A 207,667-nucleotide genomic window follows, 5' to 3' on the forward strand; every position below is an offset into this window, starting at 1 on the left:
GTGTTTAAACACTTGAGCCTGTGGGGGACGTTTCACATTCAAACCGACCAGCTGCTTTTAGAATCACACTGTGGTCAAATCATTGTTTGTTTGTTTGTTTGTTTGTTACCATTTAGTGAAACACTCCTCTTTGCCTGTGCTGTTTGACTTCTTTGGGGACTCCGTTCAACATGATAAAAGAGGTCATCTCCCGTTGGTGGCAGCCTTGGCCCATTGTATTTGCACAGAAGGACATCACCCAAGAAAGCCTCTCAGCCATCTTTCCTGAATAGCCTCAGGACAATCAGCCAGGCAGCAAAGGGGCACTCGTTTATCTGCCTACCTAGCCACGGTCCACCTGTGACACCATCTTTATCAGCCTATGGTATTCCTTCAGTTTCCTCATTCAGAGTGACACTTAGCTTGCTGCTTTAGCCAGACTGGTGGATTGTGTGCAGGGTGGCATGGGGACATGAATGGAAGGGATACAAACTCTCAGAAATGTAAACCAGAGACAAAGGAGATCCTTAGGCGTACAGAGGTGGTGCATGTTCAACATGTGGGAGGGAAGTTCCCACTGAAAGACTGGCAGGCACCAGTCACCACTGTAGTCACCCTCTGTGATTAGGGCTGCACTGCAGTGCTTGGCATTGAACCCAGGACCTCAAGAGTGCCAAGCAGGTGCTTCATGCTACTAAGCTAGAGCCGAACTCTGGAGGTACAATCTTCTGTTTTACAGACACAATGAGATCATAGACTTTTTTTCCCACTGAAGAGATGGATAGAATTAACTTTGAAGCTTTACCAAGATAGCACATAAGCCAAGGCAGTAGACAGATGCAGCTAGCAGCATGCCGCATGGCCTAATTTTAGAGTCCCTACTCTGCCTGATCCCTCCCCAGAAACCATGAGATCATGGCTAATCTCTTTATTTAAAAATTTTCACATTTACTTGTGTGTGTGTGTCTATGTGCGCTAGTATGTGTGTATATGTGTGTGTGTATATATGTGTATGGGGGTATAGGTGTGAGTATATGTGTGTATATGTGTATGTGTGTATATGTATATGTGTATATGTATGTGTATATATGTATGTGAGTATATGTGTGTATGTGTGTATATATGTGTATATGTGTATGTGTATGAGTATGTATATGAGCGTGTGTATATATATGTGTACGTGTGTATGTGTGTATATGTGAGTATGTGTATGTATATATATGTGTGTGTGATGTGTGTGTGTATGTGTGTGTGTGTGTGTGTGTGTTCATGGGGGGAACAAATGTATGTTTATGGGAATGAAAGAAAATAATCTGAGGTGTCTTTTCTCTAGAGCCTTCCATTTGTTTGGTGTTTAAGCCAGAGGTCTCTTGTTGATCTGGACCTTGCCAGATAGGTTACCCTGGCTGCTCAGGAAGTTCCAGGGGTGTACCTGCCTCTGCCTTCTCGGTGCTGTAGATCTAAATGCATGCCACACACCCAGATTTGTTGCTTTTAAATATGGGATCTGGGATGGAGCTCATATCTGCATGCTTGCCCAGAAGCACATCACTGGTTAAGTCATCTTCCCAACCCTATGTGGTCTGTTAAAACCGGCCTGTTAAATTGCACATACTGGCCTCAAATTCAAGATCCTCTGCCTCAGCTCCAAGAAGCTGGGATCACAGGTGCCTCACTACCTCTTTTAAACAGGATGTTTGGCTGCAGGGTACCATCCCTGACATCTTCAGAGAATGCAGATGGACAGGCACCTGCTCTGAGCACATCCTTCTGGGGTTAACATGACCCGTGATCTGGGTGGTGTGTTAGGAAAGTCTGAACCAGTGACTCTGGCCCTGGAGATCACATCCTCCCTCGTCCTTTATCTCCCCTTTCCTCCCTGGACCTTCAATCAAGAGACCAAGAGACAAGTTTTCTGAGAGCTTCGGGCAAACCTGCTGACCCATCATTCTGGGGCCAGAATTGTGACAGACAGGATCTTGCCATTTGCAAGCTGAAATTAGGGAAGAAGGAACACTTCAGAGCTAAGTGGGAGATGTTTAAAGTGATGGAAAGAGCACCCATCTACACAGATGAGACTCTGAAAGACAGAAACAGGCACATTCTCCACGATGGTTCTTTTTCCATGCCTGTGTGTGTGTGTGTGTGTGTGTGTGTGTGTGTGTGTGTGTGTGTGTGTGTGTGTGATCAATTAAAGGACTGTACCACTTAAATAAATAGAGAACTGCACAATAATGGCCATTTGGGGCCAGTAAGCAGAGTAGCAAAGTCATGTCACTCAATAGTCCCCAAGGATCTCAGTTCTGTGCAGCCGGCAATAAAGCAGTGTGGGAAGCACTGACCTTGAAGTCTCCGAGCAGGGACTGCCTGGCATTCTGCATTCTAAGAAGGCCCTGATGCATGGGCTTACTTCAGGAGCAGTTTCACTTTAGGAAAAATAAAGTTTCTGGTGCTTTAAAAAAAAAAAAAGACAAAGTTCATTCAATGATTTTGTTACTTTTGTTTTTAAAATGGGTCCAGGGTTGGGGATGTGACTTAGTTGGTAGGATGTTTGCTTGGCATTCTTGAAGCCCTGGGTTTGATCCCCAACACCACGATAAAAGGTGCATATGGTGCATAGTAAACCCCCTCCCCCTCTGAAGGCAGGATGATGAGAAATTCAGGGCCAGCCTGGGATACAATGAGACCCAATCCTAAATCAGCCCACCTGTCAAGTTTCCGTGGGTAAAGGCACTGACTGCCAAGCTAACAATCCAAGGTGGATCTCCTGCATCTGCCTGGGGAAGGCCCTAACCTGTATGCTGTTTTCTGACCCCGACACCATGTGCTTCTCCCTCCCCCACAAGCTCGCACAAAAATAAACAAAAAGAGTCTCAGTCAGGTGGGTGCTGCTGAAGGCGGTGCTGGAACACACCGTTAATTCCAGCACTTGGGAGGCAGGAGCAGGCAGACTCCATGAGTTGGAGGCCAGCCTGGTTTGCAGATTGAGTCCCAGGACAGCCAAGACTACACAGAAAAACCCTCTTTGGGGAAAAAAAAATAATAAAAGAATCTTAAAAATTCAGGAAGAAAGCAAAACTTGGAGGGGAGAGGGTGGAAGGGTTGCTCAATGGTTAAGGCACTTGTTCCTCTAGAGGAACCTGGACTCAGCACCCAGATGGTGGCTCACAACCATCCTCGACTCCAGCTCCAGGGGCTCTGGGTCTCCTTCCAACCCCTCCAGGCAATAGGCCAGCACGTGGTATACGTCCATGCATGCAGGGAAAATATTCATAAAATTAAGTCTAAAATTTTTTTCATTAAAAGCAAATATTGATATTGAAGGAGACAAAAAGAAAGAGCAAGATGTAGCCACAGAGAGGCTGGGGAGAAGGCTCAGCAGTTAAAAGCTTTGCTGCTCTCCCAGAGACCTGAGTTCGGATCCCAGCTTCCAGGTCAGGTGGCCCACGACTGCCTGGGACTCCAGCTCCAGGGCTTTAGCTCCCTTTCCCGGCCTCCACAGGCACCCATACATATAAATAAATCTGTTTTCTACCTAGAGTGGGTCCAAGAGCTTACCTCTGCATTAGGAGATGGAGTGATATTCATAGAAGTATTCCCTCCTTCTGGACGCTGCAGTGAGGAGGGTGTGTCGGTCAGTGGTAGAATGCTTGACTTTCATCTCGAGTACTGTCAGCTTGATCCCCAGCATCGGAAAATAATGAGAAGTATAGTAGCAATGCTGGGGGCGGTAGTAATAGCGACAAAGAAACATCAAGGGAAAGGTCAGGTTTATAGCCTCCATATAAAAATCAGACTAAAACGTGAAGAAAGGAATACGTTGGTTTAAATCAGGAAGTGATATAGTGGATGACAAAATGGCTAAAGGAGCTTCGTCATCAAGACCGATGACCCACGTTTGGTCCCCAGGGTCTGTGTGGTAGAAGGAGAGAACTGACTCACTCGAGTTATTCTTAGACTTCCATACACATGCTGCGGCACGTGAATGCCCACACTCACTCGTGTGCACGCACACAGACTCATGTGCACAAACGCGCACATGTACGTTCCTTTCAACATATGTGTATATCTCTACACACTTATTTCAATAATCACTACATGCTACATAGTCCAACTGAAATGCTCTTCAACACCATGCTTTCAAATCATCCTCCAAATATTTAGGGGGAAAACAGTGTGAGAAGCTGAGTGAAACTCTTTATGTAGATGCAATTCTTACTTCCTTTTGTTTCCTGTGGTGCTGCTGATCCATTCTTTATCCATTCTAAGCACACACTTCTCTAGTCAGCTGCAGTCCAAGTCCACACTTGTAATCCTTACTGTATTTCACGGAAAGGTCTCAGGGCTGGAGAGATGGCTCAGTGGTTAAGAGCACTGACTGCTCTTCCAGAGATCCTGAGTTCAATTCCCAGCAACCACAAGGTGGCTTACAACCATCTGTAATGGGATCTGATGGCCTCTTCTAGTGTGTCTGAAGACAGTGACAGTGTACTTATATATAAAGAAAAGAAAAAAGAAAAGGTCTTGTGTGCCTCAGGCTGGTCTTGAACTTGATGTGTAGCTGAGGATGAGCTGAACTTGTGATCTTCCTGTCTCTCTCTCCCTAGTGCTGGGATTACAGGAGGGTACCAGTTTATATGGTGCTGGGGTTTGAACTAAGGGGAGCACTACCTGAACTGAGCCCCAATCCCAGCCCCACCCGTGGAATCCTTATGCTCTATCAAAAGCAGTAATTTTTCCAAGGAGCCTAGATTTGGAGAGGGTCAAAGATTTTTCGTAAGCATGCTTCTGTTCACACTGGGCCTGCGTTCTGGAAGCCTTCCTCTGATGGGCACTTCCGATGAAGAGGCATTGCCCACAGGAGAGGAGCTGGGCTGCAGGGCCAGGGACTTGATGCAGCATTTGCTTGGACAAGTTACTTCAAGCTTTCTCTCAATTTAGTTTTCATTCTCTATGCAACCCTTGTCATGGTTCACTATGTAAACCAGTCTGTCCTTGAACTCCCAGAGATCCCTTTGCCTCTGCTTACATAGTGCCAGGATTAAAATCCAGGTCAATTTAGTTTCCTTGACTTGGAATGGCTCAGTTTAGTTTTCGTGACTTCTAATGGAGCTAAGAGGGTTGTAGGGAAGATTAAGCATGATCCTGCTAATACTTAGCAAATGTAACCACAGACACCTGTGAAGACAGAAGCAGGGTGGGGGAATTAAACAGGACAGTTCACATGATGTGACAAGCCTGTTTCCTGAGCATCTGTGGCAGGCTTTCCCTCAATGACTTTCTCAAAACTTTGTTGTGAATGCCTGTGAAGTGTTCTTTTATGCTATTGCTATGGAAACTAATTTTCTTGCCTAATCTTATTTTAATAAGATTAAGGGCTATTTTATCCCCATGCCCCACAAAATATATTGGTGAGGATTGTATTAGAATCAGTATTTGTTTATATATTTTCATAAAAATGTATCTTTGTATCTTCCTTTCTTCCTTTGTATTTTAGGCTTAACTACAGTTAATTATGCTAAGTTGTGTGTGGGGCTCTCACCTAAATAGTGCGGTGCCGTCATGTGTCTGGGCGGGGGTTTCCCCGGCAGAGGAACAGACACGCAGAGCCTGCACAAAGCCGCGCTGTGTCTGGGGGTCGGGGCTCACCCAAACAGCCCCGGTGTATGGGGGTGGGGAGTGTTCACCTGAACTGCGTCATCACGCGTCTGGCCTAAGGTAAGCTCTACAGTTAGGAAAGAGGCTTCCTCATAGCTACCAAGGCTTTGAGTGAGGGACCTCTCTTGAGAAAATGTATCCATAGATTGGCTTGTCAGCAAGGGGCTGGGTGCACTTTCTTCTAATTATTGATTCGCGGGGCTCAGCCCACCTTGGGTGGTATCAACCTTTGGCGAGTGGTCCTGGGTTGAATGAGGAAGCAGGCCCGGCCGAGCAAGCTATGCGGAGCAAGCCACCAAGTAGCACGCCTCTGTGGTCCTTGCTTCCGGAATCCTACCTTCAGCTCCTGCCTGACTTCCCTTCACGATAGACTTCGACTGTAAGCTGAAACAGCACTTTTCCTCCCCAATCTGTGTCTGCTTATCGCAGACAGGTAAAACTAATGAGAACAAAAGGATTTTAAAAAATCTGTATGATTATTTTAATTTTTAGTGTATAAGGGAGAGTAGCGAGTGTGTGCAGTACTCATAGTGGCCAGAAGAGGGCAGTGGATGCTCTGGAAACGGAGTGACAGGCAGCTGCTGCCTGCCCCGGGTGCTGGGAAATAATCTTTGGTCATCCGGAAAAGCGGGGACCGTTCTTAACTGCTGGGCCATCTCTCCAGTCCCATAGATAAGGATTTTCAAGAAACATAACTTGGGACCAGACAGACACGATACTTTAATGGATAAAGGCATCTGTTGCCAAGTTGGACAACCTGAGTTCTATCCCTGAGACCACATGGGTGGTGTCCTTTCACACAAACACACACAAAATGTAATTCCAAAAGAAATTTATTATGTTACAACAAAAAATTAGTAAAGAAAAAACAAACACAATTTGATGTAAAATCTAGGATATCTATATGATCTCTCATTCAAATAAACTAAGAGTCAAAGCGGCACAGTCGACAAATTTACTTAAAGCCTCGTAAGTTTCTTCACTTGTAGGCTGAGGCAGCTCTATTGCTTGAAATCAGGAGGTCAAGGCCAGCCCTGGGAACACACTGAGAACCTTACCCCTACCCCTAGAGAAACCGAAATTAAGTGAGGAAAAGAAGCACAAACCAGGGCTCCCACAGGAAAGTCAGAACCTGTGACCACACCAGCCCACTCAGGTCCCAAGGGTATTCTTAGTGAAATTAGCAGCCGGATCACATGACCAGTTATGGTCGATTATACATTCAAATAGAGACGAAGGCTCAGACAACCATGAAGGAGACAGAGAGGAACCTTCACAGTGGTTGGGTATCACAGCACTCCGAGGAATTTCACAAACGCTCATGCAGTGGTACCCGCGACTCCCACAACGCTGTGCAGTTCAGGGGCAGGGCTGCTGCCTGATTTCAGCCATAGTCCCACAGCTGAATCTCTGACCTGGAGCTTGGGGAAGGGCGGAGGGATAAGGGAATTGCCTCTGTGGACTGTTTCCATGTGCGTTTAATCTCTCACTCATGTCAGAATGTTTCACAAATGAGGGACTTGAAGGTCAGAAAAATTAAGATCTTACAGTCTGTTTCCTATGCCAATAAGTCTAGTTATCTGACTGACTGCTCAAAATCTAGAAAAGAATTGTGCTATAAAATTCCGGAAAATGACCTGGGCTGGGGTGGGGCATTCACATCCAAGTCCTGACTGCTTAGACATTAGTGTTAATAAAGAACTCTTTGGTTTTTTCATTAGATTTTTTTTTCCACATTGCCCAGGCTGGCTTCAAATTCACTATGTAGCTGAGGATTACCTTAAATTCCTAATCCTTCTCCCTCCACAACCAGAATGCTGGGATAACAGATGTGGACCACATTACACAATTTACGATGTGCTGGGAATCAGATCCAGGGCTCAGTGGATGCTGGGCAGGCTCTCCACCAACTGACCTACATTCTTTAAGCCCTAAACTTTGTTTTTTAAATTCAGATCTATGAGTCTGAGGCCAGCCTGATCTGTGAGCAAGTTCCAGGGCAGCCAGAGCTACATAGAGAAACCCTGTCTCAAAAAATAGAACCAAACTAAAACCCTCAAGTAATAATAAAATTGGCTATTAGTTTTAAAGCAGTCTTCAATATATCCCACATAACCAGTAAGTTAGACTGCAGTATCAATATAGGACAACTTGGAGGTTTAAGATTAGCCTGGGTTATTTAAAGAGATCTTGTTGGAGGGAGGGAGGGAGGGAGAGAGAGAGAGAGAGAGAGAGAGAGAGAGAGAGAGAGAGAGAGACAGAGAGAGAGACAGAGAGAGAGGAGAGACAGAGACATAGAGGCTAGCCATGGATAGGTGGCTTAGGTATGTGTCATTATTTTGGGCCCAAAACCTAATGTTCCTTGTGTTGCCTGTAAGCTCAGCTTTCCTCTTTGGGGATCTCTGTTCCTGAGTTCTTAAAATGCCTTATACATCTTTGAAGGTGGCACGCCTCAGTGACATAAAGAGCCACGTCTGGGCACAAGGTCACGCCTGCTGTGTCAAAGGTTTGGCTGTCATCTATCTCTCTCTCTCTCTCTCTCTCTCTCTCTCTCTCTCTCTCTCTCTCTCTTCTGATTATATTTTTTTGTTTTCGTCTTAATGGGGTCTCACTCTTATCCGGGCTGGCTAGACCTCCTGGACTGAAGCAATCCTCCTGCCTCAGCCTCCAGAATTACAAATAGACAAAGGAATGTGAGCAACCATTTCTGGGAGTCAAATCGCAGGCCCCTGCAAGAACAACCAGCGGTCTTAACCACTGAGCCACCCCTCCAGGCCTCTGTCTTTATTGTTTTTGAGATTAGGGTTTTTTATTGACCTAGAAATCAAGGAGTAGGCTGAGCTGCCTGGCCAGTGAACCCTAAGTTTTTCTGCCTATATCTGTCCCCCCAACATCCCATGACACCTCAGTTGTTTTTTCCACATTGGTTTTAGGGATCTAACTCGGGTCCTCACACTGGCAAAGCAGGTAGGTCCTCCAGGTCCAGGTGAGTCACCCTCAGCCTAGCGCCTGGAAGTGAGTATTCTCCCAGCAGACTTCAGATGCAGATGTAGAACTGTCAGCTCCTCCTGCACCATGCCTGCCTGGATGCTGCCATGCTCCCACCTTAGGACTGAACCTCTGAACCTGTAAGCCAGCCCCAGTTAATGTTGTTCTTTATAAGACTTGGTTTGGTCATGGTGTCTGCTCACAGCAGTAAAACCCTAACTAAGATATTGCCCAAACGGGAAATGGTTACAAAAATTCAAACATGACTTCCTTTCAAATTGTTGTGAGATGGCTCTGTGATTAAAGGCACTCGCTGCCAAACCTAACCGCCTGAGTTCAACCCCTGGGACCAACATGGTGGAGGGAAAACAAGCTCCCACAAGTTGTCCTCCGAAGTGCACATATGCTCCCCCCCCTTTTAAAAAAAATTGATGTAATTCACATACCATAAGATTCTTACTTGGAAACTTACAATTCAGTGGTTTGGGGTCTAGTCAGTTTTACCACCACCATCAGTACCTAGGGGATATCCTTGGACCACCCCCCAAGACAAAGCCCCTTTGTTCCATCCGCTGTCAGGCCACACTCCACACCCCCAAGCAGCCAAGATCTACTACTCCCTCTAAGCAGTGTTCCCTACCCACCGCTAGAACACATGGAATGGCACCTGGTGAACTTGAACCTTGACCTCTTTCACATAATAGTTTTCCTGGGTCCTTCCATCTCTGTTGCAGGGTGTATCAGCATTCACTCCTTTTCCTGGTTTGGCCATAGTCCTCGGTAGGTGTGCACCACATTAAAACAAAGTGCAAAACTCTAACTAGCCAAGATTTTTTTTTTTTATTTTATTTTACTATAGATTCACGTGAAGGGGGACGACCGAATCTCAAGATATTCTGTGCTCTGGAACTTTTCTTACTGAACTTTTCTTCCTCAGACACTGGGAGCGCAGCCCCGTGGTGGCCCTGCGAGTTTGCTTCCCTTCACTAGGAGTCAGACTCCCTCATCGTGTTTAGGAATCTGTGTTCCCCTCCCTCCTAGGCTACCTGGTTTCCTGAAACCGGACACCGCAGAGGACCAAGCTCTCTCTCTCTCTCTCTCTCTCTCTCTCTCTCTCTCTCTCTCTCCCTCCCTCCCTCCCTCCCTCCCCCCTCCCTCTCAATCTCCTCCGTTCCCAAGGAAATGAATTCAGGTATAAAGGACCGGTGGAGGAAATGTTTTCGACTTTCTTCACAATCCAGAGAGAGAGAGAGAGAGAGAGAGAGAGAGAGAGAGAGAGAGAGAAAGAAAGAAAGAAGGAAAGAAAGAAAGGAAGGAAGGAAGGAAGGAAGGAAGGATTTCCTTTGGGCTGCGACTTTGTGATCTTTTATAAATACTTTTTGAAATACTTATTTTAAAAAAGAAGAATCTAGGAAAATCATGCGACTTGTGCGTAGGAGCTAAATCGATGCTAAGTTTCTCCTTAATGAGAAGAGACACGAGAGCGGTTTCCCACTCACCCCAAGTGTTTTCATCCTTTCGGTTTGGGGGTGGCTCCTTGGGGACCGATGGGACAGCAGCGTGCTCTGCAGGGTAGCGAGGCCGCAGGACTACAAGATCCAGAGGCCTTTGGAAACTCTTGTAGTTTCACGCTTGTTGGCTACCTCGGCTTCTCTGAGGAGTGACGCTGCGAAAACAAACTCTGATTGGTCAGGCCTGTGCTGAATTCTCCATTTATGGACAGATTGCCCGGCCCGAGCCCAGCCTGAGCCAGAGAAGAGTTTGGATTAAGTGTTAAGGGAAAGGAGGTCCAGGCAAGGCAGCTGGACAGGCAGTCCTGCAGAGCGCATCAGGGTGCATCTCTAGACAGTTGGGGATCGCCAGGTCGGAGTGTGCACCGGGTCTGCTAAGTTTTGCCTTCACCCAGAGTCTTGGATCCCGCCTGGATGGAGTCCCTTCTGGGTTTCCATTGGCTCCTGTGAGTGCTTGGGTGTCTGGAGATTGTTTTTTGGCGAAGGGGAACAACTTTTGAAGTTCGCCCAGGAGACCGCGTTCCAACCCTAGTGCCTAGGCAGCCGGACCCGGCGGGGGCGCGACCGCGGCGGGAGTCACCATGGTGAGTTGGCTGCGCCGCGTCCCAGGACGCCTGACCCTGGGAGAGGGCAGGAAGCTCCAGAGCGGGCACCTACCTTGGGCAAGCTGCCCAGGCCAGGGGGTGGAGAAGGTGGACGCGGGAGTATGCACTTCTGGAGCTCTGATTTCCTGCCGTTTGCAGTTAAACCGGTCTTAGCCGGGAAGAGGGACCAAGGGTGGCAAGGAAAACTCTCTGAAGTGACTTTCTGCGCCGGCAAAGTTTTGGTGGCAGTGTTGTTGTGGCTGCCAGCTGTCTGAAGCCAGAGAGTGTGTATGTCCGTTTTCACCCGCATAGTCGTGGGACTGGAGACTCTGTTCTCCTCCAGCGAAGGTGAGGGGCACGCCTGTGTCCCTCGGGTCCTCTCCCCTGGGCAGGCACCGGCGTGAGCTCCCTGGCAGGCTGATCCCGCAGCTGCCCTCCTGGCATCGGGGAGGACCCGGGCAGCCCCGCCTGCGCTGGTGATGGGCCGAGCGCTGCACAAAGGCAGGCAGGGGCTCCAGGTACCGCGGAGCACCTGGCGGTGGCCCGGGCTGCGGGGACCCTGTGACGACAGCGCGCAGGGGCAGTCACGCTGGCGGGGAGCCCAGGCCCGTAGGGTCCCTGTGTGGGGTAAACACCTCCTGCGGAGGGCTCCACCCGGTCCCCAGCTCGAGAGGACCGCCACCCTGGTCTACATGCCACAACTCTCCGAGAACGTTCCCGGTTTTGTTCCTTTCCGCTTGGCACTTGGGGGAGTGTATGGCATGGACTGCCTCTCTCTAACTCATTTGAGACTTTTGCCACTACCCAGAGGAGTCCCCAGCCTAACTACCCTCCTCTCACAGTTCCAATAACCTTAGCCACATCCCCTGGACTTTGCCGTGGTGTGGCTTTCCTACCAAAGGACGAAAACAAAGATTGAATTTTGAAGAGATAGCCAGTCCACCCGGACCAAAAGAAAAGAAAAACTTTTTAAAAACTTAAAAAAAAAAGTTTTAAAAATTCTAGAAGGCTTCAAAGTTTCCACACTTGCTTCTTGGTGGAGGAACTTGTCCTCTTGACTTTCTCGTTGTTTACTGGCGGTGAGGGGGAAGCTTACTAAAAAAGATGCCTAGCATAGCGCTGGCTTGAGAAATCCCCAGATCCCCAGCGCCAAGCATCCACCCCGCAGGCCGGGTTGAACCCACATTGAGCTTACAAACAGTCCTTACCCTCGCGCTGTTTATTCAAAAGAATGATTTTAAAACAAACGAAACCTTTAAAAGGCATCCTGGCCCCAAGCTTTTACTTTCCTCATAGTTCAAAATTATCTCACCTTTGCCCCCGAGAGCAAATACTTCATTTATAAATAAGCTTCCTCCGCCAGTTTCGAGGTTTCAGAAGTCAGTCCACTCTCAGAGCATGCCCTGAGCTGCATTGGGTGGAGTTTCTCCGGTCTCTGACCGCTTGAATCTGAACCGTGTGAGTCCTGGTGCCTAAGAATTGCTTTCCATGGTTCAATATTTCCTTAAAAAAAAAAATCAATGTGTTTATGGTCAAGGACTTAAAGAATTTTACTATCTTTAACTGCTTAAGTGATACCTTGAGAAAAATCCTTTGTAAACTCACTTTTTTGGCTGTGTAGATCCAAAATTGGCCTGTGGTGTTTTTTCCAGAGACGTGGGAAAACACGCTCAATTTAGCTCCTTGCTTTTGGGGTAGCTGAGTTGGTCCATCAGAGGTGGAGGAGGTGTGTCTTATGAGTCCCTTTCTCAGTTGATTTATCAGGGTAGACAGGGTGTAGTCACCTCCTCCTGGGTTCCCTGCCAACAGCACAGATGGGCATGTTGTGGGCCACTAGGAGGCTATCTGGGAATCAGATATGGTTGCCTGGGCCACAATTTACTGCCCAGAAAAGTTGAAACAGCTGGCCATCCTGAAATAGATGCACAGTGGACAGAAAGAACTCTGGTATCTAGAGTCATTTGGACAAAATTAAAGGAAAATTGTTTCTGCCATGACTTGTAAGTTTGAGTGTGCTTATCAGCTGTGTGAAGTCGCCTTTGAACAGGTACCCACATCTCAGGTAGTCCCGTGAGAATGCTCAGTGTTTCTGTAAGAAGTCTCTTGAGCTGAATGGAACTTCTGTGTTATGCATCTGTCTGGGCCTGCCCAGTTGAATCCCTCAGCTGTTTAAGGACAGGAAGGGATGGGCCACTACCCTCGGTAGGTGTGGCCAAGAATTAGCACAGAGCACTGGCCCTTGGCCAGGCCTGAGGAAGAACCCTGCACTGTGAACTCCCTGCGTGCTTGCGTGATAGGTGCTCTTGATTGGCAAGCTGATGGGATTTAGAATCATCACAGACCCAAACCTTTGGGCGAGAGTTTCTAGCTAAGGTTAGTAGAGGCTACAAGACCCGCTCTTTACATGGTGGTGCTGTTCCACCGGCTAGGAGTTGAATAAAAAGGAAAATGGGAGCTGGGCTCCAGCAGTTGTCCTTCTCGACTTCCGGGTTACTTACAACAGGACAGTGACAGCCGCCTCTGGCGTTGGCCGCCTCTGGCATGGCCGCCTCTGGCATGGCTGCCTCTGGCATTGGCTGCCATCTTTGCCTTTTCTACCTTGACCGAACTGTAATTCCCTCCATCCTTCTGCTCAGACGAGCCCTCCCACGAGTTCCTTTTGTCAGGAATGTTTGTCACAATAGGAAAAATAATTAATTATGTGTGTGACGAGAGAGAGAGAGAGAGAGAGAGAGAGAGAGAGAGAGAGAGAGAGAGAGAGTCTGGGAGCATATTGTTATCTCCATCTATCCCAAAGACTTACTCAGTTGTGACTCATGATGAAAACTGACTTCACATTCATGAACACAATGTCTAATTCACTTCTCCCTCATACTCATTAACTATGGATACTAGCTCACCTTGGAAAACCCAGAATATATTATATTACCAGGCCATAGTTACTACCTTTTATTATTAGGAGGCTTGAAGAGGTGGGGAAAAAAAATCTCTGTACATTGTTACAAATGAAGAAATGTTGTTTAGAAGAGTGTAGGCTAAGGTGTCCTTTCATAGACTCTGGCTTTGTAGTCCACGGCAAAGATAGTTGGTGGCCATGGTCTGTTTGCTGTATGATGGACTAAGACCTGTGCATGTGAGTCTGCTTTCTGTCTTGGCCCCAGAGAGTGTGATTGAGAGAGTGTCTGTGAACGAAATATGCAAAGATGACTGGGTAAATCTGACTTGGCTTTTAAAATGTATTCCTTTTTCTTTACTCTGCATTATTCCTGAAGTGCTAGAGGGTATCCACAAACACAGCACTGATTCATTCATTCACTCATTCATATAAGACAGGCTTTCTCTGTGTAGCCCTGGCTGTCCTGGAACCCACTTTGTAGATCAGGCAGGCCTTGAACCCAAAGATTTACCTGCCCCTGCCTCCCAAGTTCTGGGATCAAAGGCGCGCACCACAACATCTGGCTACAAAACCGATTTATAACTTAGGGACAGTTGATCAAGGGGAAGATAGGTTCCTTTGGGTGGAGACCGGTATGTATTTAGTAAGTCTGGAGTGTTCTCTTTGAAGTTGATCTAGTTCGTTTATTGATGATCAGATTCTAGAAGCTCCCTGGCCAAAACAATTAAACTCAAGAGGAGGGGTCAGCTTGATGCCGGAGGGAAGGTTAAGGAAAAGCTAGTTCAGGATATCTTGGAGTGGTGGGGCTTCCCCTCTTGGAAGAGAGCCCATCGGGCTCTGGATGGACCGAGAGGAGCAAGGGAAGGTAAAAGCCGCCCCACCCCATCTCTGCTGAGGACTCCACTGGTGGGAACTTCAGTGACTATAGAGGCCAAGACACAAGACTCTGTGAAGAGTAAACAAGAAATACACATCCCATCCAAAGAGGAATGGCCGTGGTTATTACACTCACCGTATTACCAGGTTATCTTGTGGATACATATGCCGTCTGGAGCCTGTGCTGGTGCTGCTCTCTTTTAAATATCCTGATGTCACTGACAGGCCAAGCATGCTCATCTGTGGTTCATCTGCTCGGAGCCACTACGAGCTCAGTGTGTGTCCCCGAACCACAAAACTTCCTCCCTCTACTTGCTAACCACAGGGTCTAAACGGCAGCTACATACCCAGGAATGACGTAGTGTTCATGGCTGCACCCACGTCTTCTCCTTGGGCCTCGATAGGGAAGGCGGTTGCCAGGTATTTTGTACCTGTGGAATCTGGTAGCTAATTGGAGCTGTTGGAACCTGTGTGAAGATGGCTCGAGACGGCCGCACCTTCAGCTCCCCTTGTTACCCTTCGCTCTCTGTTTCAGTGAGATGCTCCAGCACCCAGTGATGCACACCACCCCCTTTATCGCGGTGCAGGAACTCGAGGGCTCCCACAAGAGTTATCATTAAGGCTAGAGAGCAAGCACTTGTGAGCGTTTTGGTGGCCACAGGTTCGACTCTCTGCTTCTGGTTAGACTATGGGGAAGAGTGCTTCTCATCTGCTGGTGAGCGAGGACTCGGGCCCCGCTTCTCGGGAAGAACATGTGGAAGCTTTTCCTTATCATCTCTGTTCCAGGCCACACATACCCAGGCTTAAATGCAATTTTAAGACAGCCTACCTGGCTGGCTTCTCACTTAGAGTCCTCCTGCCTCAGCCTCCCAACTGCTGGTATCACAGACGTGTGCCACATCTGGCTATAATATGCAGAAATATTTTGAAACCTTTAGACAACCATAAGATACTCTGAACCTCACAGTGGGGATATGAAGGTGCATACAGCCATGCTTTTCCAGATTCGAATTCAAAATTTATGTTTATATTTATATAAAATGTATGTTGAAAATGATAAAAATTTAATCACATAATGGTAGAAATGCAAGTTTCTTCATACTTGTTAAATATATATACACACAGCTATCTGTCTATCTATATATAGCAATTACTCAAATACATATCTCTATGTATGTCTTAAAGGGGGCGACTGTAAGTGCATATATGTCTGTGTACCGTATACATGACCGTGTGCATGCCTGGGCCTGAGGACGCAAGCAGAGGCATTTAAATTCCTTGGAACTAGAGTTGCAGATGGCTGTGGTCCATACTGTGTGGATGCTGAGATTCAAACCTGGATCCTGTGCAAGAACGACCAGTTCTCCAACTGCTGAGCCATCTCTCTAGCCCCATTTGTGTGTGTGTGTGTGTGTGTGTGTGTGTGTGTGTGTGTGTGTGTGGTGTGTGTGAAAGATACAGCAATTTGTATTTTTACCATTAATTCTGCAATTAAATTTTTCTCAATAGTATGGTTTGGTTTTTGGTTTTTGAGACAGAATTTCTCTGTGCAGCCCTGGCTATCCTAGAACTCACGCTGTAGAACAGGCTGGCCTGAACTCAGAGATCTACCTGTCTCTACCTCCCAAGTGTTGGGATTAAAGGTGTGGGTCTCAAGACCTGGCTCGCTCGCTCTTTCTTCCTTTCTTTCTTCCTTCCTTCCTTCCTTCCTTCCTTCCTTCCTTCCTTCCTATCTTTCTTTCTTCCTTCCTTTCCTTCTTTCTTTCTTTCTTTCTTCCTTCCTTCCTTCCTTCCTTCCTTCCTTTCCTTCCTTTCCTTCCTTCCTTCCTTCCTTTCTTCCTTTCCTTCCTTTCCTTCCTTCCTTCCTTCCTTTCCTTCCCTTCCTTCCTTCCTTCCTTCCTTCCTTCCTTCCTTCCTTCCTTCCTTCCTTTCTTTCTTTCTTAGATTTGTTATGTATACAGTGTTCTGCCTGCACACCAGAAGGGGGCACCAGATCTCATTACAGATGGTTGTGAGCCACCATGTGGTTGGTAGGAATTAAACTCAGGACCTCTGGAGAAGCAGCCAAAGCTCTTACTTAACCTCTGAACATCTCTCCGGCCCCCTACTTTATTTTCAGTTGATTATTTTTTGTAGTGCTAAGAATCTGTCCAGGCTTTGTGCAGGCAGGACAAGAGCTGTGAACCTTGTCCCCAGACTCTGATATTTTTATTTCCCACTTTGCTTGGACTTGACATTTATAGAGCAAGTAAGAGGTTAAAGGGTAAATGCCAACGGTATTAAAAATAAACATCTCGGCCATGCAAACTCATTCTATAATAATAGCAAACGAATCATGTTCTGAATTTTGTAGTTCAGAATTTATTTTGGCGCAGCTAAACAGCTTTTTGGTCATCCTAATAGAATTTTTTTTTACATACTTTCTTGACAGTTAAATCAAGACAAGCAGAATTCACGGTCCTTTCCCAAAATAGTGGCACTGACTTTGACAAGCCAGGGACCTTTTGCTGTATATGACATGGACTTGGTCTTCACTTCTGAGTTCCTATCTTGAGAACAAATATTGTCATCATTCAAGGCCTTTTGGGTTTTAATCCCCCCTTCCAGTTACTTATTTATTTTTGTGTGTGCACGCACATGTGTCTGTAGAGACTGAAAGGCAACTTGCAGAAATCACTTCTCACCTACCTATGTGGGTCCTGGAAATCAATCTCAGACTGTCTGGTTTGGCAGCAAGCGTCCTTACCCCGTTGAGCATCTTGCCAGCCCTCCAAGTACTTTTGAAGAGTTGTTTATGAGCCACAGAAGAAAATCCATTTTTAATAAAAACTTCCTTTCTGACCTAAAATGTTCGTAGCCGTGTGACTGCCATCTTATTCACTAGGAGCTGTACCTGGTCCCTCTTCACTGTCTATTCTGCCTCTGAGGACAGAGCATCCGCCCTGCTGTCAAGGACACGGGTGCGCTGAAGACAAACCATGGCTTGGGTGTTTGGAATCCTGATGTGTACTAAACATTTACTCGTAGTGCTTCACAATCACACATTGCATTGTAGGGTGCCTTCCTGAACACCCGAAGCGAGTCTAAGATTTCTATCTTAAACTTCTGTAGAGAGAGGGGGCCTGGGAGATGACTCAGTGGATATATATGGCGCTAGCTATGTAGACATCAAGACCTGTGCTCAGATTCCCGGCACCCATCTAAAAACCGGATATGGCAGCACTGGGACGGGGGCAGGTCTTAGGGTCTCACTGGCTGGCCAGTCTAGCTGAATCATGCAGCCTCCGAGTTGAGTGAAAGGCCATGTCTCAAAAACTAAGGGAGAGCAGTGACTGAGGAAGATATCCCTACAGACATTGCTGGCCTCTACCTGTGCCCACTTGCTACACATCATACACACACACACACACACACACACACACACACACACACACACACACACACACACACGGATAAAAACAAAAGACCGAAGCCTTCACAGAGAGTAGTGTAGGGCTAACGATGCAGCTCAGTCAGCAGGATGCTTGCCTGGCAAGCATAGAGCTCTGCCTTTGACCCCCAGCACGCCCTTGCCCAATGAGGTGGTGCACACCGGTAGCCCCAGAACTCAGGTGTTGGATGGAGGTGGAGATTAGAGTTTTGCAGGAACATCACCAGTCCAAGCTCCTCTTCAGCTGTGAAGGGAGTTTGAGGCCAATCCAGACCACTCCAAACCCCATTTCCGAGAACGAGAGCAGGGTTGGGGGAGGAGAGAAGGCCATCCCGTTTAATGACTCCTGAAGGCTCATGGCTAGGTTTCAGCTGAGCTAGTGGCAGCCTACGGATTTTCTGATCTCGGTCAAAGGAGGGGATGGATTAGAATCTTATTTTCTCAACAGTCTAGACGTGACCAAGATAGTTTTGTTTCTGAGCTCCGAAGGCCGTTTGAAGATGAAAGCTTGTTATTTTTGATTCATTGCCGCTTAAACTGGAAAAGATTCTAAGACACAAAAGTCTGAAGCGTTCGCCCATAATACCACTGCCCTGCAGTGCACTAATTATTTTATGTCTTTGGGTTTCCTTCCAGGCTCTTCCAAAACACACAGTTTTTATATCTCATCATAATTAAGAGGCAAATATCTCACACACACACCCGCCCCCGTGCTCTGTACTTTACTTTTTCATTTCTTGTATAAATCCTTCACCTTGGTAGACGTAGTCACGGTCTTTGCTGAAACACTTCTATGTAGTCCCATGATAGCCAAAGCTACGTCATAACCGTAGAAAACCCTCCCTCACAAGTGTGTACAAGAAAAAGTGACCGTGCTACTCACTGCAATTGCTGTAATAATGGGCTGCTCATCTTCTGGGGTGCCAGACAGAGGGGGTGGAGAGGGGTGGCTTTTTTTGGTGTACAGTTGAACAGCCACATAAACTCCCTTATCCCTAGATTCTAACCTCCAAATGTGTGTTGATGATGGAAAAGCCCCCCCAGTCCTGCCACCATCTAAAAGAAGGTACAAGACCTTCTGGGTTGTTTTTTGTTTGTTTGTTTGTTTGTTTGTTTGTTGTTTTTCTGCAAGTTTCAGCTGAGAGATGGCTTCCACATAGTATTAGGGGGGCTGAGATGCAGAGGTGGGAAGAGAAGGGAGAGAAATTGGGTCCCTCAGTTGGAACTTTCACTGCTCCTACAGGCCCCCTCATGCCTATTATGGTCTGTGTCCTATGTTTTGACTTCCCTGTTGAGTTGCAGCCTTGGAAGTGTAAAATAAAGTTCCTGAGGCCTGAAGGTTGGGGAGGAGGTTGGGGAGTGTCTAGAGGGGGAAAAATTCAGGCAACGCCCTCCAGAAATGAGCGACAGTATTAATATTGCCATAACAGACATGGTTGGTAGTCACCGTGTGGCCTGCACCTTCTCTGACTCACCAAATACGTATTAAGTGTCTGTCCTACGTTCTGTGCTCTGGGAAGACCCTCAGGCCTAATATAACTGTGATATTTTATTTGCTTTATACTTAAAAAAAGAATGCAAACATGATTAAATAGCACTGATTTTAAGCAGCGTGAACATAGGTATTTCTTTGTTATCTTGTGTGTTTTAACATCTTTTTCCAATTAAGGAAAAATGCATATAAACACATACATACAATTCTCTGTATAATTTTAGGAGTTGCAGAAAGCTGTGAAGCCCACACAAAATCATTCGTAGAGTTGAAGCAAATGCTATTTCGGAGATGGATATTAAGGTGAATGGTCTGTTTTGGACTCCCACTAGGTTGTTCTAATTACTTGACATACGGTGACAGTAAGAGTAAGTCCCTACTGAGTGTGATATAAAGAGTGACCCAAGGCCCATGCATCGTGCTCCTACCTCTGAGTGTGGTGTAAAGAGTGACCCAGGGCACGTGTACCCCGTTGCTCAGTCCTCTACTTACCATCTCTTGGTCATCTTGCCTTGCTCTAGAGTGTGTGATGTTCTTGACGTAACAACTGTTCCAGACACTGTGGTTTAAATATTATTTCTCAGGATTTTATGTGTTAGCTGGCCAGTTCCTACTTCTGATTTCTGTGGTCAGCTGGTGGCTTGGCCGGAAATGCAAGATCCAGGATGGTCTTACATACCTCTGTCAGACTGGTCTGGACTTGTTTACGTAGTAGTGGTCACACCACAGCGTCCTCACGAACAGAAAGAAACATAAGTGGCGAGACACAAACATTTTATACGTTTTCTTTGCATCATATTTATTGTCGTCCTCATGGGCCAAAGCAAGCCACATGTCTACGCCCAGAATCAATGGGAGAGTGGACTTCCTTAGGGCTGAGACATAGTCCCTCCCACCACAAAATGTCCTTCGTGGACAGAATGAAGTGGGGCAGGAGTAAACCAGAAGCTGTGTTTTTTGAGCTTGTGTGTGTGTGTGTGTGTGTGTGTGTGTGTGACAGATACAGCGTTGTTCCTGACTCTTCCTCTGCGGCCCTTTTCAAGGCAGGACAAACTGTAGAGCCCTCTTGGTCTCATTCCAAAATTGCTACTTTGTCTTTGTTGAAAAGAAAAGGTCAGAGTGATAGTTAACAAGAAAGAAGAAAAGTTATTTTCTATCTACTAAAGGGTATTATTCTGTGGAAACAGTCAGAGCTTACCTTGAGCCCAAACTTAGAGTGCCCTGAGTCAAGCCAGAGCGGCCAACGTCCTTCTGGACGAAAGAATGGAACTCATTGCCTTCCAAGGTGAGGACAGACCTTGCTGCCTAGTGCTGCCTTCTAGCCAGCACTGAGCTGTCCATGTGGAGAAAAGTATTCCTCACACAGACAAAAATACATTTTTTCCCTTGGTTGAAAAGCATTTCTCTGGACTGTAAGATGATTCTCAAAATAGCCAGTGCCACTTCCACATCATGTGAACCACAAAGTGTGCCTTCTGCAGGTTCCTCTGCAGCACTCGAAAGATAAAGGATTATTTTATTTCTGTTCACAGGACTTAAAAAAAAAAAAAACCAAACCATTACTCTACAAATCTCTCCATAGCCCCCCTCCCTCTCTACTCTGTCCCCGCCCCTCTTTCTCTCATCTTTTTTAAAAATTTTGAGACAGTCTTACTTTGTAGCCCAGGCTGGCCTCCAACAAGCAATTCCTTCCTCTATTCCCTGAGTGCCAGAATTACTAGTATTGTAGGCATGTGCCTCACCATACCCAATTCTTTTATTTAGAAATACACCAGTGAGGGAAAAACTAGCTCAGGATAACTCCCGATCCATCTTCCTCTGTCCCATCTTCCCCTGGCTTATTTGAGGTCAAATGCTATCATAGGATTTCATCCACAAGTATTAAATTCTGTTGGGTTTTAAACAAAGCAAGACTTGTCACTTGGTGCTCCTTGGGCGGGAAGAAGGGGTGTGTCCCAGACAACCAAAGCTGGTGGCTTCACTTTAACTTGTAACAAGAGAGTCCTTGTTTTATAGAATCGTGGAGATGTCTCTGGTCGCAAAGGAAACTTCCCAAAGTATGACCAGTGTCATTCGCAGGGGTGTGTACGTGTGTGTGTACGTGTGTGTGTGGTGTCTGGCAATAATACTTTGTCATTTACTATCCGGATGTTCAAAATGGGGTATCTCCCTGACCTTCCAGTCTTAGCTGTACTCAGGAACTATATTTAAGCCTTAGGGAGTTAAGGCACTTGTCACCAAGCCTGACATGATCCCTGGGATCTACAGAGAGAGAGAGAGAGAGAGAGAGAGAGAGAGAGAGAGAGAGAGAGAGAGAGAACCAGCTTTTGCAAGTGTCCTCTGACCTCCACACACCAACCATGGCACGAACGGCACGCACGGCACCCACACACCGCATGCAGTAAATAAAGTAGTCATTTTAAGACAGAGTTTCTCTGGGTAGCCTTGGCTGGCCTGGAAGAATAGGCTGGCCTTGAGCTCAGAGATCTGCCTGCCTTTCCCTCCTGAGTGCTGGGATTAAAGGTGTGTTACCACCACTGCAAAAGTAATAATTAAAAAGGGGGAGGAGGAACAGGAGGAGGAGGACTAGGAGGACAGCTTCCTCTAAGATCCCGAGAAACATAAACCAGGGCCATCAGTGAGTGGTGGCAGCAGAAGGTTCTGTTCCCTCACTCACTTGAAACACTGAGAGTCATGGCCTTCATCCCATATTCAGATTTAATATTCTCCTGTGATCACTAATAGAAATGTATCAAATACAAATTAGGGGCATAAAGTTTAGACTTTAATATTAGAATTCCTATTATTACCCTGGCGGAGGATTCGTGGAAACATAAAATTAATGTTTTCTAATTGAAGACACCTAAGAAGGAGATCGGTGGCCTCTAGTTTCTGGTCTCAGTCGGGTTTCTGCACTTTTGGGTTTCTTTACCGAGAAGTGGAGGCAAGGGTAGGGAAAGGTTGGGCTAGCCAGTTCCTTCTCTCTCCCATCCCCTCGTTGTCACATGAGCCACACCCTCCCAGGAGTGCCCTTTCCCTGCCCCATACAAAGCCTCTTGCCCTTTTTCTTAGGTTACTTTCTAGTATTCTAACAGAACCCCGACCAAGAGAAACTTGGACAGAAAGAGTTTATCTGACGGCTAGGTAAGTCCCAGCAGAAATTCAAGCAACAACTGAAGCAGAGGCCACAGAGGGACAGTGGCTATTATCTTGCTCCCCATGGCTTACTCAACCCGCTTTCTTATCTAGCTTAGGGCCACCTGCCTATATAAGGGGGTGGCATCACCCATTGTGGTCTGGGTCCCCCTACATTAATTATTGATCAAGAAAATAACCCCACAGTCTTGCCCACAGACCAATCTGATGGAGGCATTTTCTCAACTGAAGTTCCTCCTTCCCAAATGGCCCTGGCTTGGGTCAAGTTGACAATGAAAATAAATAAATAAATAACCTACCCAGTACAGCCATCCTCCAAGGGTAAGGAAGGGCCTGGGAAGCCTGGAGATTATACACCTGCTCAGAGTGAGAAAACAAAACAAAGGCCTTGCAAGAGGAGCTCCCTCTCCTCCCACCTCGGCAACTTTTATCCTCCCCTGCCCAGCCCTGCATCTCACTTCTCTGAGTGAGCAAAGGATCAAGCATTGTCTGTTCTTCTGAGACAATGAGGCACTGTCCTCCCCATTTGGAGCTGTAAAGACAGTCGTCAGTGCTCAGTCGCAGTCGTTTTTAAGGGTCAGTTGGTAGAGGTGGCCCTGGAGACTGCAGGGCATGATGGAGTAAATGACAGGACCCATCGTAGTGGCTCTGCGTCCTCAGGACTCCTGCCTGGCCTCATCGAACTACGTGAGGTTCCACTTCGGGCTTGGATGTTGTCTACGACCACCTTGTCTCTAGCTAGGATCCACTCTCGCACCCTGTCCCCAGCTTGCAGTCTAGTTCTCCTTTGAAGCCAGCCCCAATTCCACTCTTTTGAATCTCACAGTTGCAAGTTATTGCCTTCAAAATTCTGTCTCCCTCCATCTGCGAAGATCATAGAGTTCTGCACATTTTAGTTCTTCTTCTGATCAATTGCTGTTCAGGGCGACTTCTCTCTCTGCATCAAGCGTCTCCTCCCCAGTCCATTCTGCCTGTGTGACATTTTGTGACATGTGATACTGGTATATGATCCTATTTTAAAATTTAAGCAAGAGGCTAGAGAGATGGCTTAACGGTTAAGAGCAATGACTGCTTTTCCAGAGGACCCTGGTTCAATTCCCAGCACGTACTTGTCAGTTCAGAGCTGCCTGTAACTCCAGTTCCAGGGGTCTGACATCCTCAGATAGACATACACTCAGACAAAACACCAATGCACATAAAATAAGTAAAAATGTAATGGGTAGGCTAGGAAATCAGCCCAGTCAGTAGACTGCTTGACATGCTGAAAACCATGAGGACCGGAGTTCATTTTCCAGAACTCAGAGGAGGCAGGAAAAACCTCGACTGGTGGCATGCTTTAGAAATCCCACTATTGGGAGGCTGAGGGGGTGGATCCCTGGGGCCTGCTGGCCAAACATGCCTAGCCTACCTGATGAGCTTCAAACCGAGGACGCTTGTCTCAAAAACCAAGAGGACCCCCCGCCATACACATACCACAAATTAAAACAAGAAACTCAATGGAGGAAATACTTGCATTTCTCTATGCTGTGTAGAGGTAGACATTCTTTAAAACCACACCCTACATCTTAATCTTGAAAGGCAGAAGGAGAGTGTGGAACTGTCAACACAGCCAAGTGCTCTCAAAAGCCGCTGCGGGGAAAGCACAGCCAGGATTCCTTAGCTGAGGGAACAGAGAGGAGTGAACCTGTGGAAGGGTCCTCTTGATGGGAATGCTGCAGTAGTCTGAGCTAATATAATACTGTGAGTGTTGTGATTTATAAAGGGATAGGAAGAAGGGTTATGTTTAGTGGAGTCACGCTATGGTGTGGGGGAAGAGGGTGCTTCTGTGGGGCCCATGTGGAAGCATCCCTTCCCCTTGAGGTACCAGCCACACGATGGTATAGTATAGAATAGAGTTTATTTAGGGCATGGGCAGGGGAGATGAGGGGGTAGTAGAGACAGAGAAAGGCAGAGAGAGTAAGAGAGAAGAGAAGTAGAGGCCAGCCATGAGCACATGGAGAGAGAAGGGGGAGGGGAATGGGGAGAGAGGGTAAGGAGCAGAAGCAAGAGGAGAGAGCAAGAGAACAAGAGAGAGAGGAGGGGGGCAAGCAGCCCCTTTTATAGTGAGTCAGACATACCTGGCTGTTGCCAGGTAACTGTGGGGCAGACCCTAGATTAAATGCCAACAGTGAGAACTTGTTTAAAAATGAAACAAAAACAAAAAACAAGACAAAAAAAAAAAAAAAAAAAAAGCCAAGTTGAGCAATTGCTTGCCGTGAAATCAAGAAGATTTAAGTTCAAATCCCCAGGATCACCCGTGAAAGCCGGGCATGACCATGTGCCTGTTACCACAGTGCCAGAGGATAAAGACAAGCAGATCACTGGCCAGCCAGCTTAAAACAGTGAGCTTCAGGTCTGATGAGAGATCTTGTCTCACAAAAGTAAGGGAGGGAGCGAAAGAGGAAGACACCTGACATCTGGCCTCCACATGGGCACAGACACCTATACACACACCTGCAGACACACAAGGGCTGGGGATGTCATTGAGTAGAGCAGTTGTCTGACATATACAGGGCCCTGACTTTTGTCGCCCCACCCCCCAACACACACTGAGGAAAAAATATACCAAGGGTGGGGTGTTGTGGTTCGTGCTTTTAATCCCAGCACTCCGGAGGCAGAGGCAGCCTGAGGCCCACCTAGTGTACAGGAGGCCAAGACTACGAGACCCTGTCTCAAAACAACAAAAACAAACAAAACCCAACCAACCAGGCAGACAGACAAAAAAGAAAACACCAAAATGTTAGCAGACCTAACGGGTGGAAGAAGGAGCTGAGGGGCTTGACTGGGGCTTTTGTGGAAGCAGCTAACAGTGTGGTGGTTTGCTCCGTGTGGATTTGGAGGGTGGCTTGGATGCATAAAATTCTAGATAATCCAGAGACTGGCCAAGTCCATCAAGTATCAAAACGGGCAAATCTGCACCTTTGGGGCTCCTTATGCTCTGTTTTCCACACATAAAAAGTGTAAAACAATTGGCTCCCAGTGTTTGGAGTGAATTGGGAAGTGGTCCGTGCCCCTGTGGAAACCGGAAAGATGCCCAATCCCCAGTCACACAGTGTGTGAGGAATTCCGAAAGGCGTGTGGACGGGGTGGAGACAGGCAAGGGCAGTTGGGAGCCTCTTGCCAGTGGGAGGTTTTCAAAGGACATTAGGTCATTCATACTTGTTTACTGTTCTGTCCTACTTAAGCAGTAAACTCCCAGAGAGGACACTGTCATGCTTACTGCTGGATTTGGCTTGTTTTGGGTCTTTATTTTATTTTATTTATTTATTTTTTGGTGGTTTTGGTTTTCTTCATCTCACAGAGCAGGCTTTGGCCTTGGCAGAATGGGGTGACTTGGCTGAACACTGTTTCCCTGAAGTGCAGAAGACCCTCAAGCCCATCCAATTCAACTCGCTTGCATAAACTGCACCCTTCAGGGAATGAATGATTGATGGCCGTCTGACAAGTGATTGTAAACTGGAAATGTTTTCAAAAATTAAAAATAGCCCCCCTCATATAAAACCGCACTTGGGTTTCCTCCTCAGTCTGCTTTTAATAGAACTGGATATTAGCGAATGCGGCTGCTGAAGGAAGCTAGGAGGTCCAAAAAGGTTTCCACGTCTAATTCTTGCCTCTTCTCTTCCAGTCCTTCCATAGGGAGACTTTAAGCCTTGCCTGAGGTCACACTGCCAGTCCTGTCTTGTCATCTCAGGGGTGGGGTACTGCTGCTCTTTGCTGAGAGAAACTAAAAGAAAAATATGTCGGTTTGCACTCAACCCTCATCCCTGCAGACCAGCCTGTGCTCACTCTGACCCTCAACCCTCATCCCTGCCTGTGCTCATCCTGACCCTCATCCCTGATCTCTGCAGACAGCCTGCGCTCACTCTGACCCTGAATCCTTTACTGGAAGAGTGTTGGAGGCCAGGTTAATGGGATGGGAAGGCAGTGGAGACCTTCAGAACGTGATATTTACAGTTGTGCTCTGGGCCTGTTCTGGTTTAAGTCTGGGGGAGGAGGAGTTTACTGCCTTTGTTTTCCCTTGGCTAACAGGTGCCTAGTTCCCTGGCGGCCACCCCAAAGGCCAGGAGTCTCCTTGGAGGCCAGCTGATAGCTTGATTGTTTTGTTTATTGTGCTGGGTGCAAATTCCAGTTGGTTCGTCTGCATCACAGAAGCCTTCTCTTCTTTCTTGGTGTTTCCTTTAGTCTCAACTGCCTTTGGATGTTTTATTTTAAGGATTTTGCCTTTCATATTAGGCTGGACTTTCTCTCAATAGAGACATTGCAGGGCCAATGGTGACATAAACCTTTAATCCTACCACTTGGGGAACAGAAGCAGGCACATTTCTGAGTTTGAGGCCAGCCTGGTCCACAGAGTTCCAGAACTGTTAAAACTACCCAGAGAAAGTCTTGTCTCAAGAAACCAAAACCTAACCAACACCTCCAGAGAGAGAGAAAGAGAGATAGAGATAGAGATAGAGATAGAGATAGAGAGAGAGAGAGAGAGAGAGAGAGAGAGAGAGAGAGAGAGAGTGCTGCATGGAGCAGAAAATGATCCAGTTAAAAACAAAACAACAGTATACACTCTATCCACATTATCTTGGAACCTGACACTTGGATTCACATACTTTAAGTTTTGGGGGTTTAAACATTAACATGTACAAAAGAATGGTAATATTTAGCCAGCAAAAGCTACAGACTCCCAGTAAATGTGATTAAATGGTATATATATATATACATATACATATATATATATATATACGTATGTATACACACACACACAAGTGTGTGTGTGTATATATATATCACAGGCAGGCAAGAGTTCCTACTGGCCTGCAATAATAAATTTTTATTATCCACATTTAAGATGATTCCCTGCGGTAAGTGCATTTTTATAACTTCTGTACAAATAAAGCATTTTAGATTAAAGGACTTTATAATATACTGAGGAGTAGTTCTTCCTCGGGCTGTAGTTTGTCGTTTGGAAAGGGGAGGCTAACAGGGTGAAATTCATGGATGGTGCTTCAGTCTAGGTGTGCTGGCCTCCTTGGGGAAGAAAGGCTTCCTCTTCCTGAATCTGGACTTTGAGAATTCTCCAGCTAGGAAATCATAGGGTAGGTCGTAATGTTATAAATCACTGGAACAAACACAGGAAAAGGCTATTTTGGGAAGTGTTTGCAACCGTGCAGGCTTACAGGGCTAGAGCTCTTTGTAGGGTTTTCTGTTCTCAGTCATTTGTACTGGGGACTTCAGAACCATCCAGGCACTGTGTGTGCCCAGAAGAGACTGTGCTGGGAAGATGGCTTGGTCTAAGCACTGGGAACTTATGTTCAGATCCCTACAGCCCAAATTCTAGCTGCAGTAGCATCCATCTTGTATCCGCAGGGATCCTAGAGGGAGCTGGGTGGTGTGGGAGGTAAAGAGAAGAGAACCTCTGGGAGGTAAAGACAGGGGACCATCTAGAAGTATGTGTGCCAGCTAGCCAGAGACCCTGTCTCAGACAAGATGTAAGGGAATGATTGTCACTTGGCAAGGTTGTCCTCTGATCACTGTAGTTACGCTGTGGCACATGAATTCCACAGACACACATGAACACAGCACTCATGCGTGTGCACACACACACACACACATGCACACGAACATGCACACAAGCGCACATACATGATATACAAGAAAGAAGAGATGGTTCTTGGCACTTGGTTACTGAGAGTAGGCCTATGCTGTCTAACATTAGAGCATTCTTTGTAGTTGATGTGATTGTCAAATTCCCTCCCTTTACTGAACAGAAGGCATAGGAGTCAGGCACCCTGCCCATCGTCACCATCAATGAAGTGGCACAGGACGGGTACAAATTCTGGGTTAGCTTCAGAGAGCTGCTGTCTCTTCCCAGAAGCATGCATGCACAAGCTTTGGGCTGAGGGGCTAGCCTGGGGAACATTATACTCAAAACTTCCATCTCCAACCCAGGCCTCTTGAGTCAGCACCTGCATTTTACCGGGATGCTAAGTGAGTGCCTGGAACACTGTGAGGGAACTCGGGTCTGATCATGTCTCCAGAGGAAGTCCAGTCTTTGCCAACTAGCTTGTCATCTTCCAAGGACAGGATACAGGGACATCGCAGACTTTGAGAGGCCCAACTAAACGACAGCCTAATTATCCTGCTCAGTTAACTGTCCACCAGTCGTTAGGAGGGGGAGTGTTTTTCTCCTGGACAATTCTAGATTGTCTAGCTTGTTCTCCTTAGGTGTACAATGGGCTGCCCATAGCAGGATAGGAGACCTTTCAGCCCAGAATATCCCTTCTGTGGCTACAATTGATTCCAGCCTTGGTAATGTGACCAGTGGCTCTGAACTAGCCTGTCAAAACGTCTAGAACCAGGGAGAAAGTCAGCAAGTCAGCACCCAATCAGAATTTGATCCCCAGGGGTTGGGGATCTAGCTCAGTGGTAGAGCGCTTGCCTAGCAAGCACAAGGCCCTGGGTTCAGTCCCCAGCTCCGAAAAAAAGAAAAAAGAAAAAAAAAAGAATTTGATCCCCAGATCCCGGTAGCAGAGAGAACCTTGTCCTCTGTATTGGAGTGGAAAGTGTACCAACAATTTGGGCCTATTAAAAAATATTTTTAACCTTTTAAAGATTTTTTTTAATATAAGTTATGTGTATGCATGTTAGCCTGCATGTCTGCTTGGGGTCTGAGGAGGGAGAAAAAAGTGTTGAGTCTCATGGAACTTGGGTTATAGATGGTCATGGGAAGCAGAGGCAGGAGGACCTCAGAGAGTTCGAGGCTGTCTCATAACAAAGCAAACACACAAGCACAGCCAGCTGTGGTGTCAGCCCTTGCAATTCCAGCTGGGAAGCGGGAGACAGGTGGCTAGCCTAGACTAACTGAACTAGCCTACTTAGAGAGTTCCAGGCCAGTGAAAGACAAATATCTTAAAACAAAACGAAATAAAGCAAAAGCCGTTCATGCCTGAGGAGTGGTTCCTCAGGTTGACCTCTGACTTACACACACACACACACACACATACACACACACACACACACACACACACACACCCTGGTTCACATCTGCACTGCCCCTTCCCCCCATTAACGGTACTAGCAGGTAGACACCTTGTGTTAATAGGGCTAAGCGTTTAGCTAAGCTGAGGGGCAGAGCACAAGCTTCATAGGTGAGGCCCTGGATTCTGTCCCTGCACGGGAGTCATTACTGCCTCAGGCCACACGTACTTTCCAGTAATTCTGTCATATGAAAGCTACAGAGGGCATCCTGGATTCTATGTCCTGCCAATAGCTTGCACAAGCAGGTTCTCCGAAATACTGGGAGGATGAATGAACTGACTTTCTAATCTGTTCTTTGTAGCTCCAACAGAACACAGCCCTTAGCTCATTTTCTACGGACTTTCCCTTTCTTGCCACTGTTCTGAATCCTCCGTAGTCTGACTACAGGCGCTGTTCCAGACATGTTTTTTTTTTTTTTTTTTTTTCTTTTTTCAGAGATCTACCTGCCTCTGCCTCCCGAGTACTGGGACTAAAGGTGTGCACCACTGCCATCTGCTGTAGTCTTTTTCTTAATTGCATGTGTATAAATGATGTTTATGTGAGGGCAGGTATGCCACAGCCTACACTTGGAGGTCAGAGGACAACTCTGAGAAATTGGTTTTCTCCTACCATATGGGTGGGATTCCATCTATATCTAGGATGAAATTCAGGTTGCCCAGGTTTGTGTGACAGACACCTTTACTTGCTGAACTGTGTCACTCAGGATCTCCAGCCGTTAACAAGTTCTCTTCGAAAGAGTTTCATGTTGGCTGTTCAGCAAAGATCTTCAAAATGGGAAGTAAAGCTGAAGCAGCTTAGAAACGCTTCAAGAAAACTGAAGCATCTCTGAGGTTTCTCTCTTGAGGTGAGAAGGGACTCCCACTCCTTGGTTTATTGGAGACACCCCCAACTCTTCTCCTCTCTCTGTCTCTCTGTCTCTGTGTGTGTGTGTGTGTGTGTGTGTGTGTGTGTGTGTGTGTGTATGTGTGTTGTTGTTGTTGTTGTTGTTGCTGTTTTGAGGTGTCTCAGAGTTCAATCTAGGGCTAGCAGATATTCTACTACTGAGCTACACCCTCAGTCCTGCCTGTGTCCCCCCTCCACCCCGCTCTCATGCTTAGTTGAACAATAACTTATAAAATTTGAACTGTTAAATTTCATCTGCATCTTTTTTATTCTTCCCTTGGAACTCCCAATTCTGGACTTCTGGAAGTAAGATCATACTGAATAAAAGTTAATGAAACCATGACTCAGTGTGAAGGTGAGTCAGACAGCTGTGTGGGATCTACTCCACCCTAGGGCAGAGACAGAGGCAGGAGCCTGGTAGCTAGGGAGGAAGGCTCCCCCACCCCTCTACCTTGTCCCCTCCATTGTTCTTTCTTTCTTTCTTTCTTTCTTTCTTTCTTTCTTTCTTTCTTTCTTTCTTTCTTTCCTTCTTTCTTTCTTTTGTTCTTTCTTTCTTTTGTTCTTTCTTTTGTTCTTTCTTTTGTTCTTTCTTTCTTTCTTTCTTTCTTTCTTTCTTTCTTTCTTTCTTTCTTTCTTTCTTCCTTTCAAGGGAAGCCAGAAGCTAGGTGTGGAGGTACACGCCTTTAATCCCAGCACTTGAGAGGCAGAGGCAGGCAGATCTCTCTGAGTTCAAGGTCAACCTGGTCTACATAGTGAGTTCAAGGACATCCAGGGCCATGTGAGACCTTGCCTTGGGGTGCGGAGGGGGGAAGAACATAAATATAATAATAACTAAAAAATACAGGAAGCCTACCAACGCTAAGAATTACAAATCCTCTCATCTCCGAAGCACATGTAATTAATTCCCAGTGTAATCATAGCCCAGTGCTGGGGTCCTCCACTCTCTACCCTCCTGTTCTCTTTTCTGACTTTATTACCTGGCCCCAGAATGAGAGGCAGGAATTGCCAATAAATATACTTAACTCCTTCGCATTTTTAAAGCTAGTGTATTGAACATTAAGGGAACTCTGGCCTTTCTCTCTAGTTTTTTATAGATTGCCTCTCAAAGAGTTTCAGGTTGTTCTTTGAGGAAATACTTCAAAATCGGAGGCCAGTGGAGTCAGTTTAGAAATGACTCAAGAGGGGTTGGGGATTTAGCTCAGTGGTAGAGTGCTTGCCTAGCAAGCACAAGGCCCTGGGTTCGGTCCCCAGCTCCGGAAAAAAAAAAAAAAAAAGAAAGAAAGAAAGAGAAAAAGAAAAAAAGAAATGACTTAAGAAACTGGACCCTCTGTGCTCCACCTGCCTGGGCATACACTTTCCCGCTGGCTGGTTTGATACGAGTGAATGTTGTGAATAGAAGGATCTCTTTACCTGTCCTTAAGGAAAGGTGCATTGCTAGGCTGAGGTAGCACTGTTTGCTGCCTAAGTCCTGCCTGGAGGAAGCACACACAGCCTTGGCTTGAAGCACGCTAAACAGATGTTTAGATCCACTTCAGCCACACTGGGACAACAATCCCTTGTTAATTAGGAGCTAACAAATGTAACCAAAGCCAGGGGTGGTGATGCACACCTGTAATTCCCCGAACTAGGGAAGAAGGAAGCAGGAGGATTGCCAGGAGTTTGAAGTGACAAAGTGAGTTCCAGGATAGCCTAGGGCTACTGTGTAAGATAAAGGCTTAAGGGGCTGGAGAGATGGCTCAGTGGTTAAGAGCACTGACTGCTCTTCCAGAGGCCCTGAGTTCAATTCCCAGCAACCACATGGTGGCTCACAACCATCTGTAATGAGATATGATGCCCTCTTCTGGTGTGTCTGAAGACAGCTACAGTGTACTCATATAAATAAAAGAAATAAAAAAAAAAAGATAATGGCTTAACAAAACCGAAAATTAACAATGGGGGAAAAAAGTTCAAACAGATAACGATAGAAACATACGCATATCCTTAGATATTCAGATTTGAAGTTGCAGGAGGAAAGTGACATAATTTCCAAGGAATTATTAGTACTAATAAAGGTTTAACTCATTGTCTTCCTCCCTTCTGCCTTTCGTGTCTACTGTGCCTCACATAAGTTTCTAACCCAGTTCTCTGAATCCCCATGCCTTCCCAGACAGGGACCTTCCTAATCCATACATTTGATTTCCGTCTATACATTCATGGAGCCTACCTTTCATGAGCTGGTCCTGCCTCATATAGCCAACCTTGGGTTACAACCACACAGTTTTATGTCATTAGAAAGTTGTGGAGCTCTTACGTCATACCAGACTAGGAGTGGAATGCAGACATAGCTGTGTGACTTTCTGAAGCTTCTTGGATGTTTCCCCAAAGCAGTCAAGGTTAAGAGCCAGTTGGTGAATATTTAAGAATTATTGAGTTGGACATGTGGCTCAGTTGATAAAGCGCTCGTCTATCGAATGTGAAATCCTCAGTTTGATGTTCCCAGCCACGAATAAGCTGAGTGTGGTGGTATTACACCTGTAATTCCAGCCTTCTGGAGTATAGGGCAGGAGTTCAAGGTCACTCTCCAATTTAATTTGGGGCTAGCCTGGGCTACATGAGAATGTTTATTACGGACTATGCTGTGATTTGGTGGAACACCAGTGCAGACTGATCAGGGTGTGCATTAAGACCAGGAATAGGAGGCTTCTCAGGTTTGCCTTATGGAAACTGCTTATTGAATATTTGGACTTCTGGAAAAAAAAGCCTCATTCTGAGGGGATGGACAGCGAACCCTTGGACAGCGTGGGCACCTTCAGTGATAGGGACAGGGTTGCCTAGTCCTCTGGCCTCCTCTCCACTTTGGAGCTGTGCCTTACACTGGAAGCCTCTGAATCTTGGTATGGCTCAGAAGCCCCAGAGCGATTTGGAGACCTGTTTGTTACAGAGGCTCCAAGCAATTCAGGTGGGAAAACTCATCACCCAGAGCCATTGCTTTCTAGCCCTGTGGATCTCAACGGTACTCAGGTACACGCGTACACACACACACACACACACACACACACACACACACACACCAAGTCTGGAGATTGAACCTGGTGAGCTCTACCTCAGAGCCACACCTGCACCCTTTACTCTTTGCAATGGTCAGCACTTTGCTTCAGATTCCTCCTCAGATTTACATTCCTCAGCTGCCTTTCTGGTCAGTCAACCTTTTTTTTTTCCCTGCCACGCCCTGGCTGTTAGAAGGAGGCAGTGCTCAGCTACTGACTGCTTCATAGCCTGAGGCTTCTAAAGTCCACGCTCAGGGAGAAGCAGCTCCCAGCTCCCTGAGGTCTAGGTTACAGTACCTCCATTTTCATTGAGATCCTTCCCTCTTCCTAAAAAGTTGTGTATCTTAGAGACTTTCTTTCTAAGTAAGTTACTTCACAATTTGATCCCCCACCATCAATATAAAATAAAGTTGAATTTTTTTTTTCTTTTTTCTTTTTTTCGGAGCTGGGGACCAAACCCAGGGTCTTGTGCTTGCTAGGCAAGCGCTCTACCACTGAGCTAAATTCCCAACCCCTAAAGTTGAATTTTTAAGTAATTACTTATTCATTTATTCATTAGGTATGTAGCCCAGGCTAGCCTCAACTCCGGATCTTTCTGTCTCTTTTGTCCTAAGTGCTGGGATTATATGAGCTATTTTTATTAAACCTATGTATGTAGCCTTGGCTGACCTGGAATTCACTATGTAGACCAGGCGACCCTCAAAGCCTCAAGCTCACAGTGATCCTCCTGCCTCTGTCTCCTGAGTGCTGTGATTGTAAGCATCGGCCACCCTGTAGAATAGAATTTTTTTTTTTTTTTTTTGGTTCTTTTTTTCGGAGCTGGGGACCGAACCCAGGGCCTTAGAATTTTTTTTAATGAACAATTTGTTTTAGGTATTTAACTGTCTTGCTGGTTTTAAACTTCTCGTAGAGAAGGTTTTTGTAAGGTTAGAATTGAGAGTTTTCGGGGTTGGGGATTTAGCTCAGTGGTAGAGCGCTTGCCTAGGAAGCGCAAGGCCCTGGGTTCGGTCCCCAGCTCTGAAAAAAAGAACCAAGAAAAAAAAAAAAAAAAAAAGAATTGAGAGTTTTCAACCTTTACCCCACCAGTCCCACCCACCTGAGTGTCCACACTACAGTCTGTGTACTCATCCCAGGAAGATCTCAACAGAGGCTAGAGCCCACCTTGGTTTGAAGAATTTGAAAGTGACCTCCTTTTCTTTTCCTTAGAGAAAATTTTAATTTATTCCCACTCGATTGTACTCCAATGGCTCTTTAACTTTTTCTTTCCAATTATTGTAAGAGTTCGTGAGTGTTTGTGTATGTGAGAGAAACAGACATAGGCACAGAGACAGCTGTGGGTGTAATGTGGAGGTCAGAAGACAGTTTGGGGGAGCTGGTTCTCTCCATCTACTTTTATGTGGGTTCTGGGATGGCTTGTGTGGCTGCTGTCATCTCACATCCCAGCTAGGCTTAAAAAAATGGTTCTTTATAAAAAAAATAGAATTTCTCTTCTTTCCTTTCCCTCCCTCCCTTCCTTTCTTCCTGGCTACCTTCTTTCCTTCCTTCTGGATTAGGGTCTCTTGTATCCTAAGCTGGCCTCAAAATTGTTATGTAGCCAAGGATTACCTTGGAACTCCTCTGCCTCTCCCCTGCCTCTGCCTCCTAGATGCTGGGGTTGCAGATATACACAACCCTGCCTGGTTTATGTGGTGCTGGGGGATCAAATCCAGGGCTTCATACATGTTAGCAGGGACCGTTCCACCTGAGCTATATCTGTTACCCCATTAAATTCTGTCATGCATACTCACATTTTGTTCTGTGTATAGTTAATTCTCAACCTTCTCTAGTTGAGGGTCTTTAGAAAGACGAATCTGAAGGTTGACTGTGAGAAGGGAAATACTGACAGAAAGAGGCAAATGGTTGATGGGAAATTAAAAATAGAGAGAAGGTCTGGGAAGGGAAGCCTGGGGTCCAAGAATTGCTCTTTTGTGGCTCTTAGAGTGAGGTTGGCCTAGAAGAGGGTGATTGGCAGGCACCTAGACCACTCTGATGTGGAGGAGTTACCTGAAGGAAATCCTACCTTAAGTTACCTAGTTATCTTGTATTTTAAACATATGGTTAGAGGCCCAGGCATGGTGAGACATCTTTAGGTTATACAGAAAACCCACCCACAAGTGTTATCGTTCCAAAGTGTGAGCGGGACCACTGAAGACTACCTGGGAAGGGTTTCTGTGTTGGAGGAAGATGAGATCGCAGCTGTTTAGTACCTCATAGGACTAGTTCAGGATAGATAAGACATCCTAGATAGTTTCCTTATGGAGTGAGTGCCGACCTCACAGCTTAAAGTGTCTGTCTTTAAATATTGATGAGATCTTGTGGTTTCACCCATTAAACTCTTTTCCCGTTGCATCATAACTTTACCCAAAGGCTCAGAGACCTCGCTGCTCTTGCTCATGGCAGGTTACAGACCTTTGGCCCTCCCTACCTGCAGGAGCTCCTATTTCCCCTTCCATAACTGCACACAACGGGCCGTTTGGAGACTTCCGTTAAGCACAATTGCCAACCCTGGTAACTGGTCGGAAAATTCAAAAGAGTTTGCTCTGCCCAGCATGGACCGGGGAGTCAGGAATGTACCACCGTGTTCTGTGGAATCCATTCCATCTCCTCTCTGAAGCAAAAGGAAACTTTCAGCACTGACCTAGTTTACGTGGCTATTATAAAACTCCCCTGTTAATGAAAGCAGAGGGCAGTTCTAAATGGAAGCAGCTACCAGGCTTCTGCAGTCTCCCCCATCTCTAAAGTTCCATTCTACTTACTCATTGCACACGCAGCTCTTGCTAAGGATCAGATGCAGTTACCCAGTAGCCCGTTCTGCCTATACCACCAAGCTCAATCCCTGCAGAAGGATTTAGTTTGATTAATTTATACTCTTGGGTGACATTTCTCCTTGGAGGGAGAAGGAGGAAGGAAAAAAGACAGCTTCCTCTAACATCGTGAAGAGAGGCAGGGGGTGTGTTTAAGCCATTTACCACATTACCCAGGGGAATGTTTGTTCTAAGCTTGGGTTTTACATAGTCCTGTAACAGCTTTATGGGCATGGTACTTGGAGCATGGTCCAGTGTGAACATTCTCTTAAGTCTGGTGGGCCTGGTCTCTGCCAAACATGAAACACCAGAACATGGGTTTCACATGATAAAAAAAAAAAAAGTTCTCGATCCCCAGCTCCGAAAAAAAAAAAAAAAAAAAGTTCATCCTTACAGAAATCATGGTCTGGTCCATTGTTGATAGACTGGATAACTGCCTCCTTTGCTGAGCAAAGCCAATTTCTTTGTAATTCCTCTGTGTGTTGTTCTCAGATCTGTAGTGGACTTGACTTAGCTAGAGGATAGAATTATTCTCTAAAAGCTTGTAGGATCGGCTGTAGGATTGACTTTTATTTGTCTTGGGCAGCTCCCTCTGTTTTCATACCTGTGAAATGTAAGTATCCACTGTATTCGTGTGAGCAAAATGGCGCATGTCTTTAATCCCCACACTCGGGAAGCAGAAGCAAGCAGATCTCTGTGAGTTCCAGGCCATTCTGGTCTACAGAGTGAGACCTGGCCTCAAAACAACAGCCAAACCCATGGATCAGAGGACTGTTATTGTTTTAAGGCACGGATGAAATAAGGTGTCATTGCATTCAAACTAAACACTCTGAACTGGTTAAAGTGATGTATGCCTATAACCCTAGCTCACGGGAAGCTGAGGCGGGAAGACCTTAATTTAGAAGCCAACGTGAGACACCATAACAAGACCTGACTTGGAAACAATAAGCCAAGGAACTATGAGCCCCTTAATAAGTGGAAAGAGAAATTGCATAAGCACAGACTCATTTTCAGACTAGGGGTTTAGAGGGTCTGCTGTTGAATTACCGGAGAGTTCTCATATGGTCCCACAACTAAAGTCAAGCCCTACTTATAGAAAACCATACATCTAAAAATAAAAGACACTGTGGCATTTTGAGGTCCTAAGGCATAATAGGGGCAAACAGACATTAAACAGATGGGGTTTGTGGCGTTTGTTTTTGTTTTTGTTTATAGCGATAAGGTCTTAAGACTGGTTTTGAATTTTTGGTTCTCTCTCAGTCTCTTGAGTGCTAGGTTTATAGGTGAAAATCCCCCTTTCTGTTCCAAGGTTTTCTGTTTGTTTGTTTAAATGGATGGAAGGGGTCGGGGTGTGTGCCACAGTGCATCGTGGAGGTCAGAGGACAGTTTGTGAGAGCCATCCTTTTCCTTCCACTGTGTGGATCCCAAGGGTTAAACTCAGGTCATCAGGCCCCATGGTCATCAGGCTCCGTGGTCATCAGGCTCCGTGGTCATCAGGCTCCGTGGTCTGTCTCTTTACTTGCTGAACCACTTTGGCCATCCATTGTTTTGTTTAATCCAGAAAGAAAAATCTTTAAGCCTTTGTATTTATTGGGTATATAATAGGGAGAAGATGGCCTATAGGACCTGCTGGGGACTCTCCTATTCTTTCACACTTCCCTGTATGTATACAACATATCTTGATTGTATCCAGACCAAGGATCCTGGTCACAGATGAATTCCCCTTCCACTTTCTTATCTTTTCTTTTGTGTCATCTGAGAGAACCTTACACCAAGTGCAGCCAGCACTCCTAAGCTGGGCTACACTATCCCTCCTCCACACAGGTTGGGTCCTTTCCCATGTCCTGGGGGATTGGCTTCTGTGCAGAAGAGCCCACCTCATCCTTCATACCAAAGCTAATTGGTTAATAAAGGCTCAGCCGTCTAATAGCAACCAGTGTCGGGGACATAAGGTCCATTGAGCTTCAAAAGTGAGTCCATCCTAGTGTCTAAGTAACTAGAAAAAGCAGGTATCGGACTTCAAAGAGATGAGAGGATAGCCCAGCCAGGTCTCTCTTGTTTTTTTTTTTTTTTTTTTTTTTTTTTTTTTTTTTTCAGCCAAGAGCATCATGTGGCAAATGCAGGAGATGAAGGTGCAAAGCCGCCCTTGATGTAGGACCAAGTCCGGTTTTTATTATTCTTCATATTGGACATAGATTTATTGATGTAAAAACCATGCTGTCCTGATGTGGTCACCAGCTGCTTTCAAAATCCCTCAAGTCTCAAATTCTGACAGTGTCTGGCAGGTCCCTGTGTGCGCTTGCCAGAGAAGTGCTTGAGTGTAGCTTTAAGTAATTTTAACAAATTATTTGATGATAGTCCACCTTTTACTGGGAAAACACTCCCACACATCTACCAACCTGTATCAAAGCTTATTCTATTTAATTTTACCATCTAATTTATACTTCGTTTATTTATCAAAAAAAAGTTGTGGACTCTACAAGAGATGAGAAAAAAATTTTTCCCCAGTAGTCCTACCTTCTACTAAAATGTTCTTGTTTTTCTCATGTATAGTTTGACAATGTGTGATTAGTTTTAACTGTCGACTTGGTAACAACCTAGAATCCCCTAGGAGGACAGCCCAAATGAGAGATTGCCTGGATTAGGTTGGCCTGTTGGCATGTTGGGGGTATTGGTTTGATTATTAGTTGCTGTGGGAAGACCCAGCCCATAGTGGGTGGCACCATCCCCTAGACAGAGGGTGCAGGAACTATGTAAGGCAGGGGAAAGCTTGAAGCAAAAAGCAGGCAGGATGAGTGCATTTGTATCTCTGGTCTGCACTGCTTGAGTTTTTGCCTTGACTTCCTCAAAATGAGGAACGGTAACCTGGAATATAAGCCAAATAAACCCTTTCCTCTCCTAAGTTGCTTTGATCAGGATGTTTTATCCCAGCAACAGAAATTAAGCTACGAATACCTATTCTGGTATACCTATCTCTCTAATATGGTCCTTTTTATTTTCCCTTCAGTGTTGGAAATCAAACTCAGCATACAGCATGCAAGGCAAGCACCCTACCACTGAGCTACTACACTCCCAGCCTAACACAGTCTTTGTACTAACTTTTTAATCAAAAATTATGAAAGACTCAGCTATTCCTACTAATGTATTTGTTGACACTTTCCCAGTACTACTTTCTGCTAGGGTTTGTAGATGTATTTTGCAAATGGGTTTCTCCTGTCTGCTTGGTAATTTCCTTCAAGGCTTCGGGAAAGTGTGGCTTGTAGATGATGCATGCACAGGTGGGTGGAGCAAAATGTTGAGGCTGTTATGCTAATCTGGAAAGCAAATAATTATAGTAGAAAGATTTGAGTTTCCAGCTGTGGAGATGGCTCAGTGGGTAAAAGCTTTTGCTATGCACGCCTGTCACCTGTTTAAGGTCACTCCCCAAGTAAAAGTAGAAAAGCACCATCTCCACAAAGCTGTCCTCTGACCTCCACCCACACGATACACATGTCCACATCCTCACACACACATCTTACCACACGCATGCATAAACACGTGCACAGGTACTCAAGCACACACACACACACACACACACACACACACACACACTCATTGGTCAGTTTAAAAGGATTGGGGGGTGCCTTCTCTCAGTTGTTTTCTGTATCTTTTCTTTGTAGACAAGGTAGCCTCTGTCTCTCCATGTACTTGAGAATGACCTTGAGGTTTTTGTTTTGTTTTGTTTTTTGTTATTTTGGGGTTTTTTGTTTTTAATTCTTTTGCCTCTTCAGTGCTAGAATTGTAGGCATGAGCCACCCTACCCATTTTATATGGTTCTGGGGATCAAATCCCGGACTTTGAGACTGCTAGACAAGCATTCTACCAATGAAGCTATGACCCCCGCCTTCTCTACTGGTTTTGAACCACACTGCTGCCTGTGTGATGGGAGAGGCTGCTGACGCATTCGCCAAGTAAAACCAGCAACAGTTTGATTACTGCCATCAGATTCTACTTTGAGCCAATAGCCATTTCTGCCACATTGTCACCAATTGGAGAAGTGCTGTTGGGGAAGGGGGTAGCTATGAGCCATTCAGTAGCATTTTCCTGTTTGCACCCCAGGAGGCATCTGAATTGTTGAGTCTTTGAAGGGCAAGATTCTGCTGATGTGAGTGGAGATCTATTCCTCCAATCTGAGACTGTGTTGTCAGTCATAATCATGAGCAAGCCGCTCCAATAGGAAGCAGGCTCTGCTCTCCTGTTCCCGGGGTCTGTAGGAAGGCAGAAACTCCATCTCCTGACGGTCTTTTTCCTAGGACTTGGCATACTGACATACTCACTTATTTTGCTGCGTTAATAAACTAATTAGATGTTCAAATTAAGAAAAACCCCAAGTATAAAATGAGACTCCAAGGCTGGGGAGATGGTTCAGTGAATAAGAGGACTTGTTCTGTAAGCATAGGACCAGCGTTCAAATCCCTGACACATAGAAAGTCAGGCCCAGGTACCCACCTACAGAGACAGGCAGGTCCTGAGAGTTCACTGGCCAGCTAGCCTGGCTTAGACAGTGAGGCCAGTGAGACCCTTTCTCAAATGGACACAGCAGAAGAGCAATAGAGAAAGACACTCGTCATCCTATTCTGGCTTCTGCATGTATGCACGTCCACGTGTTCACATGCGTGTAACACACACAGAAATCCCAGCTACAATAGACAGTCCTCGGCATCAGTTGCTTTGTATATAGGATAGATTTAATTTAGCTGGTTGGTTACACTTTGAAATGTAAGAATATTGACTAAAAAACAGAATCCTAGGGGCTGGGGATTTAGCTCAGTGGTAGAGCGCTTACCTAGGAAGCGCAAGGCCCTGGGTTCGGTCCCCAGCTCCGAAAAAAAGAACCAAAGAAAAAAACAAAAAAAAAAAAACAAAAAACAAAAAACAAAAAAACCAGAATCCTAGCAGATATCAGCCTTCTGTCCTGACTTATGATATGGCCCCACACTTCTGCTGTATCTTGGATGTCACCAGCTATCACCAAACACCTGGACTTCTATTCCTGTCAAGTGAAGTCATGCATGCATGGCTGCCAGCTACATTGAACTACATGATTGGCTTCTAGAAGAGTTTTGCCTGTTCACATGTCTGCTGAGGGCAGAACAGGGTAAGGAATTATGTAAATAAGGCATATTTTGGAATTACTGAGGGCAATCCTAGATAACTAAAAATAATTTGAGAATTAGATGTGTGTGTGTGTGTGTGTGAGAGAGAGAGAGAGAGAGAGAGAGAGAGAGACAGACAGACAGACAGACTGACTGACTGACTGACTGAATGACAGACACAAGGTACCTTAGGAGGTCAGAAAAGGATATTGGATCTCTAGGAGCTGGTGTCCCAGGTGGTTGGATGCTGGAATTCAGGTTCTTTTCAAGAGCAGTCAGTCATACACTTAACTGCTGAACCATCTCTCTAGCCACCGCCAACCCCTCTCCCCCAGCAATTTTTTTTAACACATCCTCCACCACAGAGTTTCCTGATGAGGGTAATTGGTCATTCAGTCAGGAAGTTGCTGGCCTGTCATACACTTCCCTCTTACTGGGGTCTATGTCTAGGAGGGCTCACTGCTCCCGAAGTGTATACCTAACTATAGAAACTTGAGAGGAATCCATTAAGTACTCTTTGCAGTGTAAACACAGGAATGGGAGTAGGGGTGGGAAGAAAAACTAGAAGCTGAGGGAAAGGCAGGAGGAGAGAACTGGAAGGAAGTGGAAAATCAGGTTCCTCAGAGGAGAGAACCCCTCCATCAATGGGAAAAGGGCCAACTGTGTGGTCAGCCTGAGGTGACTAGGAGGCATTCTCACAGTGGTGTAGGAGATGGGCAACTTCATGTAGAATGTAGTAGAAATGAGGTAGGATTGTTAAAGGAGAAGCTTGAAAACAGTACATGGAATCGGGGTACAAGATTTCAGAGTTTTTAAAAAAGTGGCCCTGCTTGGTGAAGTGTCCGTAGGTTGCGCTCCAGAAGGTTCCTTGTAAGACCATCGCAGATGGTGGACCCTCCAAGGCCTCAGAGAAAGGAAAGCCAAACTCAAAACCCACCTCCTGCTGTGTTTACCTCCACCCTTCTCTCTGAGGATTATGGGAAGACAGAGAAACTGTTTATCTTCTTTATACAATAGAGACACCCACTTAAGACCCAATATAAGGCTGAGATATAACTGTCAACAGTGCTTGCCTTGCAAACATGAGTCTTGAATTCTGTACCCTTGAACCCATGAAAAAAGCCAGTTGTGGTGGTGCATACTTGTCACCCCAGCACTGGGGAGGCAGGGGCAGGTGGGCCCCTGAGGCTCACTGTCCAGCTGGTCTAGCCAAATGAGACACCGGGTTTCAGAAAATAAGGTGGATAAAACCTGGGGTTGGCTTCCTCTTCGGGCTTGGGCTTCGGTTCCGGCGACATGGCCAAACGTACCAAGAAGGTCGGGATCGTCGAGAAATATGGGACCCGCTATGGTGCCTCCCTCCAGAAAATGGTGAAGAAAATTGAAATCAGCCAGCACGCCAAGTACACTTGCTCCTTCTGTGGCAAGACCAAGATGAAGAGACGAGCCGTTGGTATCTGGCACTGTGGTTCCTGCATGAAAACAGTGGCCGGCGGGCCTGGTCCTACAATACCACTTCTGCAGTCACAGTGAAGTCTGCCATCAGAAGACTGAAGGAACTAAAGGACCAGTAGAAGCCTACTGTTTGAGAATTGCCTGGTCTACAATAAATGGGCTAATTAAAAAAAACCAAAAGCAAAAACAAAAACAAAAAACCTGGGGTTGTCCTCCGACCTCCACATGCACATGACCACTGCACCTGCACACAAAATAAATAATCACATAGAGGATTGAGGGTGCAGCTTGGTATGCAGAGCTTGCTAGCATGTGTAAGACCTTAGGGTGTGATCCCCCAGGACTTCAGAAAATGACAAAACACTACGGGGCTGGTTGTAGCAGCAAAATTAGCGCCAACTAACAGAAAGCGAGCACAATGAATTTCCAAGTCCTTGCCTGTTCTACGGTAGCACAAAGTTCTGACCTCAGTCTTGGGGACAATTGGCGTTCAACTGGGCGATGGCCATTCTGTGGATTTACAGGCGGAGGCTCCATGTCGTCATGAGGCTGTTGCTGCTGTTCAGGTTAATCCGTGTGCATCGGTGTGCATGTGCCCTCCTGCGGCCCCCTAGTAGTGAAGTCTTGGGCCCCTGCGTTTTACTACCTTCTTCTCTAATTGCAGGTTGTGGCTTGGGTTCACTTTTAATCCTGAGAGAGTCGGTGTGTTTGTGAGTGCTATAGAGAGCCTAGAATTCATTGTTGGACATATTAATCTGGTCACACACCTTTACCTCACAAGGGATGTGGCAGCAATTTGAATTCCCCCTGACCTATGTCTTTGCAAGCTGAGTTAACCTCTCTGAGAACACAGTTCCTCACAGGCCAATCAGAAATGCTGTCTGTGGGCTGGAGAGATGGCTCAGCGGTTAAGAGCACCTGACTGCTCTTCCAAAGGTCCTGAGTTCAAATCCCAGCAACCACATGGTGGTTTACAACCATCAGTAATGAGATCTGATGCCCTCTTCTGGTGTGTCAGAAGACAGAGACAGTGTACTCATATAAATAAAATAAATAAATCTTTAAAAAAAAAAAAGAAATGCTGTCTGTCTGTCTGTCTACTTTATCTGTTTCCATTCTCAGTTTTTGTTGACACTCAGTTTAAATGGCTCTGGGGGATCGAACCCAGAGCTTTGTGTGTTCACTCTATCCTAGGGCTTGAAGGTCCCAAAAGATAAATGGGTGGGAGCAAACGCTCTGCAAAATTACAGGGTACCTTTTGCTCTTTGCTTAATTTCTACTTGTGTGTCAGTTCTTATCTAGTGCCTACATTCCGGGCTAACAAAAGAGAGCTTTGGGCTGCATTCGCCTTGAATTAGCCTTACCTTATCCTTATTTTAAAACGAGCCTTCTTGCTTCCTTTTATGTCATCCCTACCCTGCAATAAAAATAAAGAGCTGGAGTGAGATGGAGCTGAGAAATTACAGGACTGCAGAGTGAAAACTCCTCGAGGTATAGAGAAGAGCAGTCTGAGGCAGATCCCGTGTCTCGTGCCACAGGCTGGCCGCGCAGCCTCAGATGTGGAGCGGCTGCAGGCGGGTGCCTTGTGCAGATGCGCCAGAAGTAAGCTGACTAAGTTTAGACTGTGGAAGGGACATGACGTATCGATGATTTGGGCTCGTTTCTCTTGAGCTCACTGTTGTCTGAGGTGGGAAAGGGATACATCTATATAATTGCATTAAGACAACGGTTTGGACTGGACACGGTGGCACGCTAGGTAACCGAGGTGCTGTGGCAGGGGGAATCACAGGTTCAGGATCAATACTCATAATGTAGTGTGAGAGCGCTCGTGTTGCCTTTATAGAGGACCTGAGTTCTGAACTCAGCACCCATGCTGGGTGGCTCACCTGTAACTCCAGCTTCTGGCCTCTGAGGGTACTCACACACACGGGCACACACAAGTAAAATAAATCCATCCTTCCGTCTTAATCAGAGGTTGAGAAGAAAGGTGCTGGTGACTAAAAGGGCATTTTCCACGTGGCTACTACCTCTAACCCCAGTGCTGAGGAGCCCAAGGTAGACCGATTACAAGTTCGAGGCCTGACACTTTTTCACTTATCCCTTGCACCGTGAGCCTATGGGTTGATTTAGGCAGAGGGCTGGAAGCAATCCTCAGGACTCTTTGAGAGGGTTTAATTTTATGTGTAATTATCCTATATGAACCTCTGCCACTGTTTGCACTGCGCTGTCCGTTTAACTCGACAGCATGGACCTAACACCAAGTTTATTCTACGCCTAGAATCTGTATTAGAGCCATGGCGAGGGAGGACTAGGAGCTGTTTACCTTAAATGATCCTTGACTTGAACATTAGGTACCCCAGAAAGCCTGCCTGGTTTGACTTCTAAGATCTTCAGTTACAGCACTTTGATTCTTACCCTTAAGAAAATTCTCCTCCGATCATTTCGAGCCGCGTGGAATATCTATTACTGCTTAGGAATTCGCTGTGGTTTTCATTGATCGTGGCCCCAGACTTTGGAATATGTATTAATTTATCTGGGCAAAGAGTACAGAACTCCACATGAAGAATGCCATGAACTCTCGGCTGAAGCAGACGGCAGCTGGGAATGATTAATTCTCAAAAAAGAAAAGAAAAAGAAATCCTTGAACCATCGGCATTAATAAATATTGAGTTGTGAGAAGGTATTTTGTTTGCACTTTATTTCCGAACGTATGGAGGTAATTGGACTAACTTCTTGCTCCAAAGAGGGAGTAATTTCCCCCGATGTGGACAGTATTTGTTTAGAGTCATTGGTAAATTATTAATCCACGTTTGGATGTTTGAAATACCAGTCCACCCTCTCCATTGGGAACTGCGCTTACGCTGTGAGCAGCAGAGGCTTCTGGGAAGTGAGAATAGCTGTGGCTTGCTCTTAAAGACCTTAAGAGGGAATTTAAAAAAGGCAGTGGCTGTGCAGGAAGTGGCCTGCTCAGCGTTCGACAGCTGGCGGTCACCATGTCCCAGTCATATGATGCCCTCCAGTTAGAAGGAACACTAACGTGCTGTGGGAAAGTTTGGGTGGGCTTTTTTCCTCTCTGCTTTGACTCACAGAGGCCCTTGAGTGCCCTTTACCAAGTTCCTGTGGCTTCTTTGAACAGATGTCAAAATCTCTTTGGGTTTGGAGTGACCCCAAATGCTTATAACTCTGAGTCTCGGGTCCATTTTTTCTTCCAACTGTGTGCAGGTCAGATTGCTACGTGGGTGTCTGAAACATTTAATAAGATTCTAGGGCCCTCCAGCTTCGGCTGCATTCCGTGTCCTAGCTGAGACACTCAGTCATTGACCTCGCTGATCCTATGCTAGATGGACCAGAAGGAGAGACCTCACCCTAGTGCTGGTTAAGGGAGGTGGAGGGGCCGAGTCAGACCTAGCTAGGAGTCTCATGGGCTAGAATGCAGACTTCAAGGGGAAGCTGTATTCCTAACTTCCAAGCCGTGCTTCCCATAGAGCAGAGAACTCAGAGCCGGGCTGAGCATGAAGGAAATGTTAGCTCTGACGTCTTGCTAACTATTTCCACGTATTTACTGCATATGTAAGGAACCCTTTGACTCAAGTTCTATTTTGAATGCCTGTCTGGATGGCAGGGCTGTGGTTTTCTTGATGGGTTGAACCCAAGCTGAACTCTGATTTTGAATGATAAACCAACCCTGCCTTAGCTTCATTCTTTTGAGTATATACATACACACACACACACACACACACACACACACACACACACACACACACATATATATATATATCCCCTTCTCTTACCCCAGTCCTTAGGTTTTCACATGCCTGGGACTTAAGCCTTGCAGAATTTGGCCAGTCTGTGGACAGACCTAAGCAGAAGGCCACTTCCCGTCACAGGGGATGACAGTAGACCTTTTGCTCACACCTGCTACCACCAACTGGGCAAAGGCCAAATTCTGCAAGGCCTTTTGAGTGCCAGCCAACATTCAGGGCCGCAGGTTTTCTCACCCTCCATGCCTAACACCCAAGTCACCAGGCTTTCCGCAGTAGTGGGGATGTGGGCATGGGAATTAATTCTGTCACCTCTAGCACCAGCCAACTCCAGCTACCTAGCCTGTCTCCTTAGAGAGATGGGAGCCTTGCCCCTCTATTGACAGGGAGTCTCAACTTTGCCAGAGATGTGTGCAGAAATGAGAGCTGACCTGGTCTTTCCTTGATGCCGAGGCTCCCCTCCCCGCCTCCGCACATACACACTGGACGTCAGTTTGCCTCACCATCTCCACCCATGAAGAGACAGACAGCTCCGCATTGCTCTGCTCCTAGTCGGGCAGTTGCTCCTAGAATGATGTAGATTGTTCCTTCTTGTCTCTCCCTTCTTGGCCTCTGGAGTTCTCTACTCAGCAGCTCAGTGTTTAAAGTAAATAAATGCAAATTTTTATATGATGTTTATTCTGTGTCGGCCCAGAAGGAGACATTTAAGGCTAGGTTGTTTTGGTTTTTTTTTTTTTTTTTTAGAACTTTGTAAAATGTCTTTTTAAAAATAAGTGTATGGCCTGGAGGTGTAGCTTAGTGGGAGAGCACATTCTGTCCTGAGTTCTATCCCTGCCACCTCATCCCAATGTCAAATGTAAGCAAACAGGCACCAGTTCTTCCTGTGACCCTGAGCTACACTGGTCGTAGGATGGGGCGTGTGGGAGGCATAGTCATGGGACACTGTGGGTGGATGACCAGACTCAGGTGTGGTTTGCACTCGGTGATAGGGGACAGACAGATGCCTTCCTGCCAAGGAGGCCAGTTTCACTTTAATTCTCTCTTCCTGCCGAGACTCTGCTCAGTAAGCCATGCCCAGCATCCAGTTCCTTCAGGGTAGGTAGCTGTTCACTCCAAGCCTGTTTCCCAGATGGTGGTTCTACTTTAACTCTTTATGGGGATGTGGGCGGGGCGGGATCATGGCCATTGAGGTAGGCTCTCCTGGGTGTGTTTGTTGGTTCCTCTCCTGTTCTCTTTTACTGACAGAGGAAGGATTCTCCGGAGAGCAATTCATCACCTCCATCCCGTTAAAGCCTCACTATAAACGTAGACCAAAAACAGTATTGGGCCCCTTGAAATGTAAATCCATGTGTGGGAGTCACATAGGCTCAGGACATTACTTAATAATCAAAAGGTGGGGCTGGAGAGATGTCTCAGGAGGCAAACATTTTCCAGAGGACTCAAGTCCAGTTCCCAGCACCCAGGTTGGGTAGCTCACGACAACTTTTAACTTCAGCTCTGGGTTCCTCAAATGCTCACACTCACACACACATCATTTAAAAAAAAATCACAGATCAACAGTTACCACTGAAAGAGAGCTTGGAGTTTAAAAGAATATTTTATTTTATTGTTTGTACGTGATGGGCGGGGCAGGGTCGTGCCTTGACACAAGAGGTCAGAGGACAAGTCGGTGCAGATGAGTAGGCTTTATGTAGGCTTCGGGGATTGAACACTTGTTGTCAGGCTGAACCGTCTCACCGGCCCTGATTTCATGATTTTTGAATTGAAATGTAGGTCGGTTTAGGCCGGCCTCACGACTTATTCTACTGTGCAGTTTTCCAGAGGAAGTGAAAATTATTTGCATATTAAGGGAAATACATAGTTCTCTGGGTTTTTTTTTCCTCTTTTCTTTCCTTCCTTTCTTCTTCCTTTTTCATTTGAGCACCTGATGATAAACATGACCCAAATAGACAAGTAAAGCTTTACGTTTGAGCAGAGTTTAAACTCTGAAGAAGCTCGGAGCAGGGCCTGGAGAGATGGCTGAGTGGTGAAGAGCGCTGGCCGCCATTCCTGAGCTCCTACCTTCCCTTCCCAGTTCTCACAGGATGGTTTACAACTGTCCGTAGCTTCGGTTCCAGGAGATCTGAGGCTCTCTTCTTACACTCTGTGTAAGTGGTACACAGACATACCTGCAGAGGAAACGCTTATACACATAAAACAAAATACAAATTAAAATAAAAATATAAAGGAATCTCAGAGCGGAGGCTGGGGCGTAGCAGAGTTGGCTGAGTGCTTTTATCACAGTCTCCGAGCCGGATTCTCACTGAACGTAAAACCCTGATAGAGAGTCTCAAGTCCCACCACCACCTGTAGCAACCCAAGCGGAGCCTCCAGTGCTCACTCCCTCGGTACGAGTGTAGCTAGTACTAGTACAGCAGGCATCAATGCCTGTTTAACCTACTTTTGGGGGAGGGAGAGACAGGACGTCATAGATTAGCAGTGTTCTGCCACTGTTCTGTACTCCCAGCTCATATACCTGCTTTGGGAAAGGATCCTCAACACTGCACAAAAACGGTTTGGGAGTACGGGGTGGGGCACATGGACAATCCAAGCACTGGGGAAGTGGAGGCAGGAGGTTCAGAAATTGAAGGCCATCCGGGCTCCACAGTGAGTTTGAAGCCAGTAAGGGACACCTGAGCTGGAATGAGCTGTGGGCAACAATCACGCCCCCTACTTGGCAGTGAGAAAATGCCAGGCAGATGCAAGGCCTTGCCTGAGCTGCAGCTAGGGTGACTTGTCCTCCTGAGCTGCAGCTAGTGTGACTTGTCCTGACGTTGACGTGCTACTGTGTGCAGGACTCCGAGCAGGTTTCTGACAGCCTGCGCTAGCTTAAGGAAGAAAGGGTGGTTTATGTTTAATCCCAAAAAGATAAGGAGGAAATGTTCACTTCTGAAAAGTAACAGAATATTTTCACAAAATAAAAAGCACTTGCCAAAGTGATTGGACATGTATATATCCCTGCCCCGCCTCCAATCCCGAGAACCAAATCTAGGACCTCCTACATGCTAAACACATGCTCAACCACTGAGTTGTGCCCTCAGCCTTCTTTAGTACTTAGTTTTTGTATAGTAATAATCTCACCGTTATATGTTTCGTTTTGAGGCAGGGTTTCTCTGTGAACCATCGCTGTCCTGAAACTCACTCTGTCGACCAGGCTGGCCTTGAACTCAGAGAACCGCCTGACTCTGCCTCCCAAGTCCTGGGATTAAAGGCATGAACCATCACTGCCTCGACACCACTGAGCTATCTCTCCCACCCATGTCTTGTTTTAAAGCATGAGAATCGGGCTGGAAAAGATGGCTGAGACGTCAAGAGCACTGGCTACTCTTTCAGAGGACCTGGGTTTGATTCCCAGCATCCCCATAGTGGCTCACAACCATTTCTAACTTCAGTTTCAGGGAATCAATCCAGTGTTCTCTTCTGGACCCTGTGAAGTACCAGCCACAGATGTGGCGCACAGACATTCATTAAGACATTCATACACATAAAACAATAGTTTTTAAAAGTATGCGTTACTCATACCCTCTAACTCCGAGGTGTACCGTGTAAGCCATTTCACCCCGCAGCTGTGTGCATGGAGCGGCTCACCTCACACCTTCTGACTAAGACACTACCAGAATTTACTGTCAGCTATCCCGCAAACACCCCTGCATCTGTTATCTGGAGATCTTTCTCTTTTAACTAAATAAAAAAATGAGTTTATTTAAGTTGTTAAACCTGTCGAAAGGTAGCTCCTCACTTACCAGCCCTACCCACTTTCTTTTTATTGGCCTTGGGACTTATATGACTGGGTCTCCTCTGGGTTTTCTAACAGTGCAAATGTCATACGTACCGTAGAGGTGTGCGCACTTACCTCCCACTTCCTGCCACCATCTTAGGCCATCCTCCCTGCTTATTGGTTGAGCCTTCTCTTCCCATGTAGGACTTGTAGTTAAAGTCAGTTGTGTCTGACCGACTCCTTCCTGTCAGTCATGGCAGCCAGTGTCTTTACCCATTGAGTTGTCTCTCAGCAACCCAGAAATAGTTTCTCCTAATGTGAAGTTAAAAAGACATAAAATGTGAAAGCACGGATTTTAAGACATCATTAAGAAAGAAAAATATGGGACTGGAGAGATGGCCCCAGTGGTTAAGAGCACTGCTTGCTCTTCCAGAGGACCCAGGTTCAAGTCCTAGCACCCACGTGGCAGCTTGCAATTGTCTATAATTCCAGTGCTAGGAGATACGACATCCTCACACAGACATACATGGAGGCAGAACACCATCGTAAATGAAATTTTAAAAAGAGAGGAGGGAGGGACAGAGAGCGGGGGAGGATATCAAAGACCAAACAACCAATGTGCTTCTTGGAAGCAACAAAATCTGGGTTACGCATGATTGGATTTCACTTCCCCATAGGCAGACCCATATTTTCAAGACATCCAGGTAAGCACGAACCTTTCCCCCTCATTCGGCCCTCAACTTCCACCTCACTGCTGCTAGGCAAGCGATTTGAGCTTCAGAAGCAACGCTCAGAGGTTTGGGCTTGGGTCTAGTTGGGTCTAGCCTGTTCTGAGGTTAAGAGCACTGGTTGCTCTTTTGGAGGACCCGGCTTGCTCCTCTGCACCCCATGGTGGCTTGCAACAGTTTAGAACTCCAGTTCCTGGGGATCTGATGTCCTCTCTTGACTTACCCCAGCGCCAGGCATGCATGTATGCAGGCACTCTTACACATAAAAAAAATTTTAACGCTTTGAGAGTTTACAAAAAAAGTGTTGGCTATTTTTACCTGCCTGTCTGTCTGTGAGCATTTGAGTGCAATGCCTTCAGAGGCCAATGGAAGGTGTTGGAGCTCCTGGATTTGCTGACTGTTTGAGCCACCGAGGGGGTACTGAGAATTGAACTCAAGTAGCAGTACTCATACCATCAGAACCGTCTTTCCACCCTCGAAATAAATATTTTTAAAAGAAGTTTGCACTTTGCATCTACAAATAATTTGGGATTTTGTTATTTTTCAAATAAAGTGTTTTTGGGTTTTTGGGGTTTTTTTTTTTTTTTGTTTGTTTTTGTTTTTGTTTTTGTTTTTGTTTTTGTTTTTTTTTGAGACAAGGTCTGGGGGTCTAAGACTCATCCTGAACTTGATGCAAATCCAAGGTTTCCTCATCTGTGGCACAGCAGTGCCAGTCAGAGTGCCTGCCTCCCAAGGTCAAGGTCAGCTGTGAAGACTGAATCAGCCCACAGGACAGACCTAGCTAGGAAAAGTCCATGTCTCATCAGCATCCCTTCCTCTCCGAGTCTCCTAGGCTCCTGGTGAGTCAGTTTGCTTTCCCCGGCAGGGCATCGGCAGACAGGAACTGCACTTTGACACCGCTAGCACTGCCCCTCTTAGCAGCCTAGTATGTCTGTGCAGCCCCTGCATGGTCATCTTGTGCACCCTACTCACTGGTCTGTTGTTGGTTTCCTTTTTAAACTACTTTTAAAATTTATTTCAAATGTATACGGATTTTTGCCTGCATGCATCTCCATGCACGATGTGTGTGCCTGGTGCCCGTGCCCACAGAAGCCAGATGATAATATTAGATCCCCTGGGACTGGGTAGATTGTTGTGAGCCACCTTGTGGATGCAGGGAGCCAAAGAGGAGGTCTGCCTGAAGGACAGCCACTCTTAACCATTGAGGCATCCCTCCAGCCTGAGCTCTTTGTTTTTATCACAACCATTGGAAACAGGGCCACCCACACATGCTGGGTAAGCATTTTACACACTGAGCCCCGGGCCCCAGCCCCCAGCACCTCCTCTAGCCTCTTACAGAGGTCACATCCAACCCTTGTTAAGTGGGGGTGTGTGTGGAGACACAGGATGGAGTGTGTAGTGTTTTCTCTTGACCACACAAACCCATCAGGTGAACCTTCCTCTCACCGGAGTGTGTTGTGGGGGTGGGAAAGCGTCCTAGCTAGACTATAGTTCCACACTGAAGTGTTCTGGCACTCCCGAGGCTGTTCACTGGGCTCTGCAGTTGACAAGTCCGTGGGCATTAGTTAGGAGGCTTTAATATCCTGGCTTATTTCCCACTTCCAGTTCCAACGTCTGGTGTGTTGATTGCTCTGGGTGACATCTTCCTTATGAAGCACAAAGTTTTCATAGAAATATGGGAAGGGGTCAGCCTGACAGACTCCGCACGAATCCTCTGAGAACTATGCTGTAGGAATCGGGGAGTTCAGAGTGTGGTCCACACCGCACTCAATAGCTGTTATAATGATCAGCGTAGTCTGTATTGGCAGGAAGCAATCAGAAGAGGGATGGGTGGATGGGAAAGCAGGGCTTGCAGTCACGTGATCGACCATCAGAACATTAGCCTTTTTTCCCCTCTTTTCCTCATCTTTTGGTAATACTTTTGAGGAGAAAGAGAGTGGCCCCGCCCTTTTTCCCCATTTTTGGCAGACTTGGGGATGAATTCATTAGCATCTTGGCCTCCAGGCTGGAGAGCAGAACCTATTCTCTTTGTAGTGGGTCCTGTCAGGAAGCTTACGAAGGCAGTTGGAAAAAATGGCACCCTTTCTGCTGTCAAGGACTTTTACGAGGGTCAAGTATCCTTAGTACAGTGTCAGTCCAGAGTGACTTGTGACTTGGCCTCAGCCGAGAATGCCACAGCTGCCCTGTGACAGGTTTTATTAGCCACAGACCTGAATGCACTAAATGCTTGTGATGGCGAGAAACTACCATTCTGGGCTCCGAGGTCCTCCCTCAGCCCCTCCTTTGGAGTCTGATCTCTTCATCTTGCTCTCTCCTGTTGTCACTCATTGACTCTTCTTGGAGTCACCACAAACCCATTGCACCAGCACATCTTGAGCCTCAGATGCCTCAGTGTAAAATCTACTTCAAATGGCCCCCGAATGTGTCTGAGTAACCTCTGGGTTATAGTTTGTCATGAGAAAGTTTGAGTTCCACAATGGAGCAGCAGAAAAAAATAGGAGGTCAGCCTTGAATCAGAGAGGAAGGAGAGACTCCACCTGCAAAAATGACCTCTGACCTTCTCACATGCTCTATCCTACACACACACACACACAATATGTGTATGTATATATATATTATACTATATATATGTATATATGTATATATACATATATATATATCACACACTGAGGGTTTAGGGGTAGGGCGTTTTCCTGGAGTGTGGAAAGGTCCCGCGTGCCCAGAGACACTATGTAAAAGGATCTCAGGGGTGACCCCAAATATTCAAATATTCAATATTCTTCCCTTTCCAAGGCTTCCTTCTGTTTTCTCATTGTCCTCTCTACCACTGCTTAAAATAGTTAAGGCACATCCTTACCTTTTTGTTGGTTTTGTTCTGTGCTTTTATACAAGGTCTCATGTAGCCCAGGCTGCCTTGGAATACTGTGTAGCTAAGGATGACCCTAAACTCCTAATCCTTCCTCTACTCACCATGTATTGTGACTTTAGGTAATTGCTAGTGCAATACCTGTGCATCCCTTGGAACAGAAGCCATGGTTGGTAAGCACTTGACCTACTGATCCACATCCCTAGCCCATCGCATTTACTTTCTAATTCCTAGGTCCTCTGCAGCCCAGCGCTGGCTACGCCTACACTACTAATTCCAATACTGTGTCTCTCTGTCCACTCCAGGGAGACTGAGGAGGAAAGGTCAAACAGACCTCAGTATATTTAGCGAGGTTTGCAGAGCAGGTTGGATGGGCTGAAGGCCTCCCTGTCTGATGCTTGCCCCAGTCTGTCTGGGTGTGACGCAGCCATTTTGGTGTCTGTCAGGTTCCACATCCACAGGAGTAATTAAGTCATCTTAGTAATTTCATGTGGTGCAGAAAGTCCCAAGCCACAAATACCATCCCCAGTTCCTACTTTTAAACTTCCAAGGAGCTTCCTGCTCCCTCCTTCCTCTAGTTCATCTAAAGTCCTTCTATTTTCTCTTTCTGAATACATGGGCTGAACGGAAAGTCCTGGTTTACTTAGTGAGGGGCTCTGGGGCCAACTCATGTGAGAGGACAGCCAGCCTTTGTTTGGCAAGGGTGGGAACAGTGAGGAAAGTGCCCACACACTCAAACGAGAAGCACAAAAACCACCCCACACAAACCTTCCCCCTACTGTGTGGAAATCCATAGTCCATCTCCACAATGGTCCCTGACAAGTGACATGGTGACAAGGGGAGTTTCTGTGCCTGTATTCCTATTTCTGTGTCCTATGTAACAATGACTAAATCACTTATGTCTAAGATATGGAATTTCTTGTCCCATTGGACCACTATTAGAGCCTGTTTTGTTCTTGTTGTTACTGTTTAGACACAAGGTCTCATGTAGTCTGGGCTGGCCTCAAACTTGCTGTGTAGCCAAGGGTGGCCAGGTATGGCTGAGCCTCCTTCCTGTGCTCCCCAAATGCTGGGACCACGGTTGTGTGCTACCGTGTCCAGTTTTGTGTAGTGCTGGAGATTGAACCCAGGGCATTGTGGATGCTGGGCAAACACACTACCCACCAGCCACAACCCAGGCCCTCCACTGCTTCCTTAGACAATGGCCTTTTCTTGACCTTAGATGTCTATGAGTAATTCCTTCATTGCATTCAAGTGACACAGTGTCTCTGTCTCCCACCATTTAGCTTACTTCAAGATCCCGGTGGAATGGATTCCAGCTAGAGAATATTCCAACTTTTTCTTGGTGCGAATCAATGCTACATGTTAGTTTATGATATGCTTCTCCAGGGATGGAGAGAGGATTTGACAGTCAGGAGTACATGCTGTTCATGCAGATCGAAGTCTAGTTCCCAGCCCCCGTAATGGGTGACTCACATCTGCCTATAATTCCAGCTCCAGGGCATGTGACATCCTCTCCTGGCCTCTGGGCACCTGTACACACACATAAATAAAAATGAAAAATTAAAATTAGGGCTGGAGACAGAGCTTGGCCATTAAGAGCATTTGTTATTGTTGCAATCCAGGTTTGAGTCTTAGCGTCTATATGGAGGCTCACAACCATCTGGAACTCCAGTTCCAGGAGTTCTGATGCCCTCTTCTGTGGGCACCAGGCCTATGTGTAGTACACAGACATACACATATAAAATATTCAAATAAAATAAAATATCTACTGTGTCTAATATGTATATAACTATGTTTTCCCACTAGAGCAGTGTGTGTGCACACATTTCGCTCTGCATCAGAGCTACATGGATGAATCGGCCAGGTTGCTTGGCCTAAGCCTCATCTTTCTTTAAGCTGTGGGACCCATGACTCTATCTAGCAAGGTTGCAGAAGCCTCCTGTGGTGAGCTACGATGATTGAGATTGGTGCTTGATTACTGGGGGTATGTAGGTTAGTGGTAGAGAATCTGTCTAGCAAGGGAGACACCCTGGGTTCAGTCCCCACCACTACAGAGACAAAAGAGCCTAAGAAGAACTGGGCTGCCAGGGCTGTTTCCCGGAAGCAATGGGGGACCCTTCTGTTGTTGGAAAGTCCCCACTCCTCCATCTGGCTGAGTAAGTCATCTGCATGTTCCAGGCTCATACCAAGTCCCCATCTCTCACAAAACCTTTCCTGATCTGTCAGCAGAGCTCCTCTCCCTCCTCTGGACTCTCTCCATATTTCAACGAGACCTTAGAGTTGGATCTGTTGTCTTGTGTTATGTGTAGAGTGATATATGCCAGTACCTTCCCCAACCACGTGGCATAGACTTGATAGTGCAAACAGACCTGTTTCATCAGGCCCCAACAAGACACAGTCAATGAGCTCAAAGTTGAAAATATTCAGGAACAAGAATGCATCTGTATTAAACATGTGTAGACATTTTCCTTGTCCCCGTCCCCTAGACGATACAGGACAGCAGCTGTATACACTTATGCTGACGGTGATCCCGGGGTGATTTAAGTTATTCGGCAGGGTGTGCACAGGTTATATGCAAACGGTACATCTTTTATAGTAAGGGTTTGAGCATCTATGGACTTTGGCCTCCTCAGGGTCCAGTAACCAACCTCTGATTCATCTGAAGGAACAATGTGGCCTATTGCATGCATAGGTTGTCTCTCTGAACCTGGCACAAGATGAAGGGTGTTGCTGATAAATCGGTAATCGAGTGGGTGAAGATTCAGGGTGAGGAGTTATTGCTCCTGTCTTACCAACGATGATTGTCGGCTGCTGTGGGGAGCCTAGACACCAAGTTTCTGCTTCTGCTGTGATAAACTCTGGCACTTTTCTGAAGCAGAGTCATGGTGATGGACACTCAGGTCCACTCTCGGGCTCTCAGACTCTGCCCGTTGTTTGCTGTGCATGAGAATTGGTCTCTTGATCGCAAGGTCAGTGTGCAAGGAGTGAAGCATTGGGGGCTTAGGGAGGTTGGCTGGGGCCTGTGAAGGCCTTGCATGATACACAAGGGGGTTGGACTCTGGGTGGGAGGGTGTTAGTGAATGACAGCCAGGCTTGTTTTGTTGGCATACAGTCTGGAGACCCTGGTTTTGAACAGAATGGAATCTATATAAACTACAAAAGAATTTCAAAATTTCTGGTTGGAAGACCCCTCCCCCGTGTGTGTGTGTGTGTGTGTGTGTGTGTGTGTGTGTGTGTGTGTGTGGTGTGTGTGTGTGGTGTGTGTGTACACTGTTATGAATGAATGCCAGTGTACATGTGCCGTGGCACACATGTAGACGTCAGAGGATGTGATGGCTGATTATTTTAACCACTCCAACCCATTTTTGAACATTTGCTTTTTTATTTTATATATGTGGGTATTTTGCCTGCATGGGTGTCTGTGCGCCATGTGGGAGCAGTGTCCTTGGAGGCTAGAAGAGGCCATTGGGTTCCCTGGAACTGGAGTTACAGATGGTTGTTAGCCACCATGTGGATGCTGGGAATCAAACCCAGGTCCCCATTAGACTGGCCCGTGAGAACGGCTGCGTGGCATTTTCTTGCTTGTTGATTGGTGTAGGAGGACCCAGCTCACTGAGGATGATGCCAGACCTAGGCAGGTGGGCCAGGGCTACATCACAGAGGCAGCCAGATGTGAATCAGAACAGTGCTGGAGGCTGCATTCCTCCCTGGTCTCTGCTCATCTCTGGCCCCAGGTTCCTGCCTTGGCTTCCCCTTTCCTCCCTGAGTTGCTTTTGGTCATGATCCTCTCTTACAGGGACAGGAAAAGTAAGTAGGACAGCAGACAAGCTCCGTGTCAGCATTCACCTTCCACCAGTTTGGAAGCAGGTCTCTCGGCTGCTACCTCCAAGGCCTGAATGAAGGACCCTGGAGAATGGAGGCAGACCCCCAAGGCTGAAGGTGCCAGGGAAACAGAGTCAACAGAGAAAGGCAGAAAGGGTGGCTCTGCCTTTCCCACACTGGCTGATCCCCCCAGATGCTGCTGTCCATCACTAGGGACTCCAGCTTTCTCTCGCCCTCCCAGGACCTCAGGCACTCACACAGCTGCTGGAGTGTCTGGTCCAAAAACCTGTGCTCCATTGCCGCTTGGAGGTGCCTGGAGACTGGCCCCTGCCCAGGCTGTTCTGGAAGCTTCCTGGACATGGTTTCAGTTTGCTGTTAGAAAGCAGTGGCCTACATTTTTGCCCAATGGTCTTGTTCCGCTTCCCTCCTCCTTTCTCGTCTCGTCTCGTCTCGTTAGTTGCTTTTCTCGTTGCTGTGAGAAAAAATACAGGGCAAGAGCAACTTTAGGAAGAAAGAATTCTTCTTGGCTGATGGTGGGAGGGAACAGTCCTCGGTGGTGAGTGTGAAACACACTACATCCAAGGTCAGGAAGCAGAGGGAGGTGGAGGCTGGTGCTCCACTCGCTCTCCCCAGCCCATGAAGTAGGACCACACATTTAGTGTGAGTCTTCTCATCTAATCTCGAACATTCCTGGCCATAGCCACAGCTCTGTGCAGGTATCTGTAATGAGAGATTCCACATCTGGTCCAGCGGACAGTAAAGGTGAACCAGCACCGTGCTGTTTCCTCCGTCTTCCTGCAGGCGATTCTTTGCCCCTGTCTCTTCTACTGGCTTCCATCCCACTCTCAAACCCCAAACTTGCAGTCTGGCTTTTGAGGTCACTCCACAGAGAGGCTAAGGCTGCAAGGGTAAAGACCCAGGAAAAGGAAAAGCAGGGAAATAGCCCAAAGGTCCCCTATAGGGTTTTCTGTGTTGTTTTAAATGAGTAACCCCATTAACAGATACATGACCCCCCATTTCTGTCCTTCGCTATAGCAAGGGACTGCTTTGTAAAGTCTTTGCAAATGGAAGGCACGCGCTGAAGCAATGACCAAAAATAAAAAATAAATAAATGAAAAGCATTTTTACAAATCAAGCATTTTATACCCTTCGAGGGAACAGCCCATCACAATCACAGATTTAACTTTTGAGGCTCTGCCGACCTATGCAACAACCTTGTTGCAGTGGCAGGCAGGTTAAGTGCTCTCTTCCGTCTACAGATGTGACTATTTCATGGGAGGCCAAGAAGGAGTGAGCTGAAGCCGCACTGAGGTTGAACGTGGTAGCGTCACGGTGCTTGCCTTTTCTTGTGTGCATATGTGTGCAGGCAAGAGGATAACCTCAGATGTCATCCCTTGGGCAGTTTTTTTTTTTTTTTTTAAACAGGATCTTTCACTAAACGGGTTACACTGGCCGGCCTGCAAGTACCAGGGCACCTGCCTCTGCCTCCCCCGTCCTGAGATAACAATCTCAAGACTTCACACCTAGCTTTATCTCACTTGGGCTCTGGGCACTGAACTCAGGCCCTTGTGATTACAAAGTAGGCGCTTTGCACACCGAGCCTTGTTTCCAGTCTATCTTAGTGTGATAGCAGGATCTAGCTAAGAAGGTCTCAAGCCTGAGGGGGTTGCTCCTTACCCCACAACACCCACCCCACCCTCAAACCCTCAGTGTTGGGATTGTATGTTTTCACTGTCATGCTTGGCTAAGTCTTTAAGTGCTCCTCAAAACAGACGTTTCTTTAGTGTCACTTTGGGGCCATATCGGTAAGCTCTGGGCTCTTAGGAAAGCATCAAACAAGATGGCAAAAACTAAACCAGGCCTGTAATCCCATCACCATGTTGAATGAAGTAGGATTGGGAGTTGGAGGCCACCCTGGGCTACATAACAAAACTCAGTCTCTAAAAATAATACATTTACTGGAATCACCGACCAATGCAAAACACAGTAGGCAAAGATTTGGGGAAGCCAGGCTCTGCAGAAGGACCTGGGGGGCGGGGGTTGACCTAAGTTTATCACATTTGACTGGGAAGTTTCATCCTGAGGATTTGGGAATCTGTTCATGGTTGTAGTGAGCTGTGTGTTTATCTCTCTCCCACTTGACATTCTGGGTACCTTCGGTTGGTGGCTGGCACTCTGAAGTCATGTGGGTCCAGGCTGATTCCCATTTCCTGCCCTGCCGCCTTAGGGTGTGGCTCCTGTCTTTGTGGACCCATGATGAAGCTCTGGTCACCACCCTCTAATTTGAGCAAGGGAGAAGGAGGCCTGTCCATGTCCTTCCCTTTGTGATACACCCTGAGACTCAGGACACGCCTTCCCAGTTAAGTCACTGGGACCACACCTAGGTGCTTGGGAGTCTGAGAATGGTGAGATTTTTTTTCTTTTTTCTTTTCTTTTCTTTTTAATTCCAGCAGCCAGGTGCTCGTAATGGAGCGAAAGAGCATGACTCAAGGAAAGGAAGTACAAAGCACAGGTCAGCCTCCATGTGCCCCGGAGCCAGCTGAGCAGGGGGAGGGAAATCTAAAGAGAGGAAGAGCTAGTCACCGCAAGAAGACTTGTGACTCAAGGCTTGTGTCACTGGGAGCCTGCGGGCAGTTGAGACCTGATTGTGTTTTGGGTTTCACTAAACAGAGGTCTCATTTAAATTGTTACAGAATGATTCTCCTCAACTCTTGTCTGAGAAGCCACTAGTAAAGGAGGAGGCCGTCCTGAACCAGTGGCAGGGCCAGCCTACTGTGTTGCTCAAGCTGACCTGATACTTACAGAACACTGTCCTCAGGCAAAGTCACTCAAGCCTTGGCAGCGGAAGACAGAGGAAGGCCATTTTTATCATTTTGTCTAAGCAAGGACGAAACCAAGTTTCCTGTAGATGCCACAGAGCACCAGGAATGTCCTTATGTATCCGATGGGCGAGGCCCCTGCTTATTCCCATGGATTGCCTCTCTTTCCTCTCTGCCAGCTCTTGTAGCCAAAGAAACACCTTGTTCTCTGACATCACAGACCTAGAGCAAACATTACTTTCTGAGACCCTGGGCCCCAACCTAAATTCTCCAGGAGGTTCGGCCATGCTTGGAGAGGTCTCCCCTATGCAGTGCACAGCAGCCTCGAGCTCAGCCAGACACCCATGTGCTCCCAGAGTTCTTTGCTGGAGAGATGTTTTGTCTTAGAGTGGGGGTTGATTCTATTCTCTAAGTCTGGATTCATTTGGAGACCTCCTTGTTACCTTGGGACCGTTTCTTTGCCTCTGAACATTTCAATTTCCTGACTTGTAAGTTGATATATGAATTGAATCATGATCTCAACAAATTTATGAAGAATGATCAACAAAAGGAATGAAAGTTGTCCCCCACCACCGGGGTGGAGCCCAGGGCCACACAATCCATTCTTTATAAAAAGTATTAATATTTTGTGTGTATGAGTATATGTATGAGTATGTAGGAGGTAAGAGTGTATGTATGAGAGAGAGAGAGAGAGAGAGAGAGAGAGAGAGAGAGAGAGAGAGAGAGAGAGAGAGCTCACATATGCAGACATGCATGTAGAGGTCAGGGCAACTTTTAGGATCCTGGGTGTCTCCTTCCACATTGTTGAGGCAGGTGTCTCTGGTTTCTTTACCAGAAGCTTCTGGTCATTCTCCTGTACCTTCCCCCAACTCCGATCTTGCCACAGGAGTACTCGGATGACAGATGCGCACTGCTGTGTGGGTGCTGGAGGTAGAGCTTGGGTTTTTAGGATTGTGTAACAAGTGCTTGGCCTCTGAGCCATCTTGCCAGCCCTACACGTAGTCCTAAGCTTTGAGAGTGTTATGAGCTTAGAAGCTGATCCTTGTCTGTATCTGCTAAGGAAGCTACAGAGGGCAGTCTCAGCAGAACCTACCCCCCCCAAAAAAATTGCTTTAAAAACCAGGGTCACATTCATCTGGATGGAGGCAAATGTCCCTACTGATTGACTTTGTACCATCTAAATAGAAGAAGGTTGTTCCCTCAACAGCCACTATGAAATTTCTATTGGGCTTCAGTGTTCTGAAGGGAAACTGTAGAACCAAGGCATTGTGCAGCCCTGGTTATCCCTGCATTACCGTCACCCTAGTGTTCCGGGGGGGAAGGAAAGGGGCTGCCCACAGCAGAGGAGTCCAGTAACTCCTCTAGCCACACGCCTGGGAAAGGGCAGAGTGCAAATTCAGGGTCACATCCAGGATCCAGTTTAAGCCTCTTCTCTTTGCCAGGTCTTGGAGGAACTGGGATTTTAGCCAAAAGACTGCTTCAAATACCGAGGAAAGTGTCTGTTACTGACTGACTTACTATGGAGCACCCAAGAGAAGCCTTCTTAATTACCACTCACAGCCCAGGAGTCCCTGCTGGGGGTGGGGAGGGAGGGACACACACACTCACCTAGAGCCCCCAGTGATAAGATGCATGCTAAGCCAACCAGGGAATAAAGTCTTCTCAAAGAAGGCTAGCCTTCAGTACTGCCCGGAATAGCGTGATACTACCTGTTCCCGGAAGGCTGGGATGACATTTCCCAGCCAGGCAGACCTGAGAAAGTTAACTGGTGGCCATAAGTTGCTAATTACAATCTATTTACAAGTGCTTAGATGTAGATAAAAATGTCAATGTCTGGGGTTGGGGATTTAGCTCAGTGGTAGAGCACTTGCCTAGCAAGTGCAAGGCCCTGGGTTCGGTTCCCAGCTCCGAAAAAAAGAAAAAAGAAAAAGAAAAAAAAAAAATGTCAATGTCTGAATCGCTCCCTACCTCACGCCCTCAAGAGGATAGATATACTTCTAGGCTAAGCAAACCTGAACCCATGTGCAGTTAGCTAAGGAAGAATTTAAGTCCTGAGGATTCACAGGCTGGCCCTGCTAATAAAGCTTGATGAGAAAATATATAGACCGCTCCTTCCCCAAAGAAGCCGTTTTTCTCCTTATGAAGCTGACCTTATGATGTAGGTACCTTCTTAAAGATTGACCCATGACTTATTCTGCCAGAATTCTGCAAAACCCGTTTTCCGGCTTGAGATGGGAAATTTGGAGATTTCTGGGTTTTTTATTTTTAAGAATTTATTCTTTCTTATTCATATCTGTGCATGTGCACTTACATGCACACAGTAGGGTGACACATTATTGCAGGTACCCTTGAAGGCCAGAAGGCGTCAGATTCCAGGAACTAGGGCAGAAGCCATCTAACATGGATGCTAGGAACCAAACTCAGTCCTTTGGGAAGAGCAGCAAGTGCCCCCTGGGAATTTCTTTTAAGATTAAAATGTGGGAAGACTGCTGGCTGGAAGGGGGTGCTCAGGTGCCTCCCTCAGCCGAGCAGCTCCTGGTCGCCAGCCTTCCTTCAACTCCCCTTTCCAGCATTTGGGCCACTTCCAGATTTCAAAGTATGACAGCATGGGGACTTCAGAGCCACTTCCTCCTGTGACTAAACCCGAGAGTGTGGGAGCACGCTGGGGAAGTAGGGAGAGTGGATAGGTGCTGGAGAAGTTGGTGATGAGTGTGGATGGTTCAGAGTTTGTGCTAGGGTCCTTGTTGGATTAGGCATCTGTGGCCTTCAGTGAACACCAAGCAGCCAGTGTCTAGGGAACAGGAAACCCCTCTCCACCCAGAGCCTTTGTCCAGGGACTGGTTAAGCCGGACACACCGGTTGATTTGCCTAGAAGGGATTCAGGAAGACCCGAGAGAGGCCGGGATATTTAACACTGGCCGCTTTTCCCGAAGATGCCTTACCAAGTGGCTAATTGGTCTCTAGAAAACTGCTGTTTTAGTGCTCAATATGAAGATCTTACATTACATTAGAGCGTTCCAGGTTCCAAGCAGGATATTTAAAACCCCTTGTGGGTCAAAGGAAGATGTTAGAGCTCACATCAAATGTCCCCATTTTGCAGCCGGGCATTGAAGTTTTGGAATAAAACTGTTAAGAGTAAGAAAAAAAAATTTGTTAGAGAAGCTTTAGTCAGCTTAATTTAAATGGAATGAATGAAGAAAAACACAGAAATTAGGGAGAGCACTCTCAAAACAGGGCCATCAGATTAGGGTTTACTTGCTTGGGAAGATCAGTGAAGTGTGTGTGTGTGTGTGTGTGTGTGTGTGTGTGTGTGTGTGTGTGTGTGTGTGTGTGTTGACTAGCAGCTCCTCAGCTTACCTGGCAACCCCGGGTAATATTTCACAGCTTGGTGTGAATTACGTCTGTATTCTCTTTCCTGATTAAGTCACCAGCTCCTTCTGGTGTTTTTATATTGTGAAAGAATTGAATCTCGTGTTAACAAACCACAATGGGACTGTAAATGCGGATTTAAGTAATTAATTTGTGCACCTCTGTGTCTTTTTTTAAAAAAAAAAAACAAACCTTATATCCCCAGGGCCTATTACAGTATCCAGAACAAGTTGATGCCTGGATTAAAGGACTGGGTTAGTGAATGGGTAAGAAAACCAGGCTGTGGTTAATGGGGAAAATTGAAAGAGTCATTAAAGAATGCTGTCATTAAAGAATGTTGCCTTGCCATTGCTGTTTGTGTTCATGAGTCCTGAGGAATTTGGGGGTAGCATTTCCCTGTGGGAACATGAATGGCTGGAGTACACACCTGGAGGGACAACTCCGTAGTCTGGCTTAGGGACAGGTGTTGGCCCCCTATTGCCTATTCTTCCACTTCTCCACTCTTGCCTTATTCACATCCCCTGATCCCTGCGTGACTTTAGACAATCCAATCCCAAAAGACTTCTTCCACGTCCACACTTTAAATAGGTACTTGTTGAAAGGCTTGGTAGCTGAGGCAGAGAGGAACAGGGTGGAGGAAGGGTGGACGATGTTGAATGACTAGCTGTCTACTCTCATGCATGGAATAGCTTTGCATATCGTCTGAGCCGATTTCCTCTGTCTTTGGACAGAGCTGTCTGGCATTAAGACATAGCCTGACTCATAGCTCTGGTTTTCAGCTTCTAAAGCGTCTTGTTCCTGCCCTGTGGAGGTGGAAGGCAGCCTTGATGATGAACAGCATCTCTGTCCAGCATCCTTCCCCTCCCTGGGATCCAGCAGTCTCTGAGGAAGTCAGCAGCCATGACTCTGGGAAGCCCAGTTAGATGTTACTTAGTCCTCCTTGTCTGCAAAATTCTGGGGCCAGGAAGAAAGCATCCCTCCAAAATGGGGACCAACTGGTTTTAAGTTTTAATCTTATCAAGAGCCAGTAGATGTTTAAAGTAGAGGAAATTTATGTAGTCTCTAAGTATCTCCCCACACATCACTTGTCAATGACAACAGAAAAAGTTCTAAATGAATCCTCAGGCAAACAGGCTTGGATATAAACAGGTCCAAAGAATGAGCACCATTAATACCCACTAATGTTACATGACACCCCGAGAAGGACACTCACTTGCTTGTCTAGAATTCTAGCCCAAATCACAAGAACCGAATCTAATTATGAACAAACATCAGACAAACCGAACAGGGAGGGAGGGAAACTCTCTAAAATAATTGGCCTGAATTCTTTAAAAAAATGTCAACAATCATAAAAGACAAAGGAAAGCTGTAACAAAGGAAAGGAGATGAAAGAGGTCTGACAACCAAATGTAACCCATTAATAATCCAGAGCTAGGGGCAGACACCATTCCAGTCCCTGGAGAGGCACAAAAGAAAGTGCATCCAAGTTTCTTCCTGACCTGCAGTTATGGGAAAACACCCTCTTTAGTAGATACACATTGTAGGTAATGAACAAGAGTCATTATGTGCCTATCTTATATTTTGGGGCTGGGAGCTTAGCCTTTAACAGCTAAGCCATCTCTCTGGCCCCTGTCTTTTTTTTTTTTTTTTTTTCTTTTTTTTTGGAGCTGGGGACCGAACCCAGGGCCTTGCAGTTGCTAGGCAAGCGCTCTACCTCTGAGCCAAATCCCCAACCCTCCTGTCTTCTTCTTAAATGCTCCCGGAGGAACCCTGGTGGAGGGTGGACAACCACAGTGGGAAGGAGAAAGCAAGTGTTGCAAATGGATGGAGGGTAAGGAGTCTTTATATATTTTTGTAGCTTTTTATAGCTAGAAATTGTATCGAAATAAAAGGTTACAAAACCCCGATTACCTTCCTTATCCTGCCTATAAAAACCAACAAGGGAGAAAAAGGAGGGAAGGAGGGAGGACTGGCTAGTTACTTCACCAGCAACCGGAGAGAGCAACCATTCCCTTTTTGTCCTACACCCCTTCTCCCAAGTCCAGGCAACCCGGCTGGTGGTTGCTGACCCATTTGGAGGGCAGTTGGGTCCAGGGAAAGAAGTTCATGGTGCCAGAGACTGGCTCAACTCTGTCCCACAGAGCCAAGAATTCTCTCCGTGGCAGTTATGGTGGCCACACATTGAGGCCAGTAGGAAAACAGTCCATTTGCCATGTTGAACACTGTGATGAGTGAACGGTGAAGAATGTCCCCCAGTGAAGGGAACGGCCTGGGAACCCTGCATTCGGTTCTAAATATCCTTGTGAGGCCCGGTGTGGAAAACAGGAAACAGCAGTTAAAACGGGAAATCGCTTTGGGCTGAATTACTGTAATCCCTCATTTTACTTAGAAGCTGGCATGGACCCTTCATCCACAGCGGGATGCCTCTGGCCTCTCTGTGCCTTGATAATTTTGCCCTTTCACTAGGGTGGAGCATTACCAAGCCCAGAGGCATTTAGGCTGGAATTGCTACCTTTAAGTGTGCTTAGAAATTGGGATCTTACAGGGCTGTTTGTTTTCTCCCAGGCTCTGGGATGAAAAACAGCCTTAGCAGCTCTGCTAGCTTGGGTCCCCTCCTCCTGCCCTCTCTTGTTTTCTGGTAGCAAGGTTGAGCACACACAGAGACTTACAGCCCAGCCTAATAATAACCCCACAGTCAGCAACATGGTTATTATCAGGCTAGGCAGCTAAACAGAGGTACACCCCCCAAACCAGTGATAACACCATGCGGGGTGGCTTGGTGGGCTGCTTGCTGAGTGAGACTCTGAGTGAGAAAGCTTGAGCCGTTCTTGCCTTTGGAAGGAGGGTGGCTTTTCTGTGTGACCTGGACTGCACCCTCTGATGGAGATTCCATCTCGGCCGCCTGCTTCCTGTCTCCTGTGCCAAGCACTCAGCCATGCCTTCCTGGCCCTCCTTGACGGCTTCTATTATTCCTATTTAACCCCGGCTCTGATCTCTTTTGCACAAATCCCATCTTCTAGCCTAGCTGTTCTGTTTAGGGGGTTCTCAGAAGTCCAAGCAAATGCAAGTGAAACAATTATTCGTTTCTTTTCTGAGCCTCCCTCTCTTTCTTCCTTTCTCAGCAGTATCTGTTTCTGCCTTTCTCCCTCTTCGGTGATTAGACTTATTTGGGATCTTAAACTCAGATCTGATCACCCAGCAACCCACTGGGATGATTCAACCTTAGTGATTCTTTTCTCAATCATGAATTCATTGGACACACATTTACAAAGCTGTTTATGTGCTTGGGTCTTTGTTAGACTAAGGCAGGCACAGGGTTGAGGCAAAATAAGCCTGGAATGGCTTCCGATGGTAGAGAGAAGAAGTAGAAATAAACTGACTATGATGTGGGAATAGAAAGGAGATTCCTTGGAATCTGTGGCTGGTGAAGAGGCAGTGTGTGCCTTAGGTCCTCACAGACTAGATTGACACAGAACATTCACTCTGGGTAGCAGCATTAGGACCAGAGGCAGACTTTCCTGAGACTATCAACTATGCTAGTGGCAAGAAACCAGGGCGAGAGAGCTGGGCTTTGCATGTGAATTTCACTGCCTAATCATGAAGAGCATCTTTCCCCAGAGGCAGGAGAAACCCAGTGTGTGTGAAAGGGCCCAAACACCACTGTATTGGGGTAGGCAAGACAGGACAAAGGGACCTGAGAAAGTCCACCTGCCTCCCTGAATTTGGAAAGTGGAGTGGAGCGGCAAACCAGACTAGCATCCCCTGGATAGGTGTGCTTTTTTAGTCAAAGGAATTAATTTCCAAGTTCAGCTAGCAAGTGTCTCAGTAGGATAGTTAGGCAGTAAGCAGTGCCACTCTGTCCTTGTGCTTCCCATATTTGGAACAAGAGGCAGGGAGATTCCAGGGAGGGGACAGTTTAATGGGCACTTGGGTGCAGATTCATTCCATTCAGATAGGGAGAAGCACCTGCATTTGGTGCTGCAGATCCAAACATCTAAGTGACTCCCAAGAGGCGTGGTCATTCTACAGAATCCATACCACCTCAAATACCATTGTAGCCGTCAGTTTGACATAATCGGGGGTAATTGATAAAAAACGAGTACGTAATTAGCAGATGCATGATTGGCTCTGTAGACAGGTCTTCTGCTAAATCAGATGCAAATGTGGCTCCTCCTGCTTTCGACCCCCCCCCACTTTCTCCTCTTCCTCTTCCTTCAGCCACTCCTGCTCCTGCCCCTCCCCCTCCCCCTCCTCCTTCTGCTCCTTTTTCTATCTATTTACTATTTATCTATTTGTTTATCTCAAGACACGGTTTCTCTGTGTAGCCCTGGCTGTTCTGGAACTCACTCTATAGACCATGCTGGCCTTGAACTCAGAGATCTGCCTGCCTCTGCCTCCCAAATGCTAGGATTCTTCTTTTTAAAAATTACATTTATTTTATTCCTTTTAAGAAGGGAGGGACAGGGGGTTCATGTGCTACAGCACAAGTGTAGAGGTCAAAGGACAACCTGTATGGTTGGTTCTCCTGCTCCATAAATGTGGCTCCAGGAATGGAACTCAGGCTAGACAGCAAGTGCCTTTGCCCACTGAGCCATCATGCTGACCCAGACACTGTAACTGTTGAGGTCTTTTTTATGCTTGCTTGGAATTCTATGTGATGTGACGTCAGAGGCTTAATAGTTTATATCTTTTGTGTGTTATACAGACTTTCAGTTTCAGCAATGAGCAGCTGTAGTCTGCTCCGTGTAGGAAGGAGGTATTTCTACTGGGAATCCAGTATCTGCTTTTGAACTCACTTCAGTTTCTCATCTCCTTTACCACCTGCTGACTTTCAGGCTTATTTCATATTTTTCCCCATTCAACATAATTTTTCTTTTCTTTTTGTGGTTTTCTTGAGGCAAAGTTTCTCTGTGTAGCCCTGGCTGTCTTGGAACTTGCCCTATAGACCAGGCCTTAAACACAGAGATCTACCTGCCTGGGCCTCCTGAGTGCTGGGATTGAAGATGGGAGCCCCCACTACCTGGCTACTTTGTGTCTCTCTCACTGCCTGGCTACTTTGTGTCTGGGTGAATGCACCTGGCTTATAAACCTCCTCGTGTTTATAAGCCAAGCACTTTACTTAGCAGGTCTAGAAGAGAGAGAGAGAGAGAGAGAGAGAGAGAGAGAGAGAGAGAGAGAGAGAGAGAGAGAGAGAGAGAGCGCTAGCTCACTGACCAGATCTCAGACATTTGGCATTCTGAAGGTCTGGACTAGTATTCTGGGGTTGGAGTGGGTTGGCCCATTTTGGTCATGATTGTGTTGACTTTGCCCTGCTTGGGATCTGATAAGCATTTGACACTAAGTCTCTGACCTGGGCATTTAGAAAGCTGCAGGATAGGTGTGCCAAGAGACTGACTGCATTGGCTTTGCTAAGCTGGCTCAGGTTTCCTAATTGAACATTCAGGAGAAGCCCCATCTTGCTGCTCCCTGTGGCTTTCCTTGTCCCTGGAGTCCTTCTCACTGTTTGATTGTGGCACTGCTAAAATCTGTTCTTCAAAGAATCCTTAACCTCCAACTCCATCAACTCCTATCTTTTCTCTGTAGCATTCGTCAGTATCTGTTATGACATGATTTAGTTTTTCTGTTTATTTTCTTCAGTTCCAAGGGGAACACAACTCCATGAAAGCAGGAGCCCTAGAGACATGGTCTGTAGAACAGTGCTTAGCTCCTGACATGGTGCCTGAAAGAACCAATAAACGAATGCGGGAATGGAGAAGCAAATCAGCTTGACTTGCCTTTTTATTTATTTACCCTTTAAAAAAAATTTATTTATTTTATGTGAGTACACTAGCTGTCTTCAGACACACCAGAAGAGGGCATCGGATCCCATTACAGATGGTTGTGAGCCACCATGTGGTTGCTGGGATTTGAACTCAAGACCTCTGGAAGAGCAGTTGGTGCTCTTAACAGCTGAACCATCTCTCCAGCCCCTCATTGGTCCTTTAAGAAAGGGTCTCATTTATCTCTGATTGGCTTCCAAATTACTGTATAGCTGAGGATGACTTTGAACTTTTGATGCTCCTGCCTCCACTTCTCCAGTGCTAAGATTACAGGTGTGCGCCATCATGCCAGTGCACATATCCTTGGCTTCCATTTCCTTCCTATTCTATACAGCCTTTCCTAGGCCTATGGTGGAAAAGCATCCTTGAAGTCCATAGAGAACGCTCTCATAGATGTCTTGACCACTCCTTGTTCCTAGGATGTGGCTCAGAGCATCCAGTGCCCAATGAAACAATGTACAATGAAAAAGCTGGGGAGAGGAGTGGAGAAAGTTCACATACACAGTGCTGACCCGAGGCATGGTATGCCATGACTTTGCACCCTAGGTGCCTTCTTGAGACAATTAAGTGAGCTCCCATGTCTAAAGCTCAGAACAGCGCTTGCCATGGTGAATTCCTGTGTGTCTATGTGCCTCCCGTTAAAACCAACAGGTATAGACGTATTCTTTATGTGGGGCATTTGACCCTTGCTGCTCAACCCCAGAACTCCCCCTTTCCAAACTGCTGAGTGGGAACCCTCCTCTTTGCCAACCCCCTTTTCCCACTGTCTCCAACCCAGACACTCTGTCCAGGTTCTCTCTTCAAACGCCTAGAGTCCTAGAAAGCCTGCCCTTTCTTTGGCAGTGAGTCTGAATGATGTGGGCAGTAGATAGTGGGGTGTTCAGATAAGAAGTCCCACCCCCGGGGCCCACAATGGCAGGCCCTGGTCATTTTGCAGTCTTGCTTGTGGCTGGAGCAATGTTACAATTCTGTTAAGATTTTCATCATACCAGTCAGGAAACTCATGGGAGGGTTGCTACAGGACCTTCACTGTGCTCAGAGAAAGCTTAGCCCTTACAATGGGGCCTTTGAAAACGGGGCCCAGAGCTGGGCAGTGATTCAGTCTATTCAAAACACAATGGGGGGACACAGAATAGAAAAGGAACTGCACATTGTTTTCGGGTCCCTCTGCCATCTGTAGCATTCCTGCGCCCAGCATTAGCTGTGTTTCTCTGGTGACACACTTTTAATTTCACAGCATACCTGCTGGCCTGTCAGCATCACTTCACAGACACTTGAATAGTGCCAGACCCATTGGTGTGCAAGCCCACAGCCAGCAGGTCCTCAGAAGCACTCTTAGGAAAGGGTGATTACGCTTTGACTTAACTGGGCATGGCAGTGCCTATAACTCCTGCACTTGGGAGGTGGAGGCAGGAGAGGCAAAGGTCGAAGGCCATCCTCAGCTACTATCAAGAGACCCCGCCTTAAAAACAAACCATATCTCCCCATGAGACAAAACAAAACAGAACAGAAAACAGACTTTGACTTGGAGGCAAGAAAACATCAATTGGATATATTTAAAGGTATTCAAATGACTCTTAAGAAGTCAACATTTTGCCATGAGATACAGTCTGGGGAGATGGCTGAGTGGGTGAAGCGTTTGCCTTGTAAACAGGGGGACCTGAGTTTGATCCTTGGCACCCACATAAAAAGTTGGGTGTGTGGGCGCACATTTGTATTCAGCACTGAAGAAGTGGACAAAAGAGCTCCCCTGCAGCTCACTGGCCAGCCAGTCAAGCCTAGTTAGTGAGCTTCAGGCCAAAGAGCGATCCTGTCTCAAAGGAGGAAGAAAACCTCCTGAGAATGACACCCAGCATTGTCCTCTGTCTTTCATATGGGCACACACAGACACAAGACATTTTTTAGATTACTTTATTGTACGCATAGGAGTGTTTTGCTTGAGTGTCTGTTTGTCTACCACACGCGTGCCTGCAGAGATCAGAAGATAGCATCAGACTCCTTGGAACTGGAGTTATGGATGGTTGTGAGCCACCATGGGGGTGCTGAGACCTCAACCTGGGTCCTCTGCCAGAGCAGCAAGTGCTCTTAACTGATGAGTCATCTGTCCATCCCCAAGCCCCACTTCCCTCCCGTACCCCACCCCCCACCCACCAGCCATCTTTGTCTCCGTCCCCACCCTCCTCCCCGCCCCTTCTCTCTTTCTCCCTCTAATCCTGCTGGGCTTGAACTTTCCAGCCTTCTGACTCAGCCTCCAAGCTCAGGAGTTAGGGATGTAAGCCACCACACCCACTCTAAGAGACTGGATAGTAGGTAGGCAGTTTAAAAGCTGAATTTACCACTCGTCAGTTTACGAAGCAGAATGAGTTGCGGTTGCCTCACGATGGAGACTGGAAGGAACTATTTTCCCTGTTGTTGGGGTCCCCCCCCCTTTAGAGCACGTACAGCATTTTATATTATTTATCCACATGACTCACTCTGGGATCAAACATCTCTTCTTTGTTGTGTGTTTAGATCTTGGGTTGTTTTATTTCCTCCCCTCCTTAATGTTTTCCTCATGTTTAATTTAAATCATTCGCCTTTTATCTTTCTCTGCATCTCGAGCTATTTCGTTCTTTTCTAACCTTTGTTCCCCTTCTTGCTGCTTGGAGTTTAAAAACAATAAGTCGAGATGCATTTTCTTTCTAAGTGCAAAGTGAGTGGCTACTTCAGGACTGCGCACACAGCTAGTCTCCAGCAAACAAAAGGCTGAAGACTTTTCCTTTTGGCTCCCATGCAGTCTTGGGGTGTGGGATATTTGATTAATAAGTAATCCTGTGCTTTGGCCCAACTCCCAGGAAGGAAAAGGGTCACAGACCAGGGAGAAGGTTACGTATTTCCTGGTATTTTGGGGACGTTTGCACACATGGAGACAGCATATACAGTACTGCTACTCTCTGCAAGGCAGAAGCTATACAAATGTGTTTGTGAATGAACGTGTGGTCACGCTGCACATTTCTAAGTACAACTCCCTGGGACCTTCTGTTTTTCTATTCACTGTCATTTCTATTCACTGGAGCAGTGTCTTCTGTATAAAGAGTTGACACTTTCTTTTCCACCTAACAGGGAGACAGCAGGCGTCAAGTTCTGCTCCGTGGTATCAGGCACGGTCAAAACAAGTGAGGCCAGGTTTAGAGAACAGTGGGTGACTTGACTTTGGAAACGGCACGTGTTACATTTCTTCAGAGGCTGCAGAGATGACTCAGGGGCTAAAATACTTGCCTTGCAAGCAAAGGGACCTGCAGAACTCAAGTCAAAAAGCTTGGTGTTAGCAACCACTTGTAATTCCTGCTCTGGAGAGGCAGACACAGGATCTCTGGGTTTCCTTGGCCAACACCCATCGTTGACCTCTGGTTTCTACATATGTACACATGTATTTGAGCATGTCTGCATACTGCCCCCACCCCACCCCCACCACACACAGATTTCCTTCAGCAAATTTCTAGCTGACTACTTTGACAGTTGGTATCCTATGCTGTCTGTTTTGTCTCTGTGTGGATTTCTTTTAGTATATTTCACTCCACTCCTCTGGTGGGATTTAGGTACCTTGCTTCAAAGAAAAGTCAATATCTATCCACTCCTCCTACCCCCACACATACACATACAATTTGGTTGAGAAGCCTGAAGACCAGAGCAGGAGACAAGACTGAGACCTGTGTCACAGGAAGGACAGCTCCAGAGTTCTGGCCTCCCCGTAACTGTTAACCATTAGAGATCAGTCAGGATGTGTTGGAAATGCCCCTATGTTTATAGAGTGACAAGGTCTGTTTCACAGCCAAGGTGACTCTCCCTCTATTTCATCAATATAACACCTAAATGCCTCTCTCTCCCTCTGTCCCTCCTTTCTTCCCTCCATCCCTCCCTTCCTCCTTCCTTCCTTCTCCCTCCTTCCCCCTCATACACACACACACACACACACACACACACATTAATCTTCAATAACACACACACACACACACACACACACACACACACACACACACACACACTAATTTTCAATAAAAACAGGGTACCAAACCCGTAACTTAGCTCTCGGTACATAGATGGAGTTCATGAGAAGTTGCACACCTGAAAGTGACACGGGACACCTTGGTGTATCACAGACTACAGTAAGAAATAAATAACAATAACCAGAAGTTTTGACACAGTGTCTACACAGTTGTGACAGTGTCTTGATGTGATTCATCCATGCCCTGCAATCCCATCAGACACGGCCAGCTCACATTTCATTTTCAATTTTAGTGATTCCCGCAGAAGAAAGTACACATCAGAAGGGTCATTGTGAAATTCCATAGCCAGAGGTCTCAAGGCAGATGGTTTCTGATTCTGCAGACCATCCCCTATGCTCTTTTTTTTTTTTTTTGGTTCTCCCCCCCCCACCCCCCCGGAGCTGGGGACCGAACCCAGGGCCTTGCGCTTCCTAGGCAAGCGCTCTACCACTGAGCTAAATCCCCAACCCCCCTATGCTCTTTTTTATCCACATTATTGCTCTTTTTGTTGTGTTGTGTTGTTCTGTTCTGTTTTGTTTTTAAGGCAATGCCCAGGCTTCCCAACCCACCTCCAGCTCATAAACAGAGCCCTGCGGAGGCTGAAGTTACCAGGAAAGTGTTCCCCAAAGTGAGACTGTGTGGGATCACCCACTGAAAGGCTATATTAGGATATGTTATCTGTCTGTCTTTGTGTTAAGAAACCAGGAAGAACGTAGAGGGAAGAGATGAGTGGATTGAATCAAGATGTGCTGTTTACCTGGGTGACATTTTATAATATTCTTAAAGGAGAATCTGGTTGTGGGGGTCCTGCCTTTTCCCATCACCCAGACGGCAGAGACAGGTCTTTGTGAGTTCAAGAGCAGTCTGGTCTAGGTAGAAAGCTTCAAACCATCTCTATTCAGGCGATTATGAGCGCTTGCCTCAACAAATAAACTAGGAAGAAATTAAGCTCTTCCGATCTTACCATTGGATGGGTACCAGGGTTCTCACCCAGTCTGACTGCCAGGGAGTCAAGATTCACCATTAGTGGGCTAGAGAGATAGCTCAGCAGGTATAGAAATTTCCTGCTCGGCTTGAGGATCTGAGTTGGAATCCCAGGAGCCACACAGCGGAAACAGAAGACAGATTCTCACAGCTGTCCTCTGACCTCCACACACGTGTGTGGCACATGCAAATATGCACACAACTGAACACTAATGTTTATCCCTAGAGAAGCTAAAAAATGTTTAAACACATAGGCTCAGTTATGCATAAACATCCAAATGGTAGCTACTTTTCTCTAGGACCTTTGGGATAATTATAAAATCAAAATTAAAATCTTAAGAGCCACCCTTACCAGGTGACTAGAGAAGACTTGAGAGCAGAGAGCCAGTCAGGGATGGGTTGGGGGTTGGAAGACCCAAATTCCAGTCCTGACTCCTCCAGAAATGGTTCTGTGGATCTGATGGGTCATCTCAATGGCTTTAGACTGGATAGCTGAGAGAGAAGGCACTTTCTAAGCAGAGTCAAAATTGTAGGGTTTTGAATATGAGTCTGTAAATATTTGGGGGACCTTGGAAGACGGCTTAGTGGGTGAATTCACTGCCAGACAAGCCCAAGAGCCTACGTCGGATCCTTATCACCTACCCAAAATGCCAGGAACGTGGGGTGCCATGGTGACCTCAACAATAACGAGGCGGGAACTTGCTTGCCAGGCATTCTAACCTAACCATGAGGTTCTGGCTTCAGCGAGAGAGACCCTGCTTCAGAAAACAAGGCAGATAGACAGTGCCTTATGGATGTCACAAGAGGCTGACCTCTGGCCTTTGTGAGCACCTGCACACACATATTGAATAAGTGCCTGCCTATGTGCACACAGTGTTCTGCCCTGGTTGGTGGTTTAACTGGGTTCTGAGAAGGCAAGCTTAGCATCCCTGAAGCCCTGGGGTTCAGTTCTCAGCCTGATGGGAAGAAACCAGGCACAGTGTTTGTAAGGTTATGTAACCTGCCTGGGCTGGGTTTTTTTTTTATTTGTTTGTTTGGTTGGTTTTTGGGGTTTTTTGTTTGTTTGTTTGTTTTGTTTTGTTTTGTTTTTTACTGTAGACCTTGAAACTTTTGGCTTTCTTCAGTGTTTATCTGTAAGGCTGCTCAGGCCTCTGCAGTTAGAACACTTCCTCCTTGAAGAGGGTGTTTCTTCTCGGCCTAACAGTTCATACCTTCTTTTCCAGTTTGGATTTGAAAACATGTGTCCTTGCCTACAGTTAAACCTTGGTACCTGTGTGTGGCCACCACGGAATCAGACTGTGATTAGCTCACTCAGAATCCAGGATTAGCTCACCGGGTTGGATCATCCGAATCAGTGTTCTTGTAAAGCCACTACCACAACTTGCTTACTGAATGGGGGTGGGGGTGGGGTCTGTGGCTCTGCCCTGCAGTGGTTAGCATTCTAGACACTGAATTGGGGTGTGTGTACCTAGCAAGAGCCCTTCAGAATCTGTCAAGGATGGACAGGTCTCTGCTTGTTGCTCCACAGGGCCTGCAGCCCTCTCCAACCTCAGGCCACAACACACTGCCTCTTGCAGACAGGACTTGCAACTTGGGTGTAGCTTCCGTGAGATAGCCCTTAACAGGGGCATCAGAAGATAGCCATCTGCCTTCTGGTGTACACCGGGGCTTTTAATTTCATCACACACATTTTTCACATTTCTTGCCCCACTCCCCCCAACACCTCTTCAAACTTCCTTGAGCCCCAAGCCCATGTTTATTATTCCATTCCATTCATACCTCTAGGGTGCGAGCCGTGAGTGGAAAGGACAGGAGAGGTCCTGAGTCCTCCCATCAGGTACTGAGGGGAGAGAAGGCTTTGTCCCTGGCTCCTGACGCTAATCTGAACTGTTGATTTCATTACTCTGGTAGCTCCCGGCATCTCTGCAGCCCTGTCAGCCTTCACCACTGTAGTCCAGAATCTGATCCAGTAATCACTTTCCCCCAGTACCTGAAGGGCACTGGGAATGAGGCCTTTATGGTTCTGTCTCCCTAAAGGAATGTATTTACTGGAGCAGAGGTCAGGCAACTCGAGGAGCCCTCTGCACTCCTGTCAGAAACAGGAATTGCTTGCTCCTGGACTTGGCTTAGTGTCATGGAGCCCAGATAGCCTTGCTCTTCAGCACAGCTCTCCTGGACAGCAAGTGTGCAATAACAGTGTGCAGCGCAAAGCTTCCTTCACTCCCTGAGGCTGCTGATCGCTGAGAGCCTTGCTCTGGTTAGCACATCCTGACACAGCGCCCCCAAGAGCCCGTGATATATTAACACTTTATCATTCATTCTTTTTCCTTTTTAAATTTTTTTGAGAATTTCATACATGAGTACTATATTTACATCATTTCTACTCCCTCTCTCCTCTTAACCCATCTCCTCCCATAACCCTACCCCCTCCCTCTCAAATTCAAAACTTTTTCTTCAATCACACACACACACACACACACACACACACACACACACACATACACGCACACACACCCCTACTAAATATGCATTTAACATACATTTAGCGTTGTTTGTATGTGTGTAGGTCTGGCCACTTGGGATTGGATATCCCGTCAGCAGAGAACTCGTCTTTGGAGAAAATGTTCTCTCTCTCTCTCTCTCTCTCTCTCTCTCTCTCTCTCTCTCTCTCTCTCTGTCTCTCTCTCTCTCCGGCCTTGATTGAGTAGCTCTCCATCTAGGGCTGATGCCTCGTGAATCTCTCCTGTCCTCTTCAGGAGGTCTTGTTTAGGCAACCTTATTGTTGAGACTCATGGGTGCTACTTCTCTGTCACGCATAGGAAGCACTGAATCTCAGCAGGCACCCTGATCTGCTGGCTTTTACCCTTTGGAGCTCTTCCGTGAGCCTTGGGTATGCTGTAGATGTATCGATTGGGCCCAGGCACCCCATGGTTTATGCTCTTTTAGTGCTCTGCGTTAGCTTTTAAAAACTTTAAGTGGATAGAGGAGATTGCTCAGCTGGTAAAATGCTTGCTATGAAGACACAGGAACCTGAATTCAGATCTCGTCAAATCTGTATAAAGTCAGTCCGCTGCACACCTTGTAATCCCAGCACTGAGGAGATGGAGCCAGGAGGACCCCTGAGCCTTGCTTGTTGTCAGTTGGTATAACCGTTCTGCAAGCTCCAAGTTTACTGAGCAACCCTGTCTCAAAGAATAAGGTGGTGGCCAGGGAAGTCACCTGACATCAACCTCCACACACATGTATCTGACCCGTGTGTGTGTGTGTGTGTGTGTGTGTGTGTGTGTGTGTGTGTGTGTGTACACTATACTCAAAGCATAGGCAAGAAAAAAATTCCACTACACTTCTAAAAGCTCTTTTCCCCGTTGAGTTCTCATTGATTTATGCCCACACAATTAATCTTTTTAGAAAAATAAAATAATATACAAAAATAAAATAATATTTAAAAAAAAGATAGGAGTAAGAAGTTACTTATCAGACCTCTACTCCTGTTTTGTATAAGTAAGGCATTTTTTTTTTTGCAGTCAGTATAGAAAAGGAGGGAGGAGGGACACACACACACACAGAGAGAGAGAGAGAGAGAGAGAGAGAGAAAGAGAGAGAGAGAGAGAGAGAGAGAGAGAGAGCAGGATTCTTAGATAGCCCAGGCTGGCCTCAAACCTGATGTTTAGCTGAGGATGACGCCCTGCCTCCACCTCTCAAGTACTGGGAGGTATCAGTCTGCTACAGACCGTGCACCATGCACACACTTGGCTTAAGTGGTGCTTGAGGTCAAACCCAGGGCTGTGTGCATGCTAGACAGACACTCTATCAACTGAGCCCTAGCCCAGAGAGACTTTTGGTCAGGCTGATAGCACAGTCTACTGACAGATCTTCTCTCAGGATAGCATTAAATTTAGGAACTGCTAGGGCCCAGAGTTCATCTAGAAATCATGCAGTTACCTTTGGTTTTGTTTCCGTTCTAGTCAGTGTGGCATGAACAAGAGCTAGGAGCTGGTCCTCATCAGCTTGCCTGCCTGGTGACTTTGGTCTCCAGCCAATTAGAGAAACTTCCTACATAGCTATGCTTGCCTCAGAGATGATCCATTTCTAACCAAGGATTAGAACACAGGGTGAAGTGGGGCTTTGCTTTGTCACTCTTGTTAGTGATAGCATTGTCAAGGAGGTGCCCAATCCAAGTCATATTTGAATATGTGTAGAGTTTCTCAGTTGTGAAGAATAAACTTTTGTGGATCTGGCCTTGCCCAACTTATATGCAAGTAAGACTCTGCTGAAGCCTGCCAATTGGTCCAACAGTGCTCCACCCACCTGACTCACCTGAGAACTTTGTACTTGAATGCAGGAATGATGGGGTACTTTCTTAAAAGGCTATCTGAGGAACACTATCCTAGAGCCTCAGCTAGGGAGACAGAGCCTGCCACTGGGTGACCGGTCCATCACTGGTTTGATTAAAAGATAGAAGTAGAGGTTAAAACACATTTGCTATGTGAGCGGATTACAGCCACCCAGTTCAAATTGTTCTGTAGCCGGAAATGTACTTTCCCCAACTAAAGTCTGACTAATACCTTTAGGTGGACTGTAGACTTAAGAGAAGGATGACCATGTTGGGTGTAGTGGCACACACCTAGAATCTTTAAACTCAGGAGGGTCAGGAGTTCAAGGGCAGCCTTTGCTGTATAGCAGGTTTGATGCCAGCCTTGGCTACATGCTTCAAAAAGCCAGAGAAGGGATATCTGTAAGGGGACTGCTTCTTCTGTGTTGACTTCCTGAGGTTGGAGACAAGTAGGTCAACTTTGGAAACTTCTCAGTGAAGCCTCTGGGCTCAGAGTCTCTATTCATCCTTCCCGTAGCTGCCACAGTGTGGTAGTTGTGGAGATAAGATATCCTGAGATGAGCCAAAAGACAGGTCTCACAATGTAGCCCAGGTTGGCCTCAAACCTGCCCCAGCCCCCTGAGCGATTACTGGTGTGAAACAACACATAGAGTTTCATTGGTCTATCCTGTATTCACTCAACTTGTACTGGTTGACACATTGTACTCTTTGTCAAACACTGGTCTGCATCCTGACCATGGGGGCACCTCAGGGGACAGATATCCTCTGAAGACTGACTCCACACTATGGAGCTTGGTCTTGTTGGAGGCCATGTTGAACAAGGCTGTTCTGTGAGTTCCGAGCTTTGGGGCTTTGCACCAATACTCACTATATTGTACATGCTTCTCTCTGAGCAGAAATACTTCATGGTGTTTTTATACTAATGAAAGAACACAGTTTATAGTCAGGGAGGCAGTGGACTTTAGAAAGATCGTGGTTGCAGTGCCACTCACTTTGTTATGGGAGGCAGAACCCATGGTGTTTAACTCCTGACCTCAGAAGGCCTGGGTTTGAAGCACAGTGTGTGTGTGTGTGTGTGTGTGTGTGTGTGTGTGTGTGTGTGTGTTTTGCTGAGCAACTTAACCTTTCTGTATGCCAATTTCCTGCCTGATAAGATTGTTAGAATTAAACAAGTTACATATTAGATGTTAAAATAGAATGACATTTAACTATTCTATAATCATAATAATTATATTCTATATCATTCATTCAACAAGTATGTGTGGGCCCCCACAAATGCATTGGTCATTGTACTAGGGCTGGATAGATGATGAATGGAGTATACTTCTGGGAACCAGGTGCCACACTGCTGTCACATGGGATGGGGTGGGGTTCTCAGAGAGGGCAGCCTGGACTGGTGGAGCAGGAGTTTACAGGCAGTGGGCGTAGGAGGTAGAGTAGGGAGGAGCTTGCCATAGAATATTGCATCCAAACGGAGGACAGTGTGACTCAATGATTCCAACACACACACACACACACACACACACACAGAGAGAGAGAGAGAGAGAGAGAGAGAGAGAGAGAGAGAGAGAGAGAGAGAGATCCATGCATGGAGCCACAGAGCTAGGAGAAGGCAGTTAGAGAAGGGCAGAGAAGCATGACAGGGATGTTTTGCTAGGATTTGCTCCTTAGATACAAGGCCACCTGCTGAGTGAAGCATGCTTCCAGGGTCTAGGCTAGCTTTGAAAGGATAAACTGTCCTGTCCCACTCCTGAGGGGATCTCCAGCGCAACCTCTCAGCTTGGGCTTCTCCCCTGGGGAGGTGAGAGACTCAGCCCTGGCTTCCTGAGCTACATTATGGGAACTTGTGATCCTGGTACCCAGAGTATATGGAGTTGTTTAAACCTGTTCTAGATAAGGGGCAAGGAGGCCAAATGAGACTTTCGATGAGGACCAGAAGGGCAGGAGCTATCCTTCCTGAGAGAGAAATGGGTCAGAACCCTGCTGGCAGTTCATGAAGGAAGCTCTTTCAGAAAGAGCAGAGAATTAAGAGGTGAACAGAACTCCCACTTACAACTAAAGATGGGGTTGGGGGTGGTCTTCCCATTTGAAACTCCACAGAAAGGAAAAGACTTCTGGGACATACAGTGTAAGCTACCAGCACTCCCCACAACTGTCAGAAACAGGTGGGAATTGACCCAGTAGAGGACTACACCAAGTCTCTGTGTATGGACATCGCAGCCAACAGGATGGATGTGCACAGGTGTGTGTGTGTGTGTGTGTGTGTGTGTGTGTGTGTGTGTGTGTGTGTGTATGTGTGTGTACGCACAGATGGGTACATGTGTCACAGTGTGTTGGGCGGCACATGCTACTGTGGTTATGGATGTGTATGTAGGTCAGAAGACAACTTCAGGTGTCTTCCTCCTCCTCATGTGAGACAGTGTCTCTGTTGTCATTCTTCTTGGCATAACATCAGCCTAGCTGGCCCATCAACTTTTGGAAATTCCTGTCTCAAATTCCTTTTACTCAATAGGTATTCTGAGATCACTGACATATATGTGTGACTGCACCCAACTTTTACATGGGTTCTGGGAAGCCAAATGCAGGTCCTCATATACTTTGGGAAATGTTGTAACCACTGCGCTCTCTCCCCAGACTTTGTGTGCATAGTTATTTTTTATTTTAAATGTTTTTTAAAAGCTATTTCTACATAGTGTGGCATTAAAGGAATCACCAAAATAATGTTTTGTTTTGTTTTTCAAAATAATGTATGTGAGTACACTGTAGCTGTCTTCAGACACACCAGAAGAGGACATCGGATCCCATGACAGATGGTTGTGAGCCACCATGTGGTTGCTGGGAATTGAACTCAAGACCTTTGGAAGAGCAGTCAGTGCTCTTAACCTCTGAGCCATCTTTCTAGCCCCTCCCCCCAATAGTGCTTTTTAAAAGAAGTTTATTTTTATGTAAATGCATTGCATAAGGGTCTGGCGCCCATGGAGGCCAGAGGCGGGCCTCAGACTCCCTGGAACTACATTGTAGATGACTGTGAACAGCTGTATGGATGCTGGGAACCAAGTGCTCCTAACTGCTGAGCCATCTCTCCAGCCCCATTTGTGTGTCTGTTTTTGTTTTTCAAAACGGGTTTCTCTGTGCAGCCTTGGCTCTCTTGGAATTTGCTTTATAGACCAGGCAGGTCTTAAAATCAAGAGATTCGTTCACCCGCCTCTGCTTCTCAAGTGCCAGGATTAAAGGCATGTACCACCATTCCTGACTTGCAGACATGTATCCTAAAGTAAACTCCTCAAAATAAAATTGCCAGATCAATTTTTTTATTTAGTTGATTAGTTTCTGAAATTCTGATACCTATTGTTAGATTGCTCCCTAAAAATATTGTTTGGGGGGGTCTGTAGTGTATTTTTAGTCTCCCATCTTTCCCAACACTGGGCCTGTTGTGTTTCCAGATACATTTAACAGCGTCCCTTTTCTTGGCCTCTGAAGGGCATTGCAGGGAAGGTCCCCTTTACCTCTGGATGAAGTGGGTAAGCCAGAGTTTGCAGAGCCATGAGGCCACGACTGCCCTAGGGTGTGTGGGACACCAGAGAGGATAATGCTGCCTGTGTGCTCCTGCTGACTCACTTCTGCTCTCCTGGTCCCCACCCTGGTGCACACACACACACACACAAATACACAGAGAGAGAGGCAGACAGACAGAGACAGAGACAGAGGGACACAGAGAGACACATACATAGAGAGAGGCTGTTAAAACTCCTGCCCTGTAGCCTTTCCCTTCTCCTGGTGAGGGACTCAATGTCTGGGTAGATCTATCCCCCTGAACTAGGCTGTCAGATGGGTATAGACACACCCTATTTTCCAGAACCTTTACATGAATTAGCAGCTTTTTCTCACACTTAATGATCACAGAACCTAATGTGGGTCCAAGTTTCTACTTGAGGCCTATCTGACAGGAAAATCCCCATAACTGCTGATATTTTCAGGGCTACCAGTTATTACCATTCTCAGTGCTCTACTTGGCTCTCTTCCTCTCCCTTACTCTGTATCCTTTTTATTTAAAAACTTACTGTTTTAGGGAGAAGCCAGAGGGGAAAGGAATGGCTCTTAGAGCATAGGAAGGGTGACACCATGGGGAAGTTTTGTCTCTGTTTTCTACCCAAGCATGCCAGGCTGCTGCCATCCAGCCAGGAGTAGGCGGAAAGACAAAAAGGAGAAGCGTGAACAGATGGTCAGGGGGACTTCCCTGGAACTGTGGCACATCCTCACACTTCCGAGACAGTAGTCAGTGTCCTAGGGCAACTGTCAGCCTGCTGGCTCTGCTTAGAGGGCCATAAATGCATAAATGCTGTGTGTGTGTGTGTGTCTGTGTGTGTGTGCGTGTGTGTGTGTGTGCGCGTGCGCGTGTGCGGGTGCGTGCGTGTCTGTGTGATGACAAGCACTTCCTGATTCTAACAGCCTTTGCCTCCTATACCATACCTTACACACCTTTAAACCCAACTGGATGGTTGGATGAGAACCCTGAGGAACATGCTTCACCAGGCACAGTATTGCTTCTGTGTCTTCCCTGCTCAGCCCTGGCTCTGACTGCTGGCTTCTGATCACCTCCTCCAATCCGGCTGGGGCAACCTCCTCTGATCCAGGGTGCTGATCCTCCCCGTCTCCCCTCTGTTCTCTCTACCTTTATCTTGCATGATTTTTAAAATTTTTTAATTAAACTTTTCATTTTTATAAATTACTTTTTGAGGTTAGCATACAAAGGAGCAGGTCCCTTGCTGGGTTCTTCAGACATAGGTGTCATTGTTTTCTAATCATTCTTGGGATATTTCCTCTCCCGGATACATGTTTTCAGTCTCATCTGTGTGACCAATTGCTGCCTTTTTGTGGTGGGTTGGGAAGGAAAGGAGAAGGAAGCTAAGAAGACACCTCACGTTTTTACAAGATAATTCAGTGTTGGAGGTGGCTGTGAAGGAGTTCAGACATGCAGCCATTGCCTGGATTGTAGGGAAAAAGAAATGGAATTAATTACACACACACACACACACACACACACACGATCACACATACACACATACACACACGATCACACATACACACACACATACAATCACATACACACACACACGATCACATATACACACACATACAATCACATACACACAAATGATCACACATACACACACATACACACACATACGATATCACACATACACACACACATGATCACATATACACACAGGTTCGTGGCCAATTAGATATAGACGAGTTGTTTAATTAAAAGCAATTCAATGTTTCAGTCTCTGGTGCTGAGAAGTAGTCATTGGTGAAGAGAGTGTGTCTTCTTTAGAAAGATTTTTTTTTAATTTTTTAATTTTTTTTTTATTAACTTGAGTATTTCTTATTTACATTTCGAATGTTATTCCCTTTCCCAGTTTCCGGGCAAACATCCCCCTAATCCCTCCCCATCCTCCCCCCATTGCCGCCCTCCCCCCAACAATCACGTTCACTGGGGGTTCAGTCTTAGCAGGACCCAGGGCTTCCCCTTCCACTGGTGCTCTTACTAGGATAGTCATTGCTACCTATGAGGTCAGAGTCCAGGGTCACTCCATGTATAGTCCTTAGGTAGTGGCTTAGTCCCTGGAAGCTCTGGTTGGTTGGCATTGTTGTTCATAAGGGGTCTTGAGCCCCTTCGAGCTCTTCCAGTTCTTTCTCTGATTCCTTCAACGGGGGTCCTATTCTCAGTTCAGTGGTTTGCTGCTGGCATTCGCCTCTGTATTTGTTGTATTCTGGCTGTGTCTCTCAGGAGTGATCTACATCTGGCTCCTGTCGGCCTGCACTTCTTTGCTTCATCCATCTTGTCTAATTGGGTGGCTGTATATGTATGGGCCACATGTGGGGCAGGCTCGGAATGGGTGTTCCTTCTGTGTCTGTTTTAATCTTTGCCTCTCTATTCCCTGCCAAGGGTATTCTTGTTCCCACTTTTAAAGAAGGAGTGAAGCATTCACATTTTGATCATCTGTCTTGAGTTTCATGTGTTCTATGCATCTAGGGTAATTCAAGCATTTGGGCTAATAGCCACTTATTAATGAGTGCATACCATGTGTGTTTTTCTGTGATTGGGTTACCTCACTCAGGATGATATTTTCCAGTTCCAACCATTTGTCTATGAATTTCATAAAGGCATTGTTTTTGATAGCTGAGTAATATTCCATTGTGTAGATGTACCACATTTTCTGTATCCATTCCTCTGTTGAAGGGCATCTGGGTTCTTTCCATTTTCTGGCTATTATAAATAAGGCTGCGATGAACATAGTGGAGCACGTGTCTTTTTTATATGTTGGGGCATCTTTTGAGTATATGCCCAAGAGAGGTATAGCTGGATCCTCAGGCAGTTCAATGTCCAATTTTCTGAGGAACGTCCAGACTGATTTCCAGAATGGTTGTACCAGTCTGCAATCCCACCAACAATGGAGGAGTGTTCCTCTTTCTCCGCATCCTCGCCAGCATCTGCTGTCACCTGAGTTTTTGATCTTAGCCATTCTCACTGGCATGAGGTGAAATCTCAGGGTTGTTTTGATTTGCATTTCCCTTATGACTAAAGATGTTGAACATTTCTTTAGGTGTTTCTCAGCCATTCGGCATTCCTCAGCTGTGAATTCTTTGCTTAGTTCTGAACCCCATTTTTAATAGGGTTATTTGTCTCCCTGCGGTCTAACTTCTTGAGTTCTTTGTATATTTTGGATATAAGCCCTCTATCTTTAGAAAGATTTTTAAATTGTTTTTTATACATATGAATCGTTTGCCTGCATGTATGTATATGTACGAAGCATGAACCTATGCCTATGGAGACCAGAAGAGGGCGCCAGGTCTCCCAGAACTGGAGTCACAGACTGTTGCGAGCCGCCCTGCAGGTGCTGGGAATTTTCAAGAGCAGCAAGTGCTCCTAATTGCCGAATGGGCTCTCAGCCCTGGTGATTCGTCTTTTAAAAGGAATTCCACCCAGATACAATCTCGTATCCGGTTGCCATTTGAGTCTTGATAGTCAGGAAGGCAGTGGGAAGAAGCCATGTTTGGGCAGGCCTGAAAGAGAACCTGCTTCTCTTGTTGTCTTTGAGGCACTGGATGGTGTGGCAGTGCGAGCCCTTCTCTTGTGAGGCTGTTGGGAGTGATGATGAGTGGACTGGTCACTGCAAGTGAAGTAGGAACAAGTCCACCAGGACAGTCTCCATCTGAGACGGTATGATAGTGTGACAGGTCAGAAGTTTGAAATGCTTGACTACAGCTTGGCTCAGGCACACAGCATTGCTCTGCTGGGCCGTGGGGGAAGGAGAGGTGAGGCGGAACATTTACCCTTTTGAGAGCGAGAATTCTTGGAGCTGTGGCTATTTGCCTGTTACTAGCAAGTCTAGGAAAAAAATCAGAGTTGGAGAATTTGTTCTGAACATGTATCACTTTAGTACCATTGTAAAGTAAAACAAAACACAATAAATATCACGCGACAAACACCGTAAGCTGGGTTTGCTTGTAGCAACCACTCGGTCATACTCTTGGATTGTGTTCCAGAGAGAAGTCTGGAAAGTGAGTAAGGAAGACATGAGCTACAGGGCTTCTAGCTGGGTTGGCAAAGTGCTTGCCTAGCATGCAGACAGCCCCGGGTTCCATCCCCAGCACTGAGGAAGCCAGGCATGGTGCCTCATGTCTAGAATCCCAGAACCCGGGAGGTAGAGACAGGAGGGTCAGAAGTTCAGGGTCATCTTCAGCTACATAATGAATTTGAGGCCAGGTGACAATTTGTAATATCAGTATCTGGGACAAAGACACACAGTGGCCTCAGCAGGGAGCACCATTTTTTGACATCAGGAGGGGAAATGGGACTCTGAGACGGCAGGCAGGACTGTGAGATGGAGAGGAGCCAGTGGACCTCATGACCGCCCACATGACATGGGGGTCCACATCCGCATACATACTATGGCACCAGCCTCCCCTGTCCCTTGTCCCTTGTAGACATCAAGTAGCCACTTATGATGGCTTTCCGTTTTCCTCAGTTGTGTTTATGTTTTTTCAAAAGGAAAATAACATTTTTTTGGCTGTGTGTGTGTGTGTGTGTGTGGTGTTGGGGATGGGTACAGAGAGCCAGGGAGGAGCACCCTGGGCTCTGTCTGTTTGGAAGTAAGCCCTGGGCTTACGATGGCAGCCCTGTGAGTCAAGCTATGGGCAGTGCCTTTCTTCTCTCTGCTTGCCACAGAGGAAGGGGGAGTGATGACGTCTGAGGTAATTTTGCAGAATTGATGTTGTGTGTGGTTCTGGGAAAGCCAAATATATCCTATGGACAGTTTTCCTGCACTAGACAGCATGGGTGGTAAAGCCTTCCAGAGCCTTTCCAGGCAGCTCGAAGCCCTGGCGTGTGGTGCGCTTTTCCCAGTGGTGGCTTTCCTCTTGGCTAGGTTTTAGAGATTGCTTTTCCCTCTGAAACTCTGGGACTTCACTTTTAGCAAGGCGTCTACATCCTCCTCAGACAGAACAAAACAACTGCATATATTTTCCCTGTGAGGAAGTTACTGTGGCTTTGATCTTGTTTCTTTCTGTCTTGTGTAATTTCACTGTCTGAGCAGCCGGCCTTTCTGGATACCCTTGTCCATAACCACTGCTTCATTGAAACCCCTTCAAGTCAAGAGCCTACACAGGGCTGAGCCGTGCTTGGTCTGTCACACTAACCTAGTACATGGCGCCTCCGTGAAGACACGTGAAGTGTTGACAGCAAATGACAATACTTTAGAATCTTGCCTTTTGCTAGGATTACACATTATTCGAGTTTCTTTCCTTTTCTTTTTCATTTTTCATCAGGGTTTTTTGCCCTGATGAGCGTACCTGAAAGCAAAGCCTTTCTTCTAATTTCTCTGGAAAATTCAAATGTTTGAAATCCACTTCAAAGGTCTTCGCTTTAGCATGTCATAGGGTAAAGTGCCCCATGCCCTTTATATAGACATTTTGTATGTTTATTTTGTATTTGATTGATTGATTGGTTGGTTGGTTGGTTGATTATTTGAGACAGCCTTGCTATGCATCCCAGACATGTTTGGACCTTACAGTTCTCCCTCAGCCTCTTGAGTACTACGATTACAGGGATGGACTGCAATGTTCAACTTCATATGTGTTTGCATGTTAACTGTTAGTGAAATGAGAATCACTGTCCATCCCTGCTGGGTGTCCTCCAATTGATGGGAGCCCCCAAATGCAGCCACATAAGGTGTTTCCTCCCATCAACCCCAATACATGCTGAACGCGTGGGCATCTCACCATGGGAGTGCCACGTGAGAGGGAGTCCTGCAGCTTGGAGCCTTCAGAGGCCTCTCCTACTGCAGAGCTAAATAGTCCTAATGCAGACCAGAGTCAAGGCCTTGCTGGTTCAAGGAATGAGCCCTGGACAGGAGGAGGTCCCACCAAACACAGCATGTTGTACGGTCACACACAAGCTATCCTATAAGTTCCCTGGCTGGTGTAGTGGGGACAGGTACCAGTTTGGCATATCTTGAAAAAAAAAATGTGGGTGGCCAGGATGAGTGGCCATCAAGAAGTTTCTGAAGGAAAAGTAATTCGGATGACTTGAGAAGGTGGCAGTGTGACCTGACTGTAGGCAATGCGCATTCTAGTCACATCTGGGTTCAGTTCTATACTTTGCAATGTCAAGTTTCTGTTGAACTTTTATTTCACTGGCAAAATGAAGAAACAGATTTCAGATAGTTTAGGAGTCAGTCTTCCAGGTTGGACACCATAGATGGTCCTCTGTGTTGGGCACCACAGATGGTCCTCTGTGTTGGATACCACAGATGGCCCTCCATGTTGGACACCACAGATGGTCATCTGTGTTGGGCACCGTAGATGGTCCTCCATATTGGACCCTGCATCCCCAACCTCTTCAATGTTTTGCGAGTCTGTGCTGCTTCTTGTAATTCTCAGGGTCACTCTTTGAAGAGAATCTCAATTTTCTTATCTTACAAATGAGAAAAGAGACCTAGGGATGTGGCTCCGTTTGGTAGACTACTTGTCTAGTATGCTTAAAGCCCCGGGGGTTGATCCCTGTCACATGCACAAACCAGGTATGTTGATGCAGGGCTCTAATCCCAACACCCTTATGGTTAGACAAGAAGATCACAAGTTCAAAGTCATCCTAGGCTCCAAACTAAGTTCACACTATCTTGAACTACATAAGACCCTGTCTCAAATTAACAAATAAACAAGAAATATTGTTTCAACAGTACATTGGACCATAGGGACTCTTCTCTACTTATCTATAGGTTGAAACTCAAAATCTTTAATGTGCTTTACTGCATTTTATTTGGGAAAATATGTATATTAAAATATATACATACAGTTGGGGATTTAGCTCAGAGGTAGAGCGCTTTCCTAGCAAGCGCAAGGCCCTGGGTTCGATCCCCAGCTCCGAAAAAAAGAAAAGAAAAAAAATATATACATACATATATACGTGAGCACGTGCATGCATGCAGGCAGGCGTGTGTGTGTGTGTGTGTGTGTGTGTGTGTGTGTGTGTGTGTGTTTTAGAAAGCTCCAGGAGAATATGAGCTATCCTAACCCATTCTGTGTTTTGCCTCCAGGGCAGCAAAGGCGCCTACCGGTACCATTGGCAGAGCCACAATGTCAAGCACAGTGGTGTGGACGACATGGTACTACTCTCCAAGATCACAGAGAGCTCCATCGTAGAGAACCTGAAGAAGAGATACATGGACGACTATATTTTTGTATCCTTTATGGTGTCTGTTGCACCCCTCTGGGATGAGACCGTTCCACAGTACCGTGGTTCTCTGCCCACGAAATCAGAGCAGATACCGTTGGCTCTCAGCACTTTTCCTTTCACAATGAGGGCTGGGCTTCCAAGGGCAAAGGCTCAAGTGTTTTCTGGCATTTCATGGAGTCAAAGTGCAACTCCATCACAGTCCTCCTTTGAGTTATAGGAGCGTGCATTCTAAGTGTCCGAGACCTCTGCCTATCCTGGACAAAGTCCTTCTCTGTGCTCGGCGGGTGTTGTCCTGATGACACAGTAGAGACTCTTTGTGGTTCAGACTTTGAAGGTTTGAAAAGATCACCTCATGAACAGAAAAGCTACCTCCCCAGTTTTTCTGAACCTTTATATTTACCGAAGGAAACCCGAGAAGGCATGATTGGCTATTGAGAATGCCTGGCGTGTTTCCCTGTTAATCTGCCAGATGGTGTTTTATAATAGGGCTTTAAAAACACAGAAAGCAAACCTCATGGAAATGTGTGTTGACTTCATGGTGAAAGAGAGCTGTGTTAGACGGGGATGTTCAGCCAGCAGTCAGGACTTTGCTTTGGGACAGCTGTACATTAGTGAAATTGTCACCTGAACTAGTCACAGCCATGAAAGGTTTGTGTTATCTGTATATCAGCACCATGGTGCTTAACGCTGATGCTATGGTAACCCCGAAGGCCCAGTGTCTAGGAAATATGGGTGCTTTATGATATAACATGCACCTTGGATTTCACCTAGAATGCCTGGGGATGTTTTTTCACTCGGGGCTTTTTTTTTTTTTTTTTTTATTATTTACAATGCTTACTTGACTGTTAGAAGCACTGAAACCCTGGCAGCCATACTTTTGCAGGCTGCCTTGTCAGCCCACCCATCACCCACGTGTTTAGGTATTTAACTCACTAGAGACTCAGATCACAGTGCACTTGAACTGTTACAATCAGTACCGTGCTGTTTTCTCTTTCTTTCTTTCTTTCTTCCTTTCTTTCTTCCTTTCTTTCTTCCTTCCTTCCTTTCTTTCTTTCTTTCAAAAGGAATTTTCTCCAAGTATCTGTTCAGTTAATTCCCTACCACCCTACTTTTAAGATTAGATATATGTCTGGATTTGTTGACCATTATAGTAGCATTATTTAAATTTGTAATGGACAACAAGGAGTTGTTCATATATTTTTAAAGGTTTTTGGTTTTGGTTTTGAGGAACTCATTATTTACCCCTGGGTGGCCTGGAACTCACTCTGTAGACCAGGCTGGACCTGCTCCTGCCTCCCGAGTGCTTGGATTAAACGTTTGCTCCATCATGGCTGAGCAAGTTGTTTCATTTTTGTTTTCTAATTATGTAAGTATGTGCACGTGTACATGCGTGCACATGAGTGTGCACACAGGAGAGCGTAAGAGAGTCAGAGCGCTGGTCCTCCGCAAGAGCAGTACAAACGTCTAACCACTGAGCCCTCTCTCTAGGCCCTAGAGATATTTTTGGGATACAGTGGAATGTTTTGATGTATGTGGGCATTATAGAATAATTAAATAAGGCTATTTAACATGTCTGTTACCTCCCATACTTGGATATGTGGTATAACCATTTAAGAACCTGATCAATTTTGACATACTTATTTGCTCTATACAGTCTAGCCAAAGGATTATCTACCATAACTCTTTCTTATTTTTCTTGCTGTTGTGTTTGAATGAGTTAGTTTATTAAGCATGTAACAAGCACAAGTAGAAAAATAGCATGTGGCAGACAAGCAGCAGATACATCATTAACAAAGTATCATTAGATCAGACAACTGGAGTGGCCTGATTGAGAGAGCAAAGGCAACATCGCATTTAGCCACATCCAGCAGACATTGACTGGGGAGGCCACATAGAAGCAGTCTATTGGGTTCCCAATTGATAGAGAGTCAATGGAGCAGATCGTGACCTAGGATGAGATTTCCAAGTTAAAAACAGCACAAATAGTACCAGAACGATAATATCAAATTGGGGGGTGGGGCTTACAAACCTCCAATAGAAACCACCTGGGGAAGTTGAAGCCGTCAGCCTGGAGTTTCTGATTGAATTTGGGCTCCGTGAATAACCTTCTCATGGCTGAACTTCTGGCCTCTTATTTCTGCTGCAGATATTTTTTTACTCTATGAGATATACAGTAACAAGGTTGGAATAGTTTAGTTTCTAGCAGTTCTCAAGGGTGCAATGCTTTAATGCCCTTAGCCGCTTGCTGACCTCCCTCCGCCAAGCCCCGGACGGAGCCAGGAATTCACCTGACCCAGAACAGGCTGTTTTAGAAGATGCTTGACAATAACATGCTTGGGTCTGAAGGGGGAGCGAGGAGCTTCTCAGCTCAAACATCACATGGCAATTTGGCAATCTAATGCACGCCCTATTGCTTTTTTTTGTTGGTCTGGCTTGGTTTTTTGAGACAATGTCTGTCTGTGTAGCCCTAGCTGACCTGGAACTCGCTCTGTAGACCAGGCTGGCCTCTGCCTCCCGAGTGCTGGGAGGCATGCACCACCACTGCCTGGCACAGTATTACATTATTGTTAAGTTAAACTTCATCCTCTTGATTAGCAGTGGCTTGCAGTTTACCAGCAGGTCCTGTCCACGATCGTTTTTTAAGCTGAAGTTTCCCTGGGCCCCTTGCACTACCTACCTGTCCTGCTCCCCTTAATTTAACTGTATGGGAGCAGTTGTGTGTGCTTGAAGTTTCTCCTCTGGTCACACAATAAAATTTGTTGATTTCATCCGGATCTAGTGCTACCCACAAATGTTTTGTGCATGGCCCCATGGCACATGGAGACTCGTGGATAAGATTGGGAAGAACTCGGTATAGATTGTTGATCTGGACGGCCTGGCTTCTACCAGCTGAGGTGCATCCCAGCTCTAGAAACTGAAATGTAAGACCAAACGTTTGCATTATTTAAAGAGAAAGGTGGTTTATTTGCTTGCCTGTTGGCTGGGTGTATTGTATGTGTATATATGTGTGCTAGTACATGGACTCACACGTGTACCTATGGAGGCCAGAGGAGGACATTGGGTGTCTTCCTCTATTGCTCTCCATCTTGGTTCTTGAGGTGGTGTCTCTCACTGACCCTGAAGCTCACTGCTAGGCTGGTTAACCAGGGAGCTCCCCACACGCACCTGTCTCTCCCTCCCCGGTGCTGGAGCTCCAGGCCCGTGTAGCCATGCCTGCCTTTAATGTGTACACTGAGGGTTTGAACTCAGCTCACCTTGTTTTCACAACAAGCAGTAGTACCCACTGAGCCATTTCCCTACCCAGGAAAACTGTGGGTTTGCAAAGATAACGACGGCCATAGTTGCCTAAAGTTCATCCAACCTCTACCCAGACAGCTTGCTCCTCATTGGACTGTTTACTTATAAGGCTCCTGAAACTTCTTGCAGACAGGGGGGAAAATTGCAAGAGCCTTTTAAGCAGTATACGATCATTTAACATGGCTTGTGAAATGCAGCCTCACGAAGGGAAAGACGCTAAATCCAGCAGAAGTCCTGCTGCCAGGGTGGGTTCCCATGGTCCTCTCAGCATATAGCGTTATCCCCCGAGCCTATACGCACACACATGCGCTTTCTCACTGTGTGACAATAGTGTATCAGCCCCCTCACACAGTTTTTGGCTTTCCCCCTACACAGTTCTTGGCAAGAGATGCATTGTTTTAAGTGTTCACTGAAAATCTGTTGACTCTCAAGCCTTTTAAAATTCAGACAGCAAAATTTTTTTAATGACTCAACAGGGCAGGGGGGTGAGGGTAATGAATGCCTTTGAGTCAATAACTGACTAATGGTGTGTTCTCCCAAGGAAGTGAGCTACTCGACCACTAATGACTTTATGATTTAGACATCTCTACCCACTCGACAGAAATGTGCTTTCTTTCGGCAGGTGGGAGGGAGTCACTTTCAGCTCAGAGGAGGCCTGGCCGTGCTGGTGGGTGTTTATAGCTGCTGCGACTACCTCCCTCTTTCTTTCTCTCTGAGTGATCGCAGTCTCCTTCACTACTTGATAACCCATAGCGTAGCACTCCTGTAAGAAAAGACGATTTCTTACTTTGATTCTTCTGTGATATATATACAGATAGATAGATAGATAGATAGATAGATAGATAGATAGATAGATAGATAGAGGTATAGATATCTCCTCCTGCCCATAGTGGCAGCACTGTTTTGTATAGTAGGTCAGCATGAAGGGCAATCAGTGACTAATGCATGCAGGCCAAGTACAGTTGCTTTGTTCCCCATTAGGAAACAAAACCCACTTAGAACATGCTGACATTGTCAGGCCAATAAAGCCTGCATTTTGAGCTATTTATCCCCAAGGAAGGAAGGATGAGTTTACCATCCATTCGTGGAAACGGCTGCCACCCGGCTTACAATTACTTTCTAAAGTGTGTGAGGGAAGAAAGTTCTGGAATCTAGAAAGAAAAGAGCTGCAGTGGCACTCTCCCGTTGTCCGGCCGTTCCAGCCGCTTGGCTGAGGAGAATTCCCGTGTGAAGCTTTTCACACTCGTCTGCTCCAACGGTCTCTAAACTTATTTTTCCTCAAAGGCCACACTCAAACGTGCTTGGCATTTTTAATCCTTCGGTGAGGAGCTCAGGCTGCCCTGGCAGACCAACAATTGCAAGAGGCAGTGTGCTCTGAGTCATTCACAGAGAGTGAAGCTTGGCCCTGGGCAGACAGTTCACACGGAGTGGACAGCATGCTGGGTGAGACATTAGTCTTGTGACTGCAGCCAAGGGCTTGAGTTCTGGCTCAGACTGTCCCCAAATATATGACTTTGGAGAGCGCCCCCTCCCCCCCTTTCACGTTCCAGTAATATATGCAGTGAGGTTGGCTTGTCGCTGCAGGCTGTCATCACATTCAATAGTACAATGCTCTTAGCCTTGCCTGATATCCAAAACAAATATGGAGGGCTGGCCCTGTGTCTCAGCTGGGAGAGTGCCTCCCTAGCGTTCATGAGACCCTGGGTTCGATCCTCACCACCACAAAAGCCAAGTACTGTATGGCCAAGAGATGGAGTCAGAAAGATCAGCCCTCCAACAGCAGCCTCAACTACACTGTAACTTTTAGGTCAGCCAGGAATACGGGAAATACTCAGCAATGGGCCAGAGAGGACCATTGCACCTACATCAGGGGGCTCACTCACAACTGCTAATGACTCCAGCTCTGGGGAATCTCATACCCTCTTCTGGGTTTCATGGGCACCCTATGACATGCGTGCAAGCACACATATGCATGAGAGAAAGCAAATCTTTAAAAATAAGAAATAAGCGATTTTTTTCTTTTCTTTTTTTTTTCCGGAGCTGGGGACCGAACCCAGGGCCTTGCACTTGCTAGGCAAGTGCTCTACCACTGAGCCAAATCCCCAACCCCAAAATAAGCGATTTTTAAAGTTAAAAATAAAACAAATAGGTGGCGTTCCCTCCACGTTCCAGAAAAGACTATTTTACATTACGTCGTGTATCAAGAGGAAATCGTCTAAGTCCAAAGAATAGTCCCTTATATCAGATGAATTGAACTCGATTTGTTAAATTTGTTTTTTATTGTTGGGGGAGGGGCACAAAGGTCCAGAAGTCAGAGGATAACTTTCAGGAATTGACGCTCTCCTGCCACCTTTACGGGTTACGGGGATGAAACCCAGGTCCTTAGGCGTGGTGGCGAGTGTGGACTCGCTGAGTCATCTCGACAGCCCTGAGTTGAGCCCCTCATGAAAAATTCAGTGTGTTGTTCTTTTTATTTCCCGTGTCATTTGTGCTTCAGGTTAATGAGCATTCACAGACGCCTGGACAAACATCTGGCAGCCAATCGGTTAAAGATCTGCCTGATGCCTCTTGGCCCTCGTTGTCTAGGAAATGAGGTGCCCCTCCCCCACCCTCCTCTCATTCGGTATCATAGCTTCATATCTACCTGCAGTTTGAAAATGATCCTTAAGCCACACCTTCCCTGTGGAAGACTATGTGTGTAGAGATAATGGCCCTGACAGTGTCCCCAGAGGCACACCTGAATTATGAATTGTCTGTGGGAGGCAGTGCTGAGGGACCTCTCTGAAGCTCTGCCCCCACCAGGCCCTGAGCCCACTGCGTTTTAGCAGAGGTCTCTAGAGACCCAGCCAGATAGAGAAGGTGAAATTGTTCAGATACTCAATGAAGTAGCTGACTTTGTTTCCTTGGAATAGCTTAGTTCCTGTCGGTTCTGATGCTGGTAAGTTTGTGGGTACTTAGTGTAGAATCAGGACACATTGAGCATTTCAAACCAAACCTTGTTTTTCATTGGTCTTATCAAGTAATGATGTTCTTGGGGACCCTGCTGGGCAATTGGGGGAGAAGCTAAAGAATCCCCTTCGTCTTACCTGGACACTGGCCTAGCACAGTCTAAAAGAGGTTGTTTGTAGAACACAATAAAACAGCACTCACTCCATTTTCTGCCTGTACTCACCTATGCTCTGTTAAGTAGCTGAGAGCTTTGGGGGGTGGGGAATGAGGGGTGGTGCCTTTGGCTCCATCATCAGGGCAGCTCTTTGTCCTCCTGTGACTGTGACCAATCTGTCCAGTGTTTTCTTTACTGTGACGGGAAGAGGCATAGTCCTCTGTGGAAGGATCATGTATGTCTGTATGTCTTCCCTAGCAGACATCTTGTAGCCTCCACATGGGTCTTACTCAAGGACTTGTTATAGCCGCTGAGCAAGGGGATCCAGAAGGGCAAACCTCTTCCTTTTGTTTTGGTTATTAGATTCCTACCAAATCTTTGAAGGATAAAAGACCCCACTAAGACATATTCCATTTTATTTATTTATATTTTAAGGTTTATTTATTTTGTATATGAGTACATTGTAGCTGTCTTCAGACACACCAGAAGAGGGCATCAGATCCCATTACAGATGGTTGTGAGCCACCATGTGGTTGCTGGGATTTGAACTCAGGACCTCTGGAAGAGCAGTCGGTGCTCTTAACCTCTGAGCCATCTCTCCAGCCCCTATTTATTTATATTTTAATTTATGTGTCTGGGTGTTTTCTGCATGTGTGAACCCACATGTATGCTTGGTGCCTGAGGAGGGGCTTGGATCCCAGGAAATGGAGTTACAGACAGTTGTGAGCTGCACTGTGGATATTGGGAATTAAACTCAGGCCCTCTGGAAGAGCAGCCAGTGCTATTAACCGCTGAGCCATCTCTCCAGTCTCCTAACATGGATTTTAGAGTAGACGAAGCCTCCTGGTTCTAAGTCAGAAGAGGCTGCAGAGCCTTCCCGCCCCTCTGCGCGAATCCTTCCTTATTTAAGGCTAATAGGTAAACGGAACAGGGAGACTCGGTTATATGTCAATCTTGGCCAAGCATATGCCAAATATTACTCTAGGAATACCTGCATTCTAAACGTTTTTATTGCCTCCTTGATGTCTAAATTTAATGAGGTCGTCTGTATTCTTATTTGCTTCTCTGACAAGCCAGCCAACAATGGCAATGGCTGTACTTGCTGGTTACAGACAGACCACACTCAGTGCTTTCTCACCCAATAAAGTCTCTAGCTCAGGCTGACCCCCAACTCCCTTTGTAGCTGAGGCTAGCCTTGAACTTCTGATTCTGTCTCTGCCTCCTGAGTTCTAAAGTCTCAGGCATGTACCCTGTACCTGGTTTATGTTGGTGCTGGGGGCAGAACCCAGGATTTACTGTTGCTAGGGGAACTCCGCCAGCCAAACTGTATTCCTCATCTCTTGTTTCTTTTTGATCAAGGGTGTGGAGTCTGGAGCCAGCCTGCCTGGATGGGGAAGCTGATCTGCCCCTTCCTAGCCTGTCTTTGAGCAGATCTTAACTTTTCTTTCCTTAGTGAGAGCTTGCCTAACTAGACTCATGGGATTGCTGTGCACGTACCACATAATGTGTCTGTGTTCATTCAGTTCTGTCACCAATTATGAAGTGTTGGTGACAGAATCGTAGACATCTTTCATCTCTTAAATAATTAGGTAATTAAAAAAAAACCTCATCAACTCCTTTTCTTTACTATTAAGTCGTCTTTATTTTCCAACTTGGAAGGTCTTTCTGGTCAGTAACAAATGAGGTCAAACGGCAATCGAGTCATTCTGCACTGAGTGTGTGTGTGTGTGTGTGTGTGTGTGTGTGTGTGTGTGTGTGTGATAAAATTATATGACATAGCCATACCCATTTATGTTGTCTATATATTTTTAATTTCGCATCTCATTGAAGGTCACAATTGTCACCTGCATTATGATTTCAGAGATATCAATGTGTGATGACACGTGTCTTGAGTGTGAGTTGATGGGATGGCAGCTGGGTGCTGATTGCCATTCATTATTCCATGAATTTCCATAGCAGGGTTGTTAATTAAGGAGGTCTTGGTTTATCTCCATTAACCACAGTTAAGCACAGTTTAGAAGTATGTCATTCTGTACAGTCTTGAAAATGGTCCAGTGGGTGGGCTTTCAGCTTTGAGTGAGTGAATTTATTAAGTAAATAGCAAGTAAGAGTAAAATAATGAAGGGAGATGGATGGACAGACAAATTGGCAGATGGAAAATAGATGATAGCTAGCTAGCTAGCTAGCTATATAGATAGATAGATAGATAGATAGATAGATAGATAGATAGATAGATAGATATACATCATCAATAGATGATAGATAGATAGATAGATAGATAGATAGATAGATAGATAGATAGATAGACAGACAGACATCATCAAGTACTCAGAACATCCAGCAGAAATCAGTTGGGGAAGCCCCATTAAAGTAATCGGCTGCAGTTTTTGTTTGAGACTCCCAGGCAGGGCGGACATCTCCTGGCTGAAGCATCCAAGTAAAAGAACAAATAGAAACAGACAGCGATAGTATCACTGAATCAGGGGCGCACGACATGCACGGAAAAACATAACAGGAACATGAGGTAGACAGCTGGAGTTCCCAATTGAGCTTCCTCCCCATACCTAAAGTATCTGGGGTCTCTTCCCCATGAAAGACACTTTTACATATCAATAGTGACCTCTGTTGGAAGTAATTTCTCTGCTGGCTATCCTCAATGGCACAGTGTGTTTACTCCTGGGCTCTCTGGCTGTTCTCCTCTCCCTTGTCACGCTTTATATCACCAACCCACCCTTGGACACAGGGTCCTAGAGGACACTTGACATAAACATGCTTGTGTCAGAAGTCAGGGTAGGGGATCCAGAGAAGCTTCTGGGCTCAAATAACACATGACAACCTACAGGGCTTGGGGATCCAAGCCATCCGAGCTAGCTCCCTGTTATATATCCCAATTATAGAAATGGCTCCCTGGGAAGAAATCTCACAGTTTTATATCTTTTTCTATTTAAAACTATGTATTGGTAAGTACATTTAGTTTTAATTATCTCTTTGTAAAAATGAAGATATTTTTAATTCAGTGATTAAGTTGAACAATTTCAAGTGGATCCCAGTAGTTGGGAAAATATAGCAGGAAAATCTCATGAATCCAAAAGATAGAGGAGACCGGCCTGAAAAAACGGCAGGAGACAGTACCTCAAAAACAAGGAAAACAACAGAAATCCAACAGTGGGGGTAGAGGAGGGAGTGTGGCTTTTTAAAAATTATTTTCTTTCCTCCATGGAAACAAGATGTTTAATTTGTTTTCTTTGTTCACGGATAGATTCCCAACATCTAAAAGTGCCTGGCACATTGTAAACAGCCAACTAGAAAATAGCTGAACCAAAAAGGGATCGGGCGATCTAATAACATTTCCCTTACTTGGATGCATTAAGATGTGTAGAACTGGGTTGGGGACCTAGTCCAGTGAGCAAGACCTGAGTTCAAATCCCCTAGCATCTGTGAGAAAAGCTGGCAGAGTCTGTGCAAGCCGTCACTTTACATCAGCCGTGTAGGCCAGAGGTAGAAGGACTGCTGGGGTTAGCTGTCTGCCAGTCTAGCTCCAGCAGCAGTTAGAGATGCTGTCTCAAGGGAATAGGCAGAGGGTGATAAAGGAAGACACCCAGACACCTGGCTTCCTCACATGTACAGGCCACAGGGACACACACCCTCACACAAATGTGTGTATGTGCTATGCACATACATCATACACCTTCCAGACCGGTGCACATACACACGCACACAATTTTCTATAATTGAAAACAATTTCAAACACACGTATGCAAAGCGAGACTTTTAGGGAAGCTGAGGGGAGGGCTCACTAGGCAAAAGTGTTGGCAAAGTTTGATGACCTGAGTTTGATTCCTGGAACCCACATAAAAAACAGAGCAGACAGGCAGGGATGGCACACACCTTTAATCCCAGCACTCGGGAGACAGAGGCAGGAGGATCTCTGTGAGTTCAAGGCCACAGAGCTAATTCCAGGACAGCCAGAGCTACATAAAGGAACCATGTCTTGAAAGAAAACAAAAATCAAGCAAACCTCAGCTGGATGCAGATATGAAAGACAGCATAGCAGAAACCACAAGTGAGACCCACGGGAGAGGGAGAACCAGCTCCAGAGAGCTGTCCTCTGGCCTCCACGCCAGTGCTGGACCCATCCCACTCCACAGAAAATAATTTTAAAAAATTTTTTTTAGTTATACAGAAAAACTTTAAATCCAGCAATACTTCCTCTTAAAGAAGCCTTCCTGGATCCCCAAATAATACTTTTTTTCTCTAAACCTCACCTATATGGGGTCATTTTTTTTCTCCTCAGAATGTGAATGGGTAAAAATAAATGAGATGAGGAGACTTTGAAAATAGAACCCTTGGTAAAATGTTGGTTCTTCTCCTTTCTCCTAAGCTTCAAAGTCCCTCTGTCTGATATTTCTTTGTTTGTTTGCTTGTTTATTGGTTTTTCGAGACAGGGTTTCTCTGTGTAGCCCTGGCTGTCCTAGAACTCACTCTGTAGACCAGGCTGGCCTCAAATTCAGAGATCCTGCTTCTGCTGGGATTAAAGGCTCGAGCCAGCACTGGCCAGTCTTCCTCTGTTTGTTCAATGGAGAAGCAAACATGTGTCATCCACCCCAGCGGTACAAATTCCCAGGAAACCAGCACATCTCCTATCAGGAGGATGCTAATTGCCATGCAAGGTTGTGCCCTGCACGGTTGGTTCTACTCTCTGTCTATCTGGTCTTTGCTCTCTCTGTTGCTAGTCTAAAAGGAATGTGCTTTAGTTTATAATGATTCTTTTCGCAGCACCTTGATAATGAGCCTCATTACTGTTCCTGGAGAGGAGTGAGACCTGAGCTAATTGAATAACAGCCTTTTCCTTTGTGGTGTTTACAAAGTGTGTATGCTCACTTCCCCGCCCAGCTCACTGCAGCCTCTGTCCCATCTGCTTACTGACTTTGAAAAACATGTTTCTATCAAGATGGACCTTAACCAGGTTGAAATTCAGACATATATAGGGTCTGTCTTAATCTCTGTCAACCCTTTCAAGCAAATGCCATATTTTGGAGAAAAAGAGATTGAAATGTACCAAGGAGCGGTAAGTTAAGTCCTCAGTAAGTTCCTATAGTGTTTAGGGGTTTTATCATTTATAAATAGTTTCTCTTGAAGTTAGCAATGCATTTGTATTTTCTTATCAATTATTTATTGTGGAAGGTCAAGTAAGTGACATTGTTTTTCTTTTAACAATGATACGGATCATAAGCATGTAGCCCAAAGACTATCTGATGCATGGGTTCATTTACATATAGAATTAGTTAAGTGGGCTGTTGAACCCAGGTTTTGGGGTAGTCTTCTGCTTCAAAGTTGTAATTGGTAAACAGAATCCCGGTGGGAGCTATGGATGCATAGAAGCATGAAGGCCTGAGGCCATGTCCCTGAACCCTGGTCAGAAGGCAGTACATAGCAGTGCACACTTGTAATCTCAGCACTGAGAAGGTGCAGACTGGAGGGCCCCCGGGGCCGGCTGGCCAGGCTGGCCTGCTGATGAGCTCCAGGCCAGTGAGAGACCCCGTCTCAAAAGAGTTGAACTCCATTCCTGAGGGTAACCCCCAAAGTTGTCCCCTGTCCTCCACATGGAAATAGGCATAAACATACATATTTGCATTCACACATGCATATTCGTGTGCAAACACATATGCACACACACTTAAAAAGACAATCACAGGTAAAACTAAATAAGATGCTGGGAGCTTTGAGAATTAGACCCCTCCGTAAGCCTTGGCCATGGCTTGAAAATGAACCTCTCGTTACTTGATTTACTAATATGAGTGATCTCTGTTCCATCCCACTCCACAGTCATTTTATCTGTGGATTAAAAATCCAGCAATCCTTTCTCAGGTGTCTTATTCCGAACCATCACACTCCCTGGCCCTAGACCTCTTCATCTTCTTCCTTCCCTTCCTCACAGCAGAAGCACAGGGCCTTTATTAATCCCAGCCCCTGAAAGCCAAACAAAAGCTCACACAAATCCATCAGTTGAAGTGGAAGGCAACTTACCCACAGCAAGTGCACTCCCCATTGTTGCCAGATGAATGCTGCTGGTAGCCGGAGCCCAAGGAGGCTGCCACGGGAGAGGTCTTTGATAATGCTGCTTTTATCGGGAGCCAGCACAAGGGCCCACTGTCAGCACAGTTCCGGGCCCTGTCCTGGTACCCAAGTCCACGATCCTGGGGCAGCTGGCATACTGGACTGACAATCTCAGTAACAGTAAGGCTCCACCACGAAGGGCTGAGACACACGCGGGCACACACACACACACACACACACACACACACACACACACACACACACACACATCTGTCTGTGTTTTTAGTTCTCTGAAGAGCCACTGTGTGCCAACACTCTATATGTTGTTTTATCTTTTCAAGATAAAACCATTTTTTTAAAATGCCATTAAAAAAAAGTCTTCATTTTCAGCTGGACAGTGGTGGCACACACTTTTAATCCCAGCACTCGGGAGGCAGAGGCATGTGGATCTCAAGTGTGTTTGAGACTAGCCTGGTCTACAGTGTTAGTTCCAGGACAGCTAGGGCTGTATAGGAGAGTGCACTGTAGCTGTCTTCAGACACACCAGAGGAGGGCATCGGATCTCACTATAGATGGTTGTGAGCCACCATGTGGTTGCTGCGAATTGAGCTCAGGACCTCTGGAAGAGCAGTCAGTGCTCTTAACCTCTGAGCCATCTCTCCAGACCCAAAATCTTTATTTTCATTGCTCATGGTATACAATTGGTTTTTACTGAGTATTACATACTGTGTGTGCTTGCAATAATAGGGTCCATATGAATTCTGTATCATATTATCCCTTTACCGAGGAGGAAACTGTCGTCCAGGGAGCAGTACCAGAATCTACTGAGCTAGGAGTTAAGCTTGGCTCTTAATGACTTGGTGGGGAGGGGGGATCTTGATTGAGAGAGAGGGGACTCAAAGGGGATGGCTACTCAATAATTCCTAGACATCTAGCTCAGAGGCTTGGTGAAAGGGTTGATGGGAAACCTGGCTGAATGTACAGGACTCCTGAGCTGGATCTGAAGTTCTGTTGCCTATTATGTACAGAGTTCTAATTCCACCCTAACCCTGAATATACCAGGCACGAGACTCATGAGACCCTGTCTGGGGGATAGAAAGTATAAGTGACCCTCAAGGGCCAAGGGTACGGCTTTCATTAAGCAGTTTTGGAGCCTTAGTAGGGAAAGGCATGTGTCCTAGTTAGGGCTACAATTGCTATGATAAACATCATGACCAAAAGTAAGTTGGAGAGGAAAAGGCTTACTTGGTTCACACTTCCACAGTGTAGTCCATCACTGGAGGAAGTCAGGACAGGAACTCAAGCAGGGCTGGAACCTGGAGGCAGGAGCAGATGCCCAGGCCATAGAGGGGTGCTGCTTGCTGGCTTGCTCCCCATGGCTTGCTGAGTATGCTCTCTTATAGAACCCAGGAACCACCAGCCAATGGATGACCCCACTCACGATGAGCTGGGCCCTCCCCAATCAATCAGTCATAAGGAAAATGCTCTGCAGACTTGCCCATGACTCAGTCTCATGGAGGCAGTCTCTCAGTTGGAGTTCCTTCCTCTCGGATGACTCTAGTCCATGTCAAGCTGACACGGAACTGGCCAGCACAGTTTGTCTCCCCATTTCTCTCCACCACTCAGCATTCTCGTCGCTCCACTTGCTTCTAACCTCCACCTCCCTTTCTTCCTTACAATGTTCTACTTGCCCATTATCAAAGAGGCATTAAACATAGCCTGGCCCAGGGATCCCTGTAGAAGAAAGCCATCTAAGACCATGCCCTGAGGTCCCAGCAGGCTTGCCCCTGTCACCATGAAGGCATTCATTCCCTGTCAGTTCTGCATTCCCTCCCACTCTTGCTAGATAGTTCCCTATGGGCAGGGGACTAACCACAGTGGGGGATACTGGGTCTAGGACTCCTAAGTACTTTGCTTATATGCAGTGTCTCACTTTCTGCTGAATTCCCTTTCACCATTGAGGTCTGATCTTTACAGACCTCAGCAGTAACTCGCAGTTTCTAAGCCTTTGTTTCAGTCCATCCCAATGTAAGACAGTTCAAAAGTGGTGTAAGTAAGTTATTTCTTATGCTTTTTTGTGTGGTTTTATCTTTTAAAATTACAATCCTGCCCATCTTTTCACTCACCCTGTGGGATGCACAGAGACAGGGCAGTGTGTCACCCGGTACTCAGTTTAACAGCCTCCAAATCCAGCAAAGCCTTATTTCCTCCACTCCCGCACCACATGAGGCATTTTTATTTGTGTACAATGGTGTGCATGTGGATGGCAGAGAGCCACTTCTCTCCGTGTGAGTCCCAAGGATCAAACTCTAGTCAACCAGTTGAGTGGCAGGTGGCAAGTGCCTTTACTCAACGAGCTACTTCACCAGCCTGGGTGCCTAACGGCTGAATAAATGGGCCAGAGTCAGCTGACAGAGTGATTCTCTTAGACATGGGCCATGATTTGATCAATGGACTTTTTTTTAATATGTATGAACGTCTGCCTGTGTGTATGTCTGGGCACCACCCTTGCGCATACAGTACCTGAAGAGGCCAAAGGAGGGCACCAGATACCCTGGGAGTGGAGTTACAGATGGTTATGAGCCACTATGTGGGTGCTGGGAATTGAACCTGGGTCCTACAGAAGAGAATTCTGTGTTTTTAACTACTGAGCCATTGAGCGAGCCATAGAGTGTCCCTAATTTTAAATATGTAAGTGGTTAAAGACCCTTTCCCCCCAATCCAGGAGACTTTCTTTGTAGTTCGTCAGTTCCAGCCCTCCCCTTTTAGAAAAGAAACAAACCAGCCAAACCAGTTTTATCTCTGAGAGGAACCACCACGCCTCTTGCCCTCTTCTTGTAGAAAACTTAAACATTTTCCTCCTCTCCTATAGATATAACCCTCAGTCCCCAGTGAGAGCTGAGGATGGAGACTTGCCTTTTCCAGAAGAATAATCCTGTGGGCATTTAGAGTTCTGATCAAAGTGAGACCCAGGGTCCTAGCAGGCCCTTTTCAGACAAGTAGCAGAAAGCCTGTCAGTTGCCAAATGTCTCCAGAATTTGAAAGCAGGATGTCCGTGCAGAGGCATGCCTGGGTGGAAGGGTGGTGCACCCAGGCCGTGTCTGAAGGCTGACTCACAGACAGGCCTGCAGAGAAGTCCCTCCAACCTCCACCTTCGCTTCTCCAGGGTGTATCAGGACACAACCAAGAACGTTTTTATTAATCATTAAATCATGAAACCTTTGCCTGTAAATGCTCTCTCTATATATACACTGGCACACATCATCGGTCATTCCACACAAAGAAACTCACTGTGGTTTTGGTTTCTGTTTTTGCTTTTCTAGGCCCAGTATGAGAACCCACCTCATATCTATGCCCTTGCAGACAGTATGTACAGAAACATGATCATCGACAGAGAGAACCAGTGTGTCATCATCAGGTAGGAGAAGAACCCAGGTCAGCAAGCCTCCTGCCCCAGCTGTCAGAGCAGTCCTGATATTTGAGGCCACTCAGCATGTCTGAGGAACCAGCAGGCACTGCTTGGTTTACTTTATAATTGCCCCTTGTTTAATGTCAGAGCATAAACACTTTCGGGGGAGGAGCCCATCAGGCCCCACCCTTCCTTGAGTCAGTTAATGGTTGTTGGGGGAGGGGAGGCATTTTCTTCAATGGCGTAGCCTCTGATAAGTTGCCCATGTTCCTGCAAATCTACAATAGTAGTGGAACTCACCCAATCACTGAAAATATAGAAATGAATAAATAAATGACATGAAACTAGAAGGGGAGCTAATTGGGGACAGGAGTGACGTCAGAAGGGAGAGGATGTGCTGGCTACTTTGTATCCATTTGACAGACTTCATGGGGGTTCTAGAGATGGAATGCAGACCCTTCATGCTTGTACCTTACTGACTGAGCTCTCTTCCCTGCTCAAGATAATTCTTATCACACCTTAAAAAGAAATTCTTTCTGGTTTGGGAACCTGTGCTTAGCTTGTCCAAGACTCAAGGTTTGGATCCCAGAATTGCTGCACAAATAAAAAAGAAGGCTTGTATTGTCTGATCTGCTCCATATCCTAATGCTGGAACTGAGTTACACATTCTTTGTTGCAGCTGGTTTGTTAGCATTTAGAATCCAAACAAAGCCCACATATCGCTCCTGGTTGCTGTGTCTCTCAAGTCTCCTAGTCACTAAGTGATCTCCTTCCTTCTCTGTTTTTCTTGGCATTCATTTATTAAAGAGGAGGGTTGTAGGCCCTTCCAGGCGCTGGCTGACTGTGTCCTGTGATGATGCCGACACCTCCCACCATGCTTTCTATTTCCTGTCGTCATAGTTACTTGTCTCCTTGCTGTACAAAGTACCTGACAATAGCGATTTATGGGTTGACGTTTGGAAGGTCATTTACAACCGTAAGCATCATAGTCGCACGTCGATTTTTATCTTAAGGTTTATTTTGGCTCAGTTTTAGGGTACAGTAAGGACATGAGGTGGCTGGTCACATTACATCTGCACTAGGGCACGAGGGAGATGGATGCTGGTATTCAGCTAGCGTTCTCTTTTCTGGTCAGTCCAAGACCCCACCCAGTCCATGGGACGGAAAACCCCCATTCAGGGTGCATCTTCCTGCCTTAATTAATCCAATCTAGAAACTTCTTCACGAGCATGGCCAGAGTGTTTCCTAGGTGATTCTAGGTCCTGCCAAGTTGACAGTTGATGTATAAATTGATAGTTTGTCTCAAAGCATGGCTGGATGCAAAATCTTTTTTTTAACAAAAACATGTTATGCAATGACCATCTTCCTGTTGGCCTCTCTCTGTGTGAAGTTCAGAGTGTCGCGCAAGCCGTCCATTCTCACTTCTCATCCTCACGACCATTCCTTAAAGTCATTTCCTCGTTGTTATTTCTTTTACATGGGAATGTTGGACATTTTATTTATTTCATCTTAAAATTTAATCTTCATGGGAAAACTGGATAAAATGCCTACTCGTTGTCGTTTCTTCTCACTTTTTCAAAGTAATGAGTTGTTGCCCTGGCAACCTCTGAAGGTAGCATGTATTTATTTTCAGTATCACCTCTAACTAGTGGATTTTAACTAGCCTACCTGTTTACATTGCAATCGTTTCTTTAGTGTCAGATAATCTCCCTTCTGCCAGGGAGGGTTCCTTGTCCAGGCCTCCGTGTCCTTGACACATCTCAAGTCCTCTTGGGTCATTTTCTTGTTGCAAACGGTCCAAGCTCATTTTGTTTATGTCATCCTGAGACCTGGAACTGGCCCTTTCTCCAAGGGGTCTTTGTTCAATGGATTAGGATATGCAATTTAGACACCACCGACCCGGACACCAGCTGTCAATGTTTCTATTCTCTGACGTGGACAAAGCTAAGGAATGTGAATTTAAAAAAATGAGGCATGAGTTCATTCTGTCACCTCTAGCTTGTTTTTAAGGTTATAGAGGGCTATTTGTGTTCATTTATCATTATTATTATTATTATGACTATTCTGTATGTATGAGTATTTTGTTTGAAATCTATATTTGTACACCATATGTGCAGATTGTATGTGTTTTAAGAGATCTTTGATTTGATTTTTATGTCTATAACTTGTCTCTCTGCTACTAAAAAATATTGGTCCCTAATGACATAAGTATAATTATTTGCCGTATGCTGTATGCATTATATATGTAGATATATATGTATGTAGATATATATGTATTTAAAATAATACCAACATTATTGTAACACCAACAATAATAGTGCCAATTGGTAGCAATACCGAATTCATTTTAAAATTGATTTTTGTACTTTTGGTCTGTATATCCAATATTTACAGCCAAAAATATTAGACTTTAAAGATTCACTCATTTTTATTTTTTATGGGTATGAGTATTTTACCTGCATGTATGTCTATGTGCCATCTGTATGTCTGGTCACCATGGAGGCCAGAGGATGGTATTGGATTGTGGGTACTGAGGATAGAAGCCAGGTTCTCTGCAGGAGCAGCAAGCCCTATTAACTGCTGAGCCATCTTCCCAGCCCCCAAATACTGGATTTTAAAAGCCAGCTAATTTAATATTTTTTATTCCCTTCCTGTGTCAAGACGGCCTACCATTAGAGGTCTTTACACTCTTAATTTTAATGGTTTAAGACTGTAAATGTTACACTCATCGTTGACTAATTTTGTTTCTTTGAGGAGGAGTCTCTCTGTGTGGCTTACACTGGGTCTAGCCTCCAGAGTATTCCTGCCTGGGCTCAGAAGTGCTAGGATTACAGCTGCAATGCCTGACTTAAGGTCCGGGAAATTGGTTTTCTCTTACTGCCCTCTAAAACATTTACATGGTAGCAAAATAAAAACATTAAGCAAGATAAGAAAAGACTTTTGAGGTAAGCTCAGGTCCCTGGGAGCCTCAGGATGAAGAGAGATTGAAAGACATTTTACCTCCATGTGTCTGGAGGAAAAAGAAAGTCTTTGTATCAGTGTCTCTGGGACCATTATTCCCAACTGGGGAACTAGCAATTCTCCTTCATTCTCCAGGGTCTCTAAGTCTGTGTTCAGTCTCTCAGTGGTTGCCAACTTGTTCTTTCCTGGTGGTTTATGCAAATTGAGGGAGGGTGGCTGTATTTGTTATGAGTTCTGAATTTATTTTTATCTTGTCACAGTTCCCCTATGACCAGCTTTTATTTTCCCCCCATGACATTGACTTTCTGGTTCATTTTGCTCCTGCTGGCTGCTGGCCTTACATGTGCTGTGCATGCGGTCTCCCTGTGGGCTGACTCCAGAGCCCCACGCCATAGGTTCTTTGGACAGGGACCACACGAGTTCTCCTGGGGCCATCTTCTAGATTTGTCTGACTGATTCCTCACGTTCTTGCTCTGCTTGTTCCTTCAACTGTCTGCTAGAAGTGGAAGGTTAGATATGAATGGTAGGTGAGATGCAGTTAAACCCTTTTAGGGGGATGCCTAGGGATGCTTCTGCTTGATAACAGGAAATGCTTTTGCGTGACATCAATCTGACGTCACTGGAGAGGCAGGATTGGGAACGTTCCTTTATTGCATTTAATGAGAGAATTCAGTATGAGTTTTCTGGTAGATCCTGGTGTTTTTTCTCCTTTCTTAGTCTGCTCCTCTCCTGGGTCTTTCCTGGGAAGGAAGAGATTGGGTTTGTTATTCAAGAGCTTGAGTTTGCCCCAGCTCAGGCCTCCTCCACCCTCAGATCCCCCGACATCTTGATTCCCATGCCCTGGAAACTCTGACCACTTCCAAGATCCATCTTTGAGGCCATTTAGATGAGGTACACTTTGCTTTAGGAGCTAGTAAAACAAAGAGGCAAAATTTAGGTTAAGGATCCTGTCTCCCAACAGGGTGGACTTGTCTTCTGTCTGGCTATAGTCAGTTCTCTCTGTCAGGCTCAAACATTCATGAGAACTGTTCTTGGCGCCTATGTGTACAGTTTTATTGTATTTATTGCAGAATACAAAGCTGAATGAAAGAGTCAAGATGGGGTGGATGTAAGGCTTGTGGTCATGGAACGTGTACTCTTCAAGGCATGGATGGCGTGATCCCCTCCACAGTGGGTGTGCGACAGACAGCTACCTATGGACAGTCAGCGGTATCTGCTTAAGTCTCTAAGGTCTAGAGTTTTTATCCAAGCTCCATCCCATATGCCTACAAGGCTGACCTCTGATTTCAGGATCCTCCTTGAAGGTTCGGTCCGTGTCCTTAACCTCTACTTTCTCTGAAGGTTAGAGGTTCTATTCTGTGCTGCCAAGTGTCTGTCAGAAAATCACATCAGGCAGTTGGTGCCCTCATCCCCCAGGCAGTCAAAGAGGAAGGATGTTGGCAGGGCCTTGACTTCATTCCCCAATTACAGAGGCCAAATGCCAGACCTCTCGTGAGTTTATTCTTCAGTGTGCAGGTTCCTTTGCTTGGGGACAGCTCCCAAGGGTACTCACCAGCTCCTGTAACCTCAACGACTCACCGGGCTCCTCTCTAGGCCTCAGTTAGTAAATTGATAGAGCCAGATTTCCTGACTTTGAAACTCTTTATTCTAAGTCATGCATGATTGGCTAGTAGCCAATTGACCAAGCCCCCCAGCCTGGGTCTTGATTTCCTGTAGAAAACGAAGGTGCACCTGGACCATTCTGTAATCTCTTTATCCCTGGGTTTGTGTGGAGGCCAGCACTCTGTTATCCATATATATGTAGATATATATATATATATATATATATATATATATATATATATCCTTATGATCTGTTAATACATTATAACCCCATAGCTTTTGTACAGTAGTATAAAATTGGTTATTGGGTGGTGGATCCCTCTGTAGATGATGGGCTGGGGAGCTCTCAGTTAATGTCCTGAAGGTGTCTGCACAGGGTTGTGAAGTCACAAAAGATCATTCACAAAGATGACACCCTTTATTTGTGGAAAGAAGGTGAGATCTTTAGGGATCCAGAAATTGAGTGCTGGGACGAGGGCTGAACTGAGTTAAGGTGGCAGGCATGACTTTTAACAAGCCTGAGAAGGAGCACAGGAACTGACAAAGTAGTGTGGGCTCCAGGCAACACAGGAAGGTTCCACACAACACAGTCATGAGCAACGGAAGGCTTAGGAGTCCCCCTCAAGCCTGGTCACCAAGCAGCCCATGTCTACTCAGTTCGTACATCTTCCGTTCTCCAAAATCCATGTCTGGATTTGTGTGTTAGAACCATATCTGGGATATTTTCGGATGTCAGAGACAGTTATGCAAATCTTTTTGATCAGCTCTTTGTAGTATGCTTTAAAAAGGGAAGAGGAACCAGGAAGTTTCTAACAGCATTCCCTGTCATCTCTGTGTCACCCAGACTAGCTTTTGGCAGTGTGTCCACGTATGGTTCTGAAGTTTGCCCCCAGCCTCTGTGGAGACGTGTTAGACCTTGGAGAACATTTCTGTGGCACATTAACACCAACCATGAGTTCCTGTCCCTTTGGGCCTCATGAGCCCACGTGACCTTAACATATTTAAGAACTCAGATATCTGTTCGAGAGCATATATCACATTTGTTATAGTTTCACTTTCCAAAAATATCCCTAAGTATTTGTTTTCTGAAGCCTTAGGGTGTCTGACTTTAATGAATCCAATAACAGTTGGCCAAGTTTCCTTATGTGTGTCCTGATTTGTCTGTCCATTTGTTTGTTTGACATACGGTCTCATGCAGCCCAGCCTGGCTTTGAACCTTCTATGAAGCTGAGGATGACTTTGAACTCCTGAAGCTTCTGTCTCCAGCTCCTGAACACTTAGATTATAGGCATGTTCTATCATCGTGCTTGTTTTACGTGGTGCTGGCATCAAACCCAGGGCATTCTGGGAAAGCTTTCTATTACCTGAGTTACATTCCTAGCGCCCCCATTTTAAATTTACTTGTTTTGTGGACATGTCAGCGAGGGAGGGGTGCATGCATGCACTTGGTGCACAGAAGACAACTTTCAGGAATTAGTTCTCTCTTTCCACCATATGGGTCCCGGGGATCAACTCCAGTCTTCAGGATTGGCAGCAGATGTGCGCTAACCCGACTAAGTCACATCACCAACCCTGCTTCTCTCTGCCTTTAAAAGTAATTAGTACAGCTGGGGCAGACATGCTCACACACGCCTTGAATCCCAGCCCTCCAGAGGCAGAGGAAGGCAGATCTTTGTGAATTTGAGGCTAGCCTGGTCTGCGTAGCTAGTTCCGGGTCAACGGTTGCTCTACCCCAGACCAGTCTTTCTTTGCTGTGTTGGTTTAATTGGTAAATAACTGTTGCAGCCCAGGGTGTCTTGAAAAGCTCTCTGGGATGACCTGGGAATGGACCCTTTTGTTCTGTGTCAGGTGCACAACTTAGGTAAGCCTTAGTTGCTGCATTTAAAAATCAGAGCCTGCTGGGACTGAGAAAGAAGGCTCAGCAGTTAAAGAGCCGCTCTTGCAGAGGACCCAGGTTTGATTCCTAGAACCCATATAACCGCTCACCATCTGTAATTCTAGTTCCGGAAGATCTAACAATTTCTTCTGGCCTAAAAGAGCACCAGGCATATATGTGTTGCATAAATGCAGGCAAATGCTCATATACATAAAATAAAAACAAAATTTTTTAAAGCAGGGAGTAATACGTTAGAAGAACATAAGAAAGGTTAATGAGGAATTAAATCTCTCTAAGCTATTAAAAAATGATATGAACTATCTTTTAGTAACATCAAAGGGAATTTTATATACAGCAAGGAGCCAACTGAAGACTTAAACTTTATCTTCAGACTAAACATCAAGCTCAATGAAACCAGAAATTTCCACTTCGCCCTTCCTGTTTATTGGGCTAATCAAGGTGAGCCTTGCCACAGAGCCACTTTCTTGGCAGACTTGAAAATGCTGTATGTCTGAGAGCATTAATTCGCTGGGCACCTGGGATTGGGGGAAAGTGCTATCAACTGTTATCTTAGGCACACTTTGCTCAGAATGGAGCACGTTTTCTATGTTATCTGCTCAGGAAGGCAGCAGGGCTGTTTTAGTACTTTAACGCATAGGCCATGTTTGAGGGCTTGTTTATATTCTAGTGTGATTTCAAGGTGTGAGAGAGGCTCCCTCTCTCCTCAGTCCCAGAACTTCCCAGGTAGCCAACATGTCACATCTGACTGATGTCAGTCTCAGGACCCAAGGGCTTTCAGGAAAGGAATCGGAGCAGAATTGTTGGAGAGGACTGTCCAGAACCTTCTTTTGATGTGTTTTTTCATTCTCAGAAAGTTATCTAGGCTTCTGATCGCAGTAACGCAGGATGTTATCTGTTTGTTCCAACTGTGGGTAAGATGGTATTTCTGGCAGATTGGCTTAAGTGGGTAAATATCAGTAAAGACTCAAGAGCTGTCAAAAATGTGACCATTTGGAGCTGAGGAGGTTGACTCAGTAGATAAAGTACCTGTGGAGCAAGCAGGGACCTGAGTTTGCATCCCCAGTACCCATATAAAGAGGGGTGCATGGTCACACACATCTGTAACCCTAACAGTGGGCATGGGAAGCAGGTGGACCCCCAGAGCTCACACACACGTCCCTCCTGGTTAACGTTTCCTCTCTCAGTAAGTCATTTGGTTTTAGAATCTTTTCTTACATAGACTCATAGATTCAAAGACACCCACAAGTCCCTAAAACTCTTAATACCTTCATCTCACCGTCGTCAATACAATGCTTTGATGCCTCGGGTGGGAGTAGAGATGGCTCAGTAGTCAAGAGCACTTGCTGCTCTTCCAGAGGACCTGGCTTCAGTTCCCAGGAACCACATCAAGTATCTCACAATTACCTGCCCCCTGTACACAAGTGGTATACACATACACGAATAGATTAAAAATAAAAAAAAAACATTTTTTAATCTACATTAAGGGGAAAAAAGATTCCCCAGGAGGCCCCAAGCTCATCTCATGCTAAAGACCTAGCATTTCTCATCACTTCAGCAAGAGGGGCCTCAGCCCGGTACGATCGGGGACAAAACATGTGTGCAGTTACCACTTCACCGTATCCTCCCTAAAACAGACACAAAGGCATTCATCCAGTGAGCCGCAGGGAAGCGGCAGCTATGGAGGAACAGTACGGAGAGTGACTGAGGGCGACAAGAAGCCAGAAATGCTTTCATACTTCCTAGTCCCCTTGAATCCAATTATTAGCACAGCATTATAAATGGCTGAAGTGTCAATTCTACAGCTAACATGCAAGTGTTGTATTGTTTGCATCGGTATTTCCTGTGATGCCCGTCCTGACTTTGATTTTGAATTGCCAGGCTGACAATTCAAACAAACTGGGGTACTAGTTAAGAATTCCCGATCTAGAAACAGCTCTTGGAGGTTAGAATCCTGAGGGTCCGAGAAGAATCTGGAAAACATGATAATTATTTAAATACTCTGAGGGTTCTGCTGGGTTGTCAGAGTGAGTTAAGGATCACTGATGAGTTTTCTTTACTTCTCCTTTTTTTCTTTTTTAAGATTTATTTATTTATTTTATGTATGTGAGCACACTGTAGCTGCCTTCAGACTCACCAGAAGAGGGCATCGGATCCCATGACAGATGGTTGTGAGCCACCATGTAGCTGCTGGGAATTGAACTTGGGACCTCTGGAAGAGCAGTCAGTGCTCTTAACCACTGAGCTATCTCTCCAGCCCTCTTTACTTCTTTTTTTTTTTTTCCATTTGTACTCATCTATTGTCACGTGTGTGTGTGTGTGTGTGTGTGTGTGTGTGTGTGTGTGTGTGTGTATGTGTGTGCATGTGTGCCACAGCAAGTGTGTGGAGGTCAGAAGACAAATTGTAGGAGTCAATTTTCTCTTTCCACTGTGTGTCCCAGAAACTGAACTCAGGTCACCAGGCTTGGCAACAAATGCTTTATCTGCTGAGCCCTCTTGCTAGCACCCATGTTCCTAACATATAAAGAATTTTTTCCCTAGCATTGGGAATCAAATTCAGGGCCTTGGCATGTGTGCAGGCTAGTTTTATGTCAGCTTGATATGAACTAGAGTCATCTGAGGAAAGGGAACCTCAATTGAGAAAATGCCTTCATAAGATCAGGCTGCAAGTATGCCTATAGGGCATTTTCATAATTAGTGATTGATGCCGGAGGGCCTGGTCCACTGTAGACGCTGCCATCCCAGGCTAGGTGATCCCGAGTTCTCTAAGAAAGCAGGCTGAGCAAGCCACAGAGAGCAAGTCAGTAAGCAGCACTCCTCCCTGGTCTCTGCATCAGCTCCTGCCTCCAGGCTCCTGTCCAGTTTCAGTTCCTGTCCTCTCTTCCTTCAGTGATGAACAACCATGTGAAATCATAAGCCAAGTAAACCCTTTCCTCCCCAAGTTGCTTTTGGCCCCGTTGTTTCATCACAGCAAAAGTAACCCTAACTAGGACAGCAGGTGAGGGAAGCACTCTCCCACTGAGCTATGTCCCTGGCACTTGGTTTGTTTGTTTTTTGAGACAAAGTCTGTATATATATCCCAGACTCTCAGAGAATTTAATCCTCCTGCAGCAGGCCTAGGGTTAAGATTACATTCATGCACCAACATCCCTACATGAGCTTTTGTGGTTTTCTGCCCTGTCTCCCTGGAAGTCAAGCAAAAAACTATGGAATTCGGAAAGGGTGTCAGTAAGCACAGGCAGGGCCAATCGCTATGACTGCTGTGAGCTGCAGAGCGAGCCGTGATAGCGGTGGGTGAGCTGTAGAATGTCTGATGTCTTCATAGACTGTTCAGTGTAGACAGGGCTTTCCCCTCCCAAGCAGGCCAGTACAAATATGGTTAGAGATACTGTAAGCTTCAATAATTATGGAAGGTTCCATTATTATGCCATTTATTTTAAGCACATTACCGGCTGTGATCGATAAAATGTCCCTTTAAGTGCCTATAAACTGAAACCAAGGAACGAGCATTCAGATCAATGTTTAGCCAGCACTAATTATTTAAATTGCTTAGAAAAGAAATCACAGCTCCTGAGAATGTGATGTCCTATTTTGGGGCCTGACATACTTATTTTAATACATGAAAAGAGTTACTTGCTCTCCGCTATAATTCTGCTGTTTTGTTTCAAATAGTGATACAGTGCTTGGTCAGGTCTGGGAGACAGTTCAGTCCTTGAAGATGCTTCGATCCCCAGAACCCACAGGACTGAAGGAGAGAACAACTCCCTCAAATTGCCGTCTGACTTCTGAGTTGCACATGTACACCATGGCATGAGTCCCACACCCCAACCCAATGTAAAAATATTTGTTAGGAGACACAGTATTTTGTGTCTGGTCACACTGTTAAACAAGGGCACTGTTGTGGGGTAGACTTTTATTTTAGAATTCTGCTAGGATTGCTGCGATTTTCTCTCTTGAGGTCTATTCTAAGTAAATTCTGAATATAAAAGTGCAAACTTAACAGAAATCTGATTAGTCATGGTGATATATAAAAAAATGAATAGTAACATTATGAAAGTGATGAATATTCATTATCATTGTGGGGTGATTCTTCTTTTTTGGGGAAAAGATGTTTCAAAAAATATAAATACATAGTCAATTGCCGTCCTCAAAAAAAAAAAAAAAAAAAAGTAAGGGCCAGGCATAGCAGTCAGCCCTCTGTGACCCAGGCATCGGGAGTGGGGAGGAGAGAGGCAGATCCCTAGAACTCGGGAGCCAGCCAGCCAGCCAGCCTATCTGGTCATAGGTTGTGGGTTCAGTAAGAATCTCTGTCTCAAAAACAAAACAGGGGCTGGGGATTTAGCTCAGTGGTAGAGTGCTTACCTAGGAAGCGCAAGGCCCTGGGTTCGGTCCCCAGCTCCGAAAAAAAGAACCAAAAAACAAAACAAAACAAAACAAAACAAAAACAAAAAAAAACAGTGGAGGGCTGGAGAGATGGCTCAGCGGTTAAGAGCATTGTCTGCTCTTCCAGAGGTCCTGAGTTCAAATCCCAGCAACCACATGGTGGCTCACAACCATCTGTAACGAGATCTGATGCCCTCTACTGGTGTGTCTGAAGACAGCTACAATGTACTTACATATAAATAAATAAATCTTTAAAAAAAAAAACAGTGGAAAGTAATGAAAAAGACATTCTGACATCATCCTCTGGCTTCCACACACATGTGCACAAGTACCTGTATGAAACATGTATACACACGCTTACACACGCGCGCGCGCGCGCACACACACACACACACACACACACACACACGCACGCACGCACACACACGAACCATAAAAATAAAGTGTAAGCATTGAGAAAATCATAGGGGCTTGAGAGTTGGCTCTGTGGTTAAGAGTGTCTACTAGTCTCACAGACCCGAGTTCAGTTCCCAGCACTCATGTTGGGTGACTCTTAACTACCTGTTGTTAACTTCAGTTTTAGGGGAATCTGATGCCCTCTTCTGGCCATGATTGCCACTGCACTCACATGCACACACCCACACACAACACATACACATAGTTAAGAGTAAAATAATTCTTTAAAGAAAAAGAAAAGAATCACATCAGGACCAGCACTGGGCTTGTAGCTAATTAGTAGAGCAATAGCCTAGCATGCACGAAACTCGGGGTTCAATGCTCAGCATCATTAAAAGCTTAATGATAAATCACAGCAGAAGAGAAAAGAATCATTTGTGTGGCAGCCTCCTAACAGGTCTGTGCTGGTTATTTTGTTAACTGGCACAAGCCAGAGTCATCTGGAAAGAGCAACCTCAACTGAAAAGATGCTTCCCTCACATTGTCTGTAGGCACGTCTATGGGGCGTTTTCTTGACTAATGATTGACGTGGGAGGGTCCAGCTCACTGAATGGTGCCACCCCTGGGCAGGTGGTTCTGGGATATATAAGAAAGCAAACTGAGCAAGTCCTGGAAAGCAAGCCAATAAACAGCACTCCTCTGTAGCCTCTGCTTGAGCTCCTGCCTCCAGGCACCGCTGGATCATGATTTGTAAACCAAATAACTCTAGCCTCCCTAAGTTGCTTTTTGTAGTGACCTTTTATTACAGCAGCAGAGCAAACTAGGACCAAGCACTGTCTTTTCCAGTTGTCCTGGCCTTTCTTTTTTCGCGTACTGTTTTCACATTGTCATCCGCCTGTTGTAGATACATTGTTGCGCCCTAGCTGCCTTGTTTGTTGTTCGTTCGTAATTATTTTAACGGTTTCTGTGATGTTACACTAGATGGTTGTAACATTCCACTTCCTTTTCCTAAAGTTCTCCAGTGTTTACATTGTTACAACTTAATAAAACAAGTCGGAGAGCAGAATGTCTGGGAGGCCAACTCCAGCTGAGGCCAAATCACATACAGCTGGGAAGGAGATGGTTCCCAGGGGAGCCCTGGGACCCAGGTGAAGACTCAGAGACCCACCAACTCCTTCTATGCAGGAGCCAACACTTACCAGGCAGGCTCTTGAAGGCTGCTTGTAAGTAGTCACAGCTGCTCCCATGCTGGTGGCTGTTACACAAGTGGCAACATTTGTTGACATCAGCTAGACTGAGTTTCCTAGAACACAAGATGGGGGCCTCCAGTTTCTTGACCACCAAGAGCATATGTCCTTTTATAGATGTGGGTTTCTTTAACAAACTTTATTCTGTCAACACTGAGGCTGCCCGCAGAAAGATGAGACTTTAGATGGAAGTGAACATGTTTTGAATTGAAGTCGTTATGAATTCAGGGGGATTTTGAGGGAAGAATGGGGATTTTGGGAGAGCAGACTATTAACAAAAGGCCACTGCTGTGCAGTCAGGCCGCCAGCGGAAGGTAGTCTTTGTTTCTCAGGATGTGATTAATATTGCCTCATCATTTAATTTTAGCATTTCTAAAATAAGGAAACTTGCATCACATCAAGGCAGAGGTGGAAGCTTGAGTGCCGTTTTTGCATATGTATATTTATGTATATATTTATATATGATGTGCATATGTTCACACATGTGTGTGAATACACACACTCACAAAATTAACAGCATGACAAAAAGAGTTAAAAAATAATTATCTGAAACAAACAGCTCTCCCATAACCAGGCATTCTGCCTTACTTTGATCACAACCTCTGCTAATATTTTGAAAAAAAAAATGGGGCTTTCCGTGTTTGGAATCGAACCCCAGGCTTCGTGCATCTCAGGAAGCACCTTATTTCTGAGCTATACCCTCAAGTCATTCAAAAATCATTTGCTGGAGGTGGTGCTTCATGTATACCTATAATCCCAGCGCTGAGGCAGGAGGATTTTGAGTTCAAGGTCAGCCTCAACTCTGTAGGGAGACCCATCTCAACAATAAACATCGAATCATAAATTATGTTCTGCCTATAGAGTAGAATATGTTGGGTGAAATTATTTCATAGCTTCCATTTTTCTGTTTGTAAAAATGTGTGTCACTAGTCATTACTGGACAATTCCATCCTTCTGATATTTATAATTGTGTTTTCTGTGATTGGACGATTAAAAAGCCCAACTATCCATCCTCTGCACAATGACATTGAGAAGTGTTCTGTCTATGCCACACTTACCCGGGTCAGGGGAGTGAACTGGTCCTGCTGTGATCTACCTCTCTCGACTAGCATCATGCTCTCCCTCGCCCTCCCCTGCATACCCGAGTTCCTTTCTTCCTGGTTTCTCTGAAATTTGTTCATTTGGATACAGTGAATGAAGGAGGAGGCCAGGACCATTTCATAGATGGGTGTTTATCTTTCTTTCCTTAGTGGTGAAAGTGGTGCTGGAAAGACAGTAGCTGCCAAGTACATCATGAGCTACGTCTCCAGAGTGTCCGGAGGAGGCCCCAAGGTCCAGGTGAGTCTGTGGTGCAGTCAGGAGCTTCATTTGTAGCTTTGACCAGGTGGGCCTGGTGTTGCACACCTTTGATCTGTTTGTAGCTTTGAAAATAATTTATTTTGTACAGCAAAGTTTGTGGAACCTAGATACATAAAACGTGCAAAGAAAATTGTATGTTTTCTTATTGACATGTCTAATATATAATGAGCTCCTACAAATCAATCAAAAGGGCCATGGTTCAAATGAGAGACATGAAAGACAGTTCAGATGAAAGGAAGTATAAGTTATTCATCAAACATGAAAAACAGAGAAACTTTTATTAAAACTACATCAAGACTGGGACTGGGGATCTAGCTCAGTTGGTGGACAGTTCCCCTGAGTTCACAAAGCCTATTCCATGCCCAGTGCCACATACATCATGCAAGAAGTCGCATGCCTGTAATCCCAGCATACAGAAATAGAAACAGGAAGATCAGAGTAGTTCAGGGTGTTCTTGACACCCGAACAAGCAAGTTCAAGGCTAGCAAGACTAGACTGGGCTGCATGAGTCTCTCAACAAAGCAAGCAAATAAAAACTCCACTATACCATCATCATCACCACCATCATCATCATCATCAATCATTGTTATTATTATACCTATCGGATTGTCAGAATTCCTGTTCTTATAACATTGCTGGGAAAATGTTGGGACACAGTTGCTTGTTACTGATAGGAGAATCAAATAGCACAAGTCTATAGCGGCTATCTCAGTAAAATCTAGGAAATCACACTTCTCCTCCTCTTCTTCCTCCTCCTCCTTCTCCTTCTCCTCCATCCTCTTCTTCCTCTTCTTCCTCCTCTTCCTCTTCCTCTTCTTCATCTTCTTCCTTTTCCTCCTCTCTTCATCTTCTTCCTCTTCCTCTTCACTTTCTCTTCTTCCTCTTCCTCCTCCTCTTTCTCTTCTTCCTCTTCCTCCTCCTTCTTTTCTTCTTCTTCTATGTCTTGGTCTTCATCTTTGTTTTGGAGATGGCTATCTTACTGAGGTGCCAAGGACAGCCTTAAACTTCCTATCTCTACCTCAGGGATGCATCACTACGCCCATGTTATTTGGTGCTGGGGATGGAACCCGACTTGTGGTAGGGCCCTAGGATGCTGAGTAAGCACTTTACCAGCTGAGCTATAGCCTGAACCCCACGTAAGGTTTTAAGTTGATCTCTTGAGCTGGCCATGTAGCTCAGTGTTAGGAAGCTTCTTGGCTGGGCATGAATACTTCTCTAGTGTGCACAGAGCCCCAGGTTTCATCCCCAACATAAGCTAAGTGTAGTAGCTACATGCATGTATCCCAGGACTTGGGCGGTGGAGCAGACAAATGGAGAATTCTGGGTAGTGTGGTTGAGGCCAGTCTGGACTATATGAGACTGTCTTTTAAAAATTAATAAAAGGGAGGAAAGCAAGAATGCATGCCTGCCATCCCTGAATCAATTGTCCTGAGTTTGTTTAATCCCAGCACTTCAGTTGATTAATAACAACAACAATAATAATATAAGGCTGTTTTTAAGGGAAAGGCTTCGAGATCTTTTCTTTCTGTCTCCCCGAGAGAAACTGTGTATCATTTCTAGTTTGCAAACAGAACATTAAAAGGAATAGCAAAGATTCACGAATTCCAAATTTACTTTACAAAGAAGTACAGAGTTAATGTACAGCCCTGGGTTGTAAAGGAGAGAGGCAGTTTAGGGGCGGAGCTAAATCTGATTGGACGGGGAGAATCACCCAGAGTCTGCCTCTGCGCTAGTGACTATCACTGGTGCCTGCAAGCCTTGTGCCATTCTCTCTGCCGGGATGTTCATTCAAGGGTGCCATAGGAGTGCGTGACTGGTTCCCATAGTCGGTTTTAGTACCTTCATCTAGTCCCATTTGCCATGTCCTGTGACCCAGTGGCCAAGCTGCAGACGGTTAATGTTGATTTTTCCCTTCCTGTTTTCCTTCGAGGACATCGATCCAGAACTCTTGGCTTCAAATTAGTCAGTAGCTCAAGAGCACAAGCCAGGAGACTTGTTATTTCTGGAACACATTTAACCATAGCATGTGAATAATTAGACGTACAAGGAGTGAGTCACTGTCCAAAGTCCTCTCTCAGCACCAACTCCTATCAGCTGAGAGGCCTCATGCCTGTGACGTGTTTTGCACACTTTTAAGCCTGGTGCAGGACTGGAGTGTTCATACTAAATTCTTCTCCTGTTGTTGGCCCATAGCTACGTCCCATGATCTGGTGCTTCTCCAGGCTGCCCTGAGTGTGAATTCATGCTAGAAGATGCAGCAGTAACTCAGGGCTGCTTTCAGGGAGTTGGTTCAAAAGCTCGCTAGGAGCAGGGGTTGCTTTGAAATACAGATTCCCAGACCTTGCTCTAGACCTACTAACCCTGCCTACCTCTGCATTTTAGCTGGACACACAGTCATCCCCGGGTGATTGGGGCACAGTTAAAGTAGTAGGCACACAGATCATGTTTCTATAGAAGTTTGGAGAGGAGAAGATGGGTCACTGCCGTCTCGATAAGTCTTGCCTCTACGGTGGCAAGTGGAACAGTTGGGGAGGATGCAACAGAGAATGCAAGATGCAAAGAGACTTCTTCATGCTTCTCTTTCCCCCTCCCTGTGATCACCAACAGGCCCAGACGTGCAGGAGGGGGTCACAGCAAGGAGAATGCAAACCCAATCCCATGTTGTGTAGATTCTGGGTTCCTGGTAGCCCCTCGGCTTTGGGATCCTGTTTCAAACCATAAGGGTTGGGAAACCTGGTTATACAAGTAGGCTTAGGTCTGTGGTCATGCAAGAATACATTATCGTCAGGAATGGTAGCTCAGTTGATAGCATACTTGACTGGTGGGCACAAAGCCCTGGTGTTGACCCCCAGCATTGGATAAGCCACACGTCGTGGCACAGGCCTGTAGTCTCAGGTCTTGGGAAGTAGAGGCAGGAGGATCTAGGGTTCAAAACCATCTTCAGCTACATATCAGGTTTGATGCTAGCCGGAAACACATGTCACTCTCTTTCCAAAAAACAGCTGGGCATAGGAATGCGTGTCTTTAATCCCAGCATTTGGAAGACAGGGGCAGATCTATCTCTGTGAGTTTAAGGCCAGCCTGCTCTACACAGTGAGATTCAGGCCATACAGGGCTACATTGTAAAATCCTGTCTCAATAAAACAAGGCAAAACCAAAATGAATTCTCCAGAAATGTCCTAGGACACATACATGACTGGAACTTCTTACCTTTTAATATTCAGAAAGTGGGACGTTGGGGAAAGTTGACTTTGACATCGTGTGCTAAGCATCCATTATTTTCCTAACCCGTCTCTTGTCTGCCACAATAGCATGTCAAGGACATCATCCTTCAGTCCAACCCACTCCTGGAGGCCTTCGGGAATGCCAAGACAGTCCGCAACAACAACTCCAGCCGATTTGTAAGTGCCCTGATTCCAGTCTCGGGAACTCTTCCCATATCCTGAAAAATGGGCTTTTCTATCTCTCTTTTATCGTCTAAGCAATGCACCCTTTGACAGAAATTATTTTTGTGCTTTGAACATAAACAAGACAATTTCAGAAATGGCTCCTCCCTTGAGTTACTTCAGTAAGGAAAACTACAGTTGATGCAGGGGGTTGCCCTGGTCCTGGGGAAGTGTGCAGTCTGCTTGGAGGAAAGAAATGAGAAGATTAGGGGAAGCTTGAGATCCAGGCCTGAGTGAGGGAACTTGTTCCGTGGAGCTGTGTCTGGAAGGAGTGCACTTGGGCTGAGGGAGACCCAGGACAGACCCTTCCTCCCCTAGGCCTCTGCTTGCCTCACCTCCTGGTTTCTGAATTTGTTTGCTGAATACTCACAGAGGAGCCCCTGTGCTGGTGTCTCCTGACACTATGCACCCAGGCCTAGGACAAGGTCACCCTTGCAGCCCTGAGAATGCCGTTCTTAAATGTCTCAGACTAAAAGTCTTGGCAGTGGGGTACTGAAATGTGACCACTCCGAAAGGCCAAAGCTGTATTACAAAACCAAATGCCTATAGATTTAGCGTCCTATTTCAACCGTACAGCCTGTCTGGCACTCAGGCGAGATCCATCTGTGAGGCTGATAGTGGGCTGTTTCAAGACAAATAGTGGGTGGGACTTTCAAAGAAAAACAGTTTCTTTTTCATTTTAAAAGAAAAAAAGGAAGAAGAAGCATTTACCCTGGGCGGTGGGTGGTGGCGTGTGCTTTTAAACCCAGCACTCAGCAGCGGGCAGATCTCTGTGAGTTGGAGGTCAGCCTGAAGTACAGAAGAGAGATCCAGGACAACCAGGGCCACGTGGAGAATCTCTGTCTTGAAAAAACAAACAAACAAATGAACAAAAAACAGGAAAAAGTATTTAATTCTTTTCCTTAGAGGCAATTTCCCCCTATAGCCCAGACTAGCCTTAAATTCCCTATGTAGCCTAGGATGGCCTGTCTCTCCCGTAGACTGAGATCGCTGATGTACACTACCAGGTTGGCTTCAGCTTTATTCAGAAAGAAAGGTTTTATTTCTAAGAGAAGTCTCCCTCTGGTCCAGGTAGCTGTTGTCCAGTTTGCTAATGGCTGTCTGTGAGACCTGTTTCACGAGCCTCCCTGTCCGGGGAAACTCCAGGTTCTTTTCTTGCTTCCTCGTCTTAGCGTTTTTCAGCTCAGTACTTGGGATGTTTTATTCTGACCTTTCTAGATACTGACAGAAGAAAGACACTTTGGGATGTTTTATTCTGACCTTTCTAGATACTGACAGAAGAAATTCACAAGTGAATTTTCCACACGACCTTTCTGCCTCTAATTACCATTCTTAACCTGACTTGCAAAAATAGAAACGTCAACTTTAACCCTTTAGCTGCCCACCCACACCCTCCTTCCTAAAAGATTGTTATGGCTTCCCTTGCCTTTTCCTGTTACAAGGTTGTTTTTTTTTTTTTTTTTTATTCTGAGAGGATAACTCAGTTGATCTTTAGAAATAACAAGGGTCCAGCATTTATGACCATATAACCCAAATAGAAAAGGGGGGAAGTATAGGTTTTCTCGATGACATCAAAGAGGGGAAAGTCAGTCTCTCTCTCTCTCTCTCTCTCTCTCTCTCTCTCTCTCTCTCTCCTTCCCTCCCTCTCTCCGCGTGTGTGTGCCATGCTTGATAGCAACAAATGATACTCTCACTAATTCACTAATTATTAAAAATTGTAAGTTTAAAGCCATATGCCGTTTTCTGGATCTTAAATAGGCAAACATTATAGAGAATGGTTATAACCAAGATGCCATTGGTTGAAGATTAATACCTCCTTCCAGATAGAAGAACAATGTGGCAACTTTGGTGCCATGTAGCTTCCTGTCTCGTTCTTCAGACAAACACAGTCGGGGAGTGTGTGTGGGGAACGTATCTCCTTATTTAGTCTGGCCATGGGGATTGATCCGCTGAGAGCAAACCGTGGGAGTGCCAAGCTTTCCCCTGTTGTTCGCTATGAGGAAAGGGCTGGGGATAAGCCAGAATGTCTTCCATTAATGAGTTTCCTTGAATTATCCCCTGTATTCAAAGTCTGTTTGGAGCTCTGTGGTTTTGTTTACCAGGTGTTAAAGGAAATTGCTAATTTTCTTGCAGGGAAAATACTTTGAAATCCAGTTCAGTCCAGGTGGGGAACCAGATGGTGGCAAGATCTCCAACTTCCTTCTGGAAAAGTCCAGAGTGGTGATGAGGAACCCGGGAGAACGGAGCTTCCACATATTCTACCAGGTTTTCCTCCATACTTTTCCTCCTCTGGATTAAAACACAAGACTGGGGAGGCGAGAGAGAAGGCTCAGAGGAAACAGGCACTCAGAGCCAACACTGAGTCCAGTTTCTGGCACCTCATGGCAAAAAGAGAGAACCAACTCCCCGAGGTTGTCCTCTGATCCCCAAGCATACAGTAGCACGAATGATCACGTGGCCATTTTTTCCCATTCAGCCCTCGGGTTTATTCAGTAATCTAACAAGCCCAGAAAGTTGCCTCTGTGCTCTGTGCAAGTGTCTAGAAGAGGCATGAGAATGTCCCTGTCCCCAAGGAGCGTTGAGTTCTAATGAGGGTTATAAGGCAAAATCCTGCAAAGTTCAATCGTTAGATTGTTGACAAACTTCAAAACAGAAGTAGGAGTGTTTGTTTGATTGTTTGCCAAATAGGAATTTGTGTGGGAGGAGTCAGAGCCTGGGAGGTCAGGGGAGACCAAGCAAAGGAGCACCCTAGGCAGAGATGGGAGGAGGGGTCGAGCCAGGCAGTCAGGTGACAGGAACACCCTCCAGCCAGTGCACTACTGGATGAGGGTGTCCCAGCAGACTCAGGATCCTCAGAGCAAGCACGCCCAGCCCCTGCTCAGACCCGCAGAGCCCAGGCTGAGTCCGGCTCAGAGCACAGGGCAGGATGCCTTTAAATACATGTTGTTTCTTTTTTTTAGATTTATTTTATGTGTATAAATGTTTTACCTGCATGTATGTCTGTGTTCCACATGTATGTCTAGCGTTCATAAGAGTGTCATATCCCCTAGAACTGGAGTCAAAGATGGTTGTGAGCCGCCATGTGGATGCTGGGATCTGAACCCAGGAGTTCTACAAGAGCAGTCTCTTAACCACAGAGCCATTTCTCCAGCCTAAGAAGCTTTTAAGTTCTGTTTTAGGCTTTAGCTACCATCCAGTTCAGTTGTTATTTTTTAATTGTTTTTGTCCCGTACTGGAGAGTTAACCCATAGCCTCCCATATGCCAGGCAAGCATTTTACCACAGAGTCATTTCCTCCATCATCTTTTTACTTCTTTCATTCTCCAAGTTACCTGGCTGGCCTTGAACTCACTTCGTAGCCCAGGCAGGCCTCACACCGGTGATCCTCCTACCTCAGCCTCCGAGTAGCTGAGATCACAGGCACGTTCCTCTAGATCTTGCCACTTTGGCTACTTAGGAAGATGTTTCTAGGTATATAGAAATGTAATCCACAGCAAGAAACACCCAGGACGGGTTTGTCCTTGGCTTGGTTTTGTTCTAGGATTTCTAGGTTAACTAGGGGAGAAGCTTGCAGTTGGTCTCTCAGGTATCTTCAGCGAAGGCAACCAATTCTTTGGGTTCCCTTTTGTTGGAAAGTACACAGATGACAAAAAGGCTTTTGGGAGATTAGTGATGCTTATATTCCACAAACAGTGCTTGCCTAGAATGCACAAAACAAACCTCAGGTCTGAGCCCCAGCAGAGTACACTGTGGTTGCTTTAGCTGCTTTGCCGTTGCTGAGGTAACCATGACCGAGGTGACTTATGGAAGATTTTACTTGCATTTACAGTTCAGAGGCTTAGGGCCCTGGGTAGGGATAGCATGGCCACAGGTGGCAGGTTGATGGCAGAACTCTCATCTTGAGCTGTAAGCCTGAAGCAAGCCAAGGACACTCAGTAGATCAGGAGGTTTCCAAACACCAGAGAAAGATGGCACAGCCATCTAACCTGTACATCCTGGGGTGAAGTGTAGAAGAGCTAAGGCAGGCGGGCATTCAGATGCTGTGGTCTGTTTTGTACTCTACCTTTCCATGGGATCGTAAGTACAGCATACAGTTCTCTAACTGCTGGGAAGAAAGCCTGTCTCTCTCAGGCCTTATCAGCGTTAGGAACTGGACGTTGGACTTGGAGATGGCTGGAAAGCTAAGTCCTCTTCCAGAGGACCAGGTTCAGGTCCTAGAACCCATGTGGTACTCACTGCCATCTATAACTCAGTTTCAGGGGATCTGATGCCCTCTTCTGGCCTCTGTAGGCACTAGGTAAGCACTAGGTGTGGGTGTGGTGTGCATACATGTATCAGGCTGTACACATTAAAACAACAACCAAAACTGGAGCTTGCAGACTGATCTAGGACCTCCAACCCACGATGACATTTACAAACTTCTTTGGGATTTAGAGGCTAGAATCACTGAGAGTTTTTGACTATGAGTTTAGAGAGCTGGGCCTAGGGTTGGCGGTTCCCAGAATCACAAGGTGGTTTGTGGACCGTATCCTGACATATCCTGTGTGCTCTCGTGGCAGCTCATCGAGGGCGCCTCTCCAGAGCAGAAGCAAAGCCTTGGTATCACCAGCATGGACTACTATTATTACCTGAGCCTCTCAGGGTCATACAAGGTTGATGACATTGATGACAAGCGGGATTTCCAGGAAACCCTGGTAAGTGTGGGTACCAGGCTGGCCTGTCTCCTCTCTGCTGCCTGAGTGTTACTGATGCAGTAAAGACAGCAAAGCAGACAGCAGTGTAACCTGCCCCCTCCAGCCATTGTAAGCATTTCTGAAAACCTGCATTCAGCACCTTGGAGAGCCATGTACACACACACACACACACACACACACACACACACACACACACACCACTTTTTCCTGAGGAGCACGTAATGGTTTGAGATGAGTAAAAAGCAAATTTATCGATAGCCTCCAGCAAGAGTGTTCCAATAAACAGGCTAAAACGATTGAGGGGGTGAGTTTAGCTTATTTGCTGAGCAGCCAATACTTGGAGAGCTCTTCCTTAGAAAGGCTACAAGCCAGTTTATGGTCCTAATTGACGTAGGCAGCATTTGGGGCTGGGAAGGTGGCTCGGCAGTTAAGAGTGCTTGCAATTCTTGCAAAGAACCCACGTTCAGTTTCCAGCACCCACATCCGGCAGCTCCCACCCCCAGGGGATCTAATGTTCCTTTCTGGCATCGGTGGGTACCTGCACACATGTAGCATGCACTCACACAGACACACAAAGGTAAAAATTTCAAAATAAATCTAAATAGGTTTTGGTGAGGCGTAGTGGTACGCATAACTTTAACCCCTTCCGGGACAGCCAGGGCTACAGAGTGGGACCCTGTCGTATAAAACCCAAAAAGCAAACAAGCAAAAACCCCCCAAAAATAAAACAACGGAAAGTTCAAAACACTTTGGGCTCTGTTTTCACCTCCTTCTGTTTTCTGATTCTGAATTTTGAGGTCAAAAGACAACCATTGCACTCAGACAGCGCTGGTCACACCATGTGCGTGTTACAGACTAGGTTACAACACTAGAGTTTTGGGGGTTTGTGGCCCATGCAAAATAACCTAAATCTTCCAATCTAGAGCTCTCTGGAGGCAAACCTACCATCCATTTATCCTTCAAAGTCTGCACTGACATTGTCCTTTGAGTCAACAGCAAGCTCAGGCTCAGGGCTGTTCATCCACTGAGAACTGAGGAGGACCCAGAATGAGCAGAGGAGGCTCAGTGTGGGGGAGCTGGTGTGTTGCTCGGAAGTGTCAGGGTGTTAAGACAGATGAGTCCCAGGTCCCAAACTGCCCAGCCACAGCCTTAGGAACATGGAAAAACTGTGGATGGAGGGCCTAGCACTGGCCCAAGGAGGAGTTCTCTCAAGTTACAGAAATCTAAATCACAGTCATTTTAATTTAATGGACTCAGAAACTTGGCTTTTTAATGGTCTGTAGTTTCAAAGATTTTGAAAGATGTTTTGCTAATAAAATCTATCTCTCTCCCTCCAGACAAAAGGGAAGATCACTTAAGACCTCTTGGGGTGGTTAGAAATGGAGAAGTAGTGTCCTTGGGAGTGGTTGGCAACCAGAACATACTCGGGACAGGACAGACCTGGAAGCTTGTGCCCAGACTCCTGTCCCCCGAGTGCCTTTCCTCTTAGAGTTCCTCTAAGGCCTAGGGTGTTCCTGGAGAGCATGTTGTCTTTTTTTTTTTATAAAGATTTATTCATTTATTATATATAAGTACACTGTAGCTGTCTTCAGATACACCAGAAGAGGGAATCGGATCTCTTTACAGATGGTTGTGAGCCACCATGTGGTTGCTGGGAATTGAACTCATGACCTCTGGAAGAGCAGTCGGGTGCTCTTAACCACTGAGCCATCTCTCCAGCCCGCATGTTGTCTTTAAAAACAGACTCCCCCTTCCAGCAGGGCTTCTAAGAGCATATGAAGGCTAGAGAGACGGCCCCAGCAGCAGAGAGCTTGCTTGCCCATAAGCTTGAGGCCCTGAGTTTTATTCCCAAAACCTATGACAAGAAGAAGAGGAAGTGGAAGTGGAAGTGGAAGGAGGAGGAGGGGGAGGAGGGGGAGGAGGAAGAGGAGGAGGAGGGGAGTACACTGTAATCCCTGCTCTGGGGAGGCAGAGCCAGGAGGATCCCTGGGGCTTGTTGATCATCTAGTCTAGCCACATCAGAGAGCTCACATTTAATGAGATATCATGTTTCAAATAATCATGGAAATCAAATGAGGAAGACACACCTCATGCACCTACATATACACAAGCATGTACATGCACTCATGTACATGCACGCACACACACACACACACACACACACACACACACACACACACACACACACACACGAGGGTGACTACCTGGCTCACTGATCTCCTTCTTTGATGGAGACTACCGTCATCGTTGCAGGCTGAGCTGCACACTAACCGTAGAACCCACTCTGTGCCTTGTCTGTCACCTGCTTACACAGTAAGCAGCCTGGCTGGCTAACAGTTCTCTCTCTTCCAGCACGCCATGAATGTGATTGGGATCTTCTCAGAGGAGCAGACTCTCGTGCTGCAGATTGTGGCTGGAATTCTCCACTTGGGAAACATCAACTTCAAGGAAGTGGGCAACTATGCGGCCGTGGAGAGCGAAGAATGTGCGTAGCCCTGCCCTGGCTGTGAAGTGAGGGGAGTGAGTGCATAGTTACCACCAAGTAGGCAGGAACTACCTACCCCTTTTGATTGGCCTAGATTGCTAGTGAGGTGCACGGGGAAGAAATGAAAAGTCATGTGAAGCAAAACAGCCTCGGGAGAGAGTAGATCTCTTTCATGTGCCTGTCCTTCCCGCCCCCTTCCTTACTTCCCCTCCCCCCCTTTCCTCTCCTGTGTTGTCTCATCTCCCTCCTCTCTCTCTATCCCCCTTTACCTCTTCCTCACTTCTCCTATATGGTTTTCCCTCGCCCCCTCCCCCTTTCTCCCTCGCCCCTCCCCCTCCCCTCTTCTTCCCTCCCCCACCTTCATGTCCTACAGTATGCATGACTTAAAAAATTATTTCTATTCAATACTTAGAGAAACCTGGCAGAATTTAACCTTGAATTAAACCTGCTCTAATAATAAAGCAGAATAATAAACATCTAGTTTATTATGATTATCATTATTTTAGTGTGGGGGTGCACACATGTGCCACGACATCTACATGGAGGCCAGAGGACAACTTATGGGAGTCGGTTCTCTCTTCTGCCAGGTGTGCCCTGGTAATGGAGATGGAGTCATCGGGTTACCAGAGCCCACTGATCCATCACACTGGCTCTCCATCTAGTTTCAAAGATGAAGGCGTACTGTCTCAATGAGTGGAGTAGTTTCTTACTGATGAGTCACCTGGTGGCACCCTTTCCTCTACCTGGCCTTTATGATGAATAGGTCCATGAATGTCCTGACAGGCAAGGGACAGGACACGTGATGTGGAACGCTCACAGATTTGCAGTTTGACCCGTGGATCTGATTTAAATCAGGTTTTTTGGACACAGAGAGATGAACTCTGAACATTGGGTTGATAGTTCTGGTGACCGCATCTGTCTCAGCCACATCCTTGAGACCAAATGGTCATTTTTATTCTTTCAGCAGAAACTATAACCTTACAGTATCCTTCCTGCAGGAAGTTCCACTGGTCCTCTATGCCTGTGATCTACCCCAAACCCTAAGGCATGTGACCCCAATCTTCCAGGCATCGGTAACACTCTAGGCCATTCTGAGAACGCACACCCACTCTCACCACCCAGGAAGGCATTTTTTCCCCTCTCAGCATTCGCTGGGGATAATTTTAGTTGCCGGGTAATAAATAGTATCCCACTCATTGCTGACAGTGCAGTGGGGAGGTTTCCATTCCAAACAAGGATCCTTTTTTATGTTTTCGTTTTCTTTTCTCATAAAAGAGGGAAGTTCTGCTAACGTCTGACGTCTATCTTTATCTGATAAAGACGAATTATATTTAACAAGGGAGGGTCCAGAAAACAATAAAAATGCAGCGTGTGCATGAAGCTTAGAAGCTTGACCTAATCAGAACGATAACTCTGCCTGTAGACTCCCTGGACTTTACCGGGGAAACGAAACAAAGGCACCCATGTGCCTACAAGGCTACATCACATTAGCGGTTCTTATGATGGGGGTATCTATGGAAGGAGACAGTATTTCTCTGCCTCTCTGAGAAGTAAAACCGTCAGTTCCTCCTTGTACTTGAGTACTAATTCAAGACCCTGACCCAGAAAACTTGTTCCTGGGTCCTCTACCCAACAAGGAGTTCATTGCACAGTGATACACCTGGGGTTAGCAGCCTTCCCCGGCACACGTGGAAGGCTTGTGAAACTGGCAACTGCTTGTGAGCAGGGATGGTATGGTGGAGGTCAGAGAAGGCCGATCTATGAGCTAAGTCGGTTTGAGAGAACTACACAGGCCTAGCTATCATTTCTTCCCTCAGATCTGCGTCATTTGGCCATCTGGTAACATGGTCAACTGAGTGCCTGTTTGTGCCTTTGCTGGCAGCTGCCCCCCTCCCCATTGGTCACCAGGGTTCCCAGAGATGAGAGTTGCAGAGTGACCAAACTTACATTCTTTCTCCTGCCTTCAGACTACAGGGAGAATTCCTATCACCGTGCTCTATAGTGCTTTTCCAGGCAGCACTGTATCTGGGAGATTGTTCTGTATCCATTTCTTTTTTATAGCTACATAATATCCTATTGCTTGACTGTACTTTGGGTTATTCAACTGTCATCTGTTGCTAAGCAGTAAGATGTTTTCTGGGGTGTGTAGCTCAATTGGTACCCAACATTTATGAACCCTTGGGTTTGAGCCCCATCACCACATAGACAGGGCATGGTGGAGCCTCCCTGTGATTCTGGCACTAGGGTATAAGCAGAGTGAAAAACCTTGATCCATCCGTTTTTCTTATGTCTGAGTGTATCTTTGGAATAAACTCATCAAGGAAAGGTTTATAAAAGCTATCTATGATTTTTTTTTTTTTTGGTTCTTTTTTTCGGAGCTGGGGACCGAACCCAGGGCCTTGTGCTTCCTAGGCAAGCGCTCTACCACTGAGCTAAATCCCCAACCCCTATCTATGATTTTTATAATTAAAAACAGCATCTTTTCCTAGATATTGAAGGAGAGGACTAAAATCCCGTTCAAACTTGCCCGCTAAAGCAAGCTGGATGTCTATTTGACCTGAGACTAATGGGGGCACAGAATTTCCTTTAAAGCCAGTCAAACCTTAACTGAGACTCTTGTGAACTTTTCCGTATCAAGATAGTAAAACCACGGTACTTTGGCTCAACAAGTATTACCTGAATGTGATTAAATATCAAATTAACTCAAGCTCTTTGTTGAGTGAAAACATATTACTTTTAAACCACTGGGGAGTTAAAGTACATACGACACTGCTTCCCACCCTTGGGTAAATGGCTTAGAAAGCATCACCAAAACCTGATAAAATCCTATTTATTTCATCTTGGCCTTCCTCCATGTAGCCCAGGCTGCCTCAAACTTGACATGCAGCCAAGGATGACAATGAATTTCTGATTTCCTGTGTCTGCCTCCCAAGTGGCAAGGTTACAGGGGTATGTCATTGTTATAGAAAAAGATTCACCTTCTCAGTGAGCAGTCACTCCACAGCTTAGAGAGGAAGGAAGGAAGGAAGGAAGGAAGGAAGGAAGGAAGGAAGGAAGGAAGGAAGGAAGGAAGGAAAGAAAGAAAGAAGGAAGAAATCCTCTTATTTAATTGTCTGGCCAACTGAGGCTAATGTTCAAATAACAGTTACCCCTGAACTTGACTTGCTGACATCTATACACCTTAGGCTCATGCATTCCTCAGACACTGTCATCTTTAAGTCTCTTCCTGGTCCAGCCCAGGTTAGCTTCAAACAATCCGAACATTCACAGGAAACTGTTAACTTGGCCACTAAGGCAAATAGGAAGTTTACCCAGCACAGGGACTGCATGCCCCGGGTTATTTTAAGTTCACCAAGGATGTTCCTTTTCGAGGGTTGTTACCAGGGGTCATCTTGCTTACCTGGCAGAATTTTTCCTGATAAGAGCACAGAGGATTAGTGGCAGTTGAAGACCTAATGATGACTGTCACCCTGTGCCCGCCCCCCACAGAGTGGTAAGTCTTTGGGGATGCCAACCAGGGTCTATTGCCTAGTTGCTGAAAGTCTCCTTGGTCGTGGGAATGGAGCCTAATGCGGGTCAATCCTGGTGAGCAAACATTTGCACCCTAGCATTCTAAGTATCCTTCATCTCTAACTGGCCTGCTTAGCAGACTACTTATCTTTGGGGTATTTTAGCTAAGCACTCCTTTAGCTAAGTTCCATTTGTGTGACTTAATGTCCCCTAAGCAAATATATTATTAGTAAATCCTTTATAGCTCAACTTTCTTACTTCAAGTTTTTTTCTACATTAACCGCCACACCTGCTTTATGTGATGCTGGGGTTGGAACCAGGCTGCCTACTGAGTTACATCCCCAAACCTGCTGCTTCTTTTAACTGTAGGAAGAACAAATTTTATTTTTCTACATCCTTTTGATGTTACTGTCTTCCTCAAATTTAAATAGGAAACGTATGTTGAGCTTCTCATTGCACATTAAATCTTCCTTCACCAACCTAACGTGTTGAAATGTTCCCCTACCACGTTCTTCCCGGTTTATATGACTGAAGAACTCCACTGGTCTTACACCAACATTTAGGATTAATCCTTGCTTCATGCCTCTCCGTCCCCACGCCTGTGGGCCTTTGTGCTCAAGTTCTTCCCCAGCCTTGGCCCCACTCACACACCCTCATGGAAATTCACAGCCTGGAGGAAGTCAAGCTAAGCAAAACTATAATTTCAGCACCAGGGCAGCCGCAGAAGAAAATACGAGTCCATAAAACCTTGTGTTTGAAAAACATGGCATGGATTTGGTCCAAACCGAGTGCTGAGTTTCCTCTCTAGTCTGCTTAGCTCTCTCCCGAAGCTTGTGGCTCTGGCTCTTGGCCACACTCCATGCCTTGTTTCTGGAGAGCCTGCAACCATTTAGATCCACCCTCTTCTACTGGAGAGCTAAGAGATGCGGAAGGATAGCACATGTCCAGTCACTCCCTTCTGTCTGTTTTGTCTCAGAGGTCTCATCTCAACCTGGTTTGGTTTTCTTAGCGAAGGCCATAAAGATAACAGCTTGAACTGTTTACAGATAGTTCCTTCGTTTCCACTCTTGGGATGGTTAAGGCATGGGGAGAATCACACTTTAAAAAACAGACACGACGGTCTGACCGGTCTGACCGTTCGTTGTGTAAAGCTGTTCACTAGGAAAAGCCCTAGTGAATATGTTCCTTTTTTTTTTAATGGAATCTCAATAAAGAACCCAAGTTGCATTTGACCCTGAAGGCATCCTGCCTCAGCCTCATGAATAACTGGAATCCAGGTGCGCACTACCGCGCACGCGCGCGCGCGCGCGCGCACACACACACACACACACACACACACACACACACGTGCACAAGAGCACATGTGAGCATGTGGAGGCCAGAGGTGAACCTCAGTGTTCCTCAGGATCCATTGTTTATTGAAGCAGGGTCTCTCGCTGGGATCTGGGACTCCCCAACTAGGCTAGGCTGGCAAGCTAGCAAGCTCCCAGGTAACTGCTTGTCTCAGGCTCTGCAGCTCTGAGATTGCAAGTGTGCACCACATCTCTGGCTTTTCTCTATGGGTTCTGGGGATTAAATTCAGGTTCTCATGCTTGCCCAGCAAGAATTTACCACCTCAGCTTCTCCTCACCCCTTCTATAAACTGTGGATGAAAAGCCATGGCATCTCGTGAGATTACACCCTTCTTGATGTTGGTGGGAAAGGCTTACTCAATATCAGACACTTGGTGAATGCTTTCCTAGTCCCCACAACTCTAAGTGTCCAGTGCGATCTGTGGATATCTCCTCTCCTCACTTTGTACAAAAGAAGAATTTGCTTCTAGGAAATAACCATTGGGGTAAATGCCTGAGAGATAGATTTTTTATAACATCAATGCCGCAGGCTCTTTGTTCTGGTGTTGGCTTTTTTTTTTTTTTTAAGACACATTCATTGACAGACTCTTAAAAATTTAAGTGCTGAGACATGTTGGTCAGTTAAATCCCAACACTCTCTGCAATCTGAGTAGATCAGTGTTGATCGAGAGGCTGGTGATGTGTTCTCACTGTTAAAGGATCCTTTGGGGAACTTGTTTGGGTGTTATACGTTTGGTTTGTTGGTTTGTTGGTTTGTTTGTTTGTTTGTTTGTTTGTTTGTTTTTGAGATGGAACCTCACTGTTTAGTCCAAGTTGACTTTGAAGTTATAATCCTCCTGCCTCCACCTTCTTAAGTGTTGGGATGCTTGGTGTGTTCCACAACAGGGATGTCATCCACGAGATCTTAACACACTCCTTTTATCAGGGGAGAGAGATCACACTTTTCACTTGTATCTATAAAGTCCTTCATTCACATGCGAGAACGGTGTTCTTTTTCCAGATATGAGCATTCTGAACAGAGATCGAGGGAATCCCATTTGTATCAAGCTTTCCTCTTGGCAGGTCCTGAGGCCTAAAACAACTTACCACACTCGAGGAAGACTTCAGTTTTCTATGTGAAGACCCCAAGCCCCCCAGTACTATTGTGAGGCAGAATGAGTGTACTTTGATATCAATAACATAACCCCCTTGTTTGCATGGAGAGGCCTCCAGAGGACTCTCCTGTGATGTGTCTGTTAAAACCTTCTGGGGTGGGAAATGGCAGTTGGTGAGGTACTCACTATACAAGTAGATAAGGACCTCAGTTCAATCCCCAGAACCCACCTAGAAAAGTCAGACTTAGTGTCCTGTCACCCCAGGACTGGAGAGAGGCAGTGACTGGAGGATCCCTGGGGTTTGCTGGTCAACCAGCCTGGCCAAATCACTGAGCTTCAAGTTCAGTAAGAGACCTTGTCTCACAGAGTAAGCTGGAGAGTGGCCAAGGAAGACATCTGCCATCGACTTGTGGTCTCTACGTGCACATATGTGCAGACCCATAGAAACTCATAAGTACATACACACAAGCCTTCTGAACCCCTTTGCCCTCCACTCCCCTCCTAGGACACCCTTCCGCAGTATATGGAAATCTAGCCCAATGTTTTAATCATAGCTTTCAGCTGTTGTGGACGGTTAGCTACATAGCATAGACCACATCCCAGGCATGCCTCTGCCTCCCAGCTTGTTCCCTTAGCACAAACCATTCCCTCTCAACGTCTGTTCAAATCCTACCCTTCTTTGTTACCCAGGTCAGGTACAACCCCTTCTCATTACCCCAGAAAGCATTAATAGCTTCCTGTTCTAAATTATTCTAGGATTTTATAGTCTGTTTGGATGCATGCTGCCTTTCTGGAGGTTTCTTTATTTGATAAAATTCTCAGATTGTCTTCAAGGTTTATTACTTATTTACTATCTGTTCCTCATTTTCTGTGTTTTGTAAGCCCTCTCAGTGTAAACATTCAGCAGTAGGGGATTGTAGGACTTAGTAGGGCTATGATAACAGGGGTAGTAAATGAGACCACGGAAACATTGCACCAAAGGAAGAAAACATTATCCAGAGCCAACGAAATGTTTGTTGATATGAGTTCCTGTTGATGTCTTTGCCTTTAGCATGGAGAAATGTCCACTTTCAGTATCTCAGTGTGATCTCAGTGGTTTTGGGGGAGGACTGACCTGCGTCCTTCTTGGAGCACTGATTTGAGTGACTGGAAATCTTGGTCACCATAGGGTTGATTTGATAATAGAACAACTGGGAAAATGAATGGAGGTGTATGTGACACATGGAGGTTTGTCATCTCTAGGCTGGCTTCAAACCACAAAGATCCACCTGCCTCACCTCCCAAGTGCTGGGATTAAAGATGGGTTCCACCACTGGGTGATAAGTCACCTCCAAGAGAGTGGAGGTTTTGCTACCCGTTGTCTGCCCACGAATGCACAAGGGCTGCCATGTGCTTGGCAGATAATGGTTACAATTCTGAAAGACAATCATGTTTTATCCCCCACAGTTTTGGCTTTTCCTGCGTATCTGCTGGGTATAAACCAAGACCGGTTAAAAGAGAAGCTGACGAGCCGGCAGATGGACAGTAAGTGGGGAGGAAAGTCAGAGTCCATCCATGTGACCCTCAATGTGGAGCAGGCCTGCTACACCAGGGATGCCCTCGCCAAGGCCCTGCACGCGCGAGTCTTTGATTTCTTGGTGGATGTAAGTAAACAGGAGTGGACATGGGCAAAGCTTCAAGCTTTACGTTGAAGGAATACCGTGACTAAGAGTTTGTTCTCATGCTTGCCTCATCCTTTGCATGCCTCCCACCCCCCTCTGCTTTTGGCGAATTTTGAATCCAACTCCTAGATATTCACAGCAAGACACAGTAGCCAAAACCAACACAGTAGCATGAGATCTTCAGTAGAGCCAGGACTGGAATAGAGCAAGCCTGTGGTCCAGGGCCATTCTTGATTTCTGTGTGTAAAGACTTAGGAATATCATATTTGGTGATAACACAGTTAATCTGTGGCAAGTGGGTCCACCACAAAGGGATAAGCATTCGTCTTTCCTTGCATTTCTGAGGGGGCAGGTATTTAAGATCAGCCCAGCTGATCAACTCTGACTCAAACACAGTTCAAGTTGCAATACTGATGGGGAGCAGTTCTCCAGGCTGGCCTGGGCTGGGGCTGTGGTGTCAAGTAGAAGTCTTCACGTGCTTTTGGTTAGAGGTCTCCATAGCCGCGTGGACGTCATCTTAGGGCAGCCTGATGTCCTCATGATTGGCAGCTGAGTTTTCCCAGAGCCAGTGATCTTAGACAGAGCATGTGAGCAACAGGCCACGAGTGCTTGTTTTGTTTTTAAGATTCTGTCGCTGTCCTCAGACACACCAGAAGAGGGCATCGGATCCCATTACAGATGGGTTAAGTGCTGCTGTGCGCAAGTCATGTACATGTGACTGGCTGTTGCAGGTTTTGCAACAGTGGTGCCTCATTCAGGGCAGGATCTTACCTGTATCCACCAAGATGGCAGCTTCTTCTAGATCTCTGGACTTCTTAAGGAATGCTAGCTCTGCCTTCACTGTAGGAGCACCACCCCCTCCCCCACCCCCACCCTCACTCTACAGCTGCGTCTCAGATCTTCCTGAGACCTTTTTAAAGCATGACCCCCCTGTCTTCAGGCTGTCTTGTCTCCGAGGGTCAGTGTGGTTGCTGTGCAGTGCCCCGTGCCCCACCTGAATGTTCAATAAGAATGAGAGGAGTCATTTGCACTGTGTTTGTTTTCTCCTAGTCCATCAATAAAGCTATGGAGAAGGACCACGAGGAGTACAACATTGGTGTCCTGGACATCTATGGCTTTGAAATATTTCAGGTAAGGGAGGTGGGGGAAATGGCTCAGTGGGTAGGACTGCTGGCCTTGCAGGCAGGCATGAAGGCTTGAGTTAAGATTCTCAGCACTCAGGTAAAAATGGCAGCATTACCTATAATCCCAATGCTGTGGGAGGTAGAGGCAGAGGCTCACTGGGGCTTGCTGGTCACCAGCCTTGCTCTAGGGTTAGTGGGAGATTTTGTCTTATGGGAATAAAGCAAGGAAGGATTGGTCACTCCCATATCCCTCTGTCATCTCTGCCTTCACAGTGAGGGCTCCTGCAGTCATACTCGCGATCACACACACACACACACACACACACACACACACACACACACACACGCACACGAAAAGTAAAAGGAGGAAGGTGAGAAACCAAAAAAGAAAGACAAAATGAGGTGGGGGTGGGGGTGGGGCTGAAGAGAAGGCTCAGTGGTTAAAAGCCCTGCTGCTCTTCTAGGGGACCTGGGTTCAACCTTTCCTTCCACATCAAGTCAGCTCACAACACTGACTCCAGCTACAGAGCATCGGATGCCGTCTTCTGGCCTCTGTGGGCATGTCCATTTGTGGCATACATACAAGACACACACACACACACACACACACACACACACACACACACAGAGAGAGAGAGAGAGAGAGAGAGAGAGAGAGAGAGACAGACAGAATGACACACATACACACACCATGTAAATAAAAGTAATGGGGAAGGAAGGAAGGAAGGAAGGAAGGAAGGAAGGAAGGAAGGAAGGAAGGAAGGGAAGGAAGGAAGGAAGGAAGGAAGGAAGGAAGGAAGGAAGGAAGGGAGGGAGGGAGGGAGGGAGGGAGGGAGGGAGGGAGGGAGGAAGGAAGGAGGAAGGAAGGAAGGAAGGAAGGAAGGAAGGAAGGAAGGAAGGAAGAAAGATGGATTCCAGGTAAGGCCAGTTTGAACCATCAGAGCTCAGAGGGGGAAATGATGTCCCCTTTGGACTATAAGAAATAAATTCAGGGAGGTGGGAAGGGGTGGGTGGATGGGTGGGGGAACACCCTTATAGAAGAAGGGAGGGGGATGGGATAGGGGGGTTATGGATGGGGAGCCAGGAAAAGGGATAGCATTTGAAATGTAAATAAAAAGAAAGAAAGAAATTCTAGGCAATGAAGACACAGCAAGCTCCAGCTCATCTTGGTCTTGGCGAGTTCTCCGTGTACCCTCACCAAATTAGTTTCTCCTAAATATAAACCGTGCTTCCTCTATTGACGTAGCCGGAGTTTCTAAAACAGCTTTCACAGACATTTTAGAACATCACCAAGCAATGACTTTTTAAATGATTTTGTGATATGATTACAGGAAAGGATCTTTTTTTTCCCCTTTTCCTGCAGAAAAATGGCTTCGAGCAGTTCTGCATCAATTTCGTTAATGAAAAATTACAGCAGATTTTTATCGAGCTGACGCTAAAGGCCGAGCAGGTAAGCGGCCCTCTCCCTTCGTCCTGTTCTCCGTCTGATTTGCTTCAGGGATATAGATTCCCTTTTGATGATTGATTTGGGTTTCTGTCTTGTATTAGGAAATGTACCTACTGAAGTCAGCAGGAAAGTCATATGCCTGTGCGGTATTTCAGTCTTTGAAATGCAAATACCATCTGCTGTGTGTTTCTTTCTCTGTCACCAAGTTAAACTAGGAGGCTGGCCTGACAGTGAGCTACTCTCTGCCCCACTGACCAAGGTGCAGTGGGAGCCCTTGCTCCAACCTCCATTGTCTGGGAAACAACCCCAGTCTTCCCCTTCAAGTATATGTATTTTTAGCAACACTGGCATTTGAATTCTTCCTTGAATTATGCCTTGCTTACACTTTATTTCTAAAGGTACAGTGTAGGTTCTCTGAAATTCTGGGTGCCATGTTCTTTCATATTTCCAAAGTCACCATCAAAAGTAAAAGCTAGAGATTTGAAGCAGCAGACACTACTTCTTTTATGGTCAGGTGTGAAGAATCTAAAGTCAGGCCTTGCAGTGAAGCCCCTCCAGACATTGGCCGGAGAATCCTGACAATCCTAGCACTCTTTCTCTGCCACATCCTGGTGGCTCTTGGCCTTCTGTGCCTGTGGTGTACTCTCTATCTTACCTTCTATTGCTCCAGGCTGTACCTCCCTCTCCTTTCATATCTACAAAGACCTTATTTCTAAACCTTCAATCCTGAGGTTCTGGGTGCACACGCAATCTTGGAAGAAGCTATACATATCAAACGCTATCTAGGGACCACTTAGTGATCGGAATGTTAGCTCTCCACCACCGAAGACTGGCCAGAGTAAGGTGGCCAAAGAGATGTTAGGTTAGAAGGGGGTAGGCAGGGTCTGGCTAGTATAGATAGGTACTTTATGAGGCTTAATACACTCGAGACCAGCCTGGCTACAAGAGGTTTGTGATGGAGAAACTCAGAAAACAATGGTAGCCGTAGAGTGAGATCCAGTATGTAAACACTCTGTTGAATCTAAATAGGATTTGTTTGAAATAATCAACAATCAGCCAAAGAGTCATCCAGAATGATTACTAGCTTGGTATTCTCTGTTAAACTCCTAGTGTGTGTGTGTGTGTGTGTGTGTGTGTGTGTGTGTGTGTAAGCGTATTTTGCCTGCATGTACATCTGTGTACTACATACATTCCTGGTGATCATGGAGGCCAGAAGAAGGCATCAGATCCTCAAGAACTAGAGTTTCTAATGTTTTTGTGAGCTACTGTAAGAGTGCTTGGAATTGAACCTGGACAAAGCCATCTAGTGTGTTTAACCTCTGAGCCATCTCTCCAGAACCCCTGGCTTTATATCTTGAAAAACTAGACAACAGCAAGGTTGTTACTGAGAGATAAAATTAGAAGAGTTAAGACTGCTGGGCATGGCGTATGCATTAAGAGGCTCACTATACATTTACCTGGATTCCCAAGTGGAGATCAACTGAAACGGCAGATAGAAGGAAGGCTGAATAAACACACAGAGGGAAATGGGGTCCCCGACTACCTGTCACATGCAAAGCCCTAGAAAGGAGAAAGATCTGGTCCTGATGTTTTTATTGCTTCAATAAAACCCCATTGCTAAAGCAACTTATAAAAGAAAGCGTTTAATTATGCTTATGACTCCAAAGGTTTAGGGCCCATGACGGCAGAGCGAAGGGATGGCAGCATGAATAACTGAGAGCTCACATCTCAAACCATACACAGTAGGCAGAGAATACTCTGGAAATTGCAGGAGTCTTTGGAAACCTCAAAGCTCTCAGTGACACACCTCCTCCAACAAAGCCACACCTTTTAATCCTTCCTAAATAGTTCTACCAACTGGGGACCAACTACTTAAATGTATGAGTCTATGGGGCCATTCTTGTGGCTTGTCTTAGTTAGAGTTTCGTTGCTATGAAGAGATACCATGACCAAAACAACTCTTGTAAAGACACCTGGTTTACAGTTTCAGAAGTTCAGTCTACTATCATCATGGCAGGAAACATGGCACTCTGGTGCTGGAGAATTAAGAGTTCTGTGTTTTAATCTGAAGACTCAGAAGGAAACTGTCTTCTGCAGGCAGCCAGAATGTCTCTCTTCCACAATGGGTGGAGCTTGAGCACTCGGAGACCTCAAAGTCTGCCTATATAGTGACACACTTCCTCCAATAAGGCCACACCTCATAATAGTGCCACTTCTCGTGGCCAAGCATATTCAAACCACCACATGCATTCAGGAGGATCAGGAGTTCAAAGTCATCCTTGGATACATATGGAATTCAAGGTCAACCTGAGACATATGAAACACCATCTCAGACAACAAACAAACAATTTGGTGTGAATTTTAATGACTCAAGTAAACCGTGAGAACTATCAAGTTATGAGATGTCCCTTTCCTATCACCTCTTGGGGAGGGGAAAGCAATTCAAGTTTTCATGGTGGTTTATGCAAGTTCTAATTTCTGTTATCCAGGAAGAATACGTTCAGGAGGGGATAAGATGGACACCCATTGAATATTTCAATAATAAAATTGTGTGTGACCTCATAGAGAGCAAAGTCGTAAGTAATTGCCTGCGGTCCCCTTCCCTGGTCTACCCTTAAGTGAACTTTCATTCTCTGGGCCCTATGTCATTGTCATTGCTTTACAACTGACAAGGGAATGGCCCACACAGAGTCTTAGCAGTAATGTTAGTAATGTGCAAGTGTGTACTGTGAAAATAAAATAGGCTTTTATTGCCACAGTAAGTAAGAATGTTTATGAAATGCCAAGTTGCAAATGGAAGTTGTTCCTGAATTCTAGAAGATAGCTCTTGGTTGTATGACATAGCCAATGAGGAGTCATAGGAAGGGCCACATCCTCCAGTCCCATTCTGTTCCCACGTAGACCGGAACATGTACACCAAAAATAAAAGTAAAGCACTCTAGAGAGCTAGCTAGCTTCTTGGGAATGGAGTTTCCTCCATCTTTAAGTCTGAATGATTAAACCTCCTTTGGGAATTTTAAGTGCATTCTTCTTGGAAGGAATGGCTGATGACCAAGATGGCATCTGGGTCTTGGGAGTAGTCTCCTACCTCATAGAATGCATCATAGGTGTTATGTATTTGGAGGGGTCAGTGACCAGGTCCTTGCCTTCTCGGTCCCACTAGAACCCTCCTGGAATTATGAGCATCCTGGATGACGTGTGTGCCACCATGCATGCTGTGGGTGAGGGTGCTGACCAGACACTGCTACAGAAGCTCCAGATGCAGATCGGGAGCCATGAGCACTTTAACAGCTGGAACCAAGGTTTCATTATTCACCACTATGCTGGGAAGGTAAGGCCATGGTTCAACAGGCTGGACTTGATCCATTTTAAAAGCTCCCAAGTTTGAGCCTTTGGGGGTGGGATTTGTTTTCCCATGAATCAGTAGACATCCATGTTATTTATTCATCCAATAAATAAGACCTTTAAAGAATTCGAAGAGTTAAAACAAAGTACTGTCTATAGAGCTGCTCGTGTGTGGGTTTTTTTTTTTTTTTTTTTTTTGGTTCTTTTTTTTCGGAGCTGGGGACCGAACCCACGGCCTTGCGCTTCCTAGGCAAGCGCTCTACCACTGACCTAAATCCCCAACCCCGAGCTGCTCGTTTTTAAGCACAAATCTCCCTGGTGTATTTCACAAATGCTGAAGCAATAGGTTTTTGTCTTGAAAATTGCAATCCCAAATTTACATTTCTTCACTTTCCCATGGGCACTGGGACTATAAAACAAGAGAGAGTGTGCACTTTAATATTTTCCCCCCCTTACAAAGTGTACGGGTAACTACGTACCTACAGGGAACCCAACCATAGAATTTAGGGTCATGGCTCTTGGATGCTTCCTAATCCTATGGAAATCCTGAGCTGTCTCCCCTCCCAGCTGGTCACTGAGCATGAGTTTCATGGCAAGTGGGCACAGCTCTTGTGCCACTTTTAAGACCAATTAACACGTTTCACTTGACTTACTTGATGGGTAAGCATGAGGGCTCTCTTGTTTTGCCCTTAGTCAGAACTTGGGAAAAAATAACTTAATGTATTGCCCAAGACATGCTTAGGAATCCACAGACAAATGGGTATGCTTCTTGAGAGCTGTAGCCCCACTCACAGGTCATCTGGGGAGTCAGCTCTTTATTGCCCACCATTTGTAGGTCATGCTCAGCCGAGCCAGCTGATAGCCTTTGTGTGACAGCATAGAGTGTGGAACCTCAAAGGTTACAGCCAGAAGTGTCCACCTTCTCATGAGGATAGCCATGCCCACTTAAGGATATTTTTCACCAAAGAAACATGTAGGATAACATTTGATTTCGTTCTATCCTTGGCCAGGTTTCCTATGACATGGATGGCTTCTGTGAAAGGAACCGGGATGTGCTATTCATGGACCTGATTGAGCTCATGCAGAGCAGTGAGCTGTAAGTGTCCTTTATCTGGCATACAGGATAGCTTTGAAGTTTTAAAAAATGTGTATGAGTATTTTGCCTGCATGTGTTCTATTTACCATGTGTGTGCCTGGTACCCACAGAAGACAGAAGAGGGCCTCAGATACCCTGGAACCGGAGTTACAGTTGATTGTGAGCAACCATGTGGGTGCTAGGAATTGAACCCAGGTCCTCTAGAAGAACAGCCAGTGCTCCAGCCCCATGTCATCACAAACCAGTGATGGTTTCAACATGCAGACCAGAGTGGTATTGGAGTATTTAGCATCTGGTTCCTTTGGAACTGTTGAGTCTGGTTTTAAAATTAACTGTTTCTTCAAAAGAGCTTTTCTCCTTCCAGTCTTTGTCTCTCCTTCTGTCCCTAATGTTTCCTTTCCCCAAGCGCCGTCTGTATGCCTGGCTCCATCATCTTCAATACTGTTAGTGGGGAGAATGGCCACATTGGCGATGGCCTGGAAGAGTAGAAGAATCTAGTTCTATGAAACTTTGCCCTTGGAACAAAGCCAAAAGGATTATCCATGGTCACTCCATTTTTAAAGGTGGCTCGTGGCTTCCTAAGACCCGAATTAGCCTCAATGGCTGAAGCGATGGAGATGGAGAAGCCTGGGAGGACCTTCTCCCCTGCTGTCCGGGGAGGGATTCCTGTGGCTTTGTTCTTGATTCCTGTTGTAATGTAATGGGAAGCTCTCACCCAGTGTCTGGAGCCCTTGATGTCCTACAGACGAAGGTGAAGGGTGTCTTCACGTTCCTTGTCACAGGATCACACTCAAGGGTCACCGCCCTTGATCTCCAGATGGTAGCGCACATCTACAAGAGGAACAGTGATGGCATCTGCGTCAAGACCCTGGGAGGACCTGGAAGAAGCTGATGCTGGCAGCGTCTTTGCTGCCATTGGGAACACCACTGACATCAGCATCATCTCCAGGAACACTGACCAGCAAGCTGTCCTGGCATTTGGCAGCTGTTGGAGCCATTCTAGTTCCTGGCCACTTCAGGCCTGGAACATTCACAAACCAGATCCAAGCAGCCTTCAGGGAACTATGGTTTCTGGTGGTGGCTGACCCCAGGATTGACCACCAGCCCCTCACTGAGGCAACTTATGTCAACCTTCCTACCATCTTTCTATGTAACACAGATTCTATTCTACATGACGGGGACATTGCCATCCTATGCAACAACAACAGGGAACTTACCCAGAGGATCTGATGTCGATGCTGACCTGGGAAGGTCTGAGCATGTGTAGCACCATCTCCTGTGAGCATCCGTGGGAAGTCATGCCCAAGCTCTGCTTCTACAGAGACCCTGAGGGGATGGAGGAGGTGCTTGCTGAGAAGGATTCGAGAAGGGAGGAATTGCAGGACGAATGGACCTTGCCAGCTCCGGGGTCACTGGTCTGAAAGTGTATGGGTGCCCTCAGTTCTGTATGGGCCACTGAGGACTGGTCTACATTGCTCAGCCACTGCATGGACTGCCACCAGCAATCACAAGCTAATCTGCAAGACACTTGGACAAAATGAAAAGGTGGACGGGAAACAAAGTTACTTAGAAAGAGAGGGAAGGAAGGAAAGAAGGAGAAAGGAAAAGAAAGAGAGAAAGCCAACCCCGTAGGAACCTCTACAGCATGCAAGCATTCATTTTTATTTATTTCCCTTCGAGGTAGTGTCTCCCGGGCTGGCCTCCTTTATATACTCCTGTATGTGGTGCTGGAACTGACTCCAGGACTTCCTGCATGCTAAGCAAGCAGTCTGCTCACTGAGCTGCATCCTTAGCCAGGGATAACTGCTTAAAGGACCACTGACAATTGCAACAGCTTTCCGATAAAACCCTAACTGCAGTGAAAGCAAAACAGGCTTCCTTTCTTTTTTTTTTTTTGGTTCTTTTTTTTTTTCGGAGCTGGGGACCGAACCCAGGGCCTTGCGCTTCCTAGGTAAGCGCTCTACCACTGAACTAAATCCCCAGCCCCCAGGCTTCCTTTCCTAGCCCCAATGAGGAGCTACTCTTTCTTCATTTACAAAGCTCCCAAAGCTCCCTCCCATCCTCTCTTATGCTGGTGCTCCACCACCCCCTATCCCATGCTGGTGCTTCACCACCCCCCACCCCCATGCTGGTGCTCCACCACCACCCCCCATGCTGGTGCTCCACCACCCCCCACCCCCATGCTGGTGCTCCACCACCCCCCACCCCCATGCTGGTGCTCCACCACCCCCCACCCCCATGCTGGTGCTTCACCACCCCCCACCCCCATGCTGGTGCTCCACCACCCCCCACCCCCATGCTGGTGCTCTACCACCCCCCACCCCCATGCTGGTGCTCCACCATTGTCCTTTGCCCAAGCCTCCTCACGCTCACTTTTGAGATGTCAGATTTCTTTCCGTTCAAGATGCATAATGTCAATGAACTCTCCTCTGAGAAGGTCAGGGAGGCTGCAAGTCCTGGCTTGTGGGTTTTATGGTAGCCAGGCGAAGGCTCACTTTCAGGGATGGTTTTTAATTATTAAAACCCCTGCCAAGTACAAGAGCGATTGATGGGCCCACATAAACTCCTGTCGTCTGGATACAGCATATTGTTTTGTAATACAATTGCTGTAAAACCCATGGATGTGTCTGGTCAGCTTAGCAGTAGGTGGCCAGGGGCTGGGGATTTAGCTCAGTGGTAGAGCGCTTACCTAGGAAGCGCAAGGCCCTGGGTTCGGTCCCCAGCTCCGAAAAAAAGAACCAAAAAAAAAAAAAAAAAAGGTAGGTGGCCAGGGAAAGTTCCTGGAAATTTCTAAAGAGCAAAGGTCACCAGGGGCAGGGTGTGGGGGGTGGGGCATGGGTTTGGTTGGCACATCCAATTGTCACCTTGTGTAGGCCACTTCATTCACTGAGTCAACTAGGAGACATTTACTAAGCTGTGGTTCAGACACCAGGGGCATCAAAGTCATTAGACATGTCCCCACCCTGTGTGATGGTTGGGCGCTCGGTTAGAGTTATTAAGGGAACATATTCTGTAAACAATATAATGTGTATAAGTAACTTGTGACTGCAGCACTCAAAACTGCCCGTGCTCCGTCAAGTGAGTTGGGGCCAGGGTTGCTCACTGTCCTCTAGCAAGCAGAGGCCCCTCACCCTACTAAATACCCTGCAGTGTCGGGCTGGGCACGTGGCTTGGTTGAACAGTGCCTGCTTAGCATGTGCAGCCCCCTGGGTTTGTTCCCCAGCACCTCATAACCCAGCATGGGGCGATTGGCTGTGATCTTAGCACCTGGGGAATGGGGATAGGATAGGGACTTCAGGGTCATCCTGGGCTACATGGGGAGTTCAGGGTCAGCCTAGACTATATAAAACTATGCCTCAAAAAGCCAAAAGCAAAGATCCTAAGATGTGTAGGACTCTCTTCCTTAAGCCCCGTCAAAGAACTCTCCAGATGTGACCATCAACCATGAGGATTCAGAAATAGGTGCAGAGCTCACACATGCTCGGGCTCCAGTCTAACTAGCTTGTCTTCACAAGCCCATTTGGCTTCCCCTCCCTGTCTCCTGTGTTGTCCTTAAGAGAGCCCTCAGTTCCAGGGGTGTTGAGACTCTGAGATACTTGTATCTTATAATTTCTTTCTCTTTCGTGCCTTCTGTCTGGTTTTCATTTGCCCAAGTTACATCTTGCAGGCTTGTACCATAAGCCACATGTTTTCCCTGTGGCCAGCGTGAGATGCCCCCACAGAACTGAGAGATTGCTGACCCATCCTCTTTCTCCTCTTCCAGGCCTTTTATAAAGTCTTTATTTCCTGAAAACCTGCAAGCCGACAAGAAAGGGCGCCCAACGACTGCAGGAAGCAAAATAAAGGTTGGTTCTATTCTGAGAAGTTTTGGATCCCAGAGCACTGGAGTTCTCTAACAACCAGGAACTGCCACCCGGGGCCATAAAGTCAGGCTCGCAGGCTCACGTAGGGTATGGTTACAGAAATGCTCACAAGTTAGGCTACTTGCAAAAAAAAAAAAAAAAAAAAAAGGTGGCAGGATGTGGCTGGATTTGACTTGGCCACCCTGATCCTCCAGATGGATACTAAGTACCTCATGGCTTAATGACCGGCACATACCACTCAGTTCTTTTAAAGAGGAAATGGCTTTAAAGTGAATCTGGAAGGATTTATGTTAAACTATCAGGAATTTCCTGGTTCAGAATCGTGTTCTGGATACTGACGGTGTTTTTCCAGGCCAGGCCCTCGAGGTATGCCAAGAATGAAACATGCCAGAAACCCCAGTTCACCTTTAGGGGCGACTTGCACATCCTTCCTCTCTAGGTCTTCCAGGCTCCTCCTTGCTGTGCAGTGCAGACAAACTGGTCAAATGATATCACCAAATCAAAGGTGCTAAGGGCAGTGTTGAGTTCGAATCTAGAACATCCTGTAACTTGAACAATTACTTGATGAGTTTCTGAAGATAATACCTAAAGTAATTTTTAGGGCTGAGGATGATTGTCACTTGGTTGGTAGAGGTCTTGTCTTGAGTGCACAGACCCCTGGGTCTTTTTTGTCCCTATCAATCCATAAAACTAGACATAGTGGTGAATGTCTGTAATCTGCCACTGGTGGAGACGGGACCATCCTAAGTTCAGAGGCATCTCTTGGCTACATAGTAAATTCAAGGCAGATCTGGGCTATATGAGACCCTGCCTTTAAAAAAGAGAAAAAAAAATGTTTCTCTCTCTCTCTCTCTCTCTCTCTCTCTCTCTCTCTCTCTCTCTCTCTCTGTGTGTGTGTGTGTGTGTGTGTGTGTGTACAATGATACCAGTTAAATATGTGTCCAGTTTTATAATCAAAGAGATCAAGTGATTAATACTTGGAGTTCAGTTGCCTATAACCTTTACTATCTAAGTTATTGCCAACCCTTGATTTAAGACTTCAGCATCTGAGGCAGAAGAGATGGCTCAGTGGTTAAGAGCATTTGCCATTCTTTTTTCGGAGCTGGGGACCGAACCCAGGGCCTTGCGCTCGCTAGGCAAGCGCTCTACCGCTGAGCTAAATCCCCAACCCCGCATTTGCCCTTCTTACACAGGACCCAGGTTCGGGTCCCAGCACCTATCTGCCACTCCAGTTCCAGGGGATCTGAGGTCCTCTCTAGCTTCTGTTGGCTCCTGTACTCACAGGGTTTGCATAAACTCATATAGGCATACATACACATAAAAATATTGAATTATTAATTAAAAAGTTCTCTTGCTTATCAGTAAGGTAGAAATTGTAGCACCAACTCCAAGGTGTGGCCTTGATGATTAGCACCTGCATCCTACCCTGTAAAAAATGCTCGATGGCTGCTCCAATGTTTTCGCCTAGCAGTGTGTTCCCTCCACCACGCCCATGCCCTTGTCTCTACCGACTGCTGTATTTTTTGTGCACATACTCACTCCCTGCCTTAGACTTCTATTGACCCTTCACTCTGTGTTCCATTCTGTGATGCCCTTAAGTCTGCCCCTTCCTGATTGACACCAGGATCAAAGTCGCCATGGTTGTTACTATGGTTACTACCCTCTGCTCTTTCCTGTCGTGTGTTTCACAGATAAAGCCTACCTTCCTAGTGCCTGCTATCCTTCCTGAGGACAGAAGCACTGGCTCAGGAGAGGACATTTCCATAAGAGGACCTTTTCCGTTCTGTGGATGAAGTCAGGCATTAGGTGGTGGGCGGTGCATTCGTTGTTTGTTTGCTATTGACTGTAGGGTGGGATATCTGGGATATCCAGACGGATCAATACTTGGCATTTGATTCCCAGCACCATAAACAACAACCAGATCATTCTAAGCTGCTTCGAGCTGAGTGTGGTAGCACACAGCCAAGATCCCAGTATATAGGTAGTAGAAACAGGCTGATTACAGGTTTGAGTCACAGGAAGGTGGCGGTGGGTGGCCCGGTCTCATCAGGGTTGTGGCCTTGCCTTATAGTCTAGAACTTAGACAACTAAGGCAAAAAGATCTTGAGTTCTAGGCCAATCTGGCTTGCAAAATGAGGCTGTCTCAAAAGAACAAAGATGGAATATTGTCATGTTCATCAGCTCTTGGGCTCCAGCCATCTTCCTGCATCAGCCTTCTTAACTGAGGATGCCACTGACCATGCCACTGTGTTCACAGGGGAGGCAGAGGCCTCTGGGTTACTGGAATATCATGTCCTTTAAGAGCAATTCCAACAGCACTGTCTGCTCTTCCAGAGGTCCTGAGTTCAAATCCCAGCAATCACATGGTAGCTCATAACTATCTATAATGAGATCTGATACCCTCTTCTAGCCTGCAAGCATACATGCAGGCAGAATGCTCTATACATAATAAATACATACATCTTCATAATAAATAAATCTTTTTAAAAAAAAAAAAGAGCCATTCCAAGACACTGATGGGGTTTGGGTCTCTGGGACAGAGAGCTGAGGGCAGAGAACAGATGTGATTTTTCTGAGGCTCAGATACTAACATCTGCATGGGAGGCTGACTCATGCCTTAGCCTGAAAGACCTGGATAAGGACAAGCTCTGGGCTGGAAACTCCAGTCATGAGACTGTCAAGCTCAGATCCAAGGACTCAGATCCCCCAAGATTTCAGTGACTCATTTTCAAGTGTTCTGGAATACTCCAGGGGGGTAGGAGCCTCTTGGTTCTCCTTTGTGTCTAGCTTAAAGTTACCACCTTTCTGGACTCTACACAGAATGTTTAGAATAGCCCATTTGGGACCTTTATCTAGGGAGGTCAGCCTGAAGTTTAGTTATCTAAAGGGATGTCTGCTTGTATCCTCACCCAAACCCTGCTCACCCTGATAGATCCTGTGACCCAAATCTGCCTTGTGATCTACTCCTGTAGGTCTGTCTCCTTATTATATATGCCTTCCAGAAACATCTCTGAAAGACACATAGCCATGACCCAGTCCCTTGTCCCCTCTATATCTACACCATTTGGCAGATATCCTCAGAGTATATTGAAAGGGACTCCAGGTTTCCGGATAGAAAATTATATATGGAAGATAGTTTTAATGGTGCCCATTTTATTGTTTTAATTATTTTAAAATATAAAATAGATCTATAAGATTTGATTAGAAAATTGTTATTTGATAGGCACTTATATCGGCTTACCAAACTAAAAAACATACTGTGTCTGTGTCTATGAAGCTGGAGAGTAGAACAGGTTTAGTTCCCAGCACCCATATGGCGACTCACAACCATCTATAACTCCAGTCCCAGGGCAACCTAAATTTTTGGTGGCCAGTCCCTCTTCTGGCCACCAAAAATACTTACACACACGTGCATGCAGGCAAAACACTGGTATGCACAAAATAAAAAATTAATATTTTAAATAAAATTATTTTGCATTTAATACTGCTTGATTCTGAGGCTTCATTTAATTTTGTGCTGTGATTGGAAGAGGCTGGTGTAGAGATTAGAGCGAATGGTTGATGCTGGACAGAGCAGACTCAAGCTCCGAGTGGACCAAGGTAGACAGACACACTGGGCATTACCTGAGTGAACCTGCAGCTATGAGTGGGAGATGCTGAAATACAGCACCATGCACCATGGCATCTGTTTCTGCCTTTAAATAAGACATCAGGTTTTCTAGTTTTATCCACCTGTGTGTAGGCAGCAGCTGGAGGAACTGAAGCTCAGAATTGCACACCTTTCACATAACAGAGGATAGTCGGTCAGCACCCTGAGCTTCTCCTCACTGCCTGGCTTGTTTTGTATTTTGATTCCCACTTCTGATGAACAATGCGGGTACCTTTCTATCTAACCAGTGCATTCTTGGCTGGAGTCAGATCTGTCTGAAGTCAGCTTGCTTCATAGTCGCTCAGGGGACATGGAGAGTTACCATAGCCATTGAAATTCAGGGTAACTACAACTAATGCGTATTCCTGGTTGTTCAAAGTAATTAGGCCACAGCCTGGTGGTTCTATCTTGTCCAAGTTCACCCAGTTAATTCCTTTCCTGACGCACCAAACAGTTCTATATCACTTGCACAAAGGCAAAAAAGCATTGAGATTAAAAAGAAAACAAACGTGGATTTGGTTTCGAGCCTCGCCTTTGTTGTCCTGTGTCCCAAGGAATTCTCCTCCCTGCAAGGCTCAGCGTTCTCATTTGAAAAAGCTAGAGTAGTAACAGTCATGACTGCTCAGGGTCGCTGTGAGGTGTCAGTGAGCTGTGGCTATTATAAAAAGAACTATGGGGGCTGGGGATTTAGCTCAGTGGTAGAGCGCTTACCTAGGAAGCGCAAGGCCCTGGGTTCGGTCCCCAGCTCCGAAAAAAAGAACCAAAAAAAAAAAAAAAAAAAAAAGAACTATGACAGGGAACATGTGAAGTTGTTCCACTGGCCTCTACGTGCTTTCTTGATGCTGTAGTGCAAAGGTGGTATGATGCTACCTGCTTAAGTAAGTAAAAATTAATATCAAATGAAAGCGAGCAAGGAATTTAGGCTTAAGAGTGGGGAGCTGGGTATGGTGGCTCTTGGAGGCAGAGGCAGGTAGATCTCTGTGATTTGGGGGCCAGCCTGGCCTGCATGGTAAGTTCCAAGACACTTGGGGCTACATGGCTACATGCAGAGACCTGTAGCGCGCGCGCGCACACACACACACACACACACACACACACACACACACACACACACACACACACAGAAAGATTAGGTCTGGAGAGATGGCTTAGTAGTTGAGAGCACTGGCTAGAGGACCCAGGTTTGGTTCCCAATATCTCCATGTTAGGTGGCCCACAACCGTCCATAACTCGGGGAACCCAACACTCTCTTCTGACCTCCATGGACACTGTGCATGCAAATACACCTATGTAAATACAGTACATGCATTTACATGCATGCAAAGCACTCAGTACAAATAAAAGAGAATAAAAAGCAATGTAAAGCTTTGCTCAGAGAGATTGCAGTCCCTCTCTGACACATAGCAAAGATTGGTACTTGTTTCCAAATGTACCTTCATCAGCAAGTACCTTCATCAGCAAAGAAGATAAGGGCCATTTCCTTTGTGGTCAGAGTCCTTGCAATGGTGGGGTAACCTCTATACCTCTGGCCTCGATTTCAGGCAGTGCAAAGAATGCTGTCTTCTGCACGTTTACACAAGAGCTCCATTCACCCAGGAACATTCTGCTTTGACTCTACCCGTCAGTTTCTTAGGGTTTCAGATTCCCCAAGAGCCTGAAAACAGAGAAGCCCTAATTGAGAGCGGGCTGTCTCTTGTCAGCAGAGCCGACTGGGAATGGCTCTCTGGTTTCCTGGCAGGCCTTCCCACTGTTTTCTTTGAGAGGTTTTCTCTGTGCATGCTGACTGCTCAGAAGGAGGGTTTGCCTAAGTGGGGCATCATGGACCCCCAGGGTGTGCTCAGCTGTGTGGCAGGGCTGCTGACGTGAGCAATGCCCCTATTTCTTCTATGTGGGCAATTCTCATGAGCTGAAATGACCCTAAGCAAGCCCAGCTTTATTTGTGTGTCTTTTCCTGTTTGAATTAAGTCCCACTCTGGGTACCCAGGGCATAGTTAATGATAGACGATTTTTATACGGAATCACTTTGTTGTGTGAAGATGTAAGTTAAGTCCCACAAGGAAACTTCAGAGAGCCTGCAGGTTTGTAAAGGGAGAAATCAAAGAGATACTGGATAAAATGGCATGTAAGACATTCCTGCATTAGACTTTTTTTAAATGAATTTCACTTTGTTTTGCTGTGAATTTACATCATTTTATTGTGTGTGTGTGTGTGTGTGTGTGTGTGTGTGCGCGTGTGTGTGCGCGTGTGTGTGCGCGCGCGCACGTGCACATGTGTGTATACTGTGTATATAGGTGCCTACAGATCCCTTGGAGCTGGAATTATAGGCAGTTGTGTCGGTGCTAGGAACCGAACTAAGGCTCTCTGGAAGAGCAACAAGTTCTCTTAACTGCAGAACCATTTCCCCAACCTCTTTCACATTTCAATTAAGAGATTCTTCATAAATGCTACTAACAGGAAAGAAACTTGAAATTTTATCCATACTTTTAATTTTAAACAAACAAACAAAAATTATCAAGAACCAGGCATGGTAGTGCATGGCTGTAATCCCAGCACTTGGGAGGCTGAGGCAGGAGAATCAGGAGTGCAAGGTCGTCTTTTACTAGGTAGTGAATTAGAGAATAGCCTAGGAAACCTGAGATCCTGTCTCAAAGCGCGCACATGCACACACGCGCACACACACACACTAACGGAAGTCTGTTTATAATGATCTCAATACAAATTGAAGTTAATTTGTTGATAGTGGCATTATTCCTGATGAAATGATCACATGTGAAGGGTTCCTGTTTTAGATATAGATATACAACCTTTTAATTTATTAGCTATAAAATGCCTAATTGTTTTCAGTTTCAAGTTTGTAGCTCCCAAGCGTGATAAAGATCATCATAAAAGTCAGCAGAACGTTAAAGCTATTCTGGGCGTGTGGCTCCGGTGTCATGAGGATCAACATGGCATTCGTTGCTAGCCATGTGCCCCATGCTGGGGTTCTGCGGGTTTCCTCTGGAAGCTGATCTGCCGTAGAGTTCTTTATCTCCAACTGCTCTTCTTCCCACCAGAAACAAGCCAATGACCTCGTGAGCACCCTGATGAAATGTACACCCCACTACATTCGCTGCATAAAACCGAACGAAACCAAGAAGCCCAAAGACTGGGAGGAGAGCAGGTATGTTACAGGGGAGAGCGGAGGGAGAGGCCAGCTGCGGTGGGCTGAGCGAGCCATCACCTCTGCCTCAGGGCGTAGGAGGATGCATGCGTGCTTCGTGCTTCCTGTCTCTTTGATTTTTCTTGACAGCATCTGGGTAATAGTTCACCTCATTTTGTCTTTCCTTAACTTGTTAGCAGTATCATTCCATTCAGAATTAATTACAGTGTTGATCTGGGCTGGTCTGGTGGAGGTGTTCTTCTTAGTTCCAGAAGAGTCCCTCTGTTTTAATATTGCTTGAGGCTTTGTTTAGAGGTGTGTGTTTAGAGGTGTGTTTACATGTTCATTGTATGGTCTATGTGGGATGTTTAGCTTGGGGTTGCAAGGGATGGCCAGGGGTGTGGGACAAGAGTGACCCGCCAGATACTATGTAGCCCTTGAAGACCCTCAGACTGGCTTGATGTCCTGAGTACCCCATAGAAGAACAGCATGAAGGAGGGATGAGGCTACAGGAGATGGACGGACCGGGAGTGTTCAGGTGCCCTAGTGCCTGAAGAAGCCTGTGTCACCCTTCTGCCTGCAAGGGCATTTGGGGGATGCCCTGTCTTAGTTAGGGTTTTACTGCTGTGAACAGACACCATGACCAATACAACTCTTATAAAGGACAGCATTTAGTTGGGGCTGGCTTACAGGTTCAGAGGCTTAGTCCATTATCAACAAAGCAGGAACATGGCAGCATCCAGGCAGTCATGATGCAGGAGGAGCTGAGTTCTACATCTTCACCTGAAGGAAGGCAGGAACAGACTGAGCATCCTCAGGCAGCTAGAAGGAGGTTCTCAAAGCCCACCTCCACAGTGACACACTTCCTCCAACAAGGTCACACCTTCTAATAGTGTCACTCCCTGGGCCAAGCATGTGCAAACCATCACAGACCCATGCAAGGTGAAATGAGTTGACAGCTGTGAACATGTTGACTAAGGAGGTAAGATTTGCCTCCGGGAGCTCAAGAGAAGACTCTCCAGTTTACAGCACTTGCTGTTCTCGCAGAGGACCCAGGTTTGATTCCCAGCTCCCATATGGTGGCTCAGAACCATCCATAATCTGTGTCAGGGGCTCTAACTCCATCTTCAAACCTCTGCAGGCACCAGGCATGCATCTGACGCATGCATACATGTAGGCAAAACAGTCATACGCATAAAATAAAAATTAAAATATATTTTTTAAAAATATCTGTCTCCAGCTGGGAAATCCAGGGACTGTTCCTATAAGGCCTGATCTTACTGTCCCCTGGGAGTACAGGAAGGGCTGAAGGGGGGGTGGGGGGTTATAACTATTAAGAGCGTACCCTGTGTCATCACCACGTCACCAGGCTAGGCGCGAACCCTACCAGTGTGCAAGGTTCCCATCTGGGAGGAAGGAAGACTGAATTTTGTCAAGTGACTAAGCCAAAGGTCATGATGGGAAGACCAGGCTTACAGGTGAGGATGTCCTCTGAGACATACTCAGCTGTGAGCCCCTTTCCTATGCTGCCCTCAAGCCCCGGGCTGAGCAATGGCAGATGGATGGTTTGACACTTAAGCTTCTGTAGATGGGGAAAGATAGATAGCAAGGAACAAAAGAAACACACTGGCCCATCAGTGTGCTTTCATTCTTAACAGGGGATGGGCAGATGTGTGGCTGAGTGGGTAGAGTGGTTATCTAGAATGTGCAAGGCCCTGGTGAGGCTTTGATTCCCAGCACTGCATAGACCAGGCATGGTGGAGCGGGTGCGCCACCATGGCTGAAGCAGCCGCAGGGTCTTATTAGGTACCTCTGGATGGACTGGACTCTCTGTAAACCAGGCTGGCCTCAAACTCACAGGGATTCACCTGTCTCTGCCTCCCAAGCTCCAGAGTACCAGGATTAAAAGCATGTGCACCCGTGCTCAGCCTAGCTGAGGATCGGACCATGGCTCTCATGTTTGTAAGGCAAGCGCTTTATTATATAAGCCATTTCCCTAGACCTAAAGTGCCATGGTGGTGTCGAATCCGGGACTAGACTGGGATTCAGAACTGTGTCCTGTAGCTACCCCTTAATAACTGGTTTGTGTGAGCCACGTCGTCCACCTTGCCAGCTTCTGGCTCATTTAAGCACAGGCTCTAGGACAGAATGCCTACCAGTGAGATCTCTTGTCCATGGTCTGCTCTATCTCTAACATGTACTGATGTGTGTACAGCCCACCCATTCACATGTACAAATACATGGGCTCATGCACACGGAAGGGTGGCGTCATGGGCAACCTCAGAGAAAACATTGGCAACAGAAGTACTATTATGGGATACCTACATCCACCCTTTCTCCGTTTCAAGCTCTCCCACCTCTTTCCAATAAATAAAAGCATTTTTCTTGAGACTACAGATGGCTTAGTGGTTGAGAGTACGTACTACTCTTATAGAAGACGCAGGTTTGTTCCCAGCACCACATCATACCCTGTGCAACCACCAGGGATCCAACACATTTGGCCTCTGTGGGCACCTGTACTAATACCCACATTATACACACACACACACACACACACACACACACACACACACACACCACAAATAAAAAAATAAATCTAGAAAAATAAAACCTTATTTGTCTTACAAATAAGGTACCACTCCCCAAACTCAGGTAAATAGCCCTGCTAAGTGGTTTTCTTTTTTTTTTTTTAAGATTTATTCATTTATTATATATAAGTACACTGTAGCTGTCTTCAGATACACCAGAAGAGGGCATCGGATCTCTTTACAGATGGTTGTGAGCCACCATGTGGTTGCTGGGAACTGAACTCAGGACCTCTGGGAGAGCAGTCGGGTGCTCTTAACCACTGAGCCATCTCTCCAGCCCTGCTAAGTGGTTTTCTTATAGAGATTGATTAGTCACTTCTACTTCACCCTTCCCCAACATTGATGCTTCCTGTACACAGAGTCCACCTTGATTCGGGCTGGCATGATGGCTCAGTCTGTTAAAGTGTTTACCTTGCGAACATGAAGACCTGGGTTTGATTTCCACTGCCTATGTAAACATTCTGAGCATAGTGGCATTTGCTTTTGATCCTAGAGTTGGGGAGGCAGAGTCAGGGAGATCCCTGGGGCTTGCTGGGCAATCCACCTAGCATAATGGTGATCTCCAAACCAGTGAGAAACACCGTCTCATTGTGGATGGTGTTCCTGAGGATGATGCCCAAGGTTGAATGGTGGCGTAGTTTGTATAGCATGTGTGGACTCCCCCTCCCTCTTGCCCCACTCTTCCCCCTTTCTTCCTCCCCTTTCCTTCTCCCTCTCCTTTCAACGTGATTCACTGGAATACCAGAAAATAAAAAATATGTTACAATCTTATAGGATTTCAGAGTGGTGCTTTTCACGCTGTGGCCTCCTCCTCCCCTTCTCCACCTCCTCATCCTCTCCTCTCTCTCCTTCTCCTCTTTATTCTCCTCCTATGACCATTAGCTGAGTTTCAGCAAGAGCACAGTGAGCATCCCCATGTCATGGTTTAAGAAGGCTCAGGGTGAGCGCTGATGAGGGCTGGTTCATATTTCCAGCGGGACAGCTCCCCCATAGCTTTAATCACAGATGGCTTCACTCCCTTGTGAGTTTGGAGGGCTGAGCTGCTGGTGGGAATTACACGCTCAATTGAAGTGCTTGGTGGGTTACTCATTCCACAAGTTTATGAGGTATGGGGTTTTTCTTTTCCTGTTGAAATGTGTTTTTGTTTGGCTTCTGGCGAAGTGGCTGGCCCTGGGTTCTGAAACAATGTTCTCAGGCTGTGGCCTGCTCAAGTGAGAACGTGGAGGAGTGAAGACAGCCGTGGGCGTGACTCCTCCCACGGGGTGGAGATGCTGTCCCAGGGGGAACAGCTGGACTGTGGCAATCCAATGCCTACCCATCGTGATGCTCCAGAGAAGCAACTTGGGTCCTTGGTGCCTCAGAGTTCTTTTACACCTTCCGGGATTTGATTTGCTAGGTTGATTGTCACACGGCAGAAGAATTGTGTAAGAAATTTCCTGGACCTTGATGCCACTTCAGAAAAATCTAACTTGATTCAGGCCCGAGAGGGGGCTACTTGCGTAGTCTCACATTAAGATAGCACTTTGGATTCCCACATCCACATGAAAGCTGGGCTGATTGGTGTCCACCTATAACCTAACACGACAGCACTGAGGAGGCAGCTCTTAGGGGCTGGAATGATGATGGCTCTTCCAGAGGACCAGAGTTCAGTTCCCAGCATCCATGCTGTGTGCTCACAGCTGCTCCAGAGGGACCAATAAATAGCAAGCTCCAGATTCAGTGAGAGACCCTGTCTCAAAAGTAAGGTGAATAACGGATGAAGGGCAACGTCCCAGGATTAACCGCTGGCCTCCCCACCCACCCACCCCTGGATGGACAAGTCTATAGTGTGTCAGTACTCACAAACCTCATCCATGTCAGAAATCGAGCTTTGGCCATCAGGTTTGGCAGCAGGTGCCTTTATATGCTGAGCCAGCTCACCAGCCTGTGAAGCCATGTCTTCACAGAGGGAATATTCGTCCCTGTGTGATTCATGGGCCAGGCCTGTGCGTGGTAAATCGGTATGTGATGCGTGCCCTGCCTGAGCCTCAGAGAGGAGCCGGTGTTTGTGAGTTGCTCACTGAAAGCAGCGGACATCAGAAGTAGGCATCTCGGCGCTGGAGAGATGAGATAGCTCAGCAGTTACAGCCCCTGCTGCTCTGGCAGGGGGAACCCAGGCTCAGGCACCAACACCCAGTTACAGGAGCTCTAGTGCCCTCTCCTGTCTTTCTCAGGTACTGCATACACACAGTGCCCATACATACAAACAAATGTTTTCTAAAAAAGAGAGATAAATGGGCGCTTCTGTGTTTTTTTTCTTATTTGTTAAAAGGACAATAGTGAGTTTGTATTTGGAGAAAGGGGAAAAGGAAGCTATTTTTTCAAATAAAGTTTTTAGAGTGTCTCTGCTTCTAATCAAGGGAAATGTACCATGAATGTACACACAGTATTTTCATATAAAGACTGTAAGAGTCGAGTCATTTGTCCTGGGGCTGGAGAGATGGCTGTATGGTCAAAGTACTTGCTGTCTAAGCAGAAGAACTGGAGTTCAGCTCCCCAAAGCAGAATAAATGCCATTTGGATGTGGCAGCCTGCTTGTAATTGCAGCCTAGGAAGGCAGAGACAGGAGATTCCCAAGAGCAAGCTGGCTAGAGAGACTAGGCATGTCCACATGCTCTGGGTTTTAGTAAGAGACCTTGCCTCATTGAATGAGGTGGAAAAGAGATAGAAGATGAAGTCCGACATCAACCTTGAGCAGCCACACACACGTGCACATGCGACATAGACGCGCTCTCTCTCTCTCTCTCTCTCTCTCTCTCTCTCTCTCTCTCTCTCTCACACACACACACACATACACACATACACACACGTGTGCACACACACGTGCACATGCACACAAAAAATGGAAAAAGGAAGAAGAGTTGTCCCGAAGGAGTTTGCTCTTATGGCTCAGAGGAAAAACTCTACACTGCCAATCAGGTTTCAAGAAAACCTATGAAAGCCCAGGTTGTAAATCCATGGCTAGAAAGAGAGCCATCACAACAGACAGTACAGCCTATGTAATCATCCCCTCTACTGAGATGGGCTGGGTCTGTACTGCCAGGCCTGGCTGAAGCTAGACCCTTGGAAACATGCTAGATTTCCATTATTCCTTCAAACAAACAAACAAATGAACAAATAAACTAGTAACACCAAAGAGACAAACAGGTGAGCCTGTGTGAGCTCGAGGCCAGCCAGAGCTATGCAGTGAGACATATTAACTTGATCATTTGAAAAATCTTAGAAATGTAGTCTCGAGTCCAGAATGATATTAAAGTTTAATGATAAAAATAGCCCCAATAGCCCTTGATTCAGCATCTTCTTTATTTTGTTAAAAAAAATAATACTTTGTTTGTAGTCCAAATGTCAAGTGTATGGAGATTTATTTTTATCGATTATTTTTAGTGTTTACATTTATTTGTTTATTCAAAGGGAGGTACACATGAGTGCCAGGGCATATGGATGGAGGGCAAAGGACAACTTCAAGTCTCTCTTTTCTCTCGTGTGTGGGTTCCAGGGATGGAACTCAAGTTATCGGGCTTGAAGGCAATCAACCGCCTTTGTCTGCTGAGCCCTCTCACCAGATCGTTATTTTGAGATGGGATCTCACTGTACTGTCTAAGATGGCCTTGAACTTCTGTGCTCGATGGGTTGGATCATCTCACCTCTCTCTCTCTCACGTAGCTAGGGTTATGGGCACCGTCTTCATGCCTAACTTTGGGTTTTTATTTTGTTAGAATTCTGTAAAATAGATGTGTAATGTCCTCTTGTATGACGGAAGTAGTTCATAATAGTTTTCTGTTAATATCATAGAGCTCAGCTTGAACACTATTGCAGTCTTGTAAAAACGCTCTCTGCAGCTTGGTACTAGCAGTTGTGGGGCTGGGGCGTGGAGGGAGGTAGTTGGGGGAGAAAGCTGTTGAGGTGGTAACAGAATCTTTCAGTAACCTCTGTGCTCCATCTTCTTTTTAGAGTGAAGCATCAAGTGGAGTACCTGGGTCTCAAGGAAAACATCCGAGTGAGAAGGGCTGGTTATGCTTATCGGCGTGTCTTCCAGAAATTTCTACAGAGGTATCCAATCAGTTAATGCCAGACTCTGGGTTTTTTGTTTGTTGGCTTGTTGTTTTTTGGGTTTTTTTTTTTCCTTGTCCAAATGAGCGTATTCATCCATCTATCCCATGTCAAACAGACTTCAGTGTAGCCGCAGAGTCAGACATCCATTACACAACTAATTTTAGAGTATTTTATTGCTCTGAAAAGAAGTCAGGCTTCCCCCTGGAGGCAGTCGCCCACCTGCTTTCTGTCACCGTCCATTGCCTGTGTCACATAGATGTCCTCCTGACTGGCTGCTCTCACACCTTGGTGTTTTCAAGAGTCATCGACGGTGTACTATGTCTACATCTCCCACTCCTCCATTGGTGACTAGTGCGCGACTGTGTGGCCATACCACGCTTTACCTACTCATTCTTCAGTTGGTAAATAGCGGTTGCTTCCATTTGGGGTCGCTATGAAGAATGCTGCTGTGACAGTTCTGTTCTAGGCCTTGGAGAGGACGTCCGTTCCAGATCTCGGGGATGTAGACCTCGAATGGGAAGGCTGTGTCACATGGCACCTCCATGATTCACTCTCGGACTTACTGCCAGGCTTTTTCCCACGTGGGTGCACCATGTTGCATCTGCACCCACGGAGTTTGAGGGTTCCATTTTATCCCAGCCTGTGCCAGCATATGCTAATATCTGACTAACCTTGCTAGTGGGAGTGAAGTGGCAAATCACTGGTTTGGATTTGCATTTCCCAGATGGCAAAGGATATTCAAAACTTTTCATGAGCTCACCGGGCATTGGTATTTCCTCTTTGGAGAAATGTTCATGTTCTTCCCCCTTCTTTTGGGGGGGGGGGCGGGGAATTTTTGTCTTTTTATGAAAGATTTATTATAGAATGTGTCACAGAGTTAGTAAACCATCTGTGGAGTGGACCACCAGGTTCAAGGATTTACAACAATTATGACATGGAAGGGATGGGGCTAGACCTGACTAAAAAGTAATCTAGGGCATTTAATTTCAAACACTTTGCAGAATTCATGTTTAGAGTATCTCTATGTAGTCCTTGCTATGTCGACCAAGCAGGCCTTGAACTCACAGAGATCCTCCTCCTTCTTCCTCTTCCACTCCTTTTCCTCTGCCTCTGCCTCTGCCTCCCAGAGTGTTGGGATTAAAGGCATGGTCACCAGGCTCAGCTCATGTTTAAACTGATTTTTATATTCCCCCAAGAGTGTATTTGATAGAACTATGTTTAATTGGTCTCGCCCTGTGTTACATGTTTTGAAAATGATAAATTGAGTGTTCTTAAAATCTGAAGTTATTCTAGCTTCCTTGATCCTTCTAAGGGATTGTTCTGTGTGTTTAATTTCCCTTAAGAAACAGGTTATCAGGAACAGTGGGCAAATAGCTCAGTTAGTAGAGTGCTTGCCTAGCATAGAAGGAGCTCTGGGTTCAGTTTCCAGCATTGCATAAAACCAGGCTTGGTGAGGGCTGGAGAGATGACTCAACAGTTAAGAACAACACTTGCTGCTTTTACAGAGGACCCAAGTTCAGGTCCCAGCATCCATAGTGACATGCTCTTTTCTCTCCTAGGATACCAGGCGATTGATACACATATGTATGTGTAAGAAAATTACTCATGCATATTTCTTAAAAATATGTTAAACAATATTTATAAAAAATCTTTTTAAAAGGCATAATTAATTAGAAAAAAAGAAAAGGAGAGGAAAAATAAAAACAAAACCAAGACTGGGCATAGAGCAGTAGAGTTCTTGGCTGGCTTGTACCGTTCTGGGTTCAGTCACTAGTACCACAAAAAATAAATAAATAAATAAATAAATAAATAAATAAATAAATAAAAAAAAATAAATTTAAAGGAAATAAAACGTTGGGGAATGGCTCAGAGGTTAAGAGCAATATTATTCCAGAGGTCCTGAGGTTAATTTCCAGCAACCACATGGTGGCTTACAACCATCTATAATGAGATCTGGTGCCCTCTTCTGGTGTGTGTGAAGACATTCTTGTAGGCAGAACACTGTATACATAGTAAATAAATAAATCTTAGAGAGAGAGAGAGAGAGAGAGAGAGAGAGAGAGAGAGAGAGAGAGAGGAGGAAGAGGAGAAAGAGGTAGAAAAAAGAAAATCTCTGAGGCTCAGAGGGTAAAAGCACCCACTGTTCTACCAGAGCTCAGCTCCTAGAACCCAGCTCATAAACACCCGTGGCTCCCAGGGCTCTGACACAGGTGCAAGCATTCTCGGCTGGGATTTGAGCTGCTGAGCCATCAGCCCATCCGCCCTCTCCCTCACACTGTTTTATAAAATGGGATCTTTGGTTGGCCTACCTCTGACCAAGGAAGCTCTGCTGCCCAATAACTTCTAGGACCCTCCTGCCTCCTCTTCCCCAAGTTAGGATCACGGTGTTCACCGCCATGCCTGGCTTTTTCATAGATTCACATGACAAGCACTTTACCAACTAAGTCATCTTTGTAGCCTAGCTTTGTAAAACTTTTTGTGCTGTTAAGTGTGCTGAAGTCTGAATGGACTATGTTTAAGAAGAAAAATAATAACATTTTGCTTTGTCTGGAGAATGTTATGGGAACCTTTAGATATCAAGAGAAAAAGAAAGTGGGTCTTCACCAGATCATGAAACACCAGGATAGGGAGGGAGAGGCAGCCATACTGTAACAGCCCAGAAGTGGAAGAAATTTCTGGTCATTGAGCTCCATCACCTGTCATTGAGTGGAGTTGAGGGAACTGTCTTAGTCAGGGTTTCTATTCCTGCACAAACATCATGACAAAGAAGCAAGTCCGGGAGGAACGGGTTTATTCAGCTTACACTTCCACATTGCTGTTTATCACCAAAGGAAGTCAGGACTGGAACTCAAGCAGGTCAGGAAGCAGGAGCTGATGCAGAGGCCATGAAAGGATGTTTCTTACTGGCTTGCTTTCCCTGGCTTGCTCAGCTTGCTCTCTTATAGAACCCAAGACTACCAGCCCAGGGACGGCACCACCCACAATGGGCTGGGTCCTCCCCCTTGATCACCAGTTGAGAAAATGCCTTACAGCTGGAGCTCATGGAGGCATTTCTGCAACCGAGGCGCCTTTCTCTGTGATAATTCCAGCTTGTGTCAAGTTGAGACACAAAACCAGCCAGTACAGGAACCCAGGCCCACAGTGGTGCATTTGCCTTCAAGGCCCCTCTTGCCCCACCAAGTGCCCAGGATCTACCTTAAGCAAGACCTCTTCCCCCTCTCACCCTCACAGGTATGCCATTCTGACCAAAGCTACCTGGCCTGTGTGGAGAGGAGATGAGAAACAAGGTGTCCTCCATCTGCTACAGTCTGTCAACATGGACAGCGACCAGTTCCAGCTCGGGAGGAGTAAAGTGTTCATCAAAGCCCCGGAGTCTGTGAGTACCAACTGTGGCCACGCCTTTCCTCCCATCATGCCTCTGCCAGCTGCAGCGCCGCCGCACAGCCGATGCTGGCGCAACTCTGCCTCATGCTTTTCATGGGACGCCCCCTGCCCCCTACACATCTCACCTTCTCCATCAACCTGACCTGCTTGTCTCATGGATTCAGTTATTTGATAAAATGTCACTGGACAGAATGGCTTCCTGTCCTCTTTGCCTCTCTACAAGGTCAAAGGCCCAGACTAGTTAAGTTGCTTTTAAGTAACAAAACCTCTGACAAAATCTGCCCAAAGTTACTGTTTTAATTATTTGTCTCCTTACTACAACAAAATACCTGAGACGTACCCTAAAGAAGGAACCTGTTAGTTTGGCTCCGAGTTCCACTGTGGAAGGGACGTTACTGTGGTAGGAGCTTAAGGCAGTTAGTCACACAGTATCCAGTCAAAAAGCTGGGAGCAATGTTTGATGGGGCTTACCTTTCTTTTTCTTTTTCTATGTCGTTTGACACTTGAATTCATGAAATGGTGTCCCTCACATGTAGGCTGGGTCTTTCCATCTCTAGTAACCTAAATAATTCCACTTAGACATGCCCAGAGATTTGTTTCCATGGCTACTACAGATCCCATCAAGTCAACGAGGTTAATGATCATCTCAGTTAGAAATACTGTAAGCCTCAAAGGGACTTGTTTGTGCTATAAGGGAAGCTCAGGCCACTGTGTCCTCAACTAGATTACACCAAACAGGCCAGTGACACATGGGGAATTCCAGGATAGAAGCTGGAAGTCCAAGAGTTGCTGAGGAAACAGGGGACAATGAGACAAGAGAAATGGCTATACTGTAGGACCCAGATTCCCCAGAAATAGCCATGCATGCACATTTATACTTTACAAATTTACCAGAAGTCTACTGGGGAATCATGGAGACTTTTATCTATACTTGATGAAGATATGGGCTGAAACCCTAGGGAGTACCTTCATGTGAGGGGCAGCCCAACAAAGCCCTGAGTAATTCTGTCCCCTTAGCCCTGGGGCTGTAGAGTAAGGACATTGCTTTTTTTTTTTTTTTTTTTTTTTTTTTTTTTTTTGGTTCTTTTATTTATTTATTTTTTTTTTTTTTTTTTTGGTTCTTTTTTTCGGAGCTGGGGACCGAACCCAGGGCCTTGCGCTTCCTAGGTAAGCGCTCTACCACTGAGCTAAATCCCCAGCCCCAGGACATTGCTTTTTAAGTTGGAAAAATTACTGGACCTGAAGTTTGACATCACCTTCATTTTCTTTCCTGTTGCTGTGATTAAATACCAGAACAAAAGCAGCCTCAGGAAGAAAGGCTTCATTGAGTTCACAGTCCATCACTGCTAGAAAGTCAAGGGAACAGGAAAAGCAGCTGCTAGTCATACCACATCCAGTCAGTAGCAGAGGGCAGTGAATGGATGCACGCATGCCTGCGGTAAGCTGACTTTTTCTACTGCAATATAGCCCAGGATCTCCTGCCAGGGAATGGTGACACCCATAGTAGACAGGTCTTTCCGCTTCAATTAGCATAAACAAGATACACTTGCCCCAGATATGCTTGTCCTGCATAACCTTATCTAGATAATCCCACATTTAAGACTCCCTTCCCAGGTGATTCTAGACTGTGTCCCAGAAGCATCATCATTTCTTGAGGTTCCTATAACCATCACTAAAGTCCATTCAAAGGTTAGTGGTGGAAGAGCCAAGGGATGTAGCTCAGTTGGTGGAGTTCTGGTTTAGCCTGCACAGGCCCTGGGTTACGTCCATAGTACCACGGAAGATGAGCATGTGGCACAAGCCTATAATCCTAATAATTGAGTGGTAGAGGCAGGAAGATCAGAATGTCAAGTTCAGCCTCACTTACATAGTGAGCTGGAGGCCATCTTAGGCTACATGAGACCCTGTTGTTGTTGTTGTTGTTGTTGTTGTTGTTGTTGTTGTGTTGTGTTTTTTTAAAAAAAGAAATGATGATGAAGTTGGAAATTTTTACTCATCAGCTCAAGAGGAAATAGCATTGGCATGAATAGTGTTGCAAGAAATAAGCAAAGGCTGGAGAGATGGCTCAGCGGTTAAGAGCACTGACTGCTCTTCCAGAGGTCCTGAGTTCAAATCCCAGCAACCACATGGTGGCTCACAACCATCTGTAATGAGATCCGATGCCCTCTTCTGGTGTGTCTGAAGGCAGCTACGATGTACTTATATATAATAAATAAACCTTTTAAAAATTTTTAAAAAAATAAATAAGCAAATTCTGGCTGAGCAGTAAAGGTGCAGGCTTTTATTCTCAGCATTCAAGAGGCAGAGGCAGGCAGATCTCTGTGAGTTTGAGGCCAGCCTGGTCTACAGAGTAAATTCCAGGAGAGCCAGGGCTAGGAAGGAAGGAAGGAAGGAAGGAAGGAGGGAAGGAAGGAAGGAAGGAAGGAAGGAAGGAAGGAAGGACAAAATCAGGCAGGCAAATCTCAAAGCAATCTCCTCTTCTGATTCCTGTTCTGTCTGCAGGAGGAGCCTGAGACTCAGAGGTGTTGACGGCAGATGCTGAATGGCAGGGCAAGCCATGGAAATTATTAAAGAACTACGTGGCACCCACCAATAGACCTTCTCTAAGGTTGTGGTAGCTCTGCTCCACACTGAGTTATTCCTAGTCTCCCAGCAATTTTGTTTCCAAATATAAAATGAAAGTGTTGTGTCATACGCCATTAGGCAGCCCACAGAACAGAGCCTGTTCTATCTAAAACAGGCTGGAGTGATTAGTCAGGACAACACCGAGTTCCGACGTCTCCTAAGGATCACTTTCCAACTCAGAAAAATCTTCATGTATAATTAAAACGGCCTCAGTAGTTTTCTCTGATTTTTTCTTGTGATTTAATTGAGCTTTGGAATTTATATCTGAAACCCATGTCTATTCTGGTCTTTAGCGTGCCTTCCTCCCAACAGCTCTTGACCATCTCTTGCTCCCCTGTCCTCCATCTCTGAACGGGCACACTCACACGCACCATCACCTTCCTCTCCCCTCCCCCGCCCCCTTGTGCACATGTGGTCTTAACTTGAAAGCACCGTTTCCAGAGTTTGTTTTATAAAACCTGCCTTATGTAGCCAATCAGAAGTTAAAGGAGCTTCTTGCTCTCCAGGGACCAAGTTCGGTTCCCAGCTCCCACATCAGGAGCTCATCACTGCCTCCAAGTGCAGAGGCTCCCATGTCCTCTTCTTCCTTCCAGGGAGGGGTCCCCACACTGACATATACACATAAATAAAAACAAATCTTCAAAACAAGGCCACTTTGAGGTTTTTTGTTTTTTTGTTTTTGTTTGTTTTTGCTTTTTGCCTGCCCTACCTCTTACGTGTTTGTCCACACCGAATGATCTCTTTTCTTCAAAAACTGGCTTAAGACATTAGACACCAGAGAGTTTATGTTTTGTTCTATGCGACTGTATGTTTGGTTTTTTCTCTTGCTCTTTAGTCTCAAGCCTCCCTGATGTCTAACCCCCTGGGCTTCTAAGGGGAGGAAAAGAAAAACCAGAGAAACATCCAAAACCCACGTATGCTTTGGAATAATCTCTTGGCTGTTGGTGTCACATCCTTTTTTTTTTTTTTTCTGGTCACAGAGGTATTACCTACATCCTATCAGATGAACTCTGGAAAAATGGGAAACCAGCCTCAGTCAGAAATGGGAAAAACCAAGATGGGGAATATCAACGAACATTCTCCCACGGGCAACCAGGGAGCTCAGACTTTAAGCATCTGCACAGTTGCTAAGCTGTGAGCCGCACGTTAGGACTAGAAGTCTGTTCCTCACTCCAGCTGGGATTATGCTGAAGGCTAAAGGGCTCGGTGTTCCACCTCACTGGCATTTGCCGTTCTGGGTGTTTCGAGGCATCCAGAGCTGTGACTAGGAGACACTGAATGTCAAGAATGTGGCTCCTCTGTAAATGTATGCTCAGATGAACACAGAAACACTATCGGCTTCCTTCAAACCAAGTCCCCTGTTTACTTCTGGAAGTCTTTTTCAGATTTATTTGTGTTAACTTTTATTTATTTGTGTATGCATGTCCGTGTGGGCATATGTGTGCCTGAATGCAGGTGCTTGCAAAATCATGAAGAGGAGTCAGAATCCTTGGAGCTATGGCAGTTGTGAGCTTCCTCACGTGGGTGCTGGAAACCCAAGCCAGACCCTCTGCGAGAGCAATAAACACTCAACTGCCTAGCCTTCTCTCTGGCCCCTTCCTGGACCATTTTCGTGGTGACTACACGTTACCTGTAGAGCTTACATTGGTCTGCTTTATCTTTTTCCCCTCAATGGCTACGTAAACCAGTACATGGAAGTGGATGAGGCGTTTCCACAGCTTTACAAACCAATGAAGCGCAGATCTAGAGACAGCTTAGTTCTGGTGAAGAGGGGCCTGTCACTGCCTAGAAAACTTAGGTCCTCTGTTCAGTCCTGCCCCATCTAGGTCCATCCTTCTCATCTGTGAAGTGGACGGGTGTGTGCTGAGGCGTGAGGGGCTGTCTGAACGGCTTCCTGTAGCTCCCTTAGTCTTCATGATTCCAAAGCACAGCTGACTGTGAAACGGATCAGCGTGATCCGTCTGCATGACCTGGCTCCCCTGGTCTGTCTTGGGCTGTGCCAGCTCTCCATCGAGTCCAAGTCTCCAGTCTGGCTGCAGCCGCCATGGTTTCTGCCCTGTGCCCTAGCCGCTCCTTAGAGATTGCATGAGGCAGGAAGTCTGGACTTCCATGCTACCAAAAGTAGGGCAGCCCTCTTCCCACAGCAGCTCAAGCTCAGTTCTGGCAGAAACTGGAAGGTTCTATTCTGAGGCTGTTTGCAGCAAGCTACATCCGCTCATTTGATCCAGCTACCTGCTTCCTCTTTAGACCAAGGAAGAGGAAAAAGCCATAGAGCCTGAGCAAGGGAAGGTGGAGACCGTTCTAGCGTGTTCAGACTCAGCCATTTTCCTTCCCATTAAGGGAAGACGCATAAATAAAATGTGGGTAGTGCTTTTCAACGACATCCCATAGTAATCATTTTGTTCATAATAGAAGCTGCGTTTCTTCAGTGCACTGAGCCTCCTTGGAAAAACAAAAGTTGATGTTCGGAGATGGCTCAGCCGTAAAGAGCACATGCTGTTCCTGCAGAGGACCTGGGTTCCCCATGGTAGCGCACAACCATCCTTGACTCTGCTTTTGGAGGCTGCAGCGCCCTGTCCTGGGCTCCAAAGGCGCTGGGTGTAACTGACCCACAGACATACACACAGACAAAATGCTCATAGACGTAAAGTAAATGTTTTTTTAATTAATATAAAAAGTGGTTCAGAGCACATGGATTGGCTCACATGCATTCTCTCTGCTGTCATAGCTATTTCTTCTGGAAGAGATGAGAGAGAGAAAGTATGATGGGTACGCACGCGTGATACAGAAAACATGGAGGAAGTTTGTGGCCCGCAAGAAGTATGTCCAGATGAGAGAAGACGGTATTTCCATCATTTTATTTCATCCATTTAACATTTAAAATTTTTTATCGCGCGTGTGTGTATGTGTGAGTGTGTGTGTGTGAGTGTGTGTGTGTGTGTGTGTGTGTGTGTGTGTGTGTGTGCGCGCGCGCGTCTGTGTCTTAGCTCACAGCAGAAATCAGAGAACGACTTGAAGAGTGAGATATTTCATTCCACTGTGGGTCATCAGGCTCGGTAGCAAGCATCTTTACCTGGAGACCCTTCTCCCTGACTCCCTGAGAGAATCAGTGTGACGACCGGAGTGCTGGTGCTTACCTTCCTCCCAGCACTCAGGAAGCAGAGGCAGCCGGCTCTCTGAGTCTGAGCCCAGCCTGGTCACCATAGTGAGACCCTCTCAAAAAATCAAATAGCGTGAGCTTAAATAAGATTACAAAATGTTGGGGCTGGGGATTTAGCTCAGTGGTAAAGCACTTGCCTAGCAAGCGCAAGGCCCTGGGTTCGGTCCCCAGCTCCAAAAAAAAAAAAAAAAGAATAAAAAAAAAAAGATTACAAAATGTTTCTTACACTGCCTACAGTGTGCATTGCCTAATCTTGCATCATTTAGAATCTTTGTGTATTTCACTCTACGTATCCTCCCCTTCTTCCTGCCCCGCTGATCTGTCTTCTTTCTCTGCTCTCCTGGGCATTGTAGCCTCAGACCTGTTGTTGAACAAGAAGGAGAGGAGGAGAAACAGCATCAACCGAAACTTCATCGGGGACTACATCGGGATGGAGGAGCACCCGGAGCTCCAGCAGTTTGTGGGCAAGAGGGAGAAGATTGACTTTGCTGACATAGTCACCAAGTATGACAGGAGGTTCAAGGTATGCACTGCCCCCCACCTCTTAAGAGCCACACCGAGTTTACCTTATTCATTTACAAGAATAATAGCTTGTGATTTTGTAGATTGAAGAAAAATTGTAAAAACCCAGATTAAAAAACAATAGCGGGTAACAATAACCAAGCCTCACCGTTAGCACAGTGTATGATCCTCAGAACCTTTGTACGCAGACATAGTCACATGTTTAGTTTTGCAAAATAAGGTGTGCATTAAAATTCTTCTGTGCCCTGTTTGTTTGTGCCAGAAGGAACTTCCCATCCTAATATCTTTGTTTTCTTTTTTTTTTTTTTCTTTTTTTTTTCGGAGCTGGGGACCAAACCCAGGGCCTTGCGCTTGCTAGGCAAACACTCTACCACTGAGCTAAATCCCCAACCCCCTAATATCTTAGTATAATCGCTTTATACACCCATACAGTACTCTCTTCAGTAGAATCTTAGCTTTTCCTTTTTGTTCTGACACAAAGTCTCATACTTGAGTGGCCACAAGTTCCGTATGCAGCCAGCATGACCTTGACCCTCTGATCCTCTTTCTCTTACCTCTGGAGTGCTGAGATTCCAAGTGTACAACACCATGCCCAGTGTATGGAGTACAGGGGGTTGAGCCCGGGGCTTCCTGTATGTTAAGTGGGCACTCGACCACCTGAGGCACACCCGCCACTGCCGTTTAAAAAGCAACTTCTTACATTCGTCAGAAGGGAATAATTGAGTAAATAACAGCGCTGACTTAATAAGAAAGATATTGTTCTGCTAAAAGGAGGTCATTTCTTGCACCTTCATAGGCCAGCTGCTGTGGGAAGTGCTTTCAGGGATCCCGCACTGCTCTGTAATAAGGTAGTCGGCCATATGTTCTAAAGTATATTATTTGCTTACTAATGACTATCTTAGGAGTTTATTGTTATAAAGAGACACCATCATCAAGGCATCTCTTATATAGGACAACATTTAATTGGGGCTGGCTCACAGTTTCAGAGGTTTAGTCCATTATCATCGTGACGGGAAGCAGGGCAGCATCCAGGCAGACATGGTGTTGGATCTTGATCTGAAGGCAGCAGGAGACTGTGTCACTGAATGTGTCTTGAACATAGAAGACCTCAAACCCCACAGTGACACACTTCCTCCAACAAGGCCATACCTCATTATAGTGCCACTCCCTATGGCCAAGCATTCTAGCACATGAGCCTGTGAGGGCCGTTCCTATTCAAACCACCACAGTGACTATCTGTAAAGCGGAAATAGGTCTATTTTCCATTGTCCTGATTTGTCACAGAGATGAGTTATATTACTGAAATGTTATAAGGGCACCGGCCAGACTTGATTGGTGGGATTGACCAGGTGACAACTTGTTCCATATGTAGATTCACAGGGAGGTACCTACAGACACTGGAGGGAGGCTGGTTTGAGGACCACGATGTAACAATCCTTTGTAAAGTCACCATGTTTGAAGGTGTCCCCAAGACTGTCCCTTTACACTTGGTGTCCTGATACCTTACTATAGAACTACATGCAAATGCCATCCCATAAGTTAAAAACAAAAGTCAAGTGTCTTAATCGTCATGCATGCCAGCCTCTTCTCCGTCAAGGGGCCTGAGTCAATAGTCACACAGTAGCCATTCAACACGCAGGACAGCAGCAGTGGTGTATTGTCACAGTTGTCTCTCTGACCATGTCTGGCTGCCTTCTGAAAGTTCCTCTCCTCACAGGGTGTCAAGCGAGACCTGCTGCTAACCCCAAAGTGCTTGTACTTAATTGGAAGGGAGAAGGTGAAGCAAGGCCCGGACAAAGGTCTTGTGAAGGAAGTCCTGAAGCGGAAGATCGAGGTGGAAAGGATCCTGTCCGTGTCCCTCAGGTGAGCGCAGAATGGCTGAGGCAGGGCATCTTCCATGGCTCTTCTCCACAGCACACACCACCTGCTGTGCCAACAGACCACCAGGCTCACAATGAGGAGAACAGACTTTCCACTTTCCCTTGGGATGGAGCTCAGTTGCTAAAGTGCTTGGTGCTATCCCAGCACTTGAGAGGTGAAGACAAGATGATCAGAAGTTCAAGGTCATCTTAGACTGAAAAGCTATCCCTCCTGGGATTTGCGAGACTGTCTATGAATCAATCAATCAATCAATGAAAGAAATATATCAAAGAAGGGCTGGAAGAGATGGTTCAGTGAATTAAGATCCTTGCTGCCTAGCCTGATAACCTGAGAGTCAGTCTCTCTCTCTCTCTCTCTCTCTCTCTCTCTCTCTCTCTCTCTCTCTCTCACACACACACACACACACACACACACACACACACTTTTTTGAGACAGAATGTTGTTCTGGAGCCTGGCCAGCCTGGTGCTTACTATGTAGACCAGGATGCTCTCAAGTTTGCAGCTACCCCCCTGCCTCTCCCTCCCTAGTACCTGGGATTACACGTATGCACCGCCATGCCCCATTTATAAACCTCTAAAAATAAAATGTATATGATACCTACTGAGGATCTGTACACTGTAGTCTCAGAGAGTCTTAACAGCACAGGAGTAAGGTTCCAAGAACAAGTTGTCACCTGGTCAGTTCCACCAATCAAGTCTAGCCAGTGTCCTTATAACGCTTCAGTAATGTAACTCATCTATGTGACAAATCAGGACAATTTCTCTCACTGAAGTGGACCCAAAGTTCAGGGCTCTGTCCGCAGCCTCCCTACTCAGAAAGCAGGGTCTTCACATGCCCAGGTCCCTGACCCACCAGGCTAGAAATCATGTCTGCAGTGGAATAATCTAAAACACATTTGTAGTGTATCCATCCTTGCCTGTGTCTCTGTGGCTTCTCCTTTCTATTCCCAATTTTCCTGGCTAAAGGGCTAGGCGAAACAGTGAAATTAAATGTTCAAAATGCTAACTCAGGATGTGGGAGAATTCTAAGCCAAGGAATATACCAGCGTTCTTCAACTCTACCTCAAGAAGTGCCAGGGTCCCCGAGGCGGGCTCTGGCTGTTGTCTGTCTGGGTCACTTTCTGCTTTGGTTCACTGGCTGTGTTACACCCTGCTAGCCACATCCTTCCTGCCCACCATCAATGTTCTGATGAACCCAATGGGAAGATGTTCTCTTTTTTTCCTGAGAAGACACAGGATCAGGATGTAACTGGGTGGGCCGAAATGTGCTGTCTAACCATGTTAGCTGTGGTGGCTAAAAGCTAGGAAATCACATCTGGAGGCTGTTGTTACGGAAGCTGGAGCCTGGTTTATCTGCCCTTTTTGCCCAGGCCTGTCTTTGGTCCATCAGACTTCATCATTTGACTAGATCCTCACAAAGTTGGCCACCCTCAAGTCAAGCACCTTCTGCCCCATTACTGCATCTTTAAGGTTTATTCTCCAATTCTTCCTTCTAGGGAGTGAAACCAGTAAACCTAGTAGAACCAGTTTGTTCTCCATCTCCCTCCACTGCATGCGTGGTCCGCAGGCCCATATCCTTATGACCTTTCTTTTTTAAGGCTTCCTAGCCTATGGCTTTCGTAGCTCTAAGGGAAAACTTCTAATATTTAGTCATGTCTGCACACCTATCCGGCCTCCAACTTACCAAAACTAATATTGTTCCCCCATGTTCTAGACACATTACATTAGGCCAGCAGTTCACAACCTCATTAGTTAAGCAATCGGGAAGATGGTGGGCTATGCAGGACTGAGCCTAACGTTGAAATTAATCATGGTAACATATTCCTGAGTGCTGGTGTAGGTGTGGTGATTGTGGGGACCTGTCTCAGAACACTTCAATGTGGGGTGTAAAGAAAGCAGGGAGTAGCTGCCTTGCACTTGAGGGAAAAAAAGGTTGCAACATCTGTGTGTGTTTTTAAGAATTTATGAGACTTACTAGTTGGCTTTTGGCTGAACTAACAATTGTCGGCTATGTTTCTGGTTCAGACTATCAAGTATCCCACAAGCTTGATCTCTGAGCCCACTACTGACTCTATGACCTAAGTGACAGTAAGAAGTGGCTCCCAGACCCCTCCTCAGATAATCCAACCATCCAAAAGCAATTAAGCAGCAGTCTGGGAAATATGCGCAGTAGTAAATATTTGATATGGAAGATTTAATGCTCATTTCTTTAGGGATGATAATGGTCCCGTGGTTACTTTTATATATAAAGAAATTGTACCTTTTAATGGCACATACTGAAATATTAAGCATAAAATAATATAATATTTATACTTTGCTATATGCTTGTTCTTAGCCAAATGACTGAGAAGAAATATATAGTCTCTGCTTTAAAGTAGCCTAGCTTGTGTGTAGAAGGGTCTGTACAATGAATAAACACAAGTGTTCTCACCTTCTGCTGTGTGGGTGCCAGAGATCAAAATCAGATCAGCAGGCAGCAGGCAGCAGTGTCTTCCTCAGTCACGTGAGTCAGAAGCCAGCAGAGCCTACAGGGGACTCTGCCTTAAAGTTTGGAGACAGGGGAATGAGCAGATGGCTCAGTTGGTAATGTGACTGCCGATGAGGCAAGAGGACCTGGGTTTGATTCCCCAGCACCCACAGAAAAGCTAAGCACAGTGGCAATTCTCCTGGAATCCCAGCATCGAGGAGGCAGAGACAGGAGGATCCCTGGGCTGAGGTCCAGTTCAGTGAGAGACCTTATCTCAATGAAGTAAAGTAGAAAGTGATTGAGAAAGGCCCTGGATGAGGGTTTCTGGCTGTGTGTGTGTGTGTGTGTGTGTGTGTGAATGCATGTATGTGTATAAGTGTGTGTATGTGTGTGAGTGTTGTGTATGAATGTGAGTATGAGTGCATGTATGTTAGTTTGTATAAGTATGTGAATATATGTGTATATGTGAATGTATGCATATATGTATGTGAGTGTGAGTATATGAGTGCATATGTTTGTGTGTGTGTGTGTAAAAGTGTGTATACATATGGTATTTTGTGTGGGTGTATGTATGTGATTGTGTGTGTATATATGTGTGTATTATATGTACATATGTACATAAGCACACACACACACACACACACACACACAGAGCCCCTCTCACTACGTGCTTTATTAACCTGGAATGGTATTAAAATATGAACTTGCTGCCTGTGATTCAAAATGAATGAGATTTAATTCCTGCCTCTCAGGCTCCCTCTACTTACAGAGTGGGAAACAGACACCCAAGTGAACTTGTGACCTGTAGGCACAGAAGCAGCTTCCAGGAGGATGGGGTTGAGGGTCTTCCTGAAATAGGCCCAACACACACAGGGTAGGGAGGTTCTAAATCTGATGCCTTTAGTCCAGTTTCTCTCAGCCTTCCTGATGCTGCAACCCTTTAATGCAGTCCCTCATGCTGTTGTGACCCCCAGCCATAAAACTATTTCATTGCTACTTCATGACTGTAATTCTGCTACTGTTATGAATCGTAATGTAAATATCTGTGTTTTCTGATGGTCTAATGTGATCCTGTAAAGGGGTCACCACCCACACAGGTTGAGAACCACTGCTCTAATGTCTCTGGGGGACAGAATTCTGGAAAAGCTTGTTAAAATTTCATCGGCCTCTTGATCTTCCAGTTTTTTAAAAGGATCCTTTATTTCATGGTCAGGAAAAATGGTTTAAAAGACTTAAATAAAGACACACTGTGGGGTTGGGGATTTAGCTCAGTGGTAGAGTGCTTGCCTAGGAAGCGCAAAGCCCTGGGTTCGGTCCCCAGCTCCGAAAAAAAAAAAAAAAAAAAAGACACACTGTGTTTGGAAATGGCCTTTTGAACTTAAAAAATAAAGCTTCCTTTGGGGCTTTAGTCTATGTTGTAACAGACACTTTTGAAAAAGATGGCCTGTTGGTTAAAAGAGTGGAAAAGAACTTTCAAGTGTTGTTGGCAATTCAGTAAGTCACTGGGGAGGGGAACTCAGAGCCAGTTCAGGCAGAAGACCTTCCAGATAGTGGGCCACGGACCGCTGTAGGGAGTTGCTGCTTGTGTGTATAAAAGGACAGGGGTGAATCCAAACACAAGTCTGATTCTTTTTTAAAGAGTGAATAAACCCAAAAGCTTTGCTTCTATCCCGGGAGCCTGGGCTGAGTAGAGGAAGATTGACTGACTTTAAGAGAAGAGCTTTTAAATTTGATGACTCACAGCTGAAGGGTCCAAATTAATCTCATGTTCAGATTCACGCTGCTGACTGGCATGAGTTTTGAGTCTGCCTGAATGCACACGTGTGCACGCACACATGTATGTATGTACATATATGTGTATACATACACACATATATGAATTAAATAGATAATGTCACTCAAGTCAAAGCACATTAAACCCCTCAAGGTGTTACTCCATCTCTTGAGTAATGCGTAGTCTTCCAGAAAGTACCACCCGGCAAGCTGGCTTGTCCAAACATGTCAGACCTGAGTAACACTAAGGGCTCATTAAGGGAAAACTGATCACCCCTCTCGCCTGAGTGGAGACCTGACATTCAAGTTGGTCAAACACCAAGAGACCACCCCTAGGAAGGTGGGTTTCCTTTAAGCCATGTTAAAGAGATAGGTGGAATAATTATTCCTTTACGAATACTATACTTACCTTCTCCGAATTTCTGCCCCCTAGTACAGTTCTTCCGAGACATTAAGAGGTCATCATGAGGATCATTGTAAATTATAATCCTGAAAAAAATAGATTTATTAATCTAAAGTCTTAAAAGCAGAAGTAGACTTTTAAGTGTATTTCATTTTTCCCTTGGTTTTTATTTTATATACATGAGTGAGTGTTTGCCTACATGTTTGTGTGTGCACCACTGCACATGTGTAATACCTACAGTGGTCAGAAGGGCGCCTCAGATCCCCTAACAGGGGACATTACAGACAATTGTGAGCAACCATCTAGGTGCTAGGAATCCAACCAGGGTCTTCTGGGAAAGAGGCCAGTGCTCATAACCTCTGGACCATCTCTTTAGGCCTTAAAATATATTCTTTAAATATAGACTGTTTGTTCTTAATTTTGAAACCATAGCGGTTAGCCATCAAATTCTTTTTTTATAAGGAATTTTAGTGTGTGTGTGTGTATGTGTGTGTGTGTGTGTGTGTGTCTGTGTCTGTGTGTGTGTGTTACACATGCCCAGGTATCCTCAGGGACCAGAGGAACTGCAGCTGTGAGCTGCCCAATGTGAGTGCTGGAAATTGAACTCAAGTCCTCTTAACCACGGGGGCCATCTCTTCAACCCTCAACTTCTCTCTGAAAGCAGATTTCATCGATTTTATTATGTAGTTCTTAGTCTGTGTTCTGTTTGAAGCAATACTATTACTTATTTTTCATGATTACATTTTATTTACTGGGAGGAGGGCAGTGTGCACATTCCACAGCAGGCCTCTGGACCTCAGAGGTCAGCTTGCAGGAATTGGTCCTCTCCCTCCCCTGTGTGTATCCCCGGAATCAAACTCGAATGCAGGTCCTGCTTGTCAGCAGGAACCTTTCCCTGCTGAGCCATCTCCTGGTGCAGTTTTACATATTATGAGAGGGAAAGAAGAGAAGGGGGTAGGGACAGGAACAAGGAAAAGAAGGTTGGAGAAAGAGCTTAGTGTTCTGTTACAGGATGTTTTTTAATGAGTAAAAGTAGTACTGAGGGGCCTCATATATAGCTTAGCGGTGTTCAGAACAGGTTCAGTGTGTACAGTACTCATCGGTACAATGACAAGTGTTTAACGTGCATACCCTTCTCCTTGCCTCCAAATGATAATGACAGAGCAGGTGGGTGAGCAGAATCGTGGCTTATGCTGTGTCTGACCTCTTTCAGTACCATGCAGGATGACATCTTCATTCTCCATGAGCAAGAGTATGACAGTTTGCTTGAGTCCGTCTTTAAAACAGAGTTCCTGAGCCTTTTAACAAAGCGATATGAGGAAAAAACCCAGAAGCAACTACCTCTGAAATTCAGCAATACGTGAGTTGGGATATGGAGTCTAGAACGAGAGGTGGGGAGACCTTCACAGTGGGCTGTGTGGTCTGATTAGTTCCATCGCTTCAGCAGTCCATACCCTGGGTACTTCAGTGTCTCCAGGAACAGTGGGGCCTGCTGAAGACAGACTGGGTGGTCATGGGCTAGGGTCATGCTAGTGTCACATTTGTGCTTCTACGAAATAATCAAATCATCAAAAGACTTTTTTTTTTATTATTTACACAAAGATCACTCAAGGAAGACAAGGGAAAGCAGGTGTAGCAGAGTAAAGGTAGAGTCAGGCCGGAAGCAGGAGAAGGTGACTAGAATAAGGGTTCTGACTCTCCAGGTGGTTGGTAGGAATCAGGACTTGGGATATGGGTAGCAATGTCTTATGTCTTGGCTCACCCTCATGTGTCTTGGTGAAACGTTCTAATGGGCAAGACACTACACATTGTTGAGCTCCGAATCTCACATTTGCTAAGCGAGAGTTGTTCGGTTTTTCTTAAATTTCCCTATCTATAGAGTAGAAATAGGGTCCATCTCTTCTTACTCATAAAAATTAGGTAATCATAAGACTGCAATGCCAGGATGAAGGAACCTGACAATAGACAGTGACTTAGAATCATTATTTAAGTCAAAGAACAGAATATGCAGTGCATCACATAGGTGTGCAGAGCATTTCTTTTGGCTCAGAACTCAGGATACACTCCCCCATAGCAGGAAAGTCAAAGCAGGAACTTGAAACCGGTGGTCACATCTTGTCACATTCACAGTCAAGAGCAGAGAGAAATTAACATATGTATGCTTATTCATGCTTGGTACTCCCTATACATATACAGTCCAGGATTGCCTGAATAGGGAATGGTGCTGCCCATAATGGCCTGAGTCCTCCTACATCAATTACCATTAGTAAACAAAACAAGTTTCCCACTTGCCCACAGGACAACCTGATCTAGAAAGCACCTTATTGAGGCTCTCCCTCAGGTGATTCTAGATTGTATCAAGTTGATCATTAAAACTAACCATCATACCCTCCATCCCATTTGGGTTTTGATAGGGGTGTTTGTTTGTTTGTTTGTTTGTTTGTTTGTTTGTTTGTTAGTTTTCCCCTAGCTGAGTGAGTGATGGTACTAGAGTAACAAAATATAACTGAACAATAGCCAAAGTCTATATAGTATGGAATCTTCCACCATCTTGTGTTTGACATCTCACTCCTCCATTCAGGAAAAAAAATGATATAACATCAGGGAAGTTGTTCCTTCCTCCTGTCCTTCAGGCAGGCTCCTCTGGCCTTCTTGAGGGTGAACCTGTGATATGAATGAGGAATCCTGCTCACCAACAGGGTCCTCACAGATGTTGAACTCCAAAGCCATCACCTAACAGCTATACCATGCTGACATTATCATCCCGTTTGAAGACTAGGTAGCTTTGGTTTGATCCCATCCTACAGTTATCACCTTCCCTACAGCCATTAGTTCATGAACACCATTTCCTCACTAGCTCCTTCGGGCTCATAATTCCAATCCATGTGCTTGTCACAGCCTTGAACTGAAGTTGAAAAAGGAGAACTGGGGTCCCTGGAGTGCTGGGGGCTCCCGGCAAGTGCAGTTCTACCAAGGCTTCGGTGACCTGGCCATCCTCAAGCCCAGCAACAAAGTGCTGCAGGTCAGCATTGGACCTGGGCTGCCCAAGAACGCCCGTAAGTGTCCCGGCTCTGCCTCTACTGCTTGGTACCTCATACCTGTCTCTTCTGTGCACACCTGAGATCAAGGAGTCTTGTTTCCCTTGCTGGCTGTGGTGGGGTTCTCAAAAGATAGGGCACTGGAAACTAAGCAATGTTAAGGAGGATGGGCAGGCTGGAGCTGCTAAACGGATGTATTCTTGTACATTGGTGTCCCTGGCATTCATGTTCTAGCTGTGTTTAATATCATTTGCTTGGGCTGGTATAAAGACAAGAACCTGGATTTGGGGCTAATGAGATGGCTCAGTGAGTAAAGGTGCTTGTTGCCAAGCGTGGTGATGTAAGTTCAATCCCTGGTTGCTTATTTCAGGTCCCACCAGAAGAAACACTGTCTCAAGCAGAGGGTATTCTGGTGGAACTAACAACAATTACCCGATGAGAGCCGCCCCTGCTCCCCCAGGTAAGCCCAGCACGCACCATGCAGAGGGACAACTTACAAAAGATGTTTGGAGAACTAGAGAGATGTTTCAGTGTGTTTTGTGTTCAATCTCCAGCACATAAAAGCTGGGCACACTCGTAGTCCCAGCGCTGGGGAGGCAGAGCCAAGAAAATGCCCATGGTTTGCTGCCTTACCTAAGCAGTGAGCCTTTGGGACTACTGAGAGACTCTGTCTCAGTAACCAAGGTGGATCACTCCTGAGCTACAATTCATGAGGTTGACTTCTGACCACACACACACACACACACACACACACACACACAAAGGAAATAAAGAAAGAGTGTGGGGAGAAACCCATCACCTAATAAATATGCAGCAACTGTCCACGTGATCCTAAAACATAAGAAATTAAGTCAGTGAGCCCACATGGCAGCAGAGAGAACAATGTGAGTTTTATTGCCCAGCTCTGTCACTTCCTAAGGCAGAGAGAGGCAAATGAATTCCTGTCCACAGTGGCAGAATGCTGCTAGTTTTACTGTCAGAAGCTGCCCTAATGGAGCCCAAGAAGTTTCTGGGTATCAGCCCACCTGTGCCAGGCTCCACCCACATACCGAAGCAGTGGTTCATAACTAGGTAATGTCCAGATGAATTACTAGAAAAGCGCTGTCCTTAATGAAATAAAATCCAGGCCTCATCCCTAAAGTAAAGTAATATCTGAGAGAATTACAAAAGTTCAGACCCTAGGAAACTGTTCCCAGCTGGGTGGCGGCGACGCACGCCTGCGTTCCCAGCACCAGGGAGGCAGAGGGAGGTGGGTCTCTGTGAGTTCCAGGCCAGCTTGGTCTACAGAGAGAGTTCCAAGACCCTGTCTTGGAAAAAAGGAAGGAAGAAAGGAAGGAAGGAAGGAGGGAGGGAGGGAGGGAGGGAGGGAGGGAGGGAGGGAGGGAGGGAGAGACAGAGAGACTGTTCTCAGAGTAGAGTATTAGTCATTGTGGGATAGACATGAACACATCATTTGGGGACCATATTTGAGTCATGTCATAGCAGATAAGAGGATCCTATTTGCTTCAGTGCCCAAGTAGTACTTTAATCTCCTGCTCCAGGATCTCACACTTGTGCTTTAAGCATGGACATTGTCCAACAATGGGAAATGAGCTCTTCTCTCCTTCGGAATCTCTGCACGCCTAACCAGGATTTCTTTCCTCCTTTTTTCCTTTAATCCTCGGGGAGCATCCAAGCTCAAAGGGACAAGAGAAGCAGGGTTTGCACTTAGTGTTAGTGTACAGTACTGGCCTCTTGCCAGGACCATCTGAAAGCTCCTTGACCTTAGCTCTGGCCAGAGGGTCCTCAAGCCAAGTCAGCCCACAGTGCACCTGACCTTGAACATAGCCCCCGAGCTCTAAATGACAGTCAGATGAGAAATTACCTACAACTTTACATTTCTCAGCTTTGCTTATATATTGGGAGCAGGTGTTGGGGGAGAGGTGTGTGTGTGTGTGTGTGTGTGTGTGTGTGTGTGTGTCTGTGTGTCTGTGTGTGTCTGTGTGTGTGTGTCTGTGTGTGTCTGTGTGTGTGTCTGTGTCTGTATGTGTCTGTGTCTGTGTGTGTGTGTCTGTGTGTGTCTGTGTGTGTCTGTATGTGTCTGTATGTGTGTGTCTGTGTGTGTCTGTGTCTGTGTGTGTCTGTGTGTGTGTCTGTGTGTGTCTGTGTGTGTCAGTGTGTGTCTGTGTGTGTGTCTGTGTGTGTCTGTGTGTGTCTGTATGTGTCTGTATGTGTCTGTCTGTGTGTGTCTGTGTGTGTGTCTGTGTGTGTCTGTGTGTGTGTGTCTGTGTGTGTGTCTGTGTGTGTCTGTGTGTGTCTGTGTGTGTGTCTGTGTGTGTCTGTGTGTGTCTGTCTGTGTGTGTCTGTGTGTGTCTGTGTCTGTATGTGTCTGTGTCTGTATGTGTCTGTGTCTGTGTGTTCTGTGTGTGTCTGTGTGTGTGTCTGTGTGTGTCTGTGTGTGTCTGTGTGTGTATATCCATTTGTGTGCTTGTTGGTGGTATGTGTGCAGATGGAAATGAAGGGATGCACATACATGTTGTACACACCCGTGTAGAGGCCAGAGGATGACCTTAAGTGTTAATCCTTGAGGACCATACACGTTGGTTGTTTTATTTTGTTTTTGAGACAGGATCTCTCTAAATACCCCTGGCTGTCCTGGAACTCTTTATGTAGCGCAGGTTGGCCTCACACTCACAGAGATCCTCTTGCCTCTGCTTCCTAAGTACTGGCATGAGAGGTCGGTGTCCTCCACTGGCTTGGCTTCACCTGCACCACGTTTTTTTGATAGTCTCTTATTAGGACCTGAGGTCTGCCAATTAGGCTCGACTGAGCGCCTGCCTGCCCCTTCCTGTCTCCCAGATGCTAGGATTATACACGAGCATGAGCCACCACCTCTGGCTTTTACTGTGGGCAATGGGACTTGAACTCACATCTTCAGCCTGCAAGGCAACTAAACTATCCCTTCAGGATAGGACTCCTTAGGATTTTAAAGTTTCCCAGAGCATCACAAACCATACTTTTATAAAATGTAATTTTAAAAAAATGAGTTTGTAGAACAATGAAATCTGAAAAGCACATAAAATACAATCCAAATTTTTGTTCTTAATTTCAAACAGGCATAAAATGCGTCTTCTGAGTGCTTTTTCTCAGTCTCTGAACTCAGTGTGGACAAATGAGTCTCCGGTGACATGGGGACACTCCCCTACTTTCCTGTGCCCTAGGAAACATCCCACTCTAACAAACTTCTTTTTCTTTCCTAAGCACTCTTGGCAGCAAGTGGGGCCTCAATGTCTTCCCCCACTCCCAGATGCTGTGGGGAGTCCTTCAAATTCTTATTCACTGGGTCAGATGAGGAGAAAGTCTTATTTGTCTCAAGCATCTAGTTTCCATCCAGCCTGGAGCCTGTGCGGGGAATAGCCAGAGCCCACGCAAGCTGGGGAGAAGCCTACTCCTAAGTGCTCCGCCCTACAGCCTGGCCGGTCAGAACAGGAACTTGCTTATTGTTGCCAGAGAGGGGAAAGCTCACTGTACCTTTAGAAGGGTGTCAAGATAACAGAAATGCACGCACATCAGAGCTAGAAGAGAGCAGGTAAATGCTGGACCCGTCTCCTTGTCCTTGAGTGAGGACACTGGCCTGAAAGATGATAGTGTTGCTTGCCATCAGAGCTGGAGAAGCCAGAACTGAGCCCCTAAGCCCATAGCCACTCCATGCTACCAGAGAATTGTGCAGTTTTCTGGTGTGCACAACTGAAGTGGGCCTCAAGGGAGAGCGTTCTCTTCCGCACTGTCAGCAGGAAAAGAGACAGAGCTGTGTTATATGTGGCAGGGGGCGATGATGCCCCCATTTTCAAGAGGCCAACCCACTATCCATCCATGACTAGCTGGCTTATGTAACTTTGGAGATCTTACCTAGAAGTCTCTGGTGCACAGACCTTTCTTTGTCCAGTTGGGCTGGCTGGCTGGCTGGCTGGCTGGCTGCTCTTCCCTCACCTGTGTGGGGCCTCCCCCATGTCGCACAGCAGTCTTCAGCCAAGGGCCACTTCCTCCTCCTGAAACTGACCACCAAGGTCCTGCTTTCAAAGTATGGAAGTCCAGAAATCAAAAGCCCGCTTTGGCTCACGTAATCATCATGCCCTATCAAAATTAAACAGCTCATCCTAACACAAGGTTTCTTCTTGTACCTTTATAAACTATTTCTCTATGTGTCACGTCTGTCTCTTCTCTATCCTGAGGCAGACCTGTGTCCCATTCCCCTACTTTATTTCCCTTGTTCCCTTCCTCTTCTCCTTCCTCTTCTATGGCCAGTCTTTGTCTCTTATTCCCTGCCCTCTGTCTCTCTGGGGCAAATAAATCCCCTTTGTGCTGAGAACTTGTTTTTGGGAATCCTGAGCCAATACAATTCCTTACCCTGAAACTCCTTGAAATGAATGGCCAACTGTTTAACCCACTGCCCACTGTCCTCCTGAGTCACGGCTTCACCGACCTGAAAACTGCTTTCCCACTTGCTGCGAACTCCGCTTGCTCTGACTGTGGACTTTGAAATCCAGATATCTAGGAATTCTATTGGTATATTCCACAGCTTGTCTGACGCACTTCCTAAGCAGGTAACGTTGCTGCTATCACATTGTCTTCCCCAAGTATAATCTGATTCAACAGTTATACCTCCGAAACATTGAAAGGAAAGTAGTGTACTCACATTCTTACAATATATTGCTGGTAGTAATACTTTCTGATGAGGAAACTGGAGACCAAAGACACCTAATCACTTGCCTTCCCCTAGTTAATGGAATAAGCATGGAGGAGCTTTTGGCAACCAACAGAAATTGACCTTCTTTCTTTCCTTTCCTCTCTAGGATGCCATCGAAATGGCCTCACCAGAAACCAGTTTGTGCATCCTCCCCGTGCCTCTGGAAACCAGAGGTCCAATCAGAAAAGCCTATACACCTCTATGGCCCGCCCACCCTTGCCAAGGCAACAGTCCACAGGCTCAGACCGATTGTCTCAGACACCGGAGAGCCTGGATTTCCTCAAGGTCCCGGACCAGGGTGCTGCTGGGTAAGATTTTGCCTGTATGACAAAGCCAGTGAACTCTAGTTCCACCGCGCGTAAAGAGGGTTCAAGGGTTCTGAGAGAGTCAGTCCTGAGTTCTCAAGTTCAGTTTTCTACCCAAGTACTGCAATCTAGGATCCATGGCTGCGAGACCAAGTTAAAAGTAGCACCATGCATTTCAGCCCCTCCTATCACCAGCCACCTGCTCTCAGTCAGCCACAGGAATCTGCTACTCGGTAATCTTTACGTTTTCCTTTTATCGTTGAGGGATGATGGTTATTTGCTTTATTGTTTGTGCCTGTACCTGCAGCAGCATGAATGTAACAATTCTTAGTTTTAGCAACATTTAGAATAGGGTACCAGGGTCTAAGAAGAAACGACTCAGCAGTTAAAAACACATATCTTTGTAGAGGACGTGGGTTCTGTTTCCAGCACCTACAGAGGTCCAATCAGAAAAGCCTGTACATCTCTATGGCCAACCCACCCTTGCCAAGGCAAAGTCCACAGGCTCAGACCGATTGTCTCAGATACCAGAGAGCCTGGATTTCCTCAAGATCCTGGACCAGGGAGGGTTATGATGGTTGTACAACAAAACTTTCCCTGAAGAGATGTAATACCCCAGATAGAGAACCCCTAACAGACCGAAGTACAGTACTTCCAAAGTCTTACTTGGTGAACCAATGAATTTTGCTTCAAGTTACTTAACGGGAATATGGGGAAAAGGTAACAGGAGCAGAAATTACTCAAGGACAGCGGCATCCCGCAGGCCCACCCAACATGGATGACAGCCCACCAAAGCTGGGAAATTTGGGGTACACTGTGCAGCCCACAGGCAGCTCAACAGGTTGAGTGTCCTTTCCAAGTGACTCTGATCTAAAGCCCTCCCAGGCAGCTGGTCTGACCTCAGAGCTTTCTTCGTAGCTTTTGTCCTCAGAGAGCCTTCTTTGCCACTCATATGCACACATCCACATACTCACGCATGCACACTCGCACACAAATAAATACATTTCCAAAAGTATTTAAAAAACATCCCATCCTCATGTCCTCTGAGATGTGAGTGCTTAGCATAACGGCCTCAAGCGCTAAGGAGCACCTTAGAATTCAGGCCCAGGGTGTCTGATCATTGCTAAGTAGGATTGTCAGATGCACAAGTCAAGCCTGAGGGAGAGCTATAACTTAATCTCCAGTACCTTACATTTTAGTTTGCTTTCTATCCTGAGATAAAATACTCTGACCACAGCAACTTGGGGAGGAAAGTGTTTGGCTTACACTTCCAGGTCACAATCCATCACTGAGGCTTACAGTCAACCATGGAAGACTTACGCTTATGTATTGGCGCTCCAGCTCACTCAGCTAGTTTTCTTATACAATATAGGCCTAGGCTCTGCCTAGGGATGGTGCCACCCAAAGTGGGCTAGGCTCTTCCACATCAATTATTAATCAAGACTGTTTCTCACAGAGATGACCACAGGATAATTTGATCAACGCAAGTCTTCAACTGAGGTTCCCTCTTCTTAGATGGCTTTAGGTTACTTCAAATTAACAATGAAAACCTATCAGGACGCTTGAAGCTTGCCACTTACCTTCCCTGAGCTTTGGCTTCTTTGTGTAGACCGATGTGATACCGTCATGTGAAGGCATGCTAGGAGAAGGTGTGATACACTTTATATGCTTAGCATGGTACTTGTATATAGAAGACAACTCAGTCAGCAGTTGCTTGACCAGGATGATGATGATGATGATGATGATGATGATGATGATGATGATGATGATGATGGTAGTGGTGGTGGTGGTGATGCTGATGGTGATGATAAAGATATGGTGATGATGGTGGTAGTGATAATGTTGATGACAGTGAAAATGACCATGAGATTATACTTGACCTAGTGACATTATGTTTTTTATTTTTTTTTTGTTTTGTTTTGTGTGCATTTGCTTGTATTGAGAAGGGTAGCATATCACATAATGGTGCACATGCAGAGGTCAGAAGACAACTTTCTGGAGTCATTCCTCTCCTTTCACAACATGGGTTCCAGGAATCTTAAGATCCCCAGATTTGTCAGCGATCCGCCTTTACCCACTGAGCTATCTCACTGGCCCCACCTAGTGACTTTAAGATATCTTCCAACTGATCTTTGAGTTGTGGAGCTAGAAGCTCTGTGTGCTGAATCCAGCCGAGGACCTGCTTCAGGCTACTTCTTCCCTCCTCCTGTTCCTCATATCCATTTCCAGTTTTCCCTCTCTCTGTTGTCTCATGAACACTGGAGAAATCTTAAAGGAGAACCAGGAGAAGAGTCTGCAAAATAGACTTATGCTGAGAGAAAGAACAGGGCTCCCCATGGGTGCCTCCTGGGCACCTCCATGGCAGTGCATGCCTTTGCGTGTGTGTGTGTGTGTGTGTGTGTGTGTGTGTGTGTGTGTGTGTGTGTGTGCATGCCTCTGTGTGCGTGTGTGTGTGCATGCACGAGCATGTGTCACATACACGTGTGTGGATTTTAGATGTCATTTTTCTTACTGTCTTACTCTTTGTGGTCTCTCACTAAGCCTAGAGCTTACTAACTGGCTAAACAGCCTGGCAATCAGCCTTAGAAATCCTCCTCTCCCCACCACCCCAGTTCTGGGATCGCAGGCACTGGCTGCCATATCTGGCTTCTGCTGTGGGTACTGGTTATCTGAACCGAGGTCCTCCCGTGGCAAGGCAAGTTCCAAGTAAGTTGTCTTCCTGGTTACATCTCTACCAAGTCCCCAGGCAATACTGATGACAGTCCTCCAAGGAAGGACCACATGGTGACCTTCAGAAGTTGTCTAAAGGACAACTTAGGTTTGATGATAAGGTTCAGGAAAGGTGGGTGGGGAGGCACTTTTGAGGTAGTAGGCTTTTCACTGAAGGACCCAGGTGCTATTCATATATGTGAGCATCCCTGAAATAGTCACAAGATTATTCCTGGGCCCCACGTCTTGTGTTCCAGAGCAGACAGGGGGATGATAAGCAATCACCACTTCACGTCTCCTCGCCCTGTCTGCTGGCTCTCTGTTTGCTCTGGTTTTGGCAAGCAACACCACCCTTTCAGCCTGCCTTGCAAGTTGCAGACTTGCATATGGGCCAGGTGGGAGCATCTGTCAGCCAAAAGTAGGCAGTGTAGAAATGCTGGGTCTTGGGTCTTCACCAAGACTGCTCCCTTCCAGCCCCATTGAGGTCTTATCACACCCTTCCCTGCCTTCAGTTCCTGATCCCCTGTATGTACACTGCTGTCTTGGAGACCGGCCAGGAGGAAGAACTGTACAATAGGCAATGTGACTGTCCTGTCTGTATATGTCTAACTCTGACATTAGCAGTTCAGTAGCTACAAGAATTCAAGCCAGTCTCCTCATTCTACACTTAGGCCTGCTTTGTAGACACAGTGTCCTTAACAAAATAGGAACTTAGCTGAGCATGACGGCTCCACCTATAATCCCAACATTCAGGAGACTGAGGCAGAAGGATTACTATAAGTTTGAGACCCAGGCTAACGTCAGCTAAAGTCTGAGACCATGTGTCTAAAGAAAGAAAAACACAAGGGGGACGGACCTGAGGAGATGGTTTAAATGGTTAAGAACACTGGCTGCTCTCACAGAGGACCTGAGTTCAGTTCCCAGACCCACATAGTAGCTCAGAACCCACTTTACTCTGGTTCTAAGGGGTTCAGACACCCTTTTTTGGCTTCTTGGGGTGCTGCATGCAGGTGCACATACAAGAAAAACCACACGTTTACATAAAATAAAAAAATATTTTTCTAAAAAAGCAAACAAGGGGATAAGGGCATAGGAAACTAGCATTTGCTTTCTACAGTACAGATTTGGAAACTCAGCTTTTAATGTGGCAGAGAACTTGGTGCCATTTTAGGAGCCTGTGGTTACCTAAATTTAACAGTTTCTCTTTGCCAAAAGACAAACTATGTGGAAGCTCAAAGAGAACCCCAAATCCGTACTTTCTCCATAAACATGAGGATCCCTATTGAGATCGAAGTGCCAAAGGCTCACCTTGAATTTACCACCCGAGACCCAGACCCCCACAGCCTCCTGTGGGTCTTCACGTCCTGGCTTTGTCTTGCCTTCCTCTCTCTCACCTCTCCACATTCTTCCTTACAGACACATTTCACACAGCCATTATTTCTGTTGGCCCTCATGCCATGGCTGATATCAAATGGCCTCATTAGCACCTCACGTTTGTTCAAAGTTCACTACATTGATTATCATTCCAACAAAGTCTATTTGTCTGTCTATCTGTCTGTCTTCTCTCCTCCCTTCCTTCCTTCCTCCTTTTTTTTTTTCTTTTTTCTATAATGTTGGGGATAGAGCCCAGACCTTGCACGTGCTAAGCAAATGCTTTAGCACTGAGCTACACCCCCAGCTTCCTCAGCCTCAGTGGCATTCCTGCACGTCATTGGGTTTGCCGCCATTGTCCTCAGCACACCATCCTTCTCCAGATGACACTGCACCATACAGAGGGAGCCGTGGGCTTACAGCCCCTTCGAGGTGCACTCGCAGTAAAGCTCCGCCCTAATTTTTTTTTTCCAGTCATGGTAGGGCACATCTTTAATCCCAGCACTCAGAAGGCAGAGGCAGATAGTCTCTGTGAGATTCAGGCCAGTCTGGTCTATGGGGTGAGTTCCAGGCCTTCCAGGGCTACATAGTGAGACACCCCCACCCCTGATTCGTAGCAGCTCTTGATCTGGCCACAGGGTATGCTGGTTAGTTCCCCTCAGGGCACTGCAATGTGATATACCTATAGTCCGTGATGAAAGAATTGAAGCCAAGACTGCAAATGTCGGTTGCCATTTTTAATCCTGTGTTCTGTTTCATGAAAGGGTGGCTGTGGGACCTTTCAAGATGCTCCAGGGGTGAAGCTAACTAGAAGTAGGGAAACAGAAAAAACAGGAGCAGGTACTGGGTGACAAGACTTCCGGCCACGCAGCAAAGGAGAAATAGTTGGGAAGCGTTAAGTGCTGCCTGGGTATCTCCAGTCAGGAAGGACTCTTCTAATGGAGTCATATTTTCAAAAGGCTTAAAATTTCCAGCAAATGTCCAATAGCAATATTCTCAACCCACAGTCTACCGGAGCAGCTGGAACCTGGCCCAGGCCAACCCCAGGTCTTCGGAATTCCTGGCACCCGCTCCCATATTTCCAGTAATGTCTATGGTTTCAGCCTTTGGAGCAGAACATGATTTTAAAAGCCAATACAATAAGACTCCATCCTTTTCCTTCTTAGAAATTCAAGACCCAAATTTCACATCTGCAGAACAAAAGCCGTGATGTTCAAACGCTTACTCCCCAGCGCTCCCTGGCCCACCAGCCTTGGCAGTGGTGGGAAGGGCTTAGAAAGTTCACAGAACGTGGTGTATCAGAGTAGGAAGGACTGGGCATGAGGCTGGTTCATCCATTGGCTCCCTTTGCTTTTACTCATCAGACATCTCCTGCCCCATGCTTAGTGACAGCTCATGCCTGTCACTTACTTAACTTGTGTTCTTTGGCGTCTTCACACGTATAATGGGGAGAATAAGATGCCAATAACTGAAGTTAGCAAGATGACTCCGCGGGTAAGGGTATTTGTTACCTGTTTTGATCCCTAAGGACCTTCATGGTAAGAAAGAACAGGTTCTCCCTCCCAAAAGGCATCCCTTACCACCACATAAGAGCCCCGATAATCATTCCACACACATCAGCAAATTAACTGATGAATTAAACTTTAAAAATGGGTAAACCGGGAGTGGTGGCACACACCTTTAATCCCAGCACTTGGGAGGCAGAGGCAGGCAGATCTCTGTGAGTTCGAGGCCAGGACAGCCACACTGAGGAACCCTGTCTTGAAAAACAAAAAGCAACGAAATGAAAGGCTAATAAAAGAAAGGCCTACCTTTCTGAGTTTTCTTAAAGGTGACAGCCTGAATGGACAACAAAGCACAATGCAGTCTGATTTGGAGGAGCTGGTTTTTTTGAGGTTCTAGGATTCGAGCCTAGAATCTCATACATTCTAAGCAAATTCTCTAGCACATAACTGTATACTTAGCTGGAAAATTCTTTTGCATTTGTTCCTAGGGAGCTAGGCAGGGGAAACACTCCCCAGAACACATGAGGACTAGCTGTGCCATTCATGGTGCAGAGCAGAGGCAGGATACACTGGTGCAGGGATGTTGCAGCTGTCACTAAACTCTGAGCTCAATCAGGACAACTTAAAGATACAAATTCCTTCTTTCCCTGTGTGCCATGTGCTTCATGGAAAAGCACTGTGTCTGACCAACATCACACCCACATCCTGTGGACTGGGGCAGGGTCATCAACTAGTCTTTAATTTGGAGAGGTTTGATGCCAGTTAGGTTTTCATACCTTGGGAGAATCGCCAACCCTCTATGAGGCCCTGTCAACTGTCATTGATCTCAATGTCTGCATCATGGACTTCCCTAGCCAATAACGTAGGATTCACATTCCAGGACAAATTCTCAACATGCAGCCCGGATGTGCTGTGCATGGTTCCATGGTTCCTCAGGAGGAATGAATAGCATTCTGGGTTACAGTGTGGTTATGCTTGAATATAATGCCCTGTTCAAGAGAAGAGAAGTTAAATAGACTTGTTATGTTAAGGGACAGAAAGCACAATATGCAATTTGCCCGAACTAAAGTGATTCATCAAATTATAACAGGAAAGCTTAGGTTCATTGTACAAAAATTTCATGAGATGGCTTAGCAGTTAATAGCTCTCTCTGAGGATCTGAGTTCTATTCCCAGCACCCACCTGGCAGCTCTCAACCATTTGTAATTCCATTTCCAGAGGATCCAACTGCCTTCTTCCGGCCTTCAAAGGCATCAGGCATGCACACGGTACATAGACACACATGTAGACAAAAGACCAGTCATATAACATTAAATATTTTTTAAATTACGTATAGAGGCAGGCAGCTAGTAAATAGGTCGGCAGGGAAAGGTGTTTGCTGCCAAGCCTGAGGACTTGGCTTCAGTCCTCAGGACACCCTTGGTGACAATGAAAACCAACCCCAACCCTAGCAAACTGCCCTCTGACCCTCACAAATGCCTTGGCATGTATCTTTCTCTCTCTCAAAACACACACACACACACACACACACACACACACACACACACACTCACAATGTAACAATTACCCCCCACCCCCCACCCCGAAGCTGAGGACCTAACCCAGGGCCTTGTGCTTGCTAGGCAAACAATTTTCAATTAAGAAAATTACATGTAATCAAACATTAGATTTGTTTGATAGTATGTAGGTTTATCGCTACATACTAACACATGTGTTTGCACAGATATGGACAGGTCCACAGATAAAGTAACTTGTACTGCTGACATATCAGCAAGGATTACAACTTTATTATTAAACTGACATTCTCACTGTAGCCTCCATTCTCGCAGTGAAGGATCTGTTTTTATAACACAGTTTTCAAACCTGGAGTGTGTGTGTTTGGGTGGGGGTTATTAGAAAAATAAAAACAGGGGTTGGGGATTTAGCTCGGTGGTAGAGGCCCTGGGTTCGGTCCCCAGCCCCGAAAAAAAGAAAAGAAAAAACAAAACAAAACAAAACAAAACAACAACAACAAAAAAAAACAGCACAAACCAGCAGAGGGGCCAGAATTACCCAAACCTTGTACAGACAGTTCAAAACAAGTGGAGGGACAGCCTGCCGTTTCTTTTTGATTTGATATTTGAAACCAGATTTACTATGTCTATCTCAGTCTGGCCTTGAGCTCATGGAGATTCTCCTGCCTCAGCCTCCAGGGTGCTAGAATTACAGGTGTGTGCTGCCAAACCCAGTTCAGAAAAGCATTTCCAATTTTCACTTTTATCTTTTTACATGTATGGGTATTTTGCCTGGATGTGTATCTCTGCATCATATGTGTGCCTGGTGCTTGCAAAAGCCAGAAAAGAGCATCAGATACCCGGGAACTAGCATTGCATGGAGTCGTGAGTCACTAAGTGCTGGGAACCAAACCAGGTTTCTCTGCAAGAATAGCACGGGCTCTTTTTTTTTTTTTAATATTTATTTATTTATGTATGCGAGCACAGTGTCTCTTGTATTCAGACACACCAGAAGAGGGCATCAGATCCCATTATAGATGGTTGTGAGCCACCATGTGGTTGCTGGGATTTGAACTCAGGACCTCTGGAAGAGCAGTCAGTGCTCTTAACCACTGAGCCATCTCTCCAGCCCACAGCACGGGCTCTTAACTGCTGAGTCATTTCTCCAGCCTCAGGAAAGCATTTTTGATGATGATGAATTCAGGTTATTATCAGAAGGGTCTCCTGAGCAGTGGCTTGTGGGTGAACAATAAAACTGAACAAAAATGCCTAGATTGGGGGCTGGAGAGATGGCTCAGCGGTTAAGAGCACTGATTGCTCTTCCAGAGGTCCTGAGTTCAATTCCCAGCAACCACATGGTGGCTCACAACCATCTGTAACAGGGATCTGATACTCTCTTCTGGTGTGTCTGAAGACAGCTACAATGTACCTATATATAATAAATAAATAAATCTTTAAAAAAATGCCTAGATTGCAACACTTGCCAGTTCCTGGGGATAAATGGCTTTGTTTTTATGGATTTGGCTCAAGCTAGGCTTGTCTGGGAAGACAGACCTCAACTGAGAAGTGTGTGGCCTCTATCAGATTTGCCTTGTAGATGAGTCTATGGATGTCGGCCACAACACTCCTAGGCTGGTGGGTCCTGAGTTGTGTGAGAAAGCAAAGATATCAAGCCCCTAAGCAGTTCCCTCCCAGGGTCTTTGCTTCGATCCTGCCTTGAGTTCCTGCCCAGACTTCCCTTCGTGATGAACCTCGGCCAGGATGTTTTATGCTTCAGTGTTTTATGGTGGCAATAGCAGCAAACGAGGAGACACAGTAAACATACATACCATGGCTAGGCGTTGGGCCACCAGCATGGCTACCCTGAAAGTGTGCCAGGGTTTGGGGCTGGGAGGTGTGGGGTGGGAGTAGCTTGCTTATTTCCTTTGGTAAGATTTGTTTTTTAATGACTGTTTCACAAGTAGTTGACACAGTTCCTGAGAGACTGAGCCATCAGCTCTGCCGAGGACTGAGTCAGCTCTGCTCAGAGGCCCTCCTGGACTGAGTTGACAGTCACCCTGGCTGGGAGCGGAACCTAAATGACCTCGTTAATCAGTTTCTGGTAGTGCATTGAAAGCCATCAGATCTCCATATTTATTACACAGGATCGCCACCTAGTGACACAACAGAGATTGGCTGGCTTCGGAGGTTTGGGGGCTCTTTCTAACCTTGCCTGGGTAATGGCAGTTGTGTGGTGACTGGCTGTGTGCTGTGACTGCTCAACCCAAGAGTCAGTCAGCTCCTCATCTGCATAGACTCCTTGTTCCTCAGTTGCACACTGAATTCAGGTATAGACCCTGTCTAAAGCCATAATGAGCAACCAAGACTATGTAGTGGCTGCATGGAGGCAGGTGTTTGAGCAATTCTGCTTCTTGGGACACTTACAGCAGCTCCATACAAGGCCTGACCCATCCCCAGGCTCAACTACCCTTTGAACAACTCACAGAGTCTTGCCCTACCTTCTGATTCAAGAGAAGCTTTATGGAGATATAACCTACATGCCACAGAATCGACCCACTTACAATGTCCCACTTCAGTGTATTAATGAAACTCATGCACTGTGGCCACAATCTAACCCTCCATAAAACTTTCCCTTCAGGCAAGGCAGTGCTGGTGCATACCTTTAATTCCACAGGCAAGCAGATTGAGACTAGCCTTGTCTACAGAACAAGTTTGGGGCAGCCAGGGATACACACACACACACATGGGGCGGGGGGCGGGAGGGAGGAAAGAGAAACTTTTCCAGTAACATCGTCCCACTCACTATCTACATATCTATGTTGGCCTGTTATAGACATTTTATATATATAGAGAGAGTCATGTTATTTATGATTAAACATTATATTCATATATTTAAGATCATTTTCTTGGGGCTGGGGATTTAGCTCAGTGGTAGAGTGCTTACCTAGGAAGCCCAAGGCCCTGGGTTCGGTCCCCAGCTCCGGGGGAAAAAAAAAAAAAAAAAGATCATTTTCTTAATTTCATTGCCCTTTTTAGTTACACCTGCTTACCTGTGTATGTACGTGGAGGGACCACAGCACCTGAGTGGCAGTTAGAGGACGACTTTAGGGAATCAGTTCTCTCTTTCCACCATGTGCTGTGCGTCCTGAGGACTAAACTCGGGTCATCAGGCCTGGTAGCAAAGCACCTTCACCCACTGGGTCATCTTGCTGGCCTCAGTCTCAACTCTGAGTTTATCTTTACTGTGCATGGCTTTCTCGTTTGACTTTATTTATTTACTTACTTACTTACACTTGATTATGTGAGACAGTGTCTCGTATAGCCCAGGCTGGCCTGTCCTCAAACCCACTATGTAGTCAAAGATGACCTTGAAATTCTGATCTTCCTGCCCCTACCTTCCCAGTGCTTTATTATGGATTATGGACATGCACCACCTGGTTTATGCAGTGCTGGGGCTTGAACCCCAGATTTGATGCATGCTGAGGAAGTGTTCAGTCTACTGCGCCATACCACACCTCTAGCTCTCTATATATTGATCTTCTACCAGTTGCTGAGCTCTGTGGTGAACAGCTTTCTAGTGTGTTCCTTGAGTGTCTCGAGGCATGGCTGTTGTCTTATCTGTCACTTCTTTGCGCTCTGAACACCACTGACTATGCTGACTTAGCAGCCTTGGCTCAGAGCCTCCAGCACAGCGTCGTGCAGGTGCGGTGAAGGCTCGCAGCCGTGTTTTCTGCCTCATCTCGTGAGCAGGGGTCCTTACTTCAGCCAGGGCTCACAAAGCAAGGTACCAGTCTGGACCAAATGCACCCTGAGCAAGCTCCTCTCAGAGAAGGGAGATGTCTAGAAGATGCAGGGTAGGAAGTGATGTCACTGAAATAATCCATGAGTTAGTCAGTCATCAGCAAAAGTGTTTCGAGTGATTACCTGGGATGAAGAACGGGAGCTGTCCTGGGGTTGCTACTTTCCACAGGGCTGGGACAGAGACAAGCGTCAGCCCAGCCCAGCTGGCATCCAGTACCCACCCTAGCCACCTCCCACCTGAATCAGCCAGTTCATCGCACCTGGTGCACATCTGTCTATTGTCACAGGCTCCCAACAAGTACAAGGCTGTGTGGCCTCCGGCAAACTTAGCTCGAAATGGAGGGATGCGTCTTTAAGGTGGAGATAAGGCTGTCCCTCTGCTCTGTTCTCGTAGATGTTAGTAAACATGGCTAGACCTAAGAGCCTGCCCTGCCCGTGTAGGCGCTCACCTCAGACCCTTCTATTTTTAATTACGTTTATTTGTTGGTGTGTTGTGTAGGAATGTACACGCTGCGGTGCACGTGGCGGTCAGAGGACAGTGTTTGAGAGTCAGTTCTCGCCTTCCACCATGTGGGGCTTGGGAATCAGCCAGCGAGTGCCTTTTCCCCGTGGAGTCATCCTACTGCTCCACCAACCTCAAGGTCCTTTTGGAAGAGGGCATAATCTAAGCGCCCCTTGTAGGCTTTGCTTTGGCTTAGCCTTCGGCAAAGTGGGGGGAAGTGTTTCCTAACTTTCTCTGTCCTTTTTCAAAAGTGCACTTCATAGATATATTAAATAACTGTTTCAGATGCTAGTTTAATGAGCTCACACATAGGACTGGGAATGTCGCCACTATTAGAATGCTTGCTTAGCATATATTGAGGCCATGAGACTGTGATGGTGCATGCAATCCCGGTCTTTGGGATACAGAAACAGGAGGATCAGAAGTTCAAGGTCATCCTTGTCTACATAGTGAGTTTAAGCATAGCCTGGGCTACATGAGATCCTGTCTCAGAAAAGAGCTCACTCGCTCTTGTTGTAATTATTCCTCTTGGAGACACTGAATAGTAAACTGAGGCAGCATAGTAGAAGGGCTGGAAAGATGGCCCAGCGGGCTAAGGTGATTGAACCAGATATGTAGTCCTTGCTGCAGCCACCATAAAGTGCTGCTACTTCTTCACGTCTTCCTGTCTCATGTGGTCCTGCTCTCTCCACAGAGTCCGAAGACAAACGACCAGCCGGCCTCCCCCAGCAGGCGGCAGACCAAAGCCTCAGCCCAAGCCTAAGCCTCAGGTGCCGCAGTGCAAGGCTCTGTATGCCTACGATGCTCAGGACACAGACGAACTCAGCTTCAATGCCAATGACGTCATCGATATTATTAAGGAAGGTGAGTGCATGGCCGCTTACACGAGCTTCCCAGAGGGCGTGCAGGGGGTTCATGGGCTCACTTATCAAGGGTGCAAACCAGTGGTTCTCACCTTGTGGGTCTTGACCTGTTTTAGGATTTCATGACACGATGACCACAGCAACTCTCAGGAAGGAAAACATTTAACTGGGACTGGCTTACAGTTTCAGAGGTTCAGTTCATTGTCATCATGGCAGGAAGCATGGCAGCATCCAGGCAGACAAGGTCCTGGAGGAGCCAAGACTTCTCCATCTTAATATTCAGGCGGCAGCAGAAGATTGTGTGCCACACTGGGCATAGACTGAGCATAGGAGACCTCAAAGTCCACCCACAGAGTGACACACTTCCTCCAGCAAGACCACACCCACTCCAACAAGGCCACACCCACTCCAACAAGGCCACACCTCCCAATAGTGCCACTCCCTATGGGCCAAGATTCAAACAAATGAATCTATGGGAACCATACCTATTCAGATCACCACATGACCCCTTGGGGGGGGGGGGTCAAATGACCCTTTCACAGGGTTCACATATCAGATATTTACATTATGATTCACGTAGCAGTAGCAAAGTTACAGTTGTGGAGTAGCTACAAAATAATGTTATAGTTGGGGGTCATCACAACATATGGAACTGTATTAAAGGGTCATAATATAGGAAGGTTGAGAGCCACTGGTGTAGACAGAGGTTAAGGTAGACCTCGAGCTACTTGATCAAAACCTTTTACAATGCCAGAGATTGAACACCAGGCCTTGTGAGTGCAAGGCAAGCATTCTATCACTGGGCTGTGCTCTCTCAGTCTTTGGACTTTTTATTTTAGTATGGAGTCTTACTAGGTGTCCCAAGCTGGTCTTGAATTCACTCTATAGCCCAGGCACAAGTTCAGACTTGTGATCCTCCTGCCTCAGATTCCCAGGTAATTGTTTTTACAGTCCTGGCCTATCAGACACATTTAAGTCATTTTTCTTAAATGCCCTTTTAAGGGAGTGGGGGGTGGATGCTGTATACAAGTGTGTGTTCGTGATGTCACAGACATCATATAACCGTGTCACAGACGTCATTTAAACACACACATACATGTCTTTGATGTGATTCATTGAACCTTCACATGAAGTTGAAGGAATCTTCCCAGACACATCAGTTCAGGTCAAGTTTTTCCACCAAATGAGTGACCAAAAGCTTAATTTTTAGAACTTTCTGAGTCTGTCTCCCTGGTGAGACATGCTGGGGAAATAAGTACCCTCCTCCCTCCTTGGTTCCTGGGATTGTCCTCTGAAAGAGGAAATAAGTGGAGACATTTGGCAGCAGTTATCCTAGTTCTTTATCCCTCCCTTCAAAACAGTTGCTTCAGATTTATTCTTCATTCCATCAAACCAAGATAATCACCCAAATAAATATGTACGTGTATTTTTTTTAATTTAGAGAATACTTTATTAGTTTTTGTAATCAAACCCACGTAGATAAGAAAAATATGGAACGCTTCACGAATTTGCGTGTCATCCTTGCGCAGGGGCCATGCTAATCTTCTCTGTATCGTTCCAATTTTAGTATATGTGCTGCCAAAGCGAGCACTGTACGTGTATTTTTAAAAACAATGTCCCCGAAGTGTGACAGAATCTCATTCCTGTTCACTGTGGAAAGGATCTCCCCAAACTGTAGAGATCTGATCCGAGAAGCCAGAAAATCATACATGTTGGGGGAGGACATAGCTCAGCTGGTAGAATTCATATCTAGCTGAAGGTTCCAAGCTGTTTCCTGCACTGCATCAAACCACACATGTCGGTACACGCCTGAGATCCCAGAAGTCAGGAGGTGGAGGCAGGAGAGGCAGAAGCTCAAGGTCACCCTTTATTATGTAGGAAGTTTGAGACTACCTGGGCTACAGGAGACACAGTGGTTGATAAACTACAAAAAAACCAGCCATGCTGGAGGGCGGTGATGGGGCTGCACTGAAGGCGGGAAGGAGTGTCCAGCAGTGAGGCAGAACCCATTCTCCCCAGAACAGACTCTGTGCCCAGATAGGGAATGGGGAGAGCGACTGAAAGAGACAGGACAGTGGGGCCTGAGTCTGCCTGCGCCACAGTGACCCTGGGCAGGCTGCTCTGTGCTGGGCCGCCTGGCCAGGGCAGATCCTACAGAGCTCACAGCTACAAGTGTTCTCACATCTGCTAACGGGGTCTGACTGATGGTCCGTTTTCATGTCTATTTTAACAGGTCATCTTTTCTCTCTTTTATTTTTATTTTTATTTTCAAGACAGGGCTAGTGTTTGTTGTTTGTTTTCTGTGTAGCCCTGGCTGTTCAGGAACTCTCTCGGTAGACCAGGCTGGTCTCGAACTCAGAGATCTACCTACCTCTGTCTCCTGAGCTCTAGTATTAAAGAAATGCATCACCAGCACTTGGCTTCTATTTTCCTCTTTCAGATACGGTCTCAGGTAGCCAGCCCAGGCTGGCCTCAAGCCTGCTATGTAGCTAAGAATGGCCTTAACCTTTTGATCTTCCTCTTTGTGCCAGAGTTATAAACATGTACTACCATAGCGGCTTAAGCAGAGCTAGGGACAGAACCCAAGGCTTCACGCATGTTGAGCAGTGCCCTTTATCAACAGAGCCATACCATTAGTCCTGGAGTGGGTCATATAAGGAACCTTTCCTCAACAGAATAAAAGACAGGAAGAAGAAAATATGAATGGAACCAAGTCACCTGAGCCCATGAGGACAAGCATGTGCCCCTTCTCATCTGTCCTTTTGCCTCCACAGATCCTTCTGGCTGGTGGACGGGTAGACTACGAGGCAAGCAGGGCCTGTTTCCTAACAACTATGTCACCAAGATCTGAGGCGCCCAGAAATTGTCATGCAGGCAGAGGAGCTCCAGACGTGGACTGGGGAGGGGACTTTTTGGGGACTCCCCTTCTGATCCACAATGAGCAACTGCTACTCCAAGGTCTGAAGCTATTCTGGTACCTTCCCCATGGAAGACGCAGAAAAGCTTGGGATGGGAACAAGGAGTTTCACTCCGTAAATGATCCTAAAAGGTAGTCTAGTTCCCAGGAGCGCCAAAACAACCACCCACTAAGATTTATTTATTGTATTTAAATCTGGTGAAAGCAGCAGGGGCTGCTGGGTGTCTATCCCGCAGCCTCCAGCGCACTCACCAAGCCCAGGGGACAGCAGGTGGTGACTATGACAAGTGCCTTTAGTTGAAGAGCACGTTTCATTCATTCCTCTCTTCCATACCTGATACATTCCTTTCTGCTAACCCTCCTTCAGGGAGGACCCACCCTCTGCAGGCTGGACTTGGTGTGAACAGGCACTCACCTGTCAATGCCAAGGGCAGGCCGTCCTTCCAAGCCCATGGGAGCCAGGGCCACTAAGACTGCTGGTGGGGAGGAAGTTGGGTGCTGGGCTGACTGATGGTCTTGCTTTCCCTTGGTCTTTGCTTGTAATGTGGCTGGCCCATGTTGGTTTTATGTTTAATGTTGTGCTTATAAGAAGAAAGATCCCCCCCCCCACCCAAGCTGTACATTTATAAAAAAGTGACCATATACTGTATATAGAAAAGTCTAGAAGCACGTATGAATGCCGCAGGTAGTATTCCACTGTACCCATTCGTGAAGGTAGGTTTTATTACAGGATTTGCACCAGGTACTTACAGACGCCCCCTCTCCTCTTTGCCTAGAGAGACAGTCACTGCATTCCTGCACAGCCCCTCAGACCCCCTGACCCTCTCCATGTAGGTAAATCTCCTGTCACCCCTCTGCCGTCCTCCCCTACCTCCTCAATAAATGTAACGGAGTCAGTGCAATGTCTTCTTCTTTCACGATGCTTCTTGTGGGTTATAATTTTCTCCCTGGGTTTGGGGTGGGGGGACGATGGCACGGTCATCCCCACTATTCTCTCTCCACTTTCCATGACTGTCACAAATATCTGGGATAAGCAGCTTGTGAGCAAGAAAAGTCAATTATCTGCTTATGCTTTAGGAAGTTTCTGTCCCTGTTCTCTATTCTTGAAGTGTAACAGGAGAATCAAGTAATTAACGAGGAGGCTGGAGAGATATCATGGCTGCTAAAAGCCCACCTGGAAGGCCCTGGCTCAATTCTCAGAGCCATCAATGACTCGGATCTGATGCCCTCTTCCAGCCTCCACGGGCACCAAGTTTACAGATGATATACCACCACACATGCAGGCAAAACACATCACTTATGATAGTAATAATTTTAAATGATGAAAGGGGGCAGGCAGCTACATAAACGCAGCAGGGTGATGAGTGCCTGTAGTCCCAGCACTTGAGAAGCAGGAGTCAGAGGGTCAAGAGTTCAAATTCATCCTCAGCAACATGGCCTGCAGGAGACAGGAGAGATCCTGTCTGCAAGCAAGTAAACAAACAGAACGCCCAAAGGAACCCGACAGTGCTTCAGGATGAACGCATAAGCTACCTCCCGTACCAGAGACTGTGCTGGGTGGGTGGTTTGATCTTTTCCAACCCCGTGAGGGAAAACTCGTCCGCATGGGTAAGATCGACACTAAACCTTCAGTCCACTAACTAGAGTCAAACCAAGGCCATCACGTGTGAACGACTGCTCTTTCATGCTGTGGTCAGGATGTCCAATCCTCTCATTTCGGGATGTCAGAGTTTTTATCATAACATGATTTTGATTTTTTACCACTTACATATTTTACTTACTCAAGTGTAACACTTCAGCTTTTGCGTGCTGATTGCCTGGCATAATAGTCTTACTAGTCCTTCATGACACCCTAGAAGCTCCCGAGTCAGGGCACTTAGTGGTTAAGAAAGTGATGGTTGTCAATTTGACTACATCTGGAATTGCTAAAACCCAGTGACTTGGTACACCTGGGAGGTTTTATTTGTTTGTTAACTAATTCTTAGTAGGAAGGCCTATCTCTAATCTGGGCCACATCTTCTCCTGGAAGTCTATATAAAGGACACAGAAGAAGAAAACTCTCTCTTCCTGCCTGCTTGCTCTCACTCTGGCCTGCCAAGTCCATCCCTTTGCCGGCATTAGAATCTACTTCAAGATTCTGGCATAAACTGAAGGCCGGCCTCGTGGGCCGAACTACTGGAATCACAACCCCTAAGCCTCTGGAGACCCTGACAAATACATAAGAGCATTATAAACCATCTTTGGGATATGCTCACAAAAAGCTGAACTCTCATGACATCAGAGGTTGTCCTCCAGTTTCCACATGTACATACATGCATGTGCACACATGCGCATACACAAGCCACCCTCTCCTGACAGCCAGGGTTGTCCTCTGGGTTCCACATGAATATGAATGCATGTGCACACACGATCTGTCATCTCTTGGGGAGAAGCTGAGCTCAAGCATCCTTGAGAAAATGCAGACTTTTGGTGCTAGCAAAACTCTGTTCCTTGGTTGTACTTCTTTACTGTTCATTCTGAAGGAAGCTGGTCCAAGGCTGCCATGGGAACCAGCTTCCGCTAACTCAACAAGGGCTATTTATAAAACTCTGTAATAGGATCTCAAACCATAAAGATGTTTAATGCCACAAAAAAAAAATGTTTGAGACTTATAGAAAGCCTCTTCTGGCAGCCTTGACCTTCTCAAGAAAGGAGAGAAGTCAGCCATCCCTGGAAGTAGGTCTTCCTCTTGTTCTTGTCATATTCAACATAGTGATCACAGGAGACCAGACTGTGGGATCGGCTGTCAGGGAGAAGCAGCTTCACCATACACTCAGTTGAGGCAGTATTGAGTGTCTTAAGAGTTTCTACTGCTATGAAGAGACACCGTGACCACAGCATTTAACTGGGTCTGGCTTACAGGCTCAGAGGTTTAGTCCACGGCCATCATGGTGGGAGGCATGGCAGCATGTAAGCAGACGTGGTGCTGGAGAGGGAGGCAAGAGTTCTACATCTGCCTCTCTGGACCAGCAGGAAGAGAGAGTGAGCTGCTGGGCGTGGCTTGAGCTTCTGAAACTTCAAAGGCCACCCCCCCACACACACACACTTCCTCCGATAAGGCCACACCTTCTTTATCATGGCCTCACTTCTAATCCTTTCAAATAATGCCATTCCCTCTGAGCCTGTGGAGGCCATTTTCATCCAAACTACCACACAGTGTTAAGTGTTCCTGTGAAGCTGAGAGCACTGGTGAATTCTGAAAGCAATTAGAGCATTTAATGGGTTTGAGTCTTTTCCTCAAAACAGTTAATGTCTTCTCACATTAAGCTGTTAGGAAGTAGTTTCTGTAAGAGACTATGAAGTTTGACAGTTAAGAGCACTGACTGTTCTTCCAGAGGACTTTCGGTTCACTGCACCTTCATGGCAACCCACAGCTGTCTGTCACTCCAGTTCCAGGGGATCCAATGCCCTCTCCCAACCTTCGAGGCGCCAGGCACATACATGGTACACAAATGTACTTTCAGGCAAAAGCTCATTCATTAAAAAAAAGAGACTAGGTTTATAATTTTTTTCTCTGTTTTACACCAGTGGTTGGAATGTATGACACCACTGTGGGGGAGGGGGGCCTCTTAAAGGGAGTGGGGTGTAGTTCAGTGGTAGAGCACTCTTGCTGGGCGGCCATGCCAGGCCTGGCGTTCCATCCTCAGCAGTAAAGAGGATGCGAGCCATGGTGGAAATATGTAACATTTGTAGCTAAAACAGCACAGCAGGCAAACCCATCCAGTTTTACCACAGCAGGATGTCTGTCGAAAGCCCCTTGCCTGTTTGCATTCGATGGTCACCCCAACTTGGCTGCTCATTCTAGCATCACCATCATGAGAGTCCCTGCGATGGTGGGCCTCACCCTTGTGAGCCAGCTGTTCCTATGCAGCGATGAACGAACAGGTGAGGCTACTCAAGGAGAGCCACCCATTTTTTTTTTTTATTAAAAGATTTTTTAAAAGATTTATTTATTATATATAAGTACACTGTAGCTGTCTTCAGACACACCAGAAGAGGGCATCAGACCCCATTACATCATCAGATGGTGAGCCACCATGTGGCTGCTGGGATTTGAACTCAGGACCTCTGGAAGAGCAGTCAGTGCTCTTAACCACTGAGCCATTTCTCCAGCCCCAAGCCACCCATTTTAAATTGTCTGCATGTGAGTGGCCTTGTGGGGAGAAACCGCAGGAAGGTATTGGCGGTTGGTGTAGGGCAGGGTATCTAAACAGGACCAATGAAGGGAGGAGCCGAGCTGCCACTCAGGGTAAAGCTTTTGCATCCACCTTTCTCTGCTGCTTGGTCTTGCCTTCCCAGCATTCCTTTCTTCTGTCTGTGCCAGGAAACAGGTTCAGCAAACCCTAGAGAGCCACCAGCAATCCTGTTACATTTCTTTCAGATCTCTTGTCCAGATTTTGAGAAAATCTCTACTCAAGGTCATATGCCAGATCGAAAATCTTGAGGAAGGCCTGGGAAGTGGTTGTGACCTAACTGGTACTCCAAGGGTCCCTCCCAACTGAGAGGACACCTCAGTTAGCCCCCATTTCCACTGGGAGAAGGAGGTTGGGTGCTTTGAGGACTTACGGTTGGAAGGAGGTTTCCAGGGTGAAGACTTACGCTGCCTCTCCTCAGCCAAGAGAAACGCACACCCAACCCCGAGGACCTGACCATCTCACTAGGGAGGAAGGGGGAAGAGAGCAGACTCCTCACACAATACACCTGGGAAAGGAGGTTGGAGACAATCACACATCTCCTTGATGGCTTCCTAGCCTGACACCTGGCTCTTGAGCCATGATTGGCAAAGTATAGGCAACTGGAATTTAGTTGCCTGGAGGAAGTAAAGACTCAAAGACTTGTTCAACTTTGTTTCCTGAGCCATTCAGTAATCTTAAGTTTTCAGATGCAGGAAAGACGCGATTCCACGCTTGCTGTGAGCGTGATAGGAAGTGCCTGAAATTCAAATGGAGGTGGCTAGGAGGGTAAGTCCTGTCTCCATACTGGCAGCCCCGAAGGACTTTAGCTGTTTGTCTGAAACCTACATGGCTCCTGGAAGTTTGTCCTTGTTCTCCCATGGGGCTCTCAAGAGAGGTATGAATACTCTGTCTCAAATCATCATCACTGTTATGTGAAGACAAGGCAAAGGTTGGGTGGTGGGAACAAGGTCTCCTTTAGCTGGACTGTGAGCAGATGACCTCTGACCCTGACGATGCACACGCACGCACACACGCACACACACACACACACACACACACACACACACACACACACTTCTCCAGCTCAGGTGCCCCTGGCCTTACAGGAGACACAGACCCTGCAGTTCTCTGGGCTTATGAGGGTCTATGCTGGCCGAGGGGCTGTTGTCTAAGCACTCACGCGGCCCTGGCCTCCATCCCCTGGACTGCAACAGTCAATCCATGGAGAAAATGAGGGAAGACTGTCCACCTCAGTACCAATTTCCCAGGTACCAGTAACAGCCAGAGACAGAAGATTCATCCCTTGGTTGGGAGGGAGGCTGGAGATGAGGGCTCTTCCTGCCCATCATCCCCAAGTCTATTTCTCTCTAGTCTCTCCCCTTTACTGACTGCTTTTGCTTCTGTCCCATGGCACTGGCGGCAACCCCACTTTTGTTTCCACTTTCCAGTTGCCTTGAGACGAACAGGCTAAGGATAACGGGCATTCCGTATTATTTACATTGTACTGAGAAATGTGAGTGCTTAACACAAGTGCTTACAGACAAGTAAGAGAAAAGGGGGCAAGGGAATGTTTACTCCAGGTTTTTTGAATGGTGGATCTTACTCAGGCAGGTAAGATCAAGAATTCATTAAGGTCAGCTGTATTGAAGTCACCTAGAAGATTGCAGACAGGCTCCGCCTCCTTTCACAGTCGCTGATGAGGAG

General features: G+C 46.1%; 1 protein-coding gene, 1 long non-coding RNA gene, 1 other non-coding gene and 1 pseudogene across 5 annotated transcripts; 2 read left to right on the forward strand and 2 right to left on the reverse strand.

The window, feature by feature from the left end:
• The first annotated feature begins 10,430 nt into the window (after positions 1-10,430).
• Myo1e (myosin IE) lies at positions 10,431-202,651 on the forward strand. Of its 2 annotated transcripts, NM_173101.2 has the most exons (28): positions 10,431-10,720; positions 89,873-90,016; positions 101,391-101,480; positions 105,793-105,887; positions 119,612-119,699; positions 123,032-123,121; positions 125,300-125,431; positions 127,725-127,859; positions 130,212-130,344; positions 137,747-137,943; positions 139,012-139,092; positions 140,449-140,535; positions 143,022-143,108; positions 143,696-143,863; positions 144,888-144,973; positions 148,737-148,818; positions 155,539-155,645; positions 162,203-162,301; positions 165,536-165,680; positions 171,042-171,156; positions 171,827-171,996; positions 173,713-173,858; positions 179,733-179,879; positions 181,418-181,575; positions 181,928-182,017; positions 186,390-186,591; positions 198,664-198,833; positions 201,607-202,330. In NM_173101.2, exons 1-28 carry the CDS (start codon positions 10,718-10,720, stop codon positions 201,681-201,683), a joined length of 3,324 nt encoding a protein of 1,107 aa, NP_775124.1. In that variant the 5' UTR covers positions 10,431-10,717; the 3' UTR covers positions 201,684-202,330. The 2 variants fall into 2 exon arrangements, with proteins under 2 accessions (NP_775124.1, XP_038936816.1); XM_039080888.2 differs by lacking the exons at positions 10,431-10,720; positions 89,873-90,016; positions 101,391-101,480 and adding an exon at positions 90,053-92,933 and having other exon boundaries at positions 201,607-202,651.
• Rpl37a-ps11 (ribosomal protein L37A, pseudogene 11) lies at positions 10,727-80,847 on the forward strand (annotated as a pseudogene). The gene has a single exon (XR_005488286.2). The product of XR_005488286.2 is annotated as a ribosomal protein L37A, pseudogene 11 (transcript).
• LOC134480204 (uncharacterized) lies at positions 165,079-166,296 on the reverse strand. Its single transcript, XR_010054431.1, has 2 exons — positions 166,160-166,296; positions 165,079-165,175 (listed from the first exon to the last, which is right to left on the reverse strand). It is a non-coding gene; the product is annotated as an uncharacterized LOC134480204 (long non-coding RNA).
• Positions 200,317-200,423, reverse strand: LOC120094553 (U6 spliceosomal RNA). The gene has a single exon (XR_005488831.1). It is a non-coding gene; the product is annotated as a U6 spliceosomal RNA (small nuclear RNA).
• Positions 202,652-207,667: the final 5,016 nt, after the last annotated feature.

The sequence above is a fragment of the Rattus norvegicus genome, chromosome 8 (genome assembly GCF_036323735.1).
Source record: "Rattus norvegicus strain BN/NHsdMcwi chromosome 8, GRCr8, whole genome shotgun sequence".
NCBI classification, from domain to species: Eukaryota; Metazoa; Chordata; class Mammalia; order Rodentia; family Muridae; genus Rattus; species Rattus norvegicus.

Excerpts from the sequence above, each read along its gene's own strand:
- Myo1e (NM_173101.2), top strand. Across the intron at positions 101,481-105,792 it reads TTGAAATGTACCAAGGAGCG|GCCCAGTATGAGAACCCACC; the intron begins GTAAGTTAAGTC and ends TTGCTTTTCTAG. Across the intron at positions 123,122-125,299 it reads ACAACAACTCCAGCCGATTT|GGAAAATACTTTGAAATCCA; the intron begins GTAAGTGCCCTG and ends ATTTTCTTGCAG.